This window comes from Mesoplodon bidens (genome assembly GCF_964165515.1).
Source record: "Mesoplodon bidens genome assembly, chromosome: 5".
In the NCBI taxonomy this organism is placed as follows: Eukaryota; Metazoa; Chordata; class Mammalia; order Artiodactyla; family Ziphiidae; genus Mesoplodon; species Mesoplodon bidens.
In genome coordinates, this window is record NC_138161.1 from 43770004 (window position 1) to 44058361 (window position 288358).

Below are 288358 nucleotides of genomic sequence, written 5' to 3' on the forward strand. Positions count from 1 at the left end.
CTAGCTATTTCTGTTGGACTTTTGGACTAGAGAATATTTTGGCTGTTCTCACCTGAGGGAGAACAGAGCCTGGACATAAGAATTGAGAGTTAAATGCTGCCTGTGTACCTGTGAATGCATGTACTTGAGGGAGTTATGAGTTTAACTGTTTGTGGGGCTGGAGATTTACCTCAGAGCAGGCATCCAATCAGTCTTTACTAGGTTCTAGGAGGTTCAAGGGCAGGAACAGACTTTGTATAGCCTCTCTAATGGGTATTCCTGCCTCAAACAATTGCATGTCCTATACTGTATGCACAGTTCAAGCCAAATAATTTTTATAAATGAATGAAGGAATTCTAACTTCCACGTAGCAGAGAGTAAGAATATTCTTTTTGTTCTTTATTTAAGAGTATGTTGAAAGTGAATTTAAAAAGGCACAATGACAGCTTCCTCCTATGCTCAACTTGTGCTTTTTTTATGAAACAGAGAGGACTTTTCTGTTGGATTCCTAAGTAAAAAGGAAATATTTTTTTAAAAATTTGTGTATGGACAGACATATTCCTCTTTAATGGTCTTGATATTATTTCTTAGTATTTTTTTACTTTTAGTTGGTTAAATAATATGTTTTCTAATCATAATAAATGAATGCAGACTTTTGATCAATGTTGTTGTGACCTCTGACAGAGAGGTCTTTGAGTCTTAATAATCAGAGAAAGAATCTAAGCTACTTAATTATAAATTTATTAATTATAGGAGATAAATGCTAAGATGGACTGAAGTTGGCATAGGCTTTGGTAAAACTTGGGTCATTTAAGTCACCGGATAATTAGGCTGTACTAATTATAGGCCCTTGAAATGATCCTGAGCTCAAGAGCCTTGGCATGACCCTGCAACTGGCCCTAAGTAATCATTTACCTGGATCCATTAAGTAGCAAGACTCAGAATGTTAAGGTGCGCTTATTCAGACCATGAATTCCTGCTTCTGTATGATAATGATCCTTGACCTATTCAGCAACGTAACATTTAAGACAGGTTTCTAGCATTTCTAAAAGGGGCAGAAATAATTATTGATCACTATGCTCCTATATAATCAAGAATACAGTTCAGCATATTGTTGCACTGATCTAAATTTAAGCAAGTGTTGGCAATTGCTCCCTTCAAATCAAGGAAACTGAAAACAATTATAATGGGAAATTTAGCTGAGTCACAGAGTGACTATAATTGACAGCAGATTTTTAAAAAGAAATTATTTCATTTTTCTCATGGTGCTCATTTTCTCTATATTTTTAGAAACATTTGCTTTTTGTTTTATTTAAGAATAGGAGAATGAGTCTTTTTTTCTTACACACTAATTCCTTTTAAGTTATGAATCTTTTCATGATTCCAGCAATCTTTCTCATTTATCTTTTACTAGACCACTTTTTCATTAACTTTCTGACTTTTTTCTAGGTTCCTTTCTAGCAGATCCATGCGAGGTTATTCTCCCTCCCATAATGTGGAGAGCCACTTCCATACAGGAAGGTTTTCCTTTCCCCTGCTTTTGAGGCCCATTTCTGAGGGGGATTGGAGAGCACTAGTTGTATACTTTCATCTGGTTCTAGTTTACTGTAGATCCATCCATGAATAAGACCCACACCTTTTCTTCTTTTATTAACTTGTCATAGGGAACTTTCCATGAGACCACAAATGTGGGTTGAGAGATAGAGGAAGTGAAATAGTAGGAATAGGTGCCATGAGTCTTAGTTATGTGCTTATGCAGTTCACACATGTCTTCAGGGCCTCATAGAACTTTGCTTTGTATATCTTACATTTACTTTATAAGGGAATGCTGCCTGTTGACCTCCAATGCTAAGGTTTGTTGAATTATTGCCATAATGGGCAGTTTGGTTCATGTAGTCATTAGGTATCTCATGTTCAGTCATTTAGTCTGTACAAGGGTCCAGCTACAAGCCTGGAGCTGCTTTTCTAATGTAGAACATTTGCCAAAAGAGGAGGGCATGGTCTTACCCTAGGGATTTTTCTGATTTTCTTTCTGGGGTTACCAGAAACATCATATAGCACCTGTACATCAAAGACAGTTCCAAAACCATTTTAACTACTGAGTCATTATGCCTAGTAGAAGCACAATTATATTACAACCTAAATCTGATAAAGTGAAATTTCTCTCTCCAGATCACACTGAAAACAGGCACATTAGGTGCCTGGTGTCTGGGTATAAACAGCTCACCCAAATACAGGATATTTTGCCTCTAAAATCCATACACACCCATGAAACATTGTGCTTATTCTTTTTTTTTTTTAAATAAGTCTATTTGTTTGTTTGTTTATTTATTTATTTATTTTTGGCTGTGTTGGGTCTTCGTTGCTGTGCGCGGGCTTTCTCTAGTTGCGGCGAGCGGGGGCTACTCTCCGTTGTGGTGCGCGAGCTTCTCATTGTGGTGGCTTCTCTTATCGAGGAGCATGGGCTCTAGGCGTGCAGGCTTCAGCAGTTGTGGCATGCGGGCTCAGTAGCTGTTTCTCACGGACTCTAGAGCGCAGGCTCAGTAGTTGTGGTGCATGGGCTTAGTTGCTCCACAGCATGTAAGATCTTCCTGGACCATGGCTCAAACCCATGTCCCCTGCACTGGCAGGTGGCTTCTTAACCACTGTGCCACCAGGGAAGTCCCATGTGCTTATTCTTTTCAGGCTGGTCATACCTTTTACTTTAGAAAGAGTATTCTGACAAATCCAAGCTACTGGGCTTCTGGAAACTACACCAACAAAACAGATTCATGAACATTTGTAGTTTATCCCATACCTTCTGGCACAAATTTGTCTTAATAAGTTATCTAGAGTGCTAGCTAATTAGTGAGCTAAAAACTCTATATATATTATGAAAGGAAGCTAAAGAGTTGACAAAGCCCTGTAGCAAGACAGTAACGTTACCTAGTTTTCTCTGACATGAAAATGCAAATCATTTATGATCTTGCTTACTAACTTTATTAGAAAATTAATTATTTACTACATAGCAAGTGCTAAAATCTGTGTTGAGTTGTGCCTATAGAGATATCTGATCTAGAACCGTAGCTGCAATTGGCATCAGTACTTGATTAAGTTTTTGATGATCTACTGTTATTCTCCATGACCCATCAAGTATTTGCACTGGCCAGACAGGCTAGTGCATTGGTGCTGTGCTAGGAATGACAACCCTTGCACATCTCAGGTCCTTGATGGTAGCACTAATCTCTGTAATTCCCCTAGGGATGGTAGTTTGGTTGCTATTTTAAGGAAGAGAAGAGATACAGGGTTTTCTTTGGTTCTTCCTACAAAAATAGCCTTTATTCTATATACTAGGGAACAAATATGAGAATTCTTCTTGTTAATTAAATATATTCTATTTTTACTGCATGTTCTGAAACTGCTTCTAGAACAACTCAAGATTTACTCTGACTAGTAAAATATGACAGTATTTTGAGTCTTTGAGGATAAGCATGAGTTCAGAGCCAGTAACTGAAAAATTCTGAATTATGGATATTTCCCTTTCTGGAAAATGGTAATGGGTCCATTTGAGGAACCTGATGCAGGTTTACTTTTCAAACTGAACAGCCTCAAAATTTTTCATGGGAAAAGGTCTGACTTGAACTGACTTTGGTGTAATAACTAAGCTGTTAATCTCCAAATGGCAATTTGGGTCAGATTTTTCTCAGCAAGTCTAGAATTTATCATCCTATATATGTCAAGAAGCACTTAAGAAGACTTCTAGGAATCAATTTATTTCATATCTGAGACTATGAGTAATTAGCAATAGATTCCCATGGATCAAAACACTATTGTAGCCATTTTCTCCCTATGGCTTCTGTGTAATGGTGCTCACATTTTCTACCACTCTAGAATCCCATTCTTACCACTGAGGTCACAGAGCCAATTTTCATTGTAGCATCTCTGGCCTAAAGAGTATAAACGCCAGAGAGATCAAGAGTGCTCATGCCTCCCTCATTAAAGCATTTCTTAACGTCCTGTTGAGGGAATGTCCTCCCAGATATCCCAGGAGGATGTGGCTAGGCAATTGCTGAGAAGATTCCACTTAATAGATTCATTCCAACAAGTCTATTTCCTTAAGAATTAAGACTTTCCTTTAGAGTATAACAAGGAAGTTTTTTGCCTTTCAATTTCATTAACTATAGCTCTTCGTTGAGAGAAGACTTAGATTAGCCAGCCTAGTAGAGTATTATTGTCATGCACAGGTGCTCAAGCCTATGCAACAAATTCTGAAACCAATGTGAAAGGGTCCATGCCATTGATTAGAACCTAGTGAATCTTAAATTTTGTGTGTGGTCTAACACATGTAGAACCAAGTACTACACAGATCCAAAAATTTAAATTTGTGAAAGATTTTAACTTGCTTGGTATATACACTGTTCTCCTCCTAGAATAGGCCTTGTACCTCACTGTCTGGACAATGCTGGGGTATAAGTCTTGTTGTAGATCTGAAAGGAAGGGGAGGTAGAGAAAATAGTTCTAAAAATTTTTATTATCTTATGAAGCTAATTGTCCCAGATGCAACCAGGAGTTGAGGATGGACTGATATTTTCAGTTGGAGGAAGGCTTAGTGGGGGAAAGTTAAAGTTTCAAGATCTCATCCATACCTGTTTAATTGTCCCCACTCTGCATTTCAGGGTCCTGCTCCTTCCCCACTAGTGGAGGAGCTGGGCATTTCATTGGTGCTGAAACTCCAACCCTTATAAATTCCTATGCATGGTCCTCAGCCATGTGTGCCTTGTGACTAGAGGAAATAAAAGTCTTCATGAAAGCTGTCACAGGCACATTTTGTTTTTTCATATATATTCTTAGCTTCACATTCATAGTTTCAAATTTCTCTTTGCCTTATGTTAATTCTCTAGGGGCATTAGAAGAAACCAGGTGAACATCTGAACTTTAAAATCAGTTTTTGTCATAGCATAGTGTCAAAGCAGTCAATCTCACAATGCCATTTCCTCCAACTGTATTTTATCCAGTGTTACTAGCGGTAATAATTTGAGTAATTATGATGCCACAGCATGCCACAGGTTACTTGTATCCTACTTTTCCCTGGAATAGAGGTTATCTGTGAGCTCCTGGAATATATGACCAACCAAATCCCATAGTCCCATTTTAAGGGTAAGTTTCTTAGGACACTCCTGATATCAATGGCTGCATCAGAAAATAGCACATTCATAGTAGGATGATTTGAAGATGGTTTATTTGTAAAGTGCCAAATTTAAAAAAAAATGGATGTAGTCTTGGAAAAACACAAAGATTGGTGCAAAATCCCAGAACCTTGCTAACAGAAGCAAATGTTACTCTCCCTATGTATAATGGTGATGTAGGGAAGGAGAGGTTTTCAGAACCAAAGGAATTGTGTAGAATAGGCCATTTTGAGTTCAGTAGTGCCATCTTTTCAAGCAGGACAGCCAGACTGAAGTGACTTCAAAGGGAGGGAATCAGGGTCAAAGCCTTGACCATGTTCTCCTCTCTTCCTCCAAAATTCCCCGGGCCTCCCCAGCTGGAAGAGCACAGGAGATCTGATGATACATTTCAACATGTCAGTGTCCTGGAGTGTGTCATAAGATGGAACAGAGTGGAGAATGGATCTAGAAGGGCAAATGGAGTTGCTAAGCACACCTTTTTCATTGATTTTTTTTCTGAAATTCTGATTATAGCCAGGAATTTCATTCTTTTCTGATTGGGCATATCCACAATTTATTAGAAGGCTAAGGGGAAAATATCCAAATATCCTCGGAATCTTATACACACACACAAGAAAGCTGGTAGTACATGCTCTTTACAGTCACTGTGTATTTGATATAGTAATTATATAATTCAGAAAAATACCATGAATAAGAGATTCAGTCCTGAGGACTGTGTTTGTGTTTATGCAGCTTACATTTACCAATTATTCATCTTTGCCAGTATAAACATGAAATTCAAATATTAAGATGCTATGATTCCATCTTGTAAGTGAAGACTGCATCTCTGTTATAGTCTGTAGGTACTTTCCTGAGATTAAAGGGTAAATTGATCTTTATAGTCATCCTTTATTTCTTCTTTGAAAATATCACTGTAGACCGAGATCATATATTTCAGTAAAGTTACACATTTAAATTTGATATGAAATATACTGATGTGATATTAAATTAAACTTACTGTCTACAAGCAATTCATTTTATTTTGACCTTAATTATCACCGTAACTTCTGAACACAAGCAATATTTTAAAATACTAATCAACAATTTCTTATTGATTGATTGGAGAATAAAGTGGATAGAATAAATACCCGACAGTAATCATACTCTTTTCATAGGTAGACTATAAAAATTCAGATTCATTTCAAGTTTTAAAACTCTGATTAATTATTCTACCAGAAACCCAGAGAAATAAGAAATGTATAATAGTGATGACAGAATTTGAATGAGTCCAGACTTACTATAAAATTCTTGAAAAGGCAGAAATTACAGATTAGTGTGTTCTAACAATATTATAAATTGTTCAAAGTGTAAAACTTTAATAAAAATGCCTCAGGCTTTCATTTAATTTTGTTATTGCAATCATTCATATTCATTAATTCACCAAAAATATATTGTGTCTCTAAAAGTTAGAGACTAACTGGTTTCTGGAGATTTTATAACAATAAAAAAGTACTTCCTTTCTAAAAACATGATATTTAATTTTTAAAAATTCAACACATTGGGCTTCCCTAGTGGTGCAGTGGTTGAGAGTCTGCCTGCTGATGCAGGGGACACGGGTTCGTGCCCCGGTCTGGGAAGATCCCACATGCCGCGGAGCGGCTGGGCCCGTGAGCCATGGCCACTGAGCCTGCGCGTCCGGAGCCTGTGCTCCGCAATGGGAGAGGCCACAACAGTGAGAGGCCCGCGTACCGCAAAAAAAAAAAAAAAAAAAAAAAAAAAAATCAACACATTATAGGGGAGCAAAAACTCCCACCCCAAAATGTCTTTTTAGCATGCAGATTATTTTGAGCTGAAAACAGTCAAGGCCCAAATGATTCAGGAGGAAACTGTGGCCTTCCAGAACTGCCTAAAGAATGTAGCTATCACCGTAGACAGCTATAGTATAAACTAGGTGTGTAGACAGGGAGGAACCTAGCAAGGGCTGTTTCTTAAAATTCCTCTCTTTGTACTATTGTCTCTGTATGGCCAGCCTAGCAAACATTTTTTTACCAAACATTTGCTTTTCCATCTCCATGTCAATTGCCTTCCTCCCCTTTGAAGTCCCAAACCACTACTCCCCAGCATCCTCTTTTTTCTTTAGCTGAAGTATGTAAGGTAAAGATTGCAGTCATTTTGGTGAGTTACTCAGTTTTCCTGGGTCTCTTCCATGTACACATGTTATTAAACTTTTGTCTGATTTTTCTTCTGTTAATCTATCTCATGTCGATTTAATTCTTAGACCAGCCAGAAAAAACTAGAAGCATAGAGGAAAATTTCTTCCTCCCCAACAACATGATTTTATTACATATATGTTGTATTCAAGAAAGTTACTTTGTGCTTTCAGAATATTTTTAAGCATACTTTATTTTGCAGTGCTTGTTGTAATAATTTGTTTGCACTTCCTTTAGAAGATGATGATTGATTAAGGAGTTGAAGGACTGAACTTTATTTTTTGCACTCTATGTTTTTAGTGTGTACTAATGCAATGCTGAGCTCAGAGGCTGCAACCTCTTGGTCTTCCTTCAATAGATGAATCAGTTAAAGTTGTATAGTCAGATAGCAGCCCTACTAATCTTTGAAAATGAAAAAAGAAAACAAATAAATATATATTAGTAATCATCAATAAGAAAAAAAAATGTTTTAGATTTGACTAAATCTATCCATACCACCTTACACTAAAACAAAATAAACAAATAAAAATAAATACAGCAAGGGAACTAGAAGCTAAAATCCTCACAATTTCAGGATAGTCAAATTACTGTTCCTTACCGGAAGTTCAGTTCTTTGAGAACTGTAAATACAAATGCTTTGCAAATGATTTTGGAAAGGCACTTATCAAAATGAAATCAGTGGCTTGGATATAATTCAATTGTGCAAAACATTTGTCATCATAAGGGCAGAATACTCAGTTCTTTGTAAAGAACAGTGTTAAAATATAGCTTTTAACTATAGTTGATTATTTGAAAGAAACAGTGAGTACTCTGTAACCATATCAACAAAGCACCATTTTAATGTGAAACCTGAAAAGCAAATTAGATTTGCATTTCTGGATATTTTATGATACTGGTCTCTTTTTTTTAGTGGGTTTTAATCATACTTTTTGAATCTACAAAATAATTTTTAATTGATTTATTTAATTTTGACCAGCATTCTTTTTTTTTTTTTTTTTTTTTTTTTTTTTTTTGCGGTAGGCGGGCCTCTCACTGTTGTGGCCTCTCCCCTTGCAGAGCACAGGCTCCGGATGCGCAGGCTCAGCAGCCATGGCTCACGGGCCTAGCCGCTCCGCGGCATGTGGGATCTTCCCAGACCGGGGCACGAACCCGTGTCCCCTGCATCGGCAGGCGGACTCTCAACCACTGCGCCACCAGGGAAGCCCGACCAGCATTCTTTTAAGCACCCATTTTGTGTACAATACTGGGGACACAAAAGTAAAATGAAAATGCTCTCTTCTCTCAGGAAACTTATCATATGAGAAAGAATGAATGATACAGATTCTATAGTGCTCTGTATTGTAGCACTATAATGGTTGATACTTTAAGTAACAGTACACCATTCCACCTCTCCTTAAGGTCAGCCACTTTTGTGTGATGTAGTACATGGTGAGAGCTTGGGCATAAAAGAATCACTTAACTTCTTGCTGCTAATTAAGCAACTCTCCAGTTGTTTGATTAAAATCAACATTGTGTGTAATACTATAATTGCATATAAGGCATTTAGTTGGTCTAGTGTTAGTAGTGGTAAAAGAAGAATGACAGATAAGAAATGCATTTCCACAACTAGAACGTGTCTGTTTTACTGAAGGAAAAAATGTTGATCTGATCTTTATGGGTGAGGTTCCAATGTAATCAACCTGCCATGAAGTAACTATATGGCTTTTCCAGCTCTACAATTTTAGGAACTCTATAGGGGTTACATTGTTGATAGCTGCTAAGAAGACTCTTGCACTAAGTATTAATGATTGATTGGTTTAATGAGGGCAAGCCCACTGTGCAGACCCATGCATAGACCTCCCCTATTGCTAGGGATGCTTTTCCATGAGCTCATTGAGCAGGCACTCTAGTGACTGAGAAAGTATGTTGATGAACATGCGCAAAGTGGTTTATCTTTCCATTTTATTATTAAGTTCCTTTTAGAAAATGTCAACCTATTGAATGTGAACACAACCCTATGATCTAAATATATTTTTTTAATGGGCTTATTTTGAGGGGTCCACACACATTCTCCTTTTCCAGGCTACCATGTCAACAGTCTTCTAATATCCTTTCTTAAAAATGCCTGAATATCTAGTCAAAGCACTTGCAGACCAGTGAAGATCATAAAAACAGGTTTTTTTCTTTTTATAAGCGAAGTAGATAATGATAATAGATGTTCAGCTTGAAGCACTTTCTAATGGGATTTATTACTTTTTCCACCATTAGAGGAGCTATAATGTTCTAGAACCCTGCATCTGGGTGATGCCAGCACTTTGTGCAGTCATCAGGTTTAATTTCTTTCATTTATGTTTTCTTTGGATAACTAATGACAGAAAATCCTCATGGGTCTGTGTTGCTAGTTTGTGTCGATGGAGAGTTGAATTATATCTGGCATACATGTTTTGGAAATATGAGGAAATTTCCAATGCTAACTGTATATACTTTCTGCATAAGACTGGGCCCTACTTTTACTTTATAATTAAGTGATATTTTGTTCTACGAAAATATATGTCTTCATGGATATGATAACATCCAATTCATGATTAGAGGCTTGGGTTAAATGGTCACCTTTTATGCCATGGCAATTTGCTGAGGCTCTATCATTGTCATTAGCAAATCAAACAGTTTTGCCAACATGGAGAGTTAGTTAATAAAGAAGGCATACAACAAAAACTTCAGAGTTTCTGTTGGCATACCAAACAACTTTCTTATACACCAGAGATCTATGAGCACCACTGACTTCTGCTAAGTCTTAAAGGGCCTAGAGGCAGAGCTGCTTGCATGGTAGCCTGTATCATACAAGAGAGCCTTCTTGGGTGGCGTAAGGATTCAATTCAAAGACTACAGGTTTTGAGGACATCTGTAAATAGATCTCAGTGGGTCACCAAATGTAATGTATGGTCTTTAAAACCACAAAGATATTCTCTAAATATTGTCTTTCTTAATTTTATAGAGTGAGGGTGAAGCAACTAACCTTTCATTTTGGAGAAGATGTCCTAATATGCCTAAGATCTAAAACATATATGTTTTTGTGGGATTCATTTCTACCTCTTTCTCATTTTTCACATGTCTTTCTACAACATGCAAGAGTTTCATGAATTGAATTAAATTGTTCTGGTAATGGGACCACATCTGAAAGTGTAATTATAATTTAGAGTCACTCCCTGATTTAAGCTTATAAATATTTATTCCCCTTTTCAAAGACCCATCCCGCTAATTTGTTAAAACAGTCAAGATATATTCATCTTTCGAGTCTCAGTGGTGGTACTCATCTCTGTGATTTTCCCAGTTATGTGGTGTACCATTTGATTTATTATTTTTGTGAAAAGAGAGAGTTCTGTGGACTTTATCTTTGTTATTTTCAACATAATAATTCTTCACAGGGCAAGTAGACATGTGGGAACTTTTCCAGTTGGTGAGCATCTTCCTCAAGAACTAGGAATGTAAACAACATGAGTTTAGAATCCCCTGATGCTGAAATAAGGGCTACAGAGAACAGTCAATAAATCCTTTCCAAATATGCTGCTGGGGCATCTCTTTATTTCTCATATCACTCACAAATTTCTTGGCAAAATTAACAAATTCTGAGATCACTTTAGTGCATAGTCATTTTTTTTTGTATTTTTTTTATTTAACAAATTTAATCAGTTATACATATACATATGTTCCCATATCTCCTCCCTTTTGTGTCTCCCTCCCGCCCTCCCTATCCCACCCCTCCAGGTGGTCACAAAGCACCGAGCTGATCTCCCTGTGCTATGTGGCTGCTTCCCACTAGCTATCTACCTTACGTTTGGTAGTGTATATATGTCCATGCCTCTCTTTCGCTTTGTCATGGCTTACCCTTCCCCCTCCCCATATCCTCAAGTCCATTCTCTAGTAGATCTGTGTCTTTATTCCTGTCTTACCCCTAGGTTCTTCATGACATTTTTTTTCTTAAATTCCATATATATGTGTCAGCATACAGTATTTGTCTTTCTCTTTCTGACTTACTTCACTCTGTATGACAGACTCTAGGTCCATCCACCTCATTACAAATAGCTCAATTTCGTTTCTTTTTATGGCTGAGTAATATTCCATTGTATATATGTGCCACATCTTCTTTATCCATTCATCCGATGATGGACACTTAGGTTGCTTCCATCTCTGGGCTATTGTAAATAGGGCTGCTATGAACATTTTGGTACATGACTCTTTTTGAATTATGGTTTTCTCAGGGTATATGCCCAGTAGTGGGATTGCTTGGTCATATGGTAATTCTATTTGTAGTTTTTTAAGGAACCTCCATACCGTTCTCCATAGTGGCTGTACCAATTCACATTCCCACCAGCAGTGCAAGAGTGTTCCCTTTTTTCCACACCCTCTCCAGCATTTATTGTTTCTAGATTTTTTGATGATGGCCATTCTGACTGGTGTGAGATGATATGTCATTGTAGTTTTGATTTGCATTTCTCTAATGAGTAAAGATGTTGAGCATCCTTTCATGTGTTTGTTGGCAGTCTGTATATCTTCTGTGGAGAAATGTCTGTTTAGGTCTTCTGCCCATTTTTGGATTGGGTTGTTTTTTTGTTGTTGTTGTTATTGAGCTGCATGAGCTGCTTATAAATTTTGGAGATTAATCCTTTGTCAGTTGCTTCATTTGCAAATATTTTCTCCCATTCTGAGGGCTGTCTTTTGGTCTTGTTTATGGTTTCCTTTGCTGTGCAAAAGCTTTGAAGTTTCATTAGGTCCCATGTGTTTATTTTTGTCTTTATTTCCATTTCTCTAGGAGGTGGGTCAAAAAGGATCTTGCTGTGATTTATGTCATAGAGCGTTTTGCCTATGTTTTCCTCTAAGAGTTTGATAGTGTCTGGCCTTACATTTAGGTCTTTAATCCATTTTGAGCTTATTTTTGTGTATGGTGTTAGGGAGTGATCTAATCTCATACTTTTACATGTCCCTGTCCAGTTTTCCCAGCACCACTTATTGAAGAGACTGTCCTTTCTCCACTGTACATTCCTGCCTCCTTTATCAAAGATAAGGTGACCATATGTACTTTAGTGCATAGTCATTTATCTTGGTGAGATCTTAATATTTTACTGAATCCTATCCTAGTCATGCTGACATCTGATTCTCATTATACTTCTGGAGTTAATGAGAGATGGGAGCGGTGTGGGGAGCATTAAGATTTTTTTTTCTGATAAGATTTTAAAACAAGAGAAGAAAAGATTTTCAGACAAGGGGTTTCTTTCCTTCTTTCACTTCTGGAGAAGTATCAGAGAGTATGCCATGCCATCCAGATGTTCAAATATATTCTTTCATGTTTTCATGATCCTAGTTTTTCCAAAACATTACTATAGCTTATAAAAAAAATAGAGCTTGTCTTCAAATTCAACTGTCATTGTAAATCAGCAACTTATAGGATTAATGTTTGCATTTGGTTTTCAGCTGTCTGTGACTATTTTAACACCATCATAGGAAGCCCCTAGATTTAAATCCATCACTTGAGCTAAAACTTAGGAATTTGATTTTGTGCACTTTTTAATCTGTCAGACAGTGTTGAGAGCAACCACAAAGCTCCACAGTTTTTGAGTTTCTCATTTTTTTTTAAGTGTTCTGTATTTGTTTCTTAGGGCTACCTTAATAAACTACCACACATCCAAAGTGGATTAAAAAAACGCAGAAATTTGTTGTATCACAGTTCTGGAGACTAGAAGTCCTAAATCAAGATGTTGGTAGGGCATGCTCCCTCTGAAATCTATAGGAGAATTATCCCTTGCCTCTTCTTAGATTCTGATGGTTTGAAGGCATTCTTCAGTATTCTTTGGCCTATAACTGCATATATCCAATCTCTGCATTCATTGTCACATGGCATTCTCCCTATGTGTGTGTCTCTGTTTTTACATGGCTGTCTTCTTATAAGGACATCAGCCAGGGGCTGGATCAAGGTGGCAGGGTAAGAGTTTGCTGAATTTACCTCCTCTCGTGAACACATTAAAAATACAACTGCATATAGAACAACTATTGCTGAAATCAACCAGAAGATTAGCAGAATGTCTCTTCTACAACCAAGGCTGTAAAGAAAGATCCACACAGAGTCTGATAGGTAGGGAGGGGAAGCAATTTAGTCTGGATCAACACCCTCTTGGGGGATCCAGAAGAAGACAGGGATATCACAGGCTTAGGGATCCTCCCTGGGGAGCAAGGTGTTTGAGCCACATATTAGGAACCCCAGCCCTGGGGTCTGATAACAGGAAGATTAGTCCCTTAGCTAGTTTGGAAACTAGTGGGGCTTACTAGAGGGCTGTAAGAACCTGAGACTCCACTCTTGACGAGCACATGCACAGATTTGTTTGCCCTCAGTTGCAGCACAGAAGCAAAAGATTAAAAATTGCCTGGGGCTCTGGCCAGCTTACCAGGACAGGCCCAGCACATGCCGCAGCCTGTGCCAGGCTCCTGCTCCCACCCCTCTTGATCCAATACTTCTTCTCACTAAGGCAATGGCTGCCATTGCTAATGAGAGTGTGCACACTTGGAGGAAAAGGAGACAGCTCAGGTCCTGGCCCTACTTCTGACCAGGACAGAGGCAGTCAATGCCAGTGCATATGCCTCTGTGCACACTTGAGAGGGATCAAAAGCAGCCCAGTAGTGTGGCTCCAACCCTCTGATCCCAACACAGCCTCCAACCAAGGTACACTCACCAGGAAAAAGTGACACCAGCACAAAACTGCAGCCCCAAGCCCTCAGGCCTCAGGCATGTCCCTAACCAAGGCAGAGATTGCCATCACACCCAGGAGAAACCCATCTTCCTGACATCCTGCTCCAGCCCCTCAGGCCCTAGTCTTGTTCCCTAATAGGACAGCGATGGCCATTGAGCATAGGAGAAGTCCCAGCTTGCACCTGTCTCTGGCTTTAGCCCCTCCAACTCCAGGCTTACCTCCCATTAATGTGGTGGCTGCAAATGCACCCCAGGGAAGATGTAGCCTGTGCTCACTTCCAATCCAGCTCTCTCACCAAAGCCTCTGGTTATACTCAGACTGTATAGGGACACTCCCACACAAGGATATACCTTCAAGAGCAGGATAGGTAACTGTTTCACCTAATTTCATAGAGACAGAGAAAGTTAAACAAGATGAGAAGACAAAGGAATATGTTTCAAATGAAAGAACCATTAAAAATTCCTGAAAACCCAAATGAAACAGTGATAAATCATTTACCTGATGAAGAGTTCAAAGCAATAGTAATAAGAATGCTAACTTAACTTGGGAAAAGAATAGATGAACACAATGAGAGTTTCAACAAAGAACTAGAAAAAAAATTTTTTAAAGACAGTCAGAAGTGAATAATATAACTGAAAAGATAAAAAAACATGAGAAGGAATTAACAGCAGATTAGGTGATACAGAAGAATGCATAGTGACCTGGAAAATAGAATAATAGAAAGCACCCAATCAAAACAGCAAAAATAAAAACAAATTTTAAAAAATGAGGATCGTTTAAGGGACCTCTGGGACAACATCAAGTGTACAAATATTTACATTTTAGGGGGCCCAGGAGGAGAAGAGAGAGAGAGAAAGGGGTAGAAAATGTATTTGATGAAATTATGGCCAAAAACTTCCCAAACCTGAAGAAGGAAACAGATACCCAGGTACAGGAAGCATAAAGAGTCCCAAACAAGGTAAATCCAAAGAGACCCACAACAAATTATAGCATAATTGAAATGGCAGAATTTTAAGATAGAGAATTTTAAAGGCAGCAAGAGAAAAAGAAAGAGTCATATACAAAGGAACTTCCATAAGGCTATCAACTGATTTTTCAGCAGAAACTTTGCAGAACAGAAGAGAGTGGCAGGATGTATTTAAAGTACTGAAAGGAAAAATCTTCCAACCTAGGATTCTGTACACGGCAAGCTTATCATTCAGAATTGAAAGAGAAATAAAGAGATTCTCAAACAAGCAAAAATGAAAAGAGTTCATTAGCACTAAATCAAACTTACAAGAAGTGTTAAAGTGTCTTTAAATGAAAAAGAAAAGGCTACAACAATAAATAAGAGATTATAGAACAGGAAAAATCACACTGGTAAAGGCACATACATAGTAAAGGCAATGGATCAACCATTTAAATAAGCTAGTACAACAGATAAAATTTTAAAATCAACTCTAACTCCAATAAACAGTTAAGGAATAGGCATGAAGATATAAAATATCACATTGAAAACACAAAACATGGAGGTGGGGAATAAAAAATGTAGATCTTTTAGAATGTGTTTAACTTAAATGACTATCAATTTAAAATAAGTAGATATAGTTATAAGTCAACTATATGAACTCTATGGTAACCACAAAACAAGAACCTACAATAGATACACAAAAATTAGAGAGAAGGGAGCCCAAATATAACACCAAAGAAAATGATCAAACCACATGTGAAGAGACTAAAAGAAGAAAAGAACAGAGAGGAACTACAAAAATAACCAGAAAACAGGTAACAGAATGGCAATAAGTTTGTACCTATCAATAATCAATTTAAACGTCAATAGACTAAATTCTCCAATCAAAAGGCATAAGGTGACTGATTGGATAAAAAATAAGACCCTTCTATACATTGCCCACAAGAGACTCACGTCAGAGCCAAAGACACACACAGATTGGAAGTGAGGGAATGGAAAAAGATATTGCATGAAAACAGAAACAAAAAGAAAGCTGGGGTACTAATACTCATATCAGACAAAGTAGATTTTAAAAAACAAAGTCTATAATAAAAGACAAAGAGGGAATTCTCCGATGATCCAGTGGTTAAGACTCTGCACTTTTATTGCCAAGAGCACAGGTTCAATTCCTGATTGAGGAACTAAGATCCCACAAGCTGGATGAGGCCAAAAAAAAAAAAAAAAAAAAAAAGGAACTAAAAGATAAAGCAGGGCATTATTTAATGATGAAGGGATCAACACACGAAGAGGATATAACTCACATAAACATAGGCATCTAATATAGGAACATCTAAATATATACAGCAAATATTAACAGACAAAAGAGAGAAATTGACAATAATAGTAGGGGACTTTAACAACCCCCTTACTTCAATGAATAGATCATCCAGACAGAAAATCAATAAGGAAACAGTGGCCTTAAATGGCACATTAGACCAATTGGATTTGATAGATGTCTATAGGACATTCCAACCAAAAATAGCAGAATACACGTTCAAGTACACATGGAACATTCTCCAGGATAGATCACATGGTAGGCTACAAAAAAAGTCTCAACAAATTTAAGAGAATAGAAATTATATCAAGCATCTTTACTGACCACAGTGATATGAAACTAGAAATCAGTTATTGGAAGAAAAATGGAAAAATCACAAAAAATACATGGAGATTAAACAACATGCTACTGAAAACCAATAGGTCAATGAAGAAATCAAAGCAGAAATCAGAAAATACCCTGAGACAAATAAGGACATCAGCCATATTTGACTAGATCCCCACCCTCCTCCAGTATGACCTCATCCTGACTTAACTAATTTCATGTTCAATGACCTTATTAACAAAAAAGTTCACAGTGTGAGATACTGGAGGTTAGGACTTCAATGTATCTTTTTTAGGGTCACACAATTCAACCCATAACATATTCTATCCAGTTACAACTACAGTCTCATAGATCTTGCTTTCATGTAAGTCTAAGTTATAATTCAGTTATTTTTTTTTCCTTTGCATGCATGACATTCTAATTTCTGAGTACTCATAGAGTTTTACTGATTTTAGACTCATCTATAATAGGTAACGCAATCTAGTTTTCTTCCATGTCTCTAAAGTTCTGGGCACGGGATCCCACTTCTGGTACCAGTTTTGATGACAGTCAGATTTCTTTGTTACAAATAAATGGCGCCAACTTAGTTTTGTTTTTGTTTTTGTTTTAAGGAAAGAGATTTATGGTTAAGATACCTGGAAGCCCATAGAATAAGTAGGAAGGCTGGATAACAATGCTTGATAACAGATCAGAGTCAAAAAGATGACTAAGAATCTGGCTAAGTTTACATAAGAGAAACAGTCACTTAGGATGTTGCTAAAGTTGTGTCTGCCATTGAAACTTTGACTCCACTAATGATTCCATGAATATATTCTAACTGCCTAGCAACTTTAGTCACTTTCTTAAGATTCAAGTCCTAGTCAAGAGTTCAACTGGGTGAATCTGGTTTTTGTGTTATGCTTTAGCTGCTTGGGAGCAGGGAGAAGGGATACCTGCCTGTCCCTTTTGGCTATCTTCAATCTCTTTCTCTGCTTCTTTCTTCCTCCCTTCCTCCCTTTCTTTTCTTCCCTCCTTCCTTCCTTCCTTCCTTCCTTCCTTCTTCTTCCTTCCTTCCTTCCTTCCTTCTCTCTCTCTCTCTCTCTCTCTCTCTCTCTCTCTCTCTCTCTCTCTCTCTCCATTTGCCCTATCTCTCTCTTTCTTCTTTCTTTTCACTTTCTACCTCACTTGTACCACTGAGTCCAATGCACACTCTCAACCAGGGAAATTGATTTTTCCTTAATGTTGTTGGCTTGACAGTACATTCAGTACCCAAATTCTTTTTTCCAGGCTCCTGTAGTGGCTTATAATGTGGAAAACATAAACCAAAAACTGAGAAGTTTCTTTCTTTCTTTCTTTCTTTTTTTTTTTTTTTTTTTTACTTTTTCCTTTCTCAGAGGCAGTGAAAAAAAAGAGCCAATAAAATACTTGAGTGGAGTGGAGGATGAAAGAGTGTGAAAAAAAGTAGAAAAAAACAGTATTGGTTAATATCCTTTGTCCCAGATATTTTACAGATAAGGAAAACAAAGGTTCAAAGAGGATAAGTTATGTGCTCAAAATCATACTAATTAAAGTGGTGAATCTAGAGCATAATTCCAAATTTTCTGACTATAGTATTTTGGCTTTTCTAGTATACTATGGTCTTCCTCAGTGGTTTACAAAGTGGATTTGATAATTGAAGTGATGCAATGATAAATTATGTATTGATATCCTTAAGATGTTGGTTCTTCCCAACTTGATCTATAGATTGAATGCGATTCCAGTCAAAATTGTGCAAACTATTTTGTGGTCATTGCCAAAGTGATTCTAAAGTTTATAGGGAAAGGCAAAAGACCAGAATAACCAGTAAAACATTAAAGGAGAAGAACAAACTCAGAAGACTGATGTTACTCGACTTGAGCTTACTATAAAACCAGGACAGTGTATTATTAATTAAAGACATATAGATCAGTGGAACAGAACACAGAGCCCATACAGATATAGTCAACTGATCTTTGACAAAGGAACAGAGGTGATTCAATGAAGAAAGAATAGTCTTTTCAACAAAGGTTACTTGAAAAAACAGGATACCTACATGCAAAAATAAATTAATGAATAAACGTAGACACAGGCTTTACGTCTTTCACAAAAATCAATTAAAAATGGAACATAGATCTAAGTGTAAAATGCAAAGCCATAAAACTCCTAGAAAATAACATAAGAGAAAATCTAGGTGACCTTGGGTTTGGCAATGACTTTCTAAATTCAATACCAAAAGTACTATCCATGAAAGAAAAAAAAAAATTGAGAGTTGGGCTTCATGAAAATTAAAATTGCTTTGAGAAATACACCATTAAAGGAATGAAAAGACAAGTCACAAATTGGGAGAAATGTCTTTGCAAAATACATATCTATTAAAGGACTGATGTTCAAAACATACAAAGAACACTTAAAACTCAACAATAAGAAAACAAACAACCCAATTTAAAAATAGGCAAAAGATCTGAACAGACACCCCACCAAAGAAGATATACAGATGGCAAATAAGCGTATTAAGTGATGCTGAGCATCACGTATCATCAGGGAAATGCAAATGAAATGAACAATGAGATACCACTACAAACCTATTAGAATGACCAAATTCCAAAACACTGACACACCAAATGTTGTTGAGAATGTGGAGAACAGGAACACTTATTCATTGCTGATTGGAATACAAAATGATATAGCCACCTTAGAAGACAGTTTGGCAGTTTCTTACAAAGCTAAATATACCTTACCACGCTATCTAACAATTGTGATCCTTGGTATTTACCCAAATGAGTTGGAAACACTGTACACACAAAAACTTTCACACGAATGTTTAAAGCAGCTTTATTCATAATTGCCAAAATTTGGAAACAACAAAGATGTGCTTCAATAGGTAAGTGGATAAAAGTGTGGTACATCCAGACAATGGAATATTATTCAATGCTAAAACAAATGAGCTATCAAGCCATAAAAAGATATAGAGGAATCTTAAGTGCATATTGATAAGTGAATGAAGCCAATATGAAAAGGCTATATATTGTATGACTCCAAATATATGACATCCTGAAAAAGGCAAATCTATGGAGAAATTATAAAACTCAGTGATTTTTCAGGAGTTCAGAGGAAGGGAAGAAGTAATGAATTGGTGGAGCGCAGGAGATGTTTATGGTGGTGCTATTATTCACAAGATACTCTAACTGTGTATACATGTCACAAAGCCCATAGAGTATACAACACAAAGAGCAAACTATAATGTAAAATTATGAATTTCAGTTAATAATAATGTATCAATATTGGCTCGTCAATTCCAAAAAAATTGTACCACACTAAGATGTTAACTATAGGAGTAACTGTACATAGGGTGTTGGGGTATATATTGGAACCCTATGCACTTTTCACTCAATATTTCTGTACACCTAAAACTGGTCTAAAAATGAAGTCTATAAAATAAATATATACAGATATATATGGAAAATGAGCAAGAGCATGTTGAGATGGTAAAATAGCATGGGAGTACACATGCAGGGGCATTTCGGTGACTGCTCTGGCTAAAACACTAGGCTGTGTTGGATCCAAGTGAAAGGTAAGTTTTGGGAGCAGAGCTTAACATGAGGCTAAAGAATATTTGAGCAGAAAAGTGAAATGCTACAGCTAGACTTTAGGAATATGAGGTTTAGAATAGCCTCAGGGATTTCTGGAACATGCAGAAACTTGATACTTTAAGATAACAAGTACGTATTAAGAGGACCTGCATTAGAGCATATTGATATATGAATAAGAAGCAATCTCTACCAAGAAGGCTCCCGTGGAAATGTGTTAAAAAAATTGGTGCCAGAACTCATACTTTCTCTCTGTCCATCTCCACTGGCTTCTTCTCCTCAGTTTATGGATTTGCTTCAACTATCTTTATCCACAAACAAGAGATTTTCTTATTTTTTTTTTCCTACTCAAGCTACTATCTCATCTCTTTCCTTTTATGACTGTGTACTTCTTAAAACAGTAATTACCCTCACTGTATTCACATTCTCATAAACCATTCTCTTCTTGGCAAACTCTTTTTTTTTTTTTTTCCTGTTTCTTAAACTTGGATTGTTTTTTTCTTAATTCTTAGCCTGTTTTGCTGAGTATTCTTCTTCAGCTCACTTGTTAATGTTGGCACTCTCTAGAGTAGTGTTTTATCTTTTTAGTGGAAGTGTAAGGAGAGCTCTGCACTCAGACCTCTTTTCTTCACAATATACAACTCCCATGGGAGCAATCTCATTAGCACCCAGGATTTTAATTGTTGCATACACATTAAGGTCTTGCACCTCACCCGCTCTATCCCAGATGCCATTTCTCAATTCTAGAGATGTATTTTCATTTTTTACCTTCAAATTCCACAGTAAACTCAAACTCGAAATGTTTTAAATCAAACATTTTTCTTCCCTATGAACCTTCTGCTAACCATCTTTTAATATGGAAATCTTATAATTATATTTAACACTTCCACCTGGCAAATCATCCCTCCTTTCCCATGTATTTGTCAAGTTCGATAAATTCTACCTCTAAAATGATTTTCAAATCTGCCTTTTTCTATCTGCACTTCCCCAGGTTTTCATTATTACTTACCCAAATCACTGAATCACTTTCTAACAGGTTTTTCTGCTACCACTATCTCTTTCGTTTGATATCACTTTGTATAGCTGCCAAAATTCTCCATGATGTGAATGTGACTACTATGATTTAAAAGACCTTCATACACAGTAAAATTCTAATTATTTAGCATGCCATCCAACCCCCTTTACAATCTAGCTTCAACTTTACTGTTTAGGCCAGTGCTTCTTAAACTGTCTGTAGAGAAGTCCAGGCCAGTTTTCTTTTCCTTCTTTCTTTCTTTTTGTTTTTAATTGGAGTGTAGTTGCTTTACATCTTTTCCTTCTTTTAATCCATTGTGGGCAACAGTTCTATAAAATTCAACCAAAATTCTTTATCAGAAAAATTAACACTTGCTGGGGCATTGTAGCAATGTCAAATTACCATAAAAGTGTTTAAATAATCAGTCACATTTTCTCTAGTGTCTGAGACACTTCATAGTTTATAGTTCAGCAACAGTAGCACTAATCTAGGTTAGTATTTTGTCTTTCCCCATAATACTTTTGTGTAACTTTTGTAGTAATCACACCAACTCTTTGAGTAGTCTGATAAAAGTTAAAAAAAGTTTGCTGAATAACTCATAGATGACATACATATAAAGGAATTAAACATAACTTTGAGTTTCCATATTTGTAATTTTAGAATTTCGGTGCTATTGATAGTAATGCAAGAGTGGAAAAGTGAATATTTTAAAAAGTATTAGCTCTACAAATATAACACACAATTGGATCAAATTGTAAATTATTTCAACCATTTTGGAATGGTATTTGGTAATATTTATTAAAATGGAACATATATATCCTCTATGACCCAGCAGTTCTACTACTAGGTGTAGTGAAATGGCAGGAGTGTTGTATGCTTCTCAGATATGTATAAGAATCTATACATCAGCAGTATCCATAGTAGTCCCAAACTGGAAACTGTCCAAATGTTCACCTACCATAAAATGCATTTTAAAAGTTGGTATATTCTCACTGTGGAATGTTACCTAGCAATGAATATAAACAAATTGCAACTATACTCAACCACATAATGGATATCTTAAGCATAAAGGTGAATGAAAGGAGCCAGTTGCATAAGAGTATATACTTTATGATTCCATTTAAATCAAATATAAATAAAGGCAAAATTATTCTACCATGTTAGAAGCCAGGATAATAATTACTCTTAAACAATTGATGGTGTTCCAATGATCTCTTAACCTATCCTCATTTTTTAAATTCCTTTTTTTTTTTTTTCTGTTCCAATTGGGTGATTTCCACTACCCTGTCTTCCAGATTGCTGATCTGTTCTTCTGCCTCATATAATCTGCTGTTGATTCCATTTAGGGTATTTTTCATTTCAGTTATTGTATTCTTAACTCTGATTGGTTCTTTTTATATTTCCTATCTCCTTGTTGAAATTCTCATTGTGTTCACCATTTTTCTTCAAAGTTCAGTGAGCAACTTTATAACCATTATTTTGAACTCTTTATCAGGTAGATTACTTATCTCTGTTTTATTTAGTTTGTGTGTGTGTGTATGTGTGTGTGTGTGTGAGGTTTTGTCTTGATCTTTCATTTGGAACACACTTCTTTATCTCCTCACTTTGCCTAACTCTCTGTATTGTTTCCATGTATAATATTGGGTAGATCAGCTACATCTCCAGTCTTAAAGAAGTGGCCTTATGTAGAAAAATTCCTGCTTATAAGAGAAATGCCCCCTGTTCACTAGAGTCAACTGCTCCTGGGGTATCCTGTGCATAGGCTGAATGTGCCTTCCTGTTGTGCCAATGCCACAGTTGCTGCAGGTGCTCTAGTGGGTGGGGCTGACCCCCAGGACAGCTGGGTGTGAGGACTGTTGGTGCTTTAATGGGTGCATCTAGTCCCCAGTGGGCCTGCTATGAGGCTTGGCCATGGTTACTGCCCTTATGGGCAGTGTTGGCCCTGGTGTGGATGGTTGTGGGGATCAGTTGTAATATTTGAGAGTGCACCTGTGAGTGGTGCTGATCCTCTGAGGTGGGAGCTGCTTTAGGTGGTGCTGGTTTTCACCAAGGCTGCCTTCCAGGAGTGGTGGGGAGTGGCTTTGGAGCTGCTTTGGAGGGGGCAGGCAGATTCGATGGGGTTGGTCCTCAGGAAACTGCTATGGTGGGGATCATGGCATTAGCTAGGTTGGTGTAGAGTGACAGAAATGGCATCCACCAGCACTGTGCCAACTATATGGAAGGAGAATAAAAAAAAAAAAAATTGGCATCTGCCAGTGCTTCTGTCCCTGAAGAATGTTCCACCAGATCACTGTCCCTCCACACACACCCTGAAAGTAATGAATATCTTCTTGTATGACCCAGGTGCTTTTCAACCTACTGCCTCTGCACTGGGAATGAATGTGTGAGTTTGTGTGTGAGCTCTTCAAGACCAAAATCCTGATTTCCAATAGCCCTTGGGCTCTTCTGGACATAAGTCCCACTGGTCTTCAAAGCCAGACATTACGGGGTCTTTTCTTTCCAGTGTAAGTCCCCAGGTCTGGGGAACTGATATGAGGCTCAAACCCCTCTCTTCATAAAGAGGACCTCTGTGTTTATATCTCCTTCCGTCTGTGTGTCATGCACCGAGAGTGTGGGTCCTGACTAGACTGCATCTCTGCCCTTCCTACCAAGCTCAATGTGTTTTTTCTTTATACCCTTGTACAAGAGTTGTTTGGTTAATCTTCAGGCTGTTTTCAGAGAGAATTATTTTATGTGTAGCTGTAGTTTTTGTGTGTCTGTGGGAGGAGGTGAGCTCAGGATTTTCCTACCCCACCATTTTGATCCTGCCTCCTAAAAAACAAATTTTGAAAGCACCAGAGAATAACACATTGCATAGAAGGAAATAAAATTTTAAATTCTGTAGGCTTTTCATCAGAGACTATAATAACCAGAAGGTAGTGAAACGAGATCGTTAATGTAGTGACAAAATTAGAAGCTGTGCTGTGTGCTGTTTTCTCTGAGACCACATTTCCCGTGGGATGCTTGCAGCTAATGACTGAGTACAGAATGGACACTAAGGCAGGCCCAGTACTATAAAATATGGGATTTTTCTGAGTGCTGACTTTGGGTCCAGAACTCCTCATCAGCCTGGCCAAAATTTTGTTAGAACTATACTACATTCTGAGACTCTTCCCTCGCAGTCCCTCTTTCTTCCCTCTCTCTCCTTCACAAAGGTTAGACCTGCATCATAATCTGATAGTTCTCCTTACTTTTCTGACTCTCTATTTTCTCTGGCATAGTCATTTATACCCCAAACCTCTGGTGCATCTAAATTCCATTTTGACATTTACTTCTTGGAGGATCAGAACTAATGCAATAGGCTGCTTTCTTCTCCTTTTTCTAGAGCTGATGAAAGAGGAGTCTGTTTTATAGAGGACACCTCTAGGAAAATACTAAAGGAAAGAAAAATATTAGAAAACTTCTTACTTTGGTCTTTATCATTTTGTAGGTTAAGGGAGTTAAAAGCCCTTTAAATATTCTGCTCCTCTATTATTCTGTTTCTGAATGATAAGAATATATTTTATGCCCCTGGAGCCTCTGTTCTGAAGCCTGTGTCCTAGAAATGCATTACTTCACAACCAATGGTATTGAAAAGGCTGAATGAGAGAGTTGAATTAGGTAATAACATTAGAAAAATATTGAGCTGCTGGTACATAAAATTCTTCTATATTATTGTATGAGAAATTATAGGTATTGTGTTAAAAAGTTAAATAGATTTTTACAAAAAACCCTCATTAAGAATTTTAGTGTTACTATGTATTAATACTTTGAGAATAAAATTAAGTATCGAGCACCTAAAACTTTTAAATTAACTGATCAATTTTAAAGTTATTAAGAATAATTTTACTTTCTGAAAATAGCTTCATGTTATTTTAAAAACTTATTCTCCACCTTCATTGCCTATAACACGTCACTTAAAACTTTTAACTTCATCCTGTTATAGTTTTCCATTTTCACTGTCATCACCCTAACATGGATCTTCAGCTTTTCATATCTAGAGTGCTGAAATAGCTTTGAACTTCTTTCTCTGACCCAGCTGTGGTAAATAACAGTCTTTGGAGTCAGAAACCTGAGTTCCAACCCCTTTGTTGTATCATGCTAACTTTGTGATTATAGAAATATAAGCTTAAAGTTTATATGTCTCCATTTCTCATCTGTTCAAAAGTTTAAATGGAAATATATACACAAAGCATAAGTGACAGGTCTTGAACTTGTCTGCACCAAGTCAATGATGAATATTGTCATAAAAGTACCTATTTCTAGCATCACACTGCTTGAAATCCTTCAATGTTTTCCCATTTGCTTTGAAATCAGCCTTAATTTTTCTTTTGATCTTAACTACTTATAATTGCTCTTTCCTAGTTTTCCACTTGACAGATGTTTATTGAGCACCTACTGTGTGCCAGGTATAGCAATTTTTTCTGTTTCCAACATATACAACCAGCTCCAAACTCTGGAGAGGCCTGGCTTCTCACTGTACCATCAGAATGTTTGGTTTGTGTCTGCTTCAGAATCTTCCCTTCTCTATTATACCCTTTACTTTAATTTCACTTCCCCCCAAAGTATTTATTGAATGCCTAATATGTGCCATACATTGTGTAAAAGACTGACAGCACACACAGCAAAGACAGTTTTACTCTCAAGTTACTTACAGATTAGTGAGGAAAACATACAACTAAATTGGAAGTTAAAAGTCCCTGTGTTGGGGCTTCCCTGGTGGCTCAGTTGTTGAGAGTCCGCCTGCCGATGCAGGAGACACGGGTTCCTGCTCCAGTCTGTGAAGATCCCACATGCCACGGAGCGGCTGGGCCCGTGAGCCATGGCCACTGAGCCTGCGCGTCTGGAGCCTGTGCTCCTCAACAGGAGAGGCCACAACAGTGAGAGGCCCACGTACCGCAAAAAAATAAAAAAAATGAGGTGATGATAAGAAACACAGCCTTAGGGCTGTGAATAGAAATGTTGTCAATAAATGTGACTATAATATGATCAGAAAGAAAGTGGGCTTGGAGGGACCAGAAACCACAGTGTCACAAAGACAAAAGGAGACAAAGTTTCAAGTATTGAGCCTACAGAGAGTGTCAAAAGCTACTGGAAACTCATGAAGATAAGTATTACAAAGTTTTCTTGGCATAAAAGTAATCATTGGTGATCATGGAAGAAGTAACTTCAGCACTGTGGTAGAAAGGGAAACCTGTCTTTAGAACTGTGTGGTTGGAGATGAAGTAGAAACACAAATGTAAAAAATGTATTTTAAAGTTTTAAATGGAGGAGAGAGAAAGGATAGAAGTTGAGCATTAAATGGAATTTAGGAAGTGTTTATGTGGTTGGTGTTGTTTGTATAAAAGAAAAAATTACTCATGCTTAGAGTATGATAGAAAGAAACCATGTGAAGAGACCAGGCTTAAATCATATGCATGTGGAGGTTGGGGTGGTGCGGGGGGCGAGGCTTTCCCTAATGAAAATGGCATAGAGCCCACAATGGGTACAAATGTAGGATGTTGTGGTGAGAAATAGAAAGTGTCATTTTTGAAAGCTTATACTTTGTGGAGTAGAAGGTAAGCTCATCTGTTGCATAAAAGGCAGTTGTTTGCCAAGAAGGAAGATGAGAGAGAGAGAGAGAGAGAAAGGGAATTGAGACATAGGATCACTTGCCTTGTTCTCTAATCTGTGCCTACTATCCCTTAGATACCTTTTGGAACAATTTTCATAGCTGATAAATTCAGGTAAAAGAAATCACTGTTTATTACTATATTGTGTTATTCGCAAATTCAAATGCAGAACTTTAGTGATGTAGGATAGACTTGTAGTTAAATTCTTTTGCCTAACAGCCTAAGGCTTCAATAAAATTACAAACAAATGGCTCACTTAGTCCCTTTTCTTTAAAGATATATCCAAAATCTCAGATTTTAAGATTCCGATGGAAAAGAAAAGCAGGTTAAGACTAATCATACCAGTTAATGTGCTAAACAAACAACAATTTAAAAATGTAATTCCTACTAACAGCCCAATCAATATGTTGAATAATTCATAAAAACTTCCCACCCTCTCAGACTGGAATAAAGACAATAAGGAGTGGAGCACAGGAGAAGTAGAGAACGTTAAATTTTTCTTGGTAAATTATGGATTCAAAATTTAAGATGTCAACTTTTGACACAGACTTTGGGAAAATGTAGATAAAACTTATCCTAGCAGATTATATGGACTCCTGGAAGTGTTGAGGATACAGGAAACATTAGAATATACAGGAGACATAACCCATGCCACTGCATGATTTTTATCTTGCTCAGTCAGTAGCCTGATATAGTTATGGAGAAAGCAGGCAATTAAACTGTTTCTGGGTTGAGGCTTGTCTAGTTCCTGATAAGGAAAGACTGTAGAACAAGAAAATTGATACTAAAAGAAGTTAAGTTAAAAGATAAAGATATAAAACAGAAGATGACTTGGGAAATATTAGAGGTTTTAAGATATTGGAAATTTCTACATAGTAAAGATGTACTGGGAAGCACCTGATTTTGAAAGTATGAAAGACAGTAGGTCTTGATTACAAGAGAATGTTTCCTATATTTTTTTAAATGGAATATTTCCATATGATGACACGTTAAAAAAATTTATCTGTGAAAGATGTAATGGTTTGGGTTATTGTTCAACAAATATTCGCTCTCACCTCCTCTGACACTGTGGATAGAATATACTTTTGTGCTCCATTTATGTTGTGTTTGAATTGGCTAATGGCATATAAGCAGAAATGTCTATATGCTGGTGATTAGCTTAGGTCTTGGGAAGTGTCACTTATTTCAGTTTCCTTTTTTATACTTCTCATATGCCATTGTTACAATAAACTGAGTAACTTTATGGTTCCAAAAGAGTCAGAGACCTGAGAAGCAGAGCTGCCCAAATTAAATTTCAGCCCTGCCTCTGGAAACAGAGTCACCCTGACCAACTTGTAAACCCATAGTCTGAAGAAAAGGCTTTCCATGTGATCTGAGGACCTGGGAGTGTGATCATTGATGCTTATTTCTTAATGTCATGGAGTTATGGGATGATTTCTTATGAAACAAATGTCTGTTGAGAGTGTCAACTGAAAAAAAGTCCACAAGGTGAGAGTTGTGAGTTAAGTTTTATTTGGGGACAAAATGAGGACCAGAGCCCAGGAGACAGCATTTCAGATACCTCTGAGAAACTGCTCCAGAGAGGTAGCAGGCGGGTCAGTATATATGTGATTTTGGTGCAGGGGGAGTACATGCAATCAAGCACACATTTTTGCAGAAGGCTGCTGCTAGTCATGAGGAGCAAATGTCAACATGAAGGATTTTAGTGCTTTTCTAGTTATGAGGAGATGCAAGAATTGGGCTCATAAAATCTTCTCCTGAAAATATCTGTCTTAAAGCCTGTTCTGCCAGTTTTCCCCAGAGCACAGAATGCCTCATTCCTGGTCTCCACCCTGAACTCTTTTCAGTGTGTGTTGAGGGTCAGTGGTCACAGCAGCTTGTGATTTAATCCTTGTAGAGGCAGATGGCAAGTGCCAGTTTTTAGTTGGCAAGGGAAAGGTACAATGGTGGAGTAAAACTGAGGGGAAAAAAAATCTCTGACGATAAGAAAGTCAGAAAATTGAATGCTGAAGTGTTTGAAAGAACGAACCTGAATGTTAATAGTATTCGGGGTGCCGAGGAAGACAGAACAAGATCTTAAAGTCTTCAGTGAATTAGTGTGAGGAAGGGAGTTTGGAAAATGAAAATATTTAAGAGAGAAAAAGAAAGAAAGGATATTACAATAGAATGGCAATAACTTCAAAGAGCAGACATTTTTAACATGAGGATGAAGTAATGATCTGGAAGTAGTACTAGAAAGCATAAGGAAACCAACTCCACTTTTTTCTTTCAGTTTTATTGAGATCTAATTGACATATAACACTGTGTAAAGTTTAAGGTGTATTGACTTATATACACTGAAAAATGATTACCACTTTAAGTTTAGTTAATATTCATTATCCCATGTAGCTAAAAAATAAAATAGAAAAAAAATTTTTTTTCATTGAGATGAGAATTTTTAGGATCTACTCTCTTAGCAACTTTTCTATTCTTAACTGTGTGGGGTGTCAAAGAAAGTAAAGCTTTAAATTGAAAAGTGTATTAGTCAAGGTTCTGCAGAGGAACAGAACCAATAGGTTCTTCCTCCTTCCCTCCCTCCCTCTCTCTCTTTCTTTCTTTCTTTTTATCTTTTTCTTTCTTTCTTTCTTTTCTTTCTTTCTTTCTATTTCTTTTTCTTTCTTTCTTTCTTTCTTTCTTTCTTTCTTTCTTTCTTTCTTTCTTTCTTTCTTTCTTTCTTTCTTTCTTTCTCTTTCCTTCCTTCTCCCCTCCCTCCCTCCCTTCCTTCCTTCCTTCTCTCTCTCTCTCTCTCTCTTTCTTTTTTTTGGAATTGGCTAAAACATTTATGGAGGCTGAGAGGTTGCAAGATCTGCAGTCAGAAAGCTGGAGAACCAGGGGAGTCAGTGGTGTGGTCTCAGCCTACATCTAAAGGTCTGACAACCAGAAGAGCCAACAGCATAAGTTCCTATCTAAGTGCAAGAAGAGACAGATGTCCAAGCTCAACAGTCAGATAAAGAACAAATTCTCCTTCATCAGCCTTGTTGTTCTACTCAGTGGATTAGATTGAGCCCACCCACATTGGGCAGGACAATCTGCTTTAGTCTACTGATTCAAGTTAATCTTATTCAGAAACGCCCTCACAGATACACCCAGAATAATGTTTAACCAAATACCTTGGCTCCCTTGGACCCAGTCAAGTTGACACAAAAAATTAGCCATAGCAAAAGAGTATCAGGGAAGTATATCTCAGAGGAAAGTAATATTTCATCAAAACAAATAGATTAAGGAAGTTTCAATGAAGAAATTGAGGATGTAGGAAAACTTTTATTTTTCTAGTTTTTGAATCTTGAAAATTGTGTTCTCTGGAAAATATGAAAACTGAGTGCTAATTGGGCTTGTAAAATTAAGGGAGATGCAGTTTCTATGCTCAGAATAAAATGCTGCAGAGGAGAGAATAGCAGCCTGGAGAGATGTTATAAAAGACAGCTAGAGACCAACAGAGGAACACGAAATTATCTGAAAGAGCACCAACATAAAGGGGAGAAAAGACCATCAAAGTTAATTTGTAAAAACCTTTAAGAATGTCCTGGTCACTTTCAGTGATTATAATAACAGAGAACCCTATAAAAGATATGACATGTCTGCAGCCATTCAGGATTAAAATTCAAACTGGATTAAGTTATCTGATCTTCAGTTATTTGAGTAAATTCCTCATCTTCCCTCTAAGTCGAATGCATTTCTTTCTTAGATATCACAAGTGACTGCCACAAACAAAACTTACAATTAATAGAAGTGGTTTCATTTTTTAAAGGACTTGTTTATGGTTATTCTTTTTGCATAGACCTCTGGAAAAATTTGAATAATGTCATATCAAAGAAACTTTGAATCTGTCTCTTTTAGAGATAAATTTTATCACTGTCTTGTCATAAGGTTTTATTATGGAAATTGTTTTCTGCTGTAAAAAAGTCAACTATGATTTTTTCAATAAACATTTATGGAGCACCAGGGGCAAGTAGGGCATGTGCTAGTTATTGTGTCAGATGTAGAGTTGTTTAAAATATTATTCCTGGGCTTCCCTGGTGGCGCTGTGGTTGAGAGTCTGCCTGCCAATGCAGGGGACACGGGTTCGAGCCCTGGTCTGGGAAAATCCCACATGCCACGGAGCAACTGGGCCCGTGAGCCACAATTACTGAGCCTGCGTGTCTGGAGCCTGTGCTCCGCAACAAGAGAGGCCACGATAATGAGAGGCCCGCGCACTGCGATGAAGAGTGGCCCCCGCTTGCCACAACTAGAGAAAGCCCTCACACAGAAACGAAGACCCAACACAGCCATAAATAAATAAATAAATAAATTTAAAAAACAGAACACAAATAGTTAAAAAAATAAGGTAATAAACTAAAGATGAAACATATTAAAATCATAATTGTAAATAAAATACTATTCCTGCCCTTGAGAAGCTAACACTCACTGTAGAGATGCATAAGTTGAATTTATATAATTGCAACATCATGTACTAAGTATTATTCAATTGTTATAAACTAAGGTTTACAAGAATAGAGAGAAGAGTAATTTGACCTAGAAAAACTTATTAAGATCTTAATGGACAAGAATAGTGTATTAAATTAGTTTTGCTGCTGCAATAAATTACCACAAACTTTGTGGCTTAAAACAGGACAAATTTGTTTTCTTACAGTTTTGGAGTTTAGAAGCTAAAAAATGGGTCTCTCTGCACTAAAATCAATTTGTCAGCAAGATTTTTTTTCTTTTCGGAGGCTCTAGAGTGAGAATTACTCCCATTGAAGTAATCCCCTCTCCTTGAGTGAAGATAGAACATGTGACTTGCTTCTAAATGGAGAAAAAGGGAAAGAATCCACTTCCAAGGTCATTCTTGCTGTTGGCAGAATTCAATTCTTTGTGGTTATTGAGTTGAGGTCCCCATTTCCCTGCTATCAGACAGAGCTTGGTATTTGCTCCTGGAGGCTGCCCTCATTCTTTCCCATGGCCTGATTCCACCAATGGACTCCATCGAGTCCCTTCTTGTTCTTCCAACCTCTCTGACTTCCTCTTGTGTCAGGTAGAGAAAATTCTCTGTTTTTAATAGGGCCTATGGGATTTAAATCAGGTTCACACGAATAATCTTCCCATCTTAAGATCAATTGTGCTATGTAAAATAATCACTGAAGTGATATCTCAGCATATGCACTAGTATTGGGGTTTAAGATATAGAATCTTAGGAGCCACTTTTTTAGAACTCTGGCTCTATATTTATAATTTAGACTCTATCTTAGCAGACTGATGAAAAAGAGCCTCCTTTTGGCCTTGAAGAAGCAAACAGCCATATTGTGAACTGCCTATGGAGATGGCCACATGGCAGGGAACAGTAGGCAGCCTCTAGGAACTGTGGTGGCCTCCAGTCAACAGCTATTAATAAACTGAGACTCTCAGCCCTACAACCAGAGCTTCAAGAATCTGAATTTTGCGAATAATGGTGTGAGCTTGTTAGAGGACCTTGGGCATTAGAAAGGTAGATAGCCTGACTGATGCTTTGATTTCAGCCTGTGAGACCCTGAGCAGAGGACTCAGCTAAACTGTGCCTCCACTCCTGAGCCTCAGAAACTATGAGATGATATGAGGTGATGAGTATGTTTTGTTTTAAGCCACTAAGTTGTGGTAATTTGTTACCCAGTGATAGGATACTAGCACATGGGACTTCCCTTTGGAGATCTTGATTCAGAAGATCTGGGGTCAGAATCAAAACCTGTAGTTTAGCAAATAACAGAGGGGAATTTGACGTAGATGATCTCTTAACTAGTTTGAGAAACACTGAATTATTTCTCACAATTTCCATCTTTCATCAAGATGTAGGAAAAGCTCATCATTGTGATTTTGTGCCTGGGAAAACTGCATGTACCCAGAGTTTTCATTCCTTCATTTCCTTCAGGAGAACATTACTCAGTGAAAGTAGCTTAAAATCTGCAATAACCTGAGAAAGACCCAAGAGCAAAAGAATCTACAAAATCCATGACACTTGAGACATAAAACAGTTTGTTCCTTCCAAAGATTGGGTAATTTAGTCATCTTCCATAAGGCCACCAGCAGGAGAATGATAGAAATGACATATTTGCTGTTCACGGAAGAAGAAGAAATGTAATTGGAAGGAAATAAGACAAGATGTTTGGAGATAAAGGAGGAAATATCTGCTGGTTTAAAAATTTGTGTGCCAGTTTACTCATCAGCCAGCAATAAATTTCTGCTTTCATCTTCACAACTGAAGCTTGGTTAGAATTAAATGTGAAACTTTTTGCATTCAGCAGAACAGTTTATTTTTTTTTAATGCCTAGAGATGGATCTATAAAGAATAAAGGTTAGTCACTTTAGTAGAACAAGGAGCTATTTATCACTTCATAAACCTAATAACTGATTTCCTAAGAAATAGTAGTGAGTACTAGGGCTGCAATTATAATTCCAGCACATACATTCCAGCATTTAGAAGCAAATTTTGTTATTAGCAAGCAAACCGCCTAGCCTGTGCTTATTGGACTATATATTTTTGAAGTGGCTCTGGGGCTTTGGTCTGTAAAGTCTTTTTATAGGTTATATTAATCACAATTTTTTACCCAAAGTATACTTTGACATCATTGAGGAATCAATATAGCTAATTCTGAATTGAGGGCAATGCCTAGTGCCATGTTGAAACTAGACTTGTTAAATCATTGCATAATTGGGGAGGGAGGATCAAATTGTCACAATAAATGTTACTCTAAACATAGGAGAAAATTTTTATTTATCAGCAATATCACTTGAAATTAGAACCTAAAGTTGAAGTATTTCTTCAAAAAATAAATTTCCATAGTTAATAAAAGATAGGAAAAAGAATTTAAGGCCTTAGCAGAGCTTTTTGTGGGTAAAGAGTTGAGGGTTGATTGAAAAATAATATTTTATTAAAAATAATTGAAAAAAATTATTTAAACAGATTGGTAATACTTGTAACATGCACTTGAATGGCATTTTAGAATTTATTGAACAAGATCCTTGCCTGTGACATGAGACTCTGCTCCAAGTGTCTACAGACTAAAGCCTGTGGGCTGATCAGGCTGCATCCCAGTTTTGTACAGTCAGCAAGCTAAGAATGGTTTTCACACTCTTAAAAGATTAAAATAGAGTATACAGCAGAAACGGCATGTAGCCTAGAGAGCCTAAAGTCTGGCCTTTTACAGAAAAATTACTGATCTCTGCTCTAGAACTAGGTAGGACAATTTGCTGAGAACCACATGGCTAGGATAAAATTTATAAAGACCTCTCTTTACCAAGACTACTGTCAGGGTTTCCAAACAAAATACCACAAACTAGGTGGCTTAAACAACAGAACCTTATTTTCTCATAGTTCTGGAGGCTAGAGGTCCAAAATCAAGGTGTTGGCAGACTTATTTTGGAGGGCTGTGAGGGAAGGACCTGTTCCAGGCCTCTCCCCTTGGCTTATAGGCCTGTGTGTGTCTCTGTTCAAAATTTACCATTTGTATAAGGACATTGATCATCTTGGAATTAAAGCTCATCCTCATGACCTCATTTAAACTTGATTACCTCTGTAAAAATTCTATCACCAAATAATGTCACATTCTGTGGTAGTAAGGGTTAGGATTTCAACATATAAATTTGGGAGGGACACAGTTTAATGGTGGATAACAGTAGAGTTCTTTAACATCCTACCCATCACTCAAATGCAATTTTAATTTGAGAGAGACTAGATAGATTATATGATTTGCCCAAGGTCAAATGGCTAAATAACCACAGAAATAGGATATGAATCCAGAATTTGTTGGCCCAAGTCAAGTGTATTTTCCACTCCTTTCAGTTGCCCTGAGGAAAAAAATAATAACCATATCACTCATTACTCATTCATTCAGTTATTTGATTCCACAAATATGAATATATTATATTCCTATTATATGCTGTACATAAATAAGACAGTATCCCTCTCTATAAGGGGAGATAAAATGTATGCGCAGATACCTACAATAGAAGGTGAAAGGTGATGTGTGATACTACCAAATATCAGTAATTGAAAGAAAAGGAGACTTTCTTTCATAAGCACAGTTTTAGTTCAAGTGACCTATGTCTTATGATGTACGTCAATCAAGATTCTGTTAATACAGAAACTTTCTTCTCTTTTCACTTTAGAACCAGAATATCAAAAGCCACTATGAGTTAGGATCTCTCTTTTTTTTTTTTTATTTGAGGATCTATCTTTTTGGGTATCATTTTTAAAATAACACCTGGTAGGATTCTTCGAGTTGCAGCCTTGAAAAAATAATAAGAAAGAAAAAGTTTAATAATAACTGATTCTATACTGTGAAATGAGAAGTGTATAAAAAACATTAATGGGAGCTCATGCAACAAAGTAAATTTAATATACAGCCTGAGATTTGTGTATTAACTTGTATTCTTTTCTTATAATTAGAAAAATTAGTCACCATGTAGCCCAATTCAGAGAGCTTTTTTTTAGTTTTGGTTTTGTTTAGTTTTGTTTGTTCCTACTGCCGTTTTTCTTGTTATTATCATTCTAATGTTCTGGTTCTGGGTCATTGGAGTCTCTTTTTCTCTTATCTCTCTAATTTATGCTCCAGTCCTGAATGTCAATATCAGGGAATTTGCAGCATCAAGGTGAACAATTTCTAAAGGTTTATACTACCTATATTCTCTGAAACTGTCCAAGCAGGCTTGCCCTTGTCCACAGCATGTTGCCTACCAAATGCTGGCTTCTGGGCTCCTGCCTTTGTTCTCTGCTCTGTGATAAGGGCTCAGCCTCCTGCTGAGCTAAACCAAGCTACATGGTAGGAAGATCTTTATAGCTGCTCAATCTTGGCAAGAAGAGAGTAGCTTCCAAGATAAATCTAAACTGAGAAAGTCTCTTCCACTGCACAGATGTCATTGACTTAATTCTATTTGCTGTGATAAAATATTGAATGTCTCCTCCAGCTGCTACCACCTAGAGTTTTATTGTTTAACTACAGCATGCTTATTTTTGAAACATCCAACTCTGATGTATGAGTTCATCATCTCTTTAAATGCATTGTTTAATTAGAGGCCAGAAAAGAAACACACTCAAGGTGACTTGTTCCATCCAAGTTTGGCCAGCATTCTCTCTACTATGGTTTAACCAGAATGATAAATATTAGCCTTTCTACAGTTAGGCTTACAGAGTAACAGGTGTCTAAACAATTTAAACAGTATATCTTCATTGAATTATATAACTCGAATTATGCACACTGTTGGTCCAAACTCTTCCAAGAAAGGACAAAGATCTATGTTACTTTGTTGACATTTGTTTGTTGACATTTTTTAGACCTTTCTTTTTTGTCTGAGTAAATGCATATTTCTCTACACATGTAAACATTTTATTCATGGCTCCTCCTGTATTCTAGCTCAATAAAAAATTACATTGATTTGTTTTTAAACCTGTTAGTTTCATGTATAACAATACTTAGTTATATTTGTATATAACATGGATTTGTATATAATTATGATGATTTATACTAATTATTCTGCATTTTTTTTGAAATTAGGGAGCCAACAACACAATAAAAATGTGCATACAGCGCTATTTTGCTTTTACATCTTAAATCCAGGCACTCTGCTCAACAGAACTCCAGAACAGTTGAGTCCTTTGTTCCATGAAGATTCTTGTTGAAGTTGAGAGGAGACTTAAAGTCAAAGGAGTGTAAGACTTCTCCCTGTGCCATCATGCCCCTCACACTATATGGCTCTCCCCCAAAGCCCTAGAAAACCCATTTCAGGGAGTAGATTTCAAGAATTCTCAATACCAGGTAGTTCTGAACACTGGCAATCTGTAGAAACAATGCAAGTTTAAACATGCTCAGTTTTGAGGGTAAAGTGGTAAATTCTCTGTACTTCCAGAACCCTCAAAGTGGAGGTCAGCTTTTGAGGCTTGAGGACTACTTTGATATTGTGACTGTCTTTAATTTAGAGGTGGGAAGCAGGATATCTTCTCCCAACATGATCAAGCATATGAATTGATACAGCAGATAAAATATATCTCTCTGTAAATACTGGTGATGCTTTACACTTCTCCCCCAAATTTTAATTTGGTGCCATGGGATGAGGCCCAGAGATTTTCATTTTAAACAAGTATTCTAGTATTTTTCTTTCAGGTGAGCTTTACTTTTGAGAAAACAAATGGAGGCGGTAAAGCCCTCTTCCATGCTTCTCTTACTTTGCATCATTATGGTACTTAGGGGCTTCTGGCTTCTTGTAGCTAAGCACTGCCCCTGGCCCATACTCATCATGCATACTCACAATGCCAGACCTATGACTGCCTCTCCTTCCATCAGCTCTGGCTTGCAGAAAGGAACATATGGAACATAACTGATGCTGATCCTTTTCTCACTGAGCATTTATAATAACCTTAATGAATGATCTGGGACAGTTCCAGAGTGGGGCACATGTTGCGATTTGGGGGAGGTATACCTGAAGTATCTTCTAGAATTGGGAAGATGCTAGCTAGACCGGCTCTATCAAACCAATATCCTCAGTGGAATTCATCCAGATGTCCCTATGTCATGTCTCAGAATCCCACACTTTTATAACCAGGGCTCTGATCTTAGCAAAATTGATCTGTCTGGGCTGGGATTCAAACATCTCTGAAGCTCTGCAACTCTATCAAGTCTTCAGTTCCTTGATTACCTGTGTTAAACTTGACCATTCACTATTTGTCATGGGTCCTCAGTTTCTCATTATCTCTCTGAAGGCTATCGTTACAACTAACAATAAACAGCCAACTCTACTGACATTGTATGCATGAAACATTGGACCTACAATGACATTCCTTTCCACTGGAACATTTGCCCAGGTCATCACCAGTTTAGCTGTTGTCTTGTGCCAGGGACTATCTGTACCTCATCTATCTCCTTTCTCCACTGTGCAGTGAGTTCTAAACTCAAAATGTTATTGCTTGTTTTGTTGGGTCACTCTCAGTGCCAGTAGTGTTAATTTGGGTCCTCTGAGAGGCAGGGGCTAAGATAAGATTATACATCTGGAATTTATTTGGGGAAAGTGTCTATAAGAGAAATGGGAATGGAGCCAGTGGAGGTGATGGTGAACCCATGAGACTATAATACAGGTCTGACCCCTATGAGGGAGAGAGTGAAGTGCTGTGTAAGAAGAGTCTCAGGCTACAGTACGTTTCTGAGAAAGTTTGGATTAGGCCCATGGGGGAGTCCTTAAGCCAAAATCACTTGACAGAGGAATCCTACCTCTCATAGGAATGAACCTATTTTAGTATCCCTACCATACTCAATAATTTGCTGGGAGCAGCTATGGCAAGTGTGGCCTCAGTACAATTGCAGTGGCTTCAGAGTACAGCAGCTTAGGCTGTCTCCTCAATTACATTCCCCACAGCAGGAGATCTGAGTTGCCTATTTTCATGGCCAACTCACACACTTATGAAAAAAAAATATCCTGGCAAAAATAAAACTCCTTTTGATATAGAGAGATGTCAAATATATAAAAACAAACTTTATATTATTTCTTTGAACATTATATTTTGTTGCACATAGCTTAAGATTTGTTATATCAATGATTCTGGAAGGCCATATTGATTTGCTAAGTATGAGAAAAGAGGCTTTGGAATGGCATTGTGACTCATTTACTGAAAAACTTTGCACTGATTTTGGAAACTTAGAATGACATGTGGGTGAGGGGCAGAATTAGAGATTTTATATCAATAGGCGAAGGTTAAATGATCTTCAAAGATGAACTTTTCGTGTAGAGTGTTCAGTACTTCAAGGGACAGGGGAATGGTAAGGCAGGGCTTTATTATCTAATCTCCGTACTAATGGTTGTAAACATGTCTCAAAATGTAAAATATTATCAGCAGTAAAATCCTAATGATCCACGAAAGGACTGCTTCTTTATGAAGGTTCTGCTCTCTTGATATTTCTGGCTCTGGTTACTTTCTTTCCTCTCTCCCCTTTTCTTCATGTCTATATATTATACATCTCTATCTTTCACTTTAAAAAATCTGCCTTATTCTTCTATCAGTTCTTTTCCCTTTTTATCCCCCACTTCTTAGTCTCTCCCTTCTTTTCTCCTGGTTCCTTTATTCTTTCTCTCCTTTAAGGTCATGTTAGTTGAACCATAGTATAACAATCACAATTAAATGAGAAAAGAAGGTTGACAAGGCTGACTGAAAATAAGCAATCAATAAAAATGTTAGAGGAGAACCGGTGATTATAAATTAATTTAATCTAATAAATTTTATTACAGAGGGAAATATAAAAAGAGAGGTAGCAAGCATTAGGGAAGTCTGGATATGAATCAGATTCTAATTAGTTTCCCTATATTTTCAGGGAGCTCTTAGTGCTCTCCTATCACCAAAGTCATCTGGAAGAATCATTCTGTTCAAATACTGGCAGAGGTAAAGCTTACCATTAACTGGGAATTTGTTTTTTAATTAGGAGACTAGTCCAATTTGTATAACACTATATGGAGTAATGCAAAAATGTATATGCTCTCTCATAATTACATTGTAAACCACTGAAGAAATAAAATTTGAAATGCGAAAGACATTTTAAACAGATTCTGCAGTAGTAAGCTGATGATGTCTCAACACACAATCTGAAGAACATTGCTGGTTTATAGTCTGTACTTTCAAAATTAATTTCTGTTTTGATAGACCATATTAATTGGATCTTTAGGTTTTGTTAAACTCTGAGATCCCATTAGTAATTTTTAATAGTTCTTATGAACTCCTCCATCCTCCATACATGACACAAAAATTGCCCCAAGTCAAATTAGTTTGTAATATTAAATAGGTTCTTGCTTAGTTTTTTATCCTTTCTGGCATTGAGCACAGTGTCCTGGACTGAACTCACCTCCCCTAAAGCTGTGAAAAGTCTACCCAGGCAATTCACATGCAAAGAATCATGGAAAACTGAATGCATTTAATAATATCTCATTTAAAGTAGGCAGCTCTTTAGCTGACTGAAAGTAGAAATTATTTTTTTATCAACAACTGGGAATTTTTTGCCCAATGTTTGCTGTCTCCAGGGGCAAAGTGAAATGAATAACTGAGATCCTTATGGATTTTTTTGAGATGAGTTAAGTCCTAAGTGTAGTAAAATATGAAGCCAGAACCCTCTTAGGCTAAATATTTCTCCTAAGGGAAAGACAGTGACTAATCTTTGCTCAAGAATAAGCTACAGATTCTTGTCTCCTACGTGTGCCAGTAGGAACACAGCTGAGTTGTATTTTCCCATTCTGTCACCAGTCCCTCTCTTGCTGCTGTTGCTGTTGCTACAAATAGCCCTTTTGCCTTCAGAATTTTGTAGAGTTTGCTACATCAGTGTCTGTCAACCCCAAATTCAAAGTTACACTTTAGTGTAACTTTAGTGTAACACTTTAGTGTAACAAATTATTTTGTTTGAAGGTATTGTTTTGGAGGTAACTTCAGAATTTTCTATTGTCTTTTTTTTTTTTTTTAAGTATCCTGTATCAAATGAAATGTGGTTTTAGCATTTGAAAATTTTTCAGTGTAGGACACAGTGGATTCAGATAACTTGTGAGGAGATCATTCAAACAAAATTTTGAAAAGTGCCCCAGATATTTAAAAATTATTTAAGTTTATTGAAAGCATTTTAGAAACTTTTCAGTGTCTACTAATGCTTTTCATTTATTGAGTATTTTGGAATTTAATATGGCATTAGTTTCTGCCTAATTAAAATTGAGTACTAAAATTGTTATATAAGGATTACAAAAATTTTAGCTAAAAATTGGAATTTGGCATAGAAGGGTTAATATCCTGAGACATGGAATGTAACAGATAATGTAGCTGCTTTTGTTGGCGAAGCTATTATTAGTGATGACTGTGTGCAGATCAGAATGATAGTTATGGTAGTAATGTCTTTTGAGAAACTAAAAAATATACCTTGCTCAAATGCTGAAAAAAATATGAATAAATATAAAATGCTGAACTTTGGCCATTTTAAAACCTTTAGAGAGGGAAGTTCTGATATTACCCTAAAAAAATCTAGGCTAGTGGAATTATAAAAAAAGTGACTTCCAAAATGAGGTATAACTGACGTATAACATTATATTAGTTTCAGGTGTACGACATAATGATTCAATATTTATATGTATTGTGAAATAACCCCTACAATAAGTCTAGTTAACATCCATCATCATACATAGTTAAGAAATTCTTTTTCCTGTGATGAGAGCTTTGAAGATTTACTCTCCGAGCAGCTTTCAAATATGCAATGCAGCATTCTTAATTACAGTCACCATGCTGTACATTACATCCCCATGATGTGTTTATTTTATAACTGGAGGTTTGTACCTTTTGACCCCTTTCACCCATTTCAGCCCGACCCCAGGGCTGAAAGAGATCCTGCTTAATAAAACTACTTGCATAGAATACTGTCTCAAGATCCACTTCTGCTGGAGCTCAAACGAATTCAAACTCCTTCTATTCAATATCCATCTTTTGCAGATGTCTTTAAAATATTAATGTCTAGCCAAATTCATATATCTATTTGATATTCCCATTACATCAAACTCAAAATGATCTCTAATTCTATCAGATTCCTTTCTTACCATATCATTTTGTCACAGCTGGGATGGCTCCAGGTGCTTCTTGCTCTCACTAAAAATATTAACATCTCATAGCATTAGGACTTCATGAAATACTTTGCAAAGGAGAGAATTTTGCTACCAAATGTGACCTATTTGCAAGCCTGAACAAGACAGCTTCTGTTTTTTAGTTGTGATTTTCAGATTTTATTGGAAGAAATATGGAGAACCAAGTATGAACAAAGGATTGCACCTGGAGAAAGAGAAGCAAAAGAACAGAGCAAGAGAGATATGGAAAATAGCTTACTGATATCAACTGAACTTAAATCTCTAGAGGTGTTTTTGGATATAATCTCTGTGTTCTTATAATTTCTTCCTCTTTTTTCCTCTTCCACATTGGTAGTATTTTCTCTAAACTACTTCTAAACATAAATTTGTTTCATTTTGTTTTATTTTGCTTCTCAAGTATTTTGTCTTGGTTTTTTTTCTTTTTGACACAAACTAGTCAAAAACACAGCTATGGTCACAAAAGAGTAATGTTAATACTTGTCTCCATTTTCAAACTGGGAGTAAACATTTACCAAGGAAATGAAAGAAAAATCTGCCAGAAGGAAACATCTGAAATGTTTGACTTGTTAGAAAACAAACAAACAAAAACCACTTCTCCTTGTTATCCACACCACATCTATAATAATAAATTCCTTATTCCCAACTGGTGATGTAAACAAGGATAGGAATAAGAACAAAAATCAAAGGGAGGATATACAAAAATTATTAATTTCCCCTTTCTCTTGTGATGTACATTCTGCTTGATTCTGATAGAAGAGATGCCATCTGTGTGATGTTGTTAGACCGTTGGCTCAGAATTGCCTTGATTCTTCTTTTGTATGCTACAGGAGCCATAAATCCTATAGTGAGAATGACAAGAAATGACAAGTACAGTCCAGCTTACAAGGCTGGCTTTCAGTGCTAAATTAAGATAAGTTCTTGCATTTACCGAGGGACCTAAATGTCACCATGTATCTTGTGAAATCAGTTTACTGACACTTGAAGTGAGTCCTTTTCTAAGATACTTGGAAAAGCCAGGCAAAAGCATGTTTTTGAGGTCAAAATTAAATCCCGAAATAAAGTACTTCATGTCAATGTAAGATTTCCTCTGGCTGTCGCTGCATGTTAGCTGTTCTCATTATAAGAGAAATTAGAGCAGCATTTTTCTTTCACTTAAAACTCAGGGCAGCTTTCAAGCACAGTTAGGCTGTTGTGGACTTAGGGCTGGGCCTTTGTGGGAATACATATTTAATCAGTGAATACTGAATAAAGGAGAAATTAGGGAAGAAGTATGTGAAAGAGTCAGGCACCATATGAGTTAGCCAAATAGTTTTTGATGTTTTGAGTTGCTGAATAAGCAAGTCATTCAATGCCATTGTTTTTATTTCTAGGGCAATAATGATTCAAAACAGGGAATGGTCAGTAGTAGATGATATTGTTGGAACCAGGGAATGGAATTCCCTGGAATTCCAATGGAATCAGGGTATTGCAGATCAAATAAACTTCTTCTCAGGGAATTTTTATTGATATTTTCTACATTGTGAAAGATGCCACTTTTCATGATTATTTCAGCTGAAATGAAGTATTTTATCATTATATGTTTACTGTCACAGTTTCTTATATTAAGACTTCTGATCGTTGATTTATACTGTTCTTTGGTCACCAACTCTCATTTATAAACAATGAAGTAGCTCTTTGTTTCTGAGGAAATTGCTTTTTTTCTGTGACTGCTGTTATGGCCAATTGTCAAAGAAAATGAAGCCGCAGATAATTTATTACTGAATAAGATCAGGAAAAAATAAGGAAGTTGTTTTCTGGTTATGTGGAGTTGAGTAAGTGGCTCATTATAGTTTTCTAACATTGATAGATTTTGTCCTTAATTATCTTTCAGTATCAAAATATATTTCCAAAGAAATTTTTACTTTTTAGAATGGCAAAATTACAAATGCTTATAAAAAATAAAAAATATTTATTTCAAATAAAAACTGTGTCAAATTTTGGACACCTCAACTGAAGACACATACAGAAAACTTTGGAGATACCTCGAAGAGCAGAATTTTCATTAATGGATCAGCATATTAGGTCACAGTATTGATCAAGGCAGAATAGAATTTATGGTGGTATTTTCTTTGGTTTCTTTCCAGTTTCTGATTCCCCCTTCCTTGTCCCATGCCTAGCTCCTTATGGTTTTTTTTCCTAGATACCCATTAACTCCTATTTTGACAATTTGCTCAGGTCTCTCCTTACACAACTTTTATTTCCTCAGAGAAATCTTGTCAGTTGTAATACAGCGGCATGGATGACACGTGAGCTAAAGCTTGCTGGGCACAAATTCCATTTTCAAATGCATTAAATCACCCTCTGATTAGTCAAGTTCAGGCAGTTGTAGGGAGATCATTTGAGACTGAGAACCATATAAACAATCCCCAGCCCTCTATGTTTCGTCAAACCGACATTTGCAGCTTATCCATCCATGAGGAAAGAAATCTGCAGAGCCACAGAGGAAGTTGATTGAGCTCATGGAAATTCTAAAATCTTTTACATAGAAAATGATCAAAAGCTGATTTTTCACATCAAATGAAAGCACAAAAACACATGTCTTAAAACTAATGCCTGGGAGTTTTGAGATTTGGGTTATACATAGTGCATGCTTGAAAAAGCCACTTAGGTCAGTGTTTCCAAAATATATTCTGAAGAAAACTAGTCTTGCAACTTCTACCCCCACCTCCTGCCACCCTCTCTACTCCCCCCAGATTCATCAAAACAAGAACAAAACTTCAATGGTCTTGGGAAATTACAATGTAAATTAGTAAAGTCCTGCAATGCCCTGCAATGGATCAGGCTGTCTAATGCTGCTTAAAGTTCAACATCTCCAAGATCCATTTGACTCTAAGCATTTGTTTTATATATAAATGAACACTCTTTGGGGAAAAAAGGCAAAACACTGATTTTTCTCGGGTTTTATCTTTGTTACCTATAAAGTGAAGGAGTTGGAAATAAGTGAGTGTTCAGACATAGTCTTGACCATATAACAAAGGCATTAATATAGAGAAATCCATCCCGATGTGGGAGTACACATGAGATGACCTTTCTTTTTGATTCTAGTTTTGTGTGATTCTATGAATAAATGAACTCTGAGTTTGTTTCCAGATCTAAAATTTCTTAATTCTCAGGACTCTACATCAGTTAAATTTGTTAAGTATTCAAATGGTCCATGAAGAAATTTAAAAGCCCTAACCTACTCCATTAAGTATAAAGTGTAACTCCATTGTTTAAAGTTGTTTATGGACTCACCCAAGAGTAGACAGCACGAGTGCTTGCAGGAACAACTGGTTTTGGGGCACAATTAAGAATAATCTGCAGGTTAGTAAAGCTGTGCAAATTTTTTTCTTTTTTATGTTAGGTGATGAATTTTTAGGCAAGTGATGATATGTGATGATGATATGCTATCCCTTTTTCTCCCCATATGCACATTTTAACTTTAAAACACATCAAAACTTCTCCTTATGTTTCCTGCAACTTATTTTTTTCTCCTTCCTTCAGTTTTCCTCCCTTATTAGTTTTAATATTTTCTCCTTCCTTTATTTCTAAACCTTGTTACAAGTAATCAAGATCCAGGCAAGTGCTAATATAGCTCTTGTTCAAATATTTTCTCTCTTTAAACAGTGTGCTTACCAACTATTTTTCTATAGATTTATTTTTTTCTTTTCTTTTTCTTTTGTCTGCTTTACAGCTTCAGGAATTTAGAAGGGTCACAGTTTATGCCCAATTTTTCCCTTCCATCTCCTTTTTACAAAATTTCATTTATTTAAACTCATGCTACAGGACATTTCTGTCTTGAAAAATGAGACAGACTGTGTTAAGCACCGTTCATTACTACTGTATTCTCCTGTTTCACCATTGTAAGATATACTGAATGCCATGTTCAATTGTGATTGTGTCAAAACAAAAAGAGAGAGCAGCTTAAGGCCTCCATTAATTTCCTTCCTATTATACTTGGAGTAGTTCATATTTTGAAATAGCTTTCAGTTAGTGAAAGAAAATTAAAAAGCTGTATCCTTTTTTTCCTTTCAGCAAAATAAAGCAGTAACTTTTCATTTAACCATCTTTTCTGTAAATAAAAATAAAACAAGTTTTGCGGCTTTGTGTGTTAAGGACCAAACAAACATGATACAGTGCCTGCTATTATCTTGGGAAATTAGCTGAACAGCATTCAAAGGCTTTTCTTCCAAGAGCTTCAAATTCATTTCTTTGAGTTTTGAATAGAAATTTGTCTGGCCAAGCAGGTGTATAATTCAGAGAGGACTTTTTTCCCCCTCATAAATGACCCTTGACATCTCCAGTCCTGCCATCTATTTCTGTGTGTGTTTGTCCGTGTAACCCTGTAGAAACTGGCTTCATAAGGCCACAGTTTTCTGTCCCAACGAAGACTGTCTGATGCTATCTTTGAGATCCTGCCGAGAATCTTAAAGAGACCATGTGTTCAGGCAGAATGTAGTCCAGTAGGAAAGTATTGGGGGAATGTTTGCAACAAGTAGAGTCTTATCAATAACGTCACTAGGAATTTAGATGGGACATTGTGATCTGCAATAAGTGGAGGGAAAGCATCCAAACATGGCCACTTGCAGTGCATTGTAGGGTTATTTTGCACAAAATGAGTCATAACCATGCTTGTGACTGCTTCCAAAATCACCGTAACTTTACATAGGAACTGATAATCAGCAAACTCAAGGACTTTTTAGATTTCCAGGATGAGTGATAAGAAGAATTTGTAGGACAGGGAGAGTGAAAATTAAGGAGAACATCAGGAACACTGTATGTATGCCCTGATGGGACAGGAAATGGATGGTTGAGAATCTTCTGAAAATCTCAAATGGTGTAGTGGGAATGTGCTGACTAGACATCAAACAGACTAGATTCTGATGTCTGGTGTAGAATTTTGGTCATGTTGCTTAAACCTCTGTGAGCCTCAATTTTCTCAACTGTCAGTATCAACCTGACAGTACTGTTGATAAGATCATTAAAGATAAGGTATATAAAGTGCTTGACTTGGTATCTGATGCATGTGTGTTAATTATTATGTTATTATTAATATCCCTACTATTATTCTCAGCTTCTTTCATTTTTTTCAGGAACCAAGCTATATATCTTTTCATTGCTGCAGATAGCAACATTGATGAAATCAGGGCTGTGAAGAACAAATTGTAGCTGTGGACATATTGTCCTTGTCCTAGACGTTGTGAAAACATTAGGGAGCATGTAACCAGTTTGTCAAGGCTAAATCTGAGAAAAGTACATTAGTTTTTTAAATACATGTTTTGTTGTTTAGTTTATTGATGAAAATTGAGGAAAGCAAAGTCACAAGATTGGTTTAGAACCTTTTACTGAAAATCACAAGGGTGTAAATATGCTGTATGAAGTATATAGGAAACTGTAATACAAATTTAAATATATTTCAGTCATGATCATCTTCCCCCTCTTTTCCCCTTTTTGTTCTGTCTCCCCTTATTCTTCCTCCTTTTCCTTCACAAATTTCTTTTTTTGGCCATTTTCTTTCTTTTATTCATTCTCCTTTGCAGTTTAAGGTTTCTGTTTGTCTTCCTTTTTTCCTCTTCAAAATCTCATGATTATGGTATTCAGTTACTAAATAAATCATCTACTGGCATCATTTTGGAGGGTAGGGATTGGCCTAGATATACTCACTAATACATTAGTTCATATAAGGTTTGAACTGGTTATGAAAGCCATACCAACATGGGTTTTTGTTTTTACAACAGAATGATCTATCTAAAGTTCTTCCCTACGAATTAAAAAAAAAAAAATTAGGGCCAGAAACTGGTAAAAAGTATGATTTAAAGATTTAAAGAAGCTTTGTCTCTCCCAGAAATATAACTTTGACTTTTACATTTGGAAAAAAGTTATCTTTTGAGGGGATATGCAGGGGAAAGTGTGTTATAGGGAGCCCTACTAATACTCATAAAGCAAATAATACCACCCATGATTATTGAAGAAATAGTGAAAGTATAGGAACTTGTGTTTTAGATTTACAAGTCTAAATCCAATCATCCAGTAATGTGGAATATTGTTAATGGTTGAGCCACAGCTATGTGTCAGAGACTTTATTTGGAATGGAGGAGTTTGTTCTTTCTCCTTTGTGTGGATGCACTATTCTTATAAACTCTGCTCATTCTGGTGTTGTGGTGTATGTGTTTGAGATGAGACAGTTGGGAAAGTAGGAAGATGCTTAGGTTGAATCATCACCTCTTACTGAAGAAGTAGCTTAAAAAGAATTGCTATTCTAGATACAGCTCAACATCAGTTAGTATATAGATACTTATGTCTGGACAACAGAAATTGTACTGCAGTTGGACTATTCAGTTCTGATGTAATTGTTCTACTTGGATCTATGAGTGAGTACACAGTTCCGCTTTTAGGAAATTATAGTATTTCTCAAAGGCAACAAATATTCCCACAGAAAGTCAAATTGGGATGAGGTTATCTTTGAATAGGAAGAAATGGCTAAAAAGATGCACTAGTAGTGTTAGGATACTCAGAGTGTTCCCTGTGTTCATGATGACTAGATCTGTCAAGGAAAGGCTGATCAGGAGGTTAATTGGCTCTGAGAACAGAGGTGCAGAGTGAAGTAATCTCAGCCATGACATGGAACTGAAAGGTTGAGCCTGCACCATGACTGGGAAAGTATGGCAAAGGTGAGGGCAGTGCTCTTTTACTCTCTTACAAATAAGCCAGCTCAATGTAGAATCAGACTCTTCTTGAGGAGAGGCAGTGGTTCCAAAGCTACCAGGTTGGTCAGGAATGGTGGTTGGAGATTGAGGGAGAGGAAACAAAACTGGCATATTTGTTTGCAGGTAATAGAACAGTGTCCCTTGCTGGATTCTCTGATATACTTGGGAACTCTTTGAAGTGGCTTGATGCCCACAATAAAAATGTGACCTCAGATAATACAGGCTGGTGAAGAGTGGACGCCAGAGAAAATAAGCCCAATTCTGAAGGGTTTTGGTCTTTTTGGGAAAATAATGAGTACAAATAGAAAGTACTGATTAAAATTAGAAAATTCCCTTTGTTATTGAATTTTAATGGAAATAACTCAAATGCAATTTTATTGAGGTATAATTTACATACAATAAAATGTAATGATTTTTATGTTTATAGCTTGATTAAAAATCATATATGCTCTATAACCAACACTCACATTAACGTATAGAGCTCTTTTGCATCTGGCTTTTTTTTTTTTGCACACATACAGTTTTTAAAATTCATCTATGATGCTACATGTAGGTATATTCCTTTCTTTTTGTTGCTGGATCAGAAGCAATTTTAGTCTGTCTTCTTTGTACAACTATGAAATAAAGGGAAAAAAACTCAATTTGGTATTCTTATTTAGTTTAAGTAATAAGGAAATTGGCATTTTTTTCCTATGAATATACGGTAACTTGGATTTAAACATTTATGATTAAAACATTTTTAATAAAAAAATTGTTAATCAGGCTATGATTAAATCAGCAATACAAGCCTGTAGAAAGCTCTAAGAATTTTCCAAAAATTTCACTTTCATTAGAACTACAATTCAATGTCTTTATTAAATATATTGAATCATTACATTGTTTCATTGTTTAATGAAAGCCATATTCATAATTGAATATGTTTATTTGTATTATTCATGGACTACATCTGTTAGTCCTATCACCTGTAACAATGGTGATATGAATTTTCTCATAGTAATTTAAATACATTAGTTTTCTGATTTGATTCTAAGGAGTTTGGAAGATAGAAAGGGGCAGAAGAATGGAAATATACATTGTCTGAAAATATAAACTGGTCTATGTAAGTATGCCAAACATTTGCCTACACACTGTTTTTGGCTCCTGTTTGCTTTTTCTGGATCCTTACTCTGGAATTACTCATCTCATTTTTCAGTCATCTGCGTATTTCTCCCTACTGAGTCCTTGCCATCCAGTATTCAAGCATGCTCTAGTTTTTCTCATCTTAAAACACACACATTCTATAAACACACAGACATACCCACCTCCTAATTCCCCTATTTCCCTTCACCATTTCTTTATTCATTGTCTCCTTTCAACATATAAATTTCCCAAGGGTTGTCTGTGTATTCTGTCTTCAGTTCTTAATCACAGATGTATTCTTCAACTCACTCTAATCTGGATTTCACATCACCACTTCCCAACCTCCCTAACAGGCCTCTCACTGAGGTTAACATGTGACTTCGATGTAGCTACAGCCAATGTGTATTTATTTGATCTCTCAGCAGCATTTATTTGATCTCTCAGCAGCATTTGACAGGGCTGGGCGTACTCTTTTTCTTGAAATTCTGTCTTCTTTTTAATTTTATGTCATTGTTCTGGGCTTGCTCCAAACTCCACAGCCACACTAAGCCAGTTTCTTTGCTGGCTCATGCTCTTTTATCTAGCCTCTGAATGTCAGGGTAGTCAAGGTCCCCCTCTCTTCTCATTCTGTATTCTCCTCCTAAGGGCCGTCATCCTAACCATAGCTTCACACTTCTTATAGAACAAAAATTAAATCCTTGCTGATTATACCAGCCATGTGAGACCTGGCCCGTATTTCTATATGCCTGTCTTAAACGACTCAGTCTTCTATATGTCAGCCTGTCTCCTTTAGTTCCTTGACTGTTCTGTGTTCTCTCCCACATTTTGGGCTTTCACATACTCTTTTCTAACCTAGAACACTAGTCAATGCCCCCCCTACTCAGTTTAGGGCATGCTTACTCATCCATCAGACCTCAGATGAAAGGTCACTTCTATAGGAAGCCTTCCTGGAACCCCCTATTGCTAAGCTCCTTCTTTGTTATTCCTTTGCAACATTTTTTATGGATTATGAGTAACATCTGAATCCTAAACTGTGCTCTAAACTACATTAGGACAAGGCTATTGTTTTGCCTTGTATCCTCAGTTCCTGGAACAGTGCTTGGTAAATAATAGGTACTTAATATTTGTTGCAGGAACACTTAAATATAGACAGTGTTTGAAATATCTTGGAATCATGGAAAATTTTCTTTATATACTACCAGATGTTGGAAAACTTAGAAGATCTATGAAATGTTTATCTTTATTTTTTAAATTTTTCTTTTATTTATTTTTTAAATTTTTTAATTTTTATTTTATTGCAGTATAGTTGATTTACAGTGTTGTGTTAGGTTCAGGTGTACAGCAAAGTGACTCAGTTATACATGTACATATATTCATTCTTTTTGAAATGTTTATTTTAATCAGGTATCATCATGACATAATTTACTGACATATTCACTGAACACATGCATAGGGAAGGGGCTATTTACAAATATAGGGATTACTCTGACATTTTGAATAATTCCAACATAATTTGTTACAGAGAAAATGAGGTCAATAAAAGGCCTATTTGAGGGTTTTTTTTTTTTTGCTAGAAAAGTATGGGGTGCTGTATTTTCCATGGTATAGGTGATGTGAATTAACTATTACCACTCTATTAAAAAGTGAAGGATTTAGAAACACCCAGATGTTTGGGATGTTTATATGCATATTAATTTATACTCTATGTGGTTTACCAAATTTTCTTTGTTTCTTCTCTTAATTGCTTTGTCTTCCAGAGTAAAGGGATATAGAAATCCTTTAGGCACTGTTGAACACATATAACTGAATCCTTTTGCAAAAAGGGATCACTAGTCCTGCTGTGTAAGCAAGGACAAGCCCTGATTACATCTGGCAGGTCATCTGTTATATTTCAGATGTCCTAGAAGCCTTAATTCCTGTTTAGATGGGTCCATAGATCCAACATATATGTCATTCCTTTGTGAAGTTGCCTTCCTTTCCAGGTGACTAGAAGGAGATATTGGTGAATACTATGTTGGAGAATAATCATTGGCACTAAAATAATATCATGATCCAAATTATTATTCATGCTTGTTTCTTCTTTTCTTTCATTGGTTATTCTAGTTTCCTATTTTTACCTAACAAACCACTCCAAAACATAGTGGCATAAAGCAACAACTTTATTATATTCAAAATTCTGGGAGTCAGAAAATTGAGCAGAGCCCAGCTAGAGCAGCATGTCTCTGATCCATAATGATTGGGAGATGAAGTGTTGTGGTTTAAGTTGCTGAAGACAGATGGAGATCTTTTGGTTCTGGCTGTCAAATGGTTCCCTTGATTCTTCTACACATCAGTCTACTGGGGCTGGGATATCCCAAATGGCTTTCTTACTCCTATGTCTGGTGCCTGAGCTGAGAAGACTCTAACGGCTAGGGCTAACAAGGCATCTCTCTCTCCATGCAGTCTCTCCACATGGCCAGCTTGGGGCAGGGAAGTAGGACTTCTCACAGGTGCCTGGCTTTTCCCTGAGGAAGTATTCAAAGAGACCAAAGCAGAATACTCAAGGGTTCTTGTGACCTTGCAAGTCACACTATATCACTTTTACCTTCATTCACAGGGACAGCTCATAATCTATGTGAGAAGGTCTGAATACCAGGAGGTGTGGTTTAAAAAGGGCATCCTGATAGCTCCAATGTCTTTCCATATACCAAAAGAAATAAAAATTCAAGTTAAACAAGTAATCGAGTTAAGTGTGAACAAGGTAGTCTATGTGTGCACTTGGTAAGCATACTAAATAAATAATACTTAGCTTTGATTTGAGAATCCCCACCTAGTACTGATTTAGATTTAAATTTTCATTTTCATATGAAAGTAATTGGATATTTTAAGTTTCCCAAAGAGTTGTATATCAGATTATTAATTTATGTAAAGTATAGCTGATTTGTTTCCAAAGATAAGAAAATTCAACTATTTAATTATTTAACATGGAACTCAGTTTCTTTCTTGTTCTTTTCTTTTTTCAATTTTCAATTACTCTGCTTTATACCTAGGTGGACTCTCTTTGTGGTCCTAAAGGGCTTCCAGAAGTTCCTGGTCTACTTGACTCCTCATTATTTATTTTTAGAAATGAGAGGGAGTCTTTTTTCCCAGCATTCTCAAATAACATCGTGAATTTCACTTTGAGTGGACTGGATCAGTTCTCATACTTACTATTGAACCAATCATGATGGCAGAGGAATGAAATGTCCAATTGGTTTAGCCTGAATTACACATGTCACTGCAGGATTTGGCATAAATTTAACTTGCAGAAATGGAAATCAAGGTTGTTAAAAGGAGAATGTAGGGAAGCTTCTGAGGAGGCAATCAAAAATCACCCACTACACAGAAAAATATAAGGATAGATCTTTCACAAGCCTTGAGTTTTGTTTTTTATTTTAATTCTTGATTCTAAAATGGCTAATGTGGGCTTCCCTGGTGGCGCAGTGGTTAAGAATCCGCCTGCCAATGCAGGGGACATGGGTTCAAGCCCTGGTCCGGGAACATACAACATGCTGCGGAGCAACTAAGCCCATATGCCACAATTACTGAGCCTGTGCTCTAGAGCCCATGTGCCACAACTACTGAGCCCACGTGCTACAACTACTGAAGCCCGCGCGCCTAGAGCCTGTGCTCTGCAACAAGAGGAGCCACCGCACCGCAGCATGGTAGCCCCAGCTCCCTGCAACTAGAGAAAAGCCGGCATGCAGCAATAAAGACCCAACACAGCCAAAAATAAATAAATAAAAATGAAAAAAAAAGAGTATACATATTTTAAAAATAAAATAAAATGGCTAATGTAAAGAAAATATAAATATAAATTCCATTTCATGTGGACTGTTGTCCCAGTGGAATAGTGATGTAATTGATGGAAAGATACTAACATTCACAGTCAAAAGATATATGTTCACTTAAACTCAGTAAGAATAAAAAATGCCTCACTGAGATAGCTGCACAGAGCCAAAAACACAGTGACACTTCTTGCAGTTTGGAAAGATTCCTTTGCCTTTAGGTCCCAGCAAGATGCTACTTCTGCCAGTGATACCACCTGACAGTGATGAAGACACCATCAGATTCTTCAAGAATTTCCCTTTGCCATCCTCACAGGGTTTATATGCCCTATTGACCCTTTTCAGGTAATCAGGAAATTGACTCTCTACCTACTTGCTCAACAGGTAGGATATTCCTGAGTGTTTACAGGAGATGGGTGAACCAAAGGTCAATTTTCACTCAGCTGAAACTGACTAGAATTCCAGTGAGAAACCTATTCTTGCAACATTGTTATTTAGGGAGGTGCACAATAGTGTCCTTATTTTTTGGGAGACATTAATATACAAACTAGCTAATAATTATTAACCCATTTTTGCTCCCTTTGAAGTCTTTAGCAGATCATAAACTATGTGAAATAAAAGACTCCATATGCATTTATATATTTCAAAGCGTATAGTTTTAAAATTCAGTGATTTTCAATATTTGTAAAAACAATCATTTTAAAAACTTGGAAATATATATTTAACAAATCACCTGAAACCTCACCAATCCAAAGTCAATTATTATTGACATTTTTTTAGGGCCAGAGGATGTGTACAGTACTTAGTGCTCAGTAAATGTTCAATATACATTTTCTGTGTTTGAATGCTGAATGAATATAAATAAGTTATATATTCACTTATTAATGTCTGCTCATATTAACCTTTTAACGTGGATAACTTAGTTCTTTTGCAAACATTTGCTTTATCAAGCTTGATTGAAACTTAAAACAAACAAAACAAGATGCACTCTGCAATATTTTGCAAGTTGCTGTTCTCTGATGGGAATTCACACTTTCTCATCCTATTTGTATGATACCATTTTAATTACATGTCACTGCCTAAGCAATGGGTGAGTGAGTGATTATACCTACAGGAACATTTGGCAGATGATGAGGGAAGGGCAGAAAGAGATTTTCAATTTATTATGACTCACTCAGGCACTAAACATGAATTCTTGGACAAGGACTATGTTATCGTCAACTTGTCACTAGCACTAATCTCTGATCCATCACAGGAGTTTTCTTGACAACACTTGTAAAAAAAAAAAAATCACTCTATTTAGGAGGTCAACAGTTTAATTCAGGGAAAGATGAAGAAATGGGGAGTAGTTCATGCTGTTCACTGAAAAGAATGACCTTGTTCTTGCATCTTGTGATACAGAAAATAGAGCTTGGGATACCTAATGATGGGAGCAAGGGAGTAAGAGAAATTCAAGAACCTGTTTGGTATAAATAAGCATCCATAACCAAGATGTGCCTTGAGGTTACATGCTAGGAGTTTTCAGGGAAAAAAGCTTTCCCAGTGATATTGGTGGTTATATTACAATCTTCCCAATGCATTAAGAAAGTAAATACATCATTTTATTTTACTGGGCAAAAAAAAAATTCATTGATGTGTTTTTATTATATTGACAATATCCTTGCTATTAATTTGCTTACTTTTCATGGTGAATCTATGATATTTAAGCCAAAATGAAGCAAATAGAGATTAAAGGATAATAACTCAGGCTACAAACTACACTCTTACAGTCATTTGCCTTTTGTAAGTAATGATAAGAAAGGTTAAATGGGGTGCCATGAAGTATGTGCTAAGATAAAATTAAATTATCATGTTTCCAAAGAAATATGTTTATAAGTCCCATGTAGTGGGCTAAATAGAGGGAAGAAAAGAGAAAGAAAAGTAAAAGGGAAGAAAGTTTTAAAAGAAAAAGTAGTAAGGATGAATTTATAGTCTAAACTGAGCTCTACTACTTACTAGTTATATGACTTGGGACGGGTTTTTGTATTTCATGTCTCTTATCTATAATATGTGGTTAATAATAGTGACTATCACATAGAGTTATTTTGGAGATCCAGTGAGTTAATATATTTAAAGTACTTAGATATTTAAAAGAGTAACTGACACATAGCAAGAGAGAATAAATGTTAACTTTAACCATTATGTGTTAATTAGACAAGCCTAACAGTAGTTGAGACACAAATAAGGTAGGACTAGCATAAGATACCTGTGATATAAACAAATTTTCAGTATTCTAGGACACCCTTGTTAACCTCTTCAGGATAAAAGATCTTTTGCTAACCTACCACTAAGAAAGAGACATCTGCTGGGGTCAGAGTATTTCCATTTTAGTTGTTTTTCTCAGATTAATTTAATCAGCAAACTTCAAGGTTTGCTTTGATCCCAGAGCAAAATAGACCCTTCCAGATGGTTTAGAATTTAATATTACTGTTTGTTCACTTGAATCCAGTGACTGGCTAGATATTAGAATTATCAGGCGATTGAAATGCTGCTTGGAACCTGTGGTAAATAAGAGATTTTCTGAGGAGTCCTATGTGATTTCAGGAAAGACTGTGCCATCTTCAATAGATTCATTTTGAGAAAACTATCCTTCTGCTAGATTCTGGTGAAGATCAAATGCCTAACTGCCAGTCAACAAGTGATTGAACACCTCGAGGTGTCCATATACGGCAAAATGCCCATGATAAACTAATTGTTGTATCTACCCAGTGGAAAATTTAAGTGTTCCTTTCAGAATTTCAACATTAAGTGGTATATATGGGACCAGGATTTCATAAACTCTGAAGTACACCAGAATGCAAACTCTTATGCCAGATAGTAGAGGGTTTGGAATTAATAATTTTGAGAAGAAATTTTTGAAAGTGTTATGGGGATAGACATTTTGGAATAGGCTCATAATTGAAAATTTTCATACCTTTGTGAATATTTACCAAAAAAAAATCACCTCTATGAACAGTTTCAAATCAAGTGGACAGGTTGATCTATTCTATAGAAGATCATCCATCCTCTTACTTCTGTAAACCTGGTACTTGCTCAATGGCCTAATGAACAATGAGGCCTTGAAGTAATACCTTGTTAAATTAACATGCATTTCCCATTTGGTTATAAACACTGCTGAGTTCTCAATTTATCAGAAACAAAGAGTCCCTGATATGGCTTATGTGTGGTGGAGAGTAGTCAGCTTCTTGGTGGTGATTCCATTATATGAGTACCCTCTGTCATGAAACTTTCATCATCATAAATTATTATTCTAAATTCAGGTTGAATTTACCTCCTTTGTCATTTTTCTTCCAACTTCACCACCTGTGGATTTATGAGTCTTCAATTTCAACTATATATATATGTATACATTTCACATTATTAAATCCATAAACTGTATTTCCAACCCAGCCACACATTCTTGGGTAAGGCATTTTCCTTATTTATGGCTGAATTTACGGTAGATAGATGATAGGTAGGTAGATAGATAGATAGATAGAGGATGTTTCAATTTTGTCTAAAGAAATGTTAAGCCCATTATGTAGATATTCAGATGACAAGAGCGAAACTCATCTAGTCATTCATATGTTTCCACATATACAGATAGTGTTATGTCAGTAAAATGTTAATAGAATGGAATAAATTATTTATTGATGGTATGTTTGTTGTCATAGGTACATAGACTTTTTTTTAACGTCTTTATTAGAGTATAATTGCTTTATAAGACTTTTATCTTAACACAATTTGGGCAGTATTTGGTGTACTAATGATAAATTATACACATTCTAAATAATGCTTTACCAAAGAAATTAGCTCTTAAATGCAAGTTGCATAAAGACACCTGCTTACCTGTTCTTTTAACTCCACAGCTTGATTTGAGGATGTAATGCAATTTGTCATGCTCTGATTTCCCAAACATGCCTGTCCTTGGATGTCACTTTCTAAATCATGATTAAAGAAACAAACACACTCTTCTACAATAAAAAAATATTGAAAAAATGGTTTTGCCCATGTTACTGCAATACAAAATCGACCAGCTGCAGGACAATAAATATTGCTCAATAGTGGCCACCCTATTGAACATAATACATCAAAGCCAAGATATTTCCTTTCAATCAGTGTCTGCCCTCCAGTATATAATTTCTCTTGAGTTTATCATTTACAGACCTATTTCAGGGGAAAAATGAAGTTTGGCCATAGCTTGTCTTTTGTGAGAGAGATTATTTTTAGAAAAAAATGACCATGTTTGTATAATAACATTTAGCAATCAAATGTGTGATTTCTAAGTTCACATTGATATATGAACTTCAGAGTTACTAGCTTATTTCTGATAGTTTTGAATATATAAAACTATAGAATTATAAGATTGGAAGTGAATTTATGTATTACAGATTCCTTGTGACCAACTGCTATTTAACCCCCCATTTTTCTTTACAATGTTCTCAAGCAGTTTAACTATTTTTACTGAGGTATATAGTTCATTTACAATGTTGTGTTAGTTTCAGGTGTATGACAAAGTGATTCAGATATATATATCTATATATAGAGATAATAAGATATATCTCTATATATATTCTTTTTCAGATTCTTTTCCATTATAGGTTATTACACGATATTTAACATACTTCCCTGTACTATACCATAGGTCCTTGTTTTTCACATATTTTATATATAGTAGTGTGTCTATGTTAATCCAATACTTACAATTTATTCCACCACCACCCCTTCTTCTTTGGTAACCATAAGTTTGCTTTCTATGTCTGTAAGTCTATTTCTCTTTTGTAAACTTTTTTACAAAAATTTTTTTTTTTTAGTATTTTTTAGATTCCACATATAAGTGATATCATATGGCATTTGTCTTTCTCTGTCTGACTTACTTCACTTAGTGTGATGTTCTCTAGGTCCATCCATGTTGCTGCAAATGGCATTATTTTATTCTTTTTTATGGCTGAGTAATATTCCGTTGTATATATATATACCACATCATCTTTATTCATTCATCTGTCAATGGACATATGTTGCTTCTATGTCTTGGCTATTATAAATAGTGCTTCTATGAACATTGGGGTGTGTGTATCTTTTCTAATTAGAGTTTTCATCTTTTCTGGATATATGCCCAGGAGTGGAATTGCTGGATCATATGGTAACTCTATTTTTAGTTTTTTAAGGAACCTTCATAATGTTCTCCACAGTGGCTCTACCAATTTCCATTCCCACCAATAGAGTAGGAGAGTTTCCTTTTTCTCCACACCCTCTCCAGCATTTATTATTTGTAGACTTTTTGATGATGGCCATTCTGCCTGGTGTGAGGTGATACCTCACTGTGGCTTTGGTTTTCATTTCTCTAATAATTAGCCATGTGGAGCATATTTTAATGTGCTTTTTGGCCATCTGTATGTCTTCTTTGGAGAAATGTCTATTTAGATCTTCTGCCCATTTTTTTTTTTTTTTTTTTTTTTTTGCGGAACATGGGCCTCTCACTGTTGTGGCCTCTCCCGTTGCAGAGCACAGGCTCCGGACACACAGGCTCAGTGGCCATGGCTCACCGGCCCAGCCGCTCCACGGCATGTGGGATCCTTCCAGACCGGGGCACAAACCTGCGTCCCCTGCATCGGCAGGCAGACTCTCAACCACTGCACCACCAGGGAAGCCCTTCTGCCCATTTTTTGATTGTGTTGTTTGTTTTTTTGATATTGAGCTGCACGAGCTGTTTGTATATTTTGGAGACTAATCCCTTGTCAGTTGGTTCATTTGAAAGTATTTTCTCCTAGTCCGTAGGCTATCTTACGTTTTGTTTACTGTTTCCTTTGCTGTGCAAAAGCTTTTGAGTTTAATTAGGTCCCATTTGTTTATTTGTGCTTTTATTTCCTTAATTTAGGAGATGGATCCAAAAAAATATTGCTGCAGTTTATGTCAAAGAATGTTTGCCTATGTTTTCCTCTAGGAGTTTTACAGTATCCAGTCTGTTTGACCCCTTTTATCAAGCAATTGTCTGTGCTCTGAATATTCTAGTGAACTAATCACTTGTTAAGCAGCCTCCCACATTTTGGAATATTTTGACTTTTGATTTTCTTTTAAACTGGGTGAAAATCTGTCTGTCTATAATTTCCATTTACTAGTCCTAATTCTTTCTCCTTCCATATGAGACTGCTTCAGATATTTGAAGATTGCTGCTGTGTTCTGGTGAATAATATCTTTTCAAAATTAAGTTCTTAAGTTCTCCAAGTTGTCTTAGTGTTATATTGAATGAGTTAATATATTGTTTCTAGATCTCCTGACATTTTTATTTCTCCTTCGGAGGTTTTGTTATATTTTGTTCTAAAGTCCATAGATAACTAGATTAAAGAACAATTTATGTTATAATGTACAGTTTTATATCTGGATGCTTAGGATCTTGTGGACCAATATTCTATGTAGTGGATAGGATTTTCACTCTTTATTATTTCATGAATATTAGAATATTGTATCATGTGTTTCTTATTATGGGAATACAGCTATTTCCCTCATTTTTTTTTCTCAGTACTTTTACCTCATGACAGAGTCATGTGAGAGAAGATCAGGGATATTTATTTTTTCCTATTGAGTAGACTCCAAGATTTCTTCCAAAAATAGGTTTTAGAAGAGTCGCATTTTTTAATGCAAAATCAACATGGAGAAGAACCCAAGCACATGTCACCCAGTAAGACTTTATCTACATGCTCCATTTGAAATGAACAATGAGACTTAAGTGAACTTATCTTGAATGGATGCAACAAGGAGATCTAGAGGAGAAAGAAGCAGAGTTCTTATTGAATGTAAATCCATTTTGGACTTTTAAAGGAATCTCATCATGCAAGACAGACATGAATATGTATTCCAAATCTTCTGAATGTGGATAGAAATTGTCAGTCTGAAAAAGAAAGACTAATGAATGTCAAGTTTAGATTTGTCCCTTAACTTGATGTCCATCACCCTCAGAAATAGTTTACTACAAAACAGGACATTTTCTTTATAATAACTTTATAACTGTCAAAATTAGGGTATTGATAATGACACATTCTCACTGCCTGATCATCAGACTTATAGAGGTTAAACTAACAGTCTCAGTAATGCATTTTATAGCAAAGGAACCCAGTTCCAAGTCAAACATTACATTTAGTGTTCATGTCTCAATATAGAAATATTTTTCTGTCTTTCCTTATGTTGGTACTTTTAAAGTTATTGTAGAATGCCCCCTAGTTTGGGTTTGATATTTTCTTATGTTTAGATTCAGGTTATGCATCGCAGCTGGAATAATTATAGAAATGACGCTGTGCTCTTCTTCTCTGCCTCCTATAAGGTGGAACACAATTTTGATTTGTACCATTATATATGATGCTCAGGTTAATTACTGCATTAAGATAGTGTGTGTCAGGCTTTTCCAATGTAAACTTACTGTTTCCCCCATTGTAATTAAAGTTTATTTTGTGAGCAATTATTCTGAATCTATGTAAATAGATTCATTAAACATTTAATTAATTAATTAATAAACTAAATAATATCACTATGGATTTATCATTTTCTGTTTTATTCAGTGGGTTTTGATCTGTTACTATCAGCATTTATTTTGATGTTCAGATTGTCCGGATACAACCAGTAGGAGCTCTTTCGAGCCATGATCTGTTGTTTCCTTTTAACATGTCCTTCCCATCTTTTTTTGAGCACTTCCTTGATTTTTGGCGTAAGCAGACATTCCTGGCTCACATTGTATTTTCTGTGCCTCAGCCTAGAATCAAGCATTTCTCCAAGGAACCCTTATTCCTTTTCATGGAGAATCCTGTTTAGAAGCCAACACTCAGCACCAGATGTGCTCATTGTTACTGAGGCTTTGCTTCCCTCACATCCTCCCAGTGGACAGAGTTAGGGAATAAATGCATGCATATACATATTTATCTACCTGTTTATGTCTAAACATATACTATATATATAACATGTACTATATATATATAACATACATATGTTATGTCTAAACATATACTATACATATATAACATATACTATATATATATAACATATACATATACTATATATATAACATACATAACATATATATAACTATATATAACATGTCTAAACATACTATATATAACATACTATATATAACGTATAACATACACGTGCATGTTATATATAACATGTATACATACACAACATATGTTATAACACACAACATACTATATATAACATACATGTGTGTGTATGTTATATGTATATATATGTATATACACATATAGTATATGTGTATATATAGTATATGTGTATGTTAAAAGGGTATGAAACATACCCTTTTATATTTGTATTTATTTTTTCTATTTATCCATCAAAAGTATTGAGTTCACATTGATATCTCCAATTCTAATCCAAACATTCAGGGTTCATTCTAGTTTTCTTACTTCTAACTTCCTTTTCTAACAGTGACAAACCTGGTTTCCATTACACTTAGAATATTAATAATTTAATTATTCCTTCTGCATGCAACCAATCTCCCATCTCTACCACCACCGCCTCCCAAATTTATGCCCCTCTCACTCACTAGGACTCTGACCCTACATGCTGTGCCTCTCCCATGCAGACACTCTCCTTACCCTGCTTGGGCTCCAGAACCTCATGTTGGCTTGTACCCACTGCATGGAAGCTGTCCTTTCCCTGCTCAGGCTCTGACACTCTGTGCTGTGCTGTGTGTGTACCTCTGTAAGAATGCTCAGGCTCTGAAAACCTGTACCATAACTCCTTTTCTTAGGGCTATCCTCCTCATTCATCTTCTTGGGTTCTAACACCTTGAAATGGACTGGCCTACCCCCACCCCTGCATGTGGATGTGCTTTTGCTCAGACATTGACACTCCATGCCAGGTGGTGCTTCTTTGTGGGCACTTTCCTCATCCTGCTTGGGCTGCGATTCCTGAGACCAGGCAGTCCTTACCCCTTACATGGATGCACTCTCTACCCTGCTCAGGTGTTGACATCATACAGCAGACTGTCCATTGTAGGAATTGGTCTTCTCTTTCCACTTGTACACCAACATCCTATGCCAGGTTGCCATGGACGCCCTCTTTGCCCCATTCAGGCTCTAATATCTTATGGATTATATTCTCTCACTCATGTCTTTCTCAACTCACTTGGGCTCTCACACCCTGTGCTGGGCTACCCCTCCTATGGACCCCCTCTTCTCTCTGCTCAGTCTCTGACACCTTGAGCCAGGCAACCTTGCTATACCCCTCAAGCTGTAACACACAATGCTAGATCACTGTGCCTTCTTCTCCCCACCCCTATCTGCTTGAATGTCTACTTTCCTCTGTCCACCTTATGACTTTAAAACTAAATTACAAGGAAGGAAAAAAAAAGAGGAAGAAGTAGAGGAAAGGCTAAAAGAGATTTCTTATTTAGAAGAATTTAATTAGTAGCCTATATAAAAAAACTGACCACATCTCTCCTTTACAGAATTGATTCATCACTCTACTTCATTCAATTCTTTTTCATTCCTAATGAACCTGAAAAATGTACCAGTTTTGAAGCTCAGGAAAACTCAGTGTGAATAGGATCTTGGTAGGAAGAGTTGGAGTCCTTCTGAAATTCTGCACTTTCTGTCTTTTAAGAGCGGGACACCCACATGCGAGATATATTCTCTTTTGGTATCAGGAAAAGTGTTAACTTAGACATATGCATATTTCTAAGCAAACTGACTCTGAAATTCTACCGAGAGTCCCTATGCTATCAACAGTTAACTGTTCATGCCAAGTACACAGCTAAACTAAGATGTGCTTCTGCCTTTCTGAATTTTATGCCAAAAGCAATTAGAGTTGAGAAAATCTTGGGCTTAGAAAATTAGGAACCTGTTCATGTTGACATACATTTGCAATGTTGATGTTTCCAGTCCAGCATGGATTTTCTTTTTAAACCCATATGCAATCCTTTTCTACAGAATTGAAAAAAAAGTATCTAAATGTAGACTAAAAAAAAGACCTTGATGTATGAAAGCAATCATTAAAATCTACATCAAAAGAAAGCACATACAAAGGTTCAGTTTCACAGCTTAAGATGTGTTTTCCAATCTAACTGACTGCCAGGGCCTTTTTTTCCTTTCTCTATTTCTTCCTCTTCTCCTTTCCTCTCCTCTCCTCTCTTCTCCTTTTCCTTCCCCTCCCTCCCCCTTCCTGCGTCCTCTCTTTCTATCCTTCCAAATACTGTTTTCTCTGTTGTGTCTTGATTTCACTTTCCATTCTCCATTAGTTGACTGATTGATCTGTAGCATGAAATTAGCATTTATAGAGACTTAGCACTAACGTTTATGGAATAAAGTTATCTGGGCCAATTTCCCCTCCTTTCCAGAAAGCTGAGAGGGAGGGAGGTAATTAATAATGTAGAAATACATCAGGCTATAATATATTATGAAAACACATCTGGCCAGTTTAGTGTATTTACTCAAAATTGTCTTTAATCAGCCAGGTACTTAGTTCATATGATGCCAGATACCCAGGAAGATTGGACATTAACTTGCTTAACTATTTTGATGCTCCATGTAGGCATAGTCATTGTAGGATATTCCACCGAGTCACTTGATTTTATTAGGAACTTTGATGATGGGCAAATAATGTTTTTCCTATATAAGGCTCTTCATATATTTTATGAAGATGTCTTATATGTGTCTCAATATATAAATGAGTATCTTGGCAATATACACAATATTTATGATTAAGATCAAGAGTCAGTCTGCAAAATTTATTGTAGCCATAGTTTCTGGTCCATTAAAATTTTATAACGTTGCATTTTCTTTTACATAAAACGAAGCAAGATATGACTATGGTTATACAATGTCATGAATTTTAGGTTTAAGCTGCATAGTTTTGATTTTTACCCATCTACAAGGTAACAGTTGAAGAATGACTATTCTCATTTACATATATGCAAATAGAATAATAAGTATTAGGCCAAACTGTAAAAGTGAAAATAAGTTTAATGTATTGTTCAGGGTCTTACAACTAGTAGATGGTAGAGATGGAATCATATACAGTTCTGTCCAGCTGAAATTGTGACATCTTAGCAAGTAAAGTAGATAAATTTTGACTAAGGGGCCTCATCCTCCCATTTAACTACACACTTAGGGGGGATGTGTACGTGTGTGTCTGCATGTGTATTGTTTGTGTGCGTGTGTGTAAGTGAATCTATATGTTAGAATGGTTCCCAAATTGAAAGAGAATTTTTTCTTGGCTATAAATATGATGTATGTTTTTTTTGTAAGTTCAAACAATACACAGAAGTGTTAAAAAGAAACTAACATTTACTACCCAAACAAAAATACTATACTGATATCTTGTTGGACAACTTTACAGAATTTAAATGCATTCCACACATAAAAATATTGATATATAATCTTACACCATCAGGTTCATACTATATATTTTTTTCTGTAACCATAGAAAATGTATTCTGGCTAATTCTAAATAAATAGAGTTCTCATAAATTTTTCATAATGGTTGTGCAATGTTACATTTTATGGATATGTTTAATTTATTTAACTGATTACTTATTGATATTATCTAGGTTGTTATGATTTTATAGTCCTTTTTATTTACAATAAAGGGACTTTAATTAAATGTTTTACTTGTGTGAAAGAATGTGTATTACATAAGTAAGATGAAAAATATAATAACTTGAACCCATACCCAGTTTTTAGCTTGAGAAGACTCTAGTCAATAAGTTGATGTTTTTTTTCATGTCCCTTCCTGAAGGCATATTTCTTTCGTGTGACCTGGAGAGTTTAACCTCTTTTTGCTTTATAGTATAGTTTTATTACATGTATATTTATCCTTAAAAGATAAATTGTTGATTTTTATGTTTCCAATTATGTACATTTTTAATATTGTGTTTTTATGAAGCTTGTTTTTTTAAAAACTATGTTTTTGAATTTATGTTGATACACATAGCTCTACTTAATTCATTTTCACTGCTGTATAGTATTTCATTCTATGATTGTATTCATTCTCTTATCAATGGACACTGATTATTTCCATTATTTTGTATCATGGGCAATGCTTCTATCCATATAGAAGTCTCTCTGTAGGAGAGACATAATATGAGGAATACTATGATAAAATATATTTCAAATATCCTAAGAATGGGGTTGCTGAGTTTTATGGTATATCTTCAAATATACTAGATAAATTTAAATTTATTTCTAAAATGTACTAATTTATATTCACAATATCAGAGTATGACTGTGCTATCACATCACATATACTTGATATTGACAGATTGTAAAAACAATTTGATTAATCTGGTGAGCATGAAATTGTATCACCTTGTAGATTTAATTTACATGATCCTAATTTCCAAAGAAATAGAGCTATTTTTTCTTTTAGTTTGTTCTTCCTTTCTGTAAAATGTTCATTCATAGCTTTTGTCCATTTTTATATATGGGATTTATCACTTTTTACTGAATTTAAGTTTCATTTATATATTCTGAATGCCAGTACTCTATCAGTTATAGTTGTTGCAAGTACATTTTCTCACTCTTCACTCTTATTTGATGATGTATAATTTCTCAAGTATAATATAGTTGAAAATATAAATATTGTTCTGCCTTTTCCGTGCTTTTTGTGTCTTGTTTAAAAAAATCCTTCTTCATTCTGAGGTTACAGATATATTTTCACCTAAATGTGTTACAGTTATATTTTTCATATATAATACTTTATTCCACCTAGGATTCATTTTGTATGTGGTATGAAGTGTATATCCATTTAAATTGTTTTAAAAATTATAACAGACTAGGCAAGCAGTATCTGTTTTCTCATTTATCTGCATAATACCTTTTAAATCATAGATAATTTTTCTGTATATGAATATGTCCCTTTGGGGGCACTCTTCCATTATTTTATTTGTTTTCTCCTGTCCTTGGCGTTGTGAGGTAGACAATCTGCACTACCATATGTGGTGTCTTTTTTCAAAAGAAATACTTAGAATTTTACCATCAAGTACAATGTTACAGATTTTCCCTCAATCTCTTTTATCTGTATCCTTGGTTTGCTTATAGTTTTATCACTATATTTATTTTACTTGAATATTGGTGTTCATATATTGAGATGATAAAATGCGTTTCCTCTTTAATCTGATAATGTGATAAATTACATTAAGTGTTTTTCAATATTAAAATAACCTTTCACTTTTTAAAAAACCCAATATGGTCATTATTATTATTTGGACTTAAGTAAAATTTTTTTCAATATTTTTTTGAATTTTTGCATCTAATAATATTTAAATTTTCATTAGTATTTATTCTTTGACTCATACGTTGCTTTTGAGTATGTTTTTAAAGTCCAAATATTTGTTTTATTGTTTAGTTATGTTTTTAGTTTGTATTTCTAAATTAATTAATTTCATCATGGACAGCAAATATAATCTATATGACACTAATTGTTTTAAATTTGTTAAAACTTGCTTTATGGCAAGTACATGGGAAATTTTTATTAAAAACTTCTATTTATGCTGAGGAAGAATAGCATTAGTCACTTTTAGGGTATAGAGTTCTACATATCTTCATTCAATAAAACTTGTTTAGTGCATTGTTCAAAAAATTTAATACTTTGTCAGTAGGAGTGATATCAAAGCATTTATAAACATTATGGCATATATATCTAATCAGAATAGGTGTAAGCTATAAATAACTGGCACATATAGGCAGATGGCCACACTCAATAAGTAATATATTGTCTACCTGATTTTTAAGACAGGTGTCTTGAAACTCTTACCATTATGGTTGATTTTACAATTATTCTTTGAATTCTAAGAACATATTCCGTTTTATTACTTGCATATGCATTTAGAACTGTTATAACTTCTCAGAGAATTGAATTTTTTTAAGAAAAATTATGATTCAATTACTACTTTTATCCTTAATAATGCACCACTTTGTCTATGTAACCTTTCATCCTCAGATTGGGAATCCAGAGCATCTTTAAAGGGAGATCTCAGGGCAGCAAGAGAGTGAGAATGCAAGTTGCAAGACCTCCAACTCCTTGCTTAGAAATGGCAGGACCTCCTATTCCTTGCTTGTCACTTCAGCTGTAAGTCACAAGGTCAGTCAGATTCAAAAAGTAGAAACTTTGTTTCTTGATGGGTGAAGCTGGAAAGAATTTATGGATAATCCTCCACAGATGATTTACCCTCTCTTTCAGGATTGCAAGCTATCACTGCCCAGTATTTTAGATTGACTTTAAAAAAAGGCTTTATTTGTTTAGTGCAGTTTTAGGTTCACAGCAAAATTGAAAGGAAGATACAGAGATTTTCCCACATACCCCTTCCCCACCCCCACACATGCATAGCCTCTCCTCTTGATCAATATCCTGCACTAGAGTGGAGCATTTATTACAATTGATGAACCTATGGTTCTGCTCTTGAACTCTATAAAATTAATATTTATTTCACTATTACTTTATGTAAACAATATTTAAATGTACCGCCATGTTTTTGTTCCCCCTTTTTTAAATCTCATATTTCTAACTAGATTCACATTCAAGTTAAAGTAAGTCTTTTAGCTCTTTCTTTTCTATCTGTTGACACTCAGATTCCTTCAGTTCCTTTTTTCTCATGAAAATATCTTTATTTGCCTTGTTCCTGGGACACTATTTTGCTAGTTACTTAAATTGGGATGGCAGTTATTTTCTCTCAGTTGTCACCTGGATTTCCACAAGGAAGAAGAGATTATAGTGATTAAGAGCCTAACTATTGGAGCCAAATGTTGTTGGCTCACATCTGGACTCCCCTTCCTAGTACCTGGGGAACTCTGGGTAAATTAAGTAAACTTTTCATAATTCAGTATCTTCATTTGCAAAAAAACACCTGTCTCTTAGATTTAACTAAATAAACCATATTATTTTTTAAATAGCTTACATATTTTAAGCACTCAGTAAATTTTAGCATTTATCATTTTCCTAGTTACCCTTGGGAAGCATACTTTCATGGCCTGTCTTTCTTATACATTCAAGGTTTTATCTTTGCTTTAAAATGTTTCATTACAGGGGTCTAAATGCATTTGTTTTTCTTTATACTTCTTGGAATACAATATGGTTCTTGAATACCATGATTTCTGTCGTTCACAATTTTGGAGAATTCTCAGTATTATTTTAAAGATTTTCCTTTTTCCTTTTTCTCTCTGTTCTTTCATACTGAAACCCCAATTAAAGCTTATGGCTGCTATTCTTATTTTGATCTTCAGGTCTCTTAGAATCACATGCATTTTTGTGTATTCCCCTCTTGTCTCTCTGTGCTGCATTGCAGGTTATTTTTTAAATACATGTTTTCCAAATCACTATTTATCTTCAGAAATATATGTCTAACATGTGTAATATGTTTATTTCATCTACTGAATTTTTATTTCAGTAGTCCTATTTCTTATTCTTTTTGGTTTATTTTGAAATTTGCCCAATCAGTGTTCCTTGTATACTTTTTTCAAGTGCATTTACATATCTTTAAGGTTTCAAACACAGACTTTTTTTATTCTACGTATGACAAATCTAATAAATGAAATTCTTGGAGGTTCTAATTCTTAAAACTTTCTGCTGACTGCAATTTATGTTCAGTTTTTTCAGATTTAAGTAGTTCTTGGTAATTAACTTATATATGACTGCACTTAATCTGTGGGACTCCAGAGGCAGGGATTAAATAAAGATACTTTTTACGGGGAAATTTGCATTTGCTTCTGCAAGGTTCTATTGCTATGCAAGGTTGCTATGAAGCTAGGACAAACTTAATTTAATTTAATATATGTGAATTTTTGAAATATAAAGTTTAACCCCTGAGCCAAGTGAGGGCAAGTTTATGGTTAAAAATCTTCATACCCGAGTACTTTTTCTCTGTTATTATATTATTATTATCACCATCATCATCATCATAATCGAATTGGAATCATGGATGGGATGTGTTGGGCTGTATGAAGTAGATAAAATGTGGATATTAAGATAAAATTATAAGAAAAAATTAAGCCCATAACACACAGGAAATTTAAAGATTATTTAAAGACAGCTCATGAAATGCTTTGGAAGATATTTTTTGTCATGGACTGGAAAGACAATATGCACAAAAGCAAATTTCAGAAAGACAAAAATTTATGATGATTCAATAAAATTAAAAGATGGCCATCATTTATGAAAGAGCATCTTTCAAATGTTAAAAATTGCCCAAAAGGGTAGATGAGGAAACCCAGTAATGCATTAACTTATGCAAAAACAACAATTAAATGCATAACAAGAAAAGAATACACTTTTCAAGTGATTTTGAAGCTTCAATAAGGAGAAATTCTTTAAGTGTATCAATGTAGATATCAATTAAGCACAATGTCAATGTACTAAGAGCTAGAAAGAGAATAGAAAACATATCACATGAAAAGAACTATGGGCTTCCCTGGTGGCACAGTGGCTAAGAATCTGCCTGCCAATACAGGGGACACAGGTTGAAGCCCTGGTCTGGGAAGACCCCACATGCCACGGAGCAATTAAGCCCGTGTTCTGCAACTACTGAGCCTGTGCTCTAGAGCCTGTGAGCCACAACTACTGAAACCTGTGTGACTAGAGCCCATGCTCCGCAACAAGAGAAGCCACTGCAATGAGAAGCCTGCGCACCACAACCAAGAGTACCCCCCCACTTGCCACAACTAAAGTCCGCGCACAGCAACAAAAACCCAACACAGCCAAAAATAAATAAATAAAATAAATAAATTAAAAAAAATAGAAAAGAATTATCTGTGTCAATCTTCGGTGGTTAATATTTCCAATTTTCTTTGGAAAATAAAACTTGACTTAGAATATCTATTTTTCTAATTTACCTCCTATAACATTGAACGTTCATTACCTTGTCAAAATGACTCATGTTCCTCATATTCTCTCCACTACAATCCATTCTCCATATTCATGTCAGTCTCACATTTCTAAAATACAAAACTCAGTGTCTCAAGACTTCCCTGGTGGTCCAGTGTTTAAGAATCTGTGCTTCCAATGCAGGGGACATGGATTCGATCCCTGGTCTGGGAATTAAGATCCTGTATGCCACACAGTGTGGCCAAAAAACAAACAAACAAACAAACAAAAACAAAACTCAGTGTTGCACTCATATTGCCTATATGACAAAAAGCATGTTGCTTAGCATGGCATTCACAGTTGGTCACAGCCTAATTTCACTTCCTCATGCCTCTCATTTCTGTGATACATGTAACTCCGTGGGCAGCCTGCATTTCTTTTAACTTCCCAAGTAGACATATACTGCACTGCTGAGTTTGTGTATCCCTCAATCACACCGTCTTTTCCTCATTTTTTCAGTGAAGTTCTACCTGTCATTCTTTCATTATACAGATTAATTATTCTCTTCTCAATGAAGAGTTCCCTTATTACCTTCCAGGCATAATTAATTATTTCTTCTCAATTCCTTCACAGATCTTTTTATAAGAGAACTATATTGTATTATATAATATTAATTTGTTTATTATAGTTAGTCACTCTTTTCTTTTAGAACTTAATACTTGTAGTGAATAAGGATAATACTTATTCATCTTTGCATCCTCAGAATCCATCACAACATTTGGATTCATTGGTTGCTGAATGAGAGTGAATGGTGCAGAGAATCAATAAATCATCAAATCCCAGAAGTTAGAGACAATGAATACAATATTCTATAAAGATAAATATTAAGCATATAATTGTTAAAAGTGGAACACCCTTTGAATGCAACCTGAGTAATAGCAGAAAATAAAATTGGAAGAGTTACCCTGATGTCCATACTTTCATTCAATTGGTCATCTACTTTCAATTAAAACACCATTAAGAAGTAGTTCATTCTTTTCAATGGAATTTAATATAAGCCTTTTATAGCAAAAGAGTACAGAATACTAACTGTGACAAAGAAGCAGAATATAGCTGAGGGCAGACGCTTAGATTAGAGACAGAACTGCAGTATCAGTCTGCCACTCCTTGTTAAAAGCAGAGGGGGCTGCCCCTGTTTTTATAGGTTATAGGAGGAAATGGAAAGTTGTAACAATAGAATGATAAAATTGTAATAGAATAAAATCATTTTTCAAGTACATAGACAAGACTAAAACTTTTCTACAATTTTTCTAGAAAGCTGCAGTCCCAAAGTAGACTAACTGTTGAGCATTATGGCATTACAGAGTAGAATATTAAAGTACAGAGCAGAAGTTAAAAAAAAAATCCCAAAGAGATCAGGAAATATAAATTCTTTTAGCCAAATTAATGAAGATTATTACCAGTGTTTTCACTGGGAGGTGCCAGTAGTTTCTAATAAAAGAACCTAGTATATCTTGGTGAATTCACAAATCTCTACAAAGGTGGTGCTATTTTTGTGAATTAAGAGATTGCCACAAGTTGGTGCCATTTTGCTCTGAAATTCTGGTTTCTTCATCTTGTTGAGTCAGCATACCTGAATCCAGTCAATTCCAATTAAATCATTAAACTACAACGCATTAAAAAAATAAAAACACATACTTGTCACAGGTTGAGACAGAGTTTATTTTTTTTCTTCTCACAAACCAAGAATTCAGTTTCTGTTCTCTACAGTTAGAGATAGAATGTTCACTTGAAATAGATTGTCTTAGGGCAAGTGCTCTCTTGGTTCTGGGGATGGGTATAACAAGCTTTTGGGTTTGTAGGCTGGCTGCTCTTTCTGAGAATCGTTGTAATTCAGAGTCTTGTGGATGGAATGGAAAAATTTGCAAAGGTGGCCTAGTGCCTTTTGCAGCAGATAAGACTAATATCATGACATGAGATTATGGAAGTCTGTTTAAGCAAAAACTGAGTGACCCTTACCAAGTTCCATTGATGAGAAGGGTCTTAAGAGCCGAGTGTTTGTGCAGAAGTGACCAAAGTCTTATTATGAGTGGCCAAAATAGCTGCACTGGTTACAATCAGAATCCCATCTTATTTATTTATAATGAGAAAAATAACATCTAAGTAAATAAAATTCTCTGTAGAACCATAAAATACATTCCTTCAGACAAGTTAGCAAATCATAGAAAGTAATATTATCATAAGTTTGCTTGGTGACTATGGAAACAAAAATACAGTATATGACTCAAATATTTAATGGCATTGGATTCCAGGAATGCAGTATCTGCCACATGTTCCCATTGCTCTGAGGGGATCATCCCCACACTGGGCCAGGCAGGAAGGAGCCCCAGCAGGCAATGTTTGTTACTTTTTTATTGCCATTGTTGATTACACTGTACTAATGAATGTATATTAGTACAGTGGTTCTTAAACTTTTTGGTCTTTGGACTCATTATACTTATTGTGGACCCCAAACAGGTTTTGTTTCATATAGGTTGTATCTATCAATATTTACTGTATTAGAAATTAAAATGGGGAAGTGTCAAATATTTATCTATTTATTTAAAATAAATGATAAGAAATCCACTGAATGTTAACAAGTAACTTTTTTTTTAATAAAAAAGCTATTTCATAAAAGGCACTGGTTTTTTTGTTTGTTTGTTTGTTTTTTGTGGTACGTGGGCCTCTCGCTGTTGTGGCCTCTCCTGTGGCGGAGCACAGGCTCCGGACGCGCAGGCTCAGCGGCCATGGCTTACGGGCCCAGCCGCTCCACGGCACGTGGGATCCTCCCAGACCAGGGCATGAACCCACGTCCCCTGCATCGGCAGGCGGACCCTCAACCACTGCGCCACCAGGGAAGCCCAAGGCACTGTTTTATATTTTTGCAAATTTCTCTTCCATATTTAGCTAACAGAAGACAGAGGTATTTTCTTGTATTGCTTATATTCAATTTGTTACAATATTTTGTTTGGGTTGAAGTATATGAGGAAAATCTAGCCTCACACAAATATGGAGTCGCCTTTTCAGATACTTGTCAATATTTAATTGGACGCAAAACTTGGCAAGTGATAATTTCTTAAAGGCCCTTTACAAAGTGTAATCTTAAGCTATATCATTAATTTGTACTCTGTTACACTTAAATCCATTGGTCTTTCTTACACTAAGGGTAGTCTTTTACCCATGCAAGATTTTTTATTATCATACATTGGTAATTTAGAAAACATTGGTTCTTTAAATTATGCTTTTCTTCCTAACGTTGTTGCAGGGGTCTATTAACTATACTTAGAAGCATTGTTCTATAGAATGCACTCCTTCTATAAATACATTACTATTTAAATCAGCCTGTAGAAAAATACTGAATTTAAAAACTAAAATGTAAGCAACAAATGAAGAAGAAATGTTTTTTAAAGTATTTACAACAAAGAATTAAAGTCTAAAATATAAGAATTTTGCCCAAAAGATTAAGAATGAGAAAAGAAATTCCAATCTATTGGTGGGAGTGTATTCCTAGACACTGGAAAGAAGTAATTCAGTTTAAAATAATTAAATGGACTAAGTTTTTTGTCAATAGGGATTTTGTTTATTAGACATCTAATGGAACTTAGAAGAATGCATGGTATGTGGTAGATGCTCAATAAATATTTGCTGAATGTCTAAAAAATTGGATGACTAAGGTATGAATTGAATATAAAGATACTTAAAGCTGTTTTGAGGTTTATATAGTAGATGACAGATGACTAGGTCTTTTTTGAACTGATCCTTAGGAGAGACAAAATACTGTGTTAGATTTGAATCTGACCTAAAGCCATTCCTATCATCTCATGGATAGACATAGACATATTCTAACTTCTTTGTATATCAGTTGCTTTGTTCTTCAGCCTTGGCAGGGAAATGATGAGAAATTTTGCTGTCAATAACTTAAAAGGTAGTACTTCCTAGTTTCACTGCTATTTGGTTTGTGTTTTGTTTACTGCCTGTGACATGAAAAATATGACTTACTTGGAGCTGACTGCTGTCATGAGTTAAGCTGCACTCTGCACTATGTATTCAGATTTTATTTGCAGTGTACCAGGCAGGCGGCAGCAGCTTTTGATCAGTTCTAAATGGAACTAAAGTAAAGTGATCTACTGCAAGTAGAACAAGTAAACTTGTTCTAATGGAAAAAGTAAAGTGATCTACTGCACAGAGGTCATAGCAGGAATTTTGAAATTTTCAAGTGCTTGAGTATGGATAACATCCACAAAATAAAATTCTGGGTCTGAAGAATTGTTTTTGCTAAATTGTGTTTTGCCTGCCCATTTCCCTGTATGAGAGTTTCAACTCACACAGTGAAATTTTACTTCTGTATCTCGGACATTGTGCCAGACAAATTAATAATGCCAGGAGGCATCTATATATAAAAGTCAATATCCAACACCAAGTATTATGAGTTGAAATTGTGTGACCTTACAAATTCACATGTTGAAATCCTAATCCCCAATATCTCAGGAAGTGACCTTTTTTAGAAACAGGATCTTTATGGTGGTAATCAGCTTAAAATGAGGCCATTAGAGTGGACACTAATCCAATATGACTGCTGTCCTTATAAAAGGGGGAAATTTGGAGACAGATATGAATAGAGAGAGAACGACGTGTGAAGATGAAGGAAGAGATTGGGGTGATGTTTCTACACCAAAGACTAGATAGCAAAACTACCAGAAGTTAGGTGAGAAACATGGAACAGATTCTTTCTCACAGACCCCAGAAGGAATCAACCCTGTTGACACCTTGATATCAGATTTGGAGTCTGCAAAACTATGAGCTAATAAGTTTGTTTTGTTCTAAGCCACCCAATTTGTGATATTTTGTTACACAAACTAATAAACCCATCAAACTAATACACCAAGAAACTTAATCCCTTTTTGTTGTTCTGAAATAAATTACTTCTTTTCAGCTTCCAAGGACACATTCCCATTAGCAGATGGGAAGCTCATCTAAGGCTAAAACTGTGTCTTTCTTGTTGAAAGTTTAGGAATGTTCAGTGTTTTTGATGTGAGCATTGGCATGATGAAATTAATATTTTGGAGGCTATGGATAATGAGACTTTTCTTGTATTCATACAGTTTATTGAGGTTTATGGATAAAAGCATTAGATGAAGTACACATTAGAGATATTATAATCAGTGTGAAATGCATTGAGAGTCAGCTAGGATTATACTCAGTGGGAAGCTGGCTAATTGCAGTGCCTTTCTGATTAAGCCATAGTAAAGATACCTAAAATAACTGACTCCCTACTTGGCCAGTTGACTATGTTCTACCATCATTTTCCCTAAAATAGGTGAATCACATGGGATATAGTCAGTATACAGAATTGTGGCTTACAAGTCCCATGCAGTGTTTTGGGATCTTCATGGAAAGAACATACACAGTTTAAAAATCATCTCAGCATTATGTCTTCAACCTGAATGTAGTAGGCAGAATAATGCCCCCCCACCCCCACCCCGCTAATATGTCCATGCCTCAGTCCCCACAACTTGTGAATTTTCTTAGCTGAGTTCAGGGTCAGAGGGAGATGTGAGTAAGGAACAAGGATCAGACAGATGCAACACTGCTGTTTTTTTGCTTTGAAGATGGAAGAAGGAGCCGTGATCCAAGAAATGTGGGCAGCACCTAGTAGGTGGAAGAGGCAAGGAAATGATTCTCCCCTAGAAACTCCAGCAAGGAATGCAGCTCAGCCAACAACATAATTTTAGCTCAGTGAGATTTGGCTTGGAGTTCTAACCTACAGAACTATAAGACAGTAGGTTTGTGTTGGTATAAGCTATTAAGTTTGTGGTAATTTGTTAAAGCAGCAATAGGAACATATTAACAATCGCTACATTGTTAATACATACTTGTTGATCATCCAATTGTGCAAGATGCTTTAAAATTATATGGAACAGATTGTAAACAATAATAACAACAATTCATTGTGAAACTAAATGAGATGTGATACTCAATATTTTTAAACCCCATTTATACTCATAGCAATCTTTAAGCAAAAAGATTTAAATAATTTGCCCCAAACCACACAACTAGTATTACTCTAGTTTTATCTTAATTCACACCTGGGCTCTCAACTCCTCCACTGTGCTGCCTCTCAGAATTGCTGACACTGAAAAGCTAACACCTGTCAGTGAAAAAGTGTTGCCTGCCATATCAGTAAACAAATGATGTTGCAGCCATCCAGCCACTATAGCCACCCCTGATGGTGAGCTCTGAGGGAACTCAGGATGGAGACAAATGGGCTGCCAGCTGCCAAGCCCTCAGTCACTGCAGCCACCCCCTAACAATGCACCCTGAGGAGACTCAAGATGAAAAGCAGAGGATACTGGCCCCAGATAGCTGAAGTGCATATCAAAGGAATGATTTCAGTGAGCCCAGACTCTTGCATCTTCCCATACATAGAAAAACACTAAATTCCTTAACTTGAGGTATCCGGTTTTCTTTAATTAACAGTAATCTTCTGAAGTTGTGACTGCCTGGCTTTGTGGCAAAATCTGGTTCCTCCCTTGCCTCTTTGGAGCAATCCCTTAGAACTATCTTAGAGGCTGAGTCCCGGGCTTAAGGCCTCAGTTTTGTCCACCGAATAAAAACATAATTCTCAAATTTTAGGTTGTGCATTTTTTTCAGTCGACACACCCTATATTAATTACTACCTTGTGTCACATGTTTAATTTTAATCAAACTAGTATTCCAAAGAAAACCTCAAAGTCTCAGAAGTAAATAAATAATATTTTGTGCATTATTTTAATTACAACTACATCTGTGATTATTATTTTAGTTAAAATGAGAAGTAAAACTCAGAATATACAATGTCTTTGGAGTATCTCTGACTATTTGGGGAGGCAGGGTGAAAGGTAATTTTGAAGCATATAGGTCTTTTTACTAATTTGGTTTTAATTTGATGCTCCCTCTTGGACAGAGTAAGAAATAATCCCTAAAACACCTCGCCATTGGGCAGAAAACTTGTTCTTAGATACCTGTTAGATCTTCCTATAGTCTGACCACAATATTCTCTTTTACTTCTGTTTGGGAAGTTAAAGTACATGTTAGCTGGCAGCCTCATCTACTCCTTGGAGATAAAAATTATCTTCTACCTCTTACTACCATGATTTATAAAAGTCTAAAATGTTCCCTAAGATTGATGCAAGTTCCCTGGGGAATTATACATTTATAGTCTGCCTCTTAGGCTTCTGATTCTGTGTATGCTGTACCATATTGACTAATATGAGCCTCTTAAGATTTTACAGCATGAACATAGGAGATTTTTCTAAAGACTTCAGTGGTAGAAAAGAGCAGTGTTTGTATTACAGGCAAATTCAAATGGAACTATAGTCATCCTTATTTTTAACAAATCTCTTTCATATCCCCTCCACTGTTGACTTAAATTTTTTTGGTTGTAAAATATACATTACATAAAATTTACCATTATAACCATTTTTAACTGTGATTCAGTGGCATTAAGTACATTCACAATGCTGTGCAACAGTTGCAGCCATCCATCTCCAGTACCTTTTCATTTTCCCAAACTGAAACTTTATATCCATTAAACACTAACTCCCCATTTCCTTCTCCCTTCATTCCCCCTGGCGACCACCATTCTCCTTTCTTAATGAATTTGACTGTTCTAGGTACCTCATATAAGTGGAATCGTACAATATTTGTCCTTTTGTATCTGGATTATTTCACTTAGCATAATGTCTCCAATGTTGTAGCATGTGTAGAATCTTGGTCATTTTTAAGTAGGAATAATATTCCATTTTATGCGTATACCACGTTTTGTTTATCCATTCATCTGTGAGTGGTTATTTGGGTTTGGGTTGCTATAACAGAATAACATAGACAGAGTGGCTCATAAACAGCAGAAATTTATTTTTCATTGTTCTGGCAGCTGAGAAGTCCAAGATCAAGGTGACAGCAGATTTACTGTCTGGAGAGGACCTGCTTCCCAGTCCATAGACAGCCATCTTCTTGCTGATTCTTCACAAGGTGGAAAGAGCAAGGGAACTCCCTTGGATCTATTTTATAAGGGCATTAATCCCATTCATGAGGGCTCCATCCTCATAACCTAATCACTTCCCCAGGGCTCCACCTCCAAATAAGATTTCAGCATATGAAACAAAGGAGACAGAAACATTCAGTCAATAGCAGCACTTATTCCTTCCCCCACCCCCCCCCCACTGGATGGAAATACCTTGTATTTTCTTCTCACTTCTGTGATCTTTCATTTGCTCCTCCCTCTGTGTAATAGTAAAGACCTATAATCTCTTTACCTTAGAGCAGTTTGGCTTTCTTCTCTGAAGTCTTTGTAAGGCCCTTGCCTTTCTTGGATCTAAATTGTTACCCTAAGGGTTGCTTAAATCAGTTTTCCAAATTAATATAGCTCCCTTCCTAAGACGAATTCCTATACCAACTACTAAACTAAAACAATTTGTTTCTACTTCTTTGTAGGAGTTTCTAGATGAAAATGCCAACTCAGCACAATTTCTACCACTACAGTTTATTATTCTGTGTGGAATAGTGGAATGAAAGATATTTCCTAATTACTCTGACTGGTCATTTTAATGTAAGAAACTATATTTACTTTTCAATAATATGCAGCATTCTATAATTCTTTAGCTACAAAGAATAATTAAAAATCATAGCTATTTTAGTTCAGGCCACAGTATGCATAATATTTCACAAAACATCCAAAGTGAGACAGGAAGATCTTTATTTTTTTTAATTAATTTTTAATGGAGTATCACTACTTTACAATGTTGTGTTAGTTTCTTCTGTACAACAAAGTGAATCAGTTATACATATACATACATCAACTCTTTTTTAGATTCTCTTCCCATTTAGGTCACCATAGAGCATTGAGTTCCCTGTGCTATACAGTAGGTTCTCATTAGTTATCCATTTTATATATAGTAGTGTATATATATCAATCCCAATCTCCCAATTCATCCCACCCCTCTCTTCCCCCCTTGGTAACCATAAGTTTGTTTTCTACATTTGTGACTCTATTTCTGCTTTGCAAATAAGTTCATGTGTACCATTTTTCTAGATTCCACATGTAAGTGATATTATACAAGATTTGTCTTTCTCTTTCTGATTTCACTCTGTATGACAGTCTCTAGGTCCATCCGTGTCACTGTAAGTGGCATTATTTTGCTCCTTTTTATGGCTGAGTAATATTTCATTGTATATGTGTACCACATCTTCTTTATCCATTCCCCTGTTGAGGGACATTTAGATTGCTTCCATGTCCTGGCTATTGTAAATAGTGCTGCAGTGAATATCAGGGTGTATGCATCCTTTTGATATATGGTTTTCTCCGGATATATGCCTAAGAGTGAGACTGCTGGATCATATGGTAGCTCTATTTTTAGCTTTTTAAGGAACCTTCATACTGTTCTCCATAGTGGCTGTACCAATTTACACCCCCATGAACAGTGTAGGAGAATCCCCTTTTCTCTACACCCTCTCCGGCATTTATTGTTTGTAGGTTTTTGATGATGGCCATTCTGACCAGTGAGAGGTGATACCTTATTGTAGTTTTGATTTGCATTTCTCTAGTAATTAGTGATGTTGAGCATTTTTTCATGTGTTTCTTGGCCATCTGTATGTCTTCTTTGGAGAAATGTCTATTTAGATCTTCCACCCATTTTTTGATTGGGTTGTTTGTTTTTTTTGATATTGACCTGCATGACCTGTTTGCATATTTTGGAGGTTAATCCCTTGTCAGTTGCTTCATTTTCAAATATTTTCTCCCACTCTGAGGGTTGTCTTTTTGTTTTGTTTATGGTGTCCTTTGCAGTGCAAAAGCTTTTAAATTTAATTAGGTCTCATTTGTTTATTTTTGTTTTTATTTTCATAACTCTAGTCATTGGATAAAAAAAAGATCTTGCTGTGATTTATGTCAAAGAGTATTCCTTTGAACACTGTTTTCCTCTAAGAGTTTATGGCATTTGGCCTTACATTTAGGTCTTTAATCCATTTTGAGTTTATTTTTATGTATGGTGTTAGGGAGTGTTCTAATTTCATTCTTTTACATGTAGCTGTCCAGTTTTTCCAGCACCACTTATTGAAGAGATTTTCTCCATTGTATATTCTTGCCTTCTTTGTCATAGATTAGGTGACCATATGTGCATGGGTTTATCTCTGGGCTTTCTGTCCTGTTGCATTGATCTGTATTTCTTTTTTTGTGCCACTACCATACTGTCTTGATTACTGTAGCTTTGTAGTATAGTCTGAAGTCAGAGAGCCTGATTCCTCCAGCTCCATTTTCCTTTCTCAAGATTGCTTGGCTATTCGGGGTCTTTTGTGTTTCCATACAAGTGGTAAAAAATTTTGTTCTAATTCTGTGAAAAATGCTAATAACAAACAATTACTTGCTATTAACAAGTAATTTTATAGGGATTGCATTGAATCTGTAGATTACTTTGGATAGTATAGTCATTTTGACAATACTAATTCTTCCAATCCAAGAACATGGTATATCTCCATCTGTTTATGTCATGTTTGATTTCTTTCTTCAGTATCTTATGGTTTTCTGAGTACGGGTCTTTTGTCTCCTCAGGTAGATTTATTCCTAGGTATTTTATTTTTTTTGTTGTTGTGATGGTAAATGGGATTGTTTCCTTAATTTCTCTTTCTGATCTTTCACTGTTAGTGTATAGGAATGCAAGTGATTTCTGTGTATTAATTTTGTATTCTGTAACTTTACAAAATTCATTGGTGCACTCTATTAGTCTTTTAGTAGCATCTTTAGGTTTCTCTATGTATAGTATCATGTCATCTGCAAACAGTGACAGTTTTTCTTCTTTTCCAGTTTGGATTCCTTTTGTTTCTTTTTCTTCTCTGATAGCCATGGCTAGAACTTCTAAAACTCTGTTGAATAACAGTGGTGAGAGTGGCCATCCTTGTCTTGTTCTTGATCTGAGAGGAAATGCTTTCAACTTTTCACTATTGAGTATGATGTTAGCTAAAAGTTTGTTGTATATGGCCTTTATTCTGTTGAGGTAGGTTCCCTCTAAGCCCACTTTCTGGAGAGTTTTTACATAAATGGGTGTTGACATTTATCAAAAGCTGTTTCTGCATCTATTGAGATGATCATATATTTTTTATTCTTCAATTTGTTAATGTAGTGTATCATATTGATTTATTTGCCTATATTGAAGAATCCGTACATCCCTGGGATAAATCCCACTTGCTCGTGGTGTATGAGCCTTTTAATGCATTGTTGGATTCAGTTTGCTAATATTTTGTTGAGGATTTTTGTGTCTATGTTCATCAGTGATATTGGCCTCTAATTTTCTTTTTTTTCTTTGTTTTTGATATCTTTGTCTGGTTTTTGGTGTCAGGGTGATGGTGGCCTCGTAGAATGAGCTTGGGTATGTTCCTTCCTCTGCAATTTTTTTGGAAGAATTTCGGAAGTGTAGGTCTTAACTCTTTTCTAAATGTTTGATAGGATTCTCCTGTGAAGCCATCTGGTCCTGGACTTTTGTTTGTTGGGAGTTTTTTAATCACACTTTCAATTTCAGTACTTGCGATTGTTCTATTCATATTTTCTACTTCCTCCTGGTTCAGTCTTAGAAAGTTGTACCTCTCTAGAAATTTGTCCATTTCTTCTAGGTTGTCCATTTTATTGGCATATAGTTGCTTATAGTAGTCTCTTATGATCCTTTGTATTTCTGTGGTGTCTGTTGTAACTTCTCCTTTTTCAGTTGTAATTTTATTGATTTGGGTCCTCTCCCTTTTTTTCTGCATTAGTCTGGCTAAAGGTTTATCAATTTTCTTTATCTTCTCAAAGAACCAGCTTTTAGTTTCATTGTTCTTTGCTACTGTTTTCTTCATCTCTATTTCATTTATTTCTGCTCTCATTTTTATGATTTCTTTCCTTCTACTAAGTCTGGGTTTTGTTTGTTCTTCTTTCTCTAGTTGCTTTAGGTGTAAGGTTAGGTTGTTTATTTTCAATTTTTCTTGTTTCATGAGTTAAGATTGTATTGCTGTAAACTTACCTCTTAGAACTGCTTTTGCTGTGTCTCATAGGTCATGGATTGATATGTTTTCATCGTCATTTGTGGCTAGGTATTTTTTGATTTCTTCAGTGACCCATTGGTTGTTTAATAACATTGTTTAGCCTCCATGTGTTTGTGTTTTTTACAGTTTTTTTTCCTTTAATTGATTTCTAATCTCATAGCATTGTGGTCAGAAAAGATACTTGATATGACTTCAGTTTTCTTAAATTTATCGAGGCTTGATTTTTGACCCACGATCTGATCTATCCTGGAGAACGTTGCATGTGCACTTGAGGAAAAAGTGTATTCTGCTGCTTTCAGATGAAAGGCCCTATAAATATCAATTAAGTCTTTTTGGTCTAATGTGTCATTTAAGGCTGTCCTTCCTTATTAATTTTCTGTCTGGCTTGTGCTTCCTATAATTTTCAATCTATCCATTGGTGTAAGTGGGTTGTTAAAGTCCCCCACTATTATTGTGTTGCTGTTAATTTCTCCTTTTAAAGCTGTTAGCATTTGCCTTATTTATTGAGGTGCTCCTATGTTGGGTGCATATATATTTACAATGTTATATCTTCTTCTTGTTTGATTCTTTGATCATTATGCAGTGACCTTCCCTGTCTCTTATAATAGCCTTTATTTTACAGTCTATTTTGTCTGATATGAGTATTGCTACTCCAGCTTTCATTTGATTTCCATCTGCTTGGAATATCTTTTTCCATCCCCTCACTTTCAATCTGTATATGTTCCTAGGTCTGAAGTGGGTCTCATGTAGACAGCATGTATAGGAATCTTGTTTTTATATCCATTCAGCAAGTCTGTGTCTTTTCATTGGAGAATTTAATCCATTTACATTTAAGGTAATTATTGATATGTATTTTCCTATTGCTGTTTTCTTCTTTTTTTACATCTTTATTGGGGTATAATTGCTTTACAATGGTGTGTTAGTTTCTGCTTTATAAAAAAGTGAATCAGTTATACATATACATATGTCCCAATATCTCTTCCCTCTTGCATCTCCCTCCCTCCCACCCTCCCTATCCCACCCCTCTAGGTGGTCACAAAGTACCAAGCTGATCTCCCTGTGCTATGTGGCTGCTTCCCACGAGCTACCTATTTTAGGTTTGGTAGTGTATATATGTCCATGCTACTCTCTCACTTTGTCCCAGCTTACCCTTCCCTCTCCCTGTATCCTCAACTCCAATCTCTAGTAGGTCTGTGTCTTTATTCCCTTCTTGCCTCTAGGTTCTTCATGACCATTTTTTTTTTTTTTTAGATTCCATATATATGTGTTAGCATACAGTATTTGTTTTTCTCTTTCTGACTTACTTCACTCTGTATGACAGACTCTAGGTCCATCCACCTCACTACAAATAACTCAATTTCATTTCTTTTTATGGCTGAGTAATATTCCATTGTATATATGTGCCTCATCTTCTTTACCCATTCACCTGTTGATGGACACTTAGGTTGCTTCCATGTCCTGGCTATTGTAAATAGAGCTGCAATGAACATTTTGGTACATGACCCTTTTTGAATTATGGTTTTCTCAGGGTATATGCCCAGTAGTGGGATTGCTGGTTCGTATGGTAGTTCTAATTTTAGTTATTTAAGGAACCTCCATACTGTTCTCCATAGTGGCTGTATCAATTTAATTTCCCACCAAGAGTACAAGAGGGTTCCCTTTTCTCCACACCCTCTCCAGCATTTATTGCTTGTAGATTTTTAAAAATTAATTAATTAATTTCTTTATAGCTGTGTTGGGTCTTTGTTTCTGTGTGAGGGCTTTCTCTAGTTGTGGCAAGCATGGGCCTCTCTTCTTCGCCGTGCACGGGCCTCTCACTATCGCGGCCTCTCTCGTTGCGGATCACAGGCTCCAGACGTGCAGGCTCAGTAATTGTGGCTCATGGGACTAGTTGCTCCGCGGCATGGGGAATCTTGCAAGACCAGGGCTCAAACCCGTGTCCCCTGCATTGGCAGGCAGATTCTCAACCACTGCGCTACCAGGGAAGCCCTGCTTGTAGATTTTTTGATGATGGCCATTCTGACCAGTGTGAGATGATATCTCATTGTAGTTTTGATTTGCATTTCTCTAATGATTAATGATGTTGAGCATCCTTTCATGTGTTTGTTGGCAATCTGTATATCTTCTTTGGAGAAATGTCTATTTAGGTCTTCTGCCCATTTTTGGATTGGTTTTTTTTTTTTTTTTTTGATATTGAGCTGCATGAGCTGCTTGTAAATTTTGGAGATTAATCCTTTGTCAGACAAAGCAACTTTGTCAGTTGCTTCATTTGCAAATATCTTCTCCCATTCGGAGGGTTGCCTTTTCATCTTGTTTATGGTTTCCTTTGTTGTGCAAAAGCTTTTAAGTTTCATTAGGTCCCATTTGTTTATTTTTGTTTTTATTTCCATTTCGCTAGGATGTGGGTCAGAAAGGATCTTGCTGTGATTTATGTCATAGAGTGTACTGCCTATGTTTTCCTCTAAGAGTTTTATAATGTCTGTTCTTACATTTAGGTCTTTAATCCATTTTCAGTTTATTTTTGTGTATGGTGTTAGGGAGTGTTCTAATTTTATTCTTTTACATGTAGCTGTCCAGTTTTCCCAGCACCACTTATTGAAGAAGTTGTCTTTTCTCCACTGTATATTCTTGCCTCCTTTATCAAAGATAAGGTGACCATATGTGTGTGGCTTTATCTCTGGGCTTTCTATCCTGTTCCATTGATCTGTATTTCTGTTTTTGTGCCAGTACCATACTGTCTTGATTACTGTAGCTTTGTAGTATAGTCTGAAGTCAGGGAGCCTGATTACTCCAGCTCCATTTTTCCTTCTCAAGATTGCTTTGGCTATTTGGGGTCTTGTGAGTTTCCATACAAATTGTGAAATTTTTGTCTAGTTCTGTGAAAAATGCCAGTGATAGCTTGATAGGGATTGCATTGAATCTGTAGATTGCTTTGGGTAGTATAGTCATTTTCATAATGTTGATTCTTCCAATCCAAGAATATGGTATATCTCTCTATCTATTTGCATCATCTTTAATTTCTTTCAACAGTGTCTTATAATTTTCTGCATACAGGTCTTTTATCTCCTTAGGTAGGTTTATCCCTAGATATTTTATTCTTTTTGTTGTAATGCTAAATGGGAGTGTTTTCTTAATTACACTTTCAGATTTTTCATCATTAGTATATAGGAATGCAGGAGATTTCTGTGCATTAATTTTGTATCCTGCTACTTTACCAAATTCATTGCTTAGCTCTAGTAGTTCTCTGGTAGCATCTTTAGGATTCTCTATGTATAGTATCATGTCATCTGCAAACAGTGACAGCTTTACTTCTTCTTTTCTGATTTGGATTCCTTTTATTTCCTTTTCTTCTCTGATTGCTGTGGCTAAAACTTCCAAAACTATGTTGAATAAGAGTGGTGAGAGTGGGCAACCTTGCCTTCTTCCTGATCTTCATGGAAATGGTTTCACTTTTTCACCATTGAGGATGATGTTGACTGTGGGTTTGTCATATATGGCCTTTATTATGTTGAGGAAAGTTCCCTCTATGCCTATTTTCTGGAGGTTTTTATCATAAATGGGTGTTGAATTTTGTTGCAAGCTTTCTCTGCATCTAGTGAGATGATCCTATGGTTTTTCTCCTTCAATTTGTTAATATGGTGTATCATATTGATTGATTTGTGTATATTGAAGAACCCTTGCATGATAAACCCCACTTGATCATGGTGTATGATCCTTTTCATGTGCTGTTGGATTCTGTTTGCTAGTATTTTGTTGAGTATTTTTGCATCTATATTCATCAGTGATATTGGGCTATAGTTTTCTTTCTTTGTGACCTCCTTGTCTGTTTTTGGTATCAGGGTGATGGTGGCCACATAGAATGAGTTTGGGAGTGTTCCTCCCTCTGCTATATTTTGGAAGAGTTTGAGAAGGATAGGTTTTAGCTCTACTCTAAATGTTTGATGTTTGGGTCCTGCGCTTCTGTTTGTTGGAAGATTTTTAATCACAGTCTCAATTTCAGTGCTTGTGATTGGTCTGTTCATATTTTCTATTTCTTCCTGGTTCAGTCTCGGAAGGTTGTGCATTTCTAAGAATTTGTCCATTTCTTCCAGTTTGTCCATTTTATTGGCATATAGTTTCTTGCAGTAATCTCTCATGATCCTTTGTATTTCTGCATTGTCAGTCATTGTTACTTCTTTTTCATTTCTAATTCTGTTGATTTGAGTCTTCTCCCTTTTTTTCTTGATGAGTCTGGCTAATGGTTTATCAATTTTGTTGATCTTCTCAAAGAACCAGCTTTTAGTTTTATTGGTCTTTGCTATCATTTCCTTCATTTCTTTTTCATTTATTTCTATCCAATCTTTATGATTTCTTTCCTTCTGCTAACTTTGCGGGTTTTTTTTTCTTCTTTCTGTAATTGCTTTAGGTGTAAGTTTAGGTTGTTTGTTTGAGATATTTCTTCTTTCTTAAGGTAGGATTGTATTGCTGTAAACTTCCCTCTGAGAACTTCTTTTGCTGCATCCCATGGTTTTGGGCCATTGTGTTTTCATTGTCATATGTTTCTAGGTGTTTTTTGATTTCCCCTTTGATTTCTTCAGTGATATCTTGGATATTTAGGAACGTATTGTTATCCTCCATGTTTTTGTATTTTTTAGTTTTTTTTCCTGTAATTGATATCTAGTCTCATAGCATTGTGGTCGGAAAAGATACTTGATACAATTTCAATTTTCTTAAATTTACCGAGACTTCATTTGTGACCCAAGGTATGATCTATCCTGGAGAATGTTCCTTGAGCACTTGAGAATAATGTGTATTCTGTCGCTTTTGGATGGAATGTCCTATAAATATCAATTAAGTCCATCTTGTTTAATGTATCATTTATAGCTTGTGATTCCTTATGTAGTTTCATTTTGGATGATCTGTCCATTGGTGAAAGTGGGGTGTTAAAGTCCCCTACTATGATTGTGTTACTATCGATTTCCCATTATGGCTGTTAGTATTTGCCTTATGTATTGAGGTGCTCCTATATTGGGTGCATAAATATTTACAATTGTTATATCTTCTTCTTGGATTGATCCCTTGATTATTATGTAGTGTCCTTCTTTGTCTCTTATAATAATCTTTGTTTTAAAGTCTATTTTGTCTGATATGAGAATTGGTATTCCAGCTTTCTTTTGATTTCCATTTTCATGGAATATCTTTTTCCATCCCCTCACTTTCAGTCTGTATGTGTCCCTAGGTCTGAAGTGGGTCTCTTGTAGACAGCATATATACAGGTCTTGTTTTTGTATCCATTCAGCCAGTCTATGTCTTTTGGTGGGAGCATTTAATCCATTTACATTTAAGGTAATTAACAATATGTATGTTCCTATTGCCATTTTCTTAATTGTTTTGGGTTTGTTATTGTAGGTCTTTTCCTTCCCTTGTGTTTCCTGCCTAGAGAAGTTCCTTTAACATTTGTTGTAAAGCTGGATTGGTGGTGCTGAATTGTCTTAGCTTTTGCTTGTCTGTAAAGGTTTAAATTTCTCCCTCAAATCTGAGTGAGATCCTTGCTTGGTAGAGTAATCTTGTTTGTAGATTTTTCCCCTTCATCACTTTAAGTATGTCGTGTCCCTTCTGGCTTGCAGAGTTTCTGCTGAAAGACCAGCTGTTAACCTTATGGGGAGTCCCTTGTGTGTTATTTGTTGTTTTTCCCTTGCTGCTTTTAGCATTTTATTATTGTATTTAAGTTTTGATAGTTTGATTAATATGTGTATTGGCATATTTCTCCTTGGATTTATCCTGTATGGGACTCCCTGTGCTTCCTGGACTTGATTAACTATTTCCTTTCCCATATTAGGGAAGTTTTCAACTATAATCTATTCAAATATTTTCTCAGTCCTTTTCTTTTTTTCTTCTTCTTCTGGGACCTCTATAATTTGAATGTTCATGCATTTAATGTTGTCCCAGACGTCTCTGAAACTCTCCTCAATTCTTTTCATTCTTTTTTCTTTATTCTGCTATGTGGTAGTTATTTCCACTATTTTATCTTCCAGGTCACTTATCCTTTCTTCTGCCTCAGTTACTCTGCTATTGATCCCTTCTAGAGAATTTTTAATTTCATTTATTGTGTTGTTCATCACTGTTTGATTGCTCTTCATTTCTTCTAGGTCCTTGTTAAACGTTTCTTGTATTTTCTCCATTCTATTGCCAAGATTTTGGATCATCTTTACGATCATTATTCTGAATTCTTTTTCAGGTAGACTGCCTATTTCCTCTTCATTTGTTATGTCTGGTGGGGTTTTGCCTTGCTCCTTCCTCTGCTGTGTGTTTCTCTGTCTTCTCATTTTGCTTAACTTACTATGTTTGGGGCCTCCTTTTCACAGGGTGCCGGTTCGTAGTTCCCATTGTTTTTGGTGTCTGTCCGCAGTGCCTAAGGTTGGTTCAGTGGGTTGTGTAGGATTCCTGGTGGAGGGTACTAGTGCCTGAGTTCTAGTGGATAAAGCTGAATTTTGTCTTTCTTATGGGCAGGTCCACGTCTGGTGGTGTGTTTTGGGGTGTCTGTGAACTTATTGTTATTTTAGGCAGCCTCTCTGCTAATGTGTGGGGTTGTGTTCCTGTCTTGCTAGTTTTTTGTCATAGAGTGTCCAGCATTGTAGCTTGCTGATCGTTGAGTGGAGCTGGGTCTTGGTGTTGAGTCTGAGATCTCTGGGAGATTTTAGCTGTTTGTTATTACGTGGAGCTGTGAAGTCTCTTGTGGACCAGTGTCCTGAACTTTGGCTCTCCCACCTCAGAAGCACAGCCCTGATGCCTCGCTGGAGCAGCAAGACCCTGTCATCAACACAGCTCAAAATAAAAGGAAGCAAAAGAAAGAAAGAAAGAAGATAAAAGAAAATAAAATAAAGTTATTAAAATAAAAAATAATTATTAAAAATAATTTTTAAGTAATAAAAAAAGAAAGGAAGAAATCCACCAATGATAACAAGTGCTAGAAATTATACTAAAATAAAACAAAACCAAAAAAATAACCCGGACAGACAGAACCCTAGGACCAATGGTAAAAGCAAAGCTATACAGACAAAATCACACACAGACGCATACACATACACACTCACAAAAAGAGAAAAAGGGAAAAAAATATACATCGCATTGCTCCCAAAGTCCACCTCCTCAATTTGGGATGATTCGTTGTCTGTTCAGGTATTCCACAGATGCAGGGTACATCAAGTTGATTGTGGAGATTTTATCCACTGCTCCTCAGGCTGTTGGGAGAAATTTCCCTTTCTCTTCTTTGTTCCCACAGGTCCTGGGGTTCAGCTTTTGGTTTGGACCTGCGTCTGCATGTAGGGCGCCTGAGGGAGTCTGTTCTTCGCTCAGACAGGACGGGGTTAAAGGAGCAGCTGATTCGGGTGCTCTGGCTCACTCAGGCCAGGGGGAGGGAGGGGTACCGAGTGCGGGGTGAGCCTGCAGCGGCAGAGGCAGGCATGACGTTGCACCAGCCTGAGGCGTGCTGTCTGTTCTCTCGGGGAACTTGTCCCTGGATCACGGGACCCTGGCAGTGGCAGGCTACACAGGCTCCCAGGAGGGGAGGTGTGGATAGTGACCTGTGCTTGCACACAGGCTTCTTGGTGCCTGTAGCAGTAGCCTTATCATCTCACGACCGTCTCTGGGGTCTGCGCTGATAGCCGTGGCTTGTGCCCGTCTCTGGAGCTCCTTTAAGCAGCGCTCTCAATCCCCTCTCCTCGCCCACCAGGAAACAAAGAGGCAAGAAAAAGTCTCTTGCCTCTTCGGCAGCTCCAGACTTTTTCCCGGACTCCCTCTTGGCTAGCTGTGGTGCACTAGCCCCTTCAGGGTGTGTTCATGCAGCCAACCCCAGTCCTCTCCCTGGGATCTGACCTCTGAAGCCCGAGCCTCAGCTCCCAGCCCCCACCCGTCCCGGCGGGTGAGCAGACAAGCCTCTCAGGCTTGTGAGTGCTGGTTGGCACTGATTCTCTGTGCGGGAATCTCTCTCCGCTTTGCCCTCTGCACCCCTATTGCTGCACTCTCCTCTGTGGCTCTGAAGCTTCCCCCCTCCGTCCCCTGCAGTCTCTGCTGGTGAAGGGGCTTCTAGTATGTGGAAACCTTTCCTCCTTCAAAGCTCCTTCCCACTGGTGCAGGTCCCATCCCTATTCTTTTGTGTCTGTTTTTTCTTTTTTCTTTTACCCTATCCAGGTACATGGAGGAGTTTCTTGCCTTTTGGGAGGTCTGAGGTCTTCTGCCAAGGTTCAGCAGGTGTTTTGTAGGAGTTGTTCCACATGTAGATGTATTTCTGATGTAATTGTGGGAAGGAAGGTGATCTCCACGTCTTAGTCTCCTGCCATCTTGTTGCTCCTCCTGCCATTTTCTTAATTGTTCTTTTTTTTTTTTTTGTAGGTCTTTTTTCTTCCCTTCCTCTTGTTCTCTTCTCTTTTGGTCTAATGACCATCTTTAGTGTTGTGTTTGGGTTGCTCTTTCTTTTTTATATGTGTATCTATTGAGTTTTTTGGTTTTCATTTTCCATGAGGTTTTGATAAATCGGTCTATATATATATACAAGGTTATTTTAAGTTGCTGGTCTCTTTGTTTCAAATGCAGTTCCCATTTCCTGAATTTGTAGTCTTCTCACTCTTGTTGGTTTTGACATCATATTTTTGTGTGGTTGGTTTCCTGCTTTTACCCCATGTTTGCCTTTACCAGTGAGCTTTCCCATTTGTGATTTTCTTGATTTTAGTTGTGGTCTCTCTTTTTTCCCCCATGCCTAGAGAAGTTCCTTTAGCCTTTGTTGTAGGGCTGGTTTGGTGGTGCTGATTCTCTTGGCTTTTGCTTGTCTGTAAAGCTTTTGATTTCTCCATTGAACCTGAATGAGAGCCTTGCTGGTTAGAGTATTCTTTGTGGTAGTTTCTTCCCTTTCATTACTTTAAATATATCATGCTACTTCCTTCTGGCCTGCAGAGTTTCTGCTGAAAAATCAGCTGATAACTTTATGGGGATTCCTTTTTATGTTATTTGTTACTTTTCCCTTTTTGCTTTTAATATTTTTTCTTTGTATTTACTTTGTGTCTTGGCATGTTCCTCCTTTGATTTATCTTGTATGGGACTCTCTGCACTTCCTGCACTTGGGTGACTATTTCCTTTCCCATGTTAGGGAAGTTTTTCACTATAATCTCTTCAAATATTTTCTCAGGCCCTTTGTTTTTCTCTTCTTTGGGACACCTATAATTCAAATGTTGTTGTGTTCAGTGTTGTCCCAGAAGTCTCTGAGACTGTCCTCATTTCTTTTCATTCTTGTTTCTTTATTCTGTTCCATGGCAGTGATTTCCACCATTTTGTCTTCCAGCTCACTTATCTGTTCTTCTGCCTCAGTTATTCTGCTACTGATTCCCTCTAGAATATTTTTCTTTTCAGTTATTGTATTGTTCATCTCTGTTTGTTTGTTCTTTAGTTCTTCTACGTCTTTGTTAAACATTTCTTGCATCTTCTCAATCCTTGTCTCCATTCCTTTTCTGAGATCTTGGATCATCTTTATTATCATTAGTCTGAATTTTTTTTCAGGTAAGTTGCCTATCTCGTCTTCATTTACTTGGTCTTGTAGATTTTTACCTTGCTCCTTTGTCTGCAACAGATTTCTCTGTCATCTCATTTTACCTTATTGTGTTTGTGGTCTCCTTTCCACAGGCTGCAGGATCGTAGCTCCTCTTGCTTCTGGTGTCTGCCCCCTGGTGGGTGAGGTGGATATTGAGTGAGGCCTTCCCTTTGTTCTGTGGTTGTCACTGCCCTGTCAGGGGTGTGGTGTGCTCCCTAGTTGTTGAAGAAGGGGCCCCAAGATCTGTTTCTTTGCTGTGTTTCTGATCTGAGGTGTGAGGTAGGTGGGATTGGAGCACTTCCACTGGGAGAGAAGGCTCTGAGTATTCCTTCTCTGGGTCTGTTTCTCTGTAAGTGTGCTCTGTTGTCTCCCCTTTCTCATGGTGTGTGGGCTCAAGGGTACAATGTTGTTGGCTCTGCTTTTGGTCCCACCTTAACTGTGGGTATGCCAACAAATGGCCCTGGTAACTCTCAGGTGTTGTTTTCACCAGTCCACTGACACAGATCTACTGAGGTCAGGTCTCAGGACTGCAGTAGCCATGTACCTGGACCCACTGTGGGAGCTATGGATGTAGCTCAGACTCTGGCCTGGCCCAACCCTCTGTGTATTTGTCCACAAAGCCCATAGCTGCTAAAGCCAGACCCATCTCAGCTGCAGGAGCACTTGTCCATTTGGATGTTTAGCAGGCACTGAATTTAGGAAGCCCTCAGCAGAGGTGTAACTCCACAGCTCACATAGCTGTGAGGAGAGATTTCAGCTCTTATTCCTTAGTTGCATGGCCCCTGGGGCTCAGCTGTGGTTTCAGCTCAACCTGTGCATGTGTTTCTCCCTCCACTGTCTGCTCCCAAGGCTGCCCTGGAGCACACGTGCCCACGCAGGCAGGCAGGGACAGAGGCATCAAAGGGCGTGGCCACCAGGGCTGTTGTGGCCTGAGGAGGCTCTAGCGGGAGTGATGCTCAGGCCCACTGGGGCCTGCATAGCCGGAGGAGGCTTTGGCAGGGGCGGTATGTGGGAGGAAGATCTTTAGACATGTGAAAAATAAAATTGGCAAAGGCCAAACTGGAAAGAACTATTTTTACGGATAATAGAAAGCCAAAAATCAATCAGGTTTTTCACATTACATATTTTAAACCCCTGATAAATTTGTTTTTCCATAACAGTGTAATGTTTTTCACAAACCTCACTGTTAGAAAAGTAGTGCCCTATCATTAAACTTGAGTATATAGTCTAATTTTATACATTATTATTCTTTTTGTTGTGAACCACAGAAAATATATTTATCCACATTGATATTTATTATCTGAAAGGATTGTTGACTCACCTAATGGAAGAACCTAGAAGTAAATCTTGCTTCAGGCATTGAGACCTTTATATTTAAGCAGGAAAAAAATAAATCATGCTACAATTAATATAGATAGATAGTTGAAAGGATAGGTAAATAGATAGGTGATAGATAGACACACAGATAGATAGAATTGCAAAACTATTCTAGGTATTTTTAAATAATTCAGGCTAGAAAATTGTATTTGAAACATTGGATTGGGGGAAAAAGAAAGAGAGATTTTATCAGGGATCTCTGCTTTTGTTTGTTTTTTCTAAGCCTGAGGTTTTATGCTTCTCTGATGATACTACATATAATTCCTTCCAGCTTCCATGTGGTTTCCAAGAGGACACACTGTTATAAATGCTTATGGATTCCAAGACATAGATAATAAAGATAATTCTTTAAATACTCAAAATATGCTGTCTGAGCAAGCTTTACAATGTATTTCAAGGGAAAACCACAGCTGTAAGCAACTCCACCTTGATGCTAAACATCTGATTATTTTGGAAAATTTGAGGTTCCTTTCTGAAATATTGATAAACTCTAAACTTTATTATCAATTGAGATGTTCTTTTTCAAATAATTACTTTTAATCATTTTAAAAATGGTTTAGCATTCTTTAAATATCAAACATTAATTCTTTTTAGATAAATTTAAAGTTCTTATAATAATACTAGTAGGGAATAATACTTACTTTTCAAGCAAACTAAATGTGACTACTAATCAGTCAGGCTATTTGTCACCTGGTGCAAATATTGAAGAATAGCTCCTACTTGTCTCTAGTGTGATTCAGCGATAAAGTAGTATCATCTACTCCCTAAAATGTCAAGTGGATTATTAATTACAAGCTAATTACACCACTTATGAATTCTATGTAGTTAATTTATACTCAATAATTCTTGATACTATGTTTAGTAGGCATTGCTTTTCTTGGCTATTGTTAATTTTATAGATATGTTCATCATAATATTTATAGAAAATGAATGTGTATTGTAATTAAAAATCCACAGATTTTTCCAGGCTCACATTATAAACTAGCTGAAATGAATTCCCTTCAACTTACTAATGAACTAGGAACATTTACAATTAGTTGAGTTTCAATTTATGAAGGTATGTATTCTTTTATATGACTTACTCCATTTGTATTGCTCTGAATTTTAGTGTCAGTTTTCCCTACAGTATCATTTTCATGGATTTACGTTTGAGATACTTTATGCATCTTGGTGTGTAATCTCTTTTTCACATACATTAATACATTATCATTTGTTTAAAGGAACATATCTGTTTTGGTTTGGGGGAGAAAACAATAATCATCAGTCTGCCTCACACAGAAATCATAATATTCATGTTCTATATCAATTCTGGTGCCTATGAGGCTGTCCATAAAGTAGATTCAGGGGAGTCATCTTATTCTGTTCTTTCTCTGAATTCTCTTCCAAATTAAGAGAGATGTTGATACACTCCATGCTGTGATATCATAAATTGTGGTCAACACCTGGACTGTATTTTCTCTTGGAATATTATGGTAGGTAGAACATGAGACTATAGATTTCTTTATGGGATATGATAACACTTTAGATTAATCCAGTTTCTACATTTACAAAGCACTTAATCTTTACAATAATTCTGTGAAATAGACATTAAATTTTGACTGATTTATATAGAGTGAATCAATAATGGAAGGAGCATAGGTTTTTTTTTAATATTTAGAGTAGGGCTTGGATTCTGGATTTTACTTCTCAATATTTCAAAGTTTCTTGGAATTTTATTGTTTCAGTTTCTTTATCTTGAAAACAGGAATAATACCACCCAATGACAAGATTGTCAACCAAATTTTATTGGAAGACATAATTATATGTACCATTTATCATGAGTTTATTAGCTGTCAGAGATAAGAAGTGATTTTTTTCTATTACCTCATTTGATTTTTGCAACCACCATATGGGGTGAATTATAAAATAGCTTATATTTATGTTCTGCTTACCATGCTGTAGGCACAGTTCTAAGTGTCTCTATATATTTTTCCATTTAATAATCACAACATATTGCAAATGAGTCATATACCTCTGCTTTTATTGACATTTTACAGATGAGTCAACACGGGCATAAAGAACTTAAGAAACGAACCAGATCACAATGCTGTTCAGTGTTGGAGCCAAATTTCAAACTTAGGAGGCCTGCCTCCAGACTCCATACTCTTCACTATGTTTACCGCTCTCTAATAAATAAATCTCCCAGCAGAGCATAGTAAGCAATGTTAGTGGTGAATAAAAGCCGCTCTCCATTGTCCCTTCCCCACCCCAGTTTACAAGTAAAGAAACTGAGAGAAAAAATTAAGCATCCTATCAGAGATCACACTAGGAAATGTGAAGCTGGACTCAAACCAGTCCTACATTCAAGTTTAGTGTTTTATTTTATTTTGTTATATTCCTTTCCCTTTATCATAGCTGCCTTTTGCACATTCATGTGCAAACTGAAATAAACACTCCAGCTTTGGCAGACAAATGTCTTGATTATATACATAGTAGTTTTTGTGAAGATACTTTAGATTCAGAACATTTCCAAAACAAATTTCTTCTCCTGTTTTATATGCCCTGGACAGAAATCCTACAAAAATGCTAAAAACCCCCAATCCAGAAATTCTCAAGTCTAAACACACACACTCTTTAACAGTAATAGAATCCTTCTTGAGTATTTATGCACAATATTAAGGCAAAATATTTAAGAAGACTTAAAAGACATACATTTTAAAAACAGTTATTTGAATGATAGGTCTCTTCTTGAGTATTAAACTACCTTCATATAGAGACTGCATCAGAAATTTGTTCTCTAGTTTTATTTACTTTCTAAAAGAAAATCAATGAACACTCAGAGATTAGAGAAAAGTCACTTTACTGGAGAACAGTTGAATTGTCAAATCTACAACTTGTATTATGGTTAGCTTGATTAAGTTTATTTCTCTCAAACCCCAAAAGGAGCCTCTTGAAACAAGATTCATGTCTTATTTGTCTTTGCATTCCTAGTGCTTTCCTCATGTAAACCTGTCCTTACCCGCCTTGCTCTCATTTCAGTCATTAGATGCCCTGTCTGTGTTCTGAAATTTATGCCCTCTCACCACTACAAGGAACACATTCCAACAAAGATGCTCCCACTCATGCACCTTCCTCTGGTTCTTCCCTAAATCTTTAAAAATACCATGCTCTGTTCATATTAAAAAGCAATAACAATAGCCAAGTCACAGAACTCTCCCAACTCTAAGTCCTCCTTAGCAAGAACACTATTTCTTTTCTTTCAAAGCCAACACTCTTGGAAAAATAACCCGTCCTTCTCATCACCACTTCTAACACATTTATTATCCAACACATAACAGTCTGACTTCACCCACAACCAGTCCAATAAAACTGATGTAATTATGATTACATGGTTATTTGTAACCTATTCTGCCTACATTAGATGGATGAACACTATTCAATTCTTATTACTGATGTTTGAACCAGTCAGTACATAACAGGCTTCTCTTTCATGCCTGAGTTCTGAAACTGTTGAGAAATAGGACATGGGTCAGTGAAAATAGAGATTAAAATGTCAGCATTTCACTTATAGTACCTAAGTTGAAGGACATGGATTCTGTGCGCAGTCAAATAGGCTTTCTAACACCTTCATGAATCAAACGTTATCCCAAGCTGTAAACCTCCCTCACAGAGGCAAGAACTTTTGCCATGGCAGGGGATAGAAGGTGAGGCATAGCTGCAGGCTTCTTTTTCCAAGTCACTTTTCTCTGGGGAAAGAACAGCCAGAAAAGTTACTTTAAGAGCAGTTTCTTTACATGGGATCATGAGACCATGGACACCGTGAGACATGGGATCATGAGACCTTTGTAACACTTTTCTTACTTGAGCTCTTTGTACAGTTCAGCCTAAAACAACATGGGTTTGAACTGCATAGGTCCAGTTATAAGAGAATTTTTTCAATAGTAAATACTATAGTACCGGTCCACGGTTGGTTGAATCAACTGATGCAGATAAACTGAAGATGCAGAGGGCCAACCATAACTTATAATTTGATTTTCAACTGCATGGAGGATGGACTCTCCTAACCCCTGCATTGTTCAAGGGTCAACTCTACATATGACAGAATTATCATATGCTCACCATTAAACTTTTCTTCTCCCTTATACTTGGAGATTATGAGTTTTTATATTGAACTCTTTAAATGAGTTGTTCTTTAAGGTTTCATTCCTCCTTCTCTTTTTACACACTGTATGCTGTCCTTGGGTCATTTTATCTACTCATTAGTTTATCTCCCTCTCTTGTGCTCTTGATTCTAGAATAAGTATATCTAGCCCAGACCTCTTTTCAGGGATTAATATCCATAAATTAAACCATCTATCAAAGTGCTCTTGGGAATATATGATAAACAATTCAAATTCAGTGTTCACACTTGAACTCATCATCTTTCCCCTGAAATTACTTCCACAGTTAACAGCACTGAAATTTGCATATTGCCCATTTAAGAAATTCAGACATTGTCTTTTCCTACTTCTTCTTTCTTATCCTATAAATCTTATGTTTCCAATGTGTCATGGATTTTTACCTTCTTTTTATATCTCTTCTCAGAACTGTAATTCAGGTCTTTATTTGCACTTTAATAAGTATAATAGAATTCATATTTGTATTTCAGGCCCATTTATTTTATTACCCTCTAGTCAGTTTTCCAAATGCTCTATAAACTTTTTCAAATGTGAATCTGGTTGTTTTTGTGTTCATGCTCAATGCACTAAGCCTCAAGTAATTTGGCCCAAAAGGACAAGGTCAATAAGTTGGTGAAAACAAGTTGGTTGACCAACATAACTTTATTGAGACTAAAATTTGGTTAAAAATAATGGTCTTCTTACCTTTCTTTTCCAAGTGTTGTAATATATCCAGTGGTGTATTATGGGGCTGTTTTTAAGTTGCTTGTATGATTTAAGCAATTTTGTTTTTCTGAATGCATTTCCCAAATCAGTTATTTTTGCTTGTCACTGTACATAATTTCAAAATTTCAAAGCAATATAAATATTCCAAATTAGTAAAAATTGTTGGAGAACTTAAGTGCTTAATAATAGGGAATTAGTTTAATACAGTTTTTGGTTATAAAACAATATGCATTTGAAAAAGATCAGCATCAAATATATACAGAAAAATCTTAAAATAAAATAGGTAATAGCAGAGAAGTTGTCTTTTGGTTAGTAGGTAACTTTTTTGTCTTTTTCCTGGATTCTCTTATTTTTTTTAATTTTCTATGATGAATTTAATTTTAAATGAATTTACTCATAAATACAAATCATTCAAAATAATTTGAAGTAAAGAAAAGGGATTTGAAATTTTGGAGAGTTTTTAACCCATCTAAATAATTTTTAGCGACTAATTTTTGTCCTGCCTGGCAATGTTTTCATACTCTTAAAAATATTCAGAATGGAAATTTCCAATTACCAGTTTATTTTTTAAGCTCTTCTCTTTCTTTTTAAATTAAAAAATTTTTATTTATTTATTTGGTTGTGCCAGGTGTTAGTTGCAGCGTGTGGGATCTTTAGTTGCAATGTGAGGGATCCTTAGTTGTGGTGTGCAGTTTAGTTGCGGCATGTGGTTTAGTTTCAGCATACGAGATCTAGTTCCCTGACCAGGGATTGAACTCAGGCCCCCTGCATTGGGAGCATGGAGTCTTCACCACCTGACCACCAAGGGAAGTCCCTTTAAGCTTTTTTTATGTATTACAGTGGCTACTTTGTAACCTGCCACAATCCATAGCCAGCTTGTTATTGTCAAATAATTGTTTCTCACATTTCTCCATAAAAAGAGTGCAGAGCAGGAATAATTGTTGGAAAATAAATTAAAAATATAAAGGGATTCCCACTAAGATCAGGAAAAGGCAGGAATGTCCTTTTTCACAGCTCCTTTTCAACATCGTACTGGAAGTCCTAACCAGTGCAATGAGATGAAGAAAGGAAATAATAGGTATTCAGATTGGGGAAGAAGATATGAAAGAATGATATGATTGTCCATGTAGAAAATATGTACAGGACATGGATGAATTTTTGAAGCAGTGAACAAATGAATAAGTAACATTTGTTGAACCACTGAGTGACCAAGATTAATTTTGGGTGCATGTAGAAACATAGCTGTGGAGATCAAGCTTGGTTCCAAAGGACTCTTCCATATACTATTGCTTTTATTTTTTAATTTTTTTCTCTGTATAAGTAAGTCCTTCCTCTGTAGCCCTTTCTGAGAGAAAACCTGCGCTCTGTTGAAAAGCTCTCTAATCTTCACTTCTTAAAACATATTTCAAAAAGCAGTGGCTGCACTGGAGCTCTATTGATATAGATGGCTAATAGGAGAGTTTAAACTTCTCAGTGATTTACAGAACGAATTTTCTTTTTAACAATTAAAACGCCTCCATATACTACTATTATTATTTCCAATCAAGCATTTGAATAAAGTAATCCTTAAATGAACAACAAATCAAAATGAAGTGAAAGCATAAAGTATTTAACTCTACAAAAATTACATGTAAAACACAATATTAATATATAATTAATGACTGAAAAGTTGATTCTTTAGGTTCTAATTGTGGTAGAGCTCAATCTTGAACCACTTACTAATTTCATCCCCTTTCTTGCTTTTCAAAAATATTAAGTTCCCTGAGTTCTTACTGTCTCCTTAGCATGCATATCAGAGGCAGAAACAAATACTAACAGCTTGCAATCTCTCTCTCCAAATAAAGCCATCATTGTCCAAAGGCATGAGCAGTGTCACAGAAAGAACTTGGAACACCAAAAATACTCATCACTATTTAGGTTTGATTCATTAGGGAAAACAAAGAAGCTTTTCTATGTATTTTTTTCAGTGTTGTTCTGCAATGTTGCCAAAACTTTACCTTCTTTAGGGTAAATCAGAACTAATGATTTAAACCTTCATCCAGGAAACTGAATGAATGCTCCAGTGTTATTCCTGTAATGGCTGATAGGTGACGTGGCAGCTGTCACCAAAAAGATCTCTCTAATGTTTTAGTGTATTGTCTTTTCAGCAGTTGAATACAAGACACAGCTTGAAGCTCATAATGGCTGCGAAAATTTCATTGCCTTGATATTGCCTTTGTCTTCAAAAAACACAGTTTTCCCCAGGCTTGGTCAGTAATAGAAACACAGTTTTTTTCTTTTCTACTAGGCAGAATTGGAGCTGCTCCCTGTGAAGTGGACATATTACCCTGCTCAGAGAGGAGTGCATTTCAGAAAGACATTCTTATCAAAGGGGAATTATGTTTTCTGATCAAATACATCTTCAAGGTCAAACATGTTACAGTTAAAAGAGATAGAGAAAAAGAAAATGACACATATATTGGATGCCAAAAATTCTCTTAGTAAAATTACCCTGTTTCTGAGTATTTGAAAATTTGGTGTTCTGTTGTTTAAATCAAACTGAGCATTTTTTACATGTGACAGCACAGTCTCTCTATTTTTTTCCTTCTTAGATAAGATTGTACAATTTTTTTTTCATAGAGGAGAATTATGTTGCCTGTGAATACTTAGTGTGAGCCAACATTCTATCTTCTAAAATACAATCATGACAACATTTTAACTTTCTCCTGAAAATTTTTGGCTCTGGTATGGGGGAAACTGGAGTGTGTCAGTCCTTTCATCATATATTCAGTAAAGACAGCTCTTTGTTTTCTATCAAAAACTTTGCTTTTTGGATTAAATGCTTGAAGCTTTCTTCAGTGAAAATTTGATTTTGATTTCACTAGGATCTTATACTTAGAGGATAAAAAAACCTTTGGAAGGAAGAGTTGAGAAGGGGCTGGAGCAGTGATTGCTGTCCCATCCTTGAAAGTCATCGTGAGGACAATGTGGGTGGAGAGAGAACTAGATTGAATGAGGTTCCGGTGTCTACTTTAAAATGAAAATCTTTGAGCCTGTGTTGGGTAAAGTTATTTGGTGAGATCTTTCTTATTAAAGTTTCTTTTATTCATTTACCAGTGAAAATCATTCAATAAACTTTAATAGTTCACAGTTCTACTCTACTTAAAGGTCTCTATGTAGTATTATATCACTTGAATATTCTTTAAATCTCTGTAAGCAGCAATCATTTATCTAAATCAGGGGTTCTCAACCCCCGGGCCGTGGACTGGGACTGGTCCATGGCCTGTTAGGAACCAGGCTGCACAGCAAGAGGTGAGCGGCGGGAAGCTTCATCTGCCGCTCCCCATCGCTCCCCATGGCTGGCATTACCACCTGCACCATCCCCCCCATCACTCACATTACTGCCTGAACCATCCCCCCCATACCTTCAAGCGTGTTCCTGAGTCTTTCTTTGGACAGAATTTTCTCAGAGGGAGACTTCTAAATTGAACTTTGATCATATAACTCTCCTGCTTAAAACCTTTAATATTTTCACACTCTAACCAGGATAATGTCTAGGTTCCTTAACTTAGTTTTCCATAGACCAGCATGATTTGGCTTCCGCTTGCCTCTCTAGACTTATCTTTCACAAGTCCCTAACACCATGGCACTCTCTGCTTCAAAATACTGATCTTCTTTTAGTTTCTTGAAAACATTGTGCTGTTTCTCATCTCAGGGTCTTTGCCTGTGTTGTTCCCCTACTCAGCGTCTCCCTATACTCTTTCCCCTTCATCTGTCTAGCTATTGTCTCAGCTCAGTTTAATGGAATTTCTTCCAAGAAGTATTCCCTGATCCCATTTTAAAAATATAAATATATTACACGTCCCTGATATACATTCACCATAAGATCTTGAATTCTCTTGTCATAGTATTTATGACACTTTATTGCAAGGGCTTGCTTAACTGCCTATGTCCCTCACTAGAGAGTAAGCTCAGTGACTGTGGGGACAATGGCCATTTTGCTTATTTTTTCTTGTCATCTATTATAATTTCCTACATTACAGAAGGCTCTTTCGATATTACTGAGTGAATAAAGAAACCTTCTCAATGGCAGTTTCTGATTTTACAATGATTATTTTAACACCCTATGAAGGAGAACCTGAAGTTCAGCATGAGAATCTCATGTCCTTTCTATAAAAATTGGATTTCCATGATGAGTCAAATCATAATCCAAATCTAGAGACTGGACAGTAAACATATCAAGGAAATGAAGGTATCTTTAAAGACATCCAAGATAGATAGCCTGCTGCATCTATTTGACATGGGTTCACCCCAACAATGGGTGCTGAACAAGTCAGATTACTGGCTAACGTGCACTTTTTCCTCATTAGTATTTAGAGGGCCTAGGGAAAGTTTACTTCTTTGATTCCCTCTCTCATATACACTTACTATCTCAATGATTGATAAATTCACCTTCTGGCTAACATATTTTCTTTAAATATTTTGAAATTCTGGTTCTATTCTCAGAAGCAGCCTGCTTCATACCCCCAGAGAGCTTGGAAAATGCTACTTTTTGCACTTGAACTGACCAATGCATGTACAAAATAAATAATTGTTGAATAAATTAATTAAAAGAAATAGCCATTGTTGATAACAATGGACAATTTGTTTTAGATAAGTAGATCTAAAATTGTCTGAGATTCAAGATCACATGGGAGTTCTGTAAAAATATAGATGCTTAGTCTTCATTCTTTGAGATTTTTATTCACTAAATAATGAAATGATCAAGGAACTTATGGAATGGTCATTTTCACTTTTATCATCTCACCATAAGATTCTTTTCATTAGATGTGCTAGGAAACAGCTGTTTCCTTAGATGAAATATGCTAGCTTTCAATGTTTACAGTACCATGTATGTGTGTGTATATTTATTTATATAAATGCATGTGAATAGATATGCTTATTCTCCTTATGTAGAATAGGAAAATTTTGTTGTGTCCCTGAAGACTTCACTCTAATCTGGCAATACATTCTTATCAGACATTTCACAGAATATTTCATTTACAACCCTACCAAATACACTGACACATTGCATTGATTTGAGGACTCTAAAAACTGGATTGTGCAAAATTTTCAACTTGAATGAAAACAGTTTTAATTAAACTTTATGGTTTTAGGCCACAATTGCTGTAACTTAATTTTTCCCTATAACCAGTACCTAGATATACTTATAAATCTGAAAGTTAGTAAAATTATGTCAAAAAATTAAAAATTATCTTAGTAAAAATACAAAAATACTGATGACTCTCTGAAGGACCGGACCCTGAGAAATATTTGGGCTAGTACCTAATAAAGTAACTAAAGATTAAAAAAAAAAATTATCTTAGTAAAAATACAAATGACGACTAGGTGACAGGAGTTTTCTATCAGGTACAAGCTATTATACCAATGTGCAGGGTTTTTAAAAAATATAGTTTATTCAATACATGCTCATGTTTTCTATATATATTAAGTGCTGTGTAAGAAATTGGAGATTACTGGAGTGAATAAGGCAAATATGATGCCCATCCTCATGGAACTAAGAGTCCAGTATGTAACACAGTTGTTAAGCGAATATCTGTTTATAATTATGATACATGCCATGCAGGAAAAGATCAGAGAAACTATTCAGAAAAATTCCTATGAAAGAATCATACAGTATGTGATCTTTTGTGACTGTTTTTTCCCTTAGCATAATGTTTTCAAGGTTTATCTATGTCTTAGCACGTATTAGTACTTCTTTCCTTTTTATCACTGAATAATATTCCATTGTATAGATATAGCATACTTTGTTATTAGAATTTTTGCTGTATCCTTTGGTAGAACCATGCCCACTCTTGAATCTAAGGCATTTTGACAGAAAGAGCCTGGAGTCGCAGGGGAGAGAAATACAAATACTCTAAGTGGATTCACTGGGCATGAAGGATAAGAGGGTTACTTCTACTTTCACCCTGTGGTTCTTGAACTCATGTATTCTACCTATTAGACATAAAACACCATATAATTGTCATTGATTTAGGGCATACACTGCATCTTGGGGGATGGTTCCCTATCCTCCCAGGGTCTTCTCTTCAAGGTTGCAACTCAAAAGTTGTTTTCTCATTTCATCAGCTGACAGCTTCTAAGCAGTACGGTATATGAAACGACTCATGGATCCCATGGTTATGTGCCCACTGCTGAACCTCATTTTCTCTAAAGCAGATCACTGTCCCCAATTAAAGGTGATGGAGGATGCTATGCTGATGAATCAAACACTGAAAGCCTTGGGAAGGTGGTGCTGGCTGAGGCACTGTGGGAAGAATAAGCAAACAAGATGATTTGCTGTCCCTTGCAGGATATATTGGTTCAATGTAATCAACCTGTCACCAAGTGGCTAGTTGTTCTTCTTAAGGGATGCTGACATTTTTGGTCTGTATCGCTGAGAATTTTAGTCATTTGGTAATAGCAGTAACTAAATAGGCCTTGGTGAGTGAGAGCTTATGCTGTTATATCTATTCCTACACCCCATTCCTGCCACCGTGGGCCATTGTACAGTACTGAGGTGGATCAGGAAAGTATTTGGCTAATATCAACTGCCCATTATTATGTCTACTTGGTTGTTTGAGAAACCTTCAATGACTGATGCTTTCTAGAGGCTGTTAGTATATGATATAAGATCTTCACATTCTGTGCTCAGCATAATGGATCTATTTATATGCCTCTTCCCTAGGATTTTTTGTTCTCAATTCTCCAATTATTTTTTTTCCAGATCCCTGACCAACTAACCAAGGAATTTGGAACTGCTCATTAGTCTTTGTATAGTCTTGCTTCATGCCACTTTCCCACAAAGTGGATGACCAGGTGCATCTTCCAAAGCTATAGCATTTGGGAAGTTTTTTCCTCACTGTTGCTTTTCAGGTGCTATAGTGTTGAAAACATTCTATTGTACCCATATCTGAGTTGACTATTCTGTAAACAAAGTCAGCCTTTATTCTCTTCCATCAGTTGGCCATTAGGAATACTCCCCTTCCTGACATGTGTCCATAAGCATGAGTTGAAAATTAATGCGGGAAAAATAATGTCATGGCCTCTGGGTCATCTGCTCATGCATCTTACTTGTGCCTTCTGACTTTGTTTTTGTCTGATCTCAGATGTATCATTCGACCTTATGATAAATTTTTGTTGGGCTGGCACAAGTTTATCACTTTGTGTAAACATAACAGAACCCAGATTGTAAAGAAAAGTTCCAGCTGCATGGTCTTTATTTGTCTTATAATCAGGCACCCCTTCTCTACCAAGATCCACTAGGAATCTAAGACCTACTACTTGAATGGCTATTCTCTTTTGGAAAGGACATGGTTATGCAGGTGACTTATAGTGAAGTACTCTTGGGATAAATTCCTGTAAAAGAATGAATAAAGCAAGATTGGGCAGAAAGAAGTTAAACTGTGGTGAAGTTACAAGAGTGACCTCAGTTAACCTCTCAGGGAAGTCTGAGGCTGAGATTTTCAGAGACATTCCAAATTAAAGCAAGGGTTTTGATCTTTGTACCTATACATCGACCAATTATTAGAAGCTGACTTGCCCTAAGGAAGAGCTTTATTCTTGGACAGAGCAGTCATGGAGAGTGACTCAGCTATGGAAATTGGGGAAAATGAGTTCCTGAATCCTGAGGGAGAGATTTGGGTGGTGTATCAAAACTTGCGCTAGATGTAGTGCTCCTAAATAGGTGAAGGATAAACGTCACCATCTATATTTGGTATTTTTCTCTTCTTTCTATTGCCTTTTTAAAGCTTTGCATGCTGTTAGCCTATGTAAAGGTTTCAGTAGTTCCATCTTTCAAATATCCAAACTTTTGACCACACTTGTTAAGAAACTGCTTCCAAGAGAAATTAGTGAGGGAGAATACAGGAAGCAGGAAAAGGAAGGGGAAGAAAACCAGTTAGACTGTGGTTCAGGCACAGTTCCACAGAGGGTTGTTTCTCCTTATCCTGGAGGATGACTCTGGTATAAATTACACTTCAGGTGATGGAATTATAGTGTCAAAGTTCCATACCCTTCAGTCATTGGTTAACTGGATCATAAACTCCCTGGCTTCAAGCTCTGTACTATGAAGGCAAAGAGTTCTAGTAATTTCTGTAGAGCACACTAAATAAAATCAAAGATGTAGGCCACAAAATGCAAAAGCACACCAGAAGAGAAGAGGGCATATTAAAAAAGTCAAAAGGAGATAGAAGGTAATCTGATTTGAACACCAACAGTGTTAGTTACAGGGAGTAATGTGGGAACAACCACGTAAAAATCATAGTTTGTAGCCTAAACTACTTTTTTTAACTTTAGTTTTTTTTTCTGTTTTTGTTTGTTTACTCACTAACATTTGCAACTATTAGAATATTTAATTATCCCTATCATTTTCTCTTGAGCAGAGTGATGCCTTCTTTTGCTTAGAGTGTTTTAGTATTACTTTTTTCCAAGCAGATATAGAAAATTAATGCTATTTTGGTATTGATCAGATTTATTGATTTTGGAGATTGGTGAACAACTATGAGATATTTTAGATGTCCAGATGTCAAATAAAGGTCTGAACTATTTGGAAACGTTTCAGTTTTTAGTGTGGAATACATAAGATGCCAAGGGCTTACAAAAGATGAGACCTTAGAGAACAGTCACTTCTAATTAAAGGAGAATGTTACATTCATAAGCTGATTCCTTCCACATAGCTTGCTAATTTCTCATCTGCTTTACTTAGGATGTCCCTTGTTACAGTACTTGGAGGGGAATGGAAGTTGGAATAAGACAGCAAAATGCCAAAATGAGAGAAAAGTTTCCGTGTGTGTGTGTGTATGTGTGTGTGTGTGTTGTATGTTTTAGTCAAAAGGTAGTTCTTGAGCCAGGAAGGAGATTCCATAGCCTTGTTTCCATTTAGTAGCACACATCAGGGCATAAACAAAATATTCTGTGATTTTGCTAGTCAAACTAGATCCATCTTCTCTTTCTTATTGTAAAATCCTAAAGGTCCATGAAGCCTCAAAAGTATGGTAGGGTTCTGATACTTTTATCAGGATAACTAAAGCATTGCTTCTTTTTAAAGCCTTTTGACCAACCTGAAACCATATTCATAGTCATTTCTCAGAATCATTTTCCACTTTTTGCCTAGATCATGCAATTGTCACGTAATGAATTAAGTAATAAATCACAATAAACAACCTATTCATTCACTGAACATGTACATATTCATTCAATGCATGAGTATGTTGTGTTTCTTTCTGAAGATTTTCTGAAAGGCATTCATTAACCTACAGCTCTCCCTTTTAAAATCTTCAATAGCTTTTCATTTCTTTCAGGAAAAATGACAACCGTCTTCCATGACAAAGAGCTTCTTCACCACCTAGGCTTTGCCTCTTTCTCCAATTTCTTTTTGTACTTTTCCCTATATGGCCCAAACTTCAGCTATACCAAGCAAATTTTCACAACTTTCTAGATGGGTCATATTTTCTTCTATATGTATTTATACTATATATACACATAATATAAGAATAATATATAAATATAAAAATATATAGTATGAATACATATATTATACATTATGTATATATACACTATATATATATATATTTTTACTTTTCATTTTTCACAGATCATCATTGTACTAACTCCTGTTTTTCAGAACTTATCTCATGTCCAAAATATTTTCTAAGTTTTCTCTAACTTGTTCCCTTCTAGGATGAGTTGAGTTCTCTCGCATTCTTCCACATGTAATGTCAACATTGCATATATTCCACTCTTTTGCATGTGTTGGTTTACTTGTGTCTCTCTCCTGTCATAATTCATCAAAAGCATTTTACTGATTATTTAAAATTTTCCAGTCCAAGTGCTTGGGGTATGAAGATGAATGAAATAATCCCTGTTCTCTAGTAGCTCCAAAAATAATACTATTATATTACAAAATAAATATTATGAGTGAGATATAAAAAAGAACCAAAAGAACATATATGACTAATTATTTGGGACAAAGGAACAGTTTAGAAAGGTGATAGAGGAAGGATGACAGTCAAGCTAGATGTGGAATAATGAATAGGACTTTTCTAGACTGAGTGCAGGATGAAAGTGAAAAGAGTATTCCATACAAAGAAAATGGAATAATCAAAGGAAAGTATGAAATATTACAGTATTTCTAGAAGAACTAATAATTGGACTATATGATGAGGTTAAACTGTGTGCAATGAACAAGGTTTCTTTTTGTTTAACTTTTTTCCCCTTTCTTTTATAACGTTAATAAATTTATTGTTTTAAAATAGTACATCATTTTTCATAAAATTATCATGTAATTAGGGAAAGCACACAAAAATGGAATGTATTAAAACACTATGCCACCATTCAAAAATCATTGTGGGCTTCCCTGGTGGCGCAGTGGTTGAGAGTCCGCCTGCCAATGCAAGGGACACGGGTTCGTGCCTCTCGGTCTGGGAAGATCCCACATGCCGCGGAGCGACTGGGCCCGTGAGCCATGGCCGCTGAGCCTGCGCGTCCGGAGTCTGTGCTCCGCAATGGGAGAGGCCACAACAGTGAGAGGCCCGCGTACCGCAAAAAATAATAACAATAATAACATTGTTTACATTTAGTGAACATAATTTGAGTCTTCTAAATCTATAGGTATGGTTTGTGTGGTGTATGCGGAGAGAGAGAGAGAGAGAGAAAGAAAGAGAGGGAGACTTTTATAAGAATGGGATCATAATATTTAAGATATTTAAAATATAAAAACATTAAATTTCTTTTATCTATAGAAAAGAAATCTGTTTTCTGTTTAAACAATTACTTTTTAAAACTCTGATATGCATTAATTTCTGCAGTGTCTCTTCGAGATTAAGTAAAAAATGATCAACCTGGTGAAGGGGATAAATACAATACTTATTTTTAAAAATAATTTCAGTTAATGACAGTATAGATCAACTCCCTACTACATACTATTAGGCAATTAGCAGTATTACTTTTCCTACCTCTTCCATACCACCCAGCACTCATTTTCTTTTTTTAATTTTGCTTCTGTTATGTTTGTTTTCTCAGAGTTATTTCACTAAGATTCTATTCTAAAGTAATTGTCTCAGTTTCTGTGATTTTTAAAATTTTGCACAGAATTTTTAGATCACTGTTCCATTATCTCTGGGCATTTTGGCCTCTATTGCTGTAGAGGAGTCTGCTGCCAGCCAGATAAATTCCCCCTACTCCATAGACAGCTTATGTTTTAGAACTGAATGATTTAAAATGTTTCTCTTTATTTTAAAATATATAACATAAATATGGTTTTGATTTTGATCATTTTGTATCATTGCTTGGAGTATATCATGCTGTACAACAGCAAAACCTTCTCTTCTCCTGACTATACTTTTCAAATTTTGTTATACAAGGTAAAAGACTTTCCTTTGTTCAGTGCTTCAGGTGACTTATTTATCAAAACAAACAACAAAAAATACCTCCAAAAAAACAAAAGTTAAAAAACAAAAAACTTCTTTGTTTTCCAACTTATTGGCTGTTAGGTAAGAGTCTGTGATCATAGTTCACAATGTCATCAATATCTAAAAAGACCACCAATTTGGATAACAAAAGACTGTTTTTCCTTTTTTCCTGTCACATCTCTAGCATCTAGAACAGAGTAAGAATTTAATAAATATTTGTTGAATAGTTTAAAAATATGGTAAATAAATAATTTACTATTGCAACAAAAAGAATAAAATACCTAGGAATAAACCTACCTAAGAAGACAAAAGACCTGTATGCAGAAAACTATAAGACACTGATGAAAGAAATTAAAGATGATACCAACAGATGGAGAGATATACCATGTTCTTGGATTGGAAGAATCAATATTGTGAAAATGACTATACTACCCAAAGCAATCTACAGATTCAATGCAATCCCTGTCAAATTACCAATGGCATTTTTTACAGAGCCAGAACAAAAAATCTTAAAATTTGGATGGAGACACAAAAGACCCCGAATAGCCAAAGCAGTCTTGAGGGAAACAAACGGAGCTGGAGGACTCAGACTCCCTGACTTCAGACTATACTACAAAGCTACAGTAATCAAGACAATATGGTACTGGCACAAAAACAGAAATATAGATCAATGGAACAGGATAGAAAGTCCAGAGTTAAACCCACACACTTATGGCCAACTGATCTATGACAAAGGAGCCAAGGATATATAATGGAGAAAAGACAGTCTCTTCAATAAGTTGTGCTGGGAAAACTGGACAGCTACATGTAAAAGAATGAAATTAGAACACTCCCTAACACCATGCATAAAAATAAGCTCAAAATGGATTAGAGACCTAAACGTAAGACTGGGCACTATAAAACTCTTAGAGGAAAACATAGGAAGAACACTCTTTGACATAAATAACACCAAGATATTTTTTGATCCACCTCCTAGAGTAATGGAAATAAAAACAAAAATAAACAAATGGGACCTAATGAAACTTAAAAGCTTTTGCACTACAAAGGAAACCATAAACAAGACGAAAGACAACCTTCAGAATGGGAGAAAATATTTGCAAATGAATCATCAGACAAACGATTAATCTCCAAAATATATAAACAGCTCATGCAGCTCAATATTAAAAAAACAACCCAATCCAAAAATGGGCAGAAGACGTAAATAGACATTTCTCCAAAGAAGACATACAGATGGCCAAGGAGCACATGAAAAGCTCTCAACATCACTAATTATTAGAGAAGTACAAATCAAAACTACAATGAGTTTTCACCTCACGCCAGTTAGAATCTACAAACAACAAATGCTGGAGGGGGTGTGGAGAAAAGGGAACCCTCTTGCACTGTTGGAATGTAAATTGATACAGCCACTATGGAGAACAGTATGAAGGTTCCTTAAAAAACTAAAAACAGGGCTTCCCTGGTGGCGCAATGGTTGAGTGTCCGCCTGCCGATGCAGGGGACACGGGTTCGTGCCCCTGTCCGGGAGGATCCCACATGCCATGGAGCAGCTGGGCCCGTGAGCCATGGCTGCTGAGCCTGCGCGTCCGGAGCCTGTGCTCCGCAATGGGAGAGGCCACAACAGTGAGAGGCCCACATACCACACACACACACAAAAAAAAAAACAACTAAAAACTAAAAACAGAATTACCATATGACCCAGCAATCCCACTACTGGGCATATACCCAGAGAAAACCATAATTCAAAAAGACACATGCACCCCAAAGTTCATTGCAGCACTATTTACAATAGCCAGGTCATGGAAGCAACCTAAATGCCCATCGACAGACGAATGGATAAAGAGGATGTGGTGCATATATACAATGGAATATTACTCAGCCATAAAAAGAAATGAAATTGGGTCATTTGTAGAGATGTGGATGCATCTAGAGACTGTCATACAGAGTGAAGTAAGTCAGAAAGAGAAAAACAAATATCGTATATTAACGCATATATGTGGAACCTAGAAAATGGTACAGATGAACCAGTTTGCAGAGCAGAAATTGAGACAAAGAAGTAGAGAAAAAAACGTATGGACACCAAGGGGGGAAAGCAGTGGGGGGTTGGGGTGGGGGTGTGATGAATTGGGTGATTGGGATTGACATGTGTACACTGATGTGTATAAAATTGATGCCTAGTAAGATAAATAAATAAATAAACATTAAAAAAAGAATTTAATAAATATTTGTTGAATAGTTAAAAAATTAATGAACAAGTTGAGATTAGTTTATGTGGTAACAAATTGTCTATTGTAAAATATTTTATTGTGAAAATTTCACAGTAATATTATTTGCTCCATTTTGAATCTTCCAGATTTTATATTTCTGTGATTTCAAAACTATATTGAGGAGTTGTTGAAATAGTTTTTTTCCCTACACTTTCATCTTAAATGTGTCTATAAGTCTACAAAACTTTGTTTAATCATTCTCAAATAATCTTTTTCCTCCATTCAAAAAGGTATTTTAAAAATCACAAGATTTTTGTCTAAGTTTTGATATGTAAAGAGCTTAGAGGTCATCACTTCTATCCTTACAAAAAGAAAATGCTGGACATACTAGAAATCAGTCACTTTTCTCGGTTTCATGAAAGAACTGATGTCAGGGATAATCATCACTGCAAAAATCTGGAAAGGCTACAAGATACAGCAACTGAAATCTGCTTACCCACAAGAGAAGCCACTAGAGCCATAAACTAAAAGGAGCAAGAGAAAAAAAATCAAAAAAAGAATGATAAGAATTATGACATGCCCATTGTCAAAAATCATGCAAGCCACTAGAGAATAAAATGAAATATTTAAAGAAGAAGCCACCAAATTAGAATTGTACATCCAATAAAATTATTGTTTAAAAGTAAAGGAGGGACTTCCCTGGAGGCGCAGTGGTTAAGAATCCACCTGCCAATGCAAGGGACACAGGTTCGATCCCTGGTCTGGGAAGGTCCCACTTGCCGCAGAGCAACTAAGCCCATGTGCCACAACTGCTAAGCCTGTGCTCTAGAGCCCGTGTGCCACCGCTACTTAGCTGTGTGCTGCAGCTGCTGAGGCCTGTGCGCCTAGAGCCGTGCTCCGCAACAAGAGAAGCCACTGCAATGAAAAGCCCGTGCACCGTAATGAAGAGCGGCCCCCGCTCACCGCAGCTAGAGAGAGCCCATGCGCAGCAACAAAGACCCAACATAGCCCAAAATAAATAAATAAATAAATTTATATTAAAAAAGAAGTAAAGGAGAAATAGACTTTCTCAGAAAAACAAAAACTGGATAAATTTGTTGACTTGTCATGCAAGAAATGTTAAATGAATTTCTTTAAGCAGAAAAAAAATAAGTGAAAAACTTAGATCTACATAAAGATAGGAAGATTATAGGAAAAGGAATAAAGGTAAAATAATATCTTTTATTTTTCTTGTTAGTTGAACTAAAAGATAACTGTATCTTTAAATCAATAATAACATTATCAAGTGACTATAATTTTTGGATAATTGTAATGAGTGACAGCAATAGCATAAGGGACAGGAGGGAGGAACTGAGCGTGATCTGTTATAAGATACTTTCACTACACATTAAGTGGTAGAGTGTTATTTGAAGGTGAACTTAGATGATCTAAAAACATATATTGTAAACTCCAGGGAAATCATTGGAAAAATGGTTGATTCTGGGATAGGAGCAGGAAATATATAAGATGTACCTTCAGCATCTTGCAGTGCCAGAAAGTAAGCAAGTGCTGAAAGTAAAAAAAATAAAAATAGACACACAATAATGGTAGTATGTAAAAGGGACACAGGAGCCAACTGAAAGAATGCCCAGTGGCCATAAATGGAACACTTTGAGCAACAATGTAAATAAAATAGTATTGGATTAAAACAGAAAGTATAAAATAAATAAATATAAAGTAAATATCCACAAGTTCTTTCTGATAGAAATGATTAAATAAATTAAAAAATGGGAAGAATAGACAAATCTCTTGAACCCCCAAATTCCAAATAATTTATGTAGATACCACCTCCTCTTTAAGAAGGTAGAACGTAACTCTCCAGCTCTTACCTGTAGGATGCATATAGTGACTTCTTTTAAAGACAACTGTGTGGAAAGGGGAAAAGAATAACTTCATGGTGGAGAAGGCTGACAAACACTAAATACCACCTTAGCCAGGTGATCAAGGTCAGCATCAGTAGTGATAAATCATATGAACTGCATGAATCCTTAATATGACGTGATGAGAATGGCATATAATCTCAGTCTAATCATGAGAAAAACATCTGACAAACACCATTTGAGGGACATTCTACCTAATGCCTGAGCAGTATTCTTAAAACTGTCAAAATCAAGAACAAAGTTGGGAAAAGTGTCACAATCAAACAAAAAAATCGTTCTGAAGAACCTAGGGGCAGGACAGGAATAAAAATGCAGACGTAGAGAATAGACTTGAGGACATGGAGAGGGGGAAGGGTAAACTGGGAAGAAGTGAGAGAGTGGCATATATACACTACCAAACATAAAATAGATAGCTAGTGGGAAGCAGCCGCATAGCACAGGGAAATCAGCTCGGTGCTTTGTGACCACCTAGAGGGGTAGGATAGGGAGGGTGGGAGTGAGACGCAAGAGGGAGGAGATATGGGGATATATGTATATGTATAGCTGATTCACTTTGTTATAAAGCAGAAACTAACACACCATTGTAAAGCAATTATACTCCAATAAAGATGTAAAAAAAAAAGAATTCTACTATGTATAAAAAATAGAGACAAAGTTTCTTTCCCTCTCAGACTCCATCTCTCTTTAAAACTTACTTTCTCTGCTTATTTGGCCTATATGACTACATTAGTTTACTGAGGCTGAGGTAATGAAGTTCCACAAACTGCTGAGTTGCTTAAATTAAGATAAATTTATTTATTGTCTCACTATTCTGGAAGCTAGATGTCCAAAAAGCAGGGCCAGCCTCCCTCTAAAACTTGTAGGGCAGAATCTTTCCTGCTTCTGCCAAGCTTCTGGAGATGGCCATCCATCCTTGGCATTTCTTGGTTTGTAGTTGAATCCACTTCAATCTCTGCCTCTGTCATCAAATGATATTCTCCCTCTGTTTGGGTTTCTTCTCTGTTATAAGAACACTGGTTATATTGCGTTAAGGGCTCACCTTATACTAGTATGACCCCTCTAATGAGATTATTAATTACATCTCTAATGACCCCATTTCTAAATAATGTCACCTTCTGAGATGGTGGGGTTAGGATTCAGCATATCTTTTTGGGGTACACAATTCAACTCATAACAATAATACAGTACAGATTAAATATACACAGAAACTCAACCATGGAATCCTTCTAAAATGATATTTTAAATATAACAAGCATATTTCATTCAATTGATTGATGCAAGGAGATGGTAATGGCAGCTCAGTATGACTTTAAAAATCAAGTAAACTAGTAATAAGCCTGGAAAAAAAGTGAAGGGATTATTTCTAGGTAAATAAGCATTGTATCACAACTTTTCCCAGGAAGCAGTTATATGTTAAGCTCTCATTTGAACTTATGGAAAATAATAGGAAACTGGTGTTCTTATTTTTTCAGCACATGGTATATGCATATTGTATATTCATGGAGTTTTTTGCAACTTAATGGAATGGATAGCACCTGTGACTTTCAGACAACTAAGAATTGGGACATCATTAGGGCATGCTGTTTGCTGCTGCCTGTGGCTCAGTTGATGACCATGTAAATGATTCACTGACATCCTGTTACTAATTTCTGATCAACATGTGGTCCCTGACTACTTTAATACATACCACCAGAATGCATTAACCTCTAGAGCAATTCCGTTTTCATTAGCTCTCAGACTGGAATCACTTAATTTAGATAGTAAGATAAGGTATTGGAAGTCTTTAATAATTACTCTTTTTAATCACTGCTGTGGCCTTTGTCAATATTTCAGCATAGAATTTGTTTTTTGGAGTATTTATCTTTAAAATAGATTTTTAAAAAATTAACATATATTATTCAAGACATTTTGCTTCAATCTGTTTCTTTTTTATTTTAAGTTGCATTATCTATCCAAATAAAACTCCTCAATAAGCAGCATTTATGAATACATTTTTTAATCCTTTTATATTTTGGTAAAAAACAACAAAATTTACTATCCTAACCATTTCTAAGTGTACAATTCAGTAGATTAAGTACAATTACATTGTTTTGCAAACAATATTATTTTTTATAAATTCTACATTTTCTTATACTAATCTATTTTGTGTATGTGTGTACAAATTGCTATTTGATAGTTTCTTTAGAAATCTGTATCAACAGGTACTTTGCCACATAATACTGTATGTATTTACTTAAGGTATAATTGCAAGTGAGTATTGATTTTCAAATTGTGACCCAATATAGGGTTTATTTATCCTCAAGTAAACAGTGTGCATTAAATACTCGAACCTTTTGCTAGTATACAGTAAGGTCATAGAATCTAATTGTTAGAAAAAACCTACAGAATTCACCCAGTCCCGAATGAATTGTGTCACCATGGCTTTTGTCTTAAACAGCACTAGAAAGATCTGCTTAATGGCTTGTTACGACAGAGACCCACAAAATGTTAGCTAAGTTGAATCTGAAGGCAAATTCATGCTCTTTTCGAATGTCATTGTTACCAGTTATTTCCTTGTCCTTTTGCAATAGCACAGGATCTCTTCAACTATTTATAGTAGAGTTAAAATTCCTTTAAAATATGCTTTGAATGAGAATTCATTTTATAAAGCCCAGGCAACTTCTCACTTATTGCCAACTGTTTCTTTGAACCCACTTGGGTGGGAGTGGAGGGTACAATTAGAAAACAACTAGGATCCTTGTAGGGTGTGTTGCGTTCTTTTTATTTAAATGGAAATTTTGTTCCTGATGGAGAACTTAATATCAACTCAGTCATAGCCATAGAGCCTCATATTCTAAAGCACAAAAAAATTTAATAATATTTATCTTAATTTACATTTGAAATTTAAAACTTAAGTTTAAATGAACATTATATACATTTACATATGATAAATAGGAATTGATCTTACTATAAATTTGCCTCAAATTTTTGGTAAATGTTCCCTAAGTTGACCGTCATGTTTATAATAAGCAATATTTAAATAAAGCAAGATTATATTCTGTCTTAGAATATTAACATTTTTTGCCAATTATTTGAAGGACCTGTAACTCTTAAAAATAAGCAATACTTCAAAATTTGAATCAATATCATTTCTTTCTTTTTAATTTCTTTTAGCAATAAGAGATATGCAAGTGGTTTCTGTTAACTTTAGAGCTGCCTGCAGAATACTGCAGAATTACTTCAATTATGAAGTACTTTTTATCCACTGGAAAGCCACAAAAATATAGTTGCCTGGTCATCTGTCAGAACTTTCAAGTAAAAACTTCAGTGTAGTACTGTAGAAGTTACTTGGAGTTTTATGCTGATGCTACTGACTCAGTTTCTGTGTGACCTTGAGCAATTTACTCAAACTTTTGAAATTTCCTTTGCCCTTATTTGTGAAAAGGAATGACTGTGAGTCTCTGATATCCAAAGTTCTAGGCAGTTCTCACATCCTGTGAATAAGTTACAGAATTTTAAGAGCAGGCCCAATATAATGTCCTATTAATATGCTCACATTTGTGCTTTAACCTGAAGGGTTTAGAAAATTTTGAGAGTACAGAGATTTTTGGTTTGTTTGCAAGAATGGCATGTATATGTGAAACTATTCAAGATACTTTACACCTGCCAAGATGCACAAACTTTATTTTCATGGAGTTTCTTTTCTTGATTTTAAATCCTAGTAATATTTTATTAGAGAAAAACAACACAAAATATCCTCTTTAACAGTTAATTTCCCAAACAGTAGACTTTCACTAATAATCTTAATTTCATTTAAAAAAATTTTTTTAATTAATTAATTTATTTTTGGCTGTGTTGGGTCTTCGCTGCTGCGTGCGGATTTTCTCTAGCTGCCGCGAGCAGGAGCTACTCTTCGTTGCAGTGCGCGGGCTTCTTGTTGCGGTGGCTTCTCTTGTTGAGCACGGGCTCTAGGCTCGTGGACTTCAGTAGTTGTGGCTCGCGGGCTCTAGAGCGCAGGCTCAGTAGTTGTGGCACACGGGGTTAGCTGCTCCAATGCGCGTGGGATCTTCCTGTACCAGGGCTCGAACCCGTGTCCCCTGCATTGGCAGGTGGATTCTTAACCACTGGCCACCAAGAAAGCCCTCATTTTTTAGCTTTTGATATATACTATACAAATTAGTCAAAATTGCAATGATGGTTGCATTTAACCATGCTTAATATCACAAAATTTCTTGAATTTACTTTAAAATTATGGCCTACCAATGTAAAAATCATTCTTAATATTGCTTTTAGGAGCATTAGTGAACATTTGTTTCAGTAATATGTCTTGTTTATGCTTTGCAAATATGATAGGAAATTAGATGACTTTCCATTTGTAGTTTCTGAAAGTGTAAACACAAAACTGCATCTGGCAGTTGTTTTCAGCTTAATAAAATCCCTCTAAAGTAGTATCATAAAAGAAGTACAGGACTTCCCTGGTGGTGCTGTGGTTAAGAATCTGCCTGCCAATGCAGGGGACATGGGTTCGAGCTCTGGTATGGGAAGATCCCACATGCCGCAGAGCAACTAAGCCCGGGCGCCACGACTACTGAGCCTGCCTCTAGAGCCCATGAGCCACAACTGCTGAAGCCCATGCTCCGCAACAAGAGAAGCCCATGTACCGAAATGAAGAGTAGCCCCTGCCTGCTGCAACTAGAGAAAGCCCACGTGTAGCAACGAAGAACCAAGGCAGCCAAATAAATAAACAAATAAATAAATAAAATAAAATTATAAAAAATTAAAAAATACAAGTATAGTATTAATTGCCTATTTCTTAGGATTATGCTTTAATATGTTTGATATGCTCAATATGCATTACTTTGAATTTTGAAATAGTAACCTGGAAAAACATATCTACATATATATATTATATGCATAATTATATATATATATATATATATAAAATTCTGTACACATATGGTCAGTTTAATACTGGCCATTTTCCTAGCAATATAGAACCCTGCCAATACAGCATCTTTGTCAATTGATTTAACTCAGTAAGTAGCTATATTTAGACAGATGTGAGAGCCTATCAAACTATAAACCTCAAAAGTAGGTATGACTTTTATTTGCAATAGTTCTTATATCAGAGCTCTATTTAGTTTGAACTATTTGGAAATAATAGAGAAAATAATGAAACTGGGACAGAGTTAAACTGATGATCCATGAGCTGAATTCTGTCCACAGATGCATTTTTTTTGCCTTCATAGTTTATCCAAAAAGTGATTTAAAAATATTTCCCAGTCAAAGGCTAACCGTAAAACATTAGCAGCATGAAGGCAGTGATCTTTGCATTCCGCGGTTCCCACATACAAACAACTTGCTGTAGTTGCTCCCATTGCAAGGGACATGCTTTCTAGACCATCCTACTTAGTCTGATTCAGCCAGTTACATTACTTTCGGTCCATGGAGGTATCTGAGTCCTTTACCCCGTGTATTACAGTTTATTCTGCCTCTGCACTGCTTCTTGAATACTGTTTATCAGTGTCATGATCCCTTAGTTATTGGTGCAATTGCAAAATTACCAGGGCAGAAGTTTCTTATCTTGGTTTTTTGTTTTTTGTTTTTCTCATCTTAGCCCTAATCCTTTTCTCCTCACTTTCCTGAGCATTTACCAAGATAAAATTTTTTACCAAGTCCAAGCTTGTACTTCTCGCCCCATGCCAGGCCAATAAATCAAGAGATGAGGTGTTGGGGCAAGGAATAACAACTTTATTTGGAAAGCCAGAAGACCAAGAAGATGGTGCAGTAGTGTCCCAAAGCACCATCTTACTCAAGTTAGAATTCAGGCTTTGTTGCCGACGTCTTGGTGCCAGTCAGACCCCGGAGGGGATGTGATAATCCTTTGTTCTTGCATCTGTCCACTTAGGTCTGGTCACAATGTTTCTATAAACCTCCAACTAGACAATTGTTATTTTCTCTTCCTCAACTTTTTATCTCTATGGGAATAGAAGAGTGATATACCTTTAAAGTTCAAGCCTGGAAGGCGGAACCTTGAGAATGGGCAATCATGTGTATTTCAGACTATAGGCAACATTATTTTACAGATGTGCAGAGTCAGCATGGCTAAGCATAGGAAACAGAGCACAAAGCTTAGAGCTAAAGGAATAGATCCAATATGGATTCAGGTTTGTTCTTTTCTTTTACAAAATCATGTCTAAATTTTACTACACTTTTTAATATATCACCTAAATTTGAGAATGGAGAAGGGAAGGAACATACTCCCATCCTCACAGGGATATTAGTTTTTATCCCTGAGAAAATCATGACAGTGAAGAAAAAGAATAGGAAAAAGTGAATGGAGACAAATGGAAACCCTAAAATTCCTCCCCACCAATGTATAAAGAATACTCTTCAGACTCCTAGCAGGGAACAACAGCAACAGAAATTAGAACTAGAAACTTGGCTTAAAAAGCTATAACAAACTAAATGTGGTAGGAAATGGGTCACAATTGCTATATTCATATATCTCTTACAGGTTCTCAAAAACAACAAAATCAAAACCAATAAAAATGTATGCACAACGATACAACTCAGTTTAATCATCCTTCCCCCCCTTCTCCACTAGAATAGCATAGAAATTCACTATTATCTGAATCCAAGAGTGACTTCTCTTCCAGTATTTATAGAGAGCTTGACATTAAACACATTCAGCAGATAATCTTGCATTCATTTTCATTTTTATTATATGATAGCATTATGGATAATATTTAACAATTTTGAATTCAGTTCCTTCATATACAGGGATTCATTTATGAAGAAGATAACTGAACTTCTGAGAGCTTGTGTTTAAACAAACATCATTTAAAAGAAGTAAGCACATAACTAACTAGTTTACTGGGAGGTAAGTGTGATACATTAAAGAGATTAAAATTATATTCAGGTATTTTTATTTGCCATTATCTGAATAACAAATGCTTTTTTATAGAAAAGCTGGTTTTCAGATGATAAGACCTACTCTATGGTTCTTCACATCTGAGTTCTGAAATCTGAGTTTAATTGCCCAGCCATTGTAGAAGAATTGTCTTGAAGGAGATATTCTCAGGATTTGGGGGACTGATATAATAATTAATTTGAATCAATTTTAAAACTGAACAAAATTATTATTGCAAATTTGAAAAATTTTGTCAAATTCAGCTATCGTATGCACCAAATTTAAGGCAATTAGTTTGAGAATGACTATTTAACCAATATTGATTTCATTTTCCTGAATAAATTATCAATAAAGACAATCATGTTAAAAATACAGTCCTTTTAATAAGAAGTGGCTTATTCAATGTGTTCTAATCATTTTTAAGCTATAGATAACACAACTTTAACTCTGAAAATAGCACAATTAGGATAATTTACAGGCTTAAAAGTAGCTGACTTTTACTCTTTAACCATCCTACATACATATAAAATTGTAGGTATTTTCCATTTGGCCAAATTTTTTTTGTGTTGTAGGTACATCCTCCCTTTACACAGAGCAAGCTTCCTGTCTTCCATCTACATGAATCACAAGGGATCCCCAACCCAGCATATTCTGAGAGAAACTGCCTATTCTCCCTATGCAAATCTTACAGTGTCACCATGTCTACCTGACTCCAGACCACCAAAACTAATCCCGTAGTGCCAGGTGTCTCTGTAAATGTCAACCACTACATGAAACCCCAGATTTCCAGGTCATTATTTCTCTAAATCTAATCCAGTGTTTTTCAAATCCAGTGTTTCTTATGACCATGCATAAGAATCACCTGTAGACTTGTTAAAACATAAATTTTTGAGTTCATCTCTCAGAAATTCTGATTCAGTAGGTGATGCTGAGGTTGCCAGTCCATAGACCACACTTTGAGACTGCTGAATCTCCTAATCTCCTATCTCTCCCCATCTCTCACTGCTCCTCAACTTCTAAGTTGAGTCCTTTCCAATATGCTCTTTGGCCCTCATGGTCCATCAAAAAAATTTCTTATATCTTCGACATCTATGAATGTTTCCTCCACATATTTACTTTGACAATCAATAAATATTTTTGTCAATATTTTCAGAAAAGTGTTGTGCTCTTTCAATATGTAGTTTTAAATCTTTTTCTAGTTGTTTTATTTCAGGAAAGTTTTCCTTAATTAAAGATTTTTGTATTTGTTTGTTTTCCTTCCTTTCTTCCTCAGAGATTGGTATTATATATATGTTGAATCTTCACCTATTAATCACTTTTTATATGCTTGTCTTATTTTTTTTTAAAAAGAGCTCTATTGAGATATAATTCATGTACCACACATTTTACCCATTTAAAGTGTATAAGCAAATGGTTTTTGGTATATTCACAGATATTTGAAATCACCACCACAGTAAATTTAAGACTGTTTCAGTCTCCTAAAAAGGAAACCCATGTCCTTCAGTTGTTACTTCCCTGGGTGTAGTTCAGGAGAGCTTTTCTAACTTCACAGAGCTCCCTCCTCTTGATTTCATAGAGTGTTCAAAGATATGATAGTTTTTTCTCTGAGTTTTCTGCTCTATCCCTATTTCTCAGCTTTATCTAAACCTTCTTTTCCTTTTGTATGCTGTCCCCTTCTTTTCAATTTTATTCTATTCCCAGCAGTTTCCTGTTGGCTTTGGGATCTGTGCGAGAAGGATTTCCAGGTGGATTAGATTCTAGAGTTTAAAGGGGCTATATGGCTCCAGCTCCTTCAGACCTAACCATTGGCTTTTTGTACTTAACTATTACTAGATTTTAGTTAGGTAAAGTCATTCTCATTCTTAGTGGCTGTTATTGATTTGGTGTGTAATGCTTTCCAGTGAATACCTGTGTCTTTTGGGGAGTTTCTTGTTGGATGTCCCATTGCTTTCTTCTGCTTCCTCCTCCTACACAGAGAATGAAAGTATATAGGACTTAGGGTGGTGGTGTTTGTTAGTACGTGCTTGTATTTTAAAATGTATAGATATACTTAATGGCCAACTTTGATGGTAGATGTTGTCCATGGATTTTGGTTTGCTACCTAGATTCTCTCTGATTTTTGTTTTGTTTTGTTATTTGTTTGGTGTGAATTATATAATCCAGTAGTTATTTTTTGATGTGGGGCCAAAAATAGCACTTAAAATACTTAGGTTAAAGAGTTGAATAAGTTCTAGAGATATTTGTTGATGATCATAGCCAGAAAGTTAATTTCCTAATACAGAAAAAATATACAATCAAGTTTTATAATACTTTTAATTAATTTTGGGCTCTGTGATGCTTTTCTCTTCTTTTATTCTTATAATTAATCCAGTAACTCATCAGATTCCATCATATTACCATTTTGTTTATGATTTTTGTGGCTAATCTTGACAAAACTAAGTTAAGTAAACTCGATTATGAGTTAGTCATTTTTGTTTGTTTGTTTTGCTTTTTATGTTAGCCACTTTTTGATTTACAATTTTGCCTAAGAAACTTTAGACCATTTTCTCTTCCTTTTTGTTACATGAAACACATTTTTATACTTTATCAAAATTTATTTTAAATTTTATTTTCAATATTTTGTTGGAGAGGAAAAATTTTCCCTTCTTCTAGGTTCTTTGGCTGCCCTAGTAACTAAATTGACATAAGACAGATTAACAGAAGAAAAGTATTTAATTTCACATGTACAGGAGTCCCACAAAGATATGAGATTCCAAGGCAGTCAGGCAATTGAGGCTTATAAACCATCCTGAACTAAGGAAAAGGCTGGGGTCTTGGACTTCAAAAGGGAAGGAGACAATTCACAGGGAGATGAGAAGAGCAAATGTCTGGTAAACATATTTGTCTTGCTATGCAGATAAGTCTTTTACATATAGAAAGTTATTTCTGGTAATATTTCTCTTCCTGATACATACCCCCTTTCTAAATTCTTTTAGACAGTTAGGAGGGAGGTAGAAAGCTTCTCCTGAGTCTGCTTGGTTTTGATTGCCTTTAGCTCAAAATAATCCACAGGACAAAGTGGCACATTTTGGCACATTTCTGCTCCCTTTTAACTTCTAAAAAGTAAAACATTTAAACTAGATTCCTTACTTCCCTAACATCTTTTATCTTTAAACAGTGCTAAAATTCTATAGTTCTTTTAACATTCCTTCCCAATGCCACACATGAAGAATAAAATACCCATGAAAGACATAGTCTTTCTCTGGATGGTGTCTGAGATGTTAAGTGAGAGTGATGTTATTTATGGGGATAACCTTGACCAGACTGTAATTCGTAAACTGTGAATCATTCCCAAACTGTGGTACCTTAAATATTGTTTGTAACAAGTTACCTGTAACACATCCCTATGACTGATTGCAACAGACCAATTTTTCACTGCTTTGTAGCTGAAAATCACTAGATTACAGAAAGTTCAACTTTTCAATGGCTTTTCTAAAGGGTTTGTGCAAATCTTACATTTTAAAGGAAGCTTCTTCTATGTGTTATAAAATGTCATCATAATTTGTCTTCACTGCTGTAGGCATTTTTATTTACTCAGGAGAATTACCTTGCTTTAGGAAGAAAATTTTTGTTCCTGGCATTCTTTTAAGTTCACCAGAGAACGATTTTTACAGAATGCCCTTCTAATAACCATTGTAAACTTCATAAACATAAACTTATTAATACACAGTTCTCCTTTGGTACCAAAGCAGTCATATATAGCTGACAGGGTTTTGTGGCTCTGTTGTTGAGAAGTAAGGATACTATAAATAGGTGTTTTTTTTTTCTGATGCTGCTATCCTGTGACCTCTCTTGAACTTTTTAAAAAGAAATGCATTGAGATAAGCTTAGGACCTCCATTTACCCATTTTTTAATCAAAGAAAAATATTATCCTAAGGTAAAAATAATATTTGTTTTAGAAGATATTCGAGATAGATAAAATTTTATATTTTGGCTGGCACAAAGTTTGGTAAGACATGGAGCTAGAAGGAGAGAATACAGGACACTGCGTTTTATTTAAACTATTGCATGGCCTCAGGTGCCAAAATATCATTTTGTTTTGTGGTAAAACACTTTCTCCCATGCTGATATTTACCTGTTTGTCCACCTTTAAATGATTTTCTTCACATATGATTGTATTATCTATGTATTTCTTTTTAAGCAGTGTACCTACCCAAGTAGACTCTTACAAATACATACAACATGGCTACATGAAAATGGAAACATGCCTATTATGTTATTTAATGCAAACATTATTATTTTAATTATTTGAGTTTCATATTAGAAATATCCACATGTTCTTTTTTAAGTTAATGAAGAAAATAAGGACATGAAAGACTAAATCCCCAGGTAATAATGAAGCTTCATTTTATTTAAAGCAGTGACTACTTTTATTACCAAGTCTTTTAATAGAACTTCTAGTCAGTAGTCATATTATGTTTATCATCATTTTTATTAAGTGTTTGATGAAAGGATAGAGCAGGTAGAAATAGCACAACACATTACTCTTTGGAAAAAAGAAAATTGTTTTGAATTATGAAATTAAGATTTATTTCCCAAATAATTTGTACATTTTGAAAGGAAGTAATCAGCATTTAACCACCCTCGTCCCATGACCAGTGTTTCCGGTTGCAAGCCACAGAAATGTCTTTGGCTGTACTTATTAGTGAACTTTTCAAAAGGATATGATGTAGCCTAAAGAAGATTCTAAGAGACTAAGTAGCCTGATTGTATCCAAAATTAAACTGCAGGTCTAGCTTAGTGAGGGCACAATTCTGTACTATAACATGCACTCTAACTTGATACACTTCTACTGTCCACACTGGATAGTGTGGATAGTAGAATGAACTCTGTGACAGCAGAGCTGCCAATACTTCTTTTGGAAATTTGTTGCTGTTTTCACCAGTGTGGGTGCTGTTTAGGAAGCACTAGTCATTCTTCCTAATTCACAATATGGGATGGTCATGTGGATCTTATTGGAAGGATCTAGGTCTTATGCTCACACTCAAGCTGCGAAGGAGACTAGGAAAGTGACTTCGGAATTTTCAGTTTCTATCATAAGTTTTGCCTCTCATGTAGACTTATAAAGTCCCCCAAACATAGAGAGGAAGATTAGATACTGATTGGCTGAACTAAAGGAAAAATATCCTGTACAAAGTTTCTAATTTTTCTGCATATGATTTTTTTAAACAACTCTTTATTTTTCTTTTGTGTTTTACTGGTGTGGATCCTGCAAATACTGAGGAAACTGAACAAAAGCTACTACTCCTTGTTTACCATTTAAAATCTAAAAATGTCCAAGTAATTTCTTTCAGTATTTCAAACTACTTCTATGTGTTCCGTTTGTCAAAAGAGAACACTGTAATCATTTCAGAACATGAATTCCTTAGTCTCTCTTTTGATTCTTTTAAGGAGATATAGAAAGCCCTTCCCACTGACAGTTGTCTATTCATGAAGTCAGTACTTTGATTGTGAAAGATTAATCATCAATCAATGTGCCTTTAAAAACTGTGAAGAAAATGCACTAACCTTTTCAAGTTTCTATCCTGAGCTTGGCCTGGGGACTCAAGTGATTTAGTAACTTATTTGATTTTCTTTTCCTAAAGTTGAAAAACGCAAAATTTCTTTGATTTAGCCTTTTATATTCTCTGTGTTGCTTCCTGGACTCCGATTTCTGACAAAATGTCAAATAACTTAGGGAGAAGTTTTATTAAATGTTGCCTTTATGTCCTGCCACCTGGAGGTGATTCTGGTTCTGGTTCAAATCCAGACTTCTGCCAGGATTTGGAAAAATTCCTATTTGGCCTTGGGTCATACTCAAGCTGTGTATACTCAAAAGCCTCTGAAAGTTTTGAAAATGGAATAGGGGATTCAGTCAGAGATAAAGGCCCTCAGTATGGTTCATTATTGCCTGAAAGAATCCGCTGTCACCATCATAATGTATTACCAACATTTTCACTCTTAAGGATACATACCTAACAGAAATGTGTATATTTATTCACAAGATACATGCATTAGAATGTTCAAGGAAATACTATTTCTAAGAATCAGAGCTGGAAAGAACCCAGATGTTCATCAACAGTACAATAGATAAATTACGTTGTAGTTAGTAAAATGAACACTAAAACAGCAATGAGAATAAATGAAATATTGATATAGCAGCAACATATTTGAATAACACAAAAATGATTTTGAGCCAAACAAGCAAGATACAAAGGTATATGCTACAGGATTTTATTTTTTGTTAAGTACCAAAATAGGCAAAATTAATCTCATAGAAGTAATGATATTGGTTTCCTCTGGGTGAAAGATAGTGACTGGAAGGTAATACACGGGGGTTTTTAGTTACCAGTCACATATTTCTTCGTGTGGGTGCTATTTTCACAGGGGTGTTCACTTTGTGCAAAGCTCTTGAGTTGAAAACATAACTTTGTACATTTTTGGATATATGTTATACTTCAGTAAAAGTTAAATATAAATTTCACTAAACTCTAAATAACTCATATTAATAAATTTGAATATTGCTTTTACTCTTTTTTTATTCAAGTTGATTTACAATATTGTGTTAGTTTCAGATGTACAGCATAGTGATTCAGTATTTTTGCAGATTATATCCATTATAGGTTATCACAAGATGATGGGTTTATTGCTTTCAGTCTTAAAGCTGTGGTATTACTCTGTAGATCAGGGTAACTTTCAGATTTTTTTTTTTTTAATATTGATTCTGATTGTCCTGAACATTATTACCATGCTCCATTTATGGGCAATCCACTCAACTCTATTACTGAATAGTTATCTAGTAATAAACTGCAAATAAGTCATCTGTGAGTGGTATCATTTTGAAGTAAAATAATGAAACAAACAGTTTTATTCGATTCTCACAGAAAAGTGAAAGACATGCTGCCTGAGAAATCTTCAACGGTATAATAACACGAAAGCATCCCTCTAGTGCAATTGCTCTTAATTCAAAGTTTCTATACTTAACTATATAAATGCCTAATATTATCACCAGCCTATGTAAATGCTAAATTGCCTGTATTTTATTTTATTTTATTTTATTTATTTTTAAAAATTTTTTAATATCTTTATTGGAGTATAATTGCTTTACAATGTTGTGTTAGTTTCTGCTGTACAACAAAATGAATTAGCTATACGTATACATATATCCCCATATCCTCTCCCTCTTGAGCCTCCCTCCCACCCTCCCTATCCCATCCCTCTAGGTAGTCACAAAGCACTGAGCTGATCTCCCTGTGCTATGCAGCAACTTCCCACTAGCCATCCATTTTACATTTGGTAAAGTATATATGTCAATGCTACTCTCTCACTTCGTCCCAGCTTCCCATTCCTGAGGAGGTGGTTTTAGAAGCCAGTTTGTTGATAGTAGCAAAAAATGGCAGAGAAAAGAAGAAAGTAAATATGACATACAGTCATAGAACTCCAAAGCACAGCAGTGTGGTTTTACCTAGTTTAGGTGCACACAACAAGATGTACCTTTCTGGTGAGTCAAGCCCTTGGACTTGACAGGTGAACTTGAGCACCAGCCTCAGTTGCCATTTACTGCCTGGGAGATCTGGGACAGTTTCTTTCTTTTGCTTTTTTTTTTAAATTTTTTTTGGCTGCTTTTGGGTCTTCATTGCTGTGCACTGGCTTTCTCTAGTTGCGGCGAGTGGGGGCTACTCTTTGTTGCGGTGCGCGGGCTTCTTGTTGCAGTGGCTTCTCTTGTTGCAGAACACGGGCTCTAGGCATGTGGACTTCAGTAGTTGCAGCACACAGGCTCAGTGGTTGCGGCACGCGGGCCCTAGAGCGCGCGGGATTCAGTAGTTGTGGCGCGTGGGTTCAGCACTTGTGGTGTGCAGGCTCTAGGGTGCATGGGCTTCAGTAGTTGTGGCACGCAGGCTCAGTAGTTGTGGTTCGTGGGCTCTAGAGTGCAGGCTCAGTAGTTGTGGCGCACGGGCTTAGTTGCTCCACGTCATGTTGGATCTTCCCAGACCACGGATCGAACCCGTGTCCCCTGCATTGGCAGGAGAATTGTTTTTTTTTTTTAATTTAATTTATTTTTTATTTGTTTTAACATTTTTATTAGAGTATAATTGCTGTACAGTGTTGTGTTAGTTTCTGCTGTATAACAAAGTGAATCAGCTATATGCCTACGTGTATCCGCATATCCCCTCCCTCTTGCGTCTCCCTCCCACCCTCCTCATCCCACCCCTCTAGGTGGTTGAAAAGCACCGAGCTGATCTCCCTGTGCTATGCAGCTGCTTCCCACAAGCTATCTATTTTACATTTGGTAGTGCATATATGTCCATGCCACTCCCTCACTTCATCCTAGCTTACCCTTCCCCCTCCCTGTGTCCTCAAGTCCATTCTCTACGTCTGCATCTTTATTCCTGTCCGGCAGGAGGATTGGTTTTTTTTTTCTTTATTTTTTTTTAAGTTTTCTATTTTATTTTTTTTCTGCTTTATAACAACTTTAATCAGTTATACATATACATATGTTCCCATATCCCCTCCCTTTTGCGTCTCCCTCCCACCCTCCCTATCCCATCCCTCCAGGCGGTCACAAAGCACCGAGCTGATCTCCCTGTGCTATGCGGCTGCTTCCCACTAGCTATCTACCTTACGTTTGGTAGTGTATATATGTCCATGCCGCTCTTTTGCTTTGTCACAGCTTACCCTTCCCCCTCCCCATATCCTCAAGTCCATTCTCTAATAGGTCTGTGTCTTTATTCCTGTCTTACCCCTATCTTCTTCATGACATTTTTTTTTCTTAAATTCCATATATATGTGTCAGCATACAGTATTTGTCTTTCTCTTTCTGACTTACTTCACTCTGTATGACAGACTCTAGGCCCATCCACCTCATTACAAATAGCTCAATTTCGTTTCTTTTTATGGCTCAGTAATATTCCATTGTATATATGTGCCACATCTTCTTTATCCATTCATCCGATGATGGACACGTAGGTTGTTTCCATCTCCGGGCTATTGTAAATAGGGCTGCTATGAACATTTTGGTACATGACTCTTTTTGAATTATGGTTTTCTCAGGGTATATGCCCAGTAGTGGGATTGCTGGGTCATATGGTAGTTTTATTTGTAGTTTTTTAAGGAACCTCCATACCATTCTCCATAGTAGCTGTACCAATTCACATTCCTACCAGCAGTGCAAGAGTGTTCCCTTTTTTCCACACCCTCTCCAGCATTTATTTCTAGATTTTTTGATGATGGCCATTCTGACTGGTGTGAGATGATATCTCATTGTAGTTTTGATTTGCATTTCTCTAATGAGTAAAGATGTTGAGCATCCTTTCATGTGTTTGTTGGCAGTCTGTATATCTTCTGTGGAGAAATGTCTATTTAGGTCTTCTGCCCATTTTTGGATTGGGTTAATTGTTTTTTTGTTATTGAGCTGCATGACCTGCTTATAAATTTTGGAGATTAATCCTTTGTCAGTTGCTTCATTTTCAAATATTTTCTCCCATTCTGAGGGTTGTCTTTTGGTCTTGTTCATGGTTTCCTTTGCTGTGCAAAAGCTTTTAAGTTTCATTAGGTCCCATATGTTTATTTTTGTCTTTATTTCCATTACTCTAGGAGGTGGGTCAAAAAGGATCTTGCTGTGATTTATGTCATAGAGTGTTCTGCCTATGTTTTCCTCTAAGAGTTTGATAGTGTCTGGCCTTACATTTAGGTCTTTAATCCATTTTGAGCTTATTTTTGTGTATGGTGTTAGGGAGTGATCTAATCTCATACTTTTACATGTCCCTGTCCAGTTTTCCCAGCACCACTTATTGAAGAGACTGTCCTTTCTCCACTGTACATTCCTGCCTCCTTTATCAAAGATAAGGTGACCATATGTGCGTGGGTTTATCTCTGAGCTTTCTATCCTGTTCCATTGATCTGTCTTTCTGTTTTTGTGCCAGTACCATACTGTCTTGATAACTGTAGCTTTGTAGTATAGTCTGAAGTCAAGGAGCCTGATTCCTCCAGCTCCATTTTTCGTTCTCAAGATTGCTTTGGCTATTCGGGGTCTTTTGTGTTTCCATACAAATTGTGAAATTTTTTGTTCTAGTTCTGTGAAAAATGCCAGTGGTAGTTTGATAGGGATTGCATTGAATCTGTAGATTGCTTTGGTAGTAGAGCCATTTTCACAATGTTGATTCTTCCAATCCAAGAACATGGTACATCTCTCCATCTATTTGTATCATCTTTAATTTCTTTCATCAGTGTCTTATAATTTTCTGCATACAGGTCTTTTGTCTCCTTAGGTAGGTTTATTCCTAGGTATTTTATTCTTTTTGTTGCAATGGTAGATGGGAGTGTTTTTATAATTTCACTTTCAGATTTTTCATCATTAGTGTATGGGAAAGCAAGAGATGTCTGGGCATTAATTTTGTATCCCACAACTTTACCAAATTCACTGATTAGCTCTAGTTCTCTGTTGGCATCCTTAGGATGCTCTATGTATAGTATCATGTCATCTTCAAACAGTGACAATTTTACTTCTTCTATTCTGATTTGGATTCCTTTTATTTCTTTTTCTTCTCTGATTGCTATGGCTAAAACTTCCAACATTATGTTGAATAATATTGGGGATAGTGGGCAACCTTGTCTTGTTCCTGATCTTAGTGGAAATGGTTTCAGTTTTTCACCATTGAGGATGATGCTGGCTGTGGGTTTGTCATATATGGCCTTTATTATGTTGAGGAAAGTTCCCTCTATGCCTACTTTCTGCAGGGTTTTTATCATAAATGGGTGTTGAATTTTGTCGAAAGCTTTCTCTGCATCTATTGAGATGATCATATGGTTTTTCTCCTTCAATTTGTTAATATGGTGTATCACGTTGATTGATTTGCGTATATTGAAGAATCCTTGCATTCCTGGAATAAACCCCACTTGATCATGGTGTATGATCCTTTTAATGTGCTGTTGGATTCTGTTTGCTAGTATTTTGTTGAGGATTTTTGCATCTATGTTCATCAGTGATATTGGCCTGTGGTTTTCTTTCTTTGTGACATCCTTGCCTGGTTTTGGTGTCAAGGTGATGGTGGCCTTGTAGAATGAGTTTGGGAGTGTTCCTCCCTCTGCTATATTTTGGAAGAGTTTGAGAAGGATAGGTGTTAGCTCTTCTCTAAATGCTTGATAGAATTCGCCTGTGAAGCCATCTGGTCCTGGGCTTTTGTTTGTTGGAAGATTTTTATCACAGTTTCAATTTCAGTGCTTGTGATTGGTCTATTCATATTTTCTATTTCTTCCTGATTCAGTCTTGGCAGGTTGTGCATTTCTAAGAATTTGTCCATTTCTTCCAGGTTGTCCATTTTATTGGCATAGTGTTGCTTGTAGTAATCTCTCATGATCTTTTGTATTTCTGCACTGTCAGTTGTTACTTCTCCTTTTTCATTTCTAATTCTACTGATTTGAGTCTTCTCCCTTCTTTTCTTGATGAGTCTGGCTAATGGTTTGTCAATTTTGTTTATCTTCTCAAAGAACCAGCTTTTAGTTTGGTTGATCTTTGCTATCGTTTCCTTCATTTCTTTTTCATTTATTTCTGATCTGATCTTTATGATTTCTTTCCTTCTGCTAACTTTGGAGATTTTTTGTTCTTCTTTCTCTAATTGCTTTAGGTGCATGGTCAGGTTGTTTACTCGAGATGTTTCCTGTTTCTTAAGGTGGGATTATATTGCTATAAACTTCCCCCTTAGAACTGCTTTTGCTGCGTCCCATAGGTTTTGGGTCGTCGTGTCTCCATTGTCATTTGTTTCTAGGTATTTTTTAATTTCCTCTTTGATTTCTTCAGTGATCACTTCGTTATTGAGTAGTGTATTGTTTAGCCTCCATGTGTTTGTATTTTTTACAGATCTTTTCCTGTAATTGATGTCTAGTCTCATAGCATTGTGGTCGGAAAAGATACTTGATACAATTTCATTTTTCTTAAATTTACCAAGGCTTGCTTTGTGACCCAAGATATGATCTATCCTGGAGAATGTTCCATGAGCACTTGAGAAAAATGTGTATTCTGTTGTTTTTGGATGGAATGTCCTATAAATATCAACTAAGCCCATCTTGTTTAATGTATCATTTAAAGCTTGTGTTTCCTTATTTATTTTCATTTTGGATGATCTGTCCATTGGTGAAAGTGGGGTGTTAAAGTCTCCTACTATGATTGTGTTACTGTCGATTTCCCCTTTTATGGCTGTTAGTATTTGCCTTATGTATTGAGGTGCTCCTATGTTGGGTGCATAAATATTTACAATTGTTGTATCTTCTTCTTGGATCGATCCCTTTATCGTTATGTAGTGTCCTTCTTTGTCTCTTCTAATAGTCTTTATTTTAAAGTCTATTTTGTCTGATATAAGAATTGCTACTCCAGCTTTCTTTTGATTTCCATTTTCATGGAATATCTTTTTCCATCCCCTTACTTTCAAGCTGTATGTGTCTCTAGGTCTGAAGTGGGTCTCTTGTAGACAGCATATATATGGGTCTTGTTTTTGTATCCATTCAGCCACTCTGTGTCTTTTGGTGGGAGCATTTAGTCCATTTACATTTAAGGTAATTATTGATATGTATGTTCCTATTCCCATTTCCTTAATTGCTTTGGGTTCGTTATTGTAGGTATATTCCTTCTGCTGTGTTTCTTGCCTAGAGAAGTTCCTTTAGCATTTGTTGTAAAGCTGGTTTGGTGGTGCTGAACTCTCTCAGCTTTTGCTTGTCTGTAAAGGTTTTAATTTCTCCATCAAATCTGAATGAGATCCTTGCTGGGTAGAGTAATCTTGGTTGCAGGTTTCTCTCCTTCATCACTTTAATTATGTCCTGCCACTCCCTTCTGGCTTGTAGAGTTTCTGCTGAGAGATCAGCTGTTATCCTGATGGGGATTCCCTTGTGTGTTATTTGTTGTTTTTCCCTTGCTGCTTTTAATATGATTTCTTTGTGTTTAATTTTTGACAGTTTGATTAATATGTGTCTTGGCGTATTTCTCCTTGGATTTATTCTGTATGGGACTCTCTGTGCCTCCTGGACTTGATTAACTATTTCCTTTCCCATATTAGGGAAGTTTTCAACTATAATCTCTTCAAATATTTTCTCAGTCCCTTTCTTTTTCTCTTCTTCTTCTGGAACCCCTATAATTCGAATGTTGGTGTGTTTAATGTTGTCCCAGGGGTCTCTGAGACTGTCCTCTGTTCTTTTCATTCTTTTTTCTTTATTTTGCTCTGCATCAGTTATTTCCACTATTTTATCTTCCACCTCACTTATCCGTTCTTCTGCCTCAGTTATTCTGCTATTGATCCCATCTAGAGTATTTTTCATTTCATTTATTGTGTTTTTAATCGATGCTTGATTCATCTTTAGTTCTTCTAGGTCCTTGTTAACTGTTTCTTGCATTTTGTCTATTCTATTTCCAAGATTTTGGATCTTGGAAATAGAATCTTGGATCATTTTTACTATCATTATTCTGAATTCTTTTTCAGGTAGACTGCCTATTACCTCTTCATTTGTTAGGTCTGGTAGGTTTTTATCTTGCTCCTTCACCTGCTGTGTGTTTTTCTGCCTTCTCATTTTGCTTATGTTACTGTGTTTGGGGTCTCCTTTTTGCAGGCTGCAGATTCGTAGTTCCCGTTGTTTTTGGTGTCTGTCCCCCGTGGCTAAGGTTGTTTCAGTAGGTTGTGTAGGCTTCCTGGTGGGGGGGACTAGTGCCTGTGTTCTGGTGGTTGAGTCTCGATCTTGTCTTTCTGGTGGGCAGGTCCACGTCTGGTGGTGTGTTTTGGGGTGCCTGTGGCCTTATTATGTTTTTAGGTAGCCTCTCTGCTAATGGGTGGGGTTGTGTTCCTGCCTTGCTAGTTGCTTGGCATAGGGTGACCAGGACTGTAGCTTGCTGGTCGTTGACTGAAGCTGGGTGCTGGTGTTGAGATGGAAATCTCTGGGAGATTTTCACTGCTTGATATTATGTGGAGCTGGGAGGTCTCTTGTGGACCCATGTCCTGAAGTTGGCTCTCCCACTTCAGAGGCACAGCACTGACTCCTGGCTGCAACACCAAGAGCCTTTCATCCACCCGGCTCAGAATAACAGGGAGAAAAATTAGAAAGAAAGAATTAGTAGAAGAAAGAAAGAGAGAGGGAAAGAAAGGAAGAAGGGAAGAAAGGAAGGAAGGAAGGAAGGAAGAAAGAAAGAAAGGAGGGAGGGAGGGGGGAATGATGGAAAGAAAGAAAGGAGGGAGGGAGGGAGGAATGAAAGCAAAAGGAAGAGTGAATGGAAGAAGGGAGAGAGGGAGGGAGGAAGGAAAGAAAGAAAGACAGGAGGGAGGGAGGGAGGAAGGAAAGAGAAAGTGGAAAGAAGAAGGGTGGGAGGGAGGGAGGGAGGAAAGAAAAAGAAAGAAGGAAAGGAGGAGCAGAGGGAGGGAGGGAGGAAGGGAAGGTAGGAAAGAAAGAAAGAGCAGGTAAAGTAAAATAGAATAAAGTATGAAATATAGTAGTGTTATTAAAATTAAAAAGTAATTATTGAATAAGATAGAACCCTGGGACATATGGTGGAAGCAAAGCTATACAGAGAGAATCTTACACAGTAGATTACACATACACATTCACAAAAAGAGAGCAGGGGGAAAAATCAAAAATCTTGCTCTCCAAGTCCACCTCCTCAATTTGGGATAATTCGTTGTAAAAAGAGGAAAAGGGCGAGAAGTCTGAAATCTTGCTGTCTAAGTCCACCTCCTTAATTTGGGATAATTCGGTGTAAAAAGAGGAAAAGGAGGGAAAGTCTTAAATCTTGTCCTCAAAGTCCACTTCCTCAATTTGGGATGATTCGCTGTCCATTCATGCACTCCACAGACGCAGGGCACATCAAATGGGCCGTGGAGCTTTAATCCGCTGCCTCCGAGGCTGCACAGAGAGATTTCCCTGTCTCTACTCTCACAGCTCCCGGGTCTCAGCCTTGGACCTGGCCCCGCCTCTGCGCGTAGGTCGCTGGAGGGCGTCAGTTCTTCGCTCAGACATGACGGGTTTAAAGGAGCCGCTGATTCGGGGGCTCTGGCTCACTCAGGCAGAGGGGAGGGAGGGGCGCGCAGTGTGGGGCGGGCCTGCGGCGGCAGAGGCCGGCGTGACATTGCAGCAGCCCGAGGCGCTCCGTGCGCTTTCCCGGGAAAGCCGTCCCCGGGTCCCGGGACCCCGGCAGTGGCGGGGTGCACAGGCCCCCCGGAAGGCGGGGCGGACAGTGACCCGCGCTTGCACACAGGCCCCGCGGCGGCGGCGGCAGCAGCAGCCCCAGCGTCCCACGCCCGTCTCCGAGGTTCGCGCCTGTCTCCGGGGTCCGCGCCTGTCTCCGGCGCTTCCCCAAGCAGCCCTCTTAATGCCCTCTCCTCGCGCACCAGGAAACAAAAGGGAAAAAAGTCTCTTGCCTCTTCGGCAGCTCCAGACCCTTTCCCCGGACTCCCTCCGGGCTAGCCGTGGTGCACTAACCCCTTCAGGCTCTCTTCCTGCCGCCAGCTCCAGTCCTCTCCCTGCGCTCCGACTGAAAGCCGATACCCGAGCCTCAGCTCCCAGCCCCGCCCACCCCGGCGGCCAAGCAGACAAGCCTCTCGGGCTGGTGTGTGCCTGAGGGCACCGATCCTCTGTGCCGGAATCTCTCCGCTTTGCCCTCCATACCCCTGTTGCTGTGCTTTCCTCCGCTACTCCGAAGCTTCCCCCTCCGCCACCTGCAGTCTCCGCCCGCGAAGGGGCTTGTAGTGTGTGGAAACCTTTCCTCCTTCACGGCTCCCTCCCACTGGTGCAGGTCCCGTCCCTATCCTATTGTCTCTGTTTATTCTTTTTTTCTTTTGCCCTACCAGGGTATGTGGGGATTTTCTTGCCTTTTGGGGGGTCTGAGGTCTTCTGTCAGCGTTCAGTAGGTGTTCTGTAGGAGTTGTTCCACGTGTAGATGAATTTCTGATGTATCTTACACATGATTCTTTATTTTCCTGTTACTTTGCTAGAAGATCAGAATGCTAAGTTATTCAAAGACTTCCCAGTATTGTACACTGATGTTTTCCAGTATTTGAATTTTTGCTTAGATCACAGTTCTTAGTAAATATAGCTAAAATATTACTAAAATAATAAAAAAAAATACTACTATAAATAGTGCTAACATACTAAGTACTCTTCCATTTCTAAATACAGTTGACCCTTGAACAACTCAGGGTTAGGGGCACCTATCCTTGGTGTAGGTGGAAATCCATAAATAACTTTATAATCAGCCCTCCATATCCACAGTTCTGCAACCTTGGATTTAACCAACAGTGGATCTTGTAGTGGTGTGGTATTTACTACTGAAAAAATTTGCATATTAGTGGACACATGTGGTTCAAACCCATGTTTTTCAAGGGCCAATTGTACTACAAAATGCAGAAAAAATCAAGATTTCAGGAATTCCTAAGAATTACTGGGAATTCTAATCTCAGATTATGAAGATTATATCTGTTGGATATTTGGAAACAGTAAGTCCAACTTCGTACTTGATCTTAAGATGCTTTATCTATTTGGAAAGAAAACTCTATTTATAAAATACAAATTACCTATATGACAGAGTATACTAAGTACCTGACAGTAGAAAATTGGCTACAACGTTATTAGAGGTAGATTTCAAAAGACTGGAGGAAGAGTTGTGATGGCTTTGGTGGGGAGGAGGATTTGGGGGTTTCAAGTCTAGATTACACTGAAATAAGAGGGCAAGGAATGTAAAGAAGAAGGTATTTTAGGCAAAAAAAAATTGAATAATTTAAGTATATAGAAAAAGAATTACAATGGCTAACTAGAACAAGTTTTTCCTTTTAAAAGCAATGAAAGTTCATTTGAGAATAAAATTATAAAATATTGGAAAAATAAATAAAAATAACGTGTTAATACTTGAACAATTGTTAAACAGTAGTACTTGAATGATGTCAAAGTTGGTTAGTGTTTACCCTAAAGGCTACTGGAGTTTTGATCGAGATGTGGGAAAATTCTGTGCGTAAGGCACTGATGGAAGCGGTGTATGAATGAATCCAATATTTATTTTAATTAAAAATAAATTCCATCCCTATTTTGAGTAATTTATTGAAACACAATCAGTGCCAGTATTAGTAATTAAAATCTCTAAAGCAAAATCTCCCAACATAGACAAAATCTATAATAAACTTATGTCATTATTTAAAATATTGAGTAAAGATATCAGGTTAGAATTATTTTAAAAAAATGCAAAATGTATCTAACATCAAATTTATTCATTTATTTATTTGTTCATATATCCTTCAAATATTTAATGGTTCCCTGCTATTTCCCAAATAGTTGATGGTGTTGAATAACTTTTGAATGTTTTAACAGTCCTTAAATAGAATGCCTAAAGTGGGAGAAAGTCTAGAATTTTTCAGAGGTAATTTGGAGGTAGTGTGGTTAGGACAAAATAAGCTTGGTTGTGGGCTGATAATATCAGAGGATATCTAAGAGGTAGGGTAGGGCCAAGGGTGGTGGGTTGCAGGTTCAGTAGGGCTTTGAAGTCCTTTGGGAGGACTATGAATTTTACTCTGAGTGAGATGGGATACCACTGGATAGTTTTAAAGAAAAAGTGACATGATCTGGTTTATGTTTTTAAAAGATCACTCTATCTTGTGTGGAAAGAAAATTAAAATGGAATCTGTATTGCTAAGAGAGTTGTCTAAATTGGAGCCAGGAGGCCACTGAGGAAGTGTGCCTTATGCATGTCTCAGGCTGGATGGAATCTGACATTTTTATCACTTATTATCCTAACAAAGGCATCCAGAACATCTGCCAGAAACTCAAGATACTTAATCAAGTCCCTTATCCTAAAATAACTTGTGACAGCCTATCTACTTATGGGACCCCTACCCTAAAATAACTTGTGATTCCTTAAGGACAGATATTTCCTGACTTCCATCAGAGTCTATCACAATTTTCACAGGGCAGAGAATTTTAACAACCTCATGGCTTTTTGACTTTAACCCTTCTTTCTCTTTCCTAGAATACTCTTTTAGTTTTACGCAAATCTGTGTCTTCTGAATTGCAATTCTTAAGATCCCAAATAAATTATTTTCTTATTCACAGCCTTCTGCATTGTGTTTTGGTCAATGCTAGCTTAAGAATAGATTATGGAAAGAAAAAAGTGAAAACAGAGACCAGTTAAAATCTTTTGCAATATTGTATGATCTCACTTATATGTGGAATCTAAACGAAAACCAAAAACACCAAGCTCATAGATACAGAGAACAGATTGGTGGTTGCCAGAGGTAGGGGGTAGAGGTAGGGGAAATGGGTGAAGGAAGACAAAAAGTACAAACTTTCAGTTATAAAATAAGTCATGGGGATGTAATATACAGCATGGTGACTATAGTTAACTGTATCATATATTTGAAAGTTGCTTAGTGAGTAGATCTTAAAAGTTATCATCACAAGAAAAAAATATTTTTGTAACTATGTATGGTGATGAATGTTAACTAGACTTATTGTGGTGATAACTTTGCAATATATACAAATATTGAATCATTATGTTCTACAACTGAAACAAATATGATGTTATAAGTCAGTTATACCTCAATTCAAAAAAAGTTAGACAACCAAAAAAAGAAAAGCCCCAAAACTTTTGCAATAATGCAGGAAAGAAATGATGATGGCTTGGTGATGGCTGCCGTGAAAACTGGCAACAAATGGTCTTATTCTGGGTACATTCTTAGAGTAGAACTAATTAGATTTCCTGACACATTGAATATAGGTTATAAGAAAAATGAGCATTCAAAAAATGGCTCCGAATTTTGGGGAGGATGAAGTTGCCATCCATTGTGATTTGTGATATTCTGAGTAAAGAAAGAATACTGGGAGAAGATCCACAGTTCAGCTTAAAATGTAAGTTTGAGATGTCTGTTAAACAAAGTTATGTTTTTAGCTAGTGGTTTCAAGTCACTGATTTCCTTCAAACATTGCATACATTGTAGCATGTACCTTTATTCTGTTGAAAAACCTGGCAGTGAAAATAATTTACAATTACAATTGCTGTTGGTAAGAATCCCTTGACACAAAAGTTGCATTTGGAAAGTTTATGAAGTCACTGTTCAATTGCTTTTTAAAAATTTCTTTTTGGACAAATTTAGCATCTACAAAATGCTATGGTACCACATAATTTCCTTTCTTTAAAATTAGATCCAGATGTTTAGAATAACATCATATTAATAGGGTTCAGAAATGACTAATTATTTGGTGGAAAGAAAGAAAATAATAATTTAAAAATAAATATATATTTAAATAAATAAACATTTTTTCTATTTTTAGAAACTTTTTTTCATTTCCTTCTTCTCTTCAATTCTTCTAATATCCCCATTCCTTTCCCCCCTTCCTTCCATACTTTTCCTTTAATTATAATTCATTTAATTGAACATGTACTATATTCCAGGTACTAAACTGGGCATTTTAAAAGATACAAAGTAAAATAAGTTGCAGGTGCATTTAAACACTTGAAAGCTTATTTTAGGATACAAAACATTGCCCTTGCTATATATAACACAATGCTGGAGATGTTAAGTGGAATGAGAAAGGTACAGATAAATTTTTAAAAATCCACTGCTTTATGTTGTCCTGTATTCCATCTTATATAAATAAATAGAATGTGCTAAAATAATTGTCAGTTATGTGATTTAGTGTGCCAGATTTCCTAATGGTACACCAGGATTTATCATCAAGTGGACTCATATTTAATAGGGAAAAAAATAAAATATAAAGTTTCTACACATTTTCTGTGACTATAAGCATTCAAGAATAGAGAAGAAATAACAAGAATAGAGAAGAAATAAAGTGCAAGGGTAATTGAAATCTTTTTATCTATATAAATATTAAATACATATCATGCTTACATGAGTCTTGGAAGAATTCTATAGGAAGATTCAATCTTATTTTCACAAATAACCCTTGGCAGTTATTATTCCACGAGGTCCTTGAAATTCCTACTAATAATATTGTCTGAATGTCACATGAAACTGCTGTGCTTAACTCTCAGTTTTTATTTCCCATCTACTTACTGGATTGCTAGATTCAGAATCTGAATTTAACTGTCTGACCCTGAGAAAGCAAGGTGAACAAAATGCAGAGATGTGTAATTAGTTTGAATATAACATATCTGTCCTTAGAAGGCCCATTTATCTTCACTAAACCTAAAGGTCTCCTGGGCTGAAGAAAGAGATATAAACTAATGGATATAGGTGCTGTTTCTTACACAGTTGCTGGGGAGGTGGACCAGCATTTTGTAGATAAGGACTTTAACTAATTCACTGAAAAATTTTGTGAAGAGTTTGGAATGGCTTCTTATCATGGCAAATGTATAATATTACAATGATATACTGATATTTAGAAATTTAGAAATGAAATATTAGCATCTACATCTTTATTAGAAGCCACATTGATAACCCTAGCATTGAGAATATAACCCTCCTCAGCCTTAACTCCAGGAAAGGGTGAAACTCTAAATGACCAATTTGAGAAAATGGATTCCAGAGACATCAAGCAGCATATAGGTACACCCTATTATCCTAAAAGAGATAATATGGCTGCAGAGCATAGTAAGATGCCTATGAACATATGAGTTGGTATCTGCTGATAGGTGTGAGATTTACTAAGGAAACAATATGGAAATAAAAAGTACAAATTTGAACCCTTCCAGATGTTAGATCAACTCTGGTCTCTTGTTACTTCAGTACACTTTATGAATAATCCTTTGAGACCTAAGTTCAATTCTAATTTCATTGATGCCTGAAGGACTTAACTTTTGGATCATAAACAAATCCTGGATCCTTCTGCCTCATCACACATGTCTATTCTTGTTTAGTCTTTGGCCAGGATTTCTACAATATTGCACAAGCCCTTCTTTAAGTCACAGGGTTTTACTCAAGCTAGCAGTCTGGTTTCAGTCTACTTTTATCTGTTTCTGATATAGCCACACTCCTTCCTATGATAGCTGACACATCTCCATCAGGAAACTTTTGCATGGACTTTTCCACTCTGAGTGTTTTCAGTGTTGCTTATCTTGAAACTATCTAATACAATAAAGAAAACTCATTTTTGTGTGTGTTAGAAGCACTCTGATAATAATTAACAGACACCTTCATGCTACTTTCTCTATGAGAATAATAAAACATTCAATTTGAGTAAAATTTTAATGGAGACATAGGATCCATGAAGTGGCTCTCTGGTAAACTCACTCCTCAATTTGACTCCAGTTTTTCTCCAAATGTTGTTCAGGGTTTCCTCAAAAGCCAAGGAGTATTTTTGAAATCTACATCTGTGTTTGTTGAAATGGAAAAGGCTAACATTTATGGGACTACTAGGACAAAAAATGCTCATCAAACGCTGTGTTTTTTCTCATCTTCCTATGTTTAGTGCTCCTCAGTGTTTCTCAGATACTTTACATTTAGGTTAGGGATAAAGAACTGAGTTCTGACCAGTGAAAGGTATACAAAATTATACACACTGCTTCAAGGCCCTTAAAAGCCCTATGTGTAAAATTCCATTCTCTTTTCCCATTGCATAGCAGTTGTGGAGACAACATTAAAAACCATGGTGCCTAAGATGAAAATGCCGGGATTCCTAAGTGACTCTATGGAACATAGCAGTTTCCCCCACCTAAATGATTCTTTTTGGAAGCTTCTGTACCAAAAAGAGCCACACCTGACCCAATAGATATGACTGAGCAACACAATACCTCTAATCTAGTCTTTCAGCTGGATGCAAAGGTGAGATGGAATTTGGGGTAATCTCCTCTGGATAGGGTTTTCTGTGTGTGAAAAGAAAAAAGTAAAGGAAAGATCTGATCATTAAGTAAACCATCAATGACATAGGTTCCTGAGATTTTGGGGCTGCTTGATATAACAGCATATAGATAGTACTAAAACTGAAATCTTGAAGTTGGGTACTACTTAAAAAAAAAACAAACCTCAAAATATATGATATTGGCAGAATTGTCTAAAAGTGGGCAAAAAACAGATATTGGAGTGGAAATACAGTGATATATATGTTAATGAAATATCAGAATCCTTGATAAAAATGTTACCTGTATTAACTGATGACAGATTGAAATTGTAATGGAGTAATCATGGTTCAGGAATACAGAAAAGAGTTGTGGAAATTTTACACATAAGATTTTTATAAAATAAAACCTAAATTGAGTATCTGGGCCTCAGACACATCCCTGCACCACTGAGAACTTGAACTTTCTGTGAACTATACCTAACCCAAGGACACCAGCCATTTTTAAAACAATATCTGCTAGCTGCAATCTGTGTCTTAAGGTTGTTCCCCCTTGTAACTATGCAACCATTTGGACAAGCACCCTTACTTCTTGCCAGCTTATGTAACTGTGGCCTCGCAGTTTTTTGCCTTTACGACGCTCCCTAATTTTGTAGTCTGGAGGAACACAATTCAAGTGCTTCTTGAATCTGTGTCTCCCAGGCTGCAATCCTAACAAACCCCAAATAAATGCCTCTTTATTTCAATCAGGTCTCGGCTTCTGAAAGTTCGGTTAACATAACATTGAAGATAATCTATGCACCTATTGAGCTAGCATCTCTAAGGGAATTGGCTGAGGAAAAAAGAGTTAGTGAGTATTGATATTGGCTGTATTTAGCACAGTATTTCAAAAAGTGATGAGTACAGAAGATAATTAGAAATTGAATGGTTTGAAAGCAAAAATAAAGGAAAACTGCTTCTAAATATCATATAGTGGGCAATAGGATGGAGAACTTTTTCACCCCTAAATGTCCATTAAGACCCGTACTTGGGTCAAAGATCAGATAAAAGGTAGATTTCTCTTGTTCACACCTGATAATCTCAATGTTACTTCTGGCAAGATGAGGAGAAGTATGGGGGCAAGGAAGTAAATATAAAGAAAATTTGAGTCTTGTGTCTAAAAAGAACTTCTAGTGTTTTTCTGGTACATGGAATTACTTAGAAGTCTTAGAAGTACCAGACAAGGTATGCTCCTCAATCAATGTTTCAGCTATGTCTAAGGGTATCGTATTCCTAACCCGTCACTGAACTTTTAGTGTGGGGTTGCAGGGTGAGCAGATAACTAGTGTTTAGACCTTAAGTTGTTGGCCCAAGAGGAGCCACATCTGATCCCAATAGAGATGACTGGATAACACATGTAAAATTTCTGGTCTTTCAGCTGAATGCAAAGATGAAATGGAATTTGGAGTTATCTTCTTTGGGGAAGGGAAAAACAGTATTCTATGTGTGGAAGGAAAAGAGCAAAAGTATATTTGGTGATAGAATGATAGAATGTAGCAGAGAAAACTAGTGCTTACTAGTGTTTCCCCTCTCCTTTCTAGATATGTAAATAAAGGGCACTTCCCTTTCAGTTAGATTGGAGCCATACACCTGAGTTTCTTCAATGGAATGTAAATAGAAGTGAGGTATGCTGCTTCCAGGCCTGACACAAAAAAATCGGTCAGATACTATCCACCATCTATCCCTCCATTCTGTAGACCCAGGGTTGGAGTTGAGGATGGTGGTACCACAGGATGGAATAAACTAGGGACTCTGAATAACTGTTTTGCAATGTTCCCTTTCCTTTCCTATTCCTCACTACCCCACTCAGACTGGAATATAACATGAGAAACAAATAAATCTTTGTTTATTTGTGTTAAGCCATTGATATTTGGAGTTTGTCTTTTAAGTACACACACATAGATACACAAAGACACACACACATACACACTAGATGAAACTGGGACTTTCTGAAACGTCTGAGACATGTAGTTATCGTATATATTATATAAAAACTCCAGGAAATGGGTTCTAAAGCCCATATAATCTTGTCATCTGAAAAAGAAAAGTGACCAAACTTGTAGGAGGGAAACTTACTGGGAATGGATGGTGTATGATGATTTAGGAGGAAACTTAAAATATTTCCATGCTCCCTTTCCTGAAGACAATTTAAAAATGGACCAAAAAAATACAGAAAATCTCTAGGCTGAGCTTTTGAAATTTGTAGAATAGTGTGGCATACATAAACCAGTTAGAGTGCTCAATACAAAGGAATTCTTTTGAATAAAGAAAAATGGAGGGTAGAGATAGGGTATATCATGTAGGACAAATGCATCATGTAGAAATTGTGGAAATCAGGATGTCCCTAAAATGTTGGTGCCTAAGAGTTCTAGGTACCCAAGAGACATGGGTACAACTGGACAGGAAGTAGTGTAGTGAGTCCTAGAGAAATGTAGGAAGCTAGCACTCAATACGGTATGGAAATGCCTGGATCCTGGGGAGTAGCCCAGATCTAACTATCTGCAAACCATGATAGTCCATATGACAGACTGAAAGATGGGAGTGGAGAGGGGTACAAGAGCTAGAGGACACCCAGATGCTGCTCCCTGGGGGCTGCTGAAATAGAGTCTAGTCAAGAAAAAGAGTTTACATGTGTAGTTTTTTTGTTTTTTTGGTTTTTTTTTTATTGGTTACTGCTTTTCTTTCACTGTTGATCCTCCTATAAAAATAAATTTTGTGGACTTCCCTGGTGATGCGGTGGTTAAGAATCCACCTGTCAATGCAGGGGGCATGGGTTCGAGCCCTGGTCCAGGAAGATCCCACATGCCGCAGAGCAACTAAGCCTATGCACCACAACTACTGAGCCTATTCTCTAAAGCCCGCAAGCCACAACTACTGATCCCACGTGTCACAACTACTGAAGCCTATGCACCTAGAGCCCATGCTCCACAACAAGAGAAGCCACCGCAGTGAGAACCCTGCACATCACAACAAAGAGTAGCTCCTGTTTGCAGCAACTAGAGAAAGCCCCGTGTGCAGCAACGAAGACCCAATGCAGCCAAAAATTTAAAAAAAAATTTTTTTAATTAAAAAAATAAATTTTGTGTTTGGCACATGGAAGATATGCAATAAGAATTTATTCAGTAAATAATAAATATATTCTGTTGATAGGACTTTGGCTGTATTCTAATAAATGTGTATTCATTGTTTTTTTTGGTAGAGGGAAGAGAGGTTTCTAAGTGTTAAGAGAAAACAGAAATAGAATAATTTTCAAGATTAGAATCTGAAATAATAATCTAGATAAAACTATGATTATATTATTATAACATGAAAAAAGCCAAACTACTGTAATTTCATCTTTGTCTTTTTACCATGCTATTTAGGTAAGAAATAAAATTAGATAGTTTATTTCAAAATTACATTTAGAATTTCAAAGAATTAATGTTCTTATTTTAGCCTGAGTTTTTGAAATGCTTATTTATTGAGCCCGTCTTTAGTGTTTGGTCTTTACTAATTGTTTTTTTAAGGTCCTCATTACCAGAGCCCTATAGAGCTTCCTCTCCCTCACCACCACCCCTCCACCACCCCTTCTCTTCCTTGCTTAGGATAAAAAAATGACAAAAAGCAACTACATTCACAACTGCTTGAATGTCAGAGTATTTGATGAGTCAAGGTGTTGTGGATATAGTGACACATCTGTCATTGTCTTTCTTGTTATTAATGGGATTCTAATTAGACCAATCAGTTTTAATTAGTATGCTGTCCTGTAGCAATCTAATAAGATACTGTCGTGTAGCAATCTAATAAGATACTGTGTCTAGGAAAATTGATCTGGCCCTGATGCTAATTGCCCTCCTAGACTCTAAGCTTTATAAAAATTGGAATTGATTGCTTCTAGGCAACCTATGTTCTTTCTCCTTTCCTTTGTCTTCTCTTGCTTTCTTATACACAGAGTTTTCTACTTAAGTTGTCTCCTTAATTCATATTGTGTTTTCATTCTCAATTTATTTTAGCCAAACCTTGGACTTTGGTGTAACCTGAAAAGAGTAGGGCTTTATCACTTGTCAGAGAAAACAGTCCTCAGTTAAACTTTTCCTCTAGGGAATGCAACAGATCATAGCTTCGTAATCTTAACGGCTGGCTCAGAGTTAAGACCGACAGGATTAGTCCCAGGTCAACCTCCGCATAAATCAGAGTTAGAGGGAGCTGGGGCTGTGGCTAGAATCAGGGAAGACAGTAACATTAACATTACAAAAGAAATATAATAATTATCACGTGGGATTTGCTACCACTGTTTTCTCAAAGCAGCATGGCATTTTTAAGGTTAAATAAATGAATATTTCCAGTAATCAAGTGACTGGTTGATATTTCCCTAGCTTCTATTTAAATTTAAAATCAGAATAATTTGAGATAATTTCTGTTTTCTTTTAGTTATGAGGTACTTGGTCTACAAATCTTGAAGACTGACAAATTTTTAGACGTGTTTTAGCTCATTAACTGTGCATCTGGGCTTTTTATGAAATTGCTGTTGGAAACAAAATATAAACATATCTTCCTACCTAAAACTAAATTGAATTATATTTTTTCTTCCTTCCTTTTAAACAAAATTTATTTTAATGCTGTTTTAAATCCAAGGCCAAAGAAAGAGATTTTTTGATCTTCATAAAAGTTTTTTTTCTATTATGTTAGCATAACCATGGCTTCAGACATTGACGATCTTCATTAACTGTCTCAATTTGTTTTTTGGGGGGGTGGTCCTCAAGAAGTGAGTAGCTCTAAAATTTTCTGAAATCCCCATAAAATGTGTTATAAGGTTACTGGGCACATATTCATGGTTTTATGCATGTTTGCCTTTAGGAATTCATTAAATTTTACCTTGTGAGGTTAAAGGAAAGTTAAATTGAAGTGATATTGAATCCTTAGACCAGTGTCTTTCACAGTGTGATCTGGCACAGCAACCAATCCATGAACTATTTGTTACCTGTGCATAATGACATGGAAGTTTATGCCAGAATGAAAATCACATAAACCATTAAGCACACTGTTTAGGTCAGCTGACTTTTTTTTAATAACAAGTTTTAATCAATGAAGGAAACAGCAAATTGAATTATATTCTGGCACAAGCTCCTTATTTCACTATGTGTTGTCACTTTGAGTAGCCCTGATATAGACAGTCTGGCAATATTGAAAACATAAAAGATGTCTTCCAGTGATAAATATTTACACAGATCATATACTAATGATGGAGGATGTGAGCTCCAACCATCCTATGTTCATCTAGGAGTTTCAGTATGTTCTAAGCATATCATTTGTTATATTCTTGATTAACCTCACTGGAATTTCACTGTTGGTTTGTGGAAGAAACAATATCAGGAAGGAGTAATGTTTATTTCATTCTAACCAGCAAAAAATACCTGATTGATAAGTTGAAAGTGATGAAGTTTTTGAAAGAATATGGCTTTTCCATGGAAGAAGTCTTTGCACAGTTATAAAGGACATTCTGATCATAGTTAGACATGTAAATGAATATTTGAGAGAAAAAATTTTTTTTTAAAAAGCAGAGAAAAGGTATGCTGAATCCTGCAGTCAGAGAGTCTACAGGAGACTATAAGAAAAATTCAAGGCACTGAAGTATGATATGCCTACTCCAAACTCTTTGAGGATAAGAACTCTGCCTTGTCCACTACTGAGTCCATAGTTGCCTGGCCTGGCCCTGCTTGTTCTTATTTCTCTTCAATTATGCATAACAATAGGATCTTAAAAATGACCATTTGAAGAACTTTTCCTGTAACTCTTGGACTCTTTGTTGGTCAAATACTAAGTGAGACCTACACTGGAAAAGCATAATGGTGAGAAATGATAGCTAACTAGCTGTTCTGCCTAGGGAAAGGGAAAGGGAAAGAAAACAATGCCATGAATCACCTGCCCTGCCAGAATTTGTTGGGGAAGTGAGAGTGTTTCTCATAGTCCAGATGTGGGTCATTTGGGAAAATAATCCACTTTCAGTTGTTAAAGTAGCTTTGACCAAGAGGTCTGATTAGAAGAGCAAAGGAATTTCAACAGTTAGAGATTTACAATGCAGATTTTAGAAAACCAGGGCTGAGGAAGGTGCTACACTCTCAGTCAGAGTAAATGTCTGAATTAGTGGACTACAGGGAAGAGAGCCCCCATGAAAAAGAAAGAATTCTCTGCAGAGTCATGAAAACAGATGCTGAACTCTGAATGCTCAGAAAGCCCAGGGAGAAACAGGGATAAACAATAGCCTGGCCAGGGAAAATTTGGGGTCAGGCAAATATAACCTCTCCTGACCCTCAAATTTGCCTTTTCCCCCTACTTTTCTCCAAATCCAGAGAAACTAAAAGGCAGCCTGTGATGATGTGATAACGGGGGTGGTGGAAGATAGAGGTGGGAATTATACTCCATTATACCCTTCTTCCCAGTCCAGGCTTCTGAAAGATTTTGATTTTTCCAGGGAGTAGCAGATAAAATAGTGTGAACAAGGGTATTTAATTGAGGACTATTTCCAGAACTAATAACATAACTTAGAGAATTCAGGTAATGAGTAGAAAACATTGTATACCTTCTCTTTATGGATTTTTTTCCCAAAAGATTGCATTTAAGTTTTGGCTTACCTTTTAAGCTGGATGTTACTGGCAGGCTATATAGATTCAGATCTGGATAACAAAATGGTGAAGAAATGTATGAGAGACAGTGAAAGTAATTGAGTATGTTTCACTATGAGCAAAGGGAGGCTTGAGGGAGCCAAATATCTGAAAAGTTATTACAGAAAAGGAATTAGACTTATCACGCAGAGATAAGATTAAACAGAGCTATGGAATCGTAGATGCCAGAGGAGAGAGATCATGAAACATGGGGTAATCGTATGGTGGGTTGGTAGTCATCTTCCAGTCCAAGGTTTTTCTAATATGCTGTCCTATACTTCAGGTTCTAGAAAGCTAAAACCCACTCTTCTCAGCTTCCCTTTCAGGTAAGATTCCCCCAAATAAAGTTGTTTATATAAAATTTTGAGGGCAGAATTGAAGAAGATGCCATCTTCTGCTGCTGATATTGGATTTCTTTTTGTTTATTCTTTAAAATTGTATGTGCCAAGAAACACATGAGTTATCAGTGACAGCTAGACTCAAGAAGGTTTCTGTGACTGTTGCAGCAGTCAAAGGACAGTTACAGAGGCAACAGGAATAGCTTCCTTACTCCTGTGTCACAGTTTTGTTTCTCATTCATGCTGAACACCAATATTTCAGGCATTCTTCTTCCAAACACATGGTAAGACTGCATTTCTTCAACCTCTTGAAGTAGGTAGGGTCGGGTCACTTGCTTTGATCAATAGAATCCAAAGGAAGTAGTATATAACACTTCCATGTAGAAGCATATAAGAACTTGTGTGTAATTTCTTATCTTTTCTCTTCCCTTGGCCAGAGCAAAGGTGGAAGTACGTCTTGCAAAGGAGTTACAGTGCTCAGCCATCACATGCATAACAGTTGCCCTGGAGAGTCTTCCAGTGATGCAGTAGATCTTGTCTGGGTAAGAAATATATCATCATTTTTGTTTGGGTTTTTTTTTCCATTGTTTTAAATCACCATGATTTTGGAATTATTTGTTACCATAGCAAGACCTAGACTATTCTCAATACCGCAGAAATTGACACCAGGTTTGGAATGTTGTAATAACAAAGCCTAAAATATGTAGCATTGACTTGGGCAGAATTGTTGAGGAAACTGAGTCCAAAAACTGACAGTCTGTGCTATTCATTGGGAAAATAATTTGTTAAATGGACATCTGAGTTAACATGAAGGATAGTCATGTACTTGATGACCCTGCAGGTCTAGAGGAAGAAGATAGCAAAGTGAACATGGGTAGCGTGTATTGATTACTGTTTATGTGGTTGGAAGGTATTATATGAATAAGTGAGTTCAGAAAAGAATTGGACAAGTTAACAAACAAGAATAAAAAGGAAGAGAAAAAAACTAGAACTCTGGGGATTCCTGGGGTTGGAAGAGGCAGCTATTTCTCAGCCCCTCACAGCACATGTAAAAACTAAAGAAGGCTTTGAATCACACGATTCAAATGAAGGGGATGACCATCACATCTGTTATTATAATCTCTGGATGGATTAAAGTATCTCAGGTTTAAGATCCAATTAAAAGTATGGCTTAGTAAATCTTTTAATTACTTAAAATGTCTCATGGAAAACAGATTAAGGCATGTCTCAATCACAGAGCTACCACAATCAAACCACATAGAATCACAACTAGGTCAAAAGAGAGAGATGGTCATGAGACCAAAACTAAATAAATACTGCAAATTTGAAAACAGTGTTCTAAGAGGAACCGTGCATTTGGCTCTTATCATTCGTTATTGATTGGACTCAGTCTACTAAATTTTTCAAGAGGTTTTCTATCAAAAGAGACAAAGTCTAAACTAAAAGTAATCTCTAACTGAAGAATTAAAGTGAACCTTTTGCTTACAAACAAGTATAAGCAGAAATTAGTCTGAGAAAAATGCTCAGCCACAAAGAAAGCTTATTTCCCCAATTCCCAGTTATGATGTGATCAAGAAGGAAAATGGCAAAGGAAGGATTTCTCAGCTACCACAGAGAAGCTGGTCATGCACAACATAAGACTTTTGAAAGCAAATGTGGGACTTCAAAATAAAGCAACTGTTAAGTATCGGCTTGAATAGTGAATATTAAAAAAAAAAATCTTTTGAGTATTCAGTAACCTACTTTCTGCTTCACACCATTGTGAAGGCTGTCAAGTCCAAACCCTGCAGGTCAGACAGCAGACTGGAGACACAAAGAGAAGCTGATATTGCAGCTCCAGTCCAAGGCAGTCTGGAGGCAGAATCCCCTCTTTCTCAGGGAACCTCAGATTTTTTTTCTCTTAAGACCTTCAACTGATTGAGGTATACCACATTACAGAGTAATCTCCTTTACTGAAAGTCCACTGATTTAAATATTAATCCCATCTAAAAAATACTTTCACAGAAACATATAGACTGGTTTTTGACCAAATGTCTGGGCACCATGGCTTAGCCAAGGTGGCACATAAAATTAACCATTACAATTTATAAAGAAGCCCAGAACGCTCCCAATCTTTTCTCTTTTCTTTCCCCTGCAATGTATATGACTGACTCTCTGGACTAAATTCCTAATAACAGCTTAACATTTCATTCCACTCTTAAAGGGATTTGTATCTTAATGAGATAAAGTTTCTAACCTAAAATTAAACTATCAATATATATTGATAATTTCAGTTTTACCTGATCAGCAGAAAATGATTATTTTGAGTAATAAAATTTGCTTTGGTTCATCAGTCCAACATTTAATCAGATTTCTGTTCTACACAGACACACAGTTTGTCCTGGTTATAAGCATCCAGATATGCCAATTAATTCAATTTAATAACATTGATTAAGTGCCTACTCTGTGCCAGGACTCTGCTAGAAATCTGAAGGTAAAAGCAGATAACCTCAGATAAGAACTTATAGTCTGGCAAAGGAGTTGTGTACACAAATAAAACATAGTTTGACAAGTGCTGCACTAATTGTATAAACAAGCTATTATAGGAGAGAAAGGAGCTAGTCACAGTTTCAATCTTGGGTCGTCAAAGGAATTTTCAAAAATATAAGATGATAATTAGCTGTGTGTTGAAAAATGACTCACTTGATGGATTACAGACAGGGAAGAAAGGAATGAAATTTAGCAGACAGGGAAATCAGGGGTTGTTTGTGGGAAGAACTGAAGGTGCCTACTGCATAGACTATATGAAAAGATTGGTGGGGACCAAGCTGAGGGAGATGGGTTGGGACAGATATGAATGTATAATAGAAAGATTGGACTTGATCCTGTAGAGAATTCAAAGCCATTGAAAGTACTCAAAGTGAGAAACAACCAGATCAGATCTTTGTTTTAGATATTTAGTTCTGATAGGTACGTAGAAGATAAATTAGAGTCTCAGAGAGACGCTAGTCAGATAAACCATTTAGGGAAAACTTGTAACTGTTCCAATGAGAGAAAATCTAAAATATGTTTGTGGAGAAGAGAAAATGGATTTGAAAATGTATGTTTGGAAGAAACTTGACAGGCCATTTGACTATATGAATGTAGAAAGACGAGGATTCAAAGATTATCTTTGGGTTTATTATAACTTCGAATGTCACAATTTAAGTATTTTAATTGAAATCTTTCTAAATGTTATTGGACACTTTCCTGTATTTTCAAAAAAGCTACTGAACATAATTTCACTTCTCAATAGAGTCATCAATATGAACATTCAATATGTTACTTTACTGTAATTTATAGCATAGTTTTATTTACATTTGTGAGGCTTTTTCTGTTTTTAGTCTACTTTTCTATGGCCATTATTAGAGATCTGTTTATTAAAGATTTTCCATAATATGTAGGTCTCATGAGTTGTCTACATACAGGTGAAAAAGAATTAATTATTAGTTATTTAATTATTAGTTAGTTCATTGTCTCTAACTCCATTGTTAATAGTAGAAATGCACTGTTATAGACATATTGTTACAGGTCAGACATTGGCAAAACTATGGCCCACAGGCCAAATCTGGTCTGCCACCTGTTTTTTTTTTTAATATCCCTAAGAATGTTTTTTATATTTTTAAAGAGATATAATAAAGAAAATGTTGAATATAAGAAAGAGACAATATAAGGCCCACAAACCCTAAAATATTTAATATGTGGACCTTTGCAGAAAAAATTTGCAGACCCAAGTTATGAATAAAGGTTTATTTCTTATATGTGCCTTTCGTTGTCACTTTCATTTTTGTTTACATATATACTGTCTCACTAAATGAATGATTAGCTCATTGAAGGCAGGAATCAGGCCTTGGATTTGTGTAGCCTCCTGAGCATTTGGTACTATATATATCTATGATTCTGTTATTATAAAGTTTATATAGATTACAAAGCTTCCTAACATTTGTAGGCTCCAGAAAAGGGAAGAGGGAGAATGGTAAATTCTGCAGAAAAAAGAGAAACAAAAGATATTCTTATAAGAATTCCAGTTTGAGATGTCAAGAACCTTCTGAGGCTCATTTCTCATTAATTTTTTTTATCCTTGTACGAATAGTAATTTAAAAGATTTTTATAAATCACTACCTTGGAGAGAGGCAGGCAGTTAACAAAATGTATGACCATCTGAGTTTTAAGCATTATATGACTAACTAATGCCCTTTTAAATAAGGAATGAATTCATGATAAGTAGAATAGATGCTTTATTGATCTTCTAAAGAGGTCCTGTGAAAAATATATGGCATAGCCAATGAGACCTGAATTCTAAGAGGAAGTATTAATCCTTTGACCATATTAGTTTACCTCATCTGCTTTGAAATTAAATAATAACTTCTATAACACTCTTTTAAAGATTCATATTGGTTTTAAATATGTATATATTTCTGAAATATATTTACCTATTTAATGAAGAAGATAATTCAGTAAAAGAACAGACAGGCAACACTATATTGCTTAAGTGTGAAGCCTCTGGCCTGAGATTGCTTTAGTCTGAATACCACTTCTCTCTCTGGCTGTCCCTGCAGAAGGTAAATGAGAGCAGTTTCCTCACCTCTAAAATGGGTATAATTCTAGGGCCTTCTTTATAGAGTTCATGAAAATATTAAAAATGAGATAATATATATCTAGACACTTATAAAGTACTAAAACAGCTAGCAAAAAGAAAAAGAAATTATAGGCTAATATTTTTCTTCTATCTATTAGAAATACTAGCTAGCTCCTGTTCTTCTATCTATGAAGCACACAATATTCTACCAATCATAGCCAAAAATACCTTCTAGTTCTATAAAAAGATGGGAGAGTAATTGGACCAGCTGCAAGCACCTCTTTGGGAATTTACATTTGATGTTTATATTTTCTAAGAAATGGTGTAACTTTCAGATACTTAGTTGTCTTTCTTCATGGATCCGTTATATGCTATTCCAATTTGCTCCCCCTCCCCTCCCCTCCCCTCCCCTTCCCTTCCTTGTTACCATTTGTGTGCCAAGCAGTGTTTGGCTTTATTCACTGCAGCAATGGAATGTATAGGATGCTTTGTTCAAAAGACTTTAATTTTGTCTCAAATCTCCATAATTTCTGGAAAACCCTTTCAGGAATGGGCTTGAGGGAAGAAAATATGATTTTTCCTTTCTGCAGCTATTCTATTTAACCAACTGGGATGTAAATTAACACTCACAGCAATTCTGTATTTTGTAGACTGTACTATATTTTTAAAATGATAAAGATATCGTAACTTTAATGGTTCTAGAGTGAAACAAGTAACTTGAGTTTCTGGTCATCATGCAAGATTTCCTCTTCTGGTCTCATGACCAGAGAACAACATAAAAGTATTGATTTGTTTATGTAACCATTATAGTCATCACCTTATATCACCATCATACTAAAAAATCAGGGTACTTAAAACAATTTTTTAAAAAAAGCAACCTTAAAAATAAGTGGATACTGTATTCCACTATAGACAGAAAACTTGAGAAAGATCATACACAATGTAGCTGACATATTAGCAATATTTTGCTTCAGGTTGTATATAAATTCAATAGAAAAAATGCTTTCAAACAGATATTAGGTACTAAAAAAGGTCAAAAGTAATCCTTAGCAGCTTAGATATACCAAGTAAAAATGTACACTGGCATATAAAATGCATGTCTTGATGTAGGTTGTAATTCAAAGTAAACTCATATTTGATCATCTAGATAGAACTTGATGCTTTTTATTATCATTATTTTCCTTAATCATGTGGATAAAACCGGTGAAAGGAGGTTCTTAAATGTAAGCATCATTTATGTAATAAAGCACAAACTCTTTAATATTCTTGACTTTCTATTTGAGAGATGCACCAATACACAAAGCAGGGATGGAGGATCCAGCACTGAAAAGATAGCACCAGTCTGAAAATGGTAGCGTAGTATGATTTCAACTATATGACGTTGCGGAAAAGGAAAACATATAGAGGCAGTAAAAACATCAACGGTAGCCAGGGAGGGACAAATACGTGGAGTGCAGGGGATTTTATGTTCATAAAACTCTTCTGTAAGAAACTGTAATGGTGAACACATGACATTATGCATTATTCAAGACCCATAGAACTGAACCCTAATGTAAACTATGGACTTCAATTAGTAATAGTGTATCAACATTTGTTCATAAGTTGTAACAAACGTACCACACTAATGCAAGATGTTAATCGTAGGGAAAACTGTGCAGCAGGTGGAGAGGAGAGGGGCTGTATAAGAACTCTCTGTAATTTCTGCTTAATTTTTCTGTAAACCTAAAACTGCTTTGAAAAAAATCTATTAATTAATTTTAAAAAGTTGCATATATGAGGCATTTTTGTCAAATGCAGCAGATGGAAACTGCTAAAATGATATCAAGAAATAAATACCACAAAATATCCCAGAATCAAAGAACTATAGAGCTAAAATGCACCCAGAGAAAAATATCTACTCTAGCCTTAAAAATTTCTATGGAAAGAGATCCTACCTCTTTCCCTGGCAGCCAATTCTAGGATTTAATTACTTTCTGAGTCCACCAAACTATCCTGTATATTAATAATTCTGTCTTCTCTGAAGTAAAGAGTGATTTGATCAATAGCTCCCTTAAATAACCATTCTCTGCTAGAGTTTACTTCTTAAGTAAATTATTGCTTTGCTTTTTTGTCTGCTTCTGATTAAATGGACCCAGCACCTTTAATCTTTTGTCACAAATGCAAGATATAATGAACTAATAGGGAGCTGATGAACAAAAATAGCTCATCCATAGCAAGCCTGTCATTTAAAATTTACATTTCTAACGTAGAAATTGTCAAGTCCTAGAAGATTAAAAACTATGTATTACAGCACACACTTGGGTAAAGGAAAGTTACTTTTTATATTGACCCTTACACTTTTGTTCTCACACTGGATTCTGTTCACTTTTAAATGTAATAACGGACAAAAATTTTGACTATCCTAGAAATAATTTGATTAAACTTGTGTTCAAAACCTGATTTAGCACAGGGAACTCTATTCAATACTCTGTAATAACCTGTATGGGAAAGTAATCTGAAAAAAGAATAGATATATGTATAACTGAATCACATTATTGTACACCTGAAACTAACACAACATTGTAAAATCAACTCTACCCCAATATAAATTAAAAATTTTTTTAAAAACCTGATCTAATTCACTCCTTTGATAAAGTCAATGTCTACAACTCTAATTTTTAAAATAAAACCTCTTTTTTGAAATAATCAAATGCCAAACACCCATTCTCAAGAAGAGGTAAAACCATAAAGGATAGTTACATGTTGGCATTGACAGTTGCGCAAGGGAAGATGTAATAAAGAACCCACATTATATATAGCTCATTTCTGAGATAAGTCTTCAGAAGAATTAAAATGTTAATGTTTGAATCTTTTTAACTGCCAATTGCCCATGAAATGGTAAATACCACTGAAGACATGGTAATAAAATGTGCAACAAAATTATAAAGAGCATAATTTCTGTGAACATGTGCTCTTTCTGAGTGTAATAAATTATACTCATCATAACTATGGGAGGACAAAAGAGATTATGTTTTTTTCCATGAAGAATAAGTACTACATCTTAGCACATTTCAAATCAATTTTGTATTGTCTAATACTCAACATTAAGGGCTCTTTTATAATCTTAAAAATTATTTTTATGTTAATTTGTACTTCAATTATTTGGAAATTATATATTTCTGTTTAAAATGATTCATGGAATCAAGATGAAGTTCAGAACATATTTCTTCCTCTGTCTTTGTTGTGCTTTAAATTTATACCTTTCTCAATTTTAAGGTGTTAATCATGAACACATTTTTTTTTTCTCTTTGTTCTAGAAGACAGCTGTTGATACAAGGTTATGAGATTATGGCTCTTTTATGTGTCAAGTTGAAAACTCATAGCTTGACTATTCAGTCATAAATCTTCCTTTTGATATTTTTTCCCTCTGTTGACAATATAGTAATAAATCACGAGGCTGACTAAAATGTCTTGCTTTATCAGCATATAAAAAATCATCATTCCCGTATCGTGGCTTCCTATTAATCTAGTTGCAAAATGATATGATATTAGTATAAATTTCTAAAAGACCTTTCCATAATGACATCAGAGAACGTTTGGAGACTGGCTAGTTGGGGCAAGCTGGGTTCTCTGGGAAGCAGGTGCCAAGATGAAGTTAGGTGTGTGAAAGATTTATTGGTGAGTAATAACTGTGGGAGGAAAGGAGAGGATTGGATGGGGTAGTTATCAGACCTTGTTGCTGACCCTACATAGTCTTTTTTAGCCCAACATGGAGCAACAGAATAAGGATTGCCATCTGAGGAGTCCTGTGTGGGGAGGGAATGACTAGGCTATTGCCCACCACCTTACACAATCATTGGTTGAAAGCCACCCTGAAACAAAAGCACTTTGCCTTGAAATCTGAGATAGATCTTGAATGAGTTAACAACTAAAGGCTATCAGCTAGTCACACTCATCACAAGTGGGCAGCAAGACCTCTCTCTCCCTTTTTTTAAAAAATAATTACTTGTATTTGCTTTTTATTATTATTTTTAAAATTTTACTTATTTTTGGCTATGTTGTATCTTCTTTGCTGCCCACGGGCTTTCTCTAGTTGCAACAAGCGGGGGCTACTCTTCATTGCCGTGCATGGGCTTCTCAGTGCAGTGGCTTCTCTTGTTGCAGAGCATGGGCTCTAGGCACGCAGGCTTCAGTAGTTGCAGCATGCAAGCTCAGTAGTTGTGGCGTGCAGGCTCTAGGGTGCGCAGGCTTCAGTAGTTGTGGCTCGTGGGCTCTAGAGCGCAGGCTCAGTAGTTGTGATGCATGGGCTTAGCTGCTCTGCAGCTTGTGGGAACTTCCTGGACCAGGGATCAAACCCGTGTCCCCTGCATTGGCAGGCAGATTCTTAACCACTGCACCACCAGGGAAGTCCCAAGACCTCTCTTGAAGGGGGATCTCAGTGGCTTATCTCTGTCTGCCACAGTCCACTCTTTGGGCCATGTAGCTTCACCTCTCCACACAGGTTCAGTGAGCAGCTCCTTCAAGAACTGGTGAGGCTTCTTCCTGAGGAGAAAGTTGGAAAAAGGAGGTCAGAGACCTCCCAGCAGTTGGCCTCGAGGCTGGAACTAGTACTCATCATTATCTACAATAAATTTTTCTTGCCACAGGGTATCACCTCTGCTGATCTTTATGGCTTACCTCATAGAATGACCCAAACCTCATTCCTTAAGATTCTGAACCCCTGGCAAGCATCATTTTTGCAGGTCAAAATTGCTGTTCATTCATAATTACAATGGTTTACCCAATTCATTCAGTTATAGACTCTGAGATGGTACTTCAGCTACACCTACACCAGGTAATTCTAATGTTCTATCAGGCTGCTATCTTGTTGATGGTGAATGTAACCTGTGGATTCCATATTCATGGGGCTCCTTCCACATATCCTTCAATGTAAAGTAGGTTCCCTGTTTATTTATGGCTAAACATTCCAGCTCTACCAGGGCCCAGCAGCATGCCAGTAGCTGTACTTTAAAACATATGTAATTCTCTGCTAGAGATGACATGGTTTTACTCCAGACACCCAGGGGCCCATTTGTGACTTTTCCAGTGGTGCTTTCCATAAAGTCCACATTGAATTTTTTCCACCACTGAAATCTCCAACACAGTATGGTGTGCTGGATCACATGATCTGAGTGGCAGGACTGCTTGCATTGCAGCATGACCTGGTGCCAGACCTTTCTTGTTCCAGGTCTCATTCAGACTGGCAGACTCCCATATCACACTATAACTGGACCAGAATAGCATTTCTAGGTGTGGAATATGGTATTTGTAGAATTTAAGAAGCCTTCTGACAGTGAGCTTCATTTTTGGTAAAAAGGGATGTAAGATGCAACAATTTGGTTTTTGTTTTGAAGGGGAGGTATTGGCATGCCCTTGGCCATTGGACTTCTAAATTTTTTTGCTGAAGTACCAGATTCCTAATTCTTCATATAGTTCGCCTCCCACCCTTAAGAGCTCATGTCATTTAAAATGATCACATAGTCACCTCTTGTTCATCCTGTCTAATCATCATTATAATGAATCAACAAGATATTTTGTGAAAATATCTCTTGGGCATATATTAAGAGGATAGAATGATTAACCATGGGGCAAAGCTAATAAATGCTGTGGTACATTCTAAGTGAATGTGAACTGTTCTTGATTTTCTTTCCTAATAGACTAGAAAGCCCTAAATCACTGACTGCATGGCAGGTATCTGAGGCTGCATTAGTCTGCCCTAGTAATAGGCAGTTACAGATCTGACAGGTGTGATTGAACATGCTATTTAATTGATCTTGCTGTGGTCGATACTGACTCTCCAAGGTCAATTCAATTTTGGCAGAGTCCAGACTTGTGAATTAAAACCATGATGAGGCACCACCTCACACCTGTCAGAATGGCTATCATGAAAAAGTCTACAAATAACAAATGTTGGTGAGGATGTGGAGAAAAGGGAACCCTTGTACACTATTGGTGGGAATGTAAATTGGTGCAGCTACTGTGGAAAACAGTCTAGAGTTCCTCAAAAAATTAAAAATAGAACTACCATATGATCCAGCAATTCCACTCCTTGGTAAATGTCTGAAGAAAACAAAGGCACTAATTTGAAAAGATGCATGCATCCCAATGGTCATAACAGCATTATTTACAGTAGACAAGATATGGAAGTAACCTAAGTGTCCATAAACAGATGAATGGATAAAGAAGGTGTGATATATATATATATATCTCACACAATGGAATATTACTCAGCCTTAAAAAATGAAATTCTGCCATTTGCAACAACCTGAATGGATCTAGAGGGTATTATTCCTAATGAAATAAATCAGAACGAGAAAGACAAATACTGTATGTTATCACTTACATGTGGAATCTAAAAAATAAGGTGAATGAATATAACAAAACAGATTTAAAGACCTAGAGATCAAACTAGTGGTCAGTGGAAAGAAAGAAAGGGGAAGGGGCAAGATATGCATAGGGGATTAAGAGGCACAAACTATGTATGAAACAAACAAGCTACAAGGATATATTGTAGAGCACAGGGAATATAGCCAATATTTTAAAATAAATAGAGTATAATCTATAAAAATATTGAATCACTATGTTGTACACTAAAACTAGTATAATATTGTAAGTCAAGTATACTTCAATTTAAAGAAAAGAAATATGACAAAAATGAATTCCCTTGCATTGCTGAAATCTTATGGAGTGTCATTCATCTCTACCTTTTCTGCCCCCCTTCACACCAGAGGCAATACTATTCAATCCTAACCATAGGGTCATGCAGTTTAATAGCTTTTACCCCATTGCCCAAGGATCCAATGTGAGCATTTCTAAAACGGCCAACTGTGTCAATCCCAAAAAATGCATCTGGAGACCATACAAATGACCAATGCTTGGATTTATAGACCTAAGTCACCTACTGTAAGCTGTAACTAGGCCAAGACTTCATTTATTATTTGACACTCGCATGCTCCCACCCTCACAAGGGCCATGATAAAGCTTGAAGTCTGCAAGTATCAATGTCAACTGAACCCTGTGTTCAATGGTCTTTGAAATGTCTGTGTATTCCTCTTAACCCAGTGTATAATCACTCAAGTATGTAGCCATAGGTCCCTTTGTGGAAGATCTGGAGGAATCACAACAGTATATGTTGGATATGGTATTTCAGAGTCCTTCCTCTGGGGATCAGGTCATCTGACCCATCAGCAGGTTCTGGCTTAGGTTTGAAAACCAGCTCAGATTTGGAAACTGGGCAAAGTAATACAGTTTTTATTGGAGTGACTGCTTTCAGCTTTCAGCTCATCATCTACACACACACACACACACACACACACACACACAATTTAGTGGTACTTTTGTTAACTGCCATTTATTTGACACTTAGGGATGCCATGGTCCTTGAAACATCTCCATGGCTCTGTATGTGTCAGATGCCCTTAGCCAAGGGGCCACTCCAATTTGTCTGTAATTATAATTAATTACATTCCCCTGACTTCTGGTGGCTCAACATGGCCACCTGGATCCTGCTACTGTGGGATCATGTCATTGTTATCATTGCTTTCAGCAAGCCAAGCATGTGACAGCCTCTCTACCATCTGCCCTAACCTAAAAAGGAGAGCCACAGCTAAGGTTCCTAACTGTGCCTGCCACTAAGCATTTTTCTCAAGAGTGTATTTCTGATAGACTTTGTGAATGGCGCATCTTGGAGGTCATGGAACATAATTCTCTGGATGTTCTCATAATCCTGAGTGACCTCACATAATCTTTAGGCCTCACTTAATATATCTCTTCTAGTATGCCCACTTTCCTTGGCCTTTAATCCCTTTCCTAACTGCTCTAAAATGTAAGCACTTTAATCTCACTCAATATGGACCGTTATGTTTTCTAAGCTTCTAGATCCAGTCCTAGCAGCAAATTTGCAGCATGCCCTGGGGGTCTTGCCAGGAAGTTAAATCCTGTTTACTGAGATAGTGCCCTGAGTCAACAAACTGTTTCAGTTCCTTCTATCAGGCACCCTCAGATACCTGTCTCACTGTTCCTAGTGATAAATGCTTTCTTGTTCCAGCAGTGGCTTTAGGATGTCGTCTCTTTGCTTTCCTATTAGTCCCAGCATGGCACAGCTGGGTTATGCAGCCACTTGACTCTACTTACCAGCGTGCAGGAGAAAAGGTGGGGGCATCTCCTGCAGGTAGCAACTATGGCCTTGTGAGAAATGATATCTGTATTTTCATCCTGAAGTAAGGGCCAACTCTTAACAGAGCGGGGGAAGATGGATCAATTCTTTGTTTCAAGTGGTTTAGAAAAATATAAGGAGTTACAATCTTCAGAGACATCTACACAGATGTCATCAAACCATGTGTCAAAGTCCCAGGTTTTCTCAACTTGGGTCCTGACTTTGGCATAAGAGACCTACCTCGGTTGAACATTGAACAATCTTTGAAATTCAGCCACTTTGACTAAAGACCTTATGCTGGTCTTCCCCTTTTTCTATCTTTCTGCTGCATGAGACGAAGCTTCTTTGTGTTCCCAGAGACTCTGGTTCTCACACTAAGTTTCCAGTTCTTAGTACTTAACCTTCAACTTTTCATTATCTGCCTGTAAGGAATCAATGCAATTTAGTGACAACATCCAATTCCTCAGTCCTTATATCTGTTATTTACCTTGTATGTTTCAAATGTCTGAATAATGGCATTGACCAGGGTAGTTCTGTCCTCCATCAGGCCAAACCAGCACACCATCAGTGAATGGTTGAAAAATGGGGCTGCCACATTGTGTCAGGGCAACAACACTTACCACGGGTCCTGTCTTGAACAGGATCTGAGTGGTACATACACCTGTCTGCCACAACAGAGGTTTAAGATTAAAATAGCTGGATGCTTTCCCATCTCTCTACAGAATATGGAATGTAAGATGAAAACAGGAGACAAAATTGGAGAACCCTTTTTTAAAGCACAGCTACCATAGGGAGGGTGGGAGGGAGGGAGATGCAAGAGGGAAGAGATATGGGAACATATGTATATGTATAACTGATTCACTTTGTTATAAAGCAGAAACTGATTGTAAAGCAATTTTACTCCAATAAAGATGTAAAAAAATTAAAAAATAAATAAAGCACAGCTACCATGGTATTATTATGTCTCTGGCCAGGATCTTACAAAACAAACATGCTCTATTAGTTTCCAACTGCTACTGTAACAAATTACCACACATTTTTCAGCTTAAAACAACACAAATGTACTATCTTACAGTTCTAGAGGCCAGAAGTTCTAAGATCAAAGTATCAGCAGAGCTATTTTCCTTCTGGAAGTTCTAGGGAAAAGTCCATTTCCTTGCCTTTTTTTAAGCTTCTGTAAGACAACTGTATTCCTTGGTTCATGGCACCATCTTGCATTTTCAAAGCCAGCAGTGGACTGTCTTTCTCTGTCTCTGTCTCTGTCTCTCCCTCTGCGATCATCTTGCCTTTTTTTTTTCAATCAGTGTATATTTTATTTATTTTTTGTAACAACTTTATTGGAGTATAATTGCTTTACAATGGTGCGTTAGTTTCTGCTTTATAACAAAGTGAATCAGTTATACATATACATATGTTCCCATATCTCCTCCCTCTTGTGTCTCCCTCCCACCCTTTTATAGCATTGCCCCTTTAGCCTCCCTCTTATAAGAACTCTTGTGATTACATTGGATCCACTCAGATAATCCAGGGTAATTTCCTTATCTCAAGATTCTTTCCATATGTAACAGAAAGCATTTTAAGCTATTAACTTGGATATATTTCTTATATCCTTTTTATGACCATTCCCTTTCATCCCATTAGGGAGCTCCTATACTCTCTATGGACAAGGCAATAAAACAAAATTTAGGTGTTGAAACTGGGTTTAAGTTCTCACGCATATTCTTGAAATCGTAACAGAAAATGCTGTGACTAAAGTGTTTGAGAAGGAAAGGTTTGTTTTGTTTTTTCTTGTTGATGTTTTTAATTCTAAAATTTCAAAGATCAGCACAGAATGCCAGGACCTCATTATGAATCCATGCACAATAGGTTTTGATATTCAAGAACAAGTGGTCATGTCACAAAATGAGTAAAACCACAGTGGATGTGTCCTGATAACCCAGGTACCTCTTTCTGATGTCAGAGCTACAGGTATGGTCCCAGGGTCTTAGATCATATCTGGAAAAGGATGGGAAGCAAAGAGGAAGAGAGGAGGGTTTCTGAATTGATGGAGTTTTTATGCAACAAGAAAGTAATAGTTTATCTTTGATAATAAATATAATATAAATAATTATTTGATAATAAATAAATTACTAACATTGAGCAAAAATGGAAGACTGAGAGCTAAGCCTCCTTATAGATTTATATAAAAATTTAATTTTTTGTTGATATGAGTTTTACTTGTTGACACTGGAACAATTTATTTAATACACTGAAGAATTCTACAAAGCAAATGTGATTTTTATTTCGATTATTATTTCCACTGAAACTTAGAGAGGTAATGCAGCTAGTGAATAATGCTGGGAAGCAATACTCCATGGGTCTTCTGAATTTCTGCACTTTTTGTGGAGAGGCATTGATATTTTTTGTTCCAGACTATCTATTTAAGGACGTTGGTATAGCAAACAGCCTTGGAAGATAGAAATAGTGTCTTCTTCTTTCAGAGCAAAAGAATTTGTTTTTAGAATAGGAAAATAAATATCTTCCTACAGGGAAAATGTTGGGCCGGTTTGACACCAACCACTCATAAGATAGGGACTTCCTAGGCTCTGAGTTCCTCACTGTGATGCAAACTTATTGTGCATGTAGCATCCACTTATACTTCTCTGCATGGCACCTCTGGGGTTTGGGGTCAAGAGGAACTATTGTGAACATGAAGTTCATGACACCTGCTGTGCTTTGCATAGGTCCTCTGTCTTTGACTCAAGAGTTTCATGTCTTCAGCCACCATCGATGACACTGCGACAGGCTAACTTGTTAGCTTGCAAGCAGAGTAAAATTTCAGATCCCTCGTAGTTTTTGAATATGGTAGAAGCAATATTAAAATTTTGGCCATTTGACTTGAAACCAAGCATTTGAATATCAGTCAATATCTACTGCGGGAATCAGCTAAAAAGAAACTAGCATAAATATAATGAGTAAACTTGCCAGTTCTCTCAGTAATGTCAGATTTTGGTCTTCCCAAGTTGGCAACAGGAGAATTTCTTTACTTCATAAGCCACATCACCAGTATATTTGTTTTTCAAGGTATAATTGGTAAAACACTACTCTAGGAGAAGAAAATCTTGGTCAGTAAATCTTGACCAAGAAAATTGTGAGGATAAAGCAACCTCGGTACACCTTATTCTTCTTAGAAATTCTTAATACATTAGCATTTAAACTTTCTGAAAAATCCTGTAATAAAGAAATTTATTTGACCTCTTTTATTCCAAATATCCCAGATTAATTGATAACAAAATTTCTACTATCCTCCTATGATCTAGGGTCCCACTGAACACATTTTGAGAATCACTGATTGGAATGGATGTTGTCTTCTGAGCCTATTCTCATCCTGTTATCGCAAAGCTTTGAATAGCTTGTAGTTTAATGGTTGTACTTGTACTAATAGAGATAAGGAAAGATTTGTGAATCCACACTTGGGCTGCAGCAATTATTCTGAACCTTAGAGTCCCAATAAAATCATCAAGTGATGCTAAAAAGTTGATAGTTTTAAAATTCCCTGGGCTAATATAATGTGCAGCCAGAGTTAAGTACCATGTGATAGAGCAGTAAAGCAGGAACTCAGTCCTGGGGCAATCATAAAGCATGGGAGTCTAGAGTCTATATGTTATTCTATCAATACAATAGCTGCTAGCCACATGCTACTTTATAAATTTTAGTTTAAATTAATATAATTAAACAAAACTTAAAACTCTATTTCTCATTCTTAGTCATATTCCACATACTCAATAGCCTAGTGGCTACAGTACTGAACATCATGTGTGTGTGTGTGTGTGTGTGTGTGTGTGTGTGTATATTAATGTTTCCATCATCACAGAAAATTTTACTGGACAGTGCTTGTATGTAAGTTCCAGAGATATCTCCTTGCATAGCCATAGCCAAACTTAGAGGTTCCAGGTTTGGTTTTGTTAAGGCAGTCAGTGGTCTTTCCTAAGGGGGAGCAAAGAGGATTTGTATGGAATGTGTGCAACGTATGCATGTGTGGGGGTGTGTGAGTGTGCACACGTGTGTGTGCATGTGCTGTGGGAATAATTGTGACAGTCTCACTCCTTTAGCCCTATGAAATGTAATGTGCTCTAAAATCGTGCTAATATAGGAAAAATTGTAATGAAAGACTTAATATCCTTAGAAGCCCAGCTTTAGGAATGTTTCCAATCAGTGCTTATTGTCTTAACATTACTTCCCTAAAGGATTTTCTCTAATGTCATTACTATTGGTTTTCTCCCTGAGAGTCCCTGATTTCTCTAGCTCTTGTCCTGGAATCACCCCTTAGCTAGAGAAGAAATCATGACCGATAGTTATGTTCACTGTTTTCTAAGACATTGCCATTAGCTGCAAAATCTAAAACTATAAACTAATTTTTTTAATTTAATATACTCAAAAAAAAGGGCTAGGAAAATATCTCAGGGAACAAATGAAAACAAGCAGAAGGAAATTATTTGGTGTTATAAAAACTCCTCATTGTTTTGTTACATAAGAATTTTTTAAAACTCCTTGCAAAGGTGGTTTTAATATTAAGCTATTCAGTATAAACTGTGAAGATAAAAAAGGGTCCTCTATAAAAGTTTATAATTATCAAGTATGTTATTTAGTGAGTGACATGAAGTGTGTGAGGAATAAATAATCCTTTCATGATCACTCATGTCATTTTTAAAAACAGTGCTTAGCTATAGGAAAGGGTAATTTGCTGTTTTCTTTCTATGGGAAAACTGAGAAAGGGAGAAGCCAAGAACATAATTGTCTGACTCTAATCCAGGTTTATGAGCCACAAACTTTCATCAAATAGGAAAATACAAATACTTTTGATGAATGACAAAATGTCCATTCTTAATATTCTAATACTGTGTTCATATTGCTGTCACTTTATGGGACTAAAAAAAAAGGACTAAATGCTCCAGTTTTGTATCATATTTTTTGCTTGTTCTGCTTTTATTCATGGCAATTTTGCAAGGAATATGAGATTAGGGAGCAATATTGATTGAATTTAATAATTACTTCAATTACCCCCCAAAATATCCTTAAACTAGACCTTTTTGAGCAGTACAATAGAAGGAATTAAAGGATAATAAAAGAATATTTTAATTAATTCTATGCCCACCAATATGATAAGCTGGATGAAATAGACCAATTCTTTGAAAGACACAGTCTGCCAAAACCCACCCAAGAAGAAATAGATGATCTGAATGGACCTATATCTATTAATGAAATTGAATCAATAATGAATAACCTTCCCAAACAGAAAGCACCAGGCCCAGATAGGTATATTGTGAATCCTACCAAACATTTAAGGGAGAAATTACATCAATTTTCTACTGTGTTAGCAGAGTGAATACTCCCTACCTCATGCTATAAAGTCAGCATTACCTTAATACCAAAAACAAAAACCTTACAAGAAAACTACAGAACAGTATCTCTCATGAACACTGATGCAAGAATTCCCAACAAAACATTACCAAATCAAATTCAAAAATGTATACAGAAATTATACACAATGCTCAAGTGAGACTTATCCCAGGTATGCAGGGTTGGTTCAGCGTTCAAAAATCAATTAATGTAACCCATTATATCAAAAGGGTAAAGAAGAAAAATTACATGATCATATCAATAGATACAGAAAAACCATTTGAAAAAAATCTAATACCCATTCATGGTAAAAACTCTTAGCAAACTAGGAATAGAGGGGAACTTCCTCAGCTTGATAAAGAACATCTACAAAATACTTAGAGCAAAATACATACTGAACAGTAAGAAACTTGAAACTTCCCCACTAAGATCAGAAACAAGGCAAGGATGACCCTTGTCACCACTACTTTTCAAATTCATATTGGAAGTCCTGGCTAATGCAATAAGACAAAGAATAAAATGTATGCGGATCGGGAGGAAGAAATGAAACTCTGTTCTCAGATGACCTGATTGTCTACATAGAAAATCCAAAAGAATTAACAAAAGGACTCCTAGAAATAATGAGCAATTATAGCAAGATTTCAGGATATAAGGTTGATATATGACAATCATTTTCCTATGTACCAGCAATGAACAAGTGGAATTTGATATTAAAACATAATACTGTGTGAGCACCTAAAATATGAAATACTTAGGTATAAATTTAATAAAACATGTACAAGATCTATAGGAGGAGAACTACAAAACCCTGATGAAAGATATCAAAGAATAACTGAATAAATTGAGAGATAGTCAATTTTCACAGAGGGAAAGACTCAAGATGTCAGTTCTTCCCAACAAGATCTATAGATTCAATGCAATCCCAATGAAAATTCTGTTAGGTTATTCTGTGGATACTGATAAACTAATTCTAAACTTTATATAGAGAAGCAAGAGACACAGACTAGCCACCATGATCTTGAAGGGGAAGAATAAAGTCAGACCACTGATACTACTACACTTTAAGACTTAACATAAAGCTACAGTAATCAAGACAGTGTGGTACTGGTTAAAGAATAGACAAATAGATCTATAGAACATAATAGAAAGCACAGAAATAGCCCCACATAAATAGAGTCAACTGGTTTTTGACAAAAGAGCAAAGTCAATACGATAGAACAGTGTTAGTTTTTTTAGCAAATAATGTTGGAACAACTGGGCATCAACATGCAAAAAAGTGAATTTGGGCACAGACCTTACACCTTTCACAAAAATTAACTCAAAATGGATCACAGACCTAATGTAGTATGTTAAACTATAACACTCCTGGAAGATAACATAGGAGAAACCCTAGAAGATCTTGGGTATGGTGATGCCTTTTTGGATACAATACGAAAAGCACAATACATGAACGAAAGAATTGATAAGCTGGACTTCATTAAAATTTAAAATACCTTCCCTGAAAAAGATACAGTCATGAGAATGAGAAGACAAGCCGAAGTTTGGGAGAAAATATTCACAAAAATACAACTGATAAAGTGCTGTTATGCAAAATATATGAAGAACTTTTACAACTCAACAATAAGGAAGAAACAACTCAATTTAAAAATGATCTAGGGTGGGATAGGGAGAGTGGGAGGGAGGGAGACGCAAGAGGGAAGAGATATGGGAACACATGTATATGTATAATTGATTCACTTTGTTATAAAGCAGAAACTAACACACCATTGTAAAGCAATTATACTCCAATAAAGATGTTAAAAAAATGATCTAAGATCTGAACACCAGAGGAGATATACAGATGGCAAATAAGCATATGAAAAGATTATCAATATCATATGCCATCAGGGAATTAAAAATTGAGACACAACTGAGATATCACAACACATCTATTAGGATGACCAAAATTCAAAACACTAACAACACCAAATGCTAGCCAGAGTGGGGAGCAATCTCATTCATTGCTGTTGGGAATGCAAAATGGTATAGCCACTTTGGAAGACAGTTTGGCTGTTTCTTACAAACTAAACATACTCTTACCATACAATGCAGCAATTGTGCTCCTGGGTATTTACCCAAAGGAGTTGAAAACTTATGTCCACACAAACCATACACACAATGTTTATAAAAGCTTTATTCATAATTGCCAAAACTGGGAAGCAACCAAGATATTCTCCTTCAGTAGGTTAGTAGATAAATAAACTGTAGCACATACAATGGAATATTTTTCTGAGCTAAAATAAATGTGCTTCAAACATGAAGATATAGAGGATTCTTAAATACATTACTAAGTGATTCAAGCCAATCTGAAAAGGCTACGTACTGTATGATTCCAAGTATATAACGTTCTGGAAAAGGCAAAACTATGGAAACAGTAAAAGGATTAGTGGTAATTAGGACTTAGCCTGGAGGGAGGGATAAATAGGCAGGGCACAGAGGATTTTTAGAGTAGATAAACTAATTTGTTTGATACTATATTGGTGTACATATGTTGTTAAACATTTGCCTGAAACTTTGGGTGATAATGTGTCAATGTAAGTTTATCAACTGTAGCAAATGTACTACTCTAGTGTGGCTTTTTTTTTTTTTTTTTTTTTGTGGTACGTGAGCCTCTCACTGTTGTGGCCTCTCCCGTTGCGGAGCACAGGCTCCGGACGCGCAGGCTCAGCGGCCATGGCTCACAGGCCCAGCCGCTCCGCGGCATGTGGGATCTTCCTGGACCAGGGCACAAACCCGTGTCCCCTGCATCGGCAGGCGGACTCTCAACCACTGCGCCACCAGGGAAGCCCTAGTGTGGCATTTTGATAGTGAAGGAGGCTTTGCATATGTGCGGGCAGGGGGTTATATGTAACTTCTCTGTAACTTCCACTTAATATGCTGTGAACCCAAACTGCTGTATAAAATAGAGTCTATTAAAAATATTTCACATATTTTTTGTTTTCATCCTCTTTAAAACCACACAAATTCAGAAGATTTAGTTACATAGGGAATTCAGTTTCATATACATATATATGTATATTATAATTTTTCTAATTGGCAGACAAAATAGTATAAATTTAGTAAGTGTTAAATTAATGCCTTTTATTTAGAATACATAAAAATTACACATTTAGTACTATATAAAATAGGAAATAGAAAATGAGTTATGCTATGAGTTAAAACTACAGAACTGGCTTGCAGATTTGGCAAAATACTTTAACTATATAACATTAATATTGAAATATAGCAAACAGTATTCCAAACTTGTCCATTTTTTGGAGGTTCCAGATAAAAAGGTCCACAGCCTGAACCAGATGTCATTGAATTAACTGTCTCTTTCAGAAGTTCACTTGTAGATACAATTTCCCATCAAAATATCATTGCAAAGTAACCAGGTAGTGAGGGGGAAATATTTTTATTAGATAGTAACTAATGCTGCACTTCTAAGCCCAGCTTATAGTAACAATCACGGGTAAAAGATATATTTGAAAGTAAATACAACACACGTCTGGCAAAACAATCTATCTGGTCCAGCCTATGATTTTTTTCTGGAAAGTGACTATAAACTTTGTTCATCTATATACATGCAAATATGCACTTAAAATCCCCATTAGCTCAAGTTATTGATATCCCTTACTGTAAATATTTCTGCTCTTTGTAATATATTGATCTTGTTTCCACTAAAAAAAGAGAGAGTATCTAACTGAAAGATTTTTGTCTCTGTTCTGTTTGTTTGTTTTTCGCTCAGGAAATGTAATTTCAAGGGTTACATTTCCTTGCTAGCTCATGTGCAACTGTAGGGATTTTGTAGGTAAACTTGCCCTTCCGCTAGTACGCTGCTGCCCTAAGTCACACCCTTCTCTCATTCAGCCCCATACTCCAGAGGACCAGCATCTTCTCCAAGTCCTCCTCCAGTCCTACCTTCTTAAACAGCCCTCTCCTTTCTCAGGTCCCCCCTCTCCACCTACTTTACCAGCCCCACTAAGCCACAGTCTTCATTTTTCATAAACATGAAATTCAAAAGAGGTGCCTGTCTGTGATTTTGCTTCTGCATCAACCTTAAGCTCATACATTGAGTATGGTATAAAAAACTCAAAGTGAATTTATTTACTTTATTGTTCTTTCAAAATAGGTCTGTTGCTAACACGTCTCCGGATATGCATACAAAATTTATATGGCTGTAAAAGGAAAGACACAAATGCCAGACACACAGCACCAAGCTGAGAAACAAGATGATAAGCAGGGACAATGAAGGGGCTGAGCTTGGAGGCTGGCAATGAGACTCAGTACTGACTGCTATTAGGAATATCAAACATTCTAATGAGTATGGAGCATTATAGGATTCCCAAGTAATAAAGAAGGTTGGCATCAGTGCCCACATTGTAGCCACATTACAGCCAAAATTTTAAGGATGAGATGATAGAAGGAAAAAATAATTTCATAGTCTCCATCACACAAAGGAATAGAGTGGTAATATTTTAATTCCTTCCCCCTTCAAGGCAAATAAATTAATAATGTAATTAATAACAACTTGTGCAAAATATAGTAAATGCAGAAGTTATTCAAGAGGAAAGATGGTGCTCCTGTTAAATGTGATCTAAGTTCACCAAGGGACTGAAATATTACTGGATACTCTGGAAAATGTTTCAGAGAAATTCTGTTCCAGGATTAAAGGCATTGTGTGTATTGCTGTGAGTAAACCCTCAGACACTTTTCAGTTGCAGTGCAGTTTGCTACATCTAAGGGATGTTTGGTGACTTGCCAAGAAATTTCCAATGTAGAGCAGTTTGCCATTAACTTTGAAACTGGAGGTCCAGTCTTGGGGAAAACCACCCTCTGGGTCAGCTATTGTGTACCTGTGACATCAGGAATGACAGATTATGTGCTAATGCCCCTTCCCTTTCACCAGTTGTAGTTCATAGGGGAAGCTGAGGAAAAGAGAAAGAATCAGAATTCTGGTTGTCTCATGGTCCTTAAGCCTCTGTCACAACTGCTGTATTTAGTCCTGGCAAAAGGGTTTGAAAATGAGCTTTCCAGTTATTTACCTGAAATTTCTTCCTTGTTCACAGTGTTGGCTCTCATCCTCATCCTTGTGTCTCTAAATACTTTTTTAAGAATTGTCATTCTGGCATTTCAAAATCAGTTTCCCTAAATTAGAGTACAAGTACCTTTATAAATTCCCCATCAATTTTTATTTATTTTTTTTTTTGCGGTACGCGGGCCTCTCACTGTTGTGGCCTCTCCCGTTGCGGAGCACAGGCTCCGGATGCGCAGGCTCAGAGGCCATGGCTCACGGGCCCAACCGCTCCGCGGCATGTGGGATCTTCCCAGACCGGGGCACGAACCCGTGTCCCCTGCATCGGCAGGCGGACTCTCAACCACTGCGCCACCAGGGAAGCCCAGCAATTTTATTTATAGGTAGACAGGGAAATTTTATTTTATTACAATGTTCATGGATATTTAATGATTTAAAATAATGGGCCAGGCTGATAATACATCATTATGTACTAACCATCAGAAAAATGTCTATTTTAAAAAGAAATTGCTGTATTCTTTCTCTATGATTTTCTTTATTTATATTCAGTTAATCCTAAATACAAAGTTCTTAGAAAAACAAAGGGTAAAAAACAGGATCATTTTTCTTGTCTAACTCCATGGTAGTTGACAATTAAGAAATATTTCAAATCAGTTCACCCTAAATAATGTATGTATTTACAACAGAACATCCCAAACTCATTTGTATGAATTTTCCTAAGACACTGCTGCTTATTAACAGCTGAGCCTTTGCTACCTTTCCAAGGTGAATAGGCCTAAAAGTCAATTCAACAAATATTTGTAGAGGACTTCTTAAACTTAAGTCAATGGTAAGCGTTATGGGATTCAAAGATTAAAAAAAGGGATGGATCCTATCTTCAATACGTACTATTACTATTCAGTGTAATGTAGTACAGAATGAGATAGGCAGCATAGTTGAAGCGTAAACAAAGTGCTCAGAGAAACTAGAGGAGGGAATAATCAGTGAGAAAGGAGAGACTGATTGAATAAATGCTAATTGATCTGGACTCTAAACAATGAATTGAATTTAGGTAAACAAAGAAGAGGATAATTCACTATAGACACAAGTTTATATGGAGATAAGAAAGTAATCCTGATCTGGACTCTAAACAATGAACTGAATTTAGGGCATCAAAGAAGAGGATAATTCACTATAGACACAAGTTTATATGGAGATACGAAAGTAATCCCTTATGTACAAAATCAAGATCAAAACTAGCAATATGGGGAACATGGTTTTGCTCCCACTGTTAAGGGTCAAACATGGATTAGACAGTCCCATCTCTCATTTCAACTTTGTTTTTCTCCATAGCGCATTTTGCACTCTAATATACTCATATTCATTGTCTAACTCTCAGCGACAGAATTGCTAGCTATGTACACACACACATACACACTCACATGCAAATACTTTCTATTCTTGCTTGACTTAGAGCTTAACTACATTTTCCATTCTCCCTTGTAATTAGGTGTGTCCATGTGAATGAGTTCTACTCATGGCCACCCTTGGAATATGCAGAGACCCAGGAAAGTATTTTTGTGGGGCCCTCATCTATTTAAACAATTTGACTAAAAATGTGTTATTGAATTCATGGGCCCATGTGAGGTATGATAATTTATCAGTGAAAATTTAGAGTAATTAGTAGAGAATAGTTACTCCTGAATTGGTTTACTGTCCAATAAATGCATGCAAAGAGTCTCTACAGTGCCCACACACCATCTCCTCTTGTTCAGATTAAGAGGCCCCTCTGGGTTCTTTATTGTCAAATGTGACATTCCTGGCTAATTTCTTATCTCCCATTGTGAGAAAAAGGTAGCAACAGTATTATTACTAATGATGCCATGGCTTTTTAGACCTGTTTTTATTTAAACTGTATATATTCCTCTTGCATCTACATTTTCTAATGCCATTTATTTAATGCCTATTTCATCATTACTCAAGACACTGCATTATCCATCATGCTGTCTGAGACTACCAGCTTTCAATGACTTTCTCAGAAATTCTTATTGTGCTTCATTGGTGATGACCACAAGTGCAAGTATTATCCAGAGAATTCAGAATAATGTGATAGATGATTCATTTTCTGGTCACTTTAAAGTTACCATTTGGAAAGTATAATAGTATATCTTCTAACCATATCTTCTCTTAAACTCTTTAAACCATAATCACTACATTCTTGGAATGTGATCTCTTTGAATGTTGATTACATCACTGACTTCCACATATTATCACCAGTGGAGAGGATAGATAAGTGGAGCAATAAGAGAAACTACATCTATCTGAGAAATGTTCATCTGCCCTCTGGTATGGCTCAAGAACAACTTGGTTGAGCACAGTGCCACCACATCTGTTGGAGGCAAGAAGACAACACTCAGAGGACCCTTTGTCATTGTGGAGCAAAATCTCAAAACCCTTTCACAGACATAGGTGTAATCACTTCTAAAGGATGGCCTGACATGTGGTACTAGGTACCATCAGGAGGGGGCTCACAGAATAAAAGACACCTTCTGCCACTACTTACCGCTGTGGATGCTGCGGAAAGAGTCAGCACCATAGTCACAACGTGAACCAGTGAGAGCTGATGGAAGGGAAAGAGCTGGTGCATGGGCTCATACGTGTGGCTCAGGCCCAACTGTTGGTGCTAGTTGTAGGTGGTCTAGATCTCTAAACTCAGCATATGTCCAATTTGAGTGAGAGTCACCCAACATCAGCATGCCAACCAATTCAGGCACCCTAATTTTAGGCAACCATGCACAGAAATACCATAATAGCTAGTGGGAGTGATTTGCTCATCAGGCTGCCTTCCTGAAACCAACACCTGGGCACAGGATCTCAGGATGAGCTCATAAACTTAAGTCCTAGAGCTCTTTGTAGCATCTAGATGACACTGCACATGCGGTAGAGGGTGACAGAGTAACACAAGGTGAGAAATGGAGATGAGAGTCCACAAAAGACCTAGTCTGGGATCCAGGTATCCCACTTAGACAGGACTCCTGGCCAGTTCCAGGCCAGTCCCAGGCATCTGGGGGCCTTAGATAATTACAAAGAAGGCACTAGATCATGGGGCCCCTGAGATGCAGGGCCTGAGACTGAGGCCCTACGTGCTCATGTCTAAGGGCAGTATTTGTTCTATCCAATGGAAGTGAAGAATACTATTTCTGACTTTGGAATATAAAGACATACAAAAATTCCACATTTAGTTATTTTCTTTTGCTTACCGGATATCTGATCCCAGGGGTATCGTAAAGCAACATGCGGAACGTATGTATGGGGCAAAGCAGCCCTACCTCCACCTTGACCCAGAGTAACACTTTTAACTATTTATCTGTATCAGAAATAATTTTCTATTTTGTTTGAGCCATTATATATTTTGGGGTTTATTTGTTTTAATAGTTGCCTACTCTAGCTAATACCATCACTCACTAAAATGTAAACTCACCAAAGGTTGGGGTTTTTGCTTTCTTTGTTCCTGTTTTATTTCTAGTGTCTGAATAAATGTCAGTCATGGCAGTGATCTATAATGATTGATATTAGGCACAGCCTTCAATAAAGGATTCACTTGAGAAAATAAATCAAATATTTAGGGGAACACAGTTTTAGGAGCTTAGTGATAGGGATGGGGCCACATGACAAAACAGGAGGAAGATCCAACTTATTGTATACTTGGATGTTTAGTGCTTATTCTAAAGACATCAGTTAAGAAGGTTTAGGCTACATATGACTCTCAGAACGAAGCTGAGGAGTATATTAATGTGCCTCATTCCATGGTCACGGGAAGTTTGGTGAATTGAACCTGCCAGTGAAAGGCTGCAGTGATTAGAACTGAGGGGAATGTGAAGTCAAGAGCTGGTGCGGGCAGCTTGTAAATGTTGTATCACAACCTGAAGGACCTTAGCTGTTCCTATAAAATGTATGCATTTCCAGATACATGGGTGTTACTATATGAGGAATCTATATTGGATTACCATTGTGGACAGCTGTGTAGATCATAATTGCTAATAAATAAGTAATTTTAGCAGAAATAAGAATATTGGCACAGAAAGGGCAAAGCAGATTGATTGGCTCTATAGAAGCAACAGTTGTAGTAGTAACACAGACTCATTACCCAGGCCTCAGTTTTATTTTTTATTTCAAAACCAAATAAATAAATATCATTGAAAGCTACAGAGATGTTTGGAAGCAGAGAAATAGCCATCTAATTGTGATCAACAAAGGCAGAATAGCTGTATTGAAACCTTAAATTGAAACAAAAACAGGAAAAATTGAGAAGTAGAAGTAATTAGTAATCCAGATTTTTGTTCTAAAATGGGGTTAGGTCAAGGTTGATCTCACTTTGCTCATTTTCCATTTTGTCATCTGCTTGGCCTATCCCTGTTAATCAGCCCTCTGGATTGAATAGTTTCTAGTACAACAATTGAACCCAGACTAGCCTGCACTATCTCATTTCTAATCAGCCAATTCCCAAGTGTGTTAAGGTTTAGAATATCAGTAATGAGCAGGAGGTGAGAATGGTCAAATGTAAAGGAAAACAAACTTTTGATAGGTTGGTGATATGGTAGGCTCAAATTTTTCCTCACAATGCTACATGTATAATGTGAAAATTAATTTAAAGTCTAGAAGAGTAGAGTTAGCTTTTAATAGTAGCATAGCTTGGGAGTAAAGAGTTTAAACTCTGAAGCCAGCTGCCTAGGTTTTAATTTCAACCTCACTACCTACTAGATGTGCATCTTTGGACAAATTGCTTAATCTTTCTGTGCTTCAGTTTCCTGATATTTAAAATTGAGACAGAAATAATACCTACTTTATGGAGACTAAATGAAATAATATTTAGAAAATTCCCGGCCTGAAACATATACTATGTAAGGGCTCTATAAACTACTGTGTTTAAAGTTATTTTTAAAGTCCATTAAACAATTCACTTAATGTGTGTGCGTGTGTTTTTCAGACCACTTTAATTATTACCTTATGGTTAACTAAATATTACACCTGAGAATGAGAAAACTCCCTTGACAGCTGGGAACTAGCCTGGGCACTTAAAGCTGCTATAAATCATGGTGTTTTCAATCCTGTTGGACGTAAATGATCTCACAGAACATCAGCATCAGACAAGGCAACTCTGAGACATTAATGAAATGACACACAGAAAAGAGACTACTTTGTGATTTTATCTAAACACCTCCCATCTCCTCCCACACACAGTACCCTCCACTCCCAGTAACATGAGTGGCCAGTTCTTTACACATTACAACTTTAGCCTCATTCCAGTATTCCCTCCTTCTAGTTAAGATTAATTAAGATATGCAATCATAGAATTATCCCTGCTTCCTGACATCATCCACTCCAAAGTGAACTACTGCTTCCCTGAAGCTCCTCCGCAAGTCGTCATCTAACCAAAGCACAAATCCTATAATAAGCCTTCTCAAAAACCCTCTAACTGACACCTCAGGGTTCCCCATGGTGTGTGATGTGCCTCACTGGAACTTGTTCAGCTGCAGGTAGATTGTTAGTGGTCTTTGGCTGGAGGGCATTGACACACTATTTACTACCTAGGTATTTTTATTCGTATAGAATATACATGCTTTTAGTACTGATACAATTAAGTCTTGGCTATTTGGAGGCTTTGAAAGGGTCAAGTCTCGAATCACTTCAATTTTTACAGCTGTCTCAAACACAGTAAAATATATGGACAAAAAAACCTCTGTAGTTGAATGCAGTTCTCTAAGCTAGAAACAGGTTTTTATGTACTTTTTGCATGTAATATTATTGCCATCCATATTACATTTCTGTTCCAAATAAGAGAGATTATTCATTGTTTGATTTAATAGGGGCTGGTTTTTCTGAGGTGTTTTTCCCTTTTGTTTCCTCGGATTTATGAGCCTGACAAGCTTTTCTGTCTGTTGCTGAAACGACTATCGTGCCCGTGTACACACAGTCTCAGAAAATAATTTATTTCAGACCTCTGAGAACATTCTTTTTTCACCCTCAAAACAGGGATTTTTCATTTCAGTCATCTGTCCCAATCTTAGTAGTGATTCTCTAATGTCAGTATTCATTTTCAATGAAAAGAAGAAAAAGTTATAGTTGAGGGGGCTTTGACATAGATGAATGGAGTGGTGATGAAAATGGTGCTGGATTTTATACCACCAAAACAAAAATTTTGGTCAGGGATAAATTCTTTTTTTTTTTTAATTCTTATTGGAGTATAGTTGCTTTACAATGTTGTGTTAGTTTCTGCTGTACAGCAAAGTGAATCAGTTATATATATATACATATATCCACTCTTTTTAAGATTTCCTTCCCATTTAGTTCACCACAGATCACTGAGTAGAGTTCCCTGTGCTAAACAGTCGGTTCTCATTAGTTATCTATTTTATACATAGTGTATATATGTCAATCCCAGTCTCCCAATACACTCCCCCTTGCCCCCTTGGTAACCATACGTTTGTTCTCTATGTCTGTGACTCCATTTCTGCTTTGCAAATAAGATCATCTGTACTATTTTTCTAGATTCCACATATAAGCAATATTATACAGTATTTGTTTTTCTCTTTCTGACTTACTTCACTCTGTATGATAGTCTCTAGGTCCATCCACGTCTCTGCAAATGGCACTATTTCATTCTTTTTTATGGCTGAGTAATATTCCATTGTATATATGTACCACATTTATCCATTCCTCTGTCAATGGACATTTGGGTTGCTTCCATGTCCTGGCTATTGCAAATAGTGCTGCAATGAATATCAGGGAGCATGCATCCTTTCGAGTTATGGTTTTCTCCGGATATATGCCCAGTAGTGGGATTGCTGGGTCATATGGTAGCTCTACTTTTAGTTTTTTAAGGAACCTCCATACTGTTCTCCATAGTGGGACTGTATCAATTTACATTCCCACCAACACTGTAGGAGGGTTTCCTTTTCTCCACACCCTCTCCAGCATTTATTTTTTGTAGGTTTTTTTATGATGGCTATTCTGACCGGTGTGAGGTGTTATCTCATTGTAATTTTGATTTGTGTTTCTCTAATAATTAGTGATGTTGAGCATTTTTTCATGTGCTTTTTGGCCATCTGTATATCTTCTTTGGGGAAATGTCTATTTAGATAAACTCTTAATTTTTAAATACCTAATTATTCTTTTGTCTTCTGTTTCTTTCATCCTAACCTCAAATGCCATGAAAATAAGTATATTCCAGTTTTAGCAACAACACATTGGACTGGGAGATAATAATTCTATTAATTCAAAGAACAACATATTTTATTTTACTTAAAAAGAATAATCTTTTGCCTTGACTTATCTGGATGTTATCTGTGTCAACTTGTCTAGGGGTGTAATTTATTGACAGAATTATATTATTATTTCTCCATTTTACTTTTATGACTTTGAAAATTGTCCCTTAGAATTTATAAGATTCTATTGCCTATTAATCTGTGCTTTTTTTATCCATGACAAAATTTTCTGATCTTGTCACATTACATGCATATAATTACATATATTGTCACATTATATACAGGGCTAGATGAGAGTTTGGAAATGTGTGTAACTGATTCTCTTAGGTACAGAGCAAACTTTGCTGGTATCCTTAAAAAATAGTCTTTCCTTCAAATTCTCCAAAGGAGATGATTCTTCAACCTCTCATTCTGAAAAGAAAACTGACTTTTAAATAAATGACCAGAGAGACCTTGACCATATCCATAACAACTTGACAAAGTACACATTTATCATTTGCTTTTGAAAGTCTCATACTATACCTAGTGATACTGACATTTCATAGAGTCAGTGGATATTATATTTATATCATATTATCATAATATTATGGATATCCCCTCTCCTGATCATCTCTTTGTCTACTTTAACATCAACTATGTTGGGATTAAATGCCTGGATTGTTGAATAGGAAAAGATAAATCTCATTTTAGCTCCACTATTGGTAGCAGAACTATTCCCAAACCATTCTTTTTACAAACCTTATGAAAACCAGCTACAAGCCTCATATAAGGGCAAAAATTAGCATGCATTCTGAAGGATTTGTATGCCTATTTTCATCAGCTAAGATATGACAGTTTTGACTAGAATACATAAGCAAAACTTCTCAGGAATAGTTTTGTCAACATTTGTAAAAAATGATATAATATTACTTATCAAAAATTTTTTATTAGTGATCATGGGAAAATCACTCAGTCACTCTCTTGCTTGTTTTTTCTATCTCAAAATTGACAATATTTACTTCTGTTAAACTCACATAAAGCATGTGTTGACATTGAACTAAACACTCCCATTCTATAAACTTTCAGGGAATAACTCAACATTTTGGAAAAAGAGAAAAAAGACTATCAGCATGTGGCAAACCCGTAAATATCTTATTTTGTAACATTTCCCAAAAACCAAAGTAGTACTTCCCATAAGCATTACAGAAAGCAAAATACACTGGCATTGATAAATTGAAATATGACACTGTGTTGGAAGTATGAAAAGTGCAAATTTTAGGTAGAATGTAGTCTCTGACATATAGACATTTAATACCTCTGCATTAAACACAATATAGCACATTTAAAATTGTATACTATTATTCTGTTTTATTTGGATCTTTCTACAAATCAGTGAATCCACTTTGATTACCCCCAATCAGTCAGTTGTCCAATTTTAATATTCTTGAGGATTGATTCTCCAAAACTTACTAAAATTTTCCCATATCCTTTACAGTACTGGTTACATTTTGGAATTCTCAGAACAATGTTTACTCTTTTTATTTTTAAAATCTTTGCACCAAACACCTTCCACTAATCAGCAAGTTAAAAAAAGGAATGTCTCATACTTCCCTTTGCCAGATATGGAGTGCTGCCTATCAAGGAATGTTTCCAGTATGCAATAATGCATATCTTCATTTTAATCTTTAGCTCCTTGTGATTTTATGAATATAGAAATGTTTGACATAATATCTAAGCTATATAATATACTAAAATGTATTTGTTGAATCTGATAATATTTACATGTCTGTGTTTGTGTAATGTGTATCTAGAGGGAAAAGAGTACTAATTTGACTTACAGATTCACATTTATAGCTTTAGGCATTATTTCTATACAATTAACAATTTTCTAGTAATTTGTAGTAGTATTTATCTGACAGTCCCTGAACTGTCCTCTTAAATTATTCTCTTAAAAATAAGCCAATCAATCATTTATGCCACTGTACTGGAGGATCTAATTTATTTTTTACTGAATGATTTTGCTATATTATTTTTGATTAATCTAATAGGTACAAATAAATACTTTCTAAATTAAACTCAAAATATCATCAAACTATTCCTAGAAGTTTCAACAAGCTTTTAGATATTTCCTTCCTTTCTGGAATGCAAACTGAAACCAGGGTATTTCAGTCTATAAATGACCGTAAATGCCTCAGACACCTATTAACATTTGGAGAGTAAAATACTTTTTCACTACCCTTGAGAAGTTATATCCAGATTATGCTGGAACATCCACTGACAGTGAAATAACATCTTCTTATTCTATATACTCTATTTTTGGGCAGCAGTGACTATTAAGAATATTTTTTAACTCAAATTTCTCCTCTGTTTCCTTCCTACCACTAGCACACAGAACAAATCTAATCTCCCACAGAAAAGCTCTTAAATTATTTCAAGACCGCTATCCTGGATCCCAAAGTATTGTCTATGCAGGGACATTTAGCTTTATTAAGTCTATCAGAAAGTACATTGAGTACATAGTCTGTGCTAGTTATTGTACTAGGCATTTGAAATACAATCTTAAACCAGACAGATCTGACCCTGTGCTCATGAATTCACCATCTAGTTAAGGAGGTAGACCATAAATTCATAAACAAGTAATATGAATTCTTTTTTAAGTTTTCACTCTCCTCATCTCTCCTTCTCTGAACATACTCATCTTCCACTATATTCTGTTTTAATTTTTATTCCCAAACAGATACAATATTCCAAATATGATCTGATTAGTAATGACTTTATGAATTACTCTCATTATTTCAGTTTCCTTAATGATAAAAGGAGTAATTGGAGTATCTACATCCTTAATTGTGAGTTTTAAATAAGACAACAGATATAAAGAATGTAGTATAGTATTTGTCACTTAGAAAGTACTTCATAAATGTTAGCAATTATTATTGCATGTGGCAGATTCATTACTATCTTCCTTCTTTTTCCTACATGGAGCCTCAATCACATTAGCTATTGTGGTGAATACATTATACCACTATTAGGACTTTTCTATTCATCTTCCTTCTTAATTATGACTGAATTATCATGTAAATCTTGGACGTTTTACTTTTCAGATATAGTTTTTACTTAATTAAAATTTTATCTTTATAGAAAAGATGCACCATTTCAGACGCAGTCTAAAGCTCTAGATTCTAGTTATGTTACACAGTATATTTACTCTCCTCCCATTTCCTGCATTCTGCATTTAATTAACATGTCTGTTATTTTAAACATTGGACAGTGCTGGTCCAAAGCTAAAATCTTGTGACAATTCTCTGACCCAGCTGGAAGTTAGATATTGTGGAGAGAGTTACTTTTCTTAGTGCTTAAGAGATGAGACTTTATATATAATAATAATAATAATAAGATAAAATCCCAAAGTTTCCTTTGTAAGCACAAGCATATTGTAAATTCTTCTTAAGTCCCACCCTAATTATTTAGAAATGCTTCTGTAGCTACCCTGAACCTTGTTTGGCTCTGTGAGTGATGGCTAAGATGAGATTTACTACACAAATACAGACTATCAAATCAACAAGATCACCAATTTACAGACCAGAGAGACAACTTCTAGTAATCATAATCATATCCATAACAATAATAATAATATTCTTATGATAGGTTAATTGAGACTTACCATGGTGATTATGAAAAAAAAAAACAGAAAAGAAAAGAAAAGGCAAACTTAAAGCAGCAGATGCCTCTATTATGGCTGCCAAGAGACACAAGTCCTTTACATGCAGACCATCTGAAATTTATTGTAAAACTTTGGTTGGCTGAAAGCTATCCATACCTACCAGATACGCCATTAAGGGAGATGTGCCATCTCTTTTACATAAATGATACAAGGCCCGAACAAGTCATCTGTGGGATAATGCCATCACTTTTGATATCCCTGCAAATGGTATCAAATAAGTGGCAGACAGATTCATTCTACTTGTAAATGTGTACTTGCCTAGCACCCACTCACACACTGATATCTGTTTAAAGGGTTATATCTCATTATGCTCTCCTTAAGTACTGCATAGGCATTTAATACCATCTGCAGGGAGCAGACAAGGCTAGAATCACCACTATTTCACACATTTTTGAATAGCTGTCCATTTAGACCCTTGGGACCCTGTCTCCTTTGTACTACATTGTAAGCACTTGGTTATACTGCAAGCCGGTTATAATTACAGCTGCTAATTCAAAATCCATCTAAGCCCCTTAATTATCTAAATGTATTATTCTTTTAAAAAATATTTATTGCAGATTTTCTGAGTGGTTCATCAATTGTGACAGAGGGAGAAAAGAGAGTGTTATCTGGGGGCTTTCAGCTATTCATAAAGGACTTATTCACTGTTTTTCAGGGCAAGAGCCCTTGCTAAAAGTTTTATTGCCCTGAGGAGTAACTACAGATTGCTGATTCCTAAGGATACCAGTTCACAGGGCATACAGTAGGCCAGCAAACTGATGGTATGTTCTTTTGATTCCTGGCCTCTGTGGCCATGCAGTTGAGGTAATTTAATCCCCTGAAGATTTAGCAGTGCTTTGTAAGTGCCCATGTGTGTGTGTGTGTATATGTGTGTGTGTGTGTGTGTGTGTGTGTGTGCTGTGGGGGGGGGTGGTCCTAGGCTTACACATACTCTCTTCTTAACACCTACAGCATTTGACACCTTCTCTTTGACCTTTGTTACTGACTCAGTTCAACCCTTCATCCATTTAGTACCGTGCTTATTGCAGTAGACTCCCAACTGGTCTCCTGGCCTCCAATCTAGTCTAATCAGCTCTTAAGAAAATCAAGGTGAGCCTGGCAGGAATACTGCCTTTGAGGTAGGGAAGACTGGAATCTGAGCAAGGCACCTAGAGTCAGAGAATATTGGATCCCAAGGGCAAAGAAAACCTAACAAAGAAGGTCAATGGCAACAACACTGGAGAAAACAAATTTGTTGTCAGAGCTAATCAGAAATGTTGTACAGTTTATGGTTAAAGCAGCTTATTTTCAAAAGTGTGCAAAGTCAGTGTGCACACATTTTCACTGCCCCAATTCATTTTTACTCAAAAGCTGATCATCACAGCCTCCTTCTAAATGATGCTAATTGCATTTGGATACGAGAGGATGCTATGTATGTGTGCGTGTGTGTGTGTATATAATTTTGAGTCCCTAGGACAGTGTCCCATATTGTCTTAGTTTGTTTGGGCTACTACAACAAAATAAGATAAACTGAATGGCTTATTAACCAACAGAAATTTATTTCTCACGGTTTGGGAGGCTGGCAGTCCAAGATCAGGTGCCAGCATGGTTGGGTGAGTGCACTCTTCTGGGTTTTAGACTTCTCGTATTCTCCTGTGGTGAAGTGGCAGGGAGCTCTGTGAGATCTCTATTATAAGGTCACTAATCTCATTCATGAGGGCTCCCCCCTCATGACTTAGTCACCTCCCAAAGACTTCAGCTACTAATACTGTCACACTGGACATTAGGATTTCAATACATTAATTTTGAGGGAGCACAAACTTTCAGACAATAGCACACATGTACCATGCATTTAGTAAATGAGTTTTGAATGACAGCTATGAGGAAATAAACAAATAAATAATTTCCTCAATTTCTTCACTTACAAAAGTGAAAAGGTCGAAGTAGGAAATTTCTGAAACCCCTAGTTTTAATAATCTATAATTATATGATCCACAGGAAAAATAGGAAATATTAATTTCATAATTTTTGAGTCAGAATTATTCATTCTTTCTCTAAATGGTTCTGTTTCCTATTTACCTAGCATTACTTTTTTTTTTTTTTTACTTTCTAGTTTTCTATAGCTTCTTATGGTATTTCAAAGGTCTGGAGTGGAAAAGAAACTTGAGGTTTAAGGAAACCAGTACTAAAAACTTCTCCTTTCTTTAAGAATGTTGAATATTCCAGGGAAACAAAAGAGCAGGAAGGGAGACAAGGTATTCCTTGGACATTGGATTTATTTGACACATGTTTCAGCTAGAGTTCAAGATTTTATTCGTTAATAAAAGAAATAGTCTAGATTGCATCCATAACTATTCCAAGTTAAAGAACTGGTAGTTAATTAACAAGTGAAAAGGTGAAAGAGAAAAATAGGAATTATGTATAGTTCTTGAAGCTCTACTTAAATTTTTTCTTTCCAAGACTATACTTACCAAACTTATAGGGTTAAGAGGAAGGAAAGCTATACATGCAAATGGAAGTAATATTTGAATTTTGGCAAGACATGTACCTTGTAACTTCCAGGACTCTGAAATTCCAATTTTTATTTTATTTTATTTTTTTTTTTTTTGGTACGCGGGCCTCTCACTGTTGTGGCCTCTCCTATTGCGGAGCACAGGCTCCGGACGCGCAGGCTCAGCGGCCATGGCTCACGGGCCCAGCCGCTCTGCGGCATATGGGATCTTCCCGGACCGGAGCACGAACCCGTGTCCCGATGCAGGCGGACTCTCAACCACTGCGCCACCAGGGAAGCCCTGAAATTCCAATTTTTAATTACTGTCTATGAAGCATACTGTTTTTAATATCCTTATAGTTTATAGTAAATATCAATTTGATGCTGAGCTCACATGCATTAGAGCAGTTGATTAGATAGCTATGCAGTAGTCAGTAGTAAATACAGTATATGCTCCTGAGATGGGTGGTTTGGGGAAGGGGAGAATGGTGCTCTGTGAATTCGGACTTCTTGGTGCACATTTTCCCTGACTACACACAGTAAAATTTCCAGTATTATTTTCAACCATAACAAGAAGCAAAATGGAAATTTATTTTTATAAGATAAATGGACTGGGGAGGATATATAAACCTAAAATTTGAATTAACACTCTCCATACAATCATTGCTGACAATTTTTTAAATGAAGATTAAATGCACATAATGCAATTATTATTAGCTGTGAATTAAACCTTCCTCTGTAATGAGTGGAGGTAAACTTCCTCATGTTTAAATATTGCCTGAAATAGGAGTCTGCTAGCTAACTATCAAATACAGTTTTCTTGTTTGAGGCATCATTATGTTTAAGAGACATATATGGTTAATAAAGACTTTTAATAAAGTAATAAGGCATTTCCTAAGGCCAACTTGATGAAAAGTGGTTTCTTATGAAGGTGATTCCCTAGTTTCAAACTGAATTATATTTTATAAAAAAGTTTACAGATTACTTTAGACACTAAAAAGAGAAATACACATAGAAAAGGACTTATTTGACAATTTATCTTCTGCTGAGAAGCAGACTAACGTGTATTATGTTTCCAATTATAATGGAATACCTACTCAAATCATGAGTATTTTATCTATTATTGTGTTCCTTTATTACTAAACACTGGAAGAAAAATATAATTTCAGCTGTTCTGATTCATTTACACTTAAGCCATCAACTTTTTATGTGTGCAAAATGTTTTTAATGCACAAAACTATAATGATATCTTCAATAGCATTTTTATTTCTTCACCATAGAGATCATATTTTTTGATGTCTTATGAATCATTTAATAATAAAACAAAAATGGAAATGAAGAGGAAGTGTTTTTACTTGACTTGAACTATTTCTGTTTGATATTACTAAAATCATTTTAAAATCAAAGAGTTGTAAGATAAGGATAAACTAGACTTTGCATCTATATAATGGCAAAGAAATGGTCAATATTTTTTCTTTCAGTTTTATTGAGAGATAATTGACATATACTATACAAGCTTAAGGTATACAGCATAATGATTTGACTTAAGCTTAAGGTATACAGCATAATGATTTGACTTACACATATCATGAAATGATTACCACAGTAAGTTTAGTGAACATCCATCATGTCATATAGATTCAAGCTAAAAGAAAGAGAAAAAAAATTTTTTCCTTGTTATGAGAACTCTTAGGATTTATTCTCTTGACAACCTTCATATATAACATACTGCAAAGTTAATTAGATTTATCCTGTTGTACATTACATCCCTAATACTGGTTTATGTTATAACTGGAAGTTTGTACCTTTTGACTGCCTTTATCCAATCCTGCTTCCCCCCAACCCCTGCCTCTGGTGACCACAAATCTCATCTTTTTTTTTTTCTATGTTTGTTTGTTTTTGAAGTATATTTGACCTATAACTCTATGTTAGTTCCAGTTACACAGCATAGTGATTTGATATTTCTATACATTTCAAAATGATTACCATGATAAATGTAGTTATCATATGTCACCATAAAAAGATATTACATAATTATTGACTACTTTCTCCAAACTGTACATTTCATACCCATGACTCATTTATTTTGCAACTGGAAATTTGTAGCTTTTAATCTCCCTCACCTATTTCTCTCGCCACCCACACCTATCTCCCCTCTGGCAACCACATATTTGTTCTCTCCAATTATTATTCTGTTTTTGTTTTGTTATGTCTGTTCATTGGTCAGTGTTGTTGAAGGTTCTACATGTACAATATAAAACCCACTTATGACTGGGAAAATTTGGTAACTTTTAAGCCTCTCAAATAAATCCATTTTAGTTTGATCACTCACAATTCTACCATGTTCTCCAATTTTCTGAAGTCATGCTATATTAGCAAAATGAATTTAATTATGATTTTCTTGCTAATTGTTTTACAGATAATACTAAACTGGCTTGTGTAAAAGGTTGAGTTAGTTATTACTAGTATCAGGATTCAGTGGTTTCTTGAAAGAGGTTTAATCTGAGTTATTTTGAAAAATAAGCTGCTTATAGCATTTATGATGTGACCCAGGAAATGATCAGCAAATATGATTAGAAATAGACAAAGAATTCTGCTGAGGAATCACAAGTTGTGTATCATGTTTTGCACTACAGTATCTTAGAGACAAGGTATTTGCATCGATAATATAAAATAATAATGGCCAAAGGAATAAAAGCAGTAAAACTGAATATTTCACTTTTGCTACTTTGTAACTAGACTACAAATCTTGTATCCTTGTGTCCAACAACAGTGAGGCCAAAGTGGTTAAACTTTGCAGTTAAACATAGATCCAGGATAAATTGATGAAATCTTGGAAACATTCAGTGAATTAATTTATTTATTCATTTTTCATCCACTTATTTATTCAACAAATATTCATTGAGTGACTAGTTACAAAACAGCAAAGGCTCCTGTCCTCATGGAGTTCTTACTCTAGTCAGGAAAAACACATAGTAAACAGATAATAAACGTACCATATGCTACATGGTGAAAACTATTCAAGAGAAAAACAAGGCTGGATAAATATTAAGCATTTTAGAGAAGGTTACTAGGGAGGCCTCTCTGATAACATGGTGTTTCAGTAGACACCAGCAAAGCAGGTGGATATTTGGAAGAAAATTGTGCTAGGCAGAGGGCAGAGTAAGGGCAGTGGCCCCAAGAGATGACTATGCTTGTCATGTACAAGAGACCGCAGGAAAGGCATTGTGGATGGAGCAGAGGGAGGAGAGGGGAGACTGATAGGACCTGAGGCCCAAGAGGCGTTACTCAGAGCTGCCTGTACACTCAGCGCACACCAATCGTGTTGGAAGCATATAAATACAAGAAAGCTTTTATTCTGAAAGGGACCTAAGACTAATTTGCATAGAGAACAACATAATACTTAACATAACTAAATTATTAATTGTGTAGAGTGGATTTTATGATAGCAGCCAATTGATCTAAAATTAGTTAAAATCTCCTGATTTTGCAAGAATGATGTTAACTTATAATTACCTTCAAACTATTTTTTTGTAGTACATGAAACATCCTACAGAATAATTTGAAATGCACAGGTATAGTTTTCAAAAATAGACCTAATTATATTCTGTAAAATAAAAAATTACAAATTTAAAATAGGTGAGACACATTTCTCAAATATTTATTATGCTCTGGTTTATGGGCATTTGAAACAAAAACAGTAATCACCAGGAGTCAAGATTGGTTAAAGCAAGCTATTTTATTTTTTTCTTTCAAGATTGTTATTCTGGTATACTGGAGAAATGTGTTAGACATTGATATTCATTAATGTTATTTGAATCTAGATCCCATAAGTTATTTTTTAAGATCTCGTGGAATATATTGGACATAAGAGACAAATATAAATGTGATTATTATGCCATTTTGTGGATTAACAGCTGGTTGTAACAACTTTATTGTTGGCTATCTACTGGTTTGTGTGACTCTTGTCATATACATGCAATTACTTTTGAGCATTAACCATGCCACCACGCATTGGGAATACACTGATGAATAAACAGACATATTTTTTCTCTTATGCAACTTACAATTAGCAGAGAGGACATAATATACATCAGAATAAGCTACTGCACTGAAGTATTGTATGTATCAAGTTGTCTTAATAGGATATAAAAACATTTCTATTTTAACAACAGCAACATGTATAATATATTTTAGTACAGATTTTAAGAAAACACTAATGAACTAGAAATAGCAATTTAAATGAAATATCTATAAATTAACAAATATAGCATCCCAAATGGGTAATGTTCTACTAAAAGAATATAATCTTACAAATGTAAGATTTTTGGCTTGTCAAAGATTGCAAATTTTATTTCTCTTGACAACTTTTGCCCAAGAGTCCTAGTGTGTTAAGAGCCACCATGCATGCCAGCCTTGCTTCCAGAAGTTTTGGCTTGATGTTTCTCCAAGTTCTTCATATTCCTACGTAGACTAAAATGGAATCCATGTTTAAACTACCGTCCAACCTACTAAAAAAATAGTAACATTTGGGTCAAATCCATGGAAATATTGTGCCCCACTTGACCAAATTAGACTATTAAAAAACAGGTGGCTAACCCCATGCCAGACCACTGGCCAACATATTTTAATATGTATCACATTTCAAATTAGTGTTTTCTCTTGAATACCTAATACTGAAGTTATTGATTACTTTCAGAGTCAGAGATTTAGCTCTTCTTATTTCTCTTCATACATTATTTGTCAATGCTATATAGAAACATACCTTTTTTGATAGATATGACCAGTTGAGCTCCCTGTAGAAAAAGTATCTTTCTTTCTGACCCAAGTCCTTTCTTTTTCATTTGAATTTTGTGAAATGTTCGGTTACAGCTATGAAGGACTTTGAGATTCCTCACACAGAACAATGTCAGTAGAGAGAGTTAAGACATTGGTTTCTAGTACTGTAAGAGACTAAAATTTCTCTCTCTCTCTCTCTCTCTCTCTCTCTCTCTCTCTCTCTATATATATATATATATATATATATATATATATATATGTATTATACTGAATAAGATAAAACTTCATAATTCTGAACCTTATAATTTTACATTTTATTTCATCTACTATTACAGGCAAATTGTGTCACTATGAAACAGTCAGGGCGAACTTGTGAAAAGTAACAGCAAAAAATATGTATGAATACCACCTGATCCAATTTCCTAGAAACCATACTAAATATTCTCTTTAAGACTGGGTATGACTATACTTTATTAGACTTGAACTGTATTCTGAGTAATTGTCCAGTAATAACCTTTGTTAAATTATACAAAGTCTTTACTTAACAGAGAACACAGACTCCCAACCTCTAATATTATCATCATTCAAGATAATGAGCAACACAAACCATTCTATACCAATCTAAAAGCAATAAATGTCAAAGTAAAGAAGTATGCAATATTCTGGCCTGAAACAACAAAGGACAAAAGTAATGATAATACCTCTTTACATTTGCAGTCTATTATATCATGCATAACAAATGATGCCGTAATTGCAGTGTTATTTTAACAGGTTATAAGAAGATAGTGGGTGAGGTGAGAGGGTGTTTTGACTATTGCTGTGAAAAATGCTTCAAGCTTCTTAATTTAAAATAGCCAGTAAGAGGAGGATATCATTTTTAGAGTTCATTTGATTTTAGTTCTTCTTTGAGTTATATAAGCTTAAGATTTCAGTGTTTGATTAGTCATCCAATTCACTGGATTGGTGACTTCAAGGCAGTTGGAACATAGGACCTAATACAATATATTTCTTAACTAAATCATCATCAGAATAAACAGGGAGTGGATAAGTAATTTCTTAACTGGTCATTTCAAACGTTTTAGTAGAAATAAAATCCTGTTCCCCTAGTGAATGTTGAACAATAAAAATGATGTCCTACCCTACAGCATTACAACTCATATATGTCTGTGTCTCTGTGAGAATCTCGGGTTTCAAGACTGTGTAGGGAAAGGGCACTGGGGCTACAAATGAGGAGATCTTGGCTCAAGCTCTGACCCCTCCCCTGACTAATAAATAAAACTATTTTAAAATATATTTTTTGAGTGAAAAGAGACTTGAAGATCCTGTAGTACACATAATTGCATAAAATACAAAGATAACCAGGAAATTCTCACTTGATTGGATTTTTCACACAACTTTTGCTCTTTAAACTTATCCTCTCAAATTTATCCAGAGACCTGGGATGATATGTAGATCCTTTGTAGATAAAGTCTATTGATACTTGGGGGAGATATCCTCCTTTTTATTAAGGCTTTGTTGCCGTTCTGTAGTGGCAATCCATCAGCCTGTCTTCTTTAAGTTCCTGCCCTCCCTCTGGACAGCACACCATTGATAATTGGGACAATATAAACCTTTAATTTGGAGATCATCTGGAGAGGTTGAAATTCTTTCTTAGTGCTTTCTCTTTTTGGTCCACAAACAAAATTACCTTTGTAATCTGTACATGTAGTGGACAGCATCCACAGGCTGGTTTTGATAGCAATAAAATAAAACACATTTTTCCCCTTCAGGGTATGTACAAATAATCGCAATTTACATAAGAGTGATTAAATTCCATTTGTAAATAAATCACTGAGTGTAACTGGAAAACTCACTAAGAGAATGGAAACATTTTGCTTTAGAATAATTGCATTTGCTCCTCCCTGTGGGTGTGGGATTCTCTAAGGTACCCTCTGCAGCTGGATTAGTTATGAGCTCCTGCCTCACAACTTGGTAAACGTTCTCTGTCATCAGTCAGCCAGTCTCTGTCAGCCTTGCTCCAAGAGCATCCCTGCACTGGTTGGTAGGTGATATTTTTGTACTACTCTGGGCATTAATCTCATCTCGTGCATTTCTTTAAAAAGTCAAGAGGGAATAATATGTCTTCATAAAGTTTACATATAAATGAACAATACACTGAGGGATATGACCATTTCAGTCTCAATATAGTTGCTATAGGGGAATACTTTTGTCTCAGTGAATTTTGTTTCAGAATTAATGGGATGATTTATTTCTTTTGTCTCTTAAAAGGACCAGAATGATCTGTATATATCAGTAATTTATAAATTACAGTACTTGTGAAAATAATACTTTAAAAAATTTAATTCAACCAATATTCAGTGTACTTTCTTTAGAACTAGCATATTTCAAGCATGTCTTTGGAGGCTATAATTATTTTCTGAGTGGATTTGTTACAAAATTCAATATCTTTGCTTTTCTCCTTTTAAGAGAATTCTTTATTTTGAATAAATGAAAGAAATTTTTTAGGAGTGTTCATCTCTGGCAAGTACAGTCTAAATTTCAGCTGATGATGTTTACCTTTGATGCTATCAGACTCTTATTTAGTCATCTGTGGAGTCCCTTCCAGTACACTCCCTTTCATCTGTCACGAGAACAATCTGATAAACTTGCTTAGAGACTGATGATTGCAATATTGTTTAATATTTTTATTAAATTAAATTTACTAAATAATATTTTAGCAAATAATATCTCAAAGTATAAAGCTTTTATAACTCCATCTTCTCAGAAAACCATTTTTCTGGTAGAACTTTTTGGCACTAATCAAAATCTGTAAGGTATTTTCTGTTGTACATAGGATGATTCCTTTTTTAATGCTCTAAAAGTATACCACATATATGGCCTATAGAGAGTATAATTTGTCTTTTACTAGATATTTCTCACTTGACTCTATGTTCATTAATGGCAAGTATCTGTGTCTTTTACATATCATATCTAATACTTAGAACTTAATAAATATTCTGTACTATTTCTCTATATAATAAAAACAAAGGAAAGTCTTTGTCATTCCAGATTAATGTGGCTACTATGGCCAGGCAAAGTGACAAATTCGGACCAAACACAATATTTTTTATTTTAGGGATTTTATAGTGTTTAAATCAATTTTCAAGTTGTAAAGTTGGGTCTGAAATAATTAAGAAAACCAAGTATTACAGACATACTGGCTAAAACAAAAAATTTTGAGCTGACATTTCTTTAAAACTACTAATTTATAACTCTCTAATCACAAAGGGCCAAATTCTGCTCTCATATATTCGGATAAGATAATCTGTGTTTTCTACAGATGTTCAGAATAAGTTCTCGACAGCACAATTTACCCCAGTGAGTTTAATTAAAATAATAACCCATTATGGTGCAGTCATTATTTGGAAGGAAGGAGGCGAGATTACAGATCCAGACTTTAGTAAAATAGTCAAAATTAGAGGAAATTAGTTTTGGTAATAAAACGATTCACTGATGCTGCTACTTTAAGTAATTTTAAAATTCACTTTTAATGTTTCTGAAGAAAATAGAATCAGTTATTGCATTCTTTCCAACCTGAAGCTACCAATTAATATGGTGCTTGCATTTTTAATTAGCATAAACCTTCTCACTCCAACTTCAAAAAGCACATTAAGGTTTAAGGCAATTTAAAACATATTTCTAACATTATCTTAAAAACTGTGTCTCTAGTACTTATTACTGACTGTCCTTTCCATTTGGCTCTAGATTTTGTTACAAAAGTAGAAAATTGGTTACATTTGAATAGTTGGATTCATTCCATAATTTTCATAGTATATCCAAAAGTTCATTTGCTTCAGGCCATTTAAAAAAAAAGATTTTAAAAACAAACACAATTTTCCATTTATTTCCTCAAAAAATACAATGCATGTTTTGAAAAAGTGAGCAACTTGTTGGGAAAAAATAACATGTGTGCTATTTCTAAGACGAAACCAAACAAAATAGCTGAATATTTGTTATTGTGTAGCTGAGTATTAACGGCTGTAATTTATGCAACACTTAACTTGGTGTTAGACAATTACTATACACACAACCTGAAAACATAGGAACTAATTTCCCTGTTTACAGATGAGGAAATTGAGGCAGAAAGATACTTTTAAAAATTGCTCAAGGTCAGATACTTAAAATTAAACCCAGTTTTGCCTAAAGTCATCCTCCCCGTTCTAAGCATGACACTTCACTAAATCAAACCATGCTGTGAACAATTTTGTTTGCAGTCCTGAAGGTGTGAGTCACCAAGCATGGAGAGAGTACAATGGCTCAGTAATCAAAAATCGTAAGGGAGAGATATCCTAACAAACTGCCCCAGATGGATGTAAATTTGGCTTTAGAATAGAATATGAGAATCTATCCAGAGAAAGAAGAAATTGTTTTTTTCCATTTTTCCTTGTGTTTGGTAGAAGGTGGATCCAGGCTGATTTTTCTTGAAGTTAAAAGCCACTATGCAAGAAATAATGTCCTTAACAATAGTGTTTTTATTTTAAGTTAAACACTTGCATAATAAAAACCAAATAATATAGTGATTTCTTCTGGATATTATGCAGGAGAGTGCTGATATCAATCTAACATATTATTTCAAACTTGGTGAGCTGAAAAACTCTTTGCAAAAATGAAATTGCAAGTATTAAGAGCAATATGTACAAGTTAAAACAGAGTCTTGTTTGGATGGTGGGAAGAGGTAAGCTGAAGCTACCATCCAACCATCTCTCTTCAATGATTCCAGAACAGGAGTGTCTCTACAGGATCACTTGGTGCTTCACATCAGAATTGTTTTGGAATCTATAAGCCAGATTTTCAAAATGTAAATTTGCAATATCCTAAGGGTGTATCAGTTACATTTTAATTTTCTCTATATGGCAAAAATAAAAATGATTTAGATAGCCAAGCAAAACTTATGTGTTCCATTAAAATAAATGAAGGTCAAGCCTTTAGCAGACAGATTATGTTCAATAATTAGTGAGTAGATTATGGCCATTAGTTCCAGTCATGTGAAACCTGGATAGAGTCTCAAGACTGAGAGAAGAAGGGACTATGAAAGGAAGGTTTGGAAAAACACAATGTACCTCTAAGACTAAGGTGATGTATCCTACAAGAAAATAAGGAACCTAAAAACAAAGTAATAGACCACTTGGTAAACTTTCTCTAATGCCTCTAATTTTCTTGCCTTTGCAGTATCTCTTTACTAGGTTTCCTTACAGTTAACATGACTTTTCTTTCCTCTTTAAAGTATTCAGCTAAATCCATTTATTTTCTATCTTAAGGAGAAAAGCTTAGGTGGTTATATTAGTTTTCTGTAGCTGCTGTAACAAATTGCAATGAATTTATTTGGTAATTTATTTAAAAACAAATTTATTTTCATACAGTTCTGAAGACTGGAGGTCCAAAATCAGTTTTGTTGGGCTAAAGTCAGTGTTGGCAGGGCAGGTTCCTTTTGGAGGCTTAGGGGAGAATCTTTTTTCTTTGCCTTTTCTACCTTCTGGTGGCCAGCACCATTCATTGGTTCATGGTTTCTTCCTCCAATAACTTACTTTCATAATCACATCTCCTAATTTCTCTTTTGCAGTTAAATCTCCTTCTGCTTCCCTCTTATGAGGCCCCTTATGATTACATTTAGGGTCCACCAGAATAATCTTGGATAATATGTCCCTCTCAAAATCCTTAACTAAACCACATATGCAAAGTCACTTTTGCCATGTAAGGTGATACTCACAGATTCTAAGGATTTAGAACCTGGACATCTTTGGGAACTATATACAGCCTACTACAATGATTTTTACCAAAGATTGTATATGTGTTTGTGTGTGTGTCCTAATTAAACCTATTTTCATGTGAGGATAACAAATGAAGGTTGTGTTTATTTGGACAATCAGGATAACACTACAAATTTCCAGTTTGTCGAATCAGATATCTTAAGTAATATTTTTTAAAGTAAATTCTCCATAATTGTTTTAGTCCCAGATTTCACCATGGGGAAACTCTCTACTCTGAGAGAGATATGACTAGTTCATATGATGTTTGGAACAGAATCGCAAATTATGTGGATTATGTTCTATTTCTTGCATTCCTTACATCCCTTCCTGGTTGTTGAATTGATACCATTCCTATAAACAATACTTTTCTTTCCTTTTTCTCTTCGTCATAAGTACTAGCTGAAAAACTGCCACTCATACTGACAACTACAACTTACTATAAGAAATATTGAAAAAGAAAATAACGCGTATGTGTTGGTGGGTATTACATGCAACATCAAATATAAATATTTTGTTTTATTTTTGATGAGAATATCAGTAATTTAAATTTTAATAGAGTCTACTGTATTAAAATTAGCAGGGAAAATACAGATAAAAGATGCTTACAGCTACAAATATTAAACCGACAAACACATAGATGGGCTTAAATAATAACACCATTTAGTTACTTTAGTAACTAGAGGCTTAAGGGTAGGAGTCACTATAGAACTTTCAACTTATTCTCAAAACTCTCAAAGTAAATCTCTTTAGAGCTGGGCTGGAACCAAGATAGATGCCTGCAGGATGGCTAGGCCTCAAATCTCGTATAATAGTACAAGAAGCAGAAAATGTGGAATGCTTCCAGATGGTTTCTCAGAAGAGAAAGGAAGAAATTTCCCAGAGACAACAACCAAGACTCTTTCTCACCAGTCTGAATTGTATCATGTGCCAGATCCTAAGCAATCATTAAAAAGGGACTTGGCATGATTCTGAGATACAGGCTGACTTTTAGAGCTAAAATCATTTAGATTTTAGCAGCCTCCACTGCTACATGAGCTATGTTGGACAGTAGTAGACATCTGAACAAAATTCAGCATCTAATATTAGTAAGAAGAGAAGGGGAAATAAATGCTACACAGTCAACCAAAAATATCCACTATAAGAGAGCCCCACAAATGGGAGTTATTCCAATCAAGACATCTGTCATAAAGCTTAATTTAAAAAAGAAAAAAGAAAACCAAAACTTTGATTTAATAGTCCAGTTGTATTAGAGTTGTCTAGAGAAAGAGAATCAATAGTAATATATATATTGAAGGAATTTATTATAGGAGTTGGCTCATGTATTTATGGCAGCTTAGAAGTCCCGCAGTCTGATGTCTGCAAGCTGAAGAATCAGGAAAGATGGTGGTGTAATTCTGTCCAGATTTGGAAGTCTGAGAATCAGGGTTGCTAATGGTGTATGATCCCATCCACACCTAAAGGCTTAAGAATGAAGGAAGAGGAGGAAGTGGGGAGATGGCGAAAGTCACATTCTGAGTCCAAACTTGGAAAACAGTAACACAAATGTTCAAGGGCAGGGAAAAGACGGATGTTCCAATTCAGACAGAACAAATTTACCCTTTCTCCACCTTTTTGTTCTATTTGGTCTCCAGTGGATTGGATTATGCCCACCGACATTAATGAGAAGGATCTTTACTTACTCTACTAATTTAAATGCTAATCTCTTCCAGAAACACCCTCACAAGCATACCAATAAACTGGGCATCTTGACTTATCCCAAGTCAAGTTGACACATAAAAATAACTATCAAAGTAGTAGAATCTGATTAATACTGCATTGCTTAATATGCCTAAAATATAACAATAGCCACAGAGAGTACCTCTGTAACCACATGTTGAAAGTTAATTTTTCAAATCTATTTTGTTAATAGTAATATAAACAAGAGGGAGAAAGAATCTGAGGTAGTTAGATAATAAAAAATATGTTTATGGTAAATAACAAGGGAACTACAACTTGTTTTTCTTAATTTATTTGAAAATGCAAGCCAGGCCTTTATTTCCTAAGAATAGCACATTTAAAAATTAAACAAGGGCTTCCCTGATGGCGCAGTGGTTGGGAGTTCGCCTGCCGATGCAGGGGACATGGGTTCGTGCCCTGGTCCGGGAGGATCCCACATGCCATGGAGTGGCTAGGCCCGTGAGCCATGGCCACTGAGCCTGCTCATCTGGAGCCTGTGCTCCGCAACGGGAGAGGCCACAACAGTGAGATGCCTGAGTACCGCAAAAACAAACAAACAAAAAAAACACATTATGGGAGTTCCAGAAGAAGAAGAGAGAAAGGGGCAGAAAGCTTGCTTGGAGAGATAATGGCCAAAACTTTGCAAATCCATGGATGGAAATTGACATTCAAATTGAAAATATTCAAAAGTCCCAATGAGGATGAACCCAAAGAAACCCAGACCAAGACACATTATAATCAAACTATCAGAAGTCAAAGACAGAGAGAAAACCTTGAAAGCAGCAAGAGAAAAGTGACATCATACCCAAAGGATCTCCATTATTATGCGAAGATTTCTCAGCAGAAACCTTAGAAACCTGAAGGGATTAGAATGATATATTCAAAGTTCTGAAAGAAAAAAAAAATTGCAAACCAAAAATACTGTATCTGTCAAAATTGTCCTTCAAAAATGAAGAAGAAGGGATTCTGTAAAGATAGCTGAGTGAGAAACACCAAAATTCCGTCTCCCCACCTAGAAAGAAATTGAACTGGCAGAATCTGTCTGATGGTAACAATTTTGGAATTCTGGAGTCTATTGAAGGCTTGAAACTTCTAGGGTAAGACATGAATAGTAATTGGTGGTTAATTTTAGACAGTTCAGCTCTTATCTCGTTAGTAGCTGTTTATCTCCCACCCCTCAGCCCCATGGCAAACAGCTTTGCATGTATTTCTGGAGCAACTTGCACACAGCTTATAGAAGACAGGGTGAGCAGACCAATTTACATATTGTGAGATTACCAGAAAGAGAAGGCAGAAGGAAAAAGGCAGCAAAGATATTTGAAGGAATAATGGCTGAAAATTTCACACATTTGATGAAGGACGTGAATATAAATACCCAAGATGCTCAACAAAGTCCAAGTAGAATGAGCTCAGATACCCACACTGAGACACATTATCAAAAGGTTGAAAGCCAAAGATAAAAAGGGAATTTTTAAAGCTGCAAGAGAGAGGCTATTTATCACATACAAAGGATCCTTAACAAGATTATGAGCAGATTTCTCATAAGAAACACTGGAGGCTGGAAGGTAGTGGGCTCATATATTCAAAGTGCTAAAATTTTTTTTAAAAAATTGTCAACCAAGAATCTTTTATCTGGTAAAACTGCCTTCAAAAGTGAGGGGGAAATTAAGACATTCCCAGATAAAAGCCAAGGGAGTTTGTCACCACTAGACATTTCCTGCAAGAAATGGTAAAGAGAGTCATGGTCATGCAGGTTGAAGTGAAAATACATTAGACAAAAATTCAAAGCCATATGAAGAAATAAAGATCTCAGTAAAGGTAAATACATAGGCAATTATGAAGTCTAGTACTGATACAGCAATGGCATTTAACTCCACTTTTTGTTTTCTATAAGATTTTTTAAAACTAATACATAAAAATGCATTATGATTTTAGATACACAGTGTACAAAGATGTAATTCTGTTACATCAACAACCAAAAGGGGTGAGACAGGGTTGTTAAAGGAGCAGCATTTTTATATGTTATTAATGTTAAGCTGATATAAATTCAAATTAGAGTGTTATAGCTTTAAGATGTTATATATCATCCCTGTGGTAACTACAAAGAACATAGCTAAAGCATATACACACACAAAAAATAAATAAATAATGTAGATATTTTACTAAAACAATCAACTAAATACAAAAGAAAGCAGTAATGTAGGAAATAAGGGACAAAAACATATAAAACATATAGAAAAGAAATAGAAAAATAATAGAATTAACTCCCTCCTTAACAGTAATTACTTTAAATGGGTTATGGACTGAATGTTTATGTCCCCTCCAAATTCATATGTTAAAGCCTTAACACTCAATGTAATAGTATTTGGAGGTAGAACCTTTGGGAGGTACTTAGTTTTAGATGAGATGGTGAAGGTTGGAGCCTCATGATAGAATTAGTGCTCTTATAAGTAGAGACCAGAGAGCTTGCTTTCTCTCTCTCCACCATGTGAGAACACAGCAAGAAGTCAGCCTTCTGCAAGGCAGGGAAAGGGACCAGGAAATGAATCAATCAGCACTTTGCGTGTGGATTTACCAGCCTCCAGAACTATGAGAAGTAAATTATTGTTTAGTCACCTTGTCTATGGTATTTTATTATAGCAACCCAAACTGACTAATAAAAAATTTAAATGGATTAATATTTCCAATAAAAAGACAGAGATTGGCAGAATGGACAAAAACCATGATACAACTATATGCTGTCTACAAGAGAGTCATGTTAGATCCAAAGACACAAATAGATTGAAAATTAAAGGATGGAAATGGACATTCCATGCAAATGGTAGCCGAAAAAAGAGCAGGTGTGGCTATATTAATGTCAGACAAAGCAGACTTTGAATCAAAAAAAGCTTACAAGAGATAAAGGAAGACATTATATATTAATGAAAAGTTCAATACAGCAATAAGATATATAAAAATTATAAACATTCACACAACTAACAACAGACCATCAAAATATATGAAGCAAAAATTGACAGAATTGAAAGGAGTTCAACAATAATAGTTGTAGACTTCAATACCATACTCTCAGTGACTGATAGAACAATCAAACAAAAGATAAGTAAGGGAATAAAGGACCTGCACAGTAAAATAAACTAAAAGATATAACAGACATATACAAAACACTCTACCTAACAACAACAGAACACATTCATCTCAAATATATTTGGAACATTTCCCAGAATAGACCATATGTTAGGCCACAAATTAAGTCTCAATAGATTATAAAAATTTTATGCATCAAAACACACTTCTCTATCAGGAGAGTAAGAAGGCAATCCACAGAATGAGAGATAATATTTGAAAATCACTTCTGGTTAGAGATTAATATCCAGATATATAGAGAACTCCTAAAACTCAACAACAACAACTAAAAATAAACTGATTCAAAAATGGGCACAAGACTGCAATATAATTTTTTTCAAAGAAGATATACAAATATCCAATAAGCACGTGAAAAGATGCTCAACATCACTAATCATTAGTGAAATGCAAATCAAAACTGCTATGAGATACCACTTCATACTCATTAGACTGGCTAATCAGAAAATAACAAGTATTGTTGAGGATATGTAGAAATTGGAATCCTTGTGCACTCTTGGTGAGGATGTAAAAAAGTACAGCTATTGTGGAAACAATATGGTGATTCCTCAAAGAATTAAAAATAGAATTTCCATAAAATCCAGCAATTCTACTTCTATACTCAAAAGAATTCAAAGCATGGTTTAGAAGAGATATTTGTACACCCATGTTCATAGTAGCATTATTCTCAGTAGCTAAAACGTGGAAGAAACCTAAGTGTCCATGACAGATGAATGGATAAGCAAAATATGGTATATAGGTACTATGGAATATTACTGAACCTTAAAAAGGAAGGAAATTCTGACATATGCTACAACATGAACTTTGAGGACGTTATGCTAAGTGAAATAAGCCAGTTACAAAAGAACAAATAATTATAATTCCCTTTATATGAGGTACTCAGAGTAGTCAAAATCATAGGGACAGAAATTAGAATGGTGGTTGCCAGGGGCTGGGGGAAAAAGGGTGTGGGAAGTTTTTATATATTGGCTGTAGAGTTTCCATTTTGCAGGATGAAAAGAATTCTGGAGATGGTTACACAACAATATTAATGTACTTAATGCCACTAAACTGTACACTTAAAAATGGTAAAGATAATAGATTTAATGTTATTTGCATATTACAGCAATTAAACATGGAAACAAAAATTAAGGAGAACTAACGACTTTCCCAGATAAACAAAAGCTGAGAAAGCTCATCACCACCAGGCCTACCTTATAAAACATGCTAAAGGGAGTCCTGAAATGAAAGGATGCTAGACATTTACATGAAAGCATGTGCAAATATAAAGCTTGCCAGTAAAGGTAAATATATAGACAAATACAACATATCGTAAGATATTAAAAATGAAAAAAAAATCTCAAATCAACAACCTAACTTCACTTGTCAGGGAACTAAAGAAAAGAAAAAGAAAAAACTAAAAGCCCAAAGTTAGCAGAAGGAAGGAAATAATAGAGATTAGAGCAGAAATAATGGAAATAGAGAATGCAAAAACAATAAGAAAAAAATCAACAAAACTAAGTGTTGGTTTTTATGAAAGATCAACAAAATTGGCAAGTTCTTAACTAGACAACTGAGGAGAAAAGAGAGAAGACTCAAGTACCTAAACTCAGAAATGAAAGAGGAGACATTACAACTTCAGTCACATTTTTTTAATATATTTTCCCTGACCATTCATTTCTTTTTTCAGTAGCCATACGGTGTTTGTTTCAAAACCTTTATTTCTATTCCAGATTGCTTGTGATTTTAATCCATGCCTAATTGCTTAGTTTAAGGGGCCCACCAGGAATACAGTAGGTCCCTTTTGATGTTATCATCTTTCTCTTTCAAATCTGAACCCATTTCTGAACTTGCATATCTTAGTGAAAGATAAAATAATTGTTGACTTTGTCTTTTCTTAATCCTCACATATAATGTCTCACTAGATACCATTAATCTTATTTTCTAAATACCCCTCTTTCATGTTTACTTTCAGGCCACTGTTATCAGACAATTATAATATCTCCCCCGAATTAAAGAAGCCTCCACACTTTTCTTTTTGCTTCCATAAATCCATTCTCTATGCTGCAGCCAGTATGATGATTTTTGATATATAAGATATAAGCAGATATCTCACTTGCTTAACACTTCAGTGGTTTTTCCATTGCTTTTAAGATAAATTCCACTCTGACATGGCTTATATAGCCTGTGAGAGAGCCTCTTTAGCAGCATCCTCCTTCAGCCACTGCCCAACATCTTTTACTTCTTCCATCCAACTCCTTTCTATAATCCAACCAATAAAATTGTTGAGTAAATCATTGACTTCCTCTCCTGTTGCCTTTTAATATATGGTTATGCCAGTCATGACCCTGCATCACCCCAACTCTACCTACTCTTATTAGTCCACAAAAATTAGCAGAAATTTTAGAAGATAATAGAAATTAACTAAATAATTAAATTTAAATGAATAAATAAGAATATATATTTAACTTTTAAAAAGCAAATGACTCAGAATGCTTGTGCAATTTTGTAAAAATAAGTTTTTTAACTTTCAAGTGTTATTGATAACATACAAAGCTATCAAAAACGTTCTGAGAATTTTAGATTCTACTCAAACAAATTCTGATGTCTTTTATTAAAAGTTTATCTGAGTCATATATCAGAATATGGGTGTCACAGTTAAATAAAATGTATGACACATTTTATGAAAATTGTTATTTACAAAATCTACAAATCTGCCTTATTTGCTTCCTTTTCCTTTTCCATATATGTGCTTCTTCAAATAGTTCATAATTTGCTGACAGAATAAACATAGTTTTTCTAGGGGACTTTTAAGGAGGTTTCTTTAGGACTGTTCTTGTGTGGGAATAAGGAGAAGAGAAATGATCTTTGTTTCTTGAGTAAATATGAATATATTTTTAGAGTAATAAAAATAAAATTTGTATAGTAAAAATATATAATAATTATGTTAAAATCATTATATTATCTAATTTTAAAGAAAAAAAATGGAATGAACAAAATTGTAATCACCATAAAAATTAGTTGGTTAGATGCTATAACTTGTAAGTATCATTTAATATTTAAGCTTCACATAGCTAGTGAAATGGCTACATTTTTTTATTTCCTTGTATTCAGTAGAGAAGAATATTGCTTAACCTAATATAGACTGTTTTAGCACTTGGGAAGCATTTCAACATTAGATATGTTATAAACATACGTTGATTATAAGTCCAAAAATAAATGCAGTATTAATATAATTCTTATTGTATCAAACAAAAAATTAGCATAAAAAATTCACCCCAGACAAGCAAAGATAGAATGGTGAAAATGTTGAACAAACAGTGATTTTAGAAGAATGTGAAAGCAAGCTGGATCATATAGATAAGCATTCCCCTCCCTTCTCCCTCTCTCCATCTCTGTTTTATTTTTTAGAAACAAAAGTGATTTCTTCATTTTGTTTGACTCAACCATGTAATTATTGGAATCCTTCCATCTCAGTTAGCTTTCCTATTGAACTGTATTGACGAACTATCATAGGTAGTTTCAGTTGATACAAACACAGTATGTAGGCTACCCTTCTCAAATATTGCTGTTACTTGGAACAATGTTTATCAGCAGGGAATCAGCTCAGGCTGCATGGATCACAAGTTAATGTCAATTGACCCTGCTATTTGTTATCTAAAACTGTGAAATTTTTCATAATCTGGAAAAATATATAGGAGTGCATCCAAACTACTCATTTTATAAATATGACGCTATATCCTCCACATTATTTTATAAGTTGGTTTCTCAGTTTATCTCGTGAAAGAACAGTCTTAAATGCCAAGTTAACATTTTTTGTTCATAGATGCCTTCATACGAAGTTGAGTAAGATTCAGAAAGCTTATATAATTATGACACAATCATAACATCAAAAGTATTGCTTTCATTTTAGAAACCCTCTAGAAAGGATATAACACTCCAGGATTTATTGTAGAAGAAAAAACCTACAAAAAATGTTGCATTTCCAGGGAATTTTTTCCTAAAATAAAACTATTTGGTTTTCATTTTTCTATTTCTATTGTTTAGTAGTCCCACCATTGGTATATCAAAAGTTCATAACACTTACATTATCCATAAATATATTATTTCAAGTGCTAGTAAAATGAATTTATGTTGTCAGTTGTTCACATTTCACAACTTTGATTTCTCCTCAAAGAGAGATGGAGCTGTCTGTCACTGGAGCTAGAGATTTTCAAACCTGGAATAAGTTAAACTGCCAGTGACCAGGAAGTTTATAGAACTTCTGTGTATTATACTGACAGATCCTCTCTAGCACAACCAGCATTTCTCTTTAGGGCGATCTACAGTTTATAGTCCTGTTATGAGGAAGAATATGAAGGTGCTCTTATCTGCCTTTCCGTTCAACCTCTAGTCATATATAACTTCGTCATTACTTCTTTTCTCAGCCATCCCAAATACTGAGAACATAAGCAGGACAAGAAAGGGTTTGGTAGCAGAACAGTTTCATTGTTCAAAATATTTAACTGATCAAAGTGAATTAATTTTTAAAAAAGAAAATTTGAATACTTTGCAAATAAGATGCAATAAAACTCTGCTGGTGATCAAAGGTATTCAGATAGAAAAGAGGAAAACAAAATATATCTTCAAAGTGAAGAAACTTCTGTGCTGTCATTGATTAGCTAGGTGAACAGGAGCTTTTTCTTTTCAATCAAACAGGTAATAGTATTTCCCATCATGTTATGGGCAAAGAATGATATTTAAAAATAAATTGTTTTTTATATCTTAAAAAACAATGTATTTTTCTCTTACAGTGACCACACTATCTTGGAAAGTAAGGCAAAAAATGTTGCCTCCACAAAATAAATAGTTAACTGAAGGCATTTTGTCTTTAAGTTTTCTGATGTCATATTTCTTGGGAAAGATTTATTTTCTTACCAGTTAGAAATAGGTATCATTTGCATCTTTTGCTTATATACATCACACACATTCACAGTAACATGCAACCCATGATTTTGAAGCAATAGGCCACATTGGGTAACCCTTTATACTCATGAGGGATGAGTCATGGCTTATACAGTTGACCCTTGAAAAACATGGGTTTTAAGTGCCCAGGTTCACTCATACACAATTTTTTTTTTACTAAATACATACTACAGTATTACACAATTGGTTGGTTGACTTCTAGGATGTGGATCCACAGATACAGAGGGCAGACTGTAAAGTTATTTGCAAATGTTTGACTGTGGAGGGTCAGCAGCTATAACCCCTGTATTGTTCAAAGGTCAGCTAATAGTCTCATTCTGTTTGGAATGTGTGGCTTAAACCAATGTGTTGGCTTCTTTTATCCCATCACTCTCATTTGTAAACTAATGGGATTAATGTTTCTAATTTACTTAACCCTCCTTTGTTATTATGAGAGAAGAAAAAAGTGAAAGTGTACACATAATGAAAGTGGATACATTAAAAGTACAAGATGAAGTACAAATGCAGCTATGCTCATTTAAAAATTATTGATGCCTCATGAGTCAAATCCTATTTTCAGAAAATATAGCTAAGAAAATATAGTAAGAACCTGCTGCTCTAGCTTGATAGATTCTAAAATACTAATTTTTCTGCTAAATCAATGTCACCCAACCAAGATGGCCTTAACATTATCCTCGGTTTGACTAAATTACAGACAGACTTTTTTCTAACTCTAGGCCCCTGAACTCCAAAAGAGCGTTTACTTTTGAAAACTTGTAAATTCTTTCTCTATCGCTTTGAGATATCAATCTTTGTTTTTTTAAAATTCTTTCCAGTTTTATAATTCATGAATGTCTTTCTCAAGGACCTGAGAGCATCTCTTTGAAATACTTGCTGTAATCACGTGAGATAACAGCCCTATATCTTGCTCCAAGTCATAAAACTACCCACTGTCATGAAGATAGAATGTATACCAATGTTACCACTAGTAAGCACAGATGGCCTATGATCTCCCCACCCCAGTTCTTAAAACTCTCTACCCTTTTGTTTCAGTGGAGTTGAGCTCAGACTCAGTTCTGGCCTTTACCTCTTATTTCAGTAGCCTTGAATAAAGTCTTCTTTGCCTGTTTGACTTTTTCCAGTGCAACCTTTGCTTTGATTCACACCTCCAGTGCTTTATCAATGAGTGTTGCATGTCTAAGTTAACGTGGTCTTTTGCATAGGTCTATATGGCTGACTCTAGCAGTGAAAACAAGGGTAGAATAACTAAAGTTCACTCTTTGCCCTCTTTGATGAACATAAAAATCCAGACTGGTGATTTTAGTGTCTGGAAATTTTGGACTGTGTCAGTGTATACATATCCATAACACTAGTTAGAAGCTTTGTGGGTTTTTTTCCTTAACACATTAAATATTAAAATTTTAGTTACTATAAAAATGATTATTTTTTTAAAAGCTTACAGAGACTTCTTTTTTCATTCCTATTTTAAAAGGCTTATGGTTCACAGCAAGTAAGAATTACAGATGAACTCATTAAGGTCTTTGCCATATGTGATTAGTTGTTATTAATATCTCCTTAGAATATTTTTATCCTTTTAGCAAAGACAATATTCTTAAATTCCACTTGCATGTTAAATATGCAAAGGTACTAATGATCAACCAGTCAAGGCTCTTGTTTTGCAGAAAAGGAAACTGAAGCTTATAAGGATTAGATAACTCTTCTAAAATTGCACAGTTACTTATATACAGAGCTGGACCTAGGGCTAAGGTAGGGTTTTTTTGGTTTTTTGTTCGTTTTTTTTGTTGGTTTTTTTCCCAATTTCCAGGCCAATAGCAATAACTCAGTGAAGACAAATGTTATCAATTAATTAACATAGTGACAAGGTTTGTTTGTAATCTTAGTGCAGAAAGTCACCAGAGTGTTTGTTTAAAGAGGTAAACTTTTCTGTGTATTTAATTTACTCTCTTCGCATCTATACTGGTAGCAACTACTTCTACTGCTAAGGGAATTGGTCTAGGCCCAGAAGTGTGAGACAGACTCATTGTGAAACTGTTTTTTGTTGTTGTTGTTTTTTTAAACATATTTATTGGAGTATAATTGCTTTACAATGGTGTGTTAGTTTCTGCTTTATCATTGTGAAACTGTTGATTACTCGAATTAAATTCTTAGACCATGTACATTTTTTTTTTTAATCAGCCTCATGATGGAAACGTATGCCTTGCTTAAAGATTTTTATTGTCTTTAGCCCTAGTCACTCAAAGACCTGCTAAGGTGATAAGAGTTGATCTAATAAAATAATTTGCATTTCAGCAGAAATTATGTTGCTCAAAATAGATTAAGAAAGTTACTTTGGAATATATTCTTGCGGGCCTTCAAATCTCACTATACCCACTGCTATCTAATCTAAGAGAGTTGAGAGCTAGTACTAATATGTTCAGAATATTCTAAGACCAAGCAAGTGTTAAAGATGAACAGAAATAAGAATTTGCTTTTAAATTAAATGTAATCAGTGACATATCATTTCACTTCCTGAAACTGACTCATCCCAATGTCCACTATAGTTTTTCTACCAGATAATAATCTATAATTTGAAATTATGAATGTTGGATATAAATAGTCATTTGTTATGTCTTCTACAAAGGTTACATTTATTGAAGTTTATTCTCCATGTGATGTTGGTTCTGGGTGATAGTTGGAAGGGAGAGAAAAATATTTCAGCATTTGTATTTGTGAAAGGACATTGAGAGTAGTCATATTTCTTATTTTAAAATATCCAGTCTGCTTGGGAATAGTAATAATATTACACTTTTTTTTCTATTGTAAAAGTGTCTTTAAATTTCTGGTATAATTTTATGAGTAAATTAACCATTTTATAATAAGCTCCAACATTTTAACAGAAACAAGTGACATTTAATATAAAATAAAATAGTAGTTGAGACCATGGCTATGATTTCAGTATGACTAGCATTCCCTTTTATTTGCCCCAGCATGTCTTTTTCACACCTGATATTATTTGTCTCCTTCCTTAGTTACGAAGCCAAGTGAGAGAACAAATACACAGGTATATTTGTACTGATCAAACAGTTCAGAAAAGGTGTTTTCAGCAGAAAGATTTTGGTAACTAGCTCCTTACATCACTGCAATAAAATATATGGATGCTGAATGAAAAAGATTTTTTTAAAGAGTTGGGAAAAAATTCTGCAGGGATTTTGAAAGAAGCCCCAAAACCCAGCCATTAGGGTCTTAATTATAATGATGTCACTTTACTAATTATTCTTACTACTCACTCTTCCCACCCACCCCTCCCCCATTTTGTTCACCTTAGTCTTGGCCTATGGATCATTTCATATTCAATCTCTGTTTTGAATTTTCCTCTTGACCCAAACTTTCTACTAATTGGATATATTCAGGGTGATTAGAAATACTCAGAGCAAACAGCTAACTTCCCTTGGTTAAAAATTTATCAATTTTTCTAAATTGTTCCATTTACGAACACAGGGAAGTGTATTTCACCTGAGAGTAAATTTAATAGCAAAAAGGAATCAATAAACTGCCCCCAACGAAGTGTTAGGACCCCTTTATTTATGTTTTTTGATTTTTTTTTCCACTGAGAATATTTTGTAACTCACCTTTTAGCCTTGAGGTAACGTCAGACTCTTTGGATCTAAGGCCAACTCTGAGCTTTCAGTAAAAATGTAAATTGGTCCATGCTTTTAACATAATAGTCCATTCAACTCAGGTTGGGTACAGATCTGTAGCTTCACTCCATTCTGAGGCTGAATAAAGAGTTGTTATGGGGATTTTGATTTCTTTGGTGACCTTAGAGTAGCCGTCTACGACATAAGCAGTCTTCTTCCCAGAGGATTTAAGGCTTTTGTATTAGTTTCCTATTCCTGATCTAATAAATTAGCACAAATGTAGGGGCTTAAAACAGCATGCATTTACTATTTCACAATTCTGGGGGGTCAGATGGTGTCAGCAGGGCTGCATTCCTTTCTGGATAGCAATGGCCAGTCCAGTCTCTCTTACATCCCACACTCTGACAAATACTCTTTGGCCTTCATCTTTCATATTTAAAGATTCCTTGTAATTACCTTGAGGGGCTACCTTGATAATCCAGGATAATCTATTTCAAGGTCATCTGATTAGCAACCATATGAAAACTAATTAATTCCTAATGAATTAGGTTGCCATGTGACTTAACATGTGCTTATGTTCTGGGGCTTTGGAAGGGTGGTGATGGGGGCTTTATTCTTCCTATTCTTCACAGATTCTTAGTTAGTCCTAACTCTAGGTGAACAGTTCCTGTTTTTAAAGGGATTGGAGAAAATATAACAGCTTCAGTTTTCCTCAAGGAACTAATCCTTTCTAATCAAACAACACTTGGAGCAGAGGTGGGAGGTATTCTTAATGTTGTCCAAATTAGCAATAATTTTCCTCGTCCTAGAAAAATGAATTAGTTTATCTCCATTGATATAGGTGAAGCATGACTACCTCCAATCTAGATGGTTTGGGGCGACAGTGGTGGTGGATGTTGTGTGTGGTGGGCAGTTATTGTTCACTTTCCAAAATATTAGTCTTCATTTCCTGTGATTTTGTTCTACTTTGAGATGTGACAAAGTCCCTAGGAACTTTGGTTATGATAGTGTTAAAATATTCATAAATCCTGATTTCCTTATCATTTAATTTTTACCCCTTCTACATTTTTCTTTCCTCACCTTAAAGATTCCATATGTACCCCATACAGATACATTTCTGATATTTCTCCCATTCTCTACTTCTGTTTTGGGATAGCTGCTTAACAAAATGAAAACACACATAACTGCATAAAACCTCAAACAACAATAACAACAAAAAAGGCCAGGGGATTGCCACAGCTAAGAAAAACAAGAGATACCCTAATTAAAACACTATCTATTAAAAGATGCTATAAATATCTTTCTTTAATTTCCTTGTTTCCTAAATGAGAAAATTGAGACCATGTTAAAGGTCATGTCCAAGATCACATGGCAAAGTGAGAGCCAAATTAGGCATGTAACTCAGTGTTCTTAATTACATGCAGCACTCATTTGACAAAATATCAGATTTGGTGAAGTATAAAATAATGAGCATGGGGAGACATGTTGCAAAAGCCTTTGTGGTTCTGTGCTATTTCACAACAGTCAATGAAATTCCAGCAACAGTGTTCCAAATCTGATGAACACCATATAAACCTGTCTGCACTTGATAAATATTACCATTTTGAAATGATTCCTTTAATGGTATTTTCACAAGCTGTTAATGGTTGTGGTTGAAAGAGCCTACCTCACATAGTCTGACATGTCATAATTCATGCCATAGTCACAGTTTTTTCTTCCAGGTTGATGGCCTCTTGTTGCCTTTAAGTATAGCCTGCCTGCTTTTTCTAACCTTACATTCAATATATCATATGGCATGATATGATTACACAATACTGAAAGCCTGCAGTCAAAAATGCCACTTCTGTAATTATATCACCTGCTATTCTTCATACATAGAAAAGCTGCAGAAGCAGAAACATTTGAGCATTTACAAGGCATGCAGCACATGTTCCTTTCTAGCATTATTTATGTGACGTAAAAGTTGGAATTTATGAAACTGGAGTTGCAAAATAAAAAAAGGAAAGTGGAAGTTTACCGAACATATAACTTTCATGAAAATGTTAATTTATTCCTAATAAGAAAGATACAGATTAAAATAATTATATTCTGGCTTGACAAGGACTTATCTCCAAAGTGAATCAATACATGTATGATTTGTTATTTGGCATATAGATAATGAATTATTTATATAATATGATTTCCACCCCTTATAATAGTAATATAGTTTTATCAGATTTCATTGTTCCAACCATATAATAGTAAATAATTATTTGTGTGGAGATTAGCACTATTTAATCACCCTTACAAAATTACTCTTTTCATATTTATGTTAGCATTTGCTCCCATGCACATATTGTCACAGTTATTTAGTTATATTAAACATATGCTTATTATGTTTTTTAAGAGATTTCACATGTCTAAATTTCTCTCTGTGACTATTCCATAATTTACTAAACCATTTCCCACTGATTATATATTTAGTTAATCTCTAATTTTTGTTCTCATAAATAATTCTATATTGAATATCTAATTATTAAAACTGGTCCTTCCATATAAATAATTAATTTCTTATGATGAATTTTCAGAAAGTACACTGCTAAGTAAAAGAGCACAATACTTTTAGTGCTTTTTGATTCAGGTTTAGATATTGATTTTCTACTAATATTTAAGTTGTATCCCCCAACCTGTTATTCATGATGGAAAATTAGGGTAACATTAAATTTTAAAAAGAAGAAATCTTTGCAATTTTAAAACATAATATTTATGAATTATGGGATTAACTGTAGGGATAAAACGTGGAGAGAAATATCATATAGTTCACATGTAATCAGAGTTGATTTATTTTTGACTTTGAATATTAATGAGCAATACATATTTTATATCACAGGAATTTTCATTGTATAATATAATGAAAAGATCATTACAAATACGCTACAAAGAATGCTTAGAATAAAATGACTTTCAGGAATTACAGAGACTTCTTAAATATTAGACCAATTTTCAAGATCTTAAAAGCAAATGCTGATTTTAGTAAATTTATGAAATAAAGCAGTGTGATACCTGATCACTCCACTCCTAGAAAAAACAGGAGAATTAGTCATCTTCTACATGTCCTGGGAAAACCAGGATATATTTTCATAGTGTTTTGCATGATTCTGGGATTAAAATATGGAGACATTTTTCATAGAGGATAAAGACTGCAGTTTTTTTTTTTCTTTCTTTCTTATTCTTCTTTCCAGTTTTAAGGTCTGATCATCACAGTGGGTTAAATAGATCCACATAAAATCTCCATGGGAGCTAGAAATAATGTGTGACTACATTTGTCTTTAATTTTATTTAGCTAATTTCCCTAACACCTACTTCTTTCCACTGAATAAATTACAAGTCCCTTCTAGAGCCATTAGACAAGCCTTGGAACAAATGATGGATTTTTATATCTACCATCAATCAGCTAGTCTATGTATTTTTTTAAATTTAAAGAGAGGGCTTCCCTGGTGGCCCAGTGGTTGAGAGTCCGCCTACGGATGCAGGGGACATGGGTTCGTGCCCTGGTCCGGGAGGATCCCACATGCCACGGAGCGGCTAGACCCGTGAGCCATGGCCACTGAGCCTGCACGTCCGGAGCCTGTGCTCTGCAACGGGAGAGGCCCCAACAGTGAGAGGCCCACGTACCGCAAAAAAAAAAAAAAAAAATTTAAATAGAGATCTGCTGAGCTAATTACCCATCTGTTTACATGCCTGTATTCTTCCTATTCCAAGAGGATTTGAAGTGACTCCCTGTTATTTATTGAAAATTCCAAGAAAAGTTTTCTAGCTTATTTGAAATATTCAAATTCTCCCAGAGGAAATAAAAATAATGTCTTAAGATCATGATGGTGAAAATGTAAGGATGCCCCTAAAATTCATTTGCTCTTTGCTTGTCCATTCCTCTTTCTTAGACATTTATCATTATCAAGTTTTGCATTAATTATACAAGAATACTTGATCATTTTAGCACTAATTATTTAGGCTAAGTCCAAATCCTATCAATCTGAAAATATATCAGTTTTATATAGTGCAGGGAAAGAGTGTTTTGAGTTTCTTTTTGAATGTTTTTGTGCATATATTAGGTTGAGTTGTCTACTCCTTTGGCAAAATCCCTAGGTCTTATAGATTATAACGTTTAGCCTCTACCTTATATCTTTTAGCGTTTCTCTATCCTTCCATAATTCTCACAGCCTTTCCTACTCTCTCATCTGCCTCTGGAAAACTATTTTAAAGAATTTGAGCCTGAGAAGGATTTAAAGTCTATATTCTGGAAACTTTGGAGATAAAGGGAAAAGCTCATGTATGATTGGCAATCTGGGATGGGAGGCAGAGAGTAGATGTTCTCAATATTTACTACTGAAAAATTATATTCATTAAAAAGAGCATCTTTTGCATTTTGGGAGGAACAATTTATTATGCATGTAGTTTGTTTTATTCATGCATTCATGAATGGTATTTGTGGCATTTACTGACCCATGTGCTTAGCTTTGTCCAAGATAGAAAGCCAAAGATGTGCTAATTATATTTTATTAAAAATCCCAAAGAATGGTTTTCAAGAAGAATTCTCAGATTTTTTTTTCCATTTTAAAAGCATGCCTTATTTATTTCCTATCAAAATTAAGTACAATCAGAAAAATGAAAGAATATGTATTAGAATCAGGACCAAAATAGTTTACATATAATTGTCTTCCTAGATATATATGCCAAAAACAATTTCTTTAAATTGTAAATTATTGTGAACATACTCTTTTTTTAAACTACATTCTGAGTAAGAATGAACCTTTGCCTTATCATTCTTTAATCTGTATTAATAGTATTTTTATTTTGTGCATTATGATTATTATTTTCAAAATATTAAGTGATACCATTTAAAATATTCTTCAAGTAAATGTGAATCTGTGTTGAAGTTACCATTAATGTAATTTTGCTTTTTGACATTTTATATCTAGGTGCCCTGTGGGTATAGATTGCTACCCTCTAAAACATATATATTCCTGTGTTTCTCTTAGAGTTCAAGAACAGTGTTGGTCATATAGCAGTCCACAAATTGAATTGATGGACTAATGGGGTTTTCACATATGCTTATTTTATGAGTTTAGACAATGAATGTGTTTACTGTTTATATAATTCTCATCTATTCAGTTGGACCTGTGCATTATAAATTCAAACATATTTTTAGTAATGTTTGGAGTCTCTTGAGGTATTGATTTGCAATTATGCACTGAGGAAACAGTTTTGTTACCCAGGTATTCTGTTCAATTATATGAGGCTAATGCATTGTCATAGATAGGATAAAATTTAGTCTGAGACTAGATAAATCTGGGTTCAAATCTCAACCCTTTCCCAACTCATTGTATAATTTCATACAAATTGTATTACATCTTTCTAGCCTTTTATTTCTTATTTAAACACTAGTAATAAAAATACCCAGTTTATGGTCTGTTTAAAGGATTAAGTAAAATACTTCTCAGTGATTAGTTTTTTTCTCTCCCCATTTCAATATGGTGGTTATCATTTCCCAGACAACAAACCAGATTAAGTGAGATAGTATTTTATAAGTGGAGGTTTTCTAATCTAGAAGCTCTTCTATGTAGACCTGTGTAGCATTTGGCTTTTATTCCTCATGAGTTTCATACTGGTTTTTCACAAGGGGACTATATTGCCTCAGTGAGTGAAAGAGTAACTTCACATAAAACGCTCTTTGGTCACGGTCTGTGTTTTCTTAGAAATGCTGCCATCAATTGATCCTTCATCATTAGCTCTATAATGACCAGCATTGATTACAGCACTCAGTTTAGTTCTACAAGGATTCAGGTGGTATCAAGCTTCCTTCTTATTTAAAGGATTTGAATTTCCCACATCTTCACAAGGGATTTGGTTCAAAAGAAAATATACTATAACAGAACTGCAATTGATTTATAGAATTAAGCATTTGGAATAGCTCTGAGCGCAATACTAGAGACGTATTATTTGTGGAAAAAATAGAGAACTATGATCATTACAAAGGATTGAGAAGTCAAGGTGCCTTTGCCTTTGTATAATTAAAATGAGTGATTCTAAGACTCTCACAAATAGGAAATAAAATATTTTCTAGACCCCTTCATAAAGTAAATTCAAATGCTTTCACAGAAGTAATTGAAACTCTGGTTGAAATATAAAGAACTTGTTCTGTTTGTGAACTGTTTCCTGTGTTACTGAATCTGAACTAATTCATTGATCAAAATGAAGGCAAATAAATTCTGTATCTGAAAAGTGGTGGTGGAGGTGCCAGTGAAGAGATTTGCTGGACACCAACCAAAGACTTGATTCATATGGCAGAAGCAGGCCTCTGTATATTTGTAACTGAGTTTGAGGCCCATCCTGAAAGCCTATTTCAAATAGAGACTGTATTATTAGACGGCTCCTTGATAGAAATTCTACCTGAAGATTTGAGTCACATTGGACAGGTTTGTATCTCGACAGGTAACATACGATCCAACTAAATACATAGTCCTGACTCAGACAGACTAGAATATACTTTTGCTTTTTGTGCTGTCTGTAATAAAATTAATTTGATAAAGGAATCTGAGGAGACTGCATTGACAACATCATTTCCGTTTTCTTTTAACAATCTCTTTTCATCTAATCTTTTGGGGATTTAGTGTCTCCATTTTTTTTTCTGCCAGTTTTTCATAGTGACCCTCAATTAACATTCAGAGATTTTTTTCCCCTGCTATATGCGTTAGGAAAACATATAGCTCTAAATTAACATGTATATATCTTGCACTAAGCTAATCTTGGACTTAAACTGAATTATTAAATTTGTGATGGACTGTACTGTTTTCCAATACCAATTACTTAAGAGCATTTTAGAGCCAGACTTAATGATAGATAAGTTACTTGATGTGGATTAAAAAAGCAGTAGGACTGTCTATCTGGAATCCAATTTATGTGATTTATCCATTGGCTGTTTTTTTCACCTATCATCATTTTCCCCAATTCCTTCCTGGGAAATCATGATTCTATTGTCTCCTGACCCTTTGGTTTTTATCCGACCTTTTGTGCCACTATGGGCTGAGGATCTTTATTCTTCCTTTTATTAGTTACAGCTATCTGTAATTTTTTGGATAACATTTTCCTTGCCTTTAGGACTCAACATTGTATCAATAATAATTTAGACAGCATCAGTCCTATATCACATTGACTGTAGACTGTACCCAAGGGAAATGATTACTGGCACAGCTTCAAATAGTGGAGTTCTGTTAAGTGGTGGCAAATATAAAAATTACTAATAGTAACAGGATGATAATTACCCTTGCACATGATATTATTTTGGATGTAATTGCCAATACCACAAAGGTAAAAAAAAAATAATCCTCAGAGTTAAGAAATCAGTATAACAATCAACCAAAACTAGAATTCCATCAACGTAAGAACAAGGCAACGCACTTGGCAACCAATAAAAACATGACATCTAAGTGAGGAAATGCTGCCTAGGTATATAGTATATTTAAAAAACCAAAAACTTTATCATTCTTTAGTTTCTGGTATATTGTTTCCACTATAAACACCATCAAATTATGCAGAAATCGAATTATTTTTAAAATTAAGAAAATTTAAAAACTTTACAGTATTCGTTTAGCTTCATTTTAGCAATTTGCCTCTTCTTAAAGATATTTGTATTTTCCAGTATTTTAAGTCATCAGCTTTTATGTAATCTATGTTGAATTTGAAAAGATTGTGTTGGAAAATAAACTCATAAAGATTACTGCTATTAATTTCTTACTCAGAGCATGTATTTAACATTTACTTCAAATAATCTTGAAATTGTCCTTTTTATCTTTTTATTTTTATTTTTTGGCTGCGTTGGGTCTTCGTTGCTGCACGCAGGCTCTTTCTAGCTGCGGTGAGTGGGGTCTACTCTTTGTTGCCGTACGCGGCCTTCTCATTGTGGTGGCTTCTCTTGTTGCGGAGCACGGGCTCTAGGGCATGCAGGCTTCAGTAGTTGTGGCACGCAGGCTCAGTAATTGTGGCACATGGGCTTAGTTGCTCCACAGCACATGGGATCCTCTCAGACCAGGGATCGAACCATGTCCCCTGCATTGGCAGGTGGATTCTTAACCATTGCACCACCAGGGAAGTCCCTGTCCCTTTAAAATTGAACATTTCTTCAGTAACTATTCTACATGTCCCCATATGGTTTGAAATAAAATTTTTTTTCCAAAAATTATAAAATTTAAGAGGAAGCATTCCTATTTTTATTATGGTCACACGTCTTCATAATGACAGAAACATATTTTGCAAAATCTCTTTCATAGTATGAATTATTACATAGGTCAGGTAAGGCTTTGTAAATAAATTTTGAACATAAGACTCCCTTTCATTGAGTCACATATTGAGAGTTGTCAGAAATAAAAACAACTTTTGGTGCCTCTGTGACATTAGACAAGTCACTTAACCTTCCTAAGCCTTGAGTTCATTTCCCTAAAATCATAAAGCAAAATCAAATAATGGCTAAGATCCCATTTAACTGTTGAATTGCCTGTTGCCCTCAAAAACTGAATCTCATCTTTCCTCATGACCTGTCCCATTTCTCTTTTACAATGTGTTTTAGAAATTTCCTTTCCATCCACATGTAAATATTACTAATTACCTAACACGTTACTGTATACTACCTCAAACTAAGAATCCCTTGGCTCTCTGTGTGTATATGTCTGAGAGAAAGAGAATTCTTCTTTTCCCTAAAGTTCAGCTCACCTTGGCATTAATTCTGAACAAGAGGTATAGACTGATTTTACTCTAATCCATGCTCTGCTTCCAAGGAAAATGAACATGAAGTAGATTCAGATTGTATGGCAGTAACAACATGTTTTTTTAATATTAAAAAAAACCCTTTTATTATATAGAGACTGATAATAAATTCACTTTTGCCCAGATATGACATTTCTAAAATATACATTTTTGGAAATAATATTCACATTCTATTGAACAGTTCCTCTAGTACCGTTTTGTGTTTTTTTCTTAATACTTAGGATTTTTTTATTAATTTTTTATTAAAGTATAGTTGCTTTACAATGTTGTGTTGGCTTTTGCTGCACAGCAAAATGAATCAGCCATGCATATACATATATCCACTCCCTTTTGGATTTCCCTCTCATTTAGGACACCACAGTGTATTAAGTAGAGTTCCTGGTGCTATACAGTATGTTCCCATCAGCTGTCTATTTTATACATAGTGTCAACAGTGTATATGTGTCAATCCCAATCTCCCAATTCCTCACCCCTTTCACCCTTGGTAACCATATGTTTGTTCTCTATATCTGTGTCTCTATTTCTGCTTTGCAAATAAGGTCACCTATACCATTTTTCTAGATTCCACATACATGCATTAATATACATTATTTGTTTTTCTCTCTTTGACTTACTTCACACTGTATGACACTCTCTGGGTCCATCCACATCTCTACAAATGACCCAATTTTGTTCCTTTCTACGGCTGAGTAATATTCCATTGTGTTTATCTACCACATCTTATTAACCTATTCCTCTGTTGATGGACATTTAGATTGCTTCCATGTCCTGGCTATTGTAAATAGTGCTGCTATGAACATTGAGGTGCATGTGTCTTTTTGAATTATGGTTTTCTCTGGGTATATGCCCAACAGTGGGATTGCTGGGTCATATGGTAGTTCTATTTTTAGTTTTTTAGGGAACCACCATACTGTTCTCCATAGTGGCTGTATCAATTTACATTCCCACCAACACTGTAAGAGTGTTCCCTTTTCTCCACACCCTCTCCAGCATTTCTTGTTTGTAGATTTTTTGAGGTAGCCATTCTGACCAGTGTGAGTTGATACCTCATTGTAGTTTTGATTTGCATTTCTCTAATAATTAGTGATGTTGAGAGTTTTTCGTGTGCTTCTCGGCCATCTGTATGTCTTCTTGGGAGAAATGTCTATTTAGGTCTTCTGCCCATTTTTTTATTGGGTTGTTTGGTTTTTTTGATATTGAGCTGCATTAGCTGCTTGTATATTTTGGAGATTAATCCTTTGTCAGTTGCTTCATTTGCAAATATTTTCTCCCACTCTGAGGGCTGTCTTGCTTATGGCTTCCTTTGCTGTGCAAAAGCTTTTAAGTTTAATTAGGTCCCATTTGTTTATTTTTGTTTTTATTTTCATTACTCTAGGAAGTGGGTCAAAAAAGTTCTTGCTGTGGTTTATGTCAAAGGGTGTTTTTCCTATGTTTTCCTCTAAGAGTTTTATAGTGTCCAGTCTTACATTTAGGTCTTTAATCCGTTTTGAGTTTAGTTTTGTGTTAGAGAGTATTCTAACTGTATTCTTTTATATGTAGCTGTCCAGCTTTCCCAGCACCACTTACTGAAGAGACTATCTTTTCTTCATTGTATATTTTTGCCTCTTTTGTCATATATATTAGGTGACCATAGGTGTGTGGATTTATCTCTGGGTTTTCTATCCTGTTCCATTGATCTATATTTCTTTTTTTGTGCCAGTACCATACTGTCTTGATTACTGTAGCTTTGTAGTATAGTCTGATGTCAGGGAGCCTAATTCCTCCAGCTCTGTTTCTCTTTCTCAAGATTGCTTTGGCTATTCATTCAGGGTCTTTTGTGTTTTCAGACAAACTTAAAACTTTTTGTTCTAGTTCTGTGAAAAGCAATCTACAGATTCAGTGAAATCCCTATCAAATTACCAATGGTATTTTTTCACAGTAACAACATGTTTGAAGAGACCCTGAAAGCTGCTGCCATATCCCATGCAAGCTGGGCCTTTTTTTTTTTTTTGCGGTACACGGGCCTCTCACTGCCGTGGCCTCTTCCGCTGTGGAGCACAGGCTCCGGACGCGCAGGCTCAGCGACCATGGCTCACGGGCCCAGCTGCTCCATGGCATGTGGGATCCTCCCAGACCAGGGCACAAACCCATGTCCCCCGCATCGGCAGGCGGACTGTCAACCACTGCGCCACCAGGGAAGCCCCAAGCTAGGCATTTTGACTAAAGCTGTGCTGTTGCTTCTACTTGACTTTCAATTAGTTTAACATTTAATGATCACTGAAGCTTAGGGCATGCCTTCAATGCTGGGACAGCCTGAAAGTTTTGACCAACATAAAGAATTATGTTCCCTTTTTCCGTAGCATTCTCATTGTTTGTGGAGTCCCTTCTCACTCAACCTAAATTCACCTTTTACCTAATACTAGTCTTGTGTTCTTGTCTGCCACAGTCTTTGCTGTTTTTAAGCAAGAAATATTAAATTCCTTAAGTACTGAATGATAATAATCTAAAAAGGCAGGGCATAATATAAAATTGACTTTACATGGTTGAAAACACTACTCTTAGAACTCAAAACATTAAAAAAAATTAACGTAAAAAAATGTTACTTTTTAGAACAGAAATTTAAACCATTACTACTTAAAGTGGTAAGTAAGAAGAAAGAATTTGGGGAAGTGAATGTGGACACAGATGGGGCCAGATTCTGTTACAATTATTGTTACACAGATAAAGCAAGACTTTCAATTTTAGGCATTTATACATATAAATGTTTTGCTAAAACAAAAATGGACTTCCGACCATTTAACCTTCTAACTTTTTCTCTTGCTTTGAAATAGCCCTTATTAGGTTTTCTGTTTTTTGTTACTTTTGTTGATCATTTTTCAGAAAATTCATAATTTGGCATATTAGGAATACCCTAATGTCCTTTCAAAGTACAGATATACATGTATTTTCTGATGGGTGAGACATGCTTTAATATTTGTATTTGTGAGGTTGTTTGATCCAGACCTACATTATGAGGCTTCATGAAGACATATGGATTATACTTTGAAGCCTAAGAAAAATAAATTCTTGTTGGCCTACTTCAGAGGCATTTGTGACAGGAAACTTTCCTCCACAGACAGAAATTTAGTGATCTAGATGTTAGTCCTGTTTAATTATCTTTCTAAGAATTTTCTATAGATGTGAACTGTGGTGCATACTATGGTTTAGTTACTAATCATTACTAATTAACAACTTCTTTCAAAATTGTTTTTTATATTATTGGATTGTCACAGTATTTGATAAGCAATTTATTTGGAAATTGTATGATTTATTTCAGAAATTATAGATACAAGTTTTCGGTTTTCTTGTAATTATTCAAACATTGCATTATCTTAATATAGATAAGGTGCATTTTCTTCAGTAAAGAGTACTGAAAAGGAACCTAAAATTAAATCTAAAACCTCTACTTCAGCAACAGATTTTGTGGAGCTTTTTTTTTTCTTTGATTCTATTCACAAAAGTATTTCACATAATTATCTGGCTTGAATGCTATGTTTTAAAATAGATAATTTATTACCATTACTACTTCTACCCTGAGTAACATTGATTTATAGGTGCTTTTTATACTTAAAGTCAGTTAAATCATCTCATAAACAACTCTTTGTATATGGAAATGTTAAGGTGTTTTAGACAACTGTAATTGGGGGAATTTCTTGCAGCATATTGATGATATCATTGAAGACATAGCTCCATGAAGTACATCTCCAGTGCAGCCATTGTTATGGGTTTTAAACACCACCAGAAGTCCTTTATTTTCTATCTCTTGTTTCTATCTCTACTTTTAACTTAGTAATCTTATTTCTTGACTCTTACAGACATACTTTTGCACTGAACTCTCTTCCAATTAGTTGTAATTACCATTGCAATTTTTTTTTTCTCCTATTCTGACCTCATCACTCTTCCCTCACTAGGTGCTCTTCTGATACAAGGTAAACTATTCTCATAAACACCGAGTACCTCTGGACAAGTTGAGATAAGCAAAATTAGAGAAATTAATTAAAGCTGAAACAACTATTTTTGCCTGATGTTTCTGAAGAGCGTGTGAGTTTCAAAACCTGTCAGATTATATACAGCATACACATTACAGAAATGTCAACATCCTGAAGCATATGTTGTTTATCAGATTCAGAAGCAGAGGATAAGAGGGTATATAAATAAAAAAGTTTAAAAAATATGGTGACCACAGCTGAAATAAATGATGCATATAAACCAGATAACATATGAATCCAAAATTTAGGAAGTCAGTGATATTTTTAATTGTGAGGTTGATGAAGATTAGATCTGGGAAAGGAGGTGTTAGGTACTGAATGTACCCCCAAAATTCATAATGTAGAAGCCCTAACCCTCAATGGGATGGTATTAGGAGGTGAAGCATTTAGGAGGTAATTAGGTTTAGATGGGGTAATGAGGATGGAGCCTTCATGATGGGATTAGTAACCTCATAAGAAAAAGAAGGGACATGAGAGAGCGTCCTCTTTCTACCAAGTGAGGATACAACCAGAAGGTACCTGTCTGCAAGCCAGGAAGAGGGCCCTTATTGAAAATTGAATTAGCACCTTGCTCTTAGACTTCCAAGCTTCCACAACTGTGAGAAATATATTTCTGTTATTTAAACCACCCTCTGTGGCATTTTGTTAATAGCAGCTCAAGCTGACTAAGATAGTAGTAGTCATCTCTATCTTTCTAGATGTGGTTAATCTGAAAATGCAGTTACAGTCTTAAGAATGGCCTGTTGTTTCTTTTGTTACTAAGTTATCCTTTGAAAATATAATGAAGTATTTCTGAAATTCAGACCACTTCAGTAACTGCAAGACAATGGATTGTGAAACTTGAGAATCCAGAAAATTTTACCTGTTGTATTTAAATTTGGAAGACAATCTGAAAAAGTTAATCACTAAGATAGTGATCAAATGATTTTAATCACTGATTGTAACTATTTTTTACTCAAGTACTGCCATTGGGCCATGAGTGTATTTGTGAATTTCATTGGGGCCAGATATAATACTTTAATTTTACTGGCAAATGAAGAAAATCAAAGTGGATTAAATATATAAATCATGTCTTCATTCCTAGTGAAGACCATAAATCATAGTGCCCTAATCTGTAAAACTTTCATGGGAGCTTGGAATATAGAAATAAGATAGGAGAATTGAGTCATCCAATACAGTCAGTTCTGTAATGCAACATATATGTTCTTAAAAAAATCACTGCTCGGGACTTCCCCGGTGGCATAGTGGTTAAGAATCTGCCTGCCAATTTAGGGGACACAGGTTCGATCCCTGGTCTGGGAAGATCCCACATGCCGCAGAGCAGCTAAGCCCGTGTGCCACAACTACTGAGCCTGCACTCTAGAGCCCATGAGCCGGAACTACTGAGCCCACGGCCACAACTGCTGAAGCCTGTGCACCTAGAGCCCGTGCTCCGCAGCAAGAGAAGCCATCACAAGGAGAAGCCTGCACACCGCAAGGAAGAATAGCCCCTGCTCGCTGCAACTAGAGAAAAGCCTGCACACAGCAACGAAGACCCAATGCAGCCTAAAATAAATAAACAAATTTATTTTTAAAAAATCACTGCTCTATAGATAATCACAGCATAAAATATAAAAGGCTTATGGAAAATTGGGATTAGGGACAGAACACTAAAAAACTTTGTCAATGACATCTAAAATTATGAGAACCTAATAAAAGCACAGTTTTACTGAGGAAAAAATGGTTAAGAAGTACACAAATACTACAGTAAAGATGGTGTTTTACCTTGGAAAAAGACCTGAAGTTTTGTGTGTGGAAGTGAGCACCAAAGGATTTCAGCTTTGGAGTTATTTTGAAGTAGTGGAAAGAGGTTTATCTGAAATCAGATGGAAAATTGTAACATCACAAGTGGATGGGTGTGGCTCATAACAAATAAGGTAGACTGAGGTGGCTGGGAGATGTTTGAAATGCATGCTTTTTATTCTTACTGGGCTCAATTTACCCAGTTATGGTTTTCTGCATTCATGTAATGGATCTCATAGAGGTATCTTATAAGCAAACACAAAATTTGTGTTACATTTCCATTGTTCCCTATTATATCAGTCATCCTGAGACAAATCTGCATTTTTAAAACCAGCATTGTAGTGGAACTGACTGTACATAGATAGGCACACACACAGTAGTGGCTGTCTGTACCTTTCATGTTTTGAGGTGCAAGCTTGTTTTACCAAAACAACATCATCTATCTCATTCTATATTAGCCATTCATTCAATTTTGTTTAAAATTTCAATTTTTTTATTTTAAAATTTGTATTGACTTTCTATTTAGTTGCACAAGACTTACGTGCATGGAGATATTAGACCAAAGTTGTTTATTTGTATGTCACTAACACTCTAATTCAACATGATTTAGCACTAGAGTTCCAAGACAGTTTTTTCCCTGTAAAATTCTTACATTTTCAAGTTTATGATGTGACATATTAGAGAGATTTTGTCATATGTTCTAATTCCTATTTCCCTATTGCTTTGTCTCAAATACCAAGACATACTACTATGTACCCCCAAAATACTTGCACTAAAATAGATGTACCATAACCTGGTAGATTTAAATAATATTCATTCATTGCAAAATACCTTATCCTCCATCTTCCATTTCCTTCTCTTTTGGTTTTCAAATAACCCATTAGTGTTTAAAAGGAAAAATAAAGAAGAGAAAAATGTGAAGATGTTATACCTATGGCTGTATTCAAATTAAAAATTTCTAGAAGTTAGAGACTGTGTTTTTAATATTCTTTTTGCAAATGTTAGAATAAAATTAATCTATTCTGTAAGAACATATTTAGGATTTCTGGAAGGTATGTTAATTACTTAAGTCCAAAAAGGTACCAAGAAGGATATATTGTATACATCATATATTTGATCTCAAATAGTTAATGCAGGTACCAAATCCACAAGCATTTTTCCCAGGAGATAATTATAGAGTTTTTTCTATTTTCAAAGAGAATTTGAGAATTAATAACTTCTGGACATTTTACCTTACCTTCATTTTTCAATATTTCAGTTTAAAAGTATTTCTTGGTTTTGAGTCATCTGTTATTATTGCTTTATTTCTTCACTCCATTATTTTTGGAGGAGTTGTGCATTTTGGATCAATATATATTAAATATTACGCATTAAACGGGCCAAATTTTGTTGAGTTGAAGACAGTTTTCCAAGAAAAAATAATGTATCATCTTATATGTGAATTTCTGCTAGGAGGTGGTTGTAGGCAGCTGTGTTTAGCCATCATTGCTGTGAGCCTGATTTAAACTGTTCTAACAAGTAAGCCTCATACTTCAACATGAACATAGAAGTTCTCTGGCATATAAAATTCTTATTTTTATCACTCTTAGTTTCCTAAAAAGTAAAAATTGCAAAGCATTCTCTCTTCCTCCTTCCCTCCCTCCCTTGCTCCCTCTCTTCTTTCCCCACCTCTTTCATCAGCACCTCCATCACAGTGTAGAGCAAGATCTAAATATTTTTGTATATCCTCTAATATAATAATTCTCACATACTTTTAATAGAAAAAAACAAACATTAAATTCTATATAAAGGTACATATACATATAAAACTAGTTTATCTATTTAGACTACTTTAATTAAAACTCAGTATAAATTTTATAGGGTGTTTTAAGTTAAGGCAGACCTTAGAGGAAAGGCATTCATTAAACAAAAAATTACAAGCGCACTAAGCACTCCAGAGTAAAAATGGATATTAGAGACAAAAGAATCACAGTCTGGGAAGAAGGGTGGTTAGGGAAAGCTGAAACCTGAAACAAATACTAGTTTGTTAGCTTAAGCAGAAGTGAGGTAGAAGTCAAGAAAATACATTTTTTTTGCAGATAAAACAGTGTTTCTTGAAGGCCTTGGGATAGGGAAATGGTATAGATAGAAGAATTGAAAGAAATTCATGTTAGCTGAAGTGTAGAGAGCTTTCATATGAGTGACATCAAATAAAGCTAAAGAGAGGGAAGTAGTATCAAATAAGGCAGGGTTTTAAAGTCCAAGGAAGGAATTTGGTCTTTATTCCAAGGGCAATGGAAAACAATCAAAAATATTTTAGTTGGTGGTTGACATGGCCAGATATATCTCATAAAATATCACAATGTCAAAAATGGATTGAGGAATAAAGTGAGGAGGTGGGAATAACATTTAATAAGCTATTGCATTAAGAGAATAAAATTGATCTGACCATGACATACTCCTGTAGCATTCTGTGACATTTAGAGAGCCCTGTAACTTGGACTCATGGAACAGCTGTTGAGATGGGGAGTACTAGACATGGAAAAAGATAATTTTCTTTTAAGTCAGGATTTAGGAGCTGTTCCTTGTATTGTAGAAACAATGACACCCTCTCTCAGTGGTACATGTGGAGATGCTAAGATGCAAAGGAAAATCCCCAAACATCTGGGAGAACAGATGTAAAGGAAATTTCAAAATATCTGGGAGGATATTTCCTGGAAAATTACTTGGTCAAAACCTGACAATCTTACCAGCATCCTGGGGGTTGATGAATACTAATGGAGCTATAGAGGCACTATAATGAAACACTGACTAGCAGCTTCATTTTGAATTGGGGTTCACTATCTGCCCATTTAAAAAGGTCAGTTTGCTGTGAAGTTACTAAGGTGTAACTACTTCTCACTAACACCACTAGATTTACTTGTCTGTTGTATAAAAAACTAAGTGATCAGAAAAAAATCTTCATTTTACAGACATGTAAAGGAAACATACAATTTTGTTTTATCAAGACAAATCATATTGATTTTTAATTTTATAAACAGATCATGAACCAACATCAAATCTAGATTAATGTAGCCATAAGATTCAGGTCATTTCTATTTAATCATGTCACACACTGACCTAGAGAGTCACAACCTGTTTACAAGTTTATTTCCCAGGTATATTACTATTTTAAATACAGGAATACAGATGAGACTAATTTTTTTAATAAAAAATCCTTTGTTTTCAGTTTACCTAGTAACCAAATGATTCTGAAAATGAGTGTTTCACTGTTGGTCACCTGTTTGAATTTAAAATATTTACATAATTGTAATTAAAGCTGAGTGAAAGTATTGACAATTGACACTTGTGAAAAAAATCCTTAGTAAGGTTTTTATGGAGAGATGAGATGACTCAGTTTGGGAATTGAGCACAGGAATAAGGAGAGGTATGGAATATGTTGGTTTTGTTCTGGGTACTGGTTATTACTGGATTCACAGAGGTCAGAGCAAAGTGGAGAGACAGGAATTACTGGGGGGAAAATGCCAGGCATTGAAATGATAAAGGTTATTACTAATCAAATCATGGAATATTTAGTCCTAATATAACTGTAATTTTGAAAGTCCGGATGCTCAAGTTGAGAAATGGGGAATAGTATACTGAAAATAATGGAAGAGAGCACAGTATAACAGAATAATTAAAAGGAGTTTTTGATTAACTGTGGTCATGAGGGAAGGTCACTGATAAGACAATCTGGGTTAAAACTAGTCAAACATTGCACAGAATAGATATAGTGTAAACAGTAATGGCATCTGATCTGACCTAGATGGTTGGGCCCTATGCATGATCATTTTCCTAAATAGCTGTATGAGTACATTGTTCCCAAGACCATATTTAAATGTCATGGTCAAAATATCACTATTTTGGTCATAATGAATCCTATTATTTTTTTCCTAAAATGTTTGTTTCCCTGACTTAGTGAAGAGAATTCGATTTTGGATCTACAGAACACATGACATAGCTCAGGAGAAACCAGTAAACATGTAGTTCGGTGGTCAGACACACTGTGAATTTGCCCAAGTATTAAGATAATGTACAAAAAGTTTGGGTCTCTGGGATTGTTTCTTGTGCCCATTTTAATATAAAAGTCTTCTTAATGTCACCACATAGAGACAAAGCACACAGAGATAATATTTTGACTACCTATATCTTCAAAAAATGTAGGTGCTAGGAATTCCACTGTGACCTAAACATACATGGTCAAGCATAATTCTAGGAAAATAAGCTTCAATTAAAACAGGGTAATAGATCCTGCATGGAATGTTAATGGGAAGCTTGAGGTGTCCTTCAAACAGAAATAACAATTTGAGAAGGCCGGCCGTGCAAAAAAATCCAGGGGTGGGAGTCCTTAATGCAGAGGCCTAAGACTCGCTGAAATCTAGCAAACTAGCAATGGAAAAAGGGCCGTTTGGCATAATGGGTTACATGTATAATTGTGAGTATCTTGATATTACCTAATAGAATGAGGGAAGCTGTGGGACCTTGGGAAAGTAAAATCATTTAAAGATATAAAACACACCTTCATGTGAGGATTCAATGAGACAGTGTATGTAAATTGTAATCATGGGCAAAATTTTAGCCATTACAACTCCCATTGTTCATCTTTTTGCTACTAGATCAACAAACCATCTCAAAGTAAAGTAGCCTTTTGTGTTAGTTCTTAATTTCATTTCTTTTGTATTGTTCAAAACACAAATGTACTTGTATATGCCTATGTATTTTGATATCATATGAACAAACATTGACATTGAAAAAAATATTCTGGAGGTAGATTAAATGTATAACAAATGAGGAGAAAGGACAAGAACATTGTCCAGATGCCTAGACACATCTTCCATGGGGTGCGATTTTCTGATAGAAGAAATAAATGAAGACAAGCACTTTGTCGGGAAGAGTATGGCAAGTGAGATTTTTGGCTATGGGAGAGATTCAGATGAACAGATAGAAAAAAGAATCTGAGCTGGAGATGTCCCTTTCCTCACATACCTGATAACTGAAGCCAGCAGAATAGAGGAGATGGCCTAAGGAGGCAGTGGTATATGTTAGAGTAGAAATTTGAAAACAGAAATTTGAGATGAACCTTCCTGACAAGGTGAACCCCGAGGAACTGAGAGAAAGAGAGTCTGGTGTGGGGGGAAATGTGGACTGAACATGGAAGGGAGTGTATTTCTGGGAGGGAGTGGCCTGCAAAGTTTAGTAAAGCTGAAAGGTCAAGTAAACTAAGGAGAAACAAGTAGTTTATGGCTTCAGCTGGGCAAGTTATAAAAACTAATTTTTTTTGGTAGTATTGGCTACATTTTGATCTATAACTTTTTTTTAAACATTTTTATTGGAGTATAATTGCTTTACAATGGTGTGTTAGTTTCTGCTATATAACAAAATGAATCAGCTATACGTATACATATATCCCCATATCCCCTCCCTCTTGTGTCTCCCTCCCACCCTCCCTATCCCACCCTTCTAGGTGGTCACAAAGCACCAAGCTGATCTCCCTCTGCTATACAGCTGCTTCCCAGTAGCTATCTATTTTACATTTGGTGGTGTATACATGTCCATACCACTCTCTCACTTCATCTCAGCTTACCCTTCCCACTCCCCGTGTCCTCAAGTCCATTCTCTACATCTGTGTCTTTATTCTTGTCCTGCCCCTAGGTTCTTCAGATCCTTTATTTTTTAAATTCCATATATATGTGTTAGCATACGGTATTTGTTTTTCTCTTTCTGACTTACTTTACTCTGTGTGACAAACTCTAGGTCCATCTACCTCACTACAAATAACTCAAATTTCAAAAAACTAATTTTTTAATCCTACTATATCTCAGTCACATTCAGATTTTTCTGTTCATAATGAAAGACCTTGAATTTGGAAATCTTGGGGAACTTTTCTCTACCTCATTTTCTTAGGTATATTTGCTACCTGATGGGTTTGCAAAAATTATATTATACTTAATGAAAATGAAGTAATTAGTTCAACAATTTAATAAAATTCTAAATTTGGAAGAACTACCATAGAGTATTTATACAAACAATTAAAACATATGCTCTCCAGGCATCTTAATTTTTTTATCATTTTGAAAATAAATGACACTTGAGGATATTGTAAATAAACATGTAAAGTAGAACCATATGAATTATTGATATGATAACTACAGCCTTCTATACATATATTAGGTATATTGGGTTTTTTACAAAGGTAACAAGTGGTAAGATACATGAGCCTTTGTGAATTTTACTTCTCTTTCTTAAAGTGCTCAAGCATTACCTCCTCTGTAAAACATTTCCTCTGTGCCATCTTCTTGATGGAATAAATCACTCTGCCCTTGTACCCACACTGTAACTTGGGCATAGTCAGTATAAATTTTAACAACACTTTAGGTGATGGTGCCTATTAACTAGGTCCTATGCCTTAAGTTTTATTCCTCTGTGTCACCAGTGCCTAGTTTATAGCTTGATATGTAGTAACAGCTCAAAGAATGTTTATACACTATTGAAATAATTTTCTTGGAGAATATAGATTATAGAAATAGAGGTGATGTTAGACTCTTTTAGTTTAAAGAACATGAAGCATCCCTCCATTTTCTAGGTGACAATACTGACAGCCTGAGGTAAATGCCTTGCTCAAAAAATTAGTTCTTATCAAAGAAGGATTTTAATCATCATATTTTAACCTGGAAATACATGCACAAAAATATTAACATTAGTACAATTCCTATAATTTATTTAGAAAGCAAAAATAAGCCAACATAGCATTTTCAAATGAGAGGGGGAAAAAAGAGTGCTAGAATATATAAATTAGGGAAAAACACATATGCCAATCTGGAAGCATTCTTTCACAGTGAGGTATGTATGCACTCCAAAGAGGTTTGGATCTCAGATATGCCTGTTTTCTATAAAAATATTTGAAGAAGTTTAGAAAAATATTTTGCATTTCATATACACAGTTGTCCTTTGAACAACGTGGGTTTGAACTACACAGATCCACTTATAAGTGGATTTTTTTCAATAAATATATTGTAAAATTTTTTGGAGATTTGTGACAATTTGAAAAAGCTTACAGATGAACCATGTAGCCTAGAAATACCAATAAATAGAGTATGGTACTGTAAATGTTTTTTCTCTTCCTTTTATGATTTTTTAAATAACATTTTCTTTTTCCTGACTTACTTTCCTGTAAGAATACAGTATATAATACATAAACATACAAAACATGTTGATCAACTGCTTATGTTATCAGTAAGGCTTCAAGTCAACAGTAAGCTATTAGTAGTTAAGTTTGGGGGGAAATCAAAAGTTATAGGTTGATTTTTAACTGTGCAGGGTTGGTGTCAAGGGTCAACTGTATATATACATATATGTATATATATACACATGTATATATATATTCTATTGTCATATGGACAGAGAGTAGTTTTGTTTTAAAACAAAAATACTTTCATGTAATAATATGAAAAGAAGACATGCTTTATAATCATGTTATGTAAACAAAGTATTCATTTTCTCTAAATGCAGTGCATATAACTTAGAACACTGGTTTCTCAGAAACCAAATTAAGCAACCTCCCTCTGAGTTATGAGTAGAGACAATTTGTCATCCATCTGCATATGAATGGAAAAGTTTCATCTACAGGGAGAATGTATAACATGCATCAATTCTTTTAGTATCAGAGGGAATCTACATCTCTCTGATATGAGAATTTATATACATATAATCATAAAATCTAAAGATTGCAGAGGACCTTGGGATTATGCATTCTAACCTTCTACTAGACATTTGAATTTACAGAATAAGATTTTCAACAGTTTCTTCCTTTCCTTGCACTAATGCTAATTGAGTCCTTAATTGTTATAGAGTTTCATTACGTCTTTGAAAAGTTCAAATTATTGAAAAACATCTTCATAGTAAGCCAGACAAAGTCTTCCTATAATATTTCCATTTTGTTTATACTTTTTAAAGCCATGCATAGGAAAATCAAATATCTCTTTCAAAATGGCACTTCAAATATTTGAAGATAGTTATCATGTAACCTCTAAATTTCTTTCTTTTTTAAATTTTTTTAATTTATTGGCTGCGTTGGGTCTTCGCTGCAGTGTGCAGGCTTCTTGTTGCGGTGGCCTCTCCTGTTGCAGAGCATGGGCTTTAGAGCGCAGGCTCAGTAGTTGTGGCGCACGGGCTTAGCTGCTCCGCGGCATGTGGGATCCTCCCGAACCAGGGATTGAACCCGTGTCCCCTGCATTGGCAGGCGGATTCTTAACCACTGCGCCACCAGGGAAATTCCCAGTAACCTCTAAATTTCTACTTCTGTAAGCAAAATCTTATTTTCTTCAGCTATTCCTGTTATTATATATCATTAATTTGTGTCAATATTTTTATCATATCCTCTGATACATTTCCATTTTGTTTATATCCCTATTAAAGTGTAAAATTCACAACTGAGTAAAGTACTCTTAATGTATTTTAAACAGCTCAGAAATTACTGTAACTCATTTGAGATACCCATTTTTTTCACAACTATTTTTTGAGCACGTATATGTGAGAAGCAGCTTGCAGTTGTCAGAGTAGTCAGTGACCCTGCATCAAAGAGCCTTCTGCCCATAGTAGACACTCTGGGGTACTCTGCTCACCATAAATCTTCTATGGTGTTTCTAAGGCACCTCACACAACCCAATTTTGCATCTCCCTTCCCAACGTCATTTTTAGTCATGTTCTATTAGTAGCTTGAAATTGATTATAAAGGGTGTATTTAAACTATAGAAATCAATGAACACTACAAATAAGTATCTTAGTTTGTTGTTTGTCTTGCTTGGTTTTGTTTTGTTTTGGAGAGCTGGTTGGTAAACCAGTATATTACTTTTCTTGTGTTTGGAGTGCTTCTCTCCCACATGTGTAAGATCCTGGTTAAGTTTCTATTAAAAGGCATGGTTTTATGTCTATAGTTGATTAGGCTAGTGGCAAACATAAACTGGTCATTTACAGACAATTGAAAATAATGTTTATTCTATGCTATTAAGGTAAAACATTTATTTAAATCTTATTAACTATATCATGCTGATCCTCTATACATTTATTTATTAATCAATAATTTAAAGTTAAGTTCCTTTACCTGATCACAATGAAACCAGTGTATAAGCCAAGTTGGAGGGCTTCATTGCCTTATTCTTCAAGCATAATCACCCCTGGATAGGCTGACTACTCTTCATATGGAGGATATCTGCCACTCCTCTTTCTAATTGCTGCTTCCAGTTTATATAATCTACATTTCAGTTTCTATCTATGGTTTAAAGCCAAGCACTGAAATTATGCAGGTATCTTCAAGAGATCTCTCTTGCCTGGTTGAAGATAGTATTGCCATATGTACATATTATACATACATACATATATATGTATTATGGGGACAACTGTGTTTTCCAGAATTCAGTAAAAGATTCACTGCTCTCTGAGAAGACTCAAAAATATTCGAGACTTTAATTGAGATTATATAACATTTTATATTTCTATATGGGAATAAATCAACTACTTCTACATTTAATAGAGATCTTTGTAATTAGAAAACATCACAAAAGGGGAAAATTAACCCATGAAAGATCCTGGTAGTAAAACTGGGTCTCAACAAGTACACAGATCACTTGCAAGATGCTCCATAAAGAGTATACTACTGAGCAGAATACCTGCAGAGTTAACTGGACTAATATCTGTGACACCTAATTATATCTACAAACAAAATAAAAGGGAAAAATAGCTGACTATAAGGAAAGTATTTTTTCATAAACACTTAAATACAGAAAATGCCTCTGAAATTGTTCTGGAGTTGGTGTGGGCTGCTTTTGTTCTGTTTCACTTGCTAAACTCTAAGGGAAATTATGATTCACAGGTATTGTTTGGCAGACCAAACCATTAACTGAATTTCTTATGGTAGCTAATCAGTATTTGCAAAAATTTCCAAGAAAGGAAAAAGGAACTTATTAAATGTAAATTCTTGGTTATAAATGAAAGGCTTTGAAATTTAGGCAAGTGAACAAAGAATTCATACAACTATACAGAAATACAGAACGGCAAATGGGCAAGTTTTTTTTTTTTTAATCTCTTATGGAATTAACTGTGGATTCTCCAGGAAGAAAAGTCTATTACAAAAAAAATGCTCAATCAACCCTGTATTCAAAAACTTCTCCGAAGTCTAAATCTAGACTGGTATAATAATGCCCAAAATGCACAACCAATGACTTCTCCTTTAGGACAGCTTGGGAGAATTTTATTAACATTTATGCTTCATTATTTTTATTATTACCCTAGACCAGATTTGTACTTATGTATTTAGCATATTTAAATGGGATCTAAGGCTAATTGCTCACTATCACAGAGCTGGAGAATTTGGCCCACCAAAATTTTTCCAGGTTTTAGCATATCTTATCTTGTCCCTACAGTTTATTTTTTGGAAGATAGGCAATTCTATCATAGATTGATATGCATGTACAAAATTACTTCTCTATTAATAGAATGAAACCTCTTTTTTTTAAGTCTAGGTATGTAATCGATTTTACCACAGATAGAGTCTATTTAGAGTTTTCTCCTTAATAGGAATGCTGGATGATTCTGACTTAATTGATGTACTTCTCAGGATCTATTCTCCAAGCAACCATACTAGTAGAGATCCTTCCTTCTCTATTGTCTATTTTTGTTCCTAACACCTAATAAGTTCATATTTATTCGATATATCCATTCATTTGAGATATGCTAACTTCTTCTAAAACACTTCTCAAATTACCCTAATAGCCTTTCTATATAGAATGATGAAAAAGCATACATTTCATTAAAGAAACATTGATTTGCACCACATATGTATATAGTAATTTTGATAAATTACTGTCTTTTCCCATGGAAACTAACTCACTTACCTATTTTTTATAAAATCCATGCCCACTAAGCAGTAACATTGCATACTACCTTATTTGCTATATCAATCAATCAGTCAGTTAATCAGTTAACCAATCTTTGCAGTCTATTTTTAGGTTCTTTTTCATATCAAGTTCTCCAGTATCTTGGATTAGAATTCTCTAAGACTACACTGAAAGTTTCTCTTTATTTTCTCTTATTCTCAGAACATTGTATGAATCTGTTTCCCGGATATTTCATCTTTTGTTCAGTATTATCAGTGACCTTATACTAGCCTCCTCATCAATATTTGAATTAAAAAGTTCATAATTTTATGTCATTTTTCACCCACAGGGACTATAAACCTTTTAAAGAGTTACAATTATGCTTATCCTGAATGCTTTCCTTAGGTCAGAATTGCTCTATAGGAGAACAATGCCTGTCTTCTTCCGGAGTGAGGGTTATCCTCAAAATCACAAGGTCAACTACAATTTTATGAATGCTTACCTTCATGGGCATGACTGACTGTTGTCAACAACGGGTAGTGAGAAAGCCTTCAAGGGCTAGTCCCCTATTAAATTAAATTCAGACTTACACTTGAATCCTTAGTCACAAACAGCTGTAGATACATTTTCAACCTCAAATAAACCATTCTCAAGCTTTGGGATTTGTGATCCTTGATTAAAATGCATTTTTACCTGATGTTCTTGTGAGAAAAGAGTTGCCTTAGGAATATTCATGTAAATTAATGAGAACAACCAATATCCAGTTAACCAGTAAAACTCACTTCATAGCAGAAGGCAAAGAGTTTGTTTGCCCAACTTCTCATATTCAGTGGTCAGCTGCTATGATGGTAGAGGCTTCTTCCTCTTTGTTCTCAGAATCCTCTCTCTGGGGCTATTTCCTTATACTGTATAATGCTCCTCCTAAAGTCCAGAAAAAAAAAAAACCCTGCTTTATGGCAGAGATATCAACATATAGACTGAGTTTTGTTTCTTTCTGTTGGCCATAGTACACGAACTCATCTCACAAAGTTCATCTCATGAAGACTGACAACTTTCAAAACACACAGAAAATACCTCCTGACCATTTTTCAGTTATCGCCTCTTTGACATAATCTCATGGTTACTCAGTGACAACCCAGTGCATAATTCTGATCTTACTATTTTTTTCCGTCTTACAGATGGGTTTTGACAGCAATTTTTTTTTCGTGTTTTAGGAGAGCTGTTCTCTATTATTTTTTCCCATATATGAAAAGGGAGAAATATTCCCTTTGCCTTCCAGCTGAACTTATTGCCCTCCTTATTGCTTTACATTCTTGCTTTTTCTAAAATATGTTGACATTTATGCTCATACTTACTGTACATTTGCTATGGTTCATGGATAAAGAAAACTGGAAGCAATGAATTTCTTATCTAAAGAGGTGTATGCTCTCAAATGGCCCTTATGTTCAAGTTCTTTAGGATGTCTTGTAACTACTTTCTATTACAAAAGATGCTATAGTGATGCTACACATAGAAATGATCTGGTTGATCTAAGCAGAGGTTATATTTCATTTGCAGCAACATTGATGGACTTTATTGGTACCATTTTTCCCTTGAAGAAGTTTTTATTCTTTTAACATTTATTTTGCTTTATAAACTCAAATTTAGCAAACTTTTGCTTTATGCTTAGCAAGACAACAAACTCCTCCAACTGGAGTTTGGACTGCCTAAGATTTGTTTATTTTGTGTGTGTGTGTTTGTTTTTCAGTAATTTTATGAATTACTTTTCATTTTAGATCCATCTGGGTTTAATTTTCATATAAGATGTGAGATTGAAATTAGCTTCTATTTTTCCAGATTGCTAAAGACAATTGATCTAATAATTTGTATTGAATAACTGAATTTCCTCCTTTCCTTCAATGTTTAAAATACCTAATTTATCATGTTTTAAATCCACATAGATATTTGGGTCTATTTATGCACTCTCTGTTCTGTTTATTATATCTTTTCTTTATTTTATTAATCAATACCAAATGTTTTAGTTAATGGATTTTCCTAACCATATTCATATGTGGAAGGCTAGAATTTTAAATTCCTTTATTGTAAACCATTTTTTTCCTTCTATTTTCCCATTCCTAATTCTCCAGAAACTTTACAATCACACTGTTAAGTTAAAAAACTAAAGCTCTGAGCATTTGGGGGGGATAAATTCCATTCTGTTTATGCATCAATTTAGAAAGTATTGATATTTTAAAATATATTCTCCTCACCCAGAACAGGTTCTACACTAAAGATATCTTCTTTATATGCCTAAGAAAAATTGTACCACCTTCTTCCTAAATTTCCAACCCATTTCATATAAAGTTTATATTTAGGTATATTTATCATATTTATTTGTATTTTAAATGCAATTTATTTCTCTAATATATTTTCTAACTTGAAACTGTTTCTACATAAAGCAGCTATTGATTAAATAGATTATTTTTTTGAAAAAGCATATTTTTTTCCAATCATTTTTCAGCTGATTTTAATGGCTTTTTAACTGTAAAAATTGTACTATATGGAGATAATGAAGATTTAGATTCTTTCTGATTTTTAAATTGAATACTTTTTCCTATTCTAATTGTATTGCCAATAGTTTCATATCAATAATAAGTAATACAATATTTTTCACTCATCTCTTGTTTCTAACCTTAAGGAAAAGTTATGTAGTATATATCACCATTTGCAAACTTAAAGCTTGTAGTTAAGCATTTACATTTATTTTAGACTTTTTTTGTCTTTCAAGAGAGTTTCACATTATTCACACTTAAAAACATTTTTTTCCTTTTAAGAAAATGTTAAACTTTTTGAAAAATAACTTTGCAGCTTAAGTTGCATATTTTTTCTTCTATGTTTTATTAATGTGGCCAATATTCTATTTTTGCTCTTTTTTTTTTGCTAATTTTTAAGTGTGAGTATCACTAGTTGAAATAAATTTTAAGCTTTTTCTTTTCTATGATCTGGAATGGTTTAAATAATATCTAATTTATTTCATCCTTGAAGTAGAGTATTATAAAGTATTCATGGCTGAAGCCTTTTTGTGTGTGGGTATAGGGCAGGAGACAGATTATAGAAGCACTTTAATAATTTCACAAATTTTCCATGAATATATGTTTATTTTAATTTTTGCCTATATGATAACACTATTAAAATTTACACCTAGAAAATAATAAATTATTGATCAATTTTCAAATGCATTTTCATAAAGTTTGGAAAGTACTGTACCAATTCTATGGACTTCCTTGGTGTTCATGTTAACATTTTATTTAACAGAGAATTTACCATATTTTCATTCTCACTGTGATTTGTGTTTACTTTTCCTTTTTCTCTTGTCTTCATTACCTTGACTCTGAATTTATCCTATATTGTGTACTAGAGTCCTATTGTGGCCTAACAAATTGCCACAAACTCAGTGACCTTGAACAACAAAAGTGTATTATCTTCAAATTTTGGAGGTCAAAATTCTGACAGATGTCTACTGGGCTAAAATAAACTGTACTCCTTTGAGGAGCCCCAAGAGGAGAGTCTATTCACTGCTTTTCCAATTTCTAGAGACTTTACACATTCCTTTATTTGCTCCATCCTCAAAGCCAGAAACTCTCTGATGCTTCATTCACTGGCACATCTCTTTCTGACCTCAGTTAGGAAAGGTTCTCAATTTTAAGAAATCATGTAATGATGTTTGAGAAGTCTCTTTAGCCATATAATGTAATATTTTCAGATATCACGGATTAGGAGAGACATCTTTGGGGGTCATTATTCTGCCTACCACAATTATCTTAGAGCTTTCCTTCTCTTTTCTTTTTTTTTTTTTTTTTGCGGTACGCGGGACTCTCACCGCTGTGGCCCCTCCTGCTGCGGAGCACGGGCTCCCGATGCGCAGGCTCAGCGGCCATGGCTCACGGGCCCAGTCGCTCCACGGCATGTGGGATCTTCCCGGACCGGGGCACGAACCCGTGTCCCCTGCATCGGCAGGCGGACTCTCAACCACTGCGCCACCAGGGAAGCCCCTCCTTCTCTTTTAATTTATAAAATTTACTTTTTTATTTCTATGCTCTTTTAGTATCCATAAAATTCCATTTCTTTATTAATTAATCTTAGTCTAATTTATTGAATTTAAGATATGAAACATAAAAATATCATTTATTTAATAATTCTACCAACATTTTTTGAGCACCTATCTGTACTCTATTCTAGATACTAGAATTATACTGTTGAACAAAATGGGAAGAAAGTTCTGCTATCTTGAAGCTTACTTTTCAGTGTGTGTGTAGAAAATAAGCAAGAAATGCATAGTGTGTCAGATGATAAATGCTATCAGTAACAATAAAAAGGGGAGGGAATACAGGGTAAAGGGTAAAGTCTGCTATTTTATGGAGACGTTCTAATTAGTTAGGTGACATTTGGTCAAAATGTAAAGAATTGAAGCAGTGAGACAAGAAGATATTGAGAAGAGTATTCCAAGCAGAGGAAACTTCAAATGCCAAGACCCAACAGCTGAAACATGCTTGACGAGTTAAAAATATATAAAGAAGACAATTGTACTGGGAAAGGTGGACCAAGAGACAGAGGAGTGGGAGCTATCTGCAGAGATATAGTTGGGGGCTAGATCACAGGCCACTGTTGGATTACTCTAGGCTTTTGTAAGGAGTTTGCTTTTTTTTTTTTTTGCTGTACGCGGGCCTCTCACTGTTGTGGCCTCTCCCGTTGCGGAGCACAGGCTCCGGACGCGCAGGCTCACCGGCCATGGCTCACGGGCCCAACTGCTCTGCGGCATGTGGGATCTTCCCAGACCGGGGCACGAACCCGTGTCCCCTGCATCGGCAGGCGGACTCTCAACCACTGCGCCACCAGGGAAGCCCAAGGAGTTTGCTTTTATTGAGTAAAATTTTAATCCATAGGAGGGTTTTGAACAGAATGATACCATGACTTATTCTATGTTTTAAAAGAATTTCTGCTGACTGCTGTATTGAGAATAGTCTTTAGGTGAGCACTGAGGTGAAGCAAAGTTACGAGTAAGGAGGCTACAACAAGAAACCACAGGATAGATATTAGTAATGTTGATGACAATGTTAGCTACAGAAGTGGGATAAAGTAGTCAGATTCAGAATATATTTTGAATTCAAGCCTATAGGATTTGCTAATGGAACCAATGTAAGGTATGAGAGAAAGAGAAGTCAGTGAGAGCTTTAAGAAGACTGTGGCAAGATCAGCTTTCAGAGATGAAATGGGAGGGAGAAACATGAGTTGGGTTTTCAAAATATGAGACACCTATTAAATATCAAAGAAGATTATAAGAAAGGCAGCTGAATAGATGAGTCTGGAAATAAAAAATATTAAGTGCTATAGATATTATGAAAACAGAAGGATGGATAATATAGCTATAAAATAGGCTTAAGGAGTGAATTCTTGTAACTCTCATATTTAGAAGTTACACATTTGAGAAAGAATCACCTAAAAAGAAAAAAGAATAGGTCAGATTAGAGGACAATCAAGAAAATGAAGTGATAAATTGCACACCAAGAGAAAAACTTCACATAGACACACACACACAAGCACACACACAAAGAATGGCTCTTGGGAAAAGATCTTTGAAAAAGGCTGTTTTTGGTGAAATAGTAATAGCAAAGGCCAGACAGAAATGGATTCAAGAAATAAAAGAATGGGAGGAATTGAAAACTTGAATATTGAATATGGAACTTAAATGAATTTCTGACGAACCAAACATGGTGTGTGGGAGAAAGAAGATTCAAAAATGACTGCAAGAATTTTCTTCTTTACAGTTGGAAGGATGAGAATGGTATTTAATAAGATAGGAGGGTCACATTAGTGGACTATTTTGAAGAGTTTCATTTTTTTCTATAAAGAGAAGCTGAATAAAAAGGGAAAGTTCCATTCTTCAGGATTTGACACGTTTAATTACTGTTCGAAGTCTTGTTGTGAGACCAATAGGATGCTCTTCAACCCAGTGTATGGCCTCTATATTCCTCTTATGGAAAATTGGAACTGTATTTGACTATCAGAAAAACTTCTAATAGTTCCCCTTTTTTGTGTATGTTTTTACTCAAGGACTACTGGCATTGATGAAAGTAACACATTTTCTTCTTTTTTGGATATGGTTAAAGGTGTTTGATTTGTATTCCTGAGAATACAGTAGACATACCATGAAATCATCTCCTACTTCTAAATTTTTAGAAATTCTGGAGAAAATAAATCATTTTTTAAAATGCATTGCTCAAATTTCAAAATTAAGAGAAATTCCCTGAGGCTACTAATATATACAGAAGTAAAATATATGAGAGCCATGGCCAAAGATCAAGAGGGAAAAATGGAACTATGTTATTGTAAGGTTATTATGTAATGCATTAAGTATTATCAGTTGAAGGTGGAATGTGACCTAATTGTCACTTGTAGAATACTCCATCTGACAACAACAGTAGAATACACATCTCTTTCAAGCATACATGCAATATTCTTCCAGATAGACCATATTTTGGAGGGCCATATAAAAAGTCTTAATAACTTTAATTTCTGTCACCAAAACAAGGAGGAGAGAGGGAGATAACATTGCCTTAGTTCCTCTCAGTATGGAAGTGATAATTACAGAAATGCAGATTCAGTTATTTGAATCCTAGTTTCTCCTCTTAGCACATGTACGCCATCAAGAAATTTTTTTAATATACACAACCATGGCTTCTGGATCTATACAGCAGTAGTACTAATGTGATAATACTTGTCTTTCATCAGGTTGAAAGAAAAGGTAAATGAACTTGTTTTATTGAAGTTCCTGTTAGGTAAATATTATATAAATATTTTCACCTCCTACCAAAACACAGCTTTTTCAGAACACCAAAAATCTAAATCTTTCCCAATGAGTCCATTTTCATTAACTTTCTACCTCTGCTATTTCCAGTCATGCACTATTAACTATAATTTTCACAAGAGTGCTAAACTCTCTTTCCTGGGAAAAATCTGGAAAAATTAAGAGCATAGATGCTTTGGTTTCAAAATTGAAACCTCTCAACCAGTATCCTTTTAATATAAAGTTATTTATTCAAGTTTTGCTATTAAAAGATTCCTACTAAAATCAATAGAGTTCAATGTCATCATCTATTCCTTTCTTCCTTTAGACAACACACTGATCTTTTACTGTTGGAAGAATTGTACATATCACACACTTTTAAAAATGTAGATAGTTTTTATCTCAAAAGAACTTACTTACATATATACATAGAGGTGGGAGTTAAATCATTTTTTCATTCATACATGACATAAAGACATCTTTCATAAAGACAACAAAGTTGTTTTTAGAAAATTATTGACAGAAAGATAATTTAGATTACAGTAAAACTTTTAGATTATTTAAACAGTATGTAGATTAACTCATGTATGGGTGAGAAGAAAGCTTGGAAGCATATAATTTAAAATGTTAATAGTGAGTATAAAATCACAGATGATTTTTATTTTCATGATTTTTTTGCATATTTTGAAATAAATGTACATTACTTTTGAAATAAGAAAAATGCAACAAAAATGTATTTTAAATTGTTGATTGAATAATGGAATGGTTGCATTTACAACTATCAAGTTAGACAAAACATGCAACTAATTCAATCAGATGCCTTATTTTCCCCAGAATTGACTAATGTTTGGTTCACCTAACTTGATCAGCAATTTGTTCTGGTACATGTAGGCACTCTCTAAGAAGTACTTTGGAAGAAACTCTGTGCCTTGAATATAGTTTGCTTTATTTTTAACAGTAATTTTTCAGAATTCATTTATTGCTACAGGTGCTGCCTTATGAATATATCATTTGTCCATTGGGCATTCAAGTGGTTAATAGACTAAATCTCTCTAATTATAGAGGAAACCAAGATGTGTTGACAGATCTGCTATTTTGTGAGAGTGACAACCCTGGGTGCCTGCCACATTCTGACACTCAAGCTACACTTGTTAGTATCAAAGATTCTCTGTAAAAATAATTATCCTGGAAGCGGCTCACAGAAGAAAAAAGTTGCATATATTTTATTATATTTGTCTAGTCAGCTGTGACATCAGTCTCCCCACATCCTTACAGATTTAAAATCCCAAGAGTAAGCAACAGAATATAGTGCATTAATTACCTCTAGGATCCTCTCCTCTCAAGGTTGGTGTGGAGCTGCAGAAAGGGCATAAAGCTGAGAAATAAGAGACTGGGTTCTGGCCTTGGTGCTGATTTGTGACCCTATCGATGAAACTTGAATGTAATTCACTTTTTAGTTAGAGAACTAGACTAAATTTTCTTCAAGTTCCATTTTGGATTTAAATTTCTGTGACTTTATTTTTACTTTATTTCTGGATTTAGTAGGGAATTAGTTTCGTAAGCCTTTAGGACATTTCCATTTCTCTTAAACAGTAACTTTGATCCTTTTGCAAGGCTAGTTTTCATGGCACATTTTCTCTCTTAATTCCCAAGTTTCATTTTAGCCATCATCAGAAAAAATAATTTCTCACACAAAAGAGTTTGGACACTTTTATAAATATTTGTTTATAAACAATTTCCCATCATTTAATAGGTGTGGCTACATTATTATATATTTATAATATCTACCTATCAACACACACACATATATATTTGTGAAAAAGCTGCATGAACTTTAATTTATGAAGCTTTCTTGACTCCTATATTTCACAACCCCTATCTGATGAATTGAAAACTGCATTTTCTTAATAGTGATTAATTTTCTTGCTTCATTAATCAAACAGGAAAATTTAGGAAATATATTGTTTTATGCTTCTCAGATTCCTAATTTGTTTAATGGAGTTTTGAATAATTAAAAACAGTGCAGCTAATTTAGCTAAAATAAAGTGAGCTGAAAGATTTATGTGGAGCTTTTTCTTATGGCATACACATGGTCCACTTATTAGGAATGAAAAATTCTTGGAAATTTGTGAAAATTTTGGAATACAATTTGTATTTAAAGTTACATTTCAGGATTTTTAAAAAAGATCAACAATGTTTGTTTAAGCCTAAAATAAGTGTCTTGGTTTATTTCCATAAAAATTTCAAAATTAGTAAAAGGAATATTTACTCCATTATATTCTGGGAGATCTTGAATGATTGACAACATATTTTAACTCAAATCAATAATCAAATAAATTAGAAATTATTCAGTACATTTAAAAGCATCCAAGAACTCACTTAATGACTTCAATTAAATGGTGACTAAAGTTATTTCTTAAAAGTCTTTTCCTGGTAATCACTGTTTATCATGTCAAAAATGTGAAAATTTGGGAAGTATGTCTCAGTCAGATGTTTTCATATAAAGCTAACCAAATTCAGGTCACTTTTATCTCAACTATAATTGATTTGCATTGTCCTGAATAGATATTATAGCTTGCAATTCATGTATTTTTCAAATAAGAAAATAATCTCACTTATTTCCCTCTATAGTATAAATATATTTTTACTAATCAGTTTTTTTTTCTTTTCTTGTCATACCTCAGCTTCTGTTACTTGAGCTATTTTACTCATTTCTTTTTTTTTTTTTTTTTTTTGCTGTACGCGGGCCTCTCACTGCTGTGGCCTCTCCCGTTGCGGAGCACAGGCTCCGGACACACAGGCTCCGCGGCCATGGCTCGCGGGCCCAGCCGCTCCGCGGCATGTGGGATCCTCCGGGATAGGGGCACGAACCCGTGTCCCCTGCATCGGCAGGCGGACTCTCAACCACTGCGCCACCAGGGAAGCCCTACTCATTTCTTTTATTTCTACCTTTTGTGCATCACCATACTTCCTTTACTCACCATAAGAAAGAGGTACTTCCATTACTAATTGTCAGAATTATGGCCATCACGACAGTAATACTACCAGCTATCATAACTTGTTTAGAGAATTTTGTACTTTTTCATGAACATAATACGTTTGTGTTTATGAATCTCTTTGTCACACGTTGATTTTTTTCAAGATGGAAACCTCCCCTTAGATATGTGGTAGATTTCAGCATTGGACTCAAATCTCCTCTAACTTCTCTATCCTTGACCTTTGCCTTTTAAATTTGTCTTGCTCTTCTTTTGTGGGTGTACGTAATTCCCTGTCCCTCAGCTCATTATGTTTGGCCAAAGGACGTTAGCAGATCTGATGCAAGGAGTGTTGAAAAGGGTTTGTGTGATTGGATTTTGTCTCATGTTCTTGTACCATCACAGTGAGAAGAACATGCTAAACTTGCCTGCTGGTCACACAAGAAGGGTGAGAGACACATAGAGACGTCCTAGACTAGAGTGAATCAGCTGACCCACTGACACAAGACCAAGCCTGGCAGAGATCAGCTAAAACTTCCAGCTGATACCCAGACTTGTGAGAAATAAACACATATTGTAATATGCCACTGAGGTTTCACAGTTGTTTGTTATGCATTAGTTTTGTGGTGATAGCAAACTGATAGAATATCTTTCCAAAATCATCAGCCATATCCGTATAGAAAGACCAGCTATCTCAAAGATAGCTTTCACAATTGATATTGATTTATCTGATGAAAAATAAGTGCCTGGAGTGGCGATGGAGAAAAGAGAAGGATGAGACTGCTTTACATACAGACTGAATTGTTTCTTTTCTTCAGCCACACTTCTGACACTTACCTTATATGGGGGTTTTTGCCTTCTCCAGGGTTCAGCAGGTCAGAATTATTTCCTAATTGTTGATTTCATTTTATTACTTTTTTTCCCCTCTGGTTCATTAGGCACTACTCCCCTACCTGATTTATATCATCTAGGAAATTTCCTATTTATTGCAACTAGTTGGGTTTTTTTGTTTGTTGTTTTGTTTTGTTTTGCTTCTATAATTGTATTATGACATCATAGGAGAGATAAATGAATGTGTTCAGCCTTCAACCCTGAAGCACATTTTCATTAGATACCTACTATATTATCATCACTTAAAAAATTGAATTTCTCTTAGTGTGCTTTAGTGAAGAAGAATAAACCACGCATAAAATTCAGTCGTTTTAGTCCTTATGGCCAGGAAAATAATGTTGAAATTTAATAATTCATTCCCTATTGCATTTGAGTTATTGTCCCCTTGTTCATGGTACATTTTTTTTCAAAGTAATACTGCTTTTTAATCATATATTTAAAATAATAGCTAAGGTTGACAACTTGAAGACATCTTCCAATAAAGAATATGCTTTCCATTCTATCAAGAAATAGTGTAGGGGCTTCCCTGGTAGCGCAGTGGTTGAGAGTCCACCTGCCAATGCAGGGGACACGGGTTCACACCCCGGTCCAGGAAGATCCCACATGCCGCGGAGCGGCTGGGCCTGTGAGCCATGGCCACTGAGCCTGCGTGTCCGGAGCCTGTGCTCCTCAATGGGAGAGGCCACAACAGTGAGAGGCCCACGTACTACACACACACACAAAAAGAAATAGTGTAGTACAACACCATGCATGGCACAATACTGTAAAACACTTCAATATATTCCTTTGAGTATAATAATTATTCTTTTATTTGTTAAATTAGTATTTTATAAAATTATTTATTAACTGTGTCTCTGAAAAAATAGATTCAAATTAAAGGACTTTACAATAATAATGAAAGGATTAGTTACAAGGAATAACAAAATTCCCATCCTTTGCAACTTAGTGGATCAATTTAATGAAATCTGAAATCTGTTCAAATTTAACTCTTTTAAAATATCAAACATTTTCTGCATAGAAAATTCAATCATATTATATAAAGAATTTGGGATTATGAAAAGTAAAGAATTCATTATTTATGGAGTGTAGCAGTAGTTATAAAAGTTGGCTTTTCTATCATATTAAAATTCCACCAAAGGAAATAAAAACTAATAAACTTCTAAAGAGTGAAAATTTTTTTCTGTTAGATATACATTAATTAAAGCAAAGTTAAATTAAATTTAAATGCATGTTATCATTGTTTGCTAAAACAATAAATTTACCTGATCATGCAGTTACTAGCAGCTTTGAGTAGTTTGCTCTGAATTAATTCCACTCTGTTAGGAGATAATTACAAAACTTTCTAATTTCTAAGGTATGCTGAGACAGGAAATTATGTTTTGCAAGGCATACTACTATAAACTGGATTATGGTCAGCATAAACTAATGGAACACAGAAGCTATACTTTCTTTCAAGTATCAGGCCACTATTGTCTTGAGTTATAAACAGTTAGTTTAAACTTTTATACCAAATACCTGTCCCATACATTGGGAATCAGTTTTGTTTCACTTCCAAAATTCATGCTGGTATTACTAATGAGTCTATTAATAAAATGATTTGAGGCTAAAGACACTGTGGTTCCAACTTCAGGTCCTTTGGTTCTTTCAATAACAGTAATTTTTGTAATGGTCTTCTATTAAAATATTGTTCTTAGCTATTCGTTTACATTGTCAAATATGTAGACATTTTCACTGTCATGAAAAATGAAGAAGTTTTTATAAATTTTATACATTTTAATTTATGACATGGGTTATCTTTCTTATAGATACTTATGATATTATTTTTTTTGATGAATAGGTATATAATTTTATATTTCTTCTTTTATTACTTCATTTGTTGCTTTATATTTTAAGTATAACTTCAGAATAGTAGAGTGATAGACCTCATAGAACATCACTACAGGAGTAACAAAGACTGCTATCTGATAACCTATCACCTTAACAGACCTAAATTTTGTTGAAGGTGTCATTGTACCTGCTGAAATACTGTATTCTATAGCATCACCTAAAGGAATAGTGGCCAATAATACATAAATGAAAGTTGATATCTGACTTTTCCAGAAAGTTTCAGAAAACAGATTAGTTTGGCTGGTACTCTTTGTCTTTGACATTTCTTTTTTCTTCCTGGCTAAAATGTGGACATCATTAACTGAAACTGTAGCTGCCATCTTAAAACTGACCATGAAAGAAAAAACACAGATTCACAGTGGCCTCAGCCCAGAGATCTTTAAGCTACTACTTTAGACTGGGACTGCCTATTTCCATTCTTCTAGTTACTTGGGGAAAAATAAACCTCATTCTTGTTTAAGTCACTATCATTTGGAATTTCTGTTTCATACAGCTGGACTTAATCCTTAATTGCAATACCTGATTTTAGCAAGATTCTGACCCCTTGAGGGAATATGTAAATATACCATTACCCAGACTCCATCCACTCAGGTAACTTAACCAATAAACTCTGGGTGAGATAAATGGGCATTGATATTTTTAAAAATCTCTGCAGGAAGACTAATGTAATTCTCAGGTTGAGAAACCATCCTTCCAAGTGTTCCACTTGGTCTATCCACTATAGAGATGGTATCTTGCATGAAGTCGTCAGTCCTGATTCAGAAATTAACTTTGAAAATATTTAATTTTTTTCTGTGACTTAAATTTTGAAAAGTCCACTACCATTGTGGACTTTTTAATAAGATATTTTTCAATAGTTAATTAAACAAGATTATAAGATCAAAAGTCAAAATAAGTAGTTTTATGAAATTATCTTTTAATACCTCCCCTCTAACTAAGATATGGTGAATCAAAGTATTTCCATTCTAGCTGAAAGTGATATGTGTACATGTGAGCATTCATAAATAAAAAAAAATAAAAAGACAAATGTTGGGCTTCCCTGGTGGTGCAGTGGTTGAGAGTCCGCCTGCCGATGCAGGGGACACGGGTTCGTGCCCCGGTCCGGGAAGATCCCATATGCTGTGGAGCGGCTAGGCCCGTGAGCCATGGCCCCTGAGCCTGTGCGTCTGGAGCCTGTGCTCCGCAACAGGAGAGGCCACAACAGTGAGAGGCCCGTGTACCGCAAAAAAAAAAAAAAAAAAGACAAATGTCATGTAATGTGGGAATAAATTAATTCAAAGGTATAAAATATCCCCTGAATCTTGAGTTATGTTTACTAATTTCAGATGAATCAAAACATTGGCCTCATTCAGTTCCTCCTATATTAGAAATTATATGATAAATTCCCCTTAAAAATTAGCATAAGGTTAGTATACTTTAAAACACTAATAAATTTTTATATTGAAAATTATTACTTTTATTTTCCTTGTCTATTCTTCTGATGGAAGAATTTTGATTTTTAGGTCTTCAATGTTATTAATTTTCATGATATGGTGTTGTAGAGAATGTATTTTTATGTGTCACCATAGTTCATGCTTTCTGAAAAAAATCTTAGTGAAGCTTGGGACCTAGTCTAAAAGAGCAAGTCTTAGAAGTTAATGTACAGCCATGAGAACCCAAGAGGAATTTATCTAACTCTGGAAGTGTGAATTTACTTTTCAAAGAGTGCTGAGACCTAGGACAGGGAGATATCTCTGGGTTGCAAACTTGAAGACAATATTCTTATCTTTCCCCTGGAGAGATTTATTTACATTCCAAAAAGTATAATATGAAATCAGAATCTTCCTAGGAATAAAAAGTTTTCTCCCTCCTTCAAGGAGGGGAGAAGGACAGTGTGTACATAAGTATATAGATTCGTTTTCATGGTTTTTCTCACCTACAGCACAGACCCCATTACATATAGATGACATCAGGTTCTCATCACATTGCTTTAGGGGATAGAATTAAGCCAAAGGGGAATCAGTGCAACTATTGTTATGTAAATATAATAATTAATCTGTCTCTACTCCAGAAATCTTCTGTATGAATCAGATTATTATTAATAAATATGATAATTGCAGACATGCCTTTTGCACATGGCTTTTGATTTAAAAATGGTTTTTCTATTCCAAAGTTATAAGATTTTGCCCTTGGTTTCATAAGTTTTTTAATTTTTAAATTTATGATTAATTTGTAGTTTTTCTTGATATACATAGTGAGGTAAATAAGTAAGTAACATTTTTACACGTCTACCAGGTTGGCCAAACACAATTTGTTAAAGTGTCTATGTATACCCCTCTGTTTTGTTTTGGTTTTAAGTGTTTTACAAGAATGGGGTGGTATCTGGCACCGAGTTACCTGAAGCACATCCTGTGACTATCTAGAGCTTGCACAGAATGGAATGGTACAGCTGTAGAGCTATAGTCCCCAAACCAAAAGCTCAGTCTCTTTGTTTTGACATCTATTTTAATTGATGCTAAATTACCTCTCTCAGCTTTCTCATTCTAGCAACTTGAAAGATCTATCTTTTTCCATTCAATTACTTATTTGTATTTAAAGTGTGTTTTTCACAGGCAGCATTGCTTATTTATTCATTTGATAGTCTCTGCCCTTTAACTGGAGTGTTCAGAACGTTAGCACGTAATATTAACTATTGATATTGTTGAATTTAATTTTACCATTTGTTAATTTTTTCTTCTATTTTTGATTTCTCTTTTCTCTCTTCTATGCCCCTTTATATAATTTTGTGTTTATCAGAATTCCACTTTAATGTATTTATTGGCATTTTAGCTATACCTATTGGTGTTACAGTATGCATCCTTGAATTTTCATAGCCAACTGAGAGTTAATACTGTATCACTTTAAGTTAAAACTGAAAACTTTTAAATCATATAAGCTCTTCCCATCTTTATGTTATATTTGTCATATGTATTTTAACTACAGTTTTTAAAAACATAAAATAATATTTAAAGTTTTGCTTTAAACTCATAGATATTTTAACTGACTTGAAGAAAACCAGTGCTTTTTTTCCTGTTATTTCGTTATTGATGCTTTTCCTTCATTCTTCAGGATGTAAGTTGCACTCTCACACACTTTCACATGTATAAGTAAATACATAACATAGAAATACATATTTTATAGCACAGGTCTGCTACTGATAGTTTTTGTTAATTTGAAAATGTCTCATTTTGCTTTAATTCTTGAAGCATATTTCATTGATTATAGAATTCTAAGTGGACAGTTTTTTCCCCTTTTGAAAAGTTAGGATTTTTTATTTCTTCCCAAGTTTATCATAAACTCTTCTCTCATTCTTATTGTTGCTTCTTTGGAAGTAATGCATCTCACCTTTCTGACTCATTTAGAATTTCTTTTTTTCCTTTGTTTTCAGAAGGCTTTCTATACTATGTCTATGTATCAATTGGAAATAATTAGAAATTATTTTTTCCTGGATTTCATAGACCTTTTTGTATATTTGACTTGGTGAATTTTATCTATTGCATCTCTTCTCTGTTTATAGGTTCCAATTTCCATATATTAGATTTTTATACTATATTCCATATATCTTTTACACTCTTTCTGAATTTCCTGCTTTTTTTCTCTCTGAGTTTCAATTGGGATATTTTTCCCTAAGCAGTCTTCTAGCTTATTAATCCTTTTTTGTAATGTCTACTGTATTGTTGATACATCCTAATTATATTTCTGGTATTTTTTCAGTTCTAGAATTTCTATTTAACTCATAAATTATAGTTGCCTATGACATAGTCTTTATTCTCAACTAATCATGATTACATAAATTCCCTGCCTAATATCTCCAGTATCTAGATCATCCATGGCTCTTTTTAAATACCTTTATATTTAAAAAAAATTTAAATAGAAATTTTGTTTTAAAACACTTTTAAATTTACAGAGATAGTACAGAGAGTTCTCAATACCCTGCACCCAGTTTCTTTTATTAACATCCTACATGAATATGGTGCCTTTATTAAACTTAATGAACCAGTATTAATACATTACTAACTAAAGTGTATGCTTTATTCAGATTTCCCTAGTTTCTACCTAATGTCCCTTTTCTGTTACACTATAATTATACTTTAGTCCTGTTGGTGCTGTGGTAAAATGTGGGGGAGGAAAGGCATTCTACAGTCTTATAAATAAATCTTATTCTTGTATTGGGCCTGTGTTTCTGGTCTGTAACTTTTACAAGTATTTCTCCAATGACAGTATTTTATCCCATTAGATTGAAAGAGAGAAACAGTAAGACTACCAGTTGTTTGAATGTGAGAAATGCCCTTCCTCCAGGTGGAGTTAGGCTCTAATGAAGTCCTTCTCCTCCAGAGTAGGCCTTTGTTTTAGAAAATGCTCAGTTCCCATTCTACAGTGACTACTCTTCTGCTTCTGCCAATCATTAGGGATCTTTCTTGGATCCTGACCTTGAGAACCTGGTGTTTCCTTGAGGAAAAACCCATTGAAGTGTGAGTGTCCCCTAAGACTGCAGCCCCAGGAATTTCTCATTCTCAAGCTAATCCAGACTCAGCTTTCAGCAATTAGTCAAATTTACCATGTAATTACCATATAGGTATCTACCAATGTTTATAGCTCCAGTGGCTACTGCTCCAGGTAAGCAGATCTAAGCTGTGACTTTTCAGGTTTGAGGACAGCAGTTTGCCCTGCAATCTCAGTTTTCTAATAGGTCAAAGAAAATTATCACTTTTCAGTTTAAGCTTTGCTTGGTGTAAATGTTAGAGTCATGACTTCTAAGCTGTTTTTATGTTGGAGTTGAAGCTAGCATTCCTCAGTTTCTTTTAGTAGAAACAGAACATTGAATTGGGGGTCTTTTTACGTTGTTTTGTTGATTTTGGTTTGGTTTGGCTCCCTTAGGGTCTCCTCTTTTGGAATGCCTGTGATCTCTTTTTTTTTTTTTTTTTTTTTTTTTTTTTTTTGCGGTATGCGGGCTTCTCACTGTTGTGGCCTCTCCCTTTGTGGAGCACAGGCTCCGGACGCACAGGCCCAGCGGCCATGGCTCACAGGCCCAGCCGCTCTGCAGCATGTGGGATCCTCCCGGACTGGGGCACGGACCCGTGTCTCCTGCATCGGCAGGCGGACTCTCAACCACTGCGCCACCAGGGAAGCCCGCCCGTGATCTCTTTTTGAATGCCAGAAACTTTTTAATGGAAATTGACAAGGCTTTACCTTATGTTATCTTCCTCTCAAAAATATTTAAATTTTTTTCTGGAAAGCAGTTAGAGAACCTTTAGGTCACCTTGATCTAGGTAACAGTGGGGGTTTTTTTGGCTTTTTTTTTTTTTTTTTTTTTTTTTTGCTGTACACGGGCCTCTCACTGTTGTGGCCTCTTCCGTTGCCGAGCTCAGGCTCCGGACGCGCAGGCTCAGCGACCGTGGCTCACGGGCCCAGCCGCCCCGCGGCATGTGGGATCTTCCAGGACCGGGGCACGAACCCGTGTCCCCTGCATCGGCAGGCGGACTCTCAACCACTGCGCCACCAGAGAAGCCCCAACAGTGTTTTTTAAACTGTGTTAGTGCTGGTTATTTTCAATTGCCCTTCTTCCTGAAGAATAATTCTTCTTGGTTTTAACTATTCTGTGATTTCAACTTAATTACTCTGACCCCCTGACCCCCCGCCCCTTTCTCGCTTGCTTCTTTTTCTTTTCCTCTTAACAAAAAAACCCTTCATCTTGGTGGGACCTGAATTCCAACCTCTGTCTCCTCGGTATTGTAAGACTGCTGAAATCTTTGTGGAGTGCTTCAGTCACATAGCTACTGCTTTCTGCTTTGTGTGTATCATTCTTTGCATATGCAACTTAAGCAGCAACTTCTTTGCATATGCAACTTAATCAGCAAATACCTTATTACGGGCTGGACTGTGTTTTCCAAATTCATATATCCAAGTCCCAGTGCCCAATATCTCAGAATGTAACTTTATTTGGAGATAAGGTCTTTAAAGAGGTGATTAATTAAAGTGAGGCCCTTGAGGTGGGATCCTAATCCAGTATGACTGCCATACAGTCAAGGAGAGAGAGAGAGAGGGACCAGAGATGTGTGTTCCCAGAGGGGATGACCATATGAAGTGACAGCAAAAAGGCAGCCCTCTGAAAGCAAAAGAGAGGCCTCAGAAGAATCCAACCTTGCTGGCACCTTGATCTTGGACTTCCACCTTCCAGAACTGTGAGAAAATAAATTTCTGTTGTTCAAGCCACCCAGTGTGGTATTTTATTAGAGCAGCTTTAGCAAACTGATATGAGCAAATCTGAAACAGAACTTTAGTCTCTTATCTATATAGTTCTCACTTTCCTCTTGTGTCTCAGTCTATTTGGCTGTATCATAGTATAACTTCACTGTTGTTAACTCAGTAAGACCTGGGATGTCACTTTCCCTAAGCCTCTACTTTTCCTGTTATGGTTTGGAAAATCATTCAAGGGATAAAGCCAAAGTGACTATAAGGGCTCAGCTCAGTATGACTTTCTTCTCTCAAGACTTTTCACCCCATGAATATTGTCTTCCTTGTGCGTTTTTCTAGGTTTTATAATTGATCCTTGCTGGGAGTGTTAGTCTTATACAAGCTTCCCTAACATAAAGTTGAAATCTCTTTTCAGTTGTTTTAGGATTGAATTTTCTATTGACAATTTAAAAAATGAAGACATAATAGACTATTATGGTATAGTGAACTTTGTACTGTGTGTAAAGTGAGATTTGGGTGCTCAAAATTTTTCTGCAAATTACCCATTTTCCCCTTTCTCATTTAATGTGTATATAGCTGCTTCTAAGTTGCCACTGAATTTCCTAAGTGAATACTTTTTTAAAAAATTCCATCTGCCTTCAGAATTTTTTCTTCCATATATAAGTTAAGCTCACACTTATCACAAGAGTGCTAAAGATTTGTCTCTATCTCTATAACAAGATATAAATAGATATATCGAGAGATAAATCCAAATTGGTTTATATATCTTTAATGAGAGTACACTAGTATCTGGTCTAGTGATTTAAATATTTAACAAAAAGTTAAGCAAGATAACCTTTTGTGGTATCTTTAAAAGTCCACTACTTCAATATAAGTACTAAAACCATTGCTAGCTTTTATTCTCTTAGTTGATTTAGGTTGTACCCTTACCTGAAAATTATAAACTGCAGTTATACATGATATAATTATATATGTTTGTACCATATCCTTCGTATCATCAGCTTTAAATGTGACAAATATTATTTCAAACTACAGCATTTACTGATATTTTGCTGAAGTTACTATTTATTTTTTGCTATCCAAAGACAATTTAAAACTAAGAGAAGAAGCAATGAAGTATATTATTGAGCATTTCAAATTTAAGATCTCACCTTTCTTTAAAGCACAAGCAATCTAGGTGGTTTCTATATTTGAAGTCACACTCTGACCAATGTGAATTTCAGATTTGTACACAGCTGTCCCAAAATAATGATATTGGTAACAACAACTTTATGCTTTATGAGGCTTATGGAAAAAAGAGAAAAGCACAATCAATTCTCTTTCATGAGATGTTGAGATCTGTAGGCTTTCTTCAGAGGAGCTCATTGTCCGCACATGGAAAAGGTTTAGGGAAAAGAAGGGAATAAAGCCTCACTCCCTTTTAACACAGAGTCTGTGAAAGTGGTTCAGTGAGGCAGAAAGCTTCATTGCAGGTCTATGATAGAGGTCCTGTAAGAGGCAACAAAGAGAGAGTCAATTTCAAAGGTCTTTACAAAAAAGTAGATTAAAAAAAAAAAAAAAAGCACTGAAGGGCCAGTTCAAATCAGATGTTGCACAATAGAAAATAACAAATATAGAGAAGTGCTAAATAATTGTATTAAATAGAATACCTTCTCATGTTGACTTCCTTTTGTAGTAACATATTCAAAAAACATTTTTTCCAAATATGTATATTTCCAAATATTTATATTCCAAAGCATGAAAGCCTAATGTTCAATTTAGACAAAAGCAATTTTTGTTTAAAAAAAAACCCCACAAAACTAGAGAAAATAACACATATGTTTGGCCTATGGTATTTTGACCCATAGCTTATTAATTTTAACATTAATTATCAACCTGTAATATTCATGGTAATTCACATAAAAATACTCGTATTTTCAGCTTCTCTCGGAAGAAAAAATAATATGTGAAAATGCCAGGCCAGCAGTCTGATTTAAAAACAATTTTCTGAAACTTACCTTTCTTTAGACTGAGTGTGCGTTCCCCTCTGCCATGGTTTTTACTTCTGTTATTGTCTCCCAAATGTAAGATGTCAGCTGCCATTTGTGACAGAGTTTGAATTACTTAATTGTAAATTTTAGAGAAAGTTTTAAAACTCATATCTCTATTAAAAGTGGAAAAATTAAAAGACCAGTGGGCCATGTGTTTCAGACAATGGTAGTAATCATTGTTCTAAGTAAAGGTGAGGAATATTTATACATTTTAATATTCAAGGTATGTTATTATGAAAAAAGTAAAGACACTGATAAAAACTAAGCAACACTAAGATAAAGGCCAGAATTCAGAAATATCAAATGACTAAAAGAAAAAGAAAAAATGAACTAAAAAATTACAAATGACACTGCCATTTGGTTTATTTCTTTTGTGTGTGTGTGTGTGTGTGTCTATACGTTTTTTAAAAAATTGAAGTATAGTTGATTTACAATGTTGTATTAGTTTCAGGTGTAGAACAAAGTGATTCAGTTATACATATATATGTATATATATATGTATACATAGAATGTCTTTTTTCAGATTATTTTCCATTATAGGTTCAAGATATTGAATATAGTTCCCCGTGCTATACAGTAGGTCCTTTTTGTTTAACTATTTTATATCTAGTAGTATGCATCAATTAATCCTAAACTCCTAATTCATCCCTCCGCCCACCTTTCCCCTTTTGTAACCATAGGTTTGTTTTCTATGTCTCCAAGTCTATTTCTGTTTTGTAAATAAGTTCATTTGGATCATTTTTTTAGATTCCACATATAAGTGATATCATATGTATTTGTCTTTCTCTGTCTAACTTACACAGTATGATAATCTCTAGGTCCATCCATGTTGCTGCAAAAAGCATTATTTCATTCTTTTTTATGGCTTTGTAATACTCCCCGTATGTGTGTGTGTGTGTGTGTGTGTGTGTGTGCGCGCGTGCGTGTGTGTACCATATCTTCTTTATCCATTCATCTGTTGATGGGCATTTAGGTTGCATCCATGCCTTGGCTATTGTAAATAGTGCTGTTATGAACATTGGGCTGCATGTACCTTTTCAAATTAGAGTTTTTTTCTTTTCCAGATATACGCCCAGGAGTGGGATTACTGGATCACATGGTAACTCTATTTTTAATTTTTTTTTAAGAACACGTGGTTTATTTCTGATGCTGTGGTATACAGTAGCCTTCTCTTTGGGCACTAATTTCTGAACACCTTATTCAAGTTTGGGGAACTTGAAATATTATAATTATATAGAATTGATACATGATAAATATTATCATATCAGTTGGTTTGATTCCATTGGAATGAGTGTTTTAGAAGTTACTGGTTAAAAACAAAAGAAGATTTTATTAGAATGGAATATTTTAATTTGAGATAATAATATGTTTCAAATTCTCCCCTTCTGACCTTTGTTCTATTGATATCATACATTTTACCTGTACATATGTTATAAATCCCATATCATTATTATTATTTTTAAGTAGTCAATTATGTTTTAAAGAGATTTAAATAATAAGAAAAGTAGTCATATATTTACTCATGCAGTTACCATTTCTGCTACTCATCATTCCTTTGTGGGGATCCAATTTTCCTTCTGGTATAAATTTTTTTCCTCCTGAAGGACTTTAACAGTTTTTGTACTGTGGATCTGCTGGATTGCTTCAGCTTTTCTATATCTGAATTTATATTCATTGTTTTATCTTTTGCATATCTAAAAAATCTTAATTTTGCCTTTGTATTTGAAAGATTTTTTTTTCTTTCAGTATTTGAAAGAATTTGCTTAACTGTCTTCTCACTTGAATTGTTTCTGATGAACATTCTGCTGTCATCTTTATCTATAGATAATGTATTATTTTTCTCTGGCTACGTTTAAGACTTTTCTTTATTGGTTTTAAGCAATTGGATTGTAATTCTTTTTCATGTTGCTGTGCTTGACCTTAATTATCTTATATCTGTAAGTCCACTATTTTCAATTATTTTCTCTTAAAATTTTAAAGATATTGCTTTCATGAGTTATGAACATAAGCAAGTAATTTTAAAGTGTTCTTCAATTACTGCTTTTAAAACTTATTTTAAGATGGGTCTTTCTTCTGCTTTTCAAAAGCAATAGTTTCCTTAACTTATGCTTTTGAATTTTTCACATTTCTATGTTTGTTGGTTTGTTTAATTTAAAACTTAATTTAATTTTTAAATTAAAAAAAATTTTTTTAGCATGTTATGCAGTCTTGCATGCTTGAACCATAGTGGCACCTCTCACTATCCACAAAGTAAATGTTAGATTTTTGTTTCTTACTTCAGTATCATTCACAGTCTGTAGCTAAGTTCCCTTGTTTGGCAGTTGTATATTTAAACAGGCTCTATTGTACTGAAGAGTTCTTTCATTGCATGCTTAGCTCAGGCTATATGGAAGATAATTTATTTTTGGAGAATTAGAAGTTCCCCACAGTCAGCATAAATGTATAAAACAATACTGAATCCATGGTTTATTGTTCCCCTGGCTCTTCCTATTTTTCTCTCTTTGTACTATCTCAGAATGTGGTAATAGCAATCATATTGTATAATACTATTTGTATAGCATTATTGGAAAATGTAATCTTAAAATGGATAAGGAAAGAGAAGTCCTAATGGGAATGCTGGTCATAGGAATATGATTCAGAAAGTAATGTTCCTTTGGCAAGGAATTTTCTTTTCTCTTTAGTCAGTTAAGAACCTATGCCCCTAAAATAAATCTGTAGATACAGTAACAAAGGGTTATAATCACCCCTGTATAGTTGCCAGCCTCCACTAATAGTCCTCAAGGTCTCTTCCCTGCTTTAATTAATAAACATTTCTTCTGTAACCTATGATATCTTTGATCAACACAACTAGTTTTCAGTGTTATTGAAAATTTACATCTCTTTGTTTGTATATTGTTTTGGTGTTAAATCAGGCACTATCTTAAACCAAAATCTCATAGAATAAAACTTTTGTTCTTCAGCAGCTTTGCATATCTCACCTGACTTTGCTGAATGGTGAGATTCCTAAATTCTCTTGAAGAACTGGCAGCAAAAAGTATTAATGTTGCCTTAAAAAAAAGTTGGAAAATTTTTTTAAAAAGGCAGTATTAATGTTGCCTTAAAGTATTCTAGCAATGACAATTAATTCCTAGAGATAAAAAGTCTGTAACTTGAAAGCCAGAAATACATTTGAGTTCAGGGCTTGAAAATTTAAATATTATTTCTTAAGATCATGTAAAACAGTAATGTAAAATATGATTTTTTAATTCTTTATAGTAATATCAGCAGCTTTGATAAAATATAAAATGACTAGGGAACTTAGTTCCACTGCAGAAGACAGGCAAGGGAAATACCTGCTGTTTCTCTTGGCACAGTTAATAGCAAAGAGCCTACCAATAAAAGCTTGGCAGAATCTTTAAACAGCAGAATTCTACTGAAATTCATTTTCATATACTTTTTGTTTTGTTTTTGTTTAAACAAATTGATAGGAAATATCATTGTTTTATGAAGATAAAAGGTAATCAAATAACTATTTTTTTCTTTTTCTGGAGAAACAGTTTTAGTATAAGAAAAGAGTTGTCTAATGTGTCTTAGTATTCCCAGTGTGCCTGATAAAAATTTGATCTGCATGCACAGTTTGGAGCAAACACAAATATATGCTGCTCCCTTCTTTGCCAGAACAGGATGGCTCTCCTATTCTGATGCTCACACCTCCCCCCAAACCAACACATATTCAGTTCATTATAAAGATATGGTTATGTTCCAATGGCAATCACATTTTTTTTTTTCCGGTATGTGGGCCTCTCACTGTTGTGACCTCTCCCATTGCGGAGCACAGATTCCGGACACACAGGCTCAGTGGCCGTGTCTCACGGGCCCAGCCGCTCCGCGGCATGTGGGATCTTCCCGGACCGGGGCACGAACCCGTGTCCCCTGCATCGGCAGGTGGACTCTCAACCACTGCGCCACCAGGGAAGCCCCCAGCAATCACATTTTTTAAACTATGCATTGTATCTTCAGTTCATCTCGTTAGTTATGGACAGTGGTGTCCATGTGTGGGTTGTTACTAAGGATTTTGATGGTTTTATTCTACTTACTTATATGGTTCCTGCACTACTGACTAATTTATATTAAGTCATTTGGTATATCCCATATTCTCTTTTGAGAGAAAAATAATGCATTAATATACACAAAGGAAAACAAAATGGTCCAGATATCTACCTTTCTAAAATATTTGTGAAATGTGACAAAAAGCTTAGTATTCATTTATTAAATCACAGTAGAGATATTGTCTACGAAGAACTTATCCTCAGTCTCTTGTTGAAATAGAAAAAGATTCTCATATGTCTTTTCCTATATATTTTCCCTGTGATTACCTGGAATGCTTTCTCTGCCTCTCAGCTCTCATTGGGAACAGCACATGTGTGTCCTATTTTCTTTTTCTTTAATTCTAGGTAAAATTCCTCTATTTTTGGTAAAGACGTCTCAAGTGATAGTAACAATAGCTCTTACTTCTTGAGGACCTATTAATAGAATGCAAACAGCCCTGTGATATATTGTCTGTAGTCTTGTAAACAATTCTTCCATTTTGGCATTATTATTTCCAAGTTTTAAAAAAGAGAAATTGAGCCTTAAAACAATTAAATATCTTATGAAACTTTATATAATTTATATTAATTTCTATTTTCGCATTAACCTCTTCTTGCTTCTAAAAACACTATTGATTACATGTTCTAATTTATTTAATAAGCTCTGAGCTCCCTTGAATATATAAAGTATACATTATTCATATTTCTATCATTATCATGCCATGTTTAGAACCTAAAATTCAGTAAATGTTTAACACTTATAATGAATATAAATAAAAGAACATAAAATATTTTTATAATTCTGAGCTTTTTAAAAGTCTGAGTGACTTTGTCACTGCAAAGGCATGTTAAAATATTTCATGCACATCATGTTAATATAAATTATAAACATTGTTCTCACTTAGCAATGTATGAATTTTAGTTTTCTGAATTTTAGAGTCAGCTAGAAAAAAAAGAAACAAACACTCATTATTGTATCAGACTGAATAAAAACCTCAAAGCATCAAGGGTGCATGAATCCAGCTGGAAAGTCAGTTAAAACGGGGCTCTTTGAAGAAACTTGAGAAAAATTTACAGCACAACCCTGTGATTATGATATTACAGTTGCCATAAAAACTGAAGAATTAAAACGTTAACGGCTTCTTGAAAAACAAATTACTGTGTTGGGTAATACATATTTCTTGTATCCTATTGAAAAATAAAACTACACCTTAGGGAAAATTTCCAATTAACACTCTCTCACTCTTTCAGATAGCTAGGGTCCATCTTTCCTATAATCCTAGAGTTCATGTTCAGTTCTGTTTAAAATAACTACGACGTCCTCAAGCCACTGCAAATGTGCTCTTCCAATTTCTAAACAATCGTGTAAGAAAATATAAGAATATAGGAACCATGTCACATATAAAATTGGTTTATTTCTAAACACAGTATTCTAAGTTAATTAAATGAACAAATCCTAACTGGACACTTCATCATCTGTATATTATAATTTGCTATTTAATAGTAGAAATAACTTTACCCTTGAATTACTTTGGTACTGGCTGTGATGTTCTCTGATTCATTCATTTGCTATGGGCAATGGAAATTACAAAAGATATTTAATCCTTGATTTCAAGGAATGGCCAATCATGGGAAGAAAAGGCACATGTATTATATGCAAAATAATTAAAAGCAATGTAAGTTTGTATATACTGTAATATTATAATGACTGACACTGTCAATAAATATAAAACAAATAAGAAAAAACTTCAAGTTACCTTCTTATTTTGTAAGTAGTCAGGGTTTACCAAGTACTGAGAAATATGTTTAATTTCGAATACTTGTGATGCTTGCAGGAAAATATGTGTATATGTGTGTGTGTGCGTGCCTGTGTGTTTCATTTTATAGCACAGATTGCTTTTACTGTGACTCTGATGGAATTGCTGAAATGATAAGTCATATCCGTTATGACCTAGTTTCTTTGATACTGTGAAATTTAACCTAAAGTTTGTTTCCAGCTCACTGAAGTATATTTGGAATCTAATCTCTAGTAAATCAGAGATTCTCAAACTTCTTGTCGTATAATAACCAGTCTCGGAAATTCTTAGAAAAGTACAGATTCTTAGGATCTATCCTCAGAGATTCTAATTTTTTGGCCTTGGGTTATCCTAGAAGTCTGCATTTTAATTAGTTTCCTGCCCACCCAAAGGATCCTGACATAGATGGCTGGTAGAGAACTTCCTGAGAAACATTACACTATGCCTTCAGGTGAAAGCAAGGTTCTGGCTATCTTATTTGCTGGTGCATGGCCAGTGTCTTGCCGGATTTTTTTTTTTCCATGAAAAAATTGTGATTGTTTTAGAGAGCAGATTTTTTTTCTTTCATTAAGCATGTGTTTATTTAGTAATTTAGAACTTCCTATTGTTTATTTATGAAATTGAAATGTTCATTGTGACAATATGGATTAGCTCTTAGGAATGCAGCAATATCAAGATGAGAAACCACATCGTGAGAAAATGTTAGTAGTGTGGTAAATATTAATATCAATAAAGATAGGCATGGAGTGGCGTGAGCCTGGGAAATGTCATCATTTCTCATATTGGGGTCAGATAGAAGAATTTCTGGAGTAGGTGATGCCTGTGTTGAATCTTCACAGAAAAATTGGAATCAGTGGGTCAGAGAAAACTGATTGAAGGTGTTCCTGTCAGAGACACGTAACTTGGTTGCTGAGGAGGAACTTCAAGTGGCAGAGGCAAGGTCATTTGGTATGGAGGTTGTAGAATGAGGAGGAACGTGGCAAGAAACACACCCAGAGAGAGAGACAGAGGCGAGATCACTGTGAGCTGGGAAAAATGACAGACCTGAGCTGGATGTTCTCTTTATATATCATAGGGTCACACAAATTTGTTCTGGCAAATCTATGTATTCAAATCAAAATTATAGTTCTAGCGAAAGAGCTATAGACAGCAGCTGGCCTGACGTGCATTCACTGGGGGGCCTTGGGAAGGAAGAAAAAAGATAGCTAGATCTAATCACTGTCACCTGATGTCTAGGTTAAAAGACAAGTGATATTTGCTAGGAGGAAGAGACTTTATTTATCTGAAATGCCATTAGCAGAATGTCTCTGGTTGAGGATTGCCTATAGTAAAGAGAACCCAGTATCTGTGGATTCATGGGCCAAGGCTCCCTGGATAAGCTAATAGAAATTGTGTAACTCTCTGGGGTACAAACTAGAGGTGTTTGAAAACTCATACACTCCTCCTGCTATAACCTTAGCTAGAGACCTCATCTATTATCCTGGCATAGAGGGTACATTTCTGTATGACCTGGGGAGCTGCTCTTGATGTCCTAGATTTCTCTCTACATCATTTGAGCCTGTTGATTGCCTCTATACTGCAAGTTATTAATAAAGCTTGATACAAAACAAGATGTTTGGTTTGTACCAGTCTGATCTGACAATTCAATTATTTGTGTTGTCTCCAGTGATAGGTAGCAAAATTAATGTAGAATAATACCATAATTGTTTTTGGAGAGAAAAATAGGGACGTATAATTAGGAAAAAAAATACTTCTATGTGCCATGCTAAAATTACTCTGGTCATCAAGAAAGGGAGGAAGGCTGGGTGGGTAATATTTACTGTTTTGTCCTCATAAAATCAGGATAAACTAGAAACACTTTGGGGGATAGACAAAGAAGTAAAGGCAAAACCACTTATCTTGTGTTCCTGATTACTAATTACAAATTTCATGCCATAATTAAATAATAACTAGAAAACCTCATAAAAAGAAATAAATATTAAATAGGATTCATAGCTACCTTCATCTCCAAAGAGGTCCTGGGAAAGAACTTGAAGGTGGTTGAAATGAAGGGTGGAATAACAGAGAATGAAATTGCTTTTGTAGTGGTAAGTGGTTTTCTTGGAATTAAGAATAAAACTTAAAATGCTGAGTTTTAATTCCTGCATGCTTATGGCATCTCCTACAGAACTAGTCAGCTATTGCAAATAAACTACATGCTTTATCAATCCATGTCACCTCACCTATTCTATTCTTCATAAGAAGAATCACAGAATTGGGATAAAATTGAGCCTATTTTGCTGGTGACCTATAGTGACCCCTGCAAACTAGCTTGTATGCCTGGCAATTATGGCAGGCTGCTTCACTGATTGTTTTTCTTGACCCTTATTGCTTCCAAAGGGGATAGGGTATGTCTAAAGGGGGTAAAGAGAATATAGATTGTTTGGTATTATATTAAATATACGATTAATGAAGAAGAACTAATACTACAAATGATTGTGGTCAAAGGTCTTATAATGCTACAGGAAATATAGTATAATGTAGACAAAAGCTTTTCTGAGGGTAGGTCATGAAGTTTTGGCAAAGGAGAAAAAAAGGAAAAAATAAAGTAAAAAATAACTGATAAATTGATGTTGCATGAACCCAGAGAGTTAATATCAAGATCTTAAAAATCATTTCTCTGCTTTTTTGGGACCTAGTAGAATTCTCTAAATACAGAGGTAATGTGATGGAAAATCCCTGTTCCTAGCAATATGAGAGGCATTCAGTTCCATTCTGAATACAAATAGATCACAGGAAAAGGACAGCTATGAATCAGTAAATAAAATATAAGAAAAAAAAAGGGCCAAGGAGGAAACGTGATTTTTTGATCATTTAAGACTTTTCCTACAGACAAAGGATAGCAAAAGTAAAACATAAAGCCTAAAGATATGGTGCAGTTAAATAAAGTAAAAAGGCAAGATGTTTTAAAGTTAACTACTGATACTTTGTGTTGGAAGAGGCAGGTAATGGAGCTCCATTTGTACAAAATATATCAAGGTCTACACTGACATTTTCTGTTACACTTATTTCTACACTGAGACATCTATTTATGAAAAAATTGAATCAAACAGAGAGCTTTCAGATATTAAATGCATCCTGGAAAACAATTTGTTTTAAAAATTCTTCTCATTTTATCTGTTTGCCAGAAGAATTTATTGCTCTAAGGAGATAAGGATTTTTTTTAATATCAACTAAACCTAGATTTTAAACAAATTGAAATTTTTAATCTGGTTTAATATATATATATATATGTGGACAAACACTGTAAAATTGCATTTTAGAATTAACTGAATGTTCTGGTAGTATTTTAAGAAGTTAATTATTAAAAATACGTTTTTTTCTGGGTATTCATTTTTTGCACCTTAAGGTAAAGTAACCCTTCCTTTTTTCCTTCCTCCCTTTCTTCCTTCCTTCCTTCCTCTCCCTCCCTTCCTCTCTTAAAACAACATTACTATCCATTATTATTATTATGAAACACTAATATTTAGTCCAATAATATTTACTTTACAGGCAAGAAAATAGGATTCCAGCATATAAAATAATGTTTTTAATGTTAACACAATAAAGAAATGACAGAGTCAATTGAAACTTATTATTTTATAGTAACTGTAAGGGTTATTCATTTATTTTGAGGGGAAGGGATTCCTTTTGCATAATAGTTTTCAAAACCAGGTAATGATCTACAGGGGAAAAAATGAACCTCTTGCTTCAGAGCCACATCTCATTCCAGCTCGAATATAATGTCACTCATGGTTTTACCTTGTTGGTTATTGCTCTTCACCCCTTTTCTTATGTGTTTCAATTGGAGAGAATTAATATAATATTGATTACTCAAGGAGTTTATTTGGGAGACATTTATATAATGCTCTTACTAAGAAAGGAATTAAATCTTGAAATATATTGAAGATATATATATATATATATATATATATATATATATATATATATTTAATGTTATTACTGTTACCAAACAAAAATTGTGTCCACTTGCCTGTGTGCAGTAAAACCAATCTACTGATACTGGATAGTGATGAAGGAAAGTACAGCATTTATTGCAGGGCACCAAGCAAGGAGAATGGGCAGCTTATGCTCAAAAGACCCAAACTCCCCAGTGGCTTTCAGGGAAGGGGTTTTAAAGGCAGTGTGAGAGAGGGTGGCTGCAAGGTGCATGATCAGCTTGTGCACAATTCTCAGATTGGTTGGCATCAAGATGAAGTTTCAAGCATCATCAACCTCTGGTTTCAACCATTCTAAGCTCTATGTTCTTGCCGTCAGCAGTTTTCATCTGGTGGGGGTCTGCTTCCTGTAACAACAACTGAGGAACGTGTGTTAGGCCTTTATATGTATCTTTCAAGGAACTATGAGTTTGGTGATTCTATTATATGGTGAAGTTATAGTCTAAATTTTTACCAGTTTCCCAGTCCAACAGCTATTTTTTGTTTCTATATCTTCAAATTTCCTAATGACTAACTCTTGAGTCAGCCTTCAGAGACCTAAGGGAGGCCTGGGTGACTAAAGCAAAAGCCTTTTACTTCAAAGGACAGGGACACAGGGGCTTGTATATGGTTTCATTACCAAATGTGTAGTCAATTCCAAAAAATCCTACCACTGGCATATGAGCTCTTTAGTTGATCAAATGAAAATCGTTTTTAGAGAATATTTGTTGTAATATGTTTCCCTAACAAATAGTTTAAGATACAGTTTTCTGCAGCTGATCAACGGCCTTTCCTGGACCATACAAACTAAATTTTAATTTTTAATATATCATATCCTATGCCTTTTAACACCATTTCCTTCATAAAATTAAATAATTTCATCATTTTTATTTTATTTGGATGAATGCAAGATTTAATTCTTCACCTCCATTTCAGTCTTCTAAAAATTCTCACTGAAAGCTCAAAATCCAATCCTCTGTATCTCAATTCAATAATGCAATCAATATTCTTGCTCTCATGTAATAGAGTCTTTGAAATATGAGAAACCAAGAAAACAAGCTGCTCTATGAAATTGAGATTCTAGAAATGAAGGCATAACATAAATGGGCATGTTTTTAATGGTTTCAGCTATAACAGTTTCCTATAAACAGTTTTAAAGAAGTCAGAAGTGAATCACATGATTTTATGTACCCTCACTATAAAAGCATTCGATTCACTTTGTCTTTTTTTAATATATATATTATATATGCATATGTATGTGTGTATACATATATTTCATTGGTTTGAGATTTAGATATTAGCATTTTTCAACCAGAGAGACTGGTCTTGCAGTTGTGGACTTAGACAAAACCCTCCCCCATTTCTGATTTATCTTCCATGATTGGAACGCCTACATAAAGTATATATCTGAAAAATAAGGAGATTAGGGTTTGTAGAGAAAGATTAGTCCAAGCTTTTAAGAAGTCTTTGGTGTTAATATCTGATGTTAAAGGAATTAATACTATTACATTACACATAAATTATGTAAATAAAGATGTTTAATATCTTATAGTTCCAGCATGCTTAAATGTTAATTTATTTTGCCAAAAATATTTGGTGACATCCCTGTTATTATAATTTGTATTATATAATAAATTACTCAGAATAAATTCCTCTTTTAAAACTACCTAGACCATATAATTTAATGGACACAGAACATTCAAAATATTTCCTATTAATGTTCAAGAGTTTATGGCTTGAAATTTGATATTGTGACTATTTTATCTGAATATTTGTACTCACAAAAGAAATCACTTAAGCAGTTCTACTGTGACGTCTAAGTTAAAATAAATCTTTAGAAAAACTCAAATGTGACATTAAAGTGAGGACAAATGCAATGACTGGGACATTCTATGTAAACTGTGCACTTGATTGATGGTCCAAAGCTGAAGGAGTAGTAACAAATTTTATTGGAATAATAAAACAAAAATACAGAATTCAACTAAATTCTTCCTTCTACATTTTGTCCCCATAGTGCTTCAGTTCCTTCTCCGTTATTTGTAGCTGGTTTGTTTTGGACTCTAATGACCATTATGAATATTGAAGTGTTTTCAGTGAAAAATGAATTTTTATTGATTCATTTAAATATGACCTATTATCTTTCTGAACAAAGTGAGAAAATAATCCTTATATCTCCTCCATTTGAGATAGTCCAAAGCAGAATTCAAGAACAAATATCTTGCTAACCCAGTTTATCTGAAATCTAATTACAAAAATGGAGAGATTTTTAATTCCTTAAAATGATTGTTTCATCCTAGAAAGTAGTTTGCATAGTGAACCCTTGGTATTCTCAAAGAGCCATGGAAGGTAAAGAGCCTATAGCCTGAGCCTTTTTCTGTGTGCTGCAGAGAACAGAGTGAGGCATCAATTAAAATAATATTACAGAACCATTTAAAATAGAAATATGGAAATTCTAAGAATTATAAGAAAATCATGCACTTCCATGTGACCTACGGATGAGACTAGCTTCTTCATGGCAATAATTTCAACTATCTCAAAAGTTTATTGGTGGGAAAAGCATAGAGAAATTGAGAAGAAAATACAAGTGTCTTGGCCATCCCCTTGTAGAAGGATTGGTATATGAAAAGAAGCCCAATTTGTAATTACTAAGATTTATTTTCCAACCTGAACCTACTTATACTTAATATTACCTGTTATACTGTGCAATCATTTGTCTATAATTAGCACTCAGACAAATACACTGACACATGTATAGTGTTTTGAATAACATACAATGATCTATGATAATTGTAAATAATCTATCATAATCTGTGATTTTTAAATGAGTTTAAAAATAGGTTGAGGGATTCCCTGGTGGCACAGTGGTTAAGAATCTGCCTGCCAATACAGGTGACATGGGTTCGAGCCCTGGCCTGGGAAGATCCCACATGCCACAAAGCAACTAATCCCATGTGCCACAACTACTGAGGCCCATGCACCTACAGCCTGTGCTCCACAACAAGAGAGGCCACCACAATGAGAAGCCCGTGCCCTGCAACAAAGAATAGAGCCTGCTCACCACAACTAGACAAAGCCCGTGCACAGCAATAAAGACCCAATGCAACCAAAAATAAATAAATAAATTTATTTTAAAAATAAATAAAAATAGGATGAAACCTTATTTTATCTTATAAATCCTATATTATGCTTATCACATTCGTAATTTGAGATTTATTTTGAAGAGGTGAGAATTGAAATGAATTAGGAGAGGAAAGGAAAATGAAAACAGGAGATTTTTTTATTACTTGCAAAATTCTGATATTTTAGTAAATGCCTTTTCTGTGTGTGTGTGTGGTACGTGGGCCTCTCACTGTTGTGGCCTCTCCCGTTGTGGAGCACAGGCTACAGACGCGCAGGCTCTGGGGTCTTGGCTCACGGGCCTAGCCGCTCTGCGGCATGTGGGATCTTCCCGGCCCGGGGCACGAACCCATGTCCCCTGAATTGGCAGGTGGACTCTCAACCACTGTGCCACCAGGGAAGCCCAATGCCATTGTTTTTGTTTGTTTGTTTTTAACATCTTTATTGGATTATAATTGCTTTACAATGGTGTGTTAGTTTCTGCTTTATAACAAAGTGAATCACCTATATGTATACATATATCCCCATATCTCCTCCCTCTTGTGTCTCCCTCCCACCCTCCCAATCCCACCCCTCTATGTGGTCACAAAACACTGAGCTGACCTCCCTATGCTATGGAGCTGCTTCCCACTAGCTATCTATTTTACATTTGATAGTATATATAAGTCCATGCCACTCTTTCACTTCGTCCCAGCTTACCCTTCCCCCTCCCCATGTCCTCAAGTGCATTTGCTATGTCTGTGTCTTTATTCCTGTCCTGCCCCGAGGCTCTTGAGAAGCTTTTTTTTTTTAGATTCCAGATATATGTGTTAGCATACGGTATTTGTTTTTATCTTCCTGACTTACTTCACTCTGTATGACAAACTCTAGGTCCATCCACCTCACTACAAATAACTCAATTTCATTCCTTTTTATGGCTGAGTAATATTCCATTATATATATATTTGCCACATCTTCTTTATCCATTCATCTGTCGATGGACATTTAGGTTGTTTCCATATCCTTGCTATTGTAAATAGAGCTGCAATGAATATTATACTGCATGAATATTTTTGAATTATGGTTTTATCAGGGAATATGCACAGTACTGGGATTGCTGGGTAATATGCTAGTTCTATTTTTACTTTTTTAAGGAACCTCCATACTGTTCTCCATAGTGGTTGTATCAATTTACATTCCCAGCAACAGTGCAAGAGCGTTCCCTTTTCTACACACCCTCTCCAGCATTTATTGTTTGTAGATTTCATTATGATGGCCATTCTGACGGGTGTGAGGTGATACCTCCTTGTAGTTTTGATTTGCATTTCTCTAGTAATTAGTGATGTTGAGCATTTTTTCATGTGTTTCTTGGCCCTCTGTGTGTCTTCTTTGGAGAAATGTCTATTTAGGTCTTCTGCCCATTTTTTCATTGGGTTGTTTGTTTTTTTGCTATTGAGCTATATGAGCTGCGTGTATATTTTGGAGATTAATCCTTTCTCAGTTGCTTCATTTGCAAGTATTTTCTCCCATTCTGAATGTTGTCTTTTCATCTTATTTATGGTTTCCTTTGCTGTGCAAAAGCTTTTAAGTTTCATTAGGTCCCATTTGTTTATTTTTTTTAATTTCCATTACTCTAGGAGGTGGGTCAAAAAGGATCTTGCTATGATTTATGTCATAGAGTGTACTGCCTATGTTTTCCTCTAAGAGTTTTATAGTATCTGGCCTTAAATTTAGGTCTTTAATCCATTTTGAGTTTATTTTTGTATATGGTGTTACGGAGTGTTCTAATTTCATTCTTTTACATGTAGCAGTCCAGTTTTCCCAGCACCACTTATTGAAGAGGCTGTCTTTTCTCTATTGTATATTCTTGCCTCCTTTATCAAAAATAAGGTGACCATATGTGTGTTAGTTTATCTAAGGGCTTTCTATCCTGTTCCATTGATCTATATTTCTATTTTTGTGCCAGTACCATACTGTCTTGATTACTGTAGCTTTGTATTATAGTCTGAAGTCAAGGAGCCTGTTTTCTCCAGCTCCGTTTTTCTTTCTCAATATTGTTTTGGCTATTCGGAGTCTTTTGTGTTTCTATACTAATTGGGAAATTTTTTGTTCTACTTCTGTTACAAATGCCATTGGTAGTTTAATAGGGATTGCATGGAATGTGTAGGTTGCTTTGGGTAGTATAGTCACTTTCATAAGGTTGATTCTTCCAATCCAAGAACATGATATATCTCTGCATTTGTTTGTATCATCTTTAATTTCTTTCCTCAGTGTCTTATAGTTTTCTGCATACAGGTGTTTTTTCTCCTTAGGTAGGTTTATTCCTAGGTATTTTATTCTCTTTCTTGCAATGGTAAATGGGAGTGTATCCTTAATTTCTCTTTCAGATTTTTCATCATTAGTGTATGGGAAAGCAAGAGATGTCTGGGCATTAATTTTGTATCCCACAACTTTACCAAATTCACTGATTAGCTCTAGTTCTCTGTTGGCATCCTTAGGATGCTCTATGTATAGTATCATGTCATCTTCAAACAGTGACAATTTTACTTCTTCTATTCTGATTTGGATTCCTTTTATTTCTTTTTCTTCTCTGATTGCTATGGCTAAAACTTCCAAAATTATGTTGAATAATATTGGGGATAGTGGGCAACCTTGTCTTGTTCCTGATCTTAGTGGAAATGGTTTCAGTTTTTCACCATTGAGAACGATGTTGGCTGTGGGTTTGTCATATATCGCCTTTTTTATGTTAAGGTAAGTTCCCTCTGTGCCTACTGTCTGTAGGGTTTTTATCATAAATGGGTGTTGAATTTTGTCAAAAGCGTTTTCTGCATCTATTGAGATGATCATATGGTTTTTATTCTTCAGTTTGTTAATACGGTGTATCACATTGATTTGTGTATATTGAAGAATCCTTGCATTCCTGGGATAAATCTCACTTGATCATGGTGTATGATCCTTTTCACGTGCTATTGGATTCTGTTTTTGTGAGTATTTTGTTGAGGATTTTTGCGTTTATATTCATCAGTGATATTGGCCTGTAGCTTTCTTTCTTTGTGACATTTTTGTCTCGTTTTGGTATCAGGGTGATGGTGGCCTCGTAGAATGAGTTTGGGAGTGTTCCTCCCTCTGCTATATTTTGGAAGAGTTTGAGAAGGATAAGTGTTAGCTCTTCTCTAAATGTGTGATAGAATTCTGCTGTGAAGCCATCTGGTCCTGGGCTTTTGTTTGTTGGAAGATTTTTAATCACAGTTTCGATTTCATTACTTGTGATTGGTCTGTTTATATTTTGTATTTCTTCCTGGTTCAGTCTCAGAAGGTTGTGCATTTCTAAGAATGTGTCCATTTCTTACAGGTTGTCCATTTTATTGGCATATAGTTGCTTGTAGTAATATCTCATGATCCTTTGTATTTCTGCAGTGTCAGTTGTTACTTCTCCTTTTTCTTTTCTAATTCTATTGGTTTGAGTCTTCTTCCCTTTTTTCTTGATGAGTCTGGCTAATAGTTTATCAATTTTGTTTATCTTCTCCAAGAACCAGCTTTTAGTTTTACTGATCTTTGTTACTGTTTCCTTCATTCCTTTTTCATTTATTTCTCATATGATCTTTATGATTTCTTTCCTTCTGCTAACTTTGGGAGTTTTTTTGTTCTTCTTTCTCTAATCACTTTAGGTATAAGCTTAGGTTGTTTATTTGAGATGTTTCTTGTTTCTTAAGGTAGGATTGTATTGTTATAAACTTCCCTCTTAGAACTGCTTTTGCTGCATCCCATAGGTTTTGGTTTGTCGTGCTTTCATTGTCATTTGTTTCTAGGTATTTTTTGATTTCCTGTTTGATATTTTCAGTGATCTCTTTGTTATTAAGTAGTGTATTGTTTAGCCTCCACGTGTTTGTATTTTTTACAGATTTTTTTTCCTGTAATTGATATCCAGTCTCATAGCATTGTGGTCGGAAAAGATACTTGATACAATTTCAATTTTCTTAAATTTACCAAGGCTTGCCTTGTGACCCAAGATATGATCTATCCTGGTGAATGTTCCATGAGCACTTGAGAAGAAAGTATATTCTGTTGTTTTTTTATAGAATGTCCTATACATATCAATTAAGTCTATCTTGTTTAATTTATCATTTAAAGCTTGTGTTTCCTTATTTATTTTCATTTTGGATGATCTGTCCATTGGTGAAAGTGGGGTGTTAAAGTCCCCTAGTATGAATGTGTTACTGTCGATTTCCCCTTTTATGGCTGTTAGCATTTGCCTTATGTATTGAGGTGCTCCTATGTTGGGTGCATAAATATTTACAATTGTTATATCTTCTTCTTGGATCGATCCCTTGATCATTATGTCATGTCCTTCTTTGTCCTTTGTAATAGTCTTTGTTTTAAAGTCTACTCTGTCTGATATGCGAATTGCTATGCCTGATTTCTTTTGATTTCCATTTGCATGGAATATCTTTTTCCATCCCCTCACTTTCAATCTTTATGTGTCCATAGGTCTGAAGTGGGTGTCTTCTAGGCAGCATATATATGGGTTTTGTTTTTGTATTCATTCATCCAGTCTATATCTTTCAGTGTTAGCATTTAATCCATTTACATTTAAGGTAATTATCGATATGTATGTTCCTGTTACCATTTTCTTAGTTGTTTTGGCTTTGTTACTGTAGGTCTTTTCCTTCTCTTGTATTTCCTACCTAGAGAAGTTCCTTTAGCATTTGTTGTAAAACTGGTTTGGTGGTGCTGAATTCTCTTAGCTTTTCTTGTCTGTAAAGGTTTTAATTTCTCTGTTGAGTCTGAATGAGATCCTTGCTGGGTAGAGTAATCTTGGTTTTAGTTTTTTCCCTTTCATCACTTTAAATATGTCCTGCCATTCCCTTATGGCTTGCAGAGTTTCTGCTGAAAGTTCAGCTGTTAATCTTTTGGGGATTCCCTTGTATGTTATTTGTTGTTTTTCCCTTGCTGCTTTTAATATTTTTTCTTTGTATTTAACTTTTGATAGTTTGAATAATTTGTGTCTTGGCATGTTTCTCCTTGGATTTATCCTGTATGAGACTCTCTGTACTTTCTGAACTTGATTATCTATTTCCTTTCCCATATTAAGGAAGTTTTCAACTATTATCTCTTCAAATATTTTCTTAGTCCCTTTCTGTTTCTCTTCTTCTTCTGGGACCCCTATAATTCGAATGTTGGTTCATTTAATGTTGTCCCAGTGGTCTCTAAGACTGTCTTCAATTCTTTCCATTATTTTTTCTTTATTCTGCTCTGTGGTAGTTATTTCCACTATTTTATTTTCCAGGCCACTTATCCGTTCTTCTGCCTCAATTATTCTGCTATTGATTCCTTTTGGAGGATTTTAAATTTCATTTATTGTGTTGTTCATCATTGTTTGTTTGCTCTTTAGTTCTTCTAGGTCCTTGTTAAATGTTTCTTGTATTTTCTTCATTCTGTAGCCTAGATTTTGGATCATCTTTACTACCATTATTCTGAATTCTTTTTCAGGTAGACTGCCTATTTCCTCTTCATTTGTTTGGTCTGGTGTGTTTTTACCTTGCTCCTTCATCTGCTGTATGTTTCTTTGTCTTCTCATTTTGCTAAGTTACTGTGTTTGGGGTCTCTTTTACACAGGCTGTACATTCATAGTTCCCATTGTTTTTGGTGTCTGCCACCAGTGGCTAAGGTTGTTTCAGTGTGTTGTGTTGGCTTCCCGGTGTTCTGGTGGATGAGGCTGGATCTTGTCTTTCTGGTGGGCAGGACCGCATCCAGTGGAGTGTTTTTGGGGGGATGTGACTTTATTATGATTTTAGGCAGCCTCTTTGCTAATGGGTTGGGTTGTCTTCCTGTCTTCCTAGTTGTTTGGCATAAGGTGTCCAGCACTGTAGCTTGCTGGTCATTGAATGTAGCTGGGTCTTAGCATTGAGTTGAACATCTGTGGGAGAATTTTTTGCCTTTTGATAGTATGTGGAGCCGGGAGGTGTCTGGTGGACCAACGTCCTGAACTTGGCTTTCCCACCTTAGAGGCACAGGCCCAACACCTGGCCAGAGCACCAAAACCCTGTCAGTCACATGGGTCACATGGGTCAGAAGAAATGGAGAAAATGGAGAAAGAAAGAAAAAAGAAAGAAAAAAATTTAAAAGTTATTAAAATAAAAAATAATTATTAAAAATAAAAAGTAATAAGGAAAAAAAGAAAGAAGAGAGCAACCAAACCAAAAAACAAGTCCACTAATGATAACAAGTGCTAAAAAGTATGCTTAAAAAAAAAACAACAGACAGACAGAACTCTAGGACAAATGGTAAAAGCAAAGCTATACAGACAAAATCACAGAAAGAAGCATACACGTACACACTCACAAAAAGAGAAAAAGGAAAAGTATATATCTATCTATATCTATCTATCTATCTATATAAAGAGGAAGAGAGCAACCAAATCAATAAACAAATCTACCAATGATAATAAACTCTAAATAGTAAACAAAGATAAACATAAAACCAGAAACAAATTAGATGCAGAAAGCAAACCCCAAATCTACAGTTGTTCCCAAATTCCACTGCCTCAATTTTGGGATGATTTGTCTATTCAGGTATTCCACAGATTCAGGATTCATCAAGTTGTTAGCTTTAATCCGCTTCTCATGAGGGTGCTGGGAGAAATTTCCCTTTGTTTGTTAGCACAGCTCCTGGGGTTCTGCTTTGGATTTGGCCCCGCCTCTACTTGTAGGTCGACTGAGAGCATCTACTCCCCGCCCAGACAGGACGGGGTTTAAGTAGCTGCTGCTTAGGGGACTCTGGCTCACTCAGGCTGGGGGGAGGGAGGGGTATGGAATGTGGGGCAAACGTTCAGCAACAGAAGCTGGCATGACATTGAAACAGCCTGAGGCGCACCGTGTGTTTTCTTGGGGAAGTTGTCCCTGGATCATGGGACCCTGGCAGTGGCAGGCTGCACAGTTTCCTGGGAGGGGAGGTGTGGCTAGTGACCTGTGCTTGCACACAGGCTTCTTGGTGGCTGCAACAGCAGCCTTAGTGTTTCATGCCCATCTCTGGTGTCCGTGCTTATAGCTGCGGCTCGCGCCCATCTCTGGAGCTCATTTAGGTGGTGCTCTGAATCCCCTCTCCTCGCGCACCCCGAAACAATGGTCTCTTGCCTCTTAGGCAGGTCCAGACTTATTTTCCTGGAATCCCTCCCAGCTAGCTATGGCGCACTAGCCCCCTTCAGGCTGTGTTCATGCAGCCAACCTCAGTCCTCTCCCTGGGATCTGACCTCCGAAGCTGGAGTCTCAGCTCCCAGCCTCCACCCCTCCCGGCGGGTGAGCAGACAAGCCTCTTGGAATGGTGAGTGCTGGTCGGCACTGATCCTCTGTGTGGGAATCCTCTGCTTTGCCCTCTGCAGCCCTGTTAGTGCGCTCTCCTCCATGGCTCTGCAGCTTCCCCCACCCTGCCACCCCCCTCCTCCCCCCCATTTCCGCCATTGAAGGTGCTTCCTAGTGTTTGGAAGCTTTTCCTCCTTCCCAGATCCCTCCCAGAGATGCAGGTCCCGTCCCTATTGTTTTATCTCTGTTTTTTCTTTTTTCTTTTGCCCTACCCAAGTACATGGTGATTTTCTTTCCTTTTGGGAAGTCTGAGGTCTTCTGCCAGCATTCAGTAGGTTGTATTTTTGATGTATTTGTGGGGAGGAAGGTGATCTCCACGTCTTACTCCTCCGCCATCTTGAAGGTTGTAAACGCCATTGTTAAATGCACTTTTTGCAGAGCTTTCCTCCCACAAATATGACTATGTATAATTAAAACATAATACTGTAACTATATTGAACATAAAATGTTTTAGCATATGTATTATAATTTAAATTTTTTCTAAAGTTTTCCATGTGTTAGACATCTCTGGTTTAATTTTTCTGGTGTCTCCTCTATAGAGAATTTCCCTCCGAAGTATCCCAAACATAGTTTCTATGAGGCTTTCATTTTTCACCTCGCCATACCCCTCTCCCATGCTTCAGCTCCTTTCTCACCTCTAGTCATCAAGTAGTCTGCAGGGTTGCTGAAGAACTGAACTTTGTGTTAGATAGTATTGCAGAATTACAATTAAAGACAAAATTTTATCTCCCACTCCAGAAAGCCTTTCCACAGTGGTAGTAGAGAAAGAGAACACCTTTATTGTTGAAGAAGCATTAAGCCAGAGTATGATGCCCATAACAGGCAATTAGCTCAGAGGTTGCTAAGACAGAAAGAAAGTTCATGCCCTTATATATCCAAGCAGATACAACCCATTACATGTATGTTTTCAAGATAAACAGTAACTAGTTCTCAAGTCAGAGGACTTGACAGAACCATTTTTTACACAATATGCCCCTAACTTTACCTGATAATTGGGCTGACCATCTGTGGGGTGAATATTTGTGTTAATTAATTGGTTTTATCTCTTCTCCTGTCTATGTGACAGGAGGAAGTTTTGCAATTTAGGTCAAGGCTCCCACTGAAGTTAGCCTCCTACGTACTCCCATAGAAACTGGGAGAAATTCTCTTGAAGTTTGCATTTCAGAGAGATGTTCCTAGGTTCTTGAGGAAGACATTCCTGGGTCATAAAACTGACAAAAGGTCAATCTAGTCTTCAAAGAGAAGTCTAATCTTCTCCTTTCAAAAGGAGAAAGCACTTACAAGTTTTCTCGAGTAAGTGCTCAAAGAAAAATTCAGGGAGGGAAATGTATTCCCTTATTTTCAACAGGGAGAATTAAGTCTCTTATTTTTAATTTATATTTTTGCTTTCAGTAGAAGCACAGGAGTATCATGTGTTTGAGTTTTCCTACGAACATTTTTATATGATGATTTGCCATCATTTCCTTTAAAAAGTTTCTAGTGAATTGTCATGCTGTGCTTTTTTTTCTTTCCTCTTACTAGCCTTTTTGCAAGGCAAAGGTGAAAAAATATATTTAATAAATTAAAAGTAAATTGATAAAAAATATAATTTCTGATTCAAAATTTACCCTTTCCGTTACATTTTATTTCAATTTTAATGCTTAAAGTTGATGTTTGATTTTAGGCATGGTAAGAAAGTAAGCTAATTTAAAAATTCAAATTGAAATCTCTGTATTACGTAGTGTTTAATCGGAGTCACATTAATCACAGTTCATATTAAACCCCTAGATGCTGTAGAGTACCTTTCTGAGTAATGACTGCCCTCTAGGATTATCAGTTATTAAAACAGAAGTCTTTTTAGAGGAATGGTCTATAGCATTTCTAGGTTCATTGATTTCATAGCATTCATTTAGTAAGCAAGATAGAGGATTAACATTTTTGGATACTTTTTCAAAATATTCTTATTGAATACACATGTATCTTGAAATTATCTTTGACCCAAGATTGTGTGACTTGGGAACTATCTTCTACTTAGAGTATGTTTTCTTCTTATTAGAGTTACTGATGCTTGCAATCTTCATATACAGAAGAGAGATCTGAACCAAGACCTGTAGAAAACTTATAATACACTATCCTTACATAGAGATTAAGAGAAATATACATAAAATATATCATATACATTAATATAAACTCATGTCACAAGACTGAAATAGATAATCCAGATATGAAGCTCATTAGCAAAAGCATTTGATGAGATATTCTTCTTAGTTAAACATAAATACTCAAAATGAAATAGCAACATATGTGTTAGAATTATACACAATGCCATATTTTAAACAGTCTATGTTTTGCTTTACTTTAGATTATTTGGAAAATAAAATAGTTAATTTAACAATAGAAATATGTTTTTGTTAATTTAGTCCAAATTTTTTTCAATTTGTGCATTTTTTCTCTATGTCAATTGACTAATCTACTTTCTCACTGGCAGTCACTAATGAACACATAATTCTATTAATAATTATATTCAAAACACACAGGCATCCACTTTTTCAAAATAATAAATTGATTACTCTTGAGCCTCTCTTTTTAATTGCATTTTTTCCTGTTTCACCAGAGGACCTTTCCTCTTAATCTTTCATTTCATGTAATTTTGCTCAGAAAGATTTTAATTACTAAGGATTTATTTATTTATTTATTATTTAGTTAGTTATATTCTCAAGTCCATAGTTTAAACTTGTTTCTGAATAGTAATTTTCTTTGATCACAGAAAAGTCTACATTGCAGAAGATTTTCTCTCTCAGTTTCTCACCTTGAACCCTGTTTACTAATTTCAAGCCAGCCTTGATGGAAGTATGTGCACATGGCAAGAACCAGATAGGGCATTCCTGTACTCTTCGCAAAAACATTCAAGTAATTTTTTTTTATTTTTATAGTGACATCACTTGTCTCCAAGATACATGATGTGGATCCCTTGTTATGAAACAAAGAAAAAGTGCTCAGATTAAAAAGATAAGCAAATGGGTTGAACTTCATACATTTCCCCCACACTCATTTTAGCTTTCACTAACATGAGACAACCATGTGAAACTAGACGAGCTTCTGCAGAAAACACAGAAAAACCAATCGAGATAGAAAAGATGTTAATACTAGTATTCCCACTGAGCGTGACGGCAACCAGTAATTCGAAGGTAGTGGTATTAGGAAAAAGCAGAACTTCTGTAGTATGTTAATCTGACTTTAATATATAGTATTATTGAGTTAAAGAGAGTGTGTGTAGAGCATATTTTTTTATTAACTCTCAAGAACACATTTGACAGTTTGAAAATCAACTTTGAAGAGAATAAACTATGTTAAAGGAACATATCCAAATTTTTACTTAATTGTCATATGATCCAAAAACAAAACAAAACAAAATAATAATAAAAATAAGACTATCTGTACCCCTTTTCAGGATAATGAGCCCCTTTCCTAGCACATCAAGTTTATTTTTTATTTATCTTAAGTTTATCTTTAACTCCTTCAAACTACAGTGCTCTTGGATGCAGTATTCCTTGATTTGCTCAACATATATGTTACCATTTTGTCCATATCTCTTGGACAATAATAGAATTATCACACATCCTTCAGTTTTCAGTTTCACAATTAAGGTACCAAAATTTGGGAGGCTCCCAAATAAATGAAAGATTTTAGATTTCTCAAATCAGTTTATGTATGCTTTCTCAGCACTATAATAATTTCATCACATAGTAGAATTCACAGGGGCCTGTTTTGTTTAGACTGAAGAAGTACCAAGAAAAATATTTCATGGGTTTCATATAGGGCTGTATCAGTCTTCTTTTGCTGCATAGCAAAGCACCCCACAATTTAATGCTTTTAAACAGCAACACCCTATTATTGTTCACAAGTCTATCAGTCAGTTAGGCAGTTCCTTGGATCTGAACCAGCCTCTGCTAATTTCCACTGCACTCATTCATGATATTTATAGCCGGTTGGTGGAATGTGATATAATATTGTCTCCCTCAGATGTTAGGGATTAGCTGGCAATCAGCAGGAGTGATAGGGATGACTGGGCCATTTGTCTTCATCCAGTAGGTTCTCTAGAGTTCACTCACACGGTGGCAACAGGATTCTGAGAGAGAGTATAGAACAATGCCTAAACTCAGAATGGGTACATCATCAGTTCTGTTACATTCCATTGTCCACAGCAGTCACAAGCCTTGTCCTCATGCAAGGTATGGAATGTTATAAACTCCCACTTAATGAGAAGACCTACAAAGTCCAACTGCAGAGGGTAATTAAAAGAGGAAATGATTGAAGCCATTTTTGAAATAATCTATGACAAAAACTGAGACATCTTTCAATAATTCTTGTCATTTTACAAATCAGTAGACAGCAGTAGAAAATTCAACTTTAATAGAAAAATTTTGAGCATAGCATTAAATTTGAGTCAATGCCAAATTATAATACTAAACCAAAACTAGATTGAGTTTTGCAGCCTTAGAGGTTTTAAAACAGATAAATTCCAATTTTGTTTCCTTTTATAAATAGAAATTCAGAATAATGTTGATAAATATTTTTTTCATATATGCATTAAAATGTAGTCTTTATTACTTAACCACAGTTCACTTATTATCTTCAGATATTGTATAAGTGCTTTCTGAAAAAGGAACTTAAATGTTATGTGGTCATGTGGAGAACAAAGTGTTTTTATTGTAAAAGGAAGCCATAACAATGAATTTCCTGATTACTATGTAATCAAATAATATTAGAAAAATACACTTAGTTTAATGTGCCATTTATGTTGATACTGCTCTGATAGTATACTAAGTAATGATAAATATAATAAATCACAAATAGCTTTTAAAAAATTTATATAAAGTTAGGCTGATTTAATATCTATTTTTACAGTGTGGAGTTTTCCTAAGGTTTTGCCCCTGAACAAGAACTTTTCAAGATATTTTTTAATCATCATTATTCCTAACTCTCTGCAATATTAACAATTTTTATAAGTATATTGGTTCATTAGAACCATGAATCATAATGCAACTAATTATAGCACAACTATTTTGAATTTCATGGCTGAAAAAATATGCAAGACTTGCTTATGGAGTTATTTAGATATCTAGCAAGTAAGTGGTTTGAAAATTTTATTCACATTTTGAATAACAACTTGGACAATGGAAAATAAGTAAAAAGGGACCTAATTTTTTAAAAATTGTATCCAACATATAGGTAGTTCATGCATAGAATAGAAACATAATAGAATTGTTTTGAGTTTTCTGCATTGATAGTATACCCTCTTTACCTCCTGCAATCTCTTGCCGTAGTTAATAAACTATGATACAGATCTTAGAGAAAGAGGAAAGCTTGAATTAGGACAGAGGTAACAATTTCATGCTACAGTCCTGCTTTTTCTACATATAAGTCTTTTTAAGGGTCATCAGGCTTATCACTAAATGATAATAATAAGGCATATTATTATTAATATGACTGCTGCATTTTACTTTACAGATCCCTGGAAAATAATATGCCTGGGCAGACTGAGATGAGGTTAAAGAACATGGGGTATGGCAAAGGGACAGCTAATATATAGTAGAAAATAATGGCAATAGCTTGCAAGATACAATACTTAAACATTGGACTGTTATCTATTAGTGATCTTAGTAAAAGAAATAAAATATTAGCAGGTGCTAGCACTTATGAAATTCCCTTGTATAAAAGATTTTCCAAATTTTATTCTGAAAGCATCTTCTAATTAAAACTAACAAATGAACAAACAAAAATCAACTCTCCACATTTTAAAATAGTTTTATTGGTGTAAACCATTGCAGTTGCTTTTAGCTGCTGAGCTCCATTCTCATATGCAGGACAACATGTTACCCTTAGTTTTTATATGTATGGAATGACTCATGGATGATTCTTATTTATACTGACCTTTAATAGCTGTTCCTGATTGTCATGCAGTAATGTAATGAGGATCTATTGTAGAATTGCATGAGGATCTATTGTACATAGTGTTGGATTTAGTTTTCATAGATAAATCTAGGACTTATATTCTATACATGGGTATTCAGGGTTCATAATTATTTGTTGCTAAAGCATATTTATTGCTCATTCCTCAATTTACTTGAAAATGGAAGACTATTTCACAAAATTCCAGGTAACAATTAATATCATACAAATTAATAGCATTCCAATTTGAAAAGATGTTTGAAAATAGAGACATACATTATCTATAAATAGCATTAATTAGATATTAGAACGTTAAGTTGACATTAAAGTGAAGTAGGTTTATCTCTGTGTGTTTTGACTTAAAAATTTCTCTAAGATGCATTATTATGCACAGAAAAGTTAGTATAATCATCATCTCTTCAAAAAAATATTTGTAAAACAGATACAGTGTGCCGGGTTACTATTCTAGGCACTGTGAATATAATGAATAAAATAGAAAAAGTATCTTGCTCTCATGGAGTTTATAGTTTAGTTCACTTGGGAAAATTAAGATTATTAGCAAATACTATCTGATACATGTATGGGTATATTTTAAAATTAATTTATTATCTGCAATGCATGAGCATTTAAAAATTTGAATGTTACCTAGAGGCTACCTAAAAAACTTGTATTTTGCCCTGATTTGTAAATACTTTCAACTGAAAATACTTTAAAATTCATGAGCTGTCTCTTATAGTTTTTCTGTCAATATATCTAAATAATATATTTATACATTTCTTTGCCTCTTTATGGAAAAATTTGTTACAGAAGCTGGCTATATTTTTAATTTTCACCTTGACCTCCCATTCATTCTTTAATCCACTCCAGTCAGGTTTTCACATCTACCAGTATACCAAAAGGGCATTTGCCCACTCAGCAATGATCTTCACTTTGCTACACCAAATGTGTAATTCTCAGTCTTTTATTACTTCATTTATCAGCAGAATATGGCACAGTTAGTTGCTCACTCCCTCCTCCTTCAGATACTTTAGGATTTCTTTCTTGGTTCGCGTCCTACATCATTGGCTTTTGTTTTTCCATCTTCTTTATTGGTCCTTTCTAATCCCCCTAACTACTTTGTGGTACTCCAGGGTTTAACCCTCGAACCACTTTTCTATTTATATGCACTCTTATTTACTTACATGGCTTTAGATATTATCTATATTTTTATGATTTTTAAATTTATATATCTAGCCCTGATATTCCCCTGATGTACAGACTTGTATATAAAACTGTCTAGTCGACTTTTCAGTTGGATATCCAAAAGCATCTAAGAATTAGCATGTCCAAAAGTGAAATTCTAATATTTATGTCTAATTTGCTCTTCTAGTAACCATCTCCATCTCAGTAAATGTAACTCCAATACTCTAATAGCCTGACTCCCCAAAATGTGGAATTATACTTGACTGATCTCTTTCTCTCACATTATCTCTTAGATAATTAGCTCTATATTCAAAATGTATTCCAAATCAGACCTAGTTTTACCATCACTTCAACCCTGGCCTAAGGTACCATCATCTTATACCTGGATTTTTGTAATAGCTTCCTAACCTACTTCACTCCTTCTGCCCTTGCCCTCCTATAGTATATTCTTCATATATCAGTCAATCAATCTGATTTAAATCTCATATTATCACCCTTCTGTCCAAAAACTCTTTAGTAGCTCTCCATCTCATTCAGAGAGAGTAAAATGTCTTACAAAGCTGTATCAGCCAATTCCCTGGTAGCAAAAGATGGCTCATTCAATCTGATTAATTCACTAATTCGAGAGGTGTGGTTAGAGTTTATGGAACTAACAATAGATTAGTGCATTATTCTAGGTATTATAGGTGTGATTTTCTAGGAAGCAGATTCTGAGGCTGAGTTTCGCATGCATGATGTTTATTAAGAAGTGTCCTCAGGACCAGGATGAACACTTGTGAAAATAAAAAGAAAGAAACCAGTATTGAGTAGAAGTAAAAGTCTAGCTGTAAAGCAGGCTCAGGGACAACCCCAACTGAGGCCAAAAGCAGCTCAGGAACCATGATGGCCCTTCAGAGTAGTCCTGAGTTATAGTGCACTAGCACTGGGGCGACGTGTTCTTTGTTAAAGGGGGATCTGGGTAAAGTATTGCAGTGTCCACAAAAATGTAGTTACTTTACCAACACTAGGCCTGCCAGAGCAAACTGAAAGAGTTACTGGTGCCCAGAATGGGTAGCTGCTTAGAAAGGTCTACTTTATAGGAGCTGAGTCTTTGGTAAAGAGATGCAGTCATCCTAAATGAAACTGTTGAGACTGAGCCAGGAAAAGAAATATACTTGCCTCCCTTTCCTTCCATCCTCTGACCTCCAAAAGGTTCCCCATCCCCCATTTGTCAAACCAGATACCAAGGAATTGAGTATATATTGGTTTGACTCCTAGGTTTTAAGGCAGGGTAGACAAGGGTTGTGAGTGAATTTGGAAGGTCAGTATGCAACGAAATAATCTTACTTAGTTTTACTCTAGTATGCACTCTGATCTTATCTCCTACTATTTTTGTGAGCCTTAATGAAAGTTAATAAGCCAGCTTTTCATAAAAGGATTCTGCCCCATTTATCAGTGGCAGAAACCCCTCTAGTCTCCTATCTAGGGCATGCAATTCTTGCTGCTGGTTTTCTGGGAGCAGGGAGAGAATATGGCTGGTAATTTTACAATTCAGTTTCCAGATTTCTACTTACACCCTTGTTTTCAGCACCAGCCTCGCACTCTCTCTAGTTTCCTCTTTTCTTATATCATTCCAATACAATTACCGATGCGCTACAACTATGGTTTCCTGCCTGAATTAGAGTGAGTAGAGTTCATTGTCTCCATAAGATGGTAAATTACGGTTCTACAGGATAGAAAGCCCAGAGATAAACCCACGCACATATGGTCAACTTATCTTTGATAAAGGAGGCAGGAATGTACAGTGGAGAAAGGACAGCCTCTTCAATAAGTGGTGCTGGGAAAACTGGACAGCTACATGTAAAAGTATGAGATTAGATCATTCCCTAACACCATACACAAAAATAAGCTCAAAATGGATTAAAGACCTAAATGTAAGGCCAGAAACTATCAAACTCTTAGAGGAAAACGTAGGCAGAACATTCTATGACATAAATCACAGCAAGATTCTTTTGGACCCACCTCCTAGAGAAATGGAAATAAAAACAAAGATAAACAAATGGGACCTAATGAAACTTCAAAGCTTTTGCACAGCAAAGGAAACCATAAACAAGACCAAAAGACAACCCTCAGAATGGGAGAAAATATTTGCAAATGAAGCAACTGACAAAGGATTAATCTCCAAAATTTATAAGCAGGTCATGCAGCTCAATAACAAAAAAACAAACAACCCAATCCAAAAATGGGCAGAAGACTTAAATAGGCATTTCTCCAAAGAAGATATACAGACTGCCAACAAACACATGAAAGAATGCTCAACATCATTAATCATTAGAGAAATGCAAATCAAAACTACAATGGGATATCATCTCACACCAGTCAGAATGGCCATCATCAAGAAATCTAGAAACAATAAATGCTGGAGAGGGTGTGGAGAAAAGGGAACACTCTTGCACTGCTGGTGGGAATGTGAATTGGTACAGCCACTATGGAGAACAGTATGGAGGTTCCTTAAAAAACTACAAATAGAACTACCATATGACCCAGCAATCCCACTACTGGGCATATACCCTGAGAAAACCATAATTCAAAAAGAGACATGTACCAAAATGTTCATTGCAGCTCTATTCACAATAACCCGGAGATGGAAACAACCTAAGTGTCCATCATTGGATGAATGGATAAAGAAGATGTGGCACATATATACAATGCAATATTACTCAGACATAAAAAGAAACGAAAGTGAGCTATTTGTAATGAGGTGGATAGACCTAGAGTCTGTCATACAGAGTGAAGTAAGTCAGAAAGAGAAAACCAAATACCGTATGCTAACACATATATATGGAATTTAAGAAAAAAAAAATGTCATGAAGAACCTAGGGGTAAAACAGGAATAAAGACACAGACCTACTTGAGAATGGACTGGGGGATATGCGGGGGGGTGCTGTGACAGAGCGAAAGAGAGGCATGGACATATATACAGTACCAAATGTAATGTAGATAGATAGTGGCAAGCAGCCACATAGCACAGGGAGATCAGCTCCGTGCTTTGTGACTGCCTGGAGGGGTGGGATAGGGAGGGTGGGAGGGAGGGAGATGCAAGAGGGAAGGTATGTGGGAACAGATGTATATATATGACTGATTCACTTTGTTATAAAGCAGAAACTAATAATAAGGGAAAAAAGATGGTAAATTACGGTTCTAGATGGCCCAAATAGAGTCCCCATCGATCTATCAGATTTTAACCCCTTATCTCCTTGTGCCAACAGGCTCAGAACCTCTCAGGCGTAGCTTCTACTTGGACTCCCTCTCTGTTGTCACACAGTAGCTTTTTTTTTTCTCTTTCTTTCTTTCTTTCTTTCTTTCTTTCTTTCTTTCTTTCTTTCTTTTCTTTCTTTCTTTTCTATTTTGCTTGTTTTAATAAAACAACTCTCCAACAATCACTTTTCATCCTCCAAAATTATCGAAATTTCTTTTTCTTTCTTTTTCTTTTTCAAAATTCTTGAAATAGTTTTTTTTTACTATTGCCTCTTAACTCTCATCTGGTATCACAACAGAATCAACTAGGGAGCTTGTTAAAATGCATATCTTGGACAACATCAGTGACAAGTATATCACAGTGGGCAGAGAATGGGAACACAAAGTTATATTTAAAAAGCTTTTCTGGTAATTTTTGTGCACAAAAATAGTTGAAAAACATTGCCAAAGGGGTCATGAGTAAACAACTCCCCCTGCCTTATCTCCCATTTACTGTAGGTGCAGGAATTCAGATTTGTACATGATAACATGGGCATTTCTACTGCGATCCAGGTAGGATTTCACTACCAGGTTGTCATGAATTTGGAACTGGTTTATGTTTTAACTTTGGTGCCTCTTGTAAATTTTTTCTCCCTTTTGACTATTTCCAACCTTACTGGAGACAACAAAAACAGTAATACTGTATTTGTGTTTTTATTAATATCCAAGGGAGGGATAAAGTTGGCTATGCTAACCTCACAATATCTTGATAGTTTTTGTTGCTGTTGTTTTCAGTAGAACACTCTTTTTAAAAGAGAAAGCATACAATAGATTTTACATTGTCTCAAATATTATGGATTCAGCAAAATCTTTTAAAACAATACTCATATTGAACATATATGTCTGCTGAATTGGTGCTATGTTTTTCTTTGTAGGTATACAGCTTTTTCTTTTGTTGTTATTTTTTTAAACTTATATTTCAAGTTTTTCTTACATATCATAGAATTTCCCATAATTAAGCCTCACATTTTAAAATCATATTGTTAAAAATCAGTTTTGTAGTTTATTAAAAACTAGAAAAATTATACCAAAGAATGGGATATTTTTAACATGTAAAATTGTATCTGTAAGCTAAAGATGTAAATGTTTTCTGAGTCATATGCAGTGTGTTTTGTGCTAGTCTCAACCTATCAATAACCAATGTTGTTGGACTGGCACTTGTGGTTTGTATTATGATTGAAGACATCCTTCAGCAATAACCATCAGAAACTTTGAAAAAATAAAGATTTATTCTTACAGGACCTAGAAATTACACAGTACACCTGGGGCCACACAGCAAGATAGCAGGTAGAGAGCTTGAGTGCTCAAGCCTGGGGTTCTGCTTTTATTGGGGTCGAGGGTGGGAGCCTAGGATTTCCTGGGCTCACTCTTTATTGGTGAATTTAAAACATAAGAGAGAGAATTTAAACCTCAGGAAGAGAAAAAGCAAATGGCACAACTGGTCAATTATCAAAATCAACCCAGATCTGTAAAACAAAGGAGCCTCAACTGGGGGAGGAAGCTGAGCTCTTTATCTAGTTATGTGGCTGGCCAGCTGTTTTTTCACAATAGCTGGCTTTGAACTTCATACCTCTTTGAAGTGGATGCCATGGCAATCAAAGCTTAAGTCAGGCACTTGCATTACAATAAAGAAAAAAAAAAAACCTGTCAGGCTTCACATTGCGCAGCGTTATCTGTATTACTGCTACATTAGAGGGGAATGGATAAAGATCATTTC